Below are 288,358 nucleotides of genomic sequence, written 5' to 3'. Positions count from 1 at the left end.
CCATTAATAAAAGCTATTGAGGTTCTTCTATATGCACTTGTTTCAATGATGTATTGTGATAATTGTATATTTGATTTATGCTAATCCTTGAATCAGTTATGATTGCATGCTTTTTGTAGTTTCCTTCTTTGTTATTTTGCAGGATCTCATTGTAGCTGGGCCAGCAAAAGAGCAAGGAGCTGGGAGCAAGCAGCAAAGAGAAGAGTTTGGATTCGACATTAAGCGCAAGGCAACGGTTAGTGCATTTCTTCATTCTCTCTGGCTTTCATAAAGAAGTAAACCTTAAGTAGTTTTCTTTACAGTTGTTGTTGAGGTACTATCACCCTTAGAGTGGGATAGGGTCATCCGAATCAGATACTTTTCCCTACAACAAACTGGCGACTCCACTGGGGATCGTATCTGTTTGATTGTTTGTAGTATTTTTCTATTCATTTCCTGAACAAAAGAGTACCAAATCGAAAAGCTTTTGACTATATCAAAAGCGAAGTAGAGGGCAGCTACTCTAGCTCATTTCTGAGCAGGTTCATGATTTGAAGAGCTGATCTACAAGGATCCTTGTAAGCTCTTAGTGATATATTTTCATCTTCCTTGTCATCCCTTAGTGTGTACTTGACTGATAGCTTCTGATTTGAGCAAAAACTGTGAATTTTTGAGAAAATTGTGACCCGGAAACTGAGAAAACGCAACTTTCGTTTTCCAAAGCAGGTAGTACACAGGCTACCTGCTTTTCAACGCAGGTCCCGAAGGGGCTACCTGCGCTGAGAGCCAGACTGGCTTTGTAGCACCTGCGTTGGCCCAATTTTGCCTTGTGCATTTGGGGTTTCCTCCCTTTTTCTTGCCTGTTTTCACTATAGATTTTGCAGCCAGTTACCAGTCTTGTACCTGTTCTGAAACCAACCTTACTTGCCATCATTCCGCCTCTGTTATATAACGAAATTGTACTTGTTCTTTTGTATTTCTTACATCATTTACAATTTCCCATAACGAAAGTGAAATAGTCTTGCTTTGGCCTCTTAGATCTGAACCTGTGTTAGGCATTTTGCTGGTCTAAAGAGTTAGCTTGTTTGCTGTCCATAGCTGATTAGTCTTTTTACTTTCGTCATTATGGTTTGATTTCATGTATTTCCAGTGATTAAACAAGTAAATCTTAAGGTGTCTTTTGATTTTGGACAAGCTTGTTTGTTTTCGCTTTAAATCGAAATCAAAGTTATATAACAACTTTCTTTTTGTAATACATCAACATTAAGAAAGGGAAAAGAAAATACATGCATTGTGCATTTTGCATTTGACTGTTTGCATGCTGATTTAGGAAATTTTGCATTAGTGTGTGCTCTATGATCTGTGTGAAAAGATTTGCCTTTCTTCTCCTCAGTAGTTAAGATTTTCAAAGTTGAAAGATTGAAAAGTTTTCTTCTCATCTTAGACTGCATTCAGGAATTTGTTACATACATCTCGTGGTGATCCTTAAAGGCAAACTGCTAAGCAAGATCAACATTAAAATAAATCCAATTTACTTAACAACGCTTTGAAACATAACGCAAACACATAGAGGTCTAGGTAGAGACGTGTTCCGGCGTCGTTAAACGTAGTGACCGTCGATCTCTACGAAGGTGGGTGATTCCTCCTGAGAGTCGGTGGCACTAATACGGACTTGTGCTCCCACGTACCGTCGCGTATATATTGGGAGACCCCTATAGGAACAAAGCCTTTATCCATAGGAAGCCGTGTCGGCCACCCTACTGATCGCGATGCAGTGAACACAGCATTCACGAAGATCGACCACCCGTACCGTAAAACGTATTCTGTGGTTTCGCAAAAAGTTTGGCACACCCTCTGCCTAGAACTCCAGAGTAGTTTCTTTTGGCCTTTTTCAAACTCTATAACTGAAAAAGTCCATCCGAGCATTTGTCACTTCGGGCTCGTTAAAACATCGAAGGAGACTAGAGTCATCTTTAGCTTTTTCTCGACTCTTAAAACATGAAAAAGCAAAGTTGTGTCTAAAGCGTCGTTAATAAAATTTATTTTAATCGGAACATAATCACCTGTTATTCCCACATTGATCTTTCAGTTGAAAAGTATGGAGCCCACCAACCAAGGAAGTCACCTTGGTGGAAGTCCCAATCCCTTCTCCTCTTGGGGAGATGTTGGTGCGCCTCATATGGCCACATTGTCACTTCCAGGATTGACAATTGGCCTACCTGTATGGCTCTTTTCAACTAATGTAGTTCAGATCACCACTAATCCTGAGCAGTCGAATCAACAGTCAGACCAGTCTAGAGCTACCCACCAGCCTTCCACTTCTTACAATTCTTCCTCTGATCCTTCATCTTCGCAAGGTAGAGCCGGCAAAAGTCAGCCTCCCATGGAGAAGAAGGAAAAGAAGAAGAGAGAAAAGAAGCAGAAGGGGCCTATGGCGAAGGCGACTGGGGGCAAGCAAAAGACATCTGACAAAAATCCACACACTACACCGACCGGGCCTAAATCGCCATGTGTCATTTGCAAAGGGACCCACTTCCACCGTGACTGTCCTTGTATTCCCCGGATACTAAGGGACTGGTCCCCCAGGTTGCACAATCCGGTAGCATCAACCTCTGATAGACATGTTGATTGCATTCCGTCAACTAGCGAGAGTGAAGGACAAAGAGGGAGACCAAGATCACCCTGCAGACTGTGTGAAGGCAATCACGCCATCCACCGTTGTCCATTCTTAGATGAGGCGAAGAGAGTTTTGGAAGATCTTCCGGTTTCACCGTTATGACTTCCTCCTGGATACCAAAAACTCGTGCCAAGTCCCTCGATAGTTGAAAATCCAGCTGGCCCGATCAAGTGGTCAGCTGAAGTGTCGGTCATTGAGAATGAACCTACTGAATCCAGACCAGACGAAAGTCTAAAGGTCGAAACGGCAGTTGACCCGGTTCTTCCTTCAGAGGTTTCATCCTCAAATGACACCGTCGTTGAAGATTCATCTTCAAATGACACCCTCACTGAAGAGAACAAGGATGACACCATCCAGATTCTTTTCATCAACACAGACTCTGATGAGCATCAGGGCAATGCGCCCATTCCTTTATCGCAGGAAGGAACATCGTCAGGGTCGTATCCGGCCGTGTATTCGGTCCCACCACCAAGCAACCTGGTTGTGTCCTTTGATTGGAACCAACTAGGCAGACCCCGGTTACCAGCCAATATACCATTCAGAATCATTGTCCAAATCTATAGAATGGTGATGGCTGGAACTATCATTGATGAAGGGGCATCTGTGAGTATCCTTTCCTCTATTGCTTGGAAAGCACTGGGTTCCCCGGCGCTTTTACCTGAGATCAGAAATCTATCAGGTTTTGATAAAGGAACCAGTCGCCCGTTAGGGATTCTCCCCAATGTTCCCGTTACATTGAAGGGGAAGACAGTTCATATGAACGTCATGGTCGTCCAGGGACCCTTGGTGTATAACTTACTCCTTGGACGAGACTATATATATTGCATGGAGGCGATAGTGTCCTCACTCTTCAGAGTTATGTGTTTTCCGCACGAAGGAAGAATGGTCAAGCTCGTAGACCAACTTTCATTTCCAGGATCACGCATCGCAAATAGTCAAATACCATCCCTTAACGGTTTATTCACTCAAGGAATGCCTCCACCCCCGGTTCTACTTCCCGATGAATGCGAGTGATTCAGAAGAAAGAACTGGGACCCAGGGGGCATGCACCCTGGCCTGCCTTGGGCAGAGAAAACCTTGGGTATAAAGTTAATTTCCGCAGAAGAATATGACTAGTCCGTACCCCGTCCGGCATGGAAGAGAGGGTTGTTCTAGGATAAAGTTCTTTTGTCAAAGTTATGTGAGTGAGATAATCAGCTTCTCACTCCCCTTGTCTAGGTAAGTAGGATACCGAGGAAGGGGACCATTTGCGGCAGCAAGTAGCCACCATCTTTGAAGGCAAGCCTCACCCATTAAAACATATGTTTTGAAGGATAAGTAGGGGCAGCCTCCAAAGAAAGAGATGAAATTGCTGCAACAAGTGGTCACCGTCTTTAGTAACCTAGTGATAGACATCGCCGAAAAAAGGGGGTTTAGTTTGCGGCAGCGAACAGAACTATTTTTCGGATAATAAGTAAGAGGCAGGCCTCCCTCCGTAACACCAATGTTTTATCTGTTGCGATCTTGCAAAAACCTAAAAGTGAACTGATGGGAAGACAAGTACCGTCGGCACCGAAAAATAACGAGAAGACAAGTATCGTTAAAAATATAGCAAGACGACAAGTAGAAAAACAGAGGTGGGACAGAGGAGGGGTAGCCTTGAAATTATACTTTATACCTGGGGGCATGCGAACCTTTTGGAGTGCAAGCACGGGACGACTATTTATTTTTTAAATTTTTAGGTCCTCCCTTTAAACCTGTAGGTCTAACCCGTTAAACTCGTAGGATTAGCCGTTTCCAGCTTGCATAAAGAAAGGATGTGGGGCAAAAGTTAAAACTTGCCAAATTGGAGTAACTAGTGAGGTATAGCTCCTTAAATATGACTACCTCGCCTGAGGCGTTCCTTGTATTAAGACTGGTATAATCGAGCAGTTTTAGCACACAGTTCATGCTCGTTAAAAAATAAACGCAAGATCCGAGCAGTTTTAGCACATAGTTCATGCTCGTTAAAAAATAAACATAAGTTGTGAGCAATCTTCCCCTAGAGTTCAAGCTCACCCAGAAAAAAATGAACCGGTAAATAACCTTGGTAAATGTAACCTTTGACAGCCATATTAAAGCCCTTGGTCGTGTTCTTGCAGTCTCACCTCCATCCGTTCATTTGGCCAATCGTTCATCTCCATATGTTTGTTTACCCATTTTGAGGAACAGCTGCGAAGAGTGATTTCACTTAGCCATCCTTGTGACACTGCCGTGATTGGAATATTCCAACCTGTACCTGGAATCTGCTGCTATCCCTGTTTATCACTCGTTCCTCAAAAGACGAGTCTTCTTTGAGCTCTTTTCTTCTGACTCGTAAAATATGAAAAGTTTGCCGAGTTTTGGCCTTCCAGCTCGTTAAACGACCGGAAGAGCTATCCCTCCTCTAGATTTTAATCTTTTTGGACCTGAGGGATTATTGCACAAAAAGATCGAGCGCTTGTTTTGTTCGGCTCGTTAAAGCAATCGAAAATTCATCCCTTCTGTATTGTTTTATACTTTTTCGGACTTAAGGGATTAGATGACGAAAAAGGAATTCTGGAGTTGACTTTATGTACCTTTTCAGACTCTCTAAAAATGAAAAGGACCAAGTTATCCTTGTCGTTAGACTCGTTAAATTCATTAAATAGCGACAAACTTGTCTTTAGACGAGAACGAGTTTCCCTATCGCTAGGCTCGTTAAAACATAGCGATAGGCTTGCCCGAAGGGCAAGTTATAGAACAAGCATATGTTATCCTCCTCAAGCTTGACAAAAATAAAGAGGTACTGGTCAGCAATGACTGGGGAAAAAATTGGGAGAACCTCACAGCTTTAATGGTAGCAAGTCGCTCTTGAACATGACACTTTGTCCTCCGTATCACATCGGGTTGGGTTGTTTCATTCACCGGTCTCATCACCATGGTCCTCGCCACACCATCCACATTTGGGGTAATGCTACCGATCCATCACATCAGTGTCGTTATATGTTCAAGAGATGTTGTTCTGCAAAGAGTCAACCATGTCCCATCCACTGCCATACATTGTCCTTCATCCATTTCATGACCGCCACCCTGAATCATACATCACAGTTTGTTCTCACCTCATCACAATCACTAGCTCCGTTCCGTGTCACTGATGTGGGATTCATTAAGGCCCTCCTTTGACGGATCGCTCCTTGTCGACATCAGCTCATTATCCAAGCAGTTGATCTAGGAACAAACCCTTCAGTACTTTGAAGCTTGCATGCCTCAATGGCAAGTTTCTCACTTCCGGCGACAGGTATACATCAATGACCTTCGACCAGAAGATTTTGCATGGTGGTCGACGCCAAGTCCTTTATTCCCACCATGTGAATTGTACTGCCGTACCTTGAGGGTCATCATCCTTATCGGTGATTCCTCTCGCGCTTGTTAACGGTTTACATCATTGACCGGTAATCAAGCGATGTCTTTCCATGTTCGACTTCAAGAAATTCTCACATGGATCGACTTGTACATCGAGTGAAGATCGGAAGAGATTGAAGACCCCGGATCTAGTTTCATCCATCCGGGCTGCGATATATATTCAGGATATAAAGACATTTGATGTGTACATCATTGCAGCGGATGATCATCCTTCTCAAAGGATGATAATTTCAGCAGACAATTATCAGTCTACCATCAGACGATCGTCTGTTCTATGTACCAAAATGAATTTATAAAGCTGAGCATGGGAATGCCCACCTCAGCCAGATCATGAAAAAGTATGAAAAATAATGTATTGTATTGTATCCTGTTATAGGACACTTCTCGGCAGATTGAATGAACTTCGGATCCTCCTAATAAAGCATTTCACCCGATAAACGACCTCATACTTTAGGGGGCATCTGTTATAGACAATTTTGTGCCTTGTAGCATCAGGCATGAATTGTCAATAATCCAAAGGATCCAAAGTCCCTAAACATGATGTTCCTACCCCTAGAGGAACAAGGTCAGCAAACCAACAGCTCTCAGATCAGTTCTCCACCTGAAAACACTCAAAAACAAGCAATCCTGAAATCAAAGCAGGTGCTCCACTAGGCTTCTGCGCTGAAACTCAACTCCTCCATGGTGTACCTGCGTTGCAAAGCAGGTAGAACAAAGGCCACTTGCGCTGAGCGAGATGGGACAAGTGGCACACTGAGTCATTACTCTGGAATCTTCCAAAAATGACACTTGGATCAAGGATTTCGCCTTGTGATGAGTCAGAGGCTCTGTTTCTCCAAGTGGAAGCAAGGTTCTCCAAGTGGACTCAAGAACTGAAGATCAACTGAAGAGAGAGAGGACACAAGGCAGCTACACATCAGTTGCAAGCTGACTCATCCTTTCTCAATTCATCTATATATTGAGCTCTCTCCTATGAGCTCAAGAGGCTGGAATTTTTGTGCAAAGTAATGATATGTTGTTGGTTTCACTATAGAACTATTGGGTGATTGCTTGAAGGAGGTGAAGAGGAGAAATTCTTTTGCTGGGAGGTGTTGCTGGATTGGGGCCTTCAATGGTTGTAACACTCTCAGAACTTTATTTCTTCCATTAATAAAAGCTATTGAGGTTCTTCTATATGCACTTGTTTCAATGATGTATTGTGATAATTGTATATTTGATTTATGCTAATCCTTGAATCAGTTATGATTGCATGCTTTTTGTAGTTTCCTTCTTTGTTATTTTGCAGGATCTCATTGTAGCTGGGCCAGCAAAAGAGCAAGGAGCTGGGAGCAAGCAGCAAAGAGAAGAGTTTGGATTCGACATTAAGCGCAAGGCAACGGTTAGTGCATTTCTTCATTCTCTCTGGCTTTCATAAAGAAGTAAACCTTAAGTAGTTTTCTTTACAGTTGTTTCTGAGGTACTATCACCCTTAGAGTGGGATAGGGTCATCCGAATCGGATACTTTTCCCTACAACACCCATCCCCAAGAATGCAAACAAATCCTTCCGAAAATTGGAAGTGAACTTGGCATCTCTATCTGATATAATCTTCTTGGGAACACCATGCAACCTCACTATCTCCTTGATGAAGATCTGAACCACTCCACTTTCTTAATTAGTACACTTTACCACAATGAAGTGAGCTACCTTGCTCAACCTTTCAACCACAACCATGACAGAGTCATGCTACCTTGATGTCCTAGGAAATCCTATTATGAAATCCATAGAAATAACCTCTGATATCCATTCTAGAATTAGAATAGGTTGCAACAAACTAGCTAGATACCTGCATTCAAATTCCACTTACTAACAATTCGAACACTTGGCAACAAACACAACCACCTCTTTAGTCAATTTCATCCAATAATAGAACCTCTTAACAACTGTTAAAGTATTTTGATATCCTGGGTGGTTTGAATATTGCTCGACATGAAACTATTACAAGATAAGCTTCTTCAATTAGATGTTATCCATCACATAGAAACTGCTACTGATTCTTATCAAGCCATCTGATGTGAGGTGATACTTCTTATCTTAATCACCTTCACCCTGCTACTGCAATTTTAGCTTCAACTGTTGTTACTTCCCATCATGGTGTCATACATGTAACATCCAATACTACAAATTTTTCCCATAAGAGCTCACAATTGAAATATGATTCACCTGCACTCTCTCACTGAGAGAATTCGTAAGTTAGTTCTCTTTTCCCTTGAATTACTTGATCTCAAAATAAAACTCATTGAGATTAGTGAGCCTTCTATCTTACCTAGAATTCAGATTGGGTTGGTCAATCTAGTACTTCAGTCCATTGTGATCACTCATCAAGTCAAACCTCTAGCCAAGGAGATAATGTCTCAACATCTTCAGCGCATGAATATGTTGACACTATGATCAACACCCTCCAAAAGTTTTCCTACACATGAATTTTAGAGCCTAATCAGGATATAACAACCTATCATTCCATGGTTGCTTCATGATCCATTAATGGTACACTAAATGTTTAAGTCTTCTTCTATGTTTCTAAGTGTCGTGGTCACTTGCTCACACATGTTCAATTCGTAATAAGTTCATGAACACATTATTTTGTGCAAGCTTGAACATACATATCATAGTCCACTAAGAGAATTTTTTTTCAATTTTCAATCTATGTTGATAGTGATTGCACACTTTCATTGACAGTCTCTCACTTTTGGTTGTGATTGTACTTCTACTTCGATGAGTTTTTCCAACTATCTGTTTTGTGCATCTTTGCTTTCGCAAGTGTCACTTCTATGTTTTTTACTCTCACTTTTTCTTTTTTTCACTTTAATAAGTGTTATTTTAATGTTATCTTTTCTCTCACATGTGCCACTTTTGAAGTCATTCACATTTCCAAGCATCATTTGCATTTTTCTCTTACTTGTCGCAAGTGTCATTTTTTGGCATGGGAAGTGTCGCTTACTGTAAAAGCAGAGTTGTGGTTCATCGCGAGAGGAAAATTTGGTACCAATGGGTCATTTTTACCACTTATACATGTACTAGACCCACTCCCAAAGTTTTATGCATTTTCATACTAGTGTTGTCACTGTCGTTGCAAAGTGTATCTTAGGTGTCACACCTAGTTGAAGGGAGTCAATTTTACATTCTTCAAGGGAAGTTATCATGCATTCTCTTACATTAATGTGTCCAAATCACCATAATTAAATACATAAAACATATTCCAAAAGTCTTTAGGGTGGTTGCACAAGTGTCGTCAATTTCGTCGCAAATTGTACCCTAAGTGTCACACTTGGAGGAGGCTGTTGTATTGTTGTTGCATTGAGGGGAAGATGCTTTTTTTGTGTAATGAGTGTTCAATGTTGTGTCATGAATTTTTCTGAGTGTGTGAGATTATTCATAATTTTAACCCTAGTCTCACTTCTACCTCAATAATCCCAGAATTTTTCAAATTATGGAAATTTCCTTCCCAAACAACTTGACCTCAATCAACCTCTTGGAATTACAAACTACATTGTGTCAACCCTCAAGTTGATCCCTTTCCTCTTGGAACTTCATAATGCACAGCTCTTTCCCCCAAGGACTACACATTTCACACTGTCATCGCTGCACCTTTCCTTCTTGACCTCCATGATTACACATTTTACCCTTCTATTATGTCTCCTTCTATGCATTTCATAGTGGCAAGCATCAAGCTATTCCCCTGCCTCCCTAAGATGCTCAATTACATAATCCCTATGCCTCTCTCTCTCCTGTATTGCACATTGGGAATCTTCAAGGCTCAATACTACCTTACTAAGCTCCTCAACTATGCAGACATCTTTCCCATGCCTCTAGAACTATGCATTGCACAGTCGCAAGCAACAAGTTGTCGTCCTTCCTACTTTCGTTCCTTCTGCAACTATGCAATCCATTTCCCCACTGTCTCTCCTGAACTACACATTGCATGGTCTGAAGGATGAATCTTGTCTTAGTGAGCTCCCCAAATGCACATTTTTATTTTCCAGACTTCCAAAATTTCACATTGCACAATTTCAAGCCTCAGTTCCTCACTCTTGGCCTCTCGAACTGTTCACTGAGAAATCTCTGAGCTTTCCTCCCAATCCAGTACCTAATTCTAGGTCAACCAGTGGTTTTCAAGAATAAAATAAGACTAGGATATTAATGGGTTGATGTCATCTTTTCATGAGTGAATTTCACTTACCGGTACTATATCTTGACCGGAGAAGATAATTCATGGAGAGGAAGAGAAGGAGACTATGTTGAAAGGCACTTGTGGAGTTGGAACCAAGAAGAAGTCACTGAGCAAGAAGATGAAGAGACACTAGCTTCCTAGAGAAGATCAAATATCAATATTGCATGAATAATCCATATTAATTAGCCCCTTGGAGGATGAATGCAAAGCACACGCAATATCCATCATGAAGATGAAAATAAAGAAGCAAAATGAGCAGCTTGGTAATGCCACATTATCATTAATTACCATGTCATCATTGTCAAGAGTCATCTCAAGAGTCACATGTGTCATAATATCTTGCCACATCATTTGTGGAATGTAATTGTGTAATTTCCTAAAATGAAAAATGTAAAATAAGTGGAAGACCAAGGGTCCTACATGGAATATTAAAAGTCAATATTGAGTTCTAAAGTTATATAGAAGCTCAAAGGTCATGTACAAATTTAAAAAGTCATTGTAGGAGCTCAAGAGTAATGAAGGAGATCAAGATTGAAATGGGAGGTGATCATTCAACTCATTTGTTATAAATACACACTCATAACTCAAGAAAAAATACTTTTGGGACTAGAACTTCCCACCTTGGCTTCTCTAACATTGGTGTTCGAGAGAATATCTTTCTCTGGAGGAGAAAGTGGTGAATTAATGTTCCACTATAGGGGCTAGTGTGGCAACATTGTACTTGTATATCTTGGAGCTTCCACTTAATATATGAAGCTCTATGAGCCAACACATTTTCATACATGTGTAGTTCATATATTAAGACTATTATTTGTTTGCAGTATATGTTTTTTTCACATGTACTAAGGAAAATTAACTATTTTGGTGGCTTTCGTACCTATCTTGTTGAAGGTTTGTTGTATTTGGTTTTATGATTGTGGTTTTCTTGTGAACCACTTTGCAAACTAATTTGCAATCCTCTTATGCTCTTGTATGTGTCTTTTAGAATAATACTATTACTTTTCTTCTAGAGGCTCACCCTCTTTTGCCTTATCGTGAAAGTTGCTTGCTTTATTCAAAGGATGTTGTATAACCTCTTATGTTAATAATAGAAGCTAAGGAAAATCCCAAAGGAAAATGGAAATAGGTTGTATTTCTAGTTGGGGCTCCTACTCCAAATAGTGTGAGGTTTAATTGGGACTTCACATCGAGGCTACCCCCTTGGTTGGCGATTTCTAGCACCATCAACAGTTGGTGCTAGAAGGAGGGCCAAATGACAAGTTGTTCCCATTAAGTCTATTTTGAATCTCTCATCTTAAATGTCTATTTCCCAAATCATAGTCCTAGAATATTTCTCTAACCTATCTTGTAGTAAACTTTTCATCTCCATGAAACAATTTGATCACTTGCCTCTATTCAAGTTTGATGGTGAGGGTGGTAAATTCATAGCCAAAGATATATCTAATTTTATTACTTTTTTGTAAATTTAATGAAATCGATGATGAAGATGTTGTTTTTATATTATTCACCGTCCATATTGAAGGTCAAGCTAAGAAGTGGTGTCAAACTTTACCATTCGCTTCCATTCATTCATTTGATCAATTCGATAAGGAGATTTATCAAGCCTTTGATAGGTATGATTACCAAAATGAGTGTAATAGGATTGATCCACTTAGAATGAAATCTAGTGAGTCTGTAGAGAAATTTCTTAATAGGTTTCTTCACCTTTGGTATGAATTTCCCAAGGGAGTGATTAATTCCTATTTTGTCAATGAAAATTTTCAGAGCTTGATTCTTATCTCCTTGAAATATTTTGAATCCACAACCTTCGATGATGTTTCTCTACCAACTTATGTTGATCGTGAGACACCCCAAACTTGTGAGGAGGGACATTCTATTCCTTTTGTTCCTTTTCCTCCTTTTCCACTATCAATTTGGGTTCCTCCTAGTGAAGATGTTGAAGTTGGAAAATCTAAAAATTGAATTGTTGATCCATCCTTTCAACCTCCCCCCATTTCCCATTATCAAGTTCCTATTGAGGAGAATTTGGAATGGTTCAGTAATTACATAGAGCCTGAAGTGAAAGTTGATCCCTTAGCTGTTCAAGATCATATTAGTGCATATACGTCCAATCTTGAATATGGTCCAAATGAGAAATTTACTGGCTCAAGGGATACCTTTCAAACTCTATTTTCCATTCTCATGATTCCTTATTTCATGATCCGCTTGATCAACCTACTTCAACTCTTAAGTATGTTCAACCACTTGTTTCAATCATTAATTGTATGCGAGGTGTTTACATTTCACAGGTAGAGGAGCAAAGTGGTGAAGATGTGTTTCATCTTTCTTCCCTCTTTTGGGATGGTAATCTTGCATTTTTGGCTTGTCATTGATATCGCAAGCTTGATAACCTATCAAATGATTCCATATCCTTCATTAAATTTGAGATTTAGAAAACAATCACCATGACATCCTTGTTTCCATTAACACATGTGGTGATGGATTCCAAATTACATCAAACAAGATCTTTCCTTCTTCTATATACTTGGATTTGTACGATATCGATTTAGAATCTACTTCTCATAGTTTGTAGTATTCATTTATGGCATGATATTCTCTTTCAATCCAAAATGATTTTGAAATTTCTTCGAGTCATGCATCTCCATATATCATATTTGAAGAAATAAGTTGTCAAGCCTTTGAAACTTTGGTATACCCTATTGAGGAAAACGAATATCAATATAAATTTTACATTTGTATGCATATCTTCGATCATTATTATGATGAAAATAATCTCATGGGGTATAACATGCATGTTGATCCATTGTTCTCACCAGCTCAATTTGATATAGTGACCAGTGAATTTTCTCCCCCTGAATCTTTTCATTCTTCCCCACCTCTAACACACTACTCATTATAGCTAGATATGTGTGATAAGTTTGTTATACGAGTAGTCCCTCTAAATCCTTTATATATCTATCCAGTCGGTCATGGTTAGAATCAGCTACATGATGGTGTGGTATTACAATTAGAGGATGAAAATCTTGAATCTATTATGCATGATATGTTCAATTGTAAATATTTTATAAGTCGAGAGGAATATGTTACAACTGTGAACATTCAAGGGAGTTTTCTGACTGGTGTACCTCAATTCCTGATCCATCAAGAATATGATATGTTTAACCTTAACAAACCAGCAGAATTAATAGTATTTTATTTGATACATCTGATGATGGTGGTGAATATTTACATGTTGATTTTTCTAAGACACCAAAATTTGATGATCCACCATCAGAAAGTTCAGACACTGGTTAGAAAGTTGAGGCACTTCAGCCCCTGCTAATGGTTATGTCAGGTTCTTGCAATCTTATTGAGATATCTAAAATAAGTTGGATCCATATTCTCAGATATAACTCTTTCCTCAATAATTTTCCATTGGTTCAGAGTTCATTCTTAAAGGACTTTCGATATTCACAAGTTGATCTTCACGATCTTCAAGATAACATTTGTGATCAGATGAAATATTATTCTTTGTTTAATTATTCATCATGTGAATCCTTTACACCACACATAGGGTTTGATAGCACATATTTCGTGTATCTACATAGCCTCAAATATTTTCATTCTAATTATCAAGATGAAGGTCATTTCGGGTTGAAGAATTTCTCTTTGTCAAGAACTTCCGAGATCGATCACCTTCTTATCCCTTGTGTGTATGTCATGATGTTAATCATATTTTTGGAAAAATCTCTCTTCTTCAATGATAGAAAATTCTTAAGTCATTCAATGGATCAAATCCCTTCTGTTGATACAAATGCCTTGTTCGATTTGACCTTTGTTTCCAAGCTTTCACTAGATGGGTATCCTAATTGGTTTCCTAAGTTTCTGATGTCAATGATTGTTTTAAATGTCTTAAGCTTTCATATTTTTGGCATAGTGTCTAATAAGATACAAAGCAAACCAACAGACAATAGAGGATCTTATAATCACCAAACTAGTCATAGTCATTTTACATTTATTGATTTTGTTGAATCTAATGATCTTCATGGTTTATCATTTCACGATTCAAATGCTTGTTCGATAGTTGAGGCACTTCAACATGAATTTATGGTTATGTCAGGTTCTCACCATCTTGAAGAGGCTTATGAAAAATATCAGATCAAATTCCCCTAAGAATATTCTCTTTGTGATTTGAATGTGTTAATTGAAATTTCATTTCCTCATGAGCATCAGGGTTTTCAAATATGTTGTTCTAGATATTACAATCCAACCGTTGAATTGTTAGAGAAATCTTACGTCGCAAGCTCCATCACAAATAACAAGTTTCAATCTTTCTTGTTTTTTATAAAACTAACAACATGAATTGGTGTACTTCCAGGAGAATCCTTAAAGCTTTGTATGATCATCATTTCAAGAAATAAGGTAAAGCTCGAAACTAGTTAAAGCTAGCTAGTATGGAAAATTATTTTGTTGATAAGAAAGACCTTCAATTCACTCTACAAGATCTTCAAATTGTTTCATTTAATCTTCCACAATGCTTTATATTGCTTTTAGTTCTTGTATCTTTGTGATTATAGTCCGGGAACGATTATGGTGGTTACACTATAAATTCCATTACATTGAACCCTAACCTTCTATCCTATAGGTTAGGATTAGGTTTAGGTGCATTGAGTCCCCAAGTTTAATTGAATAATATTTTCAATTTACTTCGCACTAGTCATTGTATTTGGTTTATTTACTTTGTTTGTCTCCCATGTTGCTTTTTAGTTAATGTTTACTTCTGCTCTACTTTTTCTTTTTTTATTTCTATTATGTCTTTTCTTTCTTTTGACTCTGCATGAAAATTATCTCAGTTGGCTCAAACGGAAATGTGGCAAAGTTTGAAAATGGAAATTGTCATGATGAGCAATTCTTAGCTTGTTTGTTATCCTCTTCCCTATCTTGGGGTTACATATCTTTAAATTCAATGATGTCTGAATGGAAAATATGATCCATTCGAACAAAAATCCTTTGGTTGAACCATAAAGGTTGTATCTATTATAGGATGTTCATTCCTTGACTTGGTGTTGTAATTAAAAGGTGTTCTTCTTGTCAGTGCAATCGAGTAGAAGAAAGGAAAGGGGAAAATAGAAAGCGAGAAAATCAATATCATAGGTATATATATATCATTCTTTGAAGGGGAAACCTCTTATTCTCTCAATAAGTTGGAATCCCTCTTCTACCCTAGTTAAATAAATATGTGCATAAGCCCACTTCTATAAATAAATAAATAAAGGGTGAAAGAAGATAAAGGATTCTTGTACAGAGAGGTGAAGAAAGTAACTTTTCTAGGGTATTATTCGTGCTTGCTTGCAATGAAGCAATTCTTGTGTTCTTGTAGTGACTCCGTCAGGGTATTGTCCAAGCCTCCTTGTAGTGGAGCAACACCAGAGATGAAAACTAGGACTCTAATTATCTTAAACTTGTAATTTTATACTACCCTTCTCCTGAATCGAAACAATTGTGATTTGGCAAGATTTGTGAATGTGTAAAGCTAAGAAAAGAATAGAGGAGACTATATTCTTATCCAAGGAAAATGGGGGATCCAAGGTAATTCATGCAATGAATCAATAATTATTGAAATACTGAGACCTTGCACTTAAGGATAAAACATGAACATAGAAGTTGGATTTCTACGAGTGTGTCACCAAGTGTTGACAATGTGATAAACACTCGCCAAAATTTTTCCTACATGTGATAATTGGACCCTACCGAGGATAGATCGATCTGTCATTCCATGGTTTCTTCATGATTTATTAATGTTACACTAAGTTTTTAAGTCTTCTTCTGAATTTCTAAGTGTCGAGGTCACTTGCTCACACATGTTCAGTCTATAATAAGTTCATTAGCACATTCTTTTACACAAGCTTGAACAAGCATAACATAGTCAATCAAGATAGTTCATGTGCAATGTTAAACATATGTTGATAGTCACTGTGCACTTTCATTAATAGTCTCACTTTTGTTGTGATTGTACTTCTATTTCAATGAATTTTTCCAAGAGTCGCCTTTGTGAATCATCACTTTTGTAAGTGTCACTATCATGTTTTTTACTATCACTTTTTGTTTTTTTCACTTTAATAAGCATCATTTTCATGCTTGCTTTTCTCTGGCATGTGTTTCCTTCAATGTCATTTGCATTGACAAGTGTCATTTGAACTTTTCTCTTGTTGTTGCAAGTGTCGTCATTTGGCATGGGAAGTATTTCATGTATAGCTTGTATAAGTAGATTTGTGGGTCATTGTGAGAGGAAAATTTGGTACCAATGGGTAATTTTTATCACACAGACATGTATTAGCCCCACTCCCAAAATTTTATGCATTATCGTACTAGTGTCGTCACTGTTGTTGCAAAGTGTATTTTAAGTGTTGCACCAAGTCAAAGGGAGTCAATTGTACAATTTTTAAGGGTAGTTTTGACGCATTCTCCTACACTATTGTGTCCTATTCATCATAAGGAAATACATCAAACATAGTCCTCAAGTCTTATGCACTGCATACATGTGTCGTCATTATCATCACAAAGTGTACCCTAAGTGTCACACTTGGAGGAGGTTTTTGTCTTGTCGTTACATTAAAGAGATCATGATTTTATTGTGTAATGAGTGTTTAATGTTGTGTCATCAATTTTTTCAAGTGTGTGTGATAATTCATAATTTAAACCATGGTATCACTTCTACCTCATTAATCCCACAGTTAGTCTTCTATAAAGTTCCTTCCCAATAAAGTTAACCTCGCTTTGCCTCCTGGAACTGTGCACTTCGCAGTATCAACCCTCGAGTTGATTCCTTGACTCTTGGAAGTGCAAAATGCATAGTTACTACACCCAAGCACTACACATTTCATAGTATTAGTGCTCAACCTTTCCCTCTTCACCTCCACAACTATGCAATTTACCCTTCTAGTAAGTCTTCTTCTCCTCATTTCACAATGGAAAGCCTCAAGTTGTCTCCCTACGTCTTTGAGTTGCATAATTCTGTAATCCATAGGCCTCTCTCTCTAAGGCGCGCATTGGGAAAAATTAAGGCTCAAGACTACCTCACTAATCTTCTCGACTATGGAGTCATCTTGCCCAAGGCTCCAAAATTGTGCATTGCGTAAACTCAAGCAACAAGTTGTCTTCTTTCCTTCTTGAGTTGCATAACTTTGGAATCCACTGCCTCTCTCACTCTCTCTCCTAAACTACACATTATGTAGTCTCAAGGGTCAATCCTACCTCAATAAGCTCCCCAATTACGCAATCTTCCCACCCCAGCTTCTAGAACTATGCATTTTGCAATCTCAAGCCCCAGTCACTCACTCCTGGCCTCTGGAACTGTGCACTATTCAATCCCTGAGATTTCCTCCTAGTTCAGTACCCAGTTCAAGGTTAACTACTGGTTTTCATGAAGCAAATTAGACTAGGATATTTCTGGACATATTTTGTCTTTCCATGAGTGGATTTTAATTACAGGTACTATAACTTGACCTGAAAAGATGATTCTTGGAGGGGAAGAGAAGGAGACTATGCTAAAAGAAACTTGTGGAGTTGGTACCATGAAGAATTCATCAAGAAGGAATATGAAGAGACACAAGCTTCCAACAAAAGATCAAATATGAGGATTGCATGAAGACTCCATATCAATCAATCCCTTGGAGGATGAATACAAATCACATGCAAGATCCATCATGATGATGCAAAGAAAGCAACAAAAGGAGCAACTTGTCAATGCGACATCATCATGAAGTTCCATGTCCTCATTGCTAAGAGTCATCTCCATTTTCACATGTGTCATAATGTCTTTCAACATCATTTGTGGAATGTAATTGAGTAATTTTTGAAAATTAGAAAATGTAAAATATGTGGAAGACCAAGGGTCCCAGATGGAATATGAAGAGTCACTATTGAGTTCTAAATTCATATAGAAGCTCAAAGGTCATGTAATAATTATAAAAGTCAATATACAATCTTAAGAGTCATGAGGGGGATCAAGAGTCACATGGTAGGTGAAGATTCACCTCATTTGTTATAAATACAACCTCATAACTCAAGGAGAAGGAATTTTGGGACTGGAAATTCACACCTTGTCTCCTCTAGCATTGGCATAGGAGAGAATATGTTTCTTTGGAGGAGAAAGTGGTGACATAATGTTCCACTATTGGGGTTAGTGTGGCAGCATTGTACATTTATATCTTGGCACTTCCACTTAATATATGAAGCTTGACGAGGCAACACATTTTCATGCATGTGTCATGAATATAGTAAGACTATTCTTTATGTGTTTGCGATATATTTTTTGTTCACATGTACTAAGGAAATTCAACTATGTTGGTCACTTTGGTAGTTATCTTGTTGAAGGTTTGTTGTATTTTATTTTATGATCATGTTTGCCTTGTGAACTACTTTGCAAAGTAACTTGAAATCCTCTCATGCTCTTGTGTGTCTCTTTTAGAATAGTATTATTAATTTTCATTTAGAGGCTCACTCTCTTCCTCCTTCCCATGAAGGTATCTTATAAATGTCACAATTGTATGCCTCACATTGTCAACTTACTTTCTTGTTTCAAAGAATTTTTTGTAACCTCTTATGTTAATAATGGTAGCCATGGAAAATCCCTAAGGACAATGGAAACCAAACATATTTCTGGTTGGGGCTTCTAATCCAAACAATGTGAGCTGTAATCGGGAATTCAAAGTGGGGAGACCCCCTTGGTTGACGAATTTCCAGCACTTTCATCATAATGATAGCTGCCAACTCAATATCATGAGTCACATAGTTCTTCTCATGCTCATTCAACTTCGTTGACTCATAGAAAACCACCTTCCCTTCCTGCATTAGAAATCCACCATGTCCTTCCTTGCAAGCATCTATACAAACCACAAACGCCTTGTCAGGATCTGCAATATCCAAATCTAAAGCATTTGTAAGTAAATGCTTCAAATGCTCAAAACTATCTACACACTCCTCAGTCCATTTAAACTTCTTTCCATTCCTTTGCAAAGATGTAATAGGATAGCCAATCTCAGAAAAGTTCCTGATGGAATGCCTGTAATAGCCTGTTATTCCAATGAATGATATGACCTCATCAATATTCCTTAGAATTGGCCATGCCATGATAGCCTTAATAATTTCTAGGTCCACTACTATCCCTTCCTTGGAAATAACATGTCCCAAGTAATCAATCGAATACTGAAATAAACTGCACTTACTAAGCTTGGTGTGTAACAGATGCTCTCTCAACAATCTCAATATCAATGCCAAGTACTCTACATTCTCCTCCTCATTCTTTGAATATACCAACATAATCAACAAAAACTATCACAAACTTGTCCAAATAAGTGTGCAACACATTTTTCATCAAGCACATGAAGGTGTTTGCGGCATTGGTAAGATTGAAAGGAACCACCACAAACTCATAGCGCCCATACCTTGTACAAAACACAGTCTTGCAGATGTCTTCTTATTTGATGTGCACCTAATGATATCTTCATATCATATCAAAATTTGAAAATACCACTACTCCCTTTAGTTGATGAAAGAAATAATCAATCTGAGGCAATGGATACTTGTTCTTGATAGCTACCTTGTTCAACTTTCTGTAATCAATGCACAATCTAAAAGCACCATCCTTGTTCTTTATAAACAATACTTGTGCACCCCAAGGAGACACACTTGGCCTTATGTATCACTTATCGAGCATATCTTTAAGCTACAACTTTAGTTCTACCAACTCTAGAGTGTTCATCTTGTACGGTGCCTTAGATGACGGTGTTGGTCCTAGTATCAACTCAATAAACAAACCCACCTCTCTATGGGGAGGAAACTCTAGAATATCTGCAGGAATGACATCCTGAAATTGTTATAAGACATGATACTTCCTAAATACTTCATCATCCTCAATTTCCTTCGCTTTTTCACTTGAAAAATGAACTACAAACAATACACACCCTTTCCTCCAATTGTGCTTTGCTTGCATAGCTCAAACCAATTACTAATGTAAGCTTCTTCTTTCCTTGAAATATTTTATTTTCTTTATCATATAGGAACTAAATGGGCTTATATGATCCAGGTGGATATTTTTGGCCACCCAACTATTCCACTTGGACCCCCACCATTGTTTCTTTCAATTTTTCAATTTGCTTAATTGTAGCACAATTTACTATTTTTGGCAGTTTCCTAGGTATTAAACTTCTAGAGCTATTTTGAGGTCATAAACGATTTTTTATAGACAATATACAAAAATAAGTGTTTGAATGACATTTGTAGTTGAAATTTATAGTAATTTAATAGATCTTTCTAAGGAGGTATCATGCACGTCAAACAAAGATCGTATGCCAAAGTTATGACCCCGGGAAGTTGATGTACCAATTTACCCCAAACGGGCCCATAGTTTTGGCACTTCATCTCCTAGGGTTAGGTTTTTGGATGTTTATGGTTTCCCATTGTTTCTTAATAATAAATAGGCCTTCGAGCCTCATTGTAAGACAGGTCTAAGGCATGTAGCCACCACATCTCTTCTCAAAGATAAGCTACCATCGCCCGAGCTAGTTTTTTTCAATTTTTGTATGTAAGCATATTTAAGTTCTTTGATATTAATGAAATGAAGTTTTATTTATGTTGCACCTATGTGTTTATGTGTATATCTATATTTTTTTACATTCATGCATAAGTCTAGATCATTGGTATCAAAGCTGTCTACTCTTTCTTTGGTTTTCTTTGCATGTCCCCAATGAGGTCAGGGTATAAGGAGTTACGACTTGGATTGGTTGAACCTTTACAAGACCATCCTTGAAAACCACAACGGCCTCCCATGGAGGAAGAAAAAAGAGACGAGGGCGAAGGATATCCTTTCCAAATATTTCTTGAGGAAGCCCTTGAGTGACAAAGGAACACAATGATGCTTAACTTTGCCGAGATCCTTTGACAACTACCAACAGACGATGCATCTTCATCTAGCAGCCACTCTGGAGGCACCACTCTTTAAGCTACAAGTTAACTTTGAGATTCTAATATTTGAAGGCCAGATAGATGTAGACACCATATATATATGGTTAAATCTATTAGAAGGATATTTCTCAGTTCATGACTTTTAGAATATGGAAAATATTACTTTTTCACTCCTAAAAGCCACCCCACATGTCAAGGATTAGTGGGAAAACTTTTTTGAACAAAAGGACGAGAGTGAATCCTCTCTATTTTGAGCTGCACCCACTTGGAATTCTTTTCGAGATTCCATCAAGGAACAATATTACCCTTTCAGGAGCTATGAAGATAAATACATAGAGTGGACGAGGTTGCGGCAAGGAAGGGACCAATATGTGTCAGAGTTCACAAATGTTTTCCATACCCTTTGCACAAAGATAGGTATCAAGGATTCTAAGTGAAATTTTGTACTCAAATACCGCGAGTATCTACACAAGTTCATCCATGATGAGATGGAGTTCCTAGACATCTCCTTGCTTGGCACTGCCTATCAATACACTATCAAGATCGAGCAAAAATATAAAAAAAAAAGAAGTCAGACTTTGATCTACGAATTTGAAGCAAGGGAAAGGTGCCCCCAAACCATAGAACAAAGGACAAACCCAAGGCAAGGTGACCTAGGACAACCCATCGAAGCCATAATCAAATAACAACACCACGAAGACAAAGAGGGACACAGGGAAATGGTGTTAGTTCCATAAGAGCCCCACTCACAACAAAAGTGAATGTCGAGCCAAGCAGTCACTAGTGGTCGAGCTAAAAGATTTTGAATCAGATGCATTTTCTAATTCTGACTAGAAACCAACATAGGGAATGAAAAAGAGAAGCAGATTATCTATGCGTAGCCTAGCATCACCATTCCACCACCAAGATCTAAAAGTATGAGCTTGAAGATCTAGAGGAGGGGGAGCGGCTCTTCCATTCACAGATGTCAGTGAAGGGTTCTCTGCTGTAGTTCATTGTGGACAACAGGAGCCAAAATAGCTTCATTTCAACGGAGGCCATGAAGTGGTGGGGCCTACCGACCACACCACACCCATAACCGTACACCAACGAGTGGCTTCATTAAGGGCAAGACCTTCACATCAGCTAACAATATCGCCTTCCCTACAACATCAAGCCCTTCACAGATGAGGTGGCATGTGATGTTTCTCCTCTTGAAGTTTGTGATGTATTATTAGGCCAACCATTCTTGTGGAAGAGGCATGTTGTGTATGAGTCTAGGCCTTGCAACATTATTATTACGTTGGGAAATAAGTCGTACAGGATACCGGAGGTAGCACTACCTACCACCATTCCTTTGATCACTGCGAATAAATGTAGTAATATCATTTCCCATACCGGGAAATTTGATTTCCTTATGATTCACCTTCAGTGCAAGAAGATGATTGTGACCACAAACTCTAGATAGGGCTACTCCACACAACTATAGTAGAGTGGAGGAGTATAGGGACATCTTCACCTCACTTAGAGGGGCACCTCTACATTTTCAGGTCAAGCACTCCATTGATCTGAACCTAGCCGCATTGCTACCTAATGGACCAATCTATCGACGCTTGGTTTTAGAGAATGATGAAATCAAGTGGTAGATTCAGGAGATATTGTAAACAGGCAACATCATGCATAGTTCATCTTCGAGTGGGAGCCCAATCATGTTGGTACAGAAGAAGGATGGGACCTGGAGACTCTATATTGACTATCGAGCGTTGAACAAGATCACTATCTAGAATAGGTATCCAATCCCATGGATTGACGACCTTCTAGACTAGCTCAATGGGGCCAATTATTGTAGCAATATTGACTTGAAATATGTTTATCACAAAAGCCCTCCAATGTGTGGAAGACTGCCTTCAAATCCATGGAGGGAATTTTTGAATGGTTGTTCATGCCTTTCAGGTTGACGAATGCACCTACAACCTTCATGAGGTTGATGGAAGACATCTTGCAACCCTTCACCAACTCATTCATGGTGGTGTATTTGGATGACATTGTGATCTTCAACTAGAGTTGGGAAAATCACCTCCACCATATTCGACAAATCCTCCAAATCTTGTGGCAAGACAAGTTGTGTGCCAATTTAGAGAAATTCACTTTTGGTATGACCCAAGTTCAATATTTGGGGTACATCATTAATGAGCGGTTTGTGCATGTGGGCCCAACCAAGATACAAGTCATTCGGAATTGGCCAACCCCAACCACTCTAAGAGAGCTCCACAAATTTCTAGGTCTTTCCAACTTCTATCGCAGGTTCATGTTGGGGTTATCTCATATCACTTGGCCTTTGAGTCACCAAGGGAGGAGCGAAAGCAAAGTTATTTTGGTTTAAATCCCAACAAAATCCATTTTCTGAGTTGAAGCATCACCTCTTCTATGCACCAGTGCTCACATTACTAGACCTGAAACAACCATTTTAGAAGGAGAAATATGCCTTCAACTATGCTATTAGTGCAGTTCTTACTCAGTAGGGGCATCCAGTGGCATATTACAGTGAGAAACTTTCAGATACAGTTTGAAAATATCTCACCTATGACAAAGAGATGTATTCCATTATGCAAGCCTTCTGATAATGGAAGCATTACATTATGGGCAAGGAAACAGTCTTCCACATAGACCACCAAACCCTATAGTTCATACAGTCACAAGGGAAGTTGCAGAATAATCACCATCATAAATGGTCCACATACTGCAACACTTCCATTTGAACATTTAGGACAAGAATGGAAGCACCAACAATGTTGCATACTTCCTCAACCAACCGTCAGTCATGGCAATGAGCACTATTCTCGACTCTTGTGGGCACAAGAATGCGAGGTGGCCACATCTATACAAGAGCCATCTAGAATTCGACAACACATACTAGATGCTCTTGGAGGGCAAGCAAGTTCCAACATTTCACCTCCAGGATACATTGTTATGTCGCTTGGGACACCATTGTGTTCCTCCAAGTGAGCATGCCAAGATGATTTGGGAGGCGCACTACAGTCGTGTTGCTAGACGTTTCAGGGTAGAGAAAATAATGGCAGTGTTGCATATGTATTTTCATTGGTTGAAGCTTCAACGGGATGTTGGGAAGTACATCAAATCATGCACTTCCTTCTCCATTGCTAAACTAACCATCAAGAAGCAAGGCCTATATACTCCTTTTCCTACTCCTAGTCAACCTTGGATTCCATCTCCATGGATTACATGTCGGGCCTTCCTTCTACTATGCATGGAAACAACTGCATTTTGGTGGTTGTCGATATATTCTTTAAGATGGCCATTCTAACGACCTACAAGAAGAATATCATATCAGAAGCCATTCCTAAGCTCTTCTTTCAATGAGTGTGGGTACACTTTGGGATCCCATAGTCCATTATCTTAGATTGGGACAACATGTTCCTAAGCACATTTTGGTTGAGTCTTTGGTCGATGTTGGATACCAAGCTCACTAAGTCCACAAATTTCTACCCCCAAACTGATGGCCAAATAGAGGTCATCAACATGATGATCATACACATTATGCGTATGCACAACTTGAAGCATCCACGCACATGGGATGAAAGCCTCCCTTATTTCCAACATAGCTACAACAGATCGCTCCATAGATCAACATGCCACAACCCCTTTCAGATGGGATTGGGATTCTAGCCATTATATCCCATTGATGTGGCCATAACATTTGCAGCTACTCAAGCAGAATCATCTCATGTCCACGACAAAGTTGGCAAGGCTAACATCTTCATTGATTACATTCAACACATCCTCTAGTAGGTCCATGACATATTAGACATAGTCAATGCTAAGTAAAAGCAGTGACATGATCAACGTCAGGTGCCACATAAGTTTGAGGTGGATGACAAAGTTTGGCTACAACTCCAGAAGGAACACCACATTGGGCCCCACCACAAGATCCGCCTGCTATGATATGGTCCATACACCATCATCAAGGCTTTAGGGAATAGTAAATTCGAGCTCATCATTCTATTGTTCCTTGGACTGCACCTAGTATTCAATTTGGATGGCCTTCGGCCATACTTTCCACCATTGTTGGACACATTCGATATTCCAGAATAACTCACACCAACATAGTTAAACTCAGATTACATGGAACAAGCCGAAAATAATCGGATCATGGACACATAGATAAATAACACTTGCTAACAGAGTATCCAACTATATCAAGTTGTCAAAGTAGGCCAGACACTTCACCAAGGCAAGTGGTTCAGCAGGGACCAAGTTCAATACAAGTTTCCCCATCTCATGAAGGCACTCAATACAATGGTTTCCATTGCTTGCTAATGGGGGAGGACTAATCTAGGTGGATATTGGTGGCCACTCAACTATCCACTTGGACCCCCACCATTATTTCTTTCATTTTTTTAGTTGCCTTACTTGTAGCACAATTTATTATTTTTGGCATTTTTTCAGATCCTAAACTTCCAGAGCCGTTTTGAGGCCCTATACAATGTTTTTTTGGAAAATAGTCAAACAAGAGACTTTAATTCATGTCTGTAGTTGAAATTTATAGACGCTGGATAGATATTCTAAAGAGGTATTGTGTGCATCAAATGAAGACCGTATGCCAAAGTTATGACCCAAGGAAGTTAATGTACCAATTTACCCCAACAGGACCCATAGTTTTGGCACTTCATCTCCTAGGGTTATGTTTTTGGATGTTTAGGGTTTTCCATTGTTTCTGAATAATAAAGAGGCCTTCGAGCCTCATTTTAAGACAGTTCAGAGGCATGTAGCCACCACATCTCTTCTCAGAGATAAGTTACAGCTCAAAAATCATACCTTCCATCTCAATAATAGATGCATGATCATTTTCATGCTTTTTATCAAGTGTCATATAGATCTGAGGAATTCTCTCACCAACATCTTAAAATGTATGTGCCTCATGAGCACTATGAATTTGTGGCATGCCCCCCTTATAGAACGGTTCCATGTCATTCCCTTTCTACTTCTCCCCTCTAGGCTGAGAGCCATATCCTTTCTCAGTTTCATTAAACTTATTTTAAGGAGATGCATTTTCTTTCTCACCTTCATCCTGAGATCTTCCTTGCTTTTTGGGCCATTTTCCTTTAGTCTTACTGTTACCTTTCTAGTCATACTTGAACTGAGGCTTGCCTTGGACTGCTCATAACAATCATTTAATTTCATGATAGCTTCCTCTCATGAAAGAGGCTTATTAATCTCAATCTTATCTTTAAATGAAAATGGAAAACCACTAATGAAACTTTGGATCTTTGCTTTCTCATGCTTGATATATGGAAAATACCTCAACAACTCTAGAAGTTTGGTTATATACTCTTGATCTGTCAAAGAACCCATCCTAAGCTCATAGAACTCCTTATCCCTTCCATCATAATACCTCTTAGATAGGTACTTATTCCTGAAGAGTTTCTCAATCTCTCCCCAAGTCAGTCTCTTCCCTAATTACTTTAACATTCGTAAGATATTCCCACCATATATATAATTTTCCTTTGAGACTCAAGGTGTCTATCTTGGCTTTCATGTTCTCTAAGTAGTGATGCAATCTGAAAAATTTATGCATCCCAAGTAGCCATACTTCAACATCTTCTAATTTCTTCAACTCACCATTAAAAGTAGGGGGATTGGATTTCTTGAACTCCTCTATAAAATACTCACTCCTCCAATGCTATTCAAAGTGACGATGATGATATATCTTGGAAGAAGAGATAGAATAAAATCCATGCATATCAATCCTCTTGTTAGGTGCATTGAATAGTCTGACACTCCTCATTGTATCCTCTGTGTCCAACCTGTTCCCTTTTCGAGATCTCCTACAATCTGTTCCATTAGTATTCTCCTCCTCCCTATCTCCATGATTGATTCCCAATTGTCTGTGATTTTGCAACTTTGAAAGGATTTGAAGAATCACTGCATTGACTTTAGATTTCTTTTTTTGAGCCTTCACAATTCTTTCTTATTCCTGAATCAACATGTTATTATGTGCCTTGCAACTCCTAATCTCTACCCTCAAAATTCTCAGTGTACCTGCTAGATCAGAAGAATACTCTTCTCGTTGTTTCTCAACTAAATTCATCCATTCCATTAATTTCACTTCAAGCTTGTACAGGGAGTCATGTGAACTATAATCCACCATTCTTCTCTTCATCTCCGATCTTCTATTTCCTGCTAAAATACCATGTCAGATAAACCAAATAGAAGACATAATTAAAATCATACCTCAATGTATCTAAGGGGAGGCTATCTTGTTTGTACAAGTCAGTCTAGATTAACACAATATCTATCTATCTATCTATCTATCTATCTATCTATCTATCTATCTATATATATATATATATATATATATATATATATGGCACCAGCATATCAACATCATGACTCAATGTCATGATCCATGCATGACCATATTACAAAAATATAACAATAACTGCATGTATAATAACCATAACCATCTGCATACACCTCGAAGTCTAGTACTATAAACCTCGCTTTGATACCACTCTATAACACTAACAACAGAGAAAGGTTTACAAGGAACAAAACTGCTTTGATACCACCTTGTAACCACCCCACCCCACATTTACCCAATTTTACAAGCTCCCTAAGGTAAACATGAGTTGGGAGTTACTATGACATGACCCAACCTCCAAGTTCCAGTTATGGAAGTGGGACCCTAAAAGAAGAAACTTATTAATACCTATCACCTAGATGTCATCCAAAAACCTATGGCGATCATACCCTGAGATGGTACTTCTTTCAACTGGGGTCACAAACCAACTGTACACATCGCAAGTTATGCATGTGGCTAGAAAGATCCAACCACAAGAACAGGACTTCCTCCTTGTGGTTGTAGCTGAAAATTCCTAGAACTATGCCAATGAGTACGAAATCACAACCACATTTTCAACGCTAGCCTACAAGCCGCTACCCAAAATTTGCTAGAACTTTCCAAAATCAAGAATAAGGCAATCACAAGTTTACACAGGTTATACTAGGTTCAGAACTTTCCCAAATATACTAAACATATGATAAATATTTCATCAAACATATGGTAAACATAGTAACTATAGGTCTTGAATTCATATATGATCATTGTCTCATTCACTTCAACATAGAATCATCAAGACGTCTCATTGCCATCTCAAGCTAGCTGCAACAACACCTGTTAACCCATGTATTCATATAACCATATAATAACTTATTGAATCATGAGCAAGATCCATAAGAAGAGAACATCATTTAACCATGCCTATAACCAACATTTAACTAGAATTAAGACATGGAAAACCAATACATGTGATCATTATTCTCAATAGGAATCAATATAGAAATACATATGCAAATGCCAACCAAGTCAGGGACTTCCACCTACCATTCGAGCATAGATTAACCTGAACCATATATTTTTTTCAACCAATCACCCCTATGCCATATTTGAATCACAGATGTGGGATATCATGGGATAAACAAAAACAAAACCAACCAAGGTTTCTAGAGGCTAAACCATCTCAACCCTCGATCATAGTGATTTCACCTAAATCAGTCCAAAAATTTCCAAACCAACATAAGCTTGAATGTCTCAAAAAAATTTCACCATACCTAGAGGAATTTTCCTATCTTTGCCTAGCTATCAAGAGCTTCCCGTAGAAAACCATATCCACCCCCAACCCTTGGAATTTTCCTGATACCACCTCACAGGAACCCAAAATCTTTTGGCAATCCAAAGCTTAATCAAGAGTGAATCCCATCACACCATAGTTATCTAGGGTATGGAAAGGAAAGGATGAGACCACCATCAATGTAGGAAAATCCCATGCCAATGACATCAAATAATTTTGTAAACCAAATGCATGTACTATGCATTCAAATCTAGGCAAGGAGATTACATGCAACTTGCTACCTACAAAATATTCCTGTTGTAGTTGCTTTTCCAATATCCTCCTTGAGCTCCCTTGATTTCCTTTTCATTATTGCTTGAGTCATGCTTTCCCTTAGATTCCTTTGTTTTTCTCTTGCTTTTTCTCTGTTTCCACTTCGAGCTCTCTTTCTGAAATTGATCTAAAGCTAAAACTAAAAAAAAATTGAACCGTTTCTTTGATGCCTTTTTTATAATTGATTTCTACTCTCTTCCTTTCCTTTTTCTTTTTTATTTCATTTTCCTCTAATTTCTCTCTAATTTCCCTTGCATGCATATTCTTGTCCCGTCATCTCTCTTTTCTCCTATTTTCCTTTATTCCTTTAATTTTTCATCATTTATTTCCTTTTTCCTTTGCCAATTTCCACATCCATTAATTTACGACAAGTGATACCTACCCTAATGTTTTCCCACTCCATTCAACTTGGAATACATGTCCCATTCCTGTGGTATTATTTTTTCCTTTAATCCTTTTATTACATTAAACTTTAACTCGGGTCTATTACCCTAGATGGGCCTCAAACCATCAAAGCAGTTATTAAGTCCTTCGAGTGGCTAATGAATGGTTAATAAACTCATTAGTTGACAACCCTATTTTGTTTCTCGCCATTCATCAAATTCAATTAATCAAACCACCCTAACATTATCAACATTTTCCCTCAGTCTTCATAGTTGCTAATGGCTTGGCCGATAGAACCATCAATTAAAAAATATGGAAAAGTTCAAGATTTGTCTTGTGATGGGACCAATAATCCAAAATATATGAAGATCTGAAATTTTTTTATCAGCCTGAGGTAAATAAAAAAAGGTCCATGATATATCAAGTGACAGGACCAAGCATATGTATTCTATCGATATCTGGATATATGGACATCTAGAATTCCTTATAAATGGATTTTCTTAAAAACATGGATGCTAATAGTGGAACCCATAATGGCAGAACCTTGAGCTAAGCAAATATGATATCACTGTTATGGTGGATATAAAATCTAGAAATTCATAAAAGATTAATTATCATCCTTCATAAAATACCCATATATAGATGATAGTTGGATAGAGCACATGGGAGTTATGTGGCATCCATATGGGGAATTACATGGTTTGTTGATGTTACATGTTGATGTGGCTTGCATACCAATCTTTGGATAGTGTGGCATGTTGATGTGGCACACATACCAAGCTTTAGATAATGTGAAAAGTTGATGTGTCACTATCATTACATGCTACTGTGGCATGGTGATGTGGTAGGCATGGTATAGAGGATTCAATGTGGTGGTCGACATGACATGTGTTATGGTAGGTGATGTGGAAATTAAAGGTCCAGAAATCTAGATAATCATGAAATGGGACTTACTAGGTCCTTGTGAATTCAATTGAGTTCAAAAACATAAAAAAATTGGATATCCAGATAGGTGGAGATTGAATCACCCATGTTGACTCTTGTGACATTGTAAGGTGACCTGCACTAGAGGCATTTTGATGTTGAGGAAAAGGCCAAATGGCAGTCTTGTGGAGTGATGTGGAATGTGGAGGCATCTGGATAGTAAAGATTTAGAAATCTAGATTTTCCTTACAAATAGACCTTTGGAAAAATCCAAAATTGAGATGGATCCTAAAGTGTTAAAATTCCCACATCAATTTATAAGTCTAGATATTTTGAATATCACTAGAGTAGCAATTTTGGAAAATGTTGGATCTTGATGTGGAACTTTGTCGATGTGCACCTTGAGGATAGGGCCTAATTTGATAAACCTTCTAAGGGCCATAACTTTTCATCCAAGGCTTGGTGTTTGATAAAATTTATATTATAGTAAAATTCTTGATGAGTAGAAAACAATGGTGGTCTGAGAAAGGAATTTTAGAGTGAATAAGAGAAATTAAAAATTTATAAGCCTACCTCCTTTAGATGACTTATGGGGTTGGGTATGTCACAATTTTATATAAACTTTATATAGAAAGAGATACCTCTAATTCCATTAATGTGTCTTTTACTTTTTAGTATAAGTAGGATTTTATTTCATTCAATGTTTAGTATGTTGTTGATGTGTAGCATTTAAAATTTATTAATAAAAAAAATATTTCAATGCACTTATTAATTAAAATATGCAATAACTTCATTGCACTCAGAGGCACTCTATAATCTAGTATAGGGGATATGTGTAGGCTTAGTATCTGTAATTAAGAAAGTATGTCAACTTTTTTTAAATGTCGGGAAAAATATATATAGAAGAAAAAAAAATGTTGGCTTTATATGTTTTAATTAATATTCAAATCAAATCATATATAAATGTAAAATGTAAAATGTAAAATGTAATGTAATGTAATGTTAAATTCAAAATTTAAAATGTTAAATATAATGTAAAATGTAAAATAGAAAATGTAAAATGTAATGTATAACATACGACATAGAGGTACCAATTTAATAAGAAAAAATTGGTTTGTTTACAATTCAAAGTTAAGATGCTATTGTTTATTTAACATATTATTTATTTATATATTATTATTGTTATAATAATCAATAATTATTATTATTATTATTCTAGTATATTATAATAATGATAATCTATATTATGAGTATTATTATATTATACCTTACATATATTATTGATTTCACGGAATGACAATTCTTGACAACATGAATGGAAAGGGAGTGAGAGAGAGAGAGAGGGAGAGAGAGACAGGGTTGTATGGGGAGAGAGGGATGGAGAAAGAGATGGAGTTGTAGGGGGAGATAATGAGGGAGAGAGAGATGGAGTTGTAAGGGAAGAGAGGGAGGGAGGAGAAACATAATGTGAAGGAAAGGTGGAGAGCGAGAGGGAGAGACAAGGGAGAGTGGAGAGACAGTGAGGGAGACTGGAGAGTGGGAGGTAAGAGTGAGAGAAGGATAGAAGGGGAGGAGAGAGAGAGAGGAGTGAAATAGAGGGAGGGAGGGACAAAGATAAATACATAAAAAGAGAATGTGTATGTTTGCGGGGTGAGATATGGAGAGAGAAAGAGATATAGATGGAGATAGAGAGAGGGAAGAAGAGACATACAAAGAGATGGAGGGAGGGAAAGATAGAGAGATAAATATGGATATATAGAGTGTGTGTTTCAGGGGGTGAGATAGATAGACAAAGAAGGAGAGATAAAGGGAGATATAAATATAGACGGTCGGGGAAGAGAGAGGGAGATGCAGAGAGAGAGATCAAGAGATGGGGGAGAGAGGGTGGAGGAGAGAGAGAGATGGGGGAAGGAGGGAGGGTGAATGATAAAAGTAGAGAGGGATGGAGATAGACACAAAGACATATGGGGTAGAGAGAGGGAAGAAGAAAGAAACACACATTGAGAAATCCATATATTATATAGTGTTATATAATATCTTGGTTTTTCATTAAAATAGATTCACTGATTTCAATGTAGACGTTGATTCCTAATCCAATTTGATTGATTGCACTAGAGGCATTGATTTCAGTGTAGCTGTTGATATATAATCTTATTTGATTTCTTGCACTAGATACATTAATTTTAGTCTAGATGTTGATTTCTAATCCTATCTGATTTCTTGCAGTATATGCATTGATTTTAATGTAGACATGTTGTAGCTATGGCAACACCCTCTAAAATTTTGGCTTACACTCAATTTCAAAGCCTTATTTGGTCTTTTACATTGTTGTTGCAAACACTACAACTCATTTCATGAGCTTTTTTGTAGTGATTTGGTCCCTTTTGCATGTTGAGTTAACTATCATATTTTGGCATGTTTTGATGTTGTGCAATCTTTGCAAGCCTATTCTGATGGTTTCAAAGGTCGTTCTTTGTGTAAATGATTTTTTATGACCATGTAAGCATCTATCGCACCCATACACAAAGTCCTGAAAACTGTCGCACAAATGTCATCATGGTCGTGTATATTGTCGTAAGGCGGTCACATTGAGGGAAATGAATTGCTCATGTTTTTATATGATCTATGTTGTCATGTCATCAATGTATGATAAGTGTGTGATCAGAGTCAAGGTTCATCATATTTCATCACCTATCTCACACTTATCCATTTTAGGAAAATCATCTCGACTGAGCAACTTAACTTCTCGAGGCCCCAAATGAACTGCGCACTATGAAGAATCAACCTTATAAGTTGTGAACTTATTTCTTGGAACTATGCAATGCACAATCCCTATCTCCAAGTGTTGCTGCACTATGCAATTCTTGTGCCTAACTCCTAACCTTGACCCCCAGAATTGTGCAGTCATGTCCCCACATCCTCCCTTGAACTACGCACTTCGCATATTCAAGCCTCAAGCTATTCCCCTGGATGCTGGAACTTCATAATGTGTAGAATCCCAACTTCCCTTGACATCGAAAAATATGCAATTGACTTTCCCACTGTCCATTCCCTCATCCAGGCCCCACTATCTCCAGAAAATACACAGTCTTGTCCTTCAGCCCTCCCTAAGTTGTGCATTACGCAGTCGCAGAGCTCAATCTCTCCCCCTGACTGCTAGAAATGTACCATGCATAGTCACTGAGCCCCTCTCCCGATCCTATAACTTTTCCCAAGTTTAGTTGATGGATCAGAATGCATCATCGTAGAATAGGGAGTTTTCAGATTGTTGTCATCTAGTCATAAGTGAATTGTAGGAACATGTATACTATCATGTCATGGCAAGATGATGGAGGAGGAGAAGAAGGAGGGAAGCATGCCTAAATAATCTCTTGTAGTTGAACTCACAAGTGGATCAATCAAGAGAAAGCCAATAGACACAAGTTTGCGACCACCATCCAAGACTAATGATCATTGAAGATTTTACATCACCAAGTCCTACGGATGTGAAGAGAAAGCATATTGAAGAAGACATGAAATAGTTACCAACAATAGTGACTTGAAATTGCCACATCATCTAGCAAACCAACTCAGAAGTGTCATGTCATGTCATGTCATGAGTGGTCATATGCCACATCACTACTGTGGACCATGTATATTGTATTCAAATGTATTGTAAAGTGGAATTGCAAAGCACACACATGGAACGTAAAGAGTCATGTATGTTGGAAAGTCATAGGAAGTCCAACAATCATGAGGGTAGTCAAAGAGTCACCCTTCGTTATATATACTCCCTCATTGTATGACCAAAGGACTTTTCACCTTGGCTCCTCCTGCAAGGCATTAGAGAGATCAACTAGTTTTTTGAGGAGCAAGGAGTGGCTCCAATGCTCCACTACTGGGGCTAGTGATGTAAATTGTAAAAATTTTCTTAATAATAAAAGCCTTCAATGCCAGCACATTGTTCATGCATGGGCAACGAATGTTTGTAAGACTATTTTGTGGATGTTTGTATTTCATGGTTGCTTTAACATGTGCTAAGATAGTTGAACTATTTCGGTTATTTTAGTACTTATATTATTGATAATGTGATGTAATGGTTGTTATTGTTGTACCATCCTTGTGAACTATTCTATGGGATATTAGACATATATTTCTTTATTTGTTGGTTGTAATGACCATCACATCTATTGTGGACTATTCCACTAGATGTTAGACGGTCCCTTCTAGTTCATTTGTGTCTCTTCTTGGGTGGTACTATTACCTCTCACTTAGAGGATCACTTTTCTCCCCCCTTTGCAGTAAAAAAAACCTTGACATAGTTGCAACTCAACACTCACCAGGCACGTCTCCTTGGTTTTCGAAGACACCATTGCATCCTTGTCTCGTGCTGACAGTTAGAGCCAATGCATAACTTTGAGATATATGGAAAGCGAGCTGATATTCTAGATCGGTCTCCTACATCAAACAATTTGAGTTATAATTGGGACTTCACATCATGGATACCCTTTGGTTGATGGATTTCTAGTGTCATCAATAGTTGCACTAGAAGGAGGGTAGATTACAAGATGAGACCATTATATCTCGTTTGAATATCTAATATAAAATGGCTCATACACAAATATTACTCCTGAGGTGTTTTTCTAATATTTCCCTTTATCAGTTTTCAATCATCGATGAGCCTCTCGGTCACTTGTCCCAATTAAAGTTTGATGGTGATGATGGCACATCCATAATCGAGCACCTTTTTTATTTTCTTAAATTTTTTGAATCTTACGAAATCAATGATGAAGAGTTTTCTTGTGTGCTTCTCTTCCTCACCCTTTAAGATTTTCCAATCGGTGGTGCCATACTTTGCCACCTGCTTCCATCAATTCCCTTTATCATTTTCTCAGGGATCTTCATCAAGCCTTTGATAGGTACAATTATCGTGATGTTTGTAAAGTAATCAATCTCTTAAGAAATAAGCGTAATGAATCAGTTTAAGATTTTTTTGATCGATTCCTTCACCTTTGTTGTGAAATTTATAAAGAAGACATGAATCAGGATTTCTTGAAACATGAGTTTCAGCGCTTGGTTCTTATCTCTTTACACGGTGAGCTTGAAACCACTAATTTTCCTAATTCCCCAACTCTTATGAATCATGAGACACCTCTACTTTCTGAGGAGGAATTTGCTATTCCTTTTCTTCTTTGTCCTCCCTTTTTAGTTTTGATGTGGGTGCCTCTCTACGATGGTAAAAAGGTTGAAAATTCATAAATGAAGTTCCTAATCCATATTGTCATTCTTCTTCCATTTCTCATGACTCAGATTCAATGGAGGAAATCCAAAAATGGCTCATGAAGACCATGGGGAAGACTGAATTCCCCATCCCACAACATGATGTTATCATTCATAACTCTAGCCTCCAACTGATCTAGATTTTTGTGATCCTCTATCATCTAAATGCCATGAATCTTTGTACTATGATCTGCCCAATCAATCTTCTCCACCAACAAGTCTTTCACACTCTCTTGATTTTCACGTTGCTAGTCAAAACTACAATCACGTACAAGGCAGTCACTTTACATAGGCATAGGAGTATGAAGGTGAATATTCTCTCAATATTTCCTATTTTCGTCAAGATCCTCCATATCAAGATGATGCACTTCCATTCTTGGATGATTGTCAATCTTCTAATCTCAATAATGAATCAAATGCAATAAACTCTTTTGATCAATGTGTAGCCTTGGGAAACAATCATTCCCATGATTATGACTACGATCATGAATGCCCGGGTACATTATCTAATTTTTCAAATCCCCCAGAACATGCTGATATGAATAAATTAGATCTAGAATTTGATCCAGCCAAAGAAAATGTTTGTATCGAAACTTCTTCTTCATCTCACAATTCCTTGTGCTCTACCATTTTTAATGCCCCTACATGCGACAAAGATATTCCATGCTCTTCAAGTTTTTCATTTGATGAGTTAACTTCTCTATTAGTGTTAGTATCTTCATCCCTCCATCAATGATCAAAATTCTCTTATTGCATTGCATTTTAGGTGTCTCATCCGATCATCTACCTTCCATTATGGTCATGGATCATCTGATGGTAGTGGCATATTATCAATTTTCCCTCACGTTCTTTACATGCTATCCCATTTTCATACATTCAAGTCATTTACAATCATTTTTTGTCTTTACATCTGCAAAAGTCATTTTTAGGGTTTTAGGTCTCATTAGGTCTAGGGTTTTGTCAACAAAGTCTTGTAAAAGCCCAATAATGGTTAGCAGGCACACGAGGAGGTCCAATAAAGTCTCAAAAACAAAAATTTCAATAATCACATGCTCAGTGATTGATTTTTCCTCAAAACCCTGTTTTGAGGAAAAACAGAGTTTTCTATATTTTATGTACAAAATTTCATGTTTTTTATATGTAATAATTCCGAGATGGATCCCTGGTTACCTTGCCAAGCTCCTACACTCCAGCTCCTACAAAAGAGTGAAAAATTCAAAGCATTTAGTCCATCAAAGGTAAAAAGCAAGTCAAACTACCAAAACAGAGTTTTAAAAAGCAAGTGAAAAGCAAACTTTAGAAAAGTGGGTTTTTGTAAATAAAAATTGAATTCCAAAGATATATAAAGTGTTTATTATGTTCAAATAGTTCATTTGTGTGCCAAAGAAGAGAAAAACAAGAGCTAAGTCATTTTTGAGCTGAAGGAGAGAATTTGCAGGAAACTGTGAAAATTCTCGAGGCGCAGCGCACCTAGGTTGAGGCGTGGCGCACCTGGTCAGCGCGACGCACATAGCATAGGTTTAACACTAGAATTGTAATGGGCACGATGCACCAGAGAAGCGTAGTGCACCTGTTAGTGGGAGCGGCACACCGGTCTTCTGAGCCCGACACTCATCCAAATCGCCTACTCCAAGCTCCAAACTTGCAAACTTCCTCCTTCTAAGTAAGTCAAGCATTTCATATTTCCATTGCAAGGATTTTAGTCAGTTTTCATGGTGCTTCAATAGGTAAAAAACAAAACCCTAGTTCCTTGCACAGTTAAATTAAAAAGCTGCCTAGGGTTTGCAAAGTTGCAGTTTTTGCTGATGTCCCCTGCACCATTTTCATTTTCTTCTGCACTACACCCCCCTCATTTCATTTTCCCTCCCCTTTCTCATTCACTCTCATTCATTCCCTTATCCCCAAAACTGAAACCCTAAATACCTAATCCCACTACTCCCAAATGCTAATTGGAAATCTTTAAACCCTAATCCTTATTCCGCAAACACTGCCACTCCCAAAAAACCCTACAGTCAGCAGCAAACTCCCACATTCACTGTCCCCCATCATCAATCCCTTTCATTGAACAAAAAACACCTATTTTTCATATAAAATCTCTTCATACTCATCAAATAACATCAAATAGTGGCAAACATGGGGACAAATTCATCTTATGAAAGAGATGAAGAAGCAGTAAGCGATTCCTCCCAAGGAATTCATACACCAAGGAAACCTTACAAGGGAGGAAAACACATCCGAGAGGAGCCCACTACACTTACTGAGCTATTGGCTTGCCCTCTTGCTGTAGCATGTTTCAAACATCAGTCTTGCTACCAGTTTTGTGAGTTGGTGGAAGAGTCAAATACCACCATGAGCTTGCTAGACATTTTTTGCTTCATCTTCACAATGGCCAGGTCAATTTGGCAGGTGTGCCATTCACTTTGACACCTGAGACTATAGCTAAAGCTATAGGTATTCCGAATGTGGGCGAAAAGTGGAACAAGGGACAACTGGTGGACAAAGAACATTATGAGCATTATATCAAGGCTGGCATTTAGAGGAATATCAGTAGGGTCTTCCCTTTCAAATACCTACAGGACGCATATGGTCCCCTTATGAAACAGATAATAAATATTTCAGCTTTGAAGGCAGATTTTCTCGCCTATTGTTGTGGGGAAAAGTATCCGACTCGGAATGACCCTATCCCTACTCTAAGGGTGATAGTTCCTTAGCAACAACTGAAAGTAAAGCTTTGATATTTTTCCTTTATGAAAGTACAGAGAAGGAAGAAAAGATTGACCAACCGATGTCTTTCGCTTTTTTCGATCCTGTCTTCTCTCTTTGCCTCTTGTTCCCAGCTCCTTGCTCCCTTTGCCGGCCCAGCTACACAAAGATCCTGCAAAAACAAGAGAGGGAAACTACAAGAAACATGTACTCATAACTGATGCATGGATTAGAATGAATCAAATATACAGATAAAAACAATACATCATTGCAATACAAGTGTATAGGAGAACATCAAAGCTTTATTGATAGAAGAAAAAGGTTCTGAGAAGGTTACAACCATAAATGGCTCCAATCCAGCAGCACCTCCCCAGCAGCAAGAAATCTCCTCTTCTTCTCTATAAAAGCAATCACCCAATAGCTCTAACTGTAAACCAACAGCACTTCCTTGCTTGCACAAAATTCCAGCCTCCCTAGACCTCATGAGAGAGCTCTATATATAGGAGATTTGGAGAAAGGATGAGTCAGCTTGAGGCTGGCTTCAAGCTGACTAGTGTCCTCTCCCACTTCAGTTATACTTCAGTTCTTGAGTCCACTTGGAGATCCTTGCTTCCACTTGGAGTTTAAGAACCTCTTACTCATCACTGGGCGAATTCCCTGATCCAAGTGTCATTTTGGAAGCTTCCTGGGCATTGACACCTTGAGAAATGAGCCTGCCACTTGTCCAAACACGTTCAGCGCAGGTAGCTAGTGTTGGAGTTGACATTCAGCGCAGGTAGCCAGTGTAGCAATTGACATTCAGTGCAGGTAGCCAGTGTAGCAGTTGACATTCAGTGCAGGTAGCCAGTGTAGCAGTTGACATGATCCAGAATTGCCTTGTTTTTGAGCTTTTTCAGGTGGAGAACTGATTTGAAGTGCTGTGTTTTGCTGACCTTGTTCCTCTAGGGGTAAGAACAACATGTTTAGGGACTTTGGATCCCTTTGATTATGGACATTTCATGCTTCATGCTGTAAGGCACAAAAATGTCTATAACAGTTGCCCCCTAAAGTACGAGGTCATTTATCGGGTGAAATGCTTTATCCAGAGGATCCGAAGTTCATTCAAGTGCTGAGAGGTGCCCTGTAATACGATACAATACGATACATTATTTTTCATTCTGTTTTCATGATCTAGCTGAGGCGGGCATTCCCATGCTCAGCTTTATAAATACATTTTGGTACATAGAACAGACGATCGTCTGATGGTAGACTGATAATTCTCTGCTGAAATTATCATCCTTTGAATAGGATGATCATCTGCTGCAATGATGTACATGACAAATGTTTTTATATTTCCTGAATATATTTCGCAGCCCGGATGGATGAACTAGATCCGGGGTCTTCAAACTCGCTCGATCTTCACTCTAAGTACAAGTCGATCCATGTGAGAATTGCACTGAAGTCAAACATGGAAAGACATCGCTTGATTACCGGTCAATGATGAAAACCGTTAACAAGCGCGAGAGGAATCACCGATAATGATAATGACCCTCAAGGTACTGCAGTACAATTCACGTGGCGTGAATAAAGGACTTGGCGTGGAACGCCACGCAAAATCTTCTGGTCGAAGGTCATTGACGTATACCTGTCGCCAGAAGTGAGAAACTTGCCATTGAGGCATGCAAGCTTCAAAGTACTGATGGGGTTGTTCCTAGATCAACTTCTTGGATAATGAGCTGAAGTCGACAAGAAGTGATCCGTCAAAGGAGGGCCTTAATGAATCCCACATCAATGACACGGAACGGAGCTAATGATTTTAGTGGAGGTGAAAACAAACTGTGACATATGATTCAGGGTGGCGATCATGAATGGATGAAGGATAATGTATGGCAGTGGATGGGACACGGTTGACACTTTCAGAATGACCTCTCTTGAACATATAACGACACTGATGCGATGGATCGGTAGCATTACCCCAAAATGTGGATGGTTTGGCGAAGACCATGGCGATGAGACCGGTGAATGAAACAACCCAACCCGATGTGGTACGGAGGAAAAGTGTCATGTTCAAGAGCGACTTGCTACCATTAAGCTTTGATGTTCTCCCAATTTTTCCCCAGTCATTTCTGACCAGTACCTCTTTATTTTTGTCAAGCTTGAGGAGGATAACATATGCTTGTTCTATAACCTGCCCTTCGGGCAAGCCCATCGCTATGTTTTAACGAGCCTAGCGATAGGGAAACTCGTTCTCGTCTAAAGACAAGTTTGTCGCTATTTAATCATTTTAACGAGTCTAACGACAAGGAAAACTCGGTCCTTTTCATTTTTAGAGAGTCTGAAAAGGTACAGAAAGTTAACTCCAAAATTCCTTTTTCGTCATCTAATCCCTTAAGTCCGAAAAAGTATAAAACAATACAGAAGGGATGAGTGTTCAGTACTTTTAACGAGCCGAACAAGACAAGCGCTCGATCTTTTTGTGCAATAATCCCTCAGGTCCAAAAAAGATTAAAATCTAGAGGAGGGATAGCTCTTCCGGTCGTTTAACGAGATGGAAGGCCAAAACTCAGCAAACTTTTCATATTTTACGAGTCAGATGAAAAGAGCTCAAAGAAGACTCGTCTTTTGAGGAACGAGTGATAAACAGTGATAGCAGCAGATTCCAGGTACAGGTTGGAATTCTCCAATCACGGCAGTGTCACAAGGATGGCTAGGTGAAATCACTCTTCGCAACTGTTTCTCAAAAGAGGTAAACACACAAATGGAGGTGAATGATCGGCCAAATGAAAAGTGGAGGTGACGGTGCACAAACACGACCAAGGCTTTTATGGCTGATGGATTTACGATCTCAAAAGGTTATTTACCGGGATAGGTTCTTTTTTTAGATAAAAATGAGCTTAAACTCTGGAGGGAACATTGCTCACTGCTTTTATTTATTTTTTAACGAGCATGAAGACCGTGTTAAAACTGCTCGTATCTTGCGTTTATTTTTTAACGAGCATGAACTATGTGCTAAAATTGCTCGATGATAAGTTTGCATGCCCCCAGCATAATAATGAAAATCGAGGTGCATGCCCCCCAAGCTTCATTGCATTCAACTCGGTGGTTGGAATGAAGGTTTACCTTTGAGATTTGGAAAGGGGATTTGTTTCATTTTTTAACGAGGTTGACATGAGATAGGAACTATCCTCGAAGCCCACTGTATTTACAGTATTTCTATTAGGGCGATGATCCATGCTGACAAAATGTTTAGGAATCTTCCGAATCCATTAGATATAGAAGATTTCATATTGTAGGTTTCCACTGTGGCCACCTACGCCAGATTACTTGCAGGCGGTAGGGAAAAAGTACCCATTAAGGCAGGGTCTTTTAGGAGACCTACTCCAATATTTTGAAGTGAATGATCGCTTCCATGTGTCATTGGAATGCTTCCCGTAACTTGTGAACTGTCGGGGAGGAAAGTTTGTTGGTCGACGACTGTAATCCCTCCTTGAAAGGGAAATGCAATCTTCCTGAAATAGGTCGACACGACTGCGGCCATGGCATATATCCAGGGCCTTCCTAGTAGGATGTTGTAATCGAGGTTTCCATCAATTACTTCAACATCGACTTCTACTGTTTTCCCCCCAGTTCAACTTGCAAGTTACCTAAAATCCCGTAGGGAGTGTATGATCGTCCATCAAATGCTTTTAAGGTCGTTGACGATTTCGACAAGGGTGGTGAGCCTAAATTTTTCCAGCAACTCATCGACATAAGACATGTAGATGCCCCCTCATCAATAATTGTTCGATGAACAGTTTTGTTGAGGGCTTTCACTTGAATAAGGAAAGCTAGTTGAGCTGGTAACTTAGGGTCATATCCTTTATGATCAAAGGCCACAAGATTGGAATCCATTGGGCCAATCCCACCTATTGCTGATAATAAAGTTTGCTCTTGGGAGGGGCAATTTTGCGGTACCTCAAGTGTCGACATAGCGGACGGCGATTGGGCCAGGTCCTCTATTATATTATAATTCTGTGCTATTTTGGCACGAGGATTAAATGTCGATTTGTGTACTACTCCCTTTGGAAACTTTACCATTGGTTCAGGAATGATGGGTGGCACAACTTTGGTCAAAGATGTCGTCGAACTACTAGGTTGTTCATTAGCCTTGTTATTTGACAGCCATGGATTCCCGTAATCTTTATTCCTTGTCAAAGCATTATTCTGCTGCTTTGAGGTAGACAACATAAGCACTTGGGATCGGGAAGCATTTTGATTAGCAACCAGATTTTGACCAGGATTAGGAAACGGATCAGTCAACACAGCTGAGGTTTTCGGACTCTTAAAGAATCTTTTAAGCTCAGCTTTGCATGGAAAATCTGCTGTCCAATGATCCTCATCGCATATATGACACCCCGAAGGGGGTTTCCCTTTTCTCCCTTTCTTTTTCTTCTTGTCTCCTGGTTGCTTCAGTTGTTTGCCCTTGTCGTCCGACACGGCACTTACTTCCGAGGCAAGAAGTTCTTCATTTGCATTTTGATTCGAAGTCTTACGGGTTTTCTTAGACGAATCCCGTGTTGACTTTGCATTTGCAGTGCCAATCACACCATCGCCGGCATGAGAGTCACTATTTGATCCAGGAGGGGGAGGAATTGAAAATTCCGGTCTAGGGGCGTCAGGTATCTTGTCATAGAGCGTGCCAGACTGAGTATATACTAAGTCTAAATACTGGGCACGAGCAATAACTTGCTCCTCTGTTACGACGCCTCCCTTGGCCACATCTTCTGTTATAGCAGGAAGAAGCGACTTTATAAACCACTCAGCTAAAAGCTGATCTGGAACATAAGTCTTTACCATTCTGCGACGACGACGCCACTCATGTATATGATCTGATATATGTGTGGCCGTTGTCTGCTTGAAATTGGTTAAGATCTCGGTTCCAGTTTCGTACCTTATAGGTAACTGAAAGTGTGTTAAGAAAGTCGTGGCTAGGGAACTAAAATTGTCGAAAGAGGCTCTAGGTAATTCAATATACCATTTAGCCGCCGGACCAGTCAATGTCCTCTGGAAAAGGCGAAGCCTTATCGAATCATCATTCAAGGTATTCGACGAACACCACAGATGGAAAGTCATCACATGATTCGACGGGTCTTCGCCAGGATTTCCATTGAATTTAGGAATGTCCGAAGGAAGTTTGTGAGGAATCGCTGGCCACCAATGGGCATAGGCGATTGGATCATTCGTCAATCGATGTAAATCTGGTAATTCTAGAGTCGCCACGAATGGCAACTGCTGATTTAGGTTTGGCGAGGCGTACCCAGGATATGATGGAATCGCCTGAGCAGTAGGCCTTTGCATACCAGCATAATGCAACTGATGTTGATAGGACTGATATGGCTGGTGGGCTTGGCCACTGTAAAGTGGTTGATTTAACCCGTTCTGAATATAGGGTTGCCCACTATTTGCAAAGATCTGTCGCTCAGATCCCTGGTACACCTGTTGAAACTGAGGTTGTTGGTATTGCATCATCCATGGCTGCGAAGCCATGTTTTGCTGTGCGATACTAACCGACGGACCAAGATGCGGGGTTATGGTTCCCGTTTGTATCTGTGTCGTCCCGGCAGTTGGCGATTGTGGTTGTGTTGCAGGGTCAAGGGGCTGTTGCATTACAACTTGGGGTTGACATACAACAGGCATCGATTGAACTTGCGACACGGTTACAATTGCTGGCGTCGTCGGGATGCTAGACATAGGTACACATTGTTGCATGGAATATACAACTCTCGGTTGTTGGGGAAACATAGGCACCCAACCACTCGTCGTAACTTCAGTCAAACCTGAATGCGGTTGAAAACTGCCGTATGGGTATCCTCCCGGAGGGGGAAGTGAAAGGGCATATTGCCCCCCATACGGTAACAATCCGGAGCTCAAGGGTATAGATTGCCTTTGAGGACTGGATGGTCCAAACTGATTTCCAAAGGGATCAATTTGTCTAGTTTCAACATAAGAATTACCGGGTATTATACCGGAAGAACAAACTGGAACAGACCAAGTTGTCATAATAGTCCCTGGGTGGACTCCTTCTAGCTGTTGAGAGCTAGTCGGGACAGCTGGTATGCCGGCAAACATCGTCGGAGTGACAGCAGGAGCTTCTGCTGTCGCTGTGTCATTTGGCACAGTCCTAGATGTCGACGGTTGCTCAGACATTTTAAGTCTATCCAATAAAACTGCCTAACGATTCTACAGGAACTTCCACTAGCGATGGACAAACTTCTGATGCAGAAGGAAAAAGAGTGATGCCTACTCCAAAATGAGTTGGAGTATTTGCTTGCTGGTCCTCTACGATTTCCTCTATTGCAATCAGACCAGGAGGAAGAGGAAGACCGTCAGGTCCGTAAAAGATTTCTGGTGCCGAAGAAGGGGTTGCTTCGACAGCGACAGTTGTTTGAGCAACAAGACTCTGTGGACCGGTTTCAGATGGAACTGGTTCAGTTATGCAAGTACTTGTTCTCAGACTAGGATCAGTACAACTGTCCCTCTGTCGCTGTTGAACTTCTTCAATAGAGGCAGGGATTCCAGAAATATTAGGAGTGACCAGAATCTCAGATGTAGTTGGAACTGTTGTTCTAACTTTAATGGGAGATTTTGACCCGGTCAAGCGAGTTTGCTTCGTCCGTACTACTCTCGATTCCGGAGACAAAGACGGTTGACTCGCGAGTCTCCTCGAACGACGGAGTTCTAATTGACTTTCCTCCACGGTTGCGGATTACTCGATCAACTAAAATACAAAAAGGGGAATTATGTTCCGTATTGAATGAATTTTATTAGACGCTTTTAGACACAACTTTGCTTTTTCATGTTTTAAGAGTCGAGAAAAAGCTAAAGATGACTCTAGTCGCCTTCGATGTATTAACGAGCCCGAAGTGACAAATGCTCGGTTGGACTTTTTCAGTTATAGAGTTTGAAAAAGGCCAAAAGAAACTGCTCTGGAGATCTAGGCAGAGGGTGTGCCAAACCTTTCGCGAAACCACAGAATACGTTTTACGGTACGGGTGGTCGATCTTCGTGAATGCTGTGTTCACTGCATCGCGATCAGTAGGGCGGCCGACACGGCTTCCTAAGGATAAAGGATAAATGCCTATAGGGGTCTCCCAATATACGCGACGGTACGCGGGAGCACAAGTCCGTATTAGTGCTATCGTCCCTCAGGAGGAATCACCCACCTTCGTAGAGATCGACAGTCACTACGTTTAACGACGCCGGAACACGTCTCTACCTAGACCTCTATTGTGAGCGTTATGTTACAAAGCATTTTTAGATTCATTCAATATATTTTAAGTTGATCTTGTTTAGCAGTTTGTCTTTCAGGATCACCACGAGATGTATTGGTACAAATTCCTAAATGCAGCTAAAATGATAAGCAAGCTTTTCAATCTTTTTAGCTTTGAAAATCCTAACTACTGAGGGAAAAGAAAGACATCATCTTTTCACACAGATCACAAAGCACAAACTAATGCACTTTCTCCTAGATCAATCACGCAAACTTATCAAAAAATGCAAATGCAAGATGCAGGTATTTCTTTTCTTTTTTCCTTAATGTTGATGTAAGACAAAAAGGAAACTGTTGTATAATTTCGAATTCAATTTGAAGCGTAAACAAACAAGTTTTGTCTAAAATCAAAAGACGCCTTACAGGTACTTGTTTCGACACTAAAAATGTATGAATTCAAACCATAGTATGAAAAACAAACAAACTCAATCAGCTATGAACAACAATAAAACTAACTCTCAAGACCACTACGACACTTTTACAGTTCTGGATCTAAGAGGTCACAGCTATACTGGTTCGCTTTTCACAATGGGAAACTGTAAATGAATCAAGAAATACTGAAAGAACAATCACAGTTTCATCACACAACTGAGGTGGAATAATGTCAAGGAAAGTTGGTTTACAGCAAGTACAAATGACAAGCAATCAGCAGCAAAATAACAGTGAAAACAGGGCCAAGACTCAGTGGGAAACCTCAGGAAGACATAGCCTAACTGGTTCAGCGCAGGCTCTGGTCTGTCAAACTGACTCTCAGCGCAGTTCCCGAAGGGAGTACCTGCGCTGAAATGCAGACTGCCTTTGGGCAGCCTGCACTGAGACACGAGAGTTGCGTTTACAAGGGTTTCCGGGTCATAAAAAGCTCAAAAATTCACTGTTTTTGCTGAAATAAAAAGCTATAGGTCAAGTACAAGCTAAGGGATGATCAAGAGGATGAAAAGCTATCACAAAGAGCACAAGAGTCCTTGTGGATCAGCTCTTCAAATCATAAACTTGCTCAGAAACTGAGCCAGAGCAGCTGCCCTCTACTTTGCAATTGAAGGACTCAATTGCAGTTCGATTTGGTGCTCTCCTTGTTTATGAGATGAATAGCAATAAACACAATAAACCAACAAGATACTAGTTCCCCAACGGAGTCGCCAGTTTGTTGTGGGGAAAAGTATCCGACTCGGAATGACCCTATCCCTACTCTAAGGGTGATAGTTCCTTAGCAACAACTGAAAGTAAAGCTTTGATATTTTTCCTTTATGAAAGTACAGAGAAGGAAGAAAAGATTGACCAACCGATGTCTTTCGCTTTTGTCGATCCTGTCTTCTCTCTTTGCCTCTTGTTCCCAGCTCCTTGCTCCCTTTGCCGGCCCAGCTACACAAAGATCCTGCAAAAACAAGAGAGGGAAACTACAAGAAACATGTACTCATAACTGATGCATGGATTAGAATGAATCAAATATACAGATAAAAACAATACATCATTGCAATACAAGTGTATAGGAGAACATCAAAGCTTTATTGATAGAAGAAAAAGGTTCTGAGAAGGTTACAACCATAAATGGCTCCAATCCAGCAGCACCTCCCCAGCAGCAAGAAATCTCCTCTTCTCCTCTATAAAAGCAATCACCCAATAGCTCTAACTGTAAACCAACAGCACTTCCTTGCTTGCACAAAATTCCAGCCTCCCTAGACCTCATGAGAGAGCTCTATATATAGGAGATTTGGAGAAAGGATGAGTCAACTTGAGGCTGGCTTCAAGCTGACTAGTGTCCTCTCCCACTTCAGTTATACTTCAGTTCTTGAGTCCACTTGGAGATCCTTGCTTCCACTTGGAGTTTAAGAACCTCTTACTCATCACTGGGCGAATTCCCTGATCCAAGTGTCATTTTGGAAGCTTCCTGGGCATTGACACCTTGAGAAATGAGCTTGCCACTTGTCCAAACACGTTCAGCGCAGGTAGCTAGTGTTGGAGTTGACATTCAGCGCAGGTAGCCAGTGTAGCAGTTGACATTCAGTGCAGGTAGCCAGTGTAGCAGTTGACATTCAGTGCAGGTAGCCAGTGTAGCAGTTGACATGATCCAGAATTGCCTTGTTTTTTAGCGTTTTCAGGTGGAGAACTGATTTGAAGTGCTGTGTTTTGCTGACCTTGTTCCTCTAGGGGTAAGAACAACATGTTTAGGGACTTTGGATCCCTTTGATTATGGACATTTCATGCTTCATGCTGTAAGGCACAAAAATGTCTATAACACCTATACACCTATCATGTCAAATTATTGATGCATTTTGCTAGAGAGAGGATGATGAACATCCCCTATTTCATATGCCGAAATATTGAGAAAATGACCACATTGGTGCAAAGGAAACCTCCTCATCAGCAGTACAACAATATTTATCACTTTCCATTGATCAGGATTGTGGTTTTGCATCAACTGAGTTTATTGAATGTTTCATGGGATGATTTCATTTCACATGAGGTCTTCACAAGCCCTTAAGTGCCCCCATCAGTTTTTCATGAGGCAGGAAGGCCTTCACATCAACAAGAGGTGCATGAGACTCAAACCACCAGTGTGCCAGTGTTTGTCACTTCCCAAAAGGGAACAAGGAGGTTTTTTGCAACAACAAAACAAGTGCTATCTCCAGCCGGGGTGGAAGGGGTCTCATTTCCTTCAACAGAAAAGTAGGTACAGGACAAAGGTAAATAGCCATTACATGATGAAGGACCTTTTGAAGGTCAAGAGAGAGATTTCATCCTCATTCAGGATGATGACATTGATTTGCGCTCCCAAAGCTCAAAGCTCAAGGAGATCATCTAGGAACAGCAAGCTGACATTCATGACTTGTCTCTCAACTTGGAAAGATCCAAGTGGGTAATAAACTATCTTGATCAAAGGAAAAAATAGTTAGAGGACCGACAAACTATCATGGAGCTCCAAAAAATAAGAGAAAACCGGCAAGCAGTCAAGAGGAGGAAAATCAAGTTGACACCACTAGAGCAAGTGATTGAAGCTGATCGTGAATCTTGGTTTGAGAGGATAAACATGCACTTGGAGAAGATGTTGGAGAAGGCCAAAAAAGAGAAAAGGATGTTGAGGCACATGGCCTATCACTATTTGACAAGAAACAAAAGTTGCAAAGCAACGATAAGGACCTTGACGACCAAGTTGGTGAAAGTTTTGAGGAAGAGGAAAGAGCAAGACAAGCTCAAGATTTTGGCTGAGGCTTCCTTAGCCCAACATAGCACTTGATGTAACTCACTCAGCCAAAATTTCAAGAAATTTGGCACACCTTTTGTCAATTTTGAATTGTTGAAGCAAAACACACATTTTTCTACCTGGTGCATAGCGCCACCTGGCGCTCGCTTTTTCTAGAGACCTCCTCTGTAGGAAAAATTAGCATTTTTGGATTTCTCATGCAAAATTATGAATACCCACAAATGTCTTGAATATTTTGTCAAGTTTTGAGCTTCCAAAAGGGTCAAACAAACCTCAAAAATGTCCTTTCTGCCCCTTTTTGGCCACACAGGAAGCAATGTATGGAAAACTCACTTTTGGAGGAGCAAATGGACACCAAATTTAGAAATTCTACCTGTTCTGGAAAGTAGACAGATAGACCTTTCCAACAAGCCCACTTGGAGTAAATTTGGTGCAAGGAAAGGCCTCCACAATCAACTGTTGAATAGAACTATGCACAGGGACAATCGCGTAGTGCACAGGATGGAAAATTGACTTTTTTGCTAAAAAACTCCTTTTTGCTCCTACTATTTTCTCAGTTTGACTTTCCTCTCTCTCATGGTAAAAATATTGTTGTAATTTGATGTAAAAAATTTAAAAAATCACTCATGGAGGTAGATACATCAGGAAAAGGTAGTTTTGAAATGAATGAATCAGTTTCCTAGGTTTTAGTGGCAAGCTGTTCCACTGCCTACTTTTCAATTCTTAGTTTAGATCTTGTTGAAACAACTCCTAAACTCATCAATTCGACCACTAAAGCCTAGCATGAGTTTTTTGTTGCCTATATCTAGTAGTTTTTTAGTCATTTGTAAAGGTTGGACTCTTGTGAATGTTTTGAGCATTATTGTACATTCATCTCTGCAATTTGGCAAAGGAATAGACCAGTGTTTGCAGCATTTTCTGGGATTCTTGTGGCAACTTGATTTGGTATTATTTTTCCTTCTGTATTGCAAGTTTACATGTGTTTATGTATGCCGTCATCTCTCTCTGTTCAGATTGACTAAATGAATCAATGATAAAGGTAGAATTCATTGATGTTGCAGTGCTCTACCTAGGGTTTGTTTAATTATTTATGTTTTCAACTCTTTGAAGAGGATCCCTGAGACTTTCATGCCATCTCCAACTCCTCACCAGTATTAAGACTCTCCATATCACTTATTTCAAAGTACTAAACCATTTTCCTACCTCGCCCACAGAAACCTCTGCAAGACTGTGTCCATTCCCCGGACCCAAATCTGCTTTTCACATTTGAACCAACAAACCAACATTAAATTCAATCAAACTCCTCTGAGCATATAGCTAGTCTAAAATTAGTCTTTACATCAGTCATCTCAAGATTCATTGATCATATTTTCTGGATATTGACAAGGAGAGAGCCATCTCCCGACCTGGTAGGGCTAGCTACCAGGCTAAGCATGGTTTGATGTTACCCTAGATCCTACCTTTCTTAGCTAGAGGTAGATTTAGGCCCTAACATTCTCAATTAACACAAGGTGGTGAGATGATCCATGATGAAAATGAACACAATCAAATCATTGAGTACTCTTCCTACCCATCATCATCTTTTCTCTTGCATGAAGATAAATCTCCAAACTAGATTTCTCATGACATTTTCCTATTTCATACATCTTCAAATTTGCAATAATATGAATCTTTTAACTTTAGTAATCTAGTTGTTGAAGTTGAAATCCTGATCAAGTCAGTGATAGGGATGGTTTCCACCCGACTAATAGTGATCTCATCAAGATCAATGAAAGCATTTATCCTCACACCATTTATGATCTAGTTTAATCTTTAAGATGTGATTTTACAATTTGGGAAAGTTTCAGGACTTGCTAGGGAGTTAGGGAACTTCAACTTTGATTGATGGTTATGCCAAGATCTTGCAGCTCTGGTAAGACCCTCGACTTAATTCAGATCTATTGTACTTTAAAAAACTCTTCTTTTTGCATGGTTTCACTCGATGTAAATTATTTCTTGAAATATATTTGGCATTGGGGACAGGATCTCTCGAATTTTCAAGATCTAATTTCTAATCGAATTCAAGATGTTTTATCTTAATGCAAGTCTTATGTATCAAACTTGGGTTCGAAATACGTATCTCTCATAGAATCATTAGAGTGCAAATTTTATTATCCTAAATATTATATTTGGCCAAATGAGTCATACCTTTCACACTCTTTTGAAAACAATTAGCTCCTCATCCTTCTTGCAAATATTCTGATTCTAATGCTTTTCTTGATTGCACGTTAAATCCTCTTCAGCATTAGTGAATGCATGGATTATTAAATTAATGAATCAAATTCTTGTTCTTCTATTTTACCCTGACTAGTTTCATGTGTTTGTTATACTAGCATTCTTGTTCACTTCTCTTGGTGATTATGATGCTAGTATAGTGTGCAACCATTCACAAGAAAATGGTTTGTTACACCCATCATGTGAGGAAGATGATTCTACTATGCAAAGCATTTCTGAAACTGTTCCAATTTATTCGCCTTTGTTAATTACAATATTGGGATCTGATTCTTTAATCATTCCATCTTATCATTATTTTGTCTTTGGCGACTGGCATTCGTTTTATAATTTTCTCGCCAGTACATCAAATGATAGTTGTTTTGCATCCTTCGATCTTCATCGTTCAACATCTTACTATTCGGAGTATTGCCGAGTGGTTGAGTCACATCAGCCTTTGTTGATGGTTATATCATGTCCTCACTATCTCGACATAACTGCTGAGTATGATCAGGTTTATTTTTTCCCACAAGATTCTCATTATAATCCCATGCCTCTCATTGAAAATCAATTTTTTCAAAATTTTCAGGCTTTTCAGGAGGATCATCATGAGTTTTATGATCCAATCACTAAATGGTCGAGGCAATCTTCCTCGACAAGCTCCATTTCAATGAACAAGTTTGAGCCTTTTCTCATGCTTGCTAAGCAGGATGACACAGAAGAAGGTGCATTCACAAAAAGTATTTGAGGTTTTTCTAATTATGGTTTCCATCGAAAAGGTAATAATTCTAATTGGATGAAAGTAGTGGTTGTGATACATCTTTCCACCCATAGGCAAGACCTTCAAAATTATGTGCAAGTTATTCAAGTTCACATCTTTTCTCTTGCACACTACTTTATATCTGTTCCAATCGATCGTATCCTTGTTATTGCAGCTCGGGAATGATTACGGTGGCTATATTGGGAATTTCATTATGCTTGACCCCAACATATTAGCTGTTAGGTTAGAAGTAGGATTATCTACATCTTAGTTTTCCTTCTTTTGAACCCATCCCGTGTTGTTCTCTTTAGTCTCTCTCTAGTTTTTTTGTTTACTTTTCTCTTGCATTATGCTTTGGTTTCAATTCTTTTGCTTGTCCTCTAGTTTTGTTTCCTTGTTGCATTTTGTCTTTCCTTTGGTTTTGTTTATTTTTGTTTATTTCTTGTTGTTTGTCTCCTTTTGTTCTTATTCTGTGAATATGTGTTTTGCATGAACATGTTGTGGCTTCTTAGTATGTGTATGGAACAACTATAAAGAGTCTTGTGACACTTCAGCATTTGGCTAGCCTTCTCTCCATCTTCGTTATGTTGGTTACAACTTTTGGCCTATGAAGTTCTAATGGAAAATACAACCTGTCTATAAGGAGAGTTTTCGTCCAACCATGAACCTATGTATAGTCCAGAAACATCATGCCCACACTCGATTTTTATGTATTTGTGTCATCAATCTTATCCAACTAGTAGAAACGGATAAGGGGGAAATCCAAACAAGAAAACCTAAATCATGTCTCTCTATATGATTCTCTGAAGGAACAACCTCTTTTTCTCTCCATAAGTCGAGATGCCTCTTCCACCCCAAAATAATAATTTCCAATGCACAATTATCTTTAAATAAATAAATAAGGTGAATGAAGAGAAAGGCTTCCTTTGTAGATAGGTGAAGCAAGAAACTCTGCCAAGGTATTGTCTAGGCTTGCTAGTAGCAGAGCAATGTTTATATTCCTATGTGACTCCATCAGGGTACTGTCTAGGTTTGCTGGTAGTGAAGAAACACCACAGATGAAGAATTATACTCTGAAAATATTAAGCTCGCAAGCTACAATACCCTTCCCAACTCGAAACATTGTGATTACGTTGAATCTTGTGTTGTGTTCAACCGATAAGGTATAGAGGGGACCTTATATGTTCATGGGCCAAGTGGGAAGGCCAAATTAATCATCACAATGAATCAATACTCCCTAAAGAACCAAGGCCTTGCACATAAGAAGTTAACAAGGGCAAAAAAATTGGAGTTCAACTAGTGTGTTGCCAAGTGTTGTAGTTGCTGTAAAACCCTCCAAAATTTTGGCTTACACTCAATTTCAGATCCTTCCTTGGTATTTTATATTGTTTTCGCAAACACTAGAGCCCATTTCATGCACTCTATTGTAATGCTTTGTTCCCTTTTCATGTTGGGTTAACTGTTGTCTTTTGGCATTTTTGGTTGTCGTGCAATGTTTGCAAGACTATTCTAATGGTTTCAAAGGCCGTTCTTTGTGTATATGAGTTTTTCTAACCATGTAAGAATTTGTGATACCCACACACAAACTCCTGGACATTGTCACACAAGTGTCGTCACGGTCATCCGAAAGTCTATCTTAAGTGTCATACTTGTCATATCTTTTCATAAGGAAGTCACACAATGGGAAATGTGTTGTTCATGTGTTTCGATGATCTATGTTATCATGTCATCAAAGTATGCTAAGTATGTGATCAAAGTCAGGGTTCATAACGGTTCATCACCTTTCCCACACATAGCATTTTGGGAAAATCTTCACTACTGAGCAACTTAGCTTCCCCGGGCCCTACCTAAACTATGCACTATGTAATATCAACCCTATGAGTTGTGACCTTGCTACTTGAAACTGTGAAATGTGCAGTCCCTATCTCCTACAGTTGCTACACTGCTCAATTCCTATGCTCGAATCCTGATCTTAACCCCCAGAATTATGCAGTCATGTCCACTAACCTGCATTATGTCACCGATTGAAAAATGGTCGTTTATATGCAAATTTTAGTTCCTTTTTTAGTAACTAATTAGTAATTTTGTACTAGTGACATAATGGCATGTCTCATATCACATTTCACATACCAGAGGTTTTCAATTGAGCATATCCATGATATCTCTAATCAACGATCTCCAATAGTTGACATCACCAATATTACGATGTCCAGATAACCCTGAACCCAATATGACATCTAAATCCAGTTCTGAAAAATATTGCTTCCATTCATAAATCACAATTTTGGTAGGTGCATGATCTGAAAATGAGATCTTAGACCAATATTAAGGTATTACAGACTCATGTACAGGATTTACCTATATTACTTAGTGCAATGGATCGAAGACATTGCGAATAATATAGGCAATGAAGCAGTTAGAAAAAACATAAAAGATACATGCAGAACATAGTGAATAATCAAGGAGTTCACCCAAAACTGTTGGGAAACGTCTCCTGGTCCAGCCTTCAGTGGTGACCTCTCTATTATGTCTTCAAGCGCAACATTTTACAAAGGTGAGCTCAATTTGAGTCTCAACACAATAGATACAAAACAACAGGAATTTACTTGAATCCCTCAAGTCTCTCTGAGTACACAGACTCTCCCTCTCACTCTCTGTCGTTCAGTGGCTTTTAAGCCAATCAGTGTTTGTCTGTTCATTTTCCCCTTCAGGCTCTCTAGCTCCTGGCCTTTGTCTACTCAAATTCCCTCTGAGCATTTAAACAATCACTGTTAAACGTCTTCAGGGATGGTGGCCACCTGTCTTGTAATGGAAGGTACCATCAGTGCCTTTGAAATCCCTAAAATAGTCGTTCTCTATTTACACGGAGAAATACACCAAAAACACGGGAAAATTTGCCAAACTGCCATTTATCAGACCTAAAATATCATTAACTCTGCCCCAAAGTCCATTAGGTCCGCCTTTAAATCGCTATCACAAATCGCTCGGTTGTGGGTTCCTTTGTATTTGGGTTTATTATGAAAAATCCCAAATACAAAGAAAATCCTGACAAAATGGCTTCATTCTAGACTTCAAATATTTTAATATCACATTCATAACCCTTTCAGGTCCAGCCATATCGCATGTCATATCTCCCTATTTGGCTTCCAATCGCTGATTGCGCCGATCGGACTTATCGGCTATCGGCGCATCACATGCTCGCTGTCCTCTTTGGCATCATCCCTTATATTGCTGCAATGTGATATTGCAATATCGCAATCACATATCATTGATCCTTCGCGTCGTGGTTAAGTCCTATATATATATATATATATATATATATATATATATATATATATATATATGTTAGCGATGCGATAACGAGGTTGAATCTAGACTGTTGATCTGCACACTTGATCGATGATCCTCGTTTAATCGTGCTTATCACTATCACACTTCCAATAAAGCCACCTCCGATAGACTCCGCTTGCCATCACTGATTGCGATAAGCAGATCAGATCTGGACGTTGATCATCCAGATCCGACGACTCCTGTTCAAAGTTTTTGAAGCCTCCGATAGACTCTGTTTTCACCATTTCTTCTTGTTTTTCTCTCGCGATAGTTTTTTCCGCCATTTTCAAAGGTTCATCTTTTACTATAGTTTATTTTTTTATTTTTGAAGACTTAGAGGGTTTTTAGGATCCATTTTGGATCACACCTTCCCACTGAAAAGCTTTTGGACCACCAAAATTTGGTTTTTAAGCATCGATCAAGTGAGGGTACAACTTCCTCACTTGTCCAGTCTCTATCCATCGTGCACTGCTTGGTTTTGAATCTTTGAGTCTGACTCTCAGGTACTCAAAGTCTCCTTTGCACGTAGTTCTCACCTTCGTGTCAAAAACTGTGTCTTCCTACAACTCATTGAGATATTTAGGGAATAGATCATCAATAGAAGGCAACTAACTTTGCTCTTCAAGATCTTCAACCAATGAAGGTTCAAACAGTCTCAATTTCTCTGCATTAAGGACTGAATAGATGTGCATATAATCTGGAAAATCAAGGCAAAAAGTGTTTTCATCAATTTTCTCAAGTATCTTGAAAGGTCCATACCTTATTGGCTTCAGATTCTTACCTTCACCTTGCATTGTGTCTTTGCTAATGTACATCTAGACTTGATCACCAACTTGGAAGCTATGCTCAATTTGATGATTGTCATGCCTTGCCTTGTACTTGGCCTAGCTTCGTTCCAGTTGTTCCTGCACTGCCTGGTGAATTTCTTGGATATGTTCAATGAACTAGGTTTCCTTATCCACATCACTGTGTCCTTCAACTACTATGTCTTTAGTAAAGACAAAATCCAAGGGAGACTTTGGTGTAAAATCAAAACAAGTCTCAAAAGGAGATCTCTGAGTAGAAGAGTGCTTGGCACGGTTGTAAGCATGTTGCACATAACACAAATGTTCATCCCAAAGATTGGGGTGCTTGTTGCAATAGCCTCTGAGCAACTGGATCACTATGCTATTGACCACCTCTGTTTGACCATCTGTTTGTAGATGAAATGTTGTTCTTTTCTTCAATCTAGTGTCCATCAATTCCCACATACTTGACCAAAACTTTCCAACAAATCGGGAATCTCGATCAGATACAATGGAAGTGGGTAACCCAAAATGAACCCATAAATGTTGAAAGAACAAATTCGTTGTTTGTTCAGTTGTAATCTGCTTGTTACAATGTATTAAAATACACATTTTGCTGAACCTATCCACAATAACATATAAATAATCATGACCTTTTCTAGATTTTGGCAATCCCCCAACAAAGTCCATGGAAACACTTTCCCAAGGATGAGAAGGAACTGGAAGTGGAGTGTACAAGCCTAATTTTCTATTATTGGGCTTGCTTTTAGCACACATATTACACCCTTTAATATATCTAGAAATGGTTTCATGCATTCTTGGCCAATAACAGAACCTTTGTAGTTGTGCAACTGTTTTACTTACACCAAAATGACCTGATATAAGAGAAGTATGTGCTTCTCATATTATGTTAACTCTTTCAATTTGTGGAATGCATAACTTTCCCAAATGATACAAGAGTTGGTCCTTAACATAATAATCCAATTCTTTTACTTGTTTACCATGACTTAAGGTTGCATATACATCTTTAAAATCTGCATCTTGAGCATATTGTTCAATGTAGCTTCCATGCATCACTGAGTTATGCTTAAGTATAGTAGATGCATTTATGATTGGTCTTGATAGCATATCTGCAACCTTATTGTGTGTGCCTTTCCTATATCTGATGACAAGATGAAATTGTTGTAGAAAACCCATCCACCTATAATGTATTGATTACTGCACTTTAGTTTGTGAGTGCAAATATTGAAGTGGTTGATGATCTGTATGTATAATTGTTTCTTTTCCCATTAGGTAATGTTTCCAATTTTTCACACTCTGTACTAAAGCATACAATTCTTTATCATATATGGGATAATTAACTACCGCAGAATTAAATTTCTCAGAATGAGAGCATATGGGTTTATCATGTTGCATCAACACTATTGCCATGGCATAGTCACTGGCATCTATTTCAATCTCAAATGGTCATTGAAGATCTGGCAGTGCTAGTACTAGTGGTGCACTAATTTTTTCCTTCAAGGTGTCAAAGGATTTCTGTTGTTTGTCTCCCCACTGAAACACCTTGTTCAATCTTATTAAAGCATGTAAGGGAGTTGCAATCAAGGAAAAGTTAGCAATAAACTTTCTCCAATATTGTGCTTCTCCTAGGAAACTCCTAACTTTTGTAGTAGATTTGGGCTTCGGCCAGTTCACAATGACTTCAACCTTAGAGGGATCTATCTTCAATTCACCACCCCCTATAGTATGACCCAAATAATTTAAATATGTTTTGCCAAATTCACCTTTTGATAACTTCACATAGAGATTTTCTCTGTTAAAAACATCTAAAGCCTGCTTGACATGCTTCAAATGTTCTTCCCATGTTTTACTGAAAACAAGAATGTCATCTAAATATACAATTACAAAATCATCAATGAAAGGTCTGAGTACATCAATCATAAATCTCATGAAAGTGGCAAGAGCATTAGTTAAGCCAAAAGGCATAACCAGCCATTCATACAACCCTTGCTTTGTTTTGAAAGCAATCTTCCATGCATCTTGTTCTACAACTCTAACCTAATGATAGCAACTACGCAAGTCCAACTTGGAAAAGTAAATTGCTTCTTTCAGCTGATCTAATAGGTCATCAATGTGAGGATGAGGATAACGATTCTTGATCATCATTTTATTCAGTTCTTTGTAATCAATGCACACCCTCCACGAACCATCTTTCTTTCTCACCAACACAATTGGAGATCCACATGGTGATGTGCTTAGTCTTATGAACACTTTATTGAGCATCTCTTGTACCTTCTTCTTGATCTCTTCATTCTCTAAAGCGGATAACCTGTACATTCTAATGTTAGGTAATGGAGCATCTTGCTACAAATGAATATCATGTACTATTTCCCTTTTTGGTGTAGACCTTTAGGTTCTTGAAATAGGATATCATATTCTAAAACAACTTTAACTAAATCAGCTTTCTGTTTAACATCACAGCCCTCAAATACATTGGTTTTATTAGGGTTCTTTTCCTTTACAACCATTAGTACAAATTTCTTGCATGAATTTACAATTCTTTTTATCTACCCTGGGTTTATCAGAGAATAGTTATTTTTGAGTTTATGAGCTCTTACAATATATTCTATTCCATCTTTAGTGAGTTGATACTTATTTTTAGCTCTATAGAAAATGGCTTTTCTATCATACAAGTAAGGACTTCCTAAAACAATACCACATATATCCAAGGGAAATATATCTAACTGAACCTCATCTACAAATGTTGACCCAGTAGCAAACCTAAGTTTACATTTTCTAGTCACTTGCAGCTTCGCTTTATCATATACCCAACCTAATGGATATGGATTCTTATGAGGTGTGGTTGGTAATCCCAACTTCTTTACAATTTCTTCAGAAATCAAGTTTACTTGTGATCCACTATCAAATAAAATATCAATCTTTTGGTGCTTGGAAATAACTCTAATATGAAAAATCTCATGTATTTTCGTCTCATTATCTTCATTATCAATAGATTGTGCAGAATTACATGTAGATGCTTCAGAATTTTTACCGTTTATACCTGTGGCTGTGACTGTTGTTTCATCACCTGAGTCTGACCCCAAGTATTTCTGAATAGCAGCAGCAGTCTTCTTATTCTTACCACCGAACTTCTTAGGTTTCAGAACTGAATGCAAAGACCAATAGTGTTCATCATTGTGTCCATCCTTCTTGTAGTGAGTGCATGAAGGTTTGTCTTTCTGTACAACCTTTGTCTTCCTCTCCTTCCATTTTAGCTTCTTCTTTTCCTTGTTCTTGCTTGCAGAGGGTTTTGATGATCCCCCAATCTCTGGGTTCACATTCTTGCCTCTAGCCTCTAGTTGTGTAGCCTGAACCGATACACCATCTAGGCTAGTGGGATTAAACATGATAATGGTGTGCTTCAAATAGCTATTTAGACCACCCATATACTTCAACAAAGTTTCAGGTGAGTCTAGAGAAATTCCTAGAGTTAAAGCTCCTTTTATAAATTCCTGGGTATAGCTTTGTACACTTTGGCCCTTTAACTGGCGAAGAGTTTGCCAACTTATCATTGCTTGCTGCATATAAGCTAGTGGATAGAATTGTTTTTTAATGGTAGAAACAAATTCATTCCAGGTAGAGAGAATTTAAGCATGCTTCTTCAAATCAGCTTGTGTCCTACCTTCAGACCACACTAGTGCAGTTCCTCCAGGGCAAAGGCTAGCCAACTGAATCTTTCTCCTCTCTAAATCAATGTTCTGCACCCTACAATATACATCAATCTATCTAATCCAGATATCTAGTTTTTCTACATTTAATTCTCCATCACAGATTAGCAAATCAAATTTCACATCTAATTTAATTAAAGATGTTTTCTTCTTTTTCTTTTCAGGGCTAGGAGATGAGGATGATGGAGGTTGTGGAGCGATAAAAAGGTGTCTTTTAAACTCCTAATTATCTTCACATTAATTATCAACCCAGGGACGAATTTTTATTTCAAGAGTGTACTCAGTCTGAGGCGGCTATTTACTTAAGAGTAATGTTTTGCAGTATAGTGCTTAAAACCCAAAAGTAAATGAATGCTTGAAAAAGAAATCTAACAATAACATAAACTCAAATGCTCTGAAATCCAACTATTCACTCAGCAAACATCAATTGAGGATACAACAACTATTCACTGAGAAAACTATGACTAAATTACTTTAAAAGAATAAAATCACACAAGGTAGCTTATCAGTCAAGGGTGCGGAAGCGATAACCCATCCCTCTAGAAGCTGATGGAAAGGAAATTAGAGCATGGACCATAGGTCTGGGAGCTAAGCAGCGACTTGCTGGCTCACTACAGCCTTAGACCTTCTCTCACACCAAAGCAGCAAATGCAAGTAAATGGAACAACAGAAAGTAAAATGGAATAGCAAACAGGAAAGGGAACAGCAAGCAGTAAATGGAACAACAATCAAATAAACTAAGTCTCGCGAGTCAGAACTAAACTCACATTCTGCAATAAAATAGCAATCTTCTTTCTTAAGGCAAATTGGATGGAATGTACTTTATGGAATAGCACTCATTGATGAATTAGCAAGAATCAACCATACATACACACGACACGCTAATATGGTAATCTGACAATTAAGGTGAATATGACTATGTTCCAAATAGAATAATATCACTTTTTGGATTCCAATAATCAGGATTTCAAATGAATCCAACAACAGTAATATTCAGTACAAATGCTCTGTAACAAAAATAGTTGGTTTAGACTAATAACATGCAATCAACTCTGAAAAGATTCACTCATACAATACAGAGTCACTACATAAATTTCCCGAAGAAACCATTAATGAATTAATCGTAGCAGAGCATGGAATAGCATATGAAAAAGCATGTCAGATTACCGAGCAATAAAGATAAGCAAACCACGTAGAAATCAAAAGAATATAATATACAGTAGCAGCAGCATACTCCACCAGAGGCTGGGCCCTTAGACGCCAGCGGACGCTGCTGGGTTACTTCAGAAGGAAAAGAATGAACAGAAACTCCCAAATCATGTATTAATCAGCAAATTGTGGAATCATTACAACAGCAAATGCTTGAGAATTACAGCATGCAACAATCCCTATCCTATCATGGATAATCCACCATCATTCTTCATCATTTTTCTGTCATTCTTCCATCATTCGAATTCCCTCCCATCTCTGATCTCTGTTTTCATTTAAATAGAGAGATCAGAGAGAAGTTACAATAAAGATAAGTACAACACGATTTCTTTTACAAAATTGGATTGATTTTAACCAGTTGATCAACAAGAAAATATATTTCCTTTCATCTCTCAACAAAAGCAAGACGAATTTGGCTTTGCAGCTGAGATTTGGAGGATGGTCGCAACAGCAAATCTGAGAAAATCGTGCTCAAAGAACCCTACGTTGCTATCAGTACGAGCCGAATTTGGGCAAACCGTTCTTTGTTAAAGTTAATTGGGCCCGTTCTGGACAAAACCCATGTTCCCGATTTTCCAGATTCTGCTCCATTTGCTCATAATCTCAACCGCAAAACTGTCACTCCTTATTCCAGTGCATTTCTGAGTTGGCGCTTTTAAAAATCAAATATTCAATCTGAAAATTATCTTGGAGGCTAAGAATGGTAAATAATGTTATAACTAATTTAGTAAAACTATCATTGATAAAATCACGCATAATCATCAATTTATTAGAAATAAAGGAGAATAGATAATATTCATTCATAAGAGCATAAATTATTTATAAAATGGATTTAAATGATAAATTATAACAAATGATATGATGAAGAATAGTGGAAATGGGTGGGATAAGTGTTCAAAAGTGATAATAATAATGGCATATTAACGACCCAACATACCCCCACACTCAATATGTTGCATGTCCTCATGCAACCCAAAGACAGAAACCATGTGTTAACCAAGCAAATATGTTCATCTCAGCTCATGAAATGGATAGAACAAATGAATTCTTCCTTAATTAATGAATATTTACTTTTAGTAATCTCGATGAAGGCATAACATTTTTTACATTGACATTCAACTATATGTATATATGAAGTTGCAACAAAATATGATATAGATAACAACAAACTTCATTAACCATTTTGTCAAAAACTACAAACCAGATTTTGTTGAAATGTTGCAAGTAGATTTGTAATATATGAAGGCTTCTATGATCCAAAAATCAGATCGTTTTGATGCATGGATCATGAGATATAAACAAAATGGCTGTAGGTGAGAGTGCATGATTTCCGCAATTTATGAACCAATATTTCTTGAAATTGTGTGGGTTTGATACATATGTGTTTTCCAAAAATTATAAGAATTGAGTTCATAGTTTTAAAAGTATGTGGAAATCAATTTCTGCACTGTGTAAAAATGAAATTGTATGCCTTAAATAAGGAAGAAAGTAGAAAACATCCATCATGCATAGCAATTCCTCCCCCTCTCTGAAAAATTAGCATGTCCTCATGCGATGCTAGAAAACAAATAGAGGTGGTTGCTACCGGCTGTTGGATTCTATGCTTGGTGTAAAACAACATGAAATAAGGGAGGTGTTGAGAATGAATAAGAATAGCAATGGATGATAAAGAATATGAATGACATGGTCATAAGAAAGAAATGAAGGAACACTCCCCCACACTCGGAAATGATATGCTACTGAAAAATGGGAAGTGGTAAAAACTATGAAATGAAGGATGGTAAATAATGCTCAAAATGGATGTTCAGTAAATTCTCCTAAATTCGTAATAAATCAGAAAATTATGCTATTTTACCTCAAGTTTTACCTCCAAAAGAAAAATGTGGAATGACATATATGTATTGACAATTGTTGAAGCTGATGTAGGCAGAGTTGGTGCTGAAAGTGATGCAAAAGGTGGAATCCAGGGAAGCACATCATGTTTGAAGAATTGTTCACGTTCGCGAGCCTCTACTGTGAAGTGCAATAGTGTGGTCATGCTACGAATAGAATTCTGCCCATACTTGTTGTTCTCCTGTAAACAAAGCACTATTTTGCATACAATGTTCTTGAATCCATAGTGTTAGCTTTGAATAGCAACAGATAAGATGCATGCAAAATTGCAATTAGAAAAACTTATGTATACATGCAATACTAATATGTTGTCAAATCAACAAGGTATGGCAAAGTGCAGTAATCATATCGCATGCAATCCCATAATGCATACATTCCCCCCTCCAATTGGAAAATGGGTTCCATAACCATAAAGCATATGAAAGGGGTGGTGCTGACGGCAAGGCAATGGAATGAACAATATATCAGTAAGGGAGGCAGAGTACACTTATCAATGATAGGACGGTGAAAGTTATGGTTATATTGAGAGCAAAGTGTGTAAAGATAGTTATGAATAAGAGATAGGACGCTTTGGAGTGATGATAGTTTATGCAAAACGAAAAAGGACAACAATATGCTAAAAAGATGCTTTGCTGACGGTATTCTAGCTGAAAATGATGTGATTGATCATAAAACAATTTCTCATGCATAAAGGTTCAAAACAGGGAAAAAATTAAGGGAATAACTTCTCTGATAAAAAGGAAAATAAGAAAAGGGTATTATAATAATAATTGACGATAAGATATAACTTCAATACCATAAGCAGAGCCGCTGCTGCTAGCAGGCGTCCATAGCCTCAGCAGGGTTGCTTTTTAACCCATATGAGCCAGAATCCTCAATTTATAACTAGAGAGTTTCAGTGTTGTTCTATAGAAGAGATCAATGTGCTGGCATGGTAACCAGATAACCACACTGCCATTCACTAGGATGTAGCAAAAGTGATCAGGCCGGCTCGTGATGAGACCTCCTGTTCCGAGGATAATTTGGCTATCCAATGGATCATAACCCTGGTGTGGTGGCCATAATGGGAATGTCACTTTGTTACAACCTTATGAACATGGTGGGTTGGCTCGTAATGAGACCCCCTATCCTCCATCTGCGAACAAAATTTTGTTATTATTACACATTTTGATGATAAAAAGAGGGAGGCTCAGTACTCCTTAAGAGCAGGGATAGTGGAAGAAGTTGAACATGTCAATAGAAAAAAATATACCCATAATCTCATTTATTACAGACAGAGAAGATTATAACCAGGAAGGGTGGAACCAGCATGGTATTAAGATGATCAATCAATATCATGTTCAACAGAAAACAATGCAGTAAAGTGATATATAAATAATTGTGTGCCTTTTGAAAAGAATCTATCATCAAGGAGCTGTCCTGTTAAAGATCATAACGTGAATGATATTAACTCTGCTTTAAAAAAAATCCATAATTCTTGTCCTCATAAAAGTAGTGTACTTCATGCCATAAAAGGGGATCAGTAAAATGTGGTTGGGATGAACTAGGAGTAATCCTACAAGAGGAAAGAAAGGGTTGCTCTCAAAAATATTCCCAAAGTGTTTCTCTTTTGAATGAACAGCAAAAACACTCAAAAAGTGGTGTTCCGTGTAGGGAACAACAAAGAAAATGCACAAAAAAAAAAAACAAAAATACACACAAAAAAGCGTGAAAATGGAAATGTCGTTCCTTTGGAAAAAGGAACAGCAAAAACTAAAAGTGTTATTCCTTTGGAAAAGGAACAACAAAAACGCAAGTGTCGTTCCTTTGGAAAAGGAACAGCAAAAATCAAAAGTGTCGTTCCTTTGGAAAAGGAACAGCAACAACACAGGTGCCGTTCCTTTGGAAAAGGAACAACAAAAATCAAAAGTGTCGTTCCTTTGGAAAAGGAATAACAAAAATGCAAGTGTCGTTCCTTTGGAAAAGGAACAGCAAAAATGAAAAGTGCAGAAGTGTTGTTCCATTCGAAAAGGAACAGCAAAACGTGAAAGTGCAGAAGTGTTGTTCCATTCGGAAAGGAACAACAAAACGTGAAAGTGCAGAAGTGTTGTTCCATTCGGAAAGGAACAGCAAAACGTGAAAGTGCAGAAGTGTTGTTCCATTCGAAAAGGAACAGCAAAACGTGAAAGTGCAGAAGTGTTGTTCCATTTCGAAAAGGAACAACAAAACGTGAAAGTGCAGAAGTGCTGTCCCATTCGGAAAGGAACAACAAAACGTGAGAGTGCAGAAGTGTTGTTCCATTCGGAAAGGAACAGCAAAACGTGAGAGTGCAGAAGTGTTGTTCCATTCGGGAAGGAACATCAAAACGTGAAAGTGCAGAAGTGTTGTTCCATTTCGAAAAGGAACAGCAAAATGTGAAAGTGCAGAAGTGTTGTTCCATTTCGAAAAGGAACAGCAAAACGTGAAAGTGCAAAAGTGTTGTTCCATTTCGAAAAGGAACAGCAAAACATGAAAAAGGAACAACAAAATAGACAATCATAAAATGAAAGCATGCAAAAAAAAAATTAGATGTTCACGACATTCATGCTAAGGATGAGTTACACTTTGAATGAAGCAACACCTGAAACACAAAATATAAGAGAAATTAGAAAAGAAACAACATTTTATTTAAAAACAATATGTAAATTAAGTTACAACAACTATGATATTATGTAAAAAAATGATCTTTTTGAAAAATGTTTTGGTAGCAGTGACAAGACATGAATCTTCAAATCAAAATCAATTCTTCATTTCTTCTATTATGAATCCATTGGGTAATGAGTTGGATGAAATTCCTTTTTTTTATTAAAATTTGTTTCAAGAATCACTTGTCCATAAATTGACGTTCTTTTTCTCCTAGGACCTGCAAAAAACGAGTGTCTACCTGCAATAAAGCATTAAATCATGGAGAAAGAGAGGTGCACGGCTCCCCTAATCCAAGAATTATGCAAAAAAACTAACAAGTAGTTACTCTATAGAACAAATCCAAGGAGAAAATAACAAAGTAAAATTTATTTGTTACCTGCGGGAGAGTAGTGGTCGACCATACTAACCAGCAGCGTTTTAATCACAACTTCTTTTTTTTTTTGTCCCAATTGAGTGATTCCAAAGCTAAATGAGAGCTAATTCAAAGGTATATCTCCAGTAGAAACAGGTTTTTAAAAATTCAATGATATGATATGTCAATTTTAGTTATAACAACCTGCATAACAGAGTCATTTTCGATTACCCAGCCTAGACCAACAGTTGATATTTCAAGCATAATTTTTTCGTTTGATGTTGGATTCAAAGGATTAAAATTGGAAATGAAATTATATTCATTTATTTATTTCCAATAGAAACAAGTTTTGAAGAGAAGAAGAATTGATAGGTCAAATACTGTAAGGAACAACCGGAAAGACATAGTTTTAAGGGTGCTGATTTACAATAGACAGTCAGTATTTTGATCATAACTTCCCCATACGATATCAAAAATGAGTGATTCCAATTGCATTGTAAACTAGATTCATAGGGGAATCTACCATAGAAATTGGTTTTAAAAATTCATTCATTTAGGCCTCCAAAGACTGACTGTCCCAACTCTGTTCCTGAGCTGCCCGCTAGACATCTGGTCAATGTTTTGGTTCTAACTTTTTCGTTTCAAATCCAAATTGAGTGATTCAAATTGGGTTAGAAAGTAGACATAAAGGGCCACCTAGGGTAGAAACAGGTTTTTAAAATATTCACTTTTGGTCCCTCAAAACATGACTGTCCCGACTGTTTTTCCAGAAAGTTCATCAAGCCCGCAAGCCAAAAAAATGATATTCAAGCATTTTTTCAAATTGGTGATAAAAATGAATATAAGTGTTTGTAGAATTTTTATTTCCATTGTAAATCATCTACATACACAAATTAATTAAAAAAATTACCACCGATGTTGATTTCCATAGCATGTTGCAACAAAAAACAACTAGCTTTACAAAAAAACAAAATGCATTTATTTATGTCCTTATCTTATTTTATTTTATTTTCTCCACTATCCTACTTTGGTTTGAAAAATGAATATGACTACGTATATGAGTACTTCCAGTGGAACCATTCTCGAAATAGGGCTTCATGTATGCACATACCCAACTTTGAAAAATGCATATTAATGAATATTAGGGTATGAGAAGCCAACTTCCCTTGAAAAGATGTTGTCAAAAATTGTTGAAGTATGGAGTGATGTTGCAAACAAGTGATGGAGTGAAACCAATCTTCAATATATCCTTTACTTTTTTGATTTCGCATAGCCATCATATCATGAAGTTCTTGAGCTTTTAAAATAGCTTGTTGATGCATAGTAAAAGAAACCTCATTTTCTTGCATAGCTTCTACAATTTTTGCATTTGAAACATTTTGAATCTCATTGTAGGTTTTCTCTAATAACACATGTGAGATAGAATGGGTGGGAAGGGTGGGTAGATTTGCCAGTTCAACATTGTAAGCATGTTGTACTGGTTTATTGTGGTGAGGGTGTGGAATTAGTTGAGCAGGAAAATGTGTAAAAAATGGAGCATTGTGATGATGTGGTTGGTTGGGTTGAGTGGATAAATTTGATATGCAAGTAGGATGTTGCAAAAGAGCCGGTGGAGAATATGGAGAATGTGCTTGTGCTACAAGATGAGGGAGAGTAGTCATGCAATCATAAGGTGAACCGTGCCAAACTTGTAGACAAGATTGGTGGTTATATTGAAATTGACATGGCTGCCCTAACACATTAGTATTCCATAATGGATTATGCAAGTAAGAGAATGGAGAAGAAGTGTTTTGAACCATACTTGTAGGCCATGATTTCCATGGTTTTGACTTTGTTGCAGCTTCCTCACCTCTTTGATATGCTACTTCCATCGTAGACAAGGAAGAGTGAGTATCTATGAGATGCTCCTTTCGGTCATGAGAACAAAACACTTCATCAAATTCTTCATTTTTATGAACCTGCAAAACATCCAATTTTTCATTTAGAGAGCTAATAAAATCAACTTTAAAATTTTCAAATAAAACATTGATTTCAGCTCTTATGTCTCCTATTCTTGTAGCAGATTTGGAAAACAAAGAAAAAACATCTCTAGAATTCTTACCAGCCTTGGAGATTCCTCTTGAATACCTTATGCACAATTCACAAACATCATCATATGATAACTGAAAAACATCACCTTTTCCTATCAGATTTAAGAGTTCTAAAAATTCATCTTTGATCCCTTTAAGAAGGAGTGTTTTTAAGGTCTCTTTCTCCAAATGCTTATATTTTGATTTTTGAAGGTTGTATTGAAATCGATCTACATAGTCCTCCAAACTTTCATCTTCCCCTTGTATCATATAGAAAATATCTTCATTGGATTTGCAATAGTCTTGGTACTTCTTCAAGAATATGTTCTTCATGTCCTCCCATGATTGGATGCAATTCCCACCTAGGCTCATGAACCATCGGAGAGCTGCTCCTTTTAGAGTAAGAGGAAACACTTTCAATCTTTGATCGTCAGTACAATAATCATATCCTCTACAAAGTATTTCAAACTCAAATAAGAATGTATCTGGATCTTCATTTGCTAAACCATGAAAATTTGGTAAAGATGGAGGAATTATGTGCATTTGTGTCACTCCTAGATCTTTGATAGGAAATTCAAAAGTAGAAACATGAGCCATTTCTTACCATAATAGAAGATGTTCTTCATGTGTTTCTTCGAGGCTCCTTCTTCAAATGTTCTTGTCGATCGGTTAGTGAAATGGGTGTTGCTTACATCACCACTTGCGTGAGATCATGTGATTCATTTTTTAAAAATTTCTATCTTTTTCCTAATCATTCACACAAAAATTCAAACATCTATTTCTACCCTAGGTTCTTTAACAGTCCTGTTGGAAAGCGGACGGGGGAGCAGGGCTTTTACTTGCTCCGTACGCAGGTTCTTACCTTCCGTTTTTAAGATCCAACTCTTCCCTAGCAGGCACTCATCAGATTCACACTACTCTTTAGAAATGGCTACACTCTCCCCGGCAACGGCGCCAAAATGTGGAGCGATAAAAAGGTGTCTTTTAAACTCCTAATTATCTTCACATTAATTATCAACCCAGGGACGAATTTTTATTTCAAGAGTGTGCTCATTCTGAGGCGGCTATTTACTTAAGAGTAATGTTTTGCAGTATAGTGCTTAAAACCCAAAAGTAAATGAATGCTTGAAAAAGAAATCTAACAATAACATAAACTCAAATGCTCTGAAATCCAACTATTCACTCAACAAACATCAATTGAGGATACAACAACTATTCACTGAGAAAACTATGACTAAATTACTTTAAAAGAATAAAATCACACAAGGCAGCTTATCAGTCAAGGGTGCGGAAGCGATAACCCATCCCTCTAGAAACTGATGGAAAGGAAATTAGAGCATGGACCATAGGTCTGGGAGCTAAGCAGCGACTTGCTGGCTCACTACAGCCTTAGACCTTCTCTCACACCAAAGAAACAAATGCAAGTAAATGGAACGGCAGAAAGTAAAATGGAATAGCAAACAGGAAAGGGAACAGCAAGCAGTAAATGGAACAACAATCAAATAAACTAAGTCTCGCGAGTCAGAACTAAACTCACATTCTGCAATAAAATAGCAATCTTCTTTCTTAAGGCAAATTGGATGGAATGTACTTTATGGAATAGCACTCATTGATGAATTAGCAAGAATCAACCATACATACACACGACACGCTAATATGGTAATCTGACAATTAAGGTGAATATGACTATGTTCCAAATAGAATAATATCACTTTTCGGATTCCAATAATCAGGATTTCAAATGAATCCAACAACAGTAATATTCAGTACAAATGCTCTGTAACAGAAATAGTTGGTTTAGACTAATAACATGCAATCAACTCTGAAAAGATTCACTCATACAATACAGAGTCACTACATAAATTTCCCGAAGAAACCATTAATGAATTAATCGTAGCAGAGCATGGAATAGCATATGAAAAAGCATGTCAGATTACCGAGCAATAAAGATAAGCAAAACATGCAGAAATCAAAAGAATATAATATACAGTAGCAGCAGCATACTCCACCAGAGGCTAGGCCCTTAGACGCCAGCGGACGCTGCTGGGTTACTTCAGAAGGAAAAGAATGAACAACAACTCCCAAATCATGTATTAATCAGCAAATTGTGGAATCATTACAACAGCAAATGCTTGAGAATTACAGCATGCAACAATCCCTATCCTATCATGGATAATCCACCATCATTCTTCATCATTTTTCTGTCATTCTTCCATCATTCGAATTCCCTCCCATCTCTGATCTCTGTTTTCATTTAAATAGAGAGATCAGAGAGAAGTTACAATAAAGATAAGTACAACACGATTTCTTTTACAAAATTGGATTGATTTTAACCAGTTGATCAACAAGAAAATATATTTCCTTTCATCTCTCAACAAAAGCAAGATGAATTTGGCTTTGCAACTGAGATTTGGAGGACGGCCGCAACAGCAAATCTGAGAAAATCGTGCTCAAAGAACCTTGCGTTTCTCTCAGTACGAGCCAAATTTGGGCAAACCGTTCTTCATAAAAGTTAATTGGGCCTGTTCTGGACAAAACCCATGTTCCCGATTTTCCAGATTCTGCTCCATTTGCTCAAAATCTCAACCGCAAAACTGTCACTCCTTATTCCAGCGCATTTCTGAGTTGGCGCTTTTAAAAATCAAATATTCAATCTGAAAATTATCTTGGAGGCTAAGAATGGTAAATAATGTTATAACTGATTTATTAAAACTATCATTGATAAAATCACGCATAATCATCAATTTATTAGAAATAAAGGAGAATAGATAATATTCATTCATAAGAGCATAAATCATTTATAAAATGGATTTAAATGATAAATTATAACAAATGATATGATGAAGAATAGTGGAAATGGGTGGGATAAGTGTTCAAAAGTGATAATAATAATGGCATATTAACGACCCAACAGAGGTGATGGGTGAGGAGATGATGGAGGAAGCTTTTCCCCTTTCCCTTTTCCCTTTGGGGCATCTAGAGAAGGTTCCTCTGCTCCCTTGTCTTGTTTAGGTGTCGAAGTGCTTTCACCTCGACACTTCTTGAATTCTCGATACATCTCTTCCACCATGGCTCGCATGGTCATAAAACTATCCATGAACTGAGATTCTAATTCCAATGGGTTTTGTTTTACCATTTCCCTCCTAGGATAGACTCTTCCAATTTTTGGATTAGCCTCAACAAGTTCTCCTTCTCCTAGTTTGAGCTTTGACCTAGTTAGCATTCAACCATCCAGCACAAGCACGTCTATCCTTAGCAAACCTAAAGCCCTGATACCACTTGACCTAAAAATGAGATATTAGACTAATATAAGGTATTACAGATTCATGTGTAGGATTTGCCTATATTACTTAGTGCAACGGATCGAAAATATTGCGAATAATATAGACAATGAAGAAGTTAGAAAAAACATAACAGATACATGGATAACACAACAAATAATCAAGGAGTTCACCCAAAACTCCTGGGCTACGTCTCCTAGTCTAGCCTTCAGTGGTGACCTCTCTATTATGTATTCAAGAGCAGATTTTTACAAAAGTGAGCTCAATTTGACTCTCAACACAATAGATACAAAACAACAGGAGTTTACTTGAATCCCTCAAGTATCTCTAAATACACATACTCTCCCTCTCACTCTCTGTCTCTGTTTTCTCTCTATCTCAGCACTGATTGCTTTTGTCTCTGTCACTCAGTGGCTTTTAAGCCAATTGACATTTGTATGTTCATTTTCCCCTTTGGGCTCTCTAGCTCCTGGCCTCTCTCTGCTCAAATCCCCTCTGAGCGTTTAAACAATCATTGTTAAATGTCTTAAGGGATGGTGGCCACCTGTCTTGTAACAGAAGGGACCATCGCCGTCTTTGAAATCCCTAAAATAGTCATTCTCTATTTACACAAAGAAATACACCAAAAACATGGGAAAATCCACCAAACTGCCGTTTATCAGACCTAAAATATCATTAATTATGCCCTAAAGTCCATTGGGTCCACCTTTAAATTTCTATCACAAGTTTCTCGGTCACAGGTTCCTTTGTGTTTGGGTTTATTATGAAAAATCCCAAATACAAAGAAAATCCCAACAAAATGGCTTCATTCCGGACTTCAAATATTTTAATATCGCATTCATAACCTTTTCGGGTCTGGCCATATCGCATGTCGCATCTCCCTATTTGGCTTCCGATCACCGATTGCACCGATCGGCCTTATCGAATATTGGTGCATTGCATGGTCGTTGGCCTCTTTGGCACCACCCCTTATAATGCTGTGATACGATATTGCAATATCACAATCGCATATCATTGATCCTTCAGGCCACGGTTAAGTCCTATATATATATATATATATATATATATATATATATATATATATATATATATATATATATATATATATATATATATATATATATATATATATATTAGCGATGCGATAGCACCGTTGAATCTGTACCATTGATCTGCGCGCTTAATCAACGGTCCTCATTTAATCGTGCTTATCGCTATCACACTTCCCATAAAGCCACCTCCGATAGACTCTATTTTCACCATTTCTTCTTGTTTTTCTCTCCTGGTAATGTTTTCCACCATTTTTAAAGGTTCATCCTTTGCGATAGTTTTTTATTTTTTTATTTTTTTAAGACTTAGAGGGTTTTTAGGATCCATTTTGGATCAGTGCATATGTTTAAAGGTTTTGATGTCCTGGATCTGATATGAAATTAAATCCACATAATATGACTATCAGGTTTGTCCTTCATCGCACATTGGCATATCAATAATATTTCATCTCGTACTTAAAACTTTCGATCACCGATCTCTTATAAATCCAAAGCCAGTCCCACCAATAAGCCACATCATCTACCACATTCCAGCTATCATAAGAATAATATCGACGTTTCCTTTTCCTAACAATTTCGATCTCTGATATGATTATCCTCCCATATAACCATCATTCCATCGCAATTTCCCATCGGATATGCTCATATCACAATCCCGCTATCGTAACACTTGTATCACATCGCAGAACTCAAATGACACCTTGTCTTGACATCCTCTGATGTGATAAACTCTGATATATGCCTCTCTACCATTATCTTTTAACCATTGCATAACACTCGATCACCTATTGATAAAAGTAAATCTAGCACCTTAACGATTAAGCATGTCAAAGGATCTTGCGATGCGAAACATCCGACGAGGTTTTGTCCTATATAAAATACTTTTAGGCACTCTTGGGCAACCGCTATGGTAATGAAGCAATTGATAAGAAATTCAGAACATGACTAAATCATTATCGATTTCTCTTATATTTGGGTTTTAATATATCATTCTATATTTAATATGCAAAATTCAATACCTCTCCATCTATACTTCTATTTTACATTGTCTTGGATTTTGTCTTGATTTTGAACAATTTATGAAAATCATGGAGTTGATATGAAACTTGTAATATTAAGAGAACATTCATGGTTGTGATTCATTAAGAAGTATATATTCATTTTTATTTATGATGGATTTGGTTTATTTTCGATTCCTTGAACACGAAATGTTATTTTCTTTTAGTTTACTGCTCGCTTTCGTATAGATTTAATAAATGATGATTTTGGGTTAATAAGATTTCAGTTAGTTCAGCTTCTTCATGATTTTAATTGTAATTAAAGGAAGAAGTTAGCTAGTATTGGAGAAGATAATACCTTTGAGGTAAGAATAAATGTGTTGATATAGATTGTCATTGATGTCCATATGGCAATATTCTAGGAGCAAGAAGCCATGAGGAGAAACCAGAGGAAAGCCAAGACAATCAAGTCATTGGAGAGACTATCGGAGGTGGAGGAATTCATCAAAAGAGGAGTTAACGCATTATAGGAGTATTGTAGAATATCAGAGCATAAACAGAGCTATTGGAGGAGCATAAATAGAGCTATTGGAGCGGAAGATTGAGGAGGAGTAACGTTGGAGGAGCCATATCGGGAGTATCGGGAGTAATATATGCCAAAGAAGAACTAGTGGAAGAGTACAAAGAGTGGAGGACATAGAGGAAGAGCGGAATACATATATATGTGGAAGAGTGCAAAGAGTGGAGGACATAGAGGAAGAGCGATATACATATATATATATATATATATATATATATATATATATATATATATATATATATATATATTATGTAGATGCGATAATACAAGGACCCGAATGCACCATCTACACTGCCCTATTGTTATATCGCATTTACCTATTGGAACTCTCATATCGCAAGTTACAAAGGGCTATCAACCTTGAAAGTTCCGATTGTGATAAAGTATGCGGACCCTCTGCAACATTGCAATATGAGTTAATACTATATCGCATTTTCCATATCACAAGTGCTTAAGGCCTTGTCGCATTGAAAGTGCCAAATGCGATATATGTTGCAGACCGGATGGTCCTATTATAACACACCCTAATGCTATATCACGTCTGTCACGTAAGAAGTTATCTATTACAAGTTATAAAGGGATGGGGTTATAAACTACGATTGTGATTACACAGCGTACCCAATTAAGTTATAGATGCGAGCGTAATGCATTTGAAGTCCGGACTTAAGTGTTCGGTCGGGTTTTTCCATGTGTTCCTGTGTATTCCAATAAATGTATTTCGCGGGTTTCTTAAGGCCATATGCATAAATAAACACTTCTAATAGTTCATTGGGCCTAAACAAATGCGATTGTGATTTCTATTGTGGCATGGCATGTGGGGCCTCCCTGATTGGTACAGTATCTCCGCAAACAATAAAGTCTAGTGTATGAATATTATTATTGAAAAAAGGACCTCTTTATTATAGTTTTAATATGAAACATTTTTTCTTTGTATTTTGGCCCTCTCTTCTAAATTAACGTGTCCTCGAGTATTGGTGAACTTGAAGAGACAGAGGAATCTGAAAGTCGGGAAGCCAAAAGACAAGTGATCGCAGAGGAAGCTAAAGTGATCGAAGGATCGGGTAAGACGAAGGACAAGCAAGCGTAGAGGAAGATAAAGTGACCAAAGGAGGGAAGCCAAAGGATCAGGCAAGTGTTGAGGAAGCCAAAGAGACAAATGGAAAGAGGAAACCAATGGTCAAAGGCGTCAGGAATATATAAAACAGAAAAAAAAATAAAAAAATAAAAATATAAAAATAAAAAAAAAACAACGAAAGGGTGCATGTGAATAGTCAGAGTTAGAGGAAGCCAAAGTTCAGGCAGAGGCAGAAGAAGCAAGAGAACCGAAGTTTAGGCAGAGGTGGAAGAAGTAGGAGGATAGAAGTGAATCATAAGCTCAGCAGGTTTGGGAGCAGAGAACTACAACAAAAACAGATTATGACAATTTACAATAAAGGGTTGGAGCCTGTGGGGTTGGAGCCTGTGGGGTTGGAGCCTCAGAACTGAAAGGATTGGAGTCCTTGGGAGTTGGTGCTGCTAAGTCCAAGATTGTTGCCTTGGCAAAACATATTTGGTGCTCTGGAGGTTGGAGCCTCACAAAATTCCAAGTTGGTGCTTGGCAACTGATTGCAACCATTTATATATTGTATCTATCTTATTGCATAGATTATATTAATAAAAGCATTTATTCCAGCTATCTATTTCTGTGTTCCATATATAAATGAGTTTGCTGGTAAAAAGAACAATTGAAAAGAAATACTGATTCACCCCCCCAAGTATTTCTAACAATTGGTATCAAAGCAGGCTTCTTCATATTAGCCTAACAACTTGAAGAAGAATTCATAGTCATGATGATAAATCACGAAGCATCAGGAAGACCTCCTCTGTTCAATGACACCAATTTTGGTTTATGGAAAAAGAGAATGACTTACTACTTAATGTCCCTTGGACCTAAAGTCTGGCATTCGGTTCTAAATGAGTACCTAATTCCTTCCACTCTTCCAACAGATCAAGACGAGAGGAAATCCTACGTTGCAAATGCAAAAGCATTAAACTCCTTCACTAGTGGAATCACTGATTTTGAATTTACAAAAGTCATGAATTGTAACTCTGCCAAAGAAATGTGGGATAAGCTAATTAGCTTATATGATGGTGACTCAAAAGTCAAGAAGGAAAAGCTTCAAACTCGTAGAAGGCAATTTTAAAGTTTGAAAATGGATGATAAAGCAGATATTGCATCATACTTTCTCCGAGTACTTGAAGTGGTCAACTCTCTTAAAGGATTGGATGAAAACATTGAAGAAAGTACCATTGTTCAAAAGGTCTTAAAATCTCTCGCAGACAAATTTGACTCCAAAATAAGCGCCATAGAAGAAATAAAGGATCTAGATACTCTCAAGATGGATGAACTCCATGGAATCCTCATTGCCTTTGAGACGAGAAAAGGTGGCCCAAGCTCCAAAGATGCAACATTCGAGGCTTCAAAATCAAAAATGGGGAAAGAAAGGAATGTCAGTAGTGATGACTCCGATGTGGAATCTGAATTGGCGCAATTTGTACGAAAGAAAGGATCTAAGATAAAAGGTAAGTACCCTCTTATCTATTTCAAATGTGGAAAAGTAGGTCATTATGCTGCAAAATTGCCCTCATAAGCATGATAGTGATGATGAAGAAAATTCTAAAAGAATGGTATACAAAAAGAAAAAGATCAATAAGAAGAACCTCTTCCCTAAGCAATATGAGTCTCATGAAGATGAATTTGTAGTCATCAAAAAGAAATCACATGAAGAAAGTGACCATGCTGAAAGCTAAGAAACATTATTCATGGCATTCAAAAATGATGATGACTCAGGGCTAGAAGGAAATGTAGATGAATTGTTAATAAGTTCCATTGAAGAAAATGAGAAATTACGGAATAAAATCATTTTTCTCAAGGTAGAAAACGAGGAAAGAGAAAGAAGGGAAAATCTCTTGGAAACAAAGCTAAAAGAAAAAGAAGAAACTTGCGAAGAACGTGAAGCCGAAATACTATTTCTGAGGAAGGAATTGGAGCAAGTTAAAAAGGGTTCAAAAAGCTCTCAAATACTTGAGACTATCCTAAATAATCAAAAACCTCAACATAACAAATCTGGAATAGGTTTTAAAGGAGAATCATGAAGCACTAAGGATGGTGCGAAAAGCTATGTCGATGCACTTTCTAGCAACCCAAAAGAAGAAAGATTATTTCATCAAAGGCTCATCCCAGATCCAAAGAATGAAGAGAGAATAACTACAAACAAGAATGCGGATTCGAATCATGGATATTATAGTAGATACAAACCAGTATTCCATCAAAGGCCCATCTCAAATCCAAATAATGAAGTGGGAGTAATTCCAAGGAAGAATGTTGATTCAAATCATGGCTATTACAATAGGTACAAAACTATCCTTTTTGGACATTGTTTCTATTGTAAAAAATTTTGTCATCAAGCTAGACATTGCATGGCTCACAAGAATGAAACACCAAAACTAATGTATCAAATAAGCAAACCATATGGCCCCAAAAGGCAAGGAAAAATCAATACCTACAATTAGTTTGATCCCTTGACCAAATTTGATCTAATTTGCTCATTATGTAATAATAATGGACACTATGAACACAATTTCTCACTCAAAAGAGGAAAAGAAAGAAGTTAGCATCCGAACACGGATAAATGTGGCCTGGCTCTATATGCTCAAAATAAAGAAAATCATTGTTTTGTGGATAGTGGGTGCTCCAGAAACATGACAAGGGACAAAAGGAAGTTTGTATTATTGAACAAAAAGGAAGGAAATGTATCCTTTGGAAGTGGATCTGCCAAAATTGTTGGAAAATATTAATGGAAAAGGAAAAGCTCAAAATGCTTTGCTAGTAAATGGGCTCAAACACAACCTCTTGAGTGTTAGCCAAATCTATGATCAAGGACATAATGTTGTCTTTACCTCCAAAGATTGTGAAATAAGGAACTCTTACTCAAGGGAACTTGTGGCGAAAGGGGTTAGAACACCAGAAAACATCTACATTTTGAACAAGATTCAAGAAGATAAATTCTACTTAAGTCAAACAGATGAGAGTTGGTTGTGGCACAAGCGACTTGGACATACAAGCTTTGAGAACTTGATCAATATCAGCAAGATTAAAGCAATACGAGACATCCCAAAGTTACTCAAACCAAATAAAGGAATATGTGGTCCATGTCAACATGGAAAGCAAACCAGAACCAGCCACAAGACCAAGGATTTTTCTACATCAAAGCCTTTGGAGATCATCCATGCTGATTTATGTGGACCAACTAGAAATCCGGCACTCCAAGGAGGAAGGTATTTTGCTTTATTTATTGATGACTATACTATAATGATGTGGATATATTTTATAAAATATAAATCCGAAGCATTTGAGTGTTTTAAGAATCTTAAAGCTCTTATAGAAAATGAAAAGGACTCAAAGATTAGGTGCCTGAAAACAGATAGAGGGGGAGAATTCACATAAAAATAATTTAATGAATTCTGTAAAATACATGGAATTAAAAGATAACTCTCTGCTGCCAGAACACCCAAGAAAAATGGGGTAGCTGAAAGAAGAAATAGAACAGTTCAAGAAATGGAAAGAACAATGTTATTAGTAGTTGCTTTGTAGCCAAAATTCTGGAGAGAAGCAGTGAAGACAACTGTCTATATCTTGAATCGAACTCAATTAAGACCAAATTATGAAAAAACTCCTTATGAATTATAGAAAGGAAGACCTGCTTCAGTAAAGTACTTCAAGATTTTTGGAAGCAAGTGCTTCATAAAAATCAATGATGGCTCACCAGGAAAGTTTGATTCTTGGGTTGACAAAGCGATCTTCCTTGGATACTGTACATGGAGTAAAGCCTACAAGTGCTACAATAATCAACTAAGGAAAATAGAGGAAAGCATTGATGTAAAGATTGGTGAAGACCTTCTAGAAAAAGAAATTGAAGAACACGAAGTTGATCCTCTCATTGAAGAAGAAGAACCTGAAAAAGAAGAAATAGATCTAGAAGAATCCGAGGAAAAAGAACCACCTCAAACCCCTTAAAAGATGAAGTTTCTCCAAAAATATCACTGAGAAGAGAAGATTATTGGCAATAGAGATGAAGGGATGAAAACTCGAAGAAGGATGATAAGTACACCAAAGAAAAATGATATTGCTCTTCTATCCATGATAGAACTAGAAACATTTACTCAAGCAAGTAAGGATCCTCAATCCTCATTGGGTAAAAGCCATGGAAGAAGAAATGTCCCAAATTGAGAAGAATGAGACATGGGAGCTGGTACCTCATCCAAAGGACAAAAACATAATAGGGACCAAGTGGGTATTCAAAAACAAAATGAATGAAGATGGACAAGTCATCAGAAACAAGGCAAGGCTTATTTGTAAAGACTATTCACAAATTGAAGGAATTGACTTTGAAGAAACATTTCCACCAGTAGCTCGTCTAGAAGCTATCAAGATGTTCTTGGAATTTGCTTGCTCAAAACGATTCAAAATCTATCAAATGGATGTAAAATCAGCATTTTTGAATGGGGAATTGAAGGAAGAAGTCTAGATGGAGAAACCAGAAGGGTTTGATCTAACAGAAGGAAAAGACTTAGTTTGTAAGTTGAAAAATGCATTATATAGGTTGAAACAAGCTCCTAGAGCTTGGTACGCAAGATTGGATCACTATCTACAACAACAAGGCTTCAAGAAGGGAGTGGCAGGAAGTAATCTCTACACAAGACAGATGAGGGTAAGTTACTAGTCACACTTGTTTATGTTGATGATCTGATTTTTACTAGAAATAATGATGAGATGAGCCATGAATTTTCTCAAAACATGTCAAAAGAGTTCAAGATGTCGATGATAGGAGAGCTATCTCACTTCCTTTGACTATAAGTATCTCAAACCATAACAGGATTGTTTATATCTCAAGCGAAATATCTTAAAGACATGCTTAAAAGATATGGAATGGAATACTATGCACCCATGAGCACACATATAACCACAAATTGCAAATTGAGAAAAAATGATGACTCCCCTCTGGTAGATGCAACTCATTATAGGTCAATAATTGGAGCCCTTCTGTACTTAACTGCTACGAGACTCGATATTATGCAGGTAGTAGGAATGGTGGGAAGATTTCAATCAACTCCTAAACAATCCCATTTGTTAGCTGTAAAAATAATTCTTAGATACCTGAAAGGAACTTCTAATTTTAGTCTTTGGTACCCTAAGAGCTCCAATCTTACTGTAACTACATACACCGATGCTGATTGGGTTGGAGGTCTAGATGATCGAAAAAGTACTAGTGGAAATGAATTCTTCCTTGGAGACTGTTTAGTATCTTGGCTTAGAAAAAAATAGACATCCATATCATTATCTTCAGCCGAAGCCGAGTATATAGCTGTCGCAGACTATTGTACTCAAATACTATGGATGAAGGAAGCTCTAAAAGATGTCAACATAGGTACATATCAACCAATTACCATTTATTGTGATAACACAAGTGCTATCAGTCTCAGCAAAAATCCAGTGATGCACTCAAAGGCCAGACATATACCAATCAAGTATCATTTCCTTTGTGAACAAGTAGCTGAAAAAAACATCATCTTGGAATATATCAATACTAAGGAGCAAATAGCTGATATTTTCACAAAACCTCTTCCTCGAGAAGAATTTGAACATCTTCATCAAAATATGGGGGTTATCTCTTCGGCATCACTTAAGTTGATTCATAAAGATGTTGTAGGACAGGGGGAGCAGTTTGACAGGGGGATTCCTTATCCATTCCTTTGCCATTCATGTCAAACGGGGAGAGAAGAAGAATATTGCCATCAATAACAAAGGGGGAGATTGTTGATATAGATTTTCATTGACGTCAATATGGAAATATTGTAGGAGCAAGAAGCCATGAGGAGAAACCAGAGGAAAGCCAAGAGAGTCAAGTCATTGGAGAGACTATTGGAGGCAGAGGAATTCATCAAAAGAGGAGTTAATGCATCAGAGGAGTATTGCAGAATATCAGAGCATAAACAAAGCTATTGGAGGAGCATAAACAGAGCTATCAGAGCGGAAGATTGAGGAGGAGTAACGTTGGAGGAGCCATATCGGGAGTAACATATGCCAAAGAAGCACTAGCGGAAGAGTACAAAGAGCGGAGGACATAGAGGAAGAGCAGAATACATATATATGCGAAAGAGTAAAAAGAGCGAAGGACATAGAGGAAGAGAGAAATACATATATATTATGTAGATGCAATAATACACGGACCCGAATGCACCATCTATACTACCCTATTGTTATATTACATCTGCCTATCGAAACTCTCATATCGCAAGTTACAAAGGGTTGTCACCCCCGAAAGCGCCGATTGCAATAAAGTATGCAGACCCGCTGCAACATTGCAATATGACTTAATACTATATCGCATCCGCCATATCGCAAGTGCTTAAGGCCTTGCCGCATTGAAAGCACCAATTGTGATATATGTTGCAGACCCGATAGTCCTATTATAACACACCCTAATGCTATATCACGTCCACTATGTCGGATGTTATCTATTGCAAGTTATAAAGGGATGGGGCTATAAACTGTGATTGTGATTACACAACGGACCCGATGAAGTAATAGATGCGGGCGTAATGCATTTGAAGTCCAAACTTAAGCGTTTGGCTGAGTTTTTCCATGTATTCCTATGTATTCCAATAAATGTATTGCCCGAGGTTCTTAAGGAAAAATGCATAAATAAACACTTCCGATAGTTCAGTGGGCCTGAATGATTGCAATTGCAATTGCGATTGTGATGTGGCATGTGGGCCTCCATGATTTGTACAGTCTCTCCGTAAACAATAAAGTCTAGTGTATGAATATTATTATTGAAAAAAGGGCCTCCCTGTTATAGTTTTAATATGCAACATTTTTTCTTTGTATTTTGGCCCTCTCTTCTGAATTAATGTGTCCTTCAAGTATTGATGAACTTGAAGAGACAAAGGAAGCCGAATGTTGGGAAGCCGAAGGACAAGTGAGCACAGAGGAATCTAAGGTGACCGAAGGATCAGGAAAGCTGAAGGACAAGCAAGCGCAAAGGAATCTAAAGCGACCGAAGAAGGGAAGCTGAAGGATCAAGTGAGCGTTGAGGACACCAAAGAGCCAGCGGAAAGAGGAAACCAATGATGAAAGGCATCAGGAATATATAAGAGAGAGAAAAAAAACAAGGAAAGGGTGCGTGTGAATAGTCAGAGTTAGAGGAAGCCGAAGTTTAGGCAGAGGTGGAAGAAGCAGGAGAACCGAAGTTCAGGAAGAGGTAGAAGAAGCAGGAGAACATAAGTGAATCATAAGCTCAGCAGGTTTTGGAGTAGAGAACTACAACAAATATATATTCTGATAGTTTAAAATAAAGGGTTGGAGCCCGTGGGGTTGGAGACTCAGAACTGATAAGGGTTGGAGTCTTTGGGAGTTGGTGCTCCTAAGTCCAAGATTGTTGCCTTGGAAAAATAGAGTTGGTGCTCTGGAGGTTGGAGACTCACAAAATTCCAAGTTGGTGCTTGGCAACTGATTGCAACCATTTATATATTGAATCTATTTTATTGCATAGATTATATTAATAAAAGCATTTATTCCAGCTATCTATTTCTGTGTTCCATATATAAATGATTTTGATGGTAAAAAGAACAATTGAAAAGAAATACTAATTCACCCGCCCCTCTCAGTATTTCCAACAAAATGCAATTCTCCAATGGTAAGTTTCATGTGCCCACTTCCATTTATTCACTTTTGGTTTCAGTTTTGTTTTTAGTTTTTGTTGATCTTGAACTCTATTTTACAAGTCTTCATGAACATTTTGCACCTCTACCAGATCAGTTTTGAAGTTCATTCTCTTCTGTTTAGTTTTCTTTGAGATTATTGAAAGAAGCACTAATGATCCTAATCAAATTAGCTAAACTTGGGAGTTTATGAACTTTTAATTGTTCCTTTAAGCATTACTTTTGTCAAAAAATGTTTAAGATGTATTTTTGCAGGTTTTTCTTCGAAACAAGAAAGTTTATAGCAGATAAAGACTGCTCATTTAGCTTATTATCAATCATCACTGTTATTCAACCTCTGCATTTTGAGAGCCTCATTTCTTATAACTTTTCAAGATAAAAACAAAAAAAAAAACAAAAAAAAAATCTCAACATCGGAAGCAATGTACATATGATTATTTTCTTTATCTCTTTTGTTGAGACATTTGTATAAGTAGTCTTGTTGGAGTTTATCTTTTAAATTTGGATTTTTCTTTCAGCTTTTTCTTTTTTCAAATTTTTTTTTTTTTACTGATTTCTTTTATTACTTTAGTTTAACAATTCTTTTCCTTTTTCTTTCGGTTTTGATTTCATTTTGGTGACTTTGCCATGGTTTATATGAAAGGTCTTTTTCCTTGCCTGACATCGATTAACATACATGGGGAATTTCCTAACTCTATCTATTTCAGTGAATTTCATTTATCATTTAAGGCATATCTTTCTAGAATCATAAGACCATCTTGCTTTAAATCATTTTCATAGAGGAACACACATCCCTACTAAGTGATATAGTTTACGTTTTGAAGGAAAGAATTGATTTGAGTTTAACATAATGAATACTGACTACCCCTCCACATAAAAGCTTCCGATTGATAGTTCTAGGGAAATAATTTGGAGTAAAAATTATGAAAGTATTATGTCCATTAAACTTAAATCTCTATTACCATTCCACCTCTTTCACTCAAATACATCATAAACTAAAATCTTGCAAAATGCACTTATCAAAAGCGTGATTAAAGAGGAAGCATGGGAAAGACAAGTAAACCCATCGCGTCTATGGACGCTTGTTGGCAGTGAAGAAATGTTAGGGACCAATCATAAAACAGATATATGCTTTATCAAAAACTCCTATCTGTACCTTCTTCTATTTTTCATATGAGGTAGATTTAAAACAATTTTTCCCAAATTTGGATTCATGACTTTTACTGGAGTCTTCTTTGAGCACTTATCTTTATAAACTCATATCACTAAATCTATTTATGTGGGACCTATGGAAATATTTTACTATTAGACGATTTAATGATTTCCATCATTTTTAACCTTTGGGTAAATTAAAGTTCATTGTCTTTAACCAGAGATAATTGGTTCTTCCTAGTGTATCGCTATTGTTCAAGGGAAAACCCAACACCCCCAGTACTTCAAATAATGGATTCCATTAATTTTTGGCTAAGCATATTTTATGATGTTCATTCGAGTTAGTTGACTTACACTTTTCTTTTATTCTTTTTTTCATTTTCATCGGATTTTTGTTTTGATTGTTTCATTGAATCCAGCTTTTCACAAGCTTTCCATCGATACTTGTTTCATCTCATTTGGTCAACCAGTTTGTAAATGACACTCCTTTGAAGTTTGATCATTTTCTCGCCTGGACTAAAAAATGTAAATAAATGTATGATATTTCGATTTTTGTAACTAATTAAGTTCAACAATCATTCATTGTAAATATTAGCTCTTAATTAGTTTTTACTAATATTTATTATTTTATTTTTTCACTAGTGTTCCTACAAAATGACCTAGCTAAATTGTGCAATAGATGAAAACACGTTTCAGGATCTTGGTAATTTACTCCAATTTCTTATTTTAAAACAAATTATCAAACCCAAAACCCCAAAATTGCGAAGCGGCTATAGTCCAATTTGCAGGATTTTTAATTCACGTGGGGCCCACTTTACCTCCCTTCTCTTCCATCCAAAAAATTTACGATAAAATTTTGTGATTGCGAAATTACAATATTGCAATATCACATATCACAATTTCATTTGTCACTTGTTTTAAAACTTTTGATCGTGTGATTTGCGATTTTGGAAAATATGTGATGGAAACTCCTTATACCTCCCGACTCACCCACCTTACCTCACCCTCACGTCACCTTATCCCTCCATCCACCTCATCCTTATCACTCCATTCTTCGTTGACTTGCCTTATCCCTCCATAACCCTCCACCATACTCCTCACATAATTTTTCACTTGTTTTAAAGTTTGAATTAATTCATTGTTTTAAGTTCTAATTAATATGAATTGGTTTAAGTTTTTAATAAAATATTATATTTTTATTATAATGATTATATTATAATTATAATATAATTTATTTAATTATAATAATAATATAATATAATACAATTATAATAATAATATAATATAATAATATTTTAAATTAGTTATTAAATATTTCCACCCACAGGCAAGGCCTTCAAAATTATGTGCAAGTTATTCAAGTTCACATCTTTTCTCTTGCACACTACTTTATATATGTTTTACTCAATTGTATCCGTGTTATTGTTTCTCGGGAATGCTTACATGGCTATATTGGGAAATTCATTATATTTGACCCTGACCTATTAGCTGTTCGGTTAGAAGTAGGATTATCTACATCTTAGTTTTCCTTCTCTTGCACCCATCCCATGTTGTTCTTTTTAGTCTCTCTCTTGTTTTCTTTTTTTACTTTTCTCTTGCATTATGGTTTGGTTTAGATTCTTTTGCTTGTCCTCTCGTTTTGTTTCCTTGTTGCGTTTTGTCTTTCCTTTGGTTTTGTTTCTTTTGATTTATTTCTTGTTGTTTGTCTCCTTTTGTTGTTATTCTGTGAATACATGTTGTGGCTTCTTAGTATGTGTGTGGAACAACTATAAAGAGTCTAGTGACACTTCAGCATTTGGCTAGCCTTCTGTCCATCTTCCTTATGTTGGTTACATCTTTTGGCCTATGAAGTTCTGATGGAAAATACAATCTGTTTGTAAAGAGAGTTTTGGTCCAACCATAAACCTATGTCTAGTCCAGAAACATCATGCCCACACCCGGTCTTTATGTTTTTATGTCATCAAGCTTATCCAACTAGTAGAAACAAAGAAAGGGAAAATCGAAACGAGAAAACCTAAATCATATCTCTCTATATTCTTCTCTGAAGGAACAACCTCTTCTGATATCAATAAGTCGAGATCCCTCTTCCACCCCAAAATAAATAATTTCCAATACACAATTCTCTTTAAATAAATAAATAAATGTGAATGAAGAGAAGGACTTCCTTTGCAAAAAGGTGAAGCAAGAGACTCTGCCAGGGTACTATCCAAGCATGCTGGAAGCAAGCAACACCAAAGATGAAAAATTATACTCTGAAAATATTAAGCTCGCAAGCTACACTACCCTTCCCAACTTGAAACATTGTTATTATAATGAATCTTGTGTTGTGTTCAACTGATAAGGTATAGAGGGGACCTTTTATGTTCGTGGGCTAAATGGTAAGGCCAAATTAATCATCACAATGAATCAATACTCCCTAAAGAACCAAGGCCTTTCACATAAGAAGTTAACAAGGACAAAAAGGTTGGAGTTCAATGAGTGTGTTGCTAAGTGTTGTAGTTGCTACAAAACCCTCCAAAATTTTGGCTTACACTCATCCTTCCTTGGTCTTTTATATTGTTGTTGCAAACACTGGAGCTCATTTCATGCACTTTATTGTAGTGCTTTGCTCCCTTTTTGCATTGTTGGGTTAATTGTTTTCTTTTTGCATGTTTGGTTGGCATCCAATGTTTGCAATCCTATTCTGATGGTTTCAAAGGTTGTTCTTTATGTATATGAATTGTCCTAACCATGTAAGAATTTGTGATACCCATACACAAAGTCCTGAACATTGTCGCACAAGTGTCATCACTGTCGTTCAAAAGTCTATCTTAAGTGTCGTACTTGTCGTATCTTTTCATAAGGAAGTCACACAACAGGAAATGTGTTGTTCATGTGTTTGGATGATCTATGTTGTTGTGTCATAAAAGTGTGCTAAGTATGTTATCAAAGTCAAGGTTCATCACAGTTCATCACCTATCCCACGCTTAGCCATTTTTGGAAAATTTTCCCTACTGAGAAACATAGCTTCCTTGAGCCCCAACTAAACCGTGCACTGTGTAATATCAATTTTATGAGTTGTGACCTTGCTACTTGGAACTATGGAATGTGTAGTCCCTATCTCCTAGGGTTGCTACACTTCTCAATTCCTGATCCCGACTCCCGATCTTAACCCCCATAATTGCGCAACAATGTCCACCAACCTGCCTTGAACTGCACTCTTTTCATCCTGAAGCCTCAAGCTCTTCCCCTGGATGCTAGAACTATGCAATTCCTATAATACCAGCCTCCCTTGACTTCCAAAAATATGTAGTTGGCTTTCCCAGTGTCCATTCCCTCAACCAAACCCCACTATCTCCATAAAATACGCAGTCTTGTCCTCCATGCCTCTCTGAGTTGCACACTGTGCAATCTCAAAGCTCAAGCTCTCCTACTTGATTGCTGGAACTGTGTAATGCACAATCATTGATCCCCTCTCCCTAGCCTATCACTTTTCCTTGGTTCAGTTGATGGATCAGAATGCATCATCTTAGACTAGGGGGTTTTGAGATTGATGTCCTCTCGTCATGAGTGAATTGTAGAAACAGGTACACTATGATGTGATGGAAACATGATAGAGAAGGAGAAGAATGAGGCAAGCATGCTTAAAGATTCTCTTGTAACTAGAATAACAAGTGGGTCAATCAAGAGAAAGTGAAGGGACACAAGTTTGCGACCACCATCCAAGACTAAAGACCATTGAATATTTTGCATCGCCAAGCCGTGTGGAGGTGAAGAGAAAGCATATTCGAGAAGACATCCAAAACATATAAATAATAATGAATTGACATTTTCACATCATCAGGAAGTCCACGTCAACATTGTCATGTCATGTCATGTCATGAGTGGTCATATGCGACATCACTATTGTGGACCATGTATATTTTATTCAAATGTATTGTAAAGTGGAAGTTCGAAGGACACACATGGAATGTAAAGACTCATGTAAGTCTGAAAGTCATAGGATGTCAAATAGTCATGAGGGTAGTCAAAACTTTACCCTTGGTTATATATACTCCCTCATTGTGTGAGCACAAGACTTTTCACCTTAGCTCTTCTCGCAAGGCATTAGAGAGATCGGCTAGATCTTTGAGGAGTAAGGAGTGGCTCGAATGCTCCACTACTAGGGCTATTGATGTACATTGTAAACATGTGTTTTGGAAATTTTACTTAATAACAGAAACCTTCAATGCCATCATGTTCTTCATGCATGGACTATGAATGTTTGTAAGATTATTATGTGGATGTTTGCATTCCATGTTTTCTTTCACATGTTCTAAGATAGCTGAACTATTTTTTTTATTTTAGTACTTATCTTATTGAGAATGTGTTGTAATGGTTGTCAATTTTGTCCCATCCTTGTGGACTATTCCACAAGATATTAGAAAAATATTTCTTTATTTGTTGGTTGTAATGACCATCACATCCATTGTGGACTATTTCGTTGGATGTTATACAGTCCCTTATGGTTCATGTGTGTCTCTTCTTAGGTGGTACTATTACCTCTCACTTAGAGGCTCACTTTTCTCCCCTCTCTGCAGTGGAATAACCTTGACACTGTTGCAACTGAACACTCACGAGGAACATCTCCTCTCTTTTCGAACACACCATTGCATGCCTCTCTCGTGCCGAAAATTAGAGCCAATGCATATCTTTGAGATATATGTCAACTAGGCCAATATTCCAGATGGAGCTCCTACACCAAATAGTGTGAGGTCTAATTAGCGCTTCACATTAGGGGGACCCCTTAGTTGACATACTTACAACACCGTCAAAAAGACAATGATTTCTAATCCTATTTGATTGCTTGCACTAGGTGTATTGATTTCATTGTAGATGTTGATTTTTAATTCTATTTGAAATATTGCACTAAATGTATTGATTTCAGTGTAGATGTATGATGTACATTATTTTCAAAGTAATGAGATTTATAGTTTGTATTGATTTCAACGTAAACACAATTTTTTTTGATGATGTGCATTGATTTCTTTGTTACAATGATTGATCCATGATTTATTTCTTATAGATGCATCGAAATTACACGTAAGTGAGATTATTAAAAATCATGAAACATAAGCTTATAAACGAAGAGCAAAAACATAATCATGCATGAGAGCAATACACAGAGATTTGATTACAGATTTCGTCCAATTTGGACTGCATTTCTAGGTCCGACTCAATAGTGGAGAGATTTTCATTTATTACGTGGCATGAAAAGAGGAGAGGTACAAGTAGATTTTACATAAACAACCTTATACCTCCAATCTGGAAGATAACTGATAAATGGAGAGCCCAGCTCTAGAAACAGACAACATCACTGCAATCCTGGCAAAAAAATCATGAAGAAACACGTATCCGAACGCCAAATTCTGATAATTTGGCTTCCTGCATTTCTTAGAACCTTTAGATACTTGAGGCAAGGCTCTAGCCACCTGCCAGGAGCAGGTGCTACTTCTCTACAATGGTATTCTGAGAAATCTCATAGCCGCTCTCCCTCTTTCTCCGACGCGGATAGTTCTTTATATATGTTGGCTGTAAATTTCTCAATTCCCAAGTAGTTCTAAACCCACAACAAGTTTGGTAGGTGGGTATGTTTTCTTTAATATAGAGGATCTCGGGTTCCACATAATATGCAACAAAAAACCTCATAAATATGGAAAAAATATTAACCGCACATTTAACGTGACGACCTTTTACTATCAGAATTTTTCCCATTGATGGACAAACTAAAAGCCCATACATTAGGCACCCTATGATAACTGCGGACTCGACGAAATATTAAGCATGACATATAATATATCGGGTCCAAGGGTCCATATCGCAAATCGCAATCAGCGGAAAACAAAATTATTACAACATGCAACTACTCCCACATTGGAAAAAATGATTGTGATATCACAAATCGCAACATAATTCTACAATTGTAATATATAACATCGCAACTAGGACTTGCTTCTGGGGGCAATTCTTTCACCTTCTCCTTTTGCGATGGGCGATTGTGATTCGATCGAATTGCAACCATGGCTTTCTTAGAGTCTATTTTCTTTAAGTCGCGGCCTCTTCCTTCTGTGACCTACGATATACGGGACCAATGGAAGCTTTGCACTTGGCGCTTCCCCATTCGCTGAGAGTGTTTGCCATGTCATCTTCGCCGACCACCTATCCAAGTCAAACATAAACTTTGACTTGGTCTAACTTCTTCATATGAACTCGGATTTGAGTGTCATTCACACCGTTGGAATCAAGATGGCTAGCACTTTGATCGGATGCTAAGTTTATCCAAATTCTACCACATTGAATTTTTTAGCATTTTACCATGCCACTGGTACTTTGTGAAGATCCACCAGGATCAATCCTCCCCATTGAGAAGCTTTTGGTCCTCCAAAAGCATTAAAATAATCTGCAGCTGTTGTATACATTTTCTGCACCACAAGTGTCCTAACAGGTCCATCCTTCCTTTTCCTTCGCCTTTGTCCTTCAGAGCCATAAGTGATGAGTCGACACCTGCATCCCCTACAAATCTGTAGTACAATAGTCTTGCAAATTACATGCTTAATTCTATGATCAATAACGAGCCAAGCATCCCATACTTGCCATGAGTTTATAGCACATATTTTGTGGTCAAGTTTACATAAAAATGGAAACAATACACCAACTATCAATACAAGGCCAAACATCATGTTTGCTTCAACAAGCGATGGAAAACACATCATCATTACAACACATGATTTACAAAATAAGGCCAAACACCATTGCTTCTCTAACAAGTGATGGAAAACACATCATCACAACAACGTATGATTTACAAAAATAGGGCCAAACATCATTACTTCTACGACAAGTGATGGAAAACACATCATCACTTTTATAGTTTAACACGCAACACACGATTTTAAAAACAAGTCCATGACATTCTACCACACCTATAAAAACCATGTTTCACCTTCAAAGTGAATGGGTCGTCTCCTTGTGGTGCATTTGCTGGTCAAGCAATTATTTCACCTGGTTCGTGCACGGATGCTATGTCCATGCGACACTACTTTGGATGGAGCATCTAACACGTGGCTTTCTGATGACCACCTCTGCCGAAATGACTACAATAAGTCTTCTTCCTCCATATCTTCTTTACCTTCTTCTTTGCCTGCTATTGAGAGGGTCTTTCACGCCTCATCCTCTTTCATGTTGCTATTCTCCTCTAGCACTCAACAAACAGATGGTTATGCAATCCGCAAAAACTTCAAGTTATTTCCTGTTGGTGTCTGGTATGATCATGGGAATGAGAGCTTGCCTCAGCTATGTTTATAAAATGCATACTACCATAGGTTGATGGTGATGTATTTCCAGCATCCTCTTTCCTCGATGGGTTCAAAAATGTCGTGGAAGCTTCTGACACCTTTGAGCAATGTCCTTCACTGTACCCTAAACTTGCAAATCGAGGTTTTTTCTCAACCTCTAATGGATGAGTTACGCCTTGACCATTAACACCAAGTCCTTCTCCTTTGTACCTCATCTTGGTAAGGAGTCTCATGCATGTCCCTGTAATGGGTATCTCCACGTTTCTAATAGAAATTATATTATGTGAAGATGAAGATGAAGATAAATCAACATACTTTACCTCCACGGTCGATTTGGAAAGAATTGGTGAGGGCTTCTCATCATCTGTCATTGATGGTTCGCTGGTTGTTTTAGCGCATTCCCCAATCTCCTTCCTGACATACCCAAGTCCTGTATGTCGGGGTAATTCCACTACTTTGATGGGGTTTATGATGCCCTAGCCATTAATGTCGAGGCATTTCCCCTCATACCCCATTCTCTTTAACATTTTGGAGTCGATACCTATGGTATGTTCTTCAAAAGTGGTGAAATCATTATCAGGAAAAATACACGGAGTCAAAGAATTGCTCTTTACCTCACGGGAGTTATGCTGCAGCTTTTCCAAAGCCTCATCCTTAGCTTGCAGTTTGTGTAGAAACCTTTGTTTCTCCTCTTTCTCTTCCCATAGTAGCCTCTTTAATTTGACATTCTCTTCTTGAAGCCTCTGGTTAATCTCCTCATTCAAGGGATGAGAAGACAAGGAAGGCAGCGAATAAGACGCACAAGCATCGGAAGATGTGGATGAAGCATCACCTCTAGATCTTCCTTTCTCCTCCTCTCTTCTTTTCTCATATGTGCCATACATGATGTCCACCATTTGGGACATCCTCAGGAAGGCTTCGTGCATTTCTTTATCATCCTCCATGGCTGCACATTCGGTCATTCACACACACAATTTCCTATCAACAAAAGACCACTTCTCCTCCCAACGCGGTTCAACATTTGCCATGTCTCCTCTTCGTAGCACATATCCTTTGAATCTGGTTTCTGGTTAGTATACTCATGCAACTCACACCAACTAAGACCTCCTCTCATACCACTCTATCTAGGATTTTTTTCTTATAGATGCATGAAAATTACTTCTAACTAAGCTTATTAAAGTTCATGAAACATAAGCTTATAAATAAAGAGTAAAAACATAATCATGCATGAGATCAAAAAATAGAGATTTGATTACAGAGTTCGTCCAACTTGGACTACATCTTTCGGCCTGGGTCAATAGTGGGGTAGCCTTCATTTATTAAGTGGCATGAAAAGAGAAGAATTTCAAGTAGATTTTACATAAACACCCTTATACCTCCAATCTGCAAGATAGCTGATAAATGAAGAGCCCATCTCTAGAAACAGAGAGAATCACTGAAATCCTAGTGAAAAATTATGCAGAAACGCCTTTCTGAATGCCCAATTATGATAATCGAGTTTCCTGCCCCTCTCGGAACTTTTAGATACTTGAGGCAAGGTTTTGGCCACCTTCCAGGAGCATGTATCACTGTTGTGCAATGGTATTGTGAGAAATCTCGCAGCTTCTCTCCCTCTTTCTCCAACGTGGATAGTCCTTTATATATGCTGGTGGTAAATCTCTCAATTCCCGAGAAGTTATAAACCCGCGACAAGTTTAGTAGGTGATTCTATTTTCTTTAATATAGAGGATCTCGAGTTCCACATAATATGCAGCAACAAACCTGATAAATATGATAAAACTCTTAACAACGCATTTAACCCGACATCCTTTTACTATCAGCGTTTTTCCCATCGGTGTTTCCAATCAGTGGATAGACTAAAATACCATACATCACACGTCCTACGATAACCGCAAGCCCAATGAACTATTAACCACAATATATAATATATTGAGTCTCGGAGGCCATATTGCAAATCGCAATTGGCAAAAACCAAAATTAGTACAACATGCAACTTCTTTCCCTTTGCGAAATGCAACTACGATATCGCAAATCACAATATAATTCTACTATTACGATATATCACATCACAACCAAGGCTTGCTTCGGGGGCCAATTCTTTCACCTTCTCCTTTTGCGATGGGTGATTGCGATTTGATCGCATCGCAACCATGGCTTGCTTGGGGCCGATTTTCTATAAGTAGCAGTCGCTTCCTTATGTGGTCTACGATATAGGGGACCAATGGTAGCCTTCCACTTGGTGCTTTCCCATTCGCTGAGAGTATCTACCACGTCATCTACTCTCGCCACTTGTCCAAGTCAAACATAAATTTTGACTTGCTCTAACTTCTTCATATGAGCTCGGATTTGAGTGTCGTTTGCACCGTTGGAATGAGGATGACAAGAACTTCGATCTAATGCTAAGTTTATCTAAATTCCTCCACTTTGAATTTTTCATCATTTTACCATACCACTAGTGCTTTTGGAAGATCCATGTAGATCAATAATTCAACCATAAATAAAATACTTGAATTTTCATCTTAAATAAAATGTTCACTTACCTAAAATGATTGCTTCTTGAAAATGTAAACTATTTTTAATTGACTACATCCTTATTATTCCCATTTTCCATGATTCAACAATGTTAAGCACGTTACATTCAAATGAGGTAATAGAAAACAACTAACGTTGAAACTTACTTGAGGTTTAGCACTCCAAAAGTTACAATGATTGACTTTGGAGAAAGCTACTATTAAATTGGAGAGTAAGAGAGACAAGGTGTGATTTTTACTATAATAGGTTGATTTAAAGATTTGAACGGTCTACAATTTCAACAACCCTTTTTATATGATCCATATGAAAAGATGACAAAACTAATAAGTGTGTCAATAAGAAAAATAGAAGAAAATAGTTTGAGATTGATAAGAATGAAGACTATTTGTAATTGAATACATTCTTATTATTCACATTTTCTATCATTCGACATTCTTACATTGTCATTATGCATTCAAAAAGTTTATTTCATTGTTTTTCATCTTTCAAGTTATTAAATAGTTTGTATCATCTCAAAAAAATTGAGGTAGGTGAGGAAATTTGAAATTAAAATGACCAGATTAATCTTAGACATATTTAACATATTTAAAATTATCAAAATAATTAGATGTTCGACAAATTTTCCATGGTTGCATGGAGTGAAACCATTCTAGATCCATCTTGACTCCAAATATATCAATGAGCGGGGGGATCAAACCTCTGAAGGTGCAAACGCTTCCTCAGGTTTTGCACTTAAAAAAGAGGTTTGTACCTCAAGATATTTGATCCCTCTTGGCACTTGGTAGATCCGGAGTTAAGATAAATCTATGTTGGCATATATAGAGAGAAGAAAATATATGCATTTTGCTTGATATATATATATATATATATATATATATATATATATATATATATATATATATATATATATAGTGTAAAAAAAATCTTATTGGTAAGTTTTGTACAACATAGTATGAGTACTGTGCAATGTATCCTGAAATTAATGTTGGCCATTAATTCAATATTTGAGTGCCCACCTTATGTCAAATAATTTAATATCAATAAGAAAAAAATAATTGAAAGTAAATAATTCATATTTTGTATGTAGGTTCCTTAACTCCCCATTATGAAGAATTATTCATTTAATTTTTAATAAGGAGTTGACATATGAAATTTTAAAAAGTATTAATGGCAAAAAGCATATTTTATTACGAGGGAGAGAGAGAGAAAGTTATTATGGTAAAATAATTGAATGATGAGTTGTTTATGTGTAATTCCTTCCATGCTCAATATAGAGGTTACAAGGGGGCGCATTAAGAACTTAAATAGATCTTAGTTTTGGAGTATTCATGTGTTCAAAAGCATAACAAATTGAGGAAAGATTTACACTTATAGGGATTTGATCACTCTCAAGGCATGGGAATTAAGGCATTTAAATGGTGTGTTGTTCAATATGAGAGACATGTACACTTCCTTTTGTGCTTAACATGGAATTGACATGTGCAATACCAAGAACTAGTAGATCCATCTTAACTAAGGATGTATCATGCATGGACAGGAATCAAAATTTGAGTAAACATCTACACATCTACGGATTTTATTGCTTTGGCATATGCTAAATTTGGGGTTAAGATGGATGTACATTGGTCTTAAAATATTTGAATGATGAGTTTCTCCCCATGAGAAAGATGTATAATTCTTTCCCCTTCAATGCTTAACATGGAGTTGACACATGGTATTCCAGGAATCTACATAGATTCATCTTAACTTTGGATGTATCATGTATTAAAAATGATCAAACGTTGAAGAAATATCCGCACCTCTAGAAATCTAATCTCTCTCATCTCATGGCATTAACCCAATTTAATTGTTTATTGCTGAGAATGTAAAAGATGCACAATCCCATTCATGCTCAACATGAAATTGAGATATGGCATATGAAGAATAGGGGTGTATACTTCTTAACTTGGAGAGATTTATCATGTACCAATATGAATCAAAATTTGAGAAATACAAGATAAATCTGAAATTAACATGAATACGTACTAGTTTGGCTTAAACTAAAAAAAGTGGCTTATATTTCTTTCACCTCAATGGGCTTTCTCGCATGGCCTAACCTATAACATGAGCTGAAGTGATCGCACACGTGTCTTCAATAACTTCCTTTTTTGTGAAGGTACATGAGTCTAGTTACTTTGGTCTGATACTTTATCCCACATCTTTTTCGATACTTTTTAAATTTCATATCAAAGTGGTTGCAGGTTCTCAAATAAAACAGACAGTTACATCTAGAGCGTTATTGCCGGTGGAGTGTACAAACTCCTCTATGCATAAAGCAATTAAATCATTCCTTTAAATGATGAAACTGAGGGAGCTCAATGAATTTATGTGTGCCATTTTTCATTGCGTGGGACATATGAAAAATGGTACATACGCTGATAACGACAGATGAGCGTCATCTGAATTGATTGTTTGGTTTGAAGCCAATGACAAACCACTGGTACCATCGTATTCCCTCTCATTTGAATAATACAATCGAAACAAATAATAATTGCATTTCCATTTGCAAACGCTCCTTCATCTTTGATGAAAATTCAGGATATGAATATAATATCCCAAAGATTTACCAGTGTACATTTTGTGATTTCTTTGCACTTTAGTCAGAGTTATTTGACTGAACTACATTGTTAGAGGCACCATTAAAATTCCATTTGTAACAACAAGAAGATACATTAACATAGTTATGGTTTTTAAATCTGTCTTAATAGTATTTACTGTTCTACTTTGTTAGGGATTTTTTGCGAATTGTAAATTTGTGTTATATAAATAATTTGAGTGTTTTATTTGACTTTTATAATTCTCAATTCATTTGGATATTGATAAAATATTTTAGATAACAAATTCATTATTTTATTAAAAAAAATATTGTATAATTAAAAAAAAATGATTAGTCTCATAAATATTGAAATAATATAATAAAGTTTTGTTCATATTTACAAGTTAGTTTATTTTGAAATAGGATTTGGAGAATTTTAATCTTTTTACCAATAATTATTAGGTGCACAGTAAAGATTTTCTCTCCACTCAATATTATAGAATATTCTTAATAATATAAACAAATAAAATGTTAATTTCTCTCCAAAATATTTATGTCATTTTTTCGCTTCTAATTAAATTGATTAATTAAACTAACCTTCATATTCAGACTTATGACTTTTTGGCATGCGGTATTGATAAGAGAGAGTATTGTAATAAAACCAATTTACAAATGAAGAATATTTAAAGTAAAGAGAAGCTAAATTTCTATAGATAAAAATATTGTTCCATGTTTTTTCTAAAACTATAAGCTTAACTTCTATATTAATTTTTTTTTCATAATTAATAATTATATATATATATATATATATATATATATATGTATGTTTAATTTATATATTAATTTTTTTTATAATTAATAATAACAATAATAATGTAAAACAAAATTATAATTTAATTAGTTTTTATATGATGAAATCTATTAAAGTAAGTGTTTTGAAGTTTATTATAGATTGATATTTATAGATATCTATACTGAAATTAATCTCACCTAACACAAATAAATACTCTGTCTCCACCATAAATGGAGAATAAAAACAAATCATATTTTAGGTTTCCTTCAGCCTAAAACAATGTGGATTAAATGAAATTTTGAATAGAGCACAAGGTCCTCCATACCTAAATTGCATCCAACATACCAATCTATGTAAATATCCACATAGCCTTTGAAAATTTGGGAAATTAAATTTGTGTCTATGTGCCCATAATTTGGTTTAATATTTGTCTTGTCATAATTTAATGCATAGATGTATGTTTGAGTCATGGCATAACATTTGGTTTCTAGTTTTTTTTGTTGTCTCGAGTGTTAAATTTCCATAAGGAAATCTATATTATCATTAATGAAATAATGTTACAAATAACTATATGAAGTGTTGTCTCAAGATAGGGAAACTATCTTGGACACACAATCACTTGGTTGAGAGAATATCTCAACCACACACCAATCTAGGAAACAACTCCTAACTAACAGGAAAAAACTCTTTTACAAAGAAAGAATCACAACTGACACACGTAAGAATTATATTTTCCAACACACCCCCTTAATGACTATTCATCTCGATATCAATCTAAAAAGTCTAGTTGTGGTTAAACATAACAATAGAATATGTTGACATCCATATAAAGGAACAACCATCCATCACAATACGTGGGTTCCCAACCGGTGCAACCACAAGTTTAGTAGGATGTCCTTCGCATACATGGTTCTGTCAACCATTATAACTGCATACATGTACCTATACTTGTTAATCCCCCTCCAACATCATCATCATGGGTTTTATCGGATTACCCATAACCATGCTCTTGGTTTTATCGGATTGCCATCAACCATGCCACCAAGGGCTCTTAGCCACCAAGGCTTAACTCAGCCATCAAGGCTCAACACAACCACGAAGGCTCAACTCAGTCATGAAGGCTCTGACACATCCACAAAGGCTCAAATCAGCCATGAAGGCTCTAACACATCCACGAAGGCTCAACTCAGCCACCAAGGCACTCAATTAAACCACGAAGGCTCACCACAGACCCAACTTAATGAGGCCCAAGGTTTTTTCATCTCACGCTCAACCATGCCAAGGGTTTTTTCGGCTGACCCTAAACAATGCCTATAGGAATCCTTGTCCACTTCACTCTTACACGTGGTTTCTGGCTTATCACAAACCAACACTGCAAAATGGATTATGGGTGACCACAAACCTTTAATTACAAAGTGGTTTTAAGATTACCATGAACTTTATGGGGGTACATATGCCTTATCAGGCTTACATTACACACTCCAATTCTTGGAGTTACCACGTACATACATGATAAAGACCACTACAAAACATCCTAGACTTTCTTACTAATAAATGTATGTGACACATCGTACATCATCATTATGATTCTATTCCAAGAACTCACGCAAACTTTAACTTAGTTTTCCATGATAATAGTTGTCGTTGCTCTTTTACCTCATCTTTTCAAATTGTTCACATCTTGGGCATCTTTGTCTTTGTCAATTAAGTCTTCGAACTCCATGCTTTACCTATCATTTGTTAGAGTCGTGAATTCTAAGAAAATAACTTTACCTATGTTGAGTTAGCTAATCTAAATAAGGCTCAATAATTTTATCCATGATTCCGATACATTAAAAAACTTTCAAATTAACAAAAGATCAAATTTCTATATCTCTACCCACAAATGACTTCAGACCACCATCTGAAAAAAACACCACCAGCAAAGTCAATTCTCCACTAGGTGAAGCTCCATGTTGCCCACATAAGAAGCCTATTTCATCAATAAATATGATTGATGGAGCATAGTACCAAGCCATTTCTATATCGAAGTAAGGTTTGTGGTGGTGACTCGTTCTAACACCTTGCCCAGCTTCGCCATGTCATGCTCAGGCACTGACAATGAGATATTTTCCCACGGAACCACATCTCGATATGACACACAAACATTGCCCAAGATGATAACGGGGATGCATCCCAAGGCCATCGATTCCACTATATGGGGGCTCCATGGTGCCCACCCTAATGAGGAGAGGTAGAAACAGAAAACTAAATGCAGGATTTCTGTGTGGTATCCCTCGAATCGTGTCTGCTTTAGGTAGAATCTCCTGTTGTGTCTAAAATTTTGTCATATATATGTTCTCACTCCTTTTCTTATACACAACCTAAAATGATTTTCTCTATACATGGCCTAAAATGAGGACACTCAAATTTTCTCCCACAACCATTATAACTATGCCTGCAGTGAACACCACATCGCCTGCAAGAATCGCTAGTCTCCGCCCATAATAATCATTGACACTTCCTCTCACTGCCACTCCAATTATAGCAATTACAATGGTCACACTAACTATTGTATCCTGCAATAATGAGCTATTCTTTAATGCATCGAAATCATCTCGAATATATAGCAAAACACTGAATATCACTCTTGTGTCATATCAAAAGTGGAGACTTTCGACCCCATTAGTAAAGGTGAGCTGCAAAATATATGGATTCTTCCATAACATCGACGAGAATGTCTTAAACTCCTTGGCATTTGTTCCACTAGTTCCTCCCTCCATTATAGTGTCATTGAAGATAACCTAAAGTATATACACAACACACGGAACTTGAGCATTCAATCTCATGTAATCACCATCGATCACCAATAGGCTCTCCTCCATGAATATAATCACTAGCAGTTTCGTGAGTCAGCATAGGCACCAGTAGTCAACGCAGACACCCATAGTTAATGCAGGCACCACACAAACCCACAGTGGAAAGAAAACAACAAATTTGAACATGAAAATGATAAGCTTTCTCTTGGCCTCGTCATAGTGGGACCTCGCCACAAGAGTCAAATGCAACGATCCCAAACTTCCACAAAACACACAATGGAGGTACTCATCCACGCTTATCCAATCTCAGCCAAATGGATGTACGAACTAAAAACTAAAACAACACAGATATAATCTCTTATTTCCCTCAGCCAAGGAGGGGCCAAGGTGCAGGCCCTCATAGGCTCTGATACTATGTTAAATTTACATAAGGAAATCTATATTATCATTAATCAAATAATGTTACAAATAAATATATGAAGTGTTGTCTCAAGATAGGGAAACTATCTTGGACACAAAATCACTTGGTTGAGAGAATATCTCAGCCACACACCAATGTAGGAAACAACTCCTAACTAATAGGAACATACTCCTTTACATAGCAAGAATCACAACTCAGACAAGTAGGAATTACATTTTCCAACAAAAATTTGTCGAGATAAACTAGGTGGCCATGTGAAAATAATTTTTTTATTGTGTTTTACTATGTGAATACAAAGAGTTGGAAAACATTTATAAATTTGATGTTTTACAGTAATTAATTAGGAGTTGAAGCCTCCATTCCATATAAATGTATTTCATCTTATGAAGTTTTAAATCAAAAGAATTGTTTTATTTGAGGTGGGTGGTGGTGCCAATACTATATCCTCTACCTTTACTGTCAGTGGTATCAGAGCATGTGTCAAAGCTATGGTTTGAGAGTAGTTTGTTACAACCAATAAGGATTCAATTTTTTTGACACTCACAAATAACATCTTCGGGCACAAGTTTGACAAATCCTCAGATTCCTCATTTTAGTGGTAAAAAAATGTGACTATTAGGCAACACAATGAAGACATTATTTTTTTCTCAAGATATTTGGGATTTAGTAGAAAATGGGTTCCAAGAACCATCTTATGCAAAAACATACAATGCATTGACACAATCATAAAATATTTATTCAGAGATAATAGGAAGGATTCCAAAGCCCTTTTCTACATTTTCCAAGAAGTGCATGAGTGCATATTTATAAGGATTGCAACAACAACAAAGTCCAAGAAAGTATGGGATATTCTCAAGACCACATATCAAGAAATGCCAAAGGTGAAGACAGTAAAGTTGCAAATGTTTTTTTTTTCTGAGTAAAGGCTAGACTAATGTATTAAAAAGATAAAAAATATGTACAAAGAGGTGTTAACCTCTCAGGGTGCCTCGGCAACCCTCAAACAAAAAAACTGTGCAGCTGAATCTGTTCACAGGAAAAACACAGGCAGCCGGAAAGGATATGCTATCCACCTCGGCTCCTAGAATCAGAGAGAGAGAGAAGAGATGATCAAGAAGTAGCTGGAAGAACAGAGGAGCAAAAGCCAAGCATAGGAATCTACCCAACATGAGAAGAGTCCACTATGCGGCCTTTTTTCCCTTTCTTTTTGCCAACTTTGACCCATTCAGGAGGGGACTGCTGAGCTGGCAAGATTTGCAAACTAAGCTGGGCAGACTGAGAGATTTCCTTGTCTGAATCCGAGGAGGAGGATTCATGATTTCTTTTCTGAGAAGTTGGTTGGATTGACAGATTTTCAGGCTCAGCCGAGGGCGGATCCTGTGTCATCTTTGCTGCCTCTCCTTCCTCATTCTCTTCCTCTTCATCTAAGCTGAGATCAAAATCATCCATGGGCGGGGGGTCATGCAGCTTCCAGCTTTTGGATTTCTTCTTAGTGTTGGTCTTCTTTTTTTGGGCTGGTATAGAAGGACAAGAGCTCTGAAGGTGCCCTGTGTTGTGACAGTTGCGGCAGCGAAAAGCTGTGTTCTCGAAGTCCAGGTTCTGAGTCCAAATGAAGTCTCCAATTTTGAGATTGATCTTGTCAGGAAGACCTTTGCTCATGTCTATTTCTGCACAAATTCTGGCATAGGTATATAAGCCCTTTTCCCCTCTAGAAGTATCAGTGTCTAGGAAGCGGCCAAGGGAGTTGCCGATCCCTTGGAATACAGCGAAGTGCCATAGATTCGCCGGTAGATTAGGAAGTCTGACCCAGATTGGGAGCTTGGTGATGATTGTTGTAGATGGATCGAAATCTGGGAACCAGGGGGTGAGGAATAAACCTGCTGAGCCCCAGAAGCATGGCCCTGCTTTTAAGGCTTTTTGGTAGTCCTCCTCAAAAGCAAACAATGTAATGAAAAAGCCCTTTGAGCATAATAGAACCTTACAATTGTTGGTCCAGTTAGAGTGAATCCACTGGTAGAGATCTGCTGTGCGTGGCCATAGCCCATTGAACCTGCAAATGATTCCAAGCTCTGCATACTGTTGGGTTTGCTCATCCAGTGAAGGGTGAGTTATTTCAATGGAGGGGGTTTCCTCCAGTTTGTCCACCAGAAAAGGTTTGGGGGCCTGAGCTTGTGTCGCTGTTTTCTCCTGCTCTTGGGCATGGACAACATCTTTGTATGAAAATGCCTTCGCTGAAGAAGACTGTCCTACAGCTCCTCCTCTCAAACGAAGGGCCAGAATAATGGAGGAATTTCTCTTAATACTGTAAAAAGAAATGGGGAAGAGATCCTCGAGTTGTTTACCTTCGTGTATGAGTCGTTGAGCTGCAGAGGGTATCCCCAGCTTGAGTTCCAAAGCATGTTTGAGGTTCTGCACTAAATCCGATGAGCTTACCCACTGTAGCTGGGTTTTGCCTGAGATGAGCCTGATTTGGATCTGAAATGTGTCAGAGAGGTCAGAGATTCGCCTTCCCCTGCAGATTTGAAATGACCCGTCCTCCGGATCCTCTCCTCGAACGCAGGGTTTATAACTCCATATGCCGGGTTTGTCAGACCAAGGCAGGCACTTCATAAGGGTCACATTCTTGAAATCGAGTATGTTCAGCCCTTTAAACGCCTCTGCACCGACTGCCGCTTGCGTTACTGAGACTCTGCTTATGGATTCCGCGTTCCTGTTTTTCTCGCCTTCATCCTCCCGCATGTCTCTGCGGCGTTTCGCTTGCGATGGCTGGTGTTGCTGCCTCCGCCGCCTTTGCTTCTTCTCGCCTTCCCTTTGCAGGCTTTTACTTTTCGAATTCGAGGAAGCCATGTCCGCCGAATAGGAACCCACGTCGCAGGGCCCGGAAGCGTTTTTCCTTGTAGCCTTGTCAGCGCATCCAGCTATTAGCACTGTCCAAGAAATCACATTTTTCACAGGCATTTCCTGAAACAGTTTGAAAGCCTCATCGATACATCCATTTTTTGCAAATCCAGCCATCATTACCGTCCAGGAAATAACATTTCGCTGGCGCATTTTACCAAACACAATGCATGCATTCCCTATGCTGCCAAATTTTCCATACATGTTTTCAAGGGCATTCTCCACAAAGACATCGTACTGAAGAAGCCCACTCTTAGTGGCCTGTTCATGGATCTCCATGCCACCTGTAAGCTGCATTTGCCGAAAAAGTTCCAGTGCCTCTCCACCATGGCCATTTTGCACATATCCTGAGATTGTGGCTGTCCAAGGGAACCCAGTTCTCTGGGGAATTGTCTGAAAGAGATCCAGGACTTCACCAACACACCCATTCTGTAAATATCCTGCAATCAAAGTCATCCAGGAGACAACGTCTGGTTGAGGTATTTTGTCAAACGCATGGCGTGCATTCTCAATGCTCCCACATTTTGCGTAGATATCCACGAGGGTATTCCCCAGGATGACGTTTTGTTCAAATCCACCAGTAGCTATTTGTCCCTGGATTTCCTCCACAGCTGCCGGATCCGAGCACGCTGGAAGAATGCTGCCAAAGGAGTACTCGTTGGGATGAAAACCATGTTTGAGCATTTTGAGAAGGGCGAGCGAAGAAATGTAGACCTGCTCCAAGGAGAACTCTTTCCCTCCCTATACACTTGTTACAGAGAGAAAAAATTCTTTCATTGTTGATCTTTACGACCGTAAAGTTGCAAATGTTGAAAATGTATTTTGAAACTATATACATGAAGGAGTCTGAGAGAATAGACTCATTTTTCACAAGTTATAAGACTAGCTAGCCAAATCAAATTTCATGGCGAGACACCTGAAGAAAGGAGAATAGTTGAAAATATTTTAAGAATTTTATGAGCAAGGTTTGATCTTAATGTTCTGGCCATAGAGGAGACAAATGATCTCTCACAATTTTTAGTGGATGAGCTTCATGCACCACTGATTTCTCATGAACATAGGTTGAGAAGAATAAGAAATTATTCAATGGAGCATTCTTTCAAAACACAAGTTTTAATTGTTCAAGGTAGAGGCAAATGGAGATCAAAGGTCAAAGGTAGAGGAAGAAGTCTTCACAGAGGTGGAAGAAGTTTCCCATCAAACTCAAGTGGAAGAGGAAAAGATCAAATTCTAATTCAAAATCAAGCACAAGGTCAAAAGTATGATAAATCTAAAGTTCAATGTCATTATTGTAAGAAGTATGGGAATTATGCAAGTGAATACAGAAAGAAGCAATATGATATTGGTAATAAACCAAATTCAAATTTCACAAAAGAAATTCAAAACCAACACATAAGGATGTATTGTTTTTGGACTCTAGATGTAGCAATCACATGACAAGAAACATAGAAATGTTTTCTAAATTAGATGAAAGAGAAAAATCTAAAGTGAAATTAGGGACTCATAACAAAGTGTTAGTAGTGGGAAAAGGAAGAGTTAATATCCTAAGCAAGAAAGGGGAGAAGAAGTGTATTTCATATGTTTATTTTGTTCCATGTTTGCAACACAATTTGATAAATATTGGAAAACTCATGCAAAAAGGATATAAAGTATTTTTTTAAATGGAGAACGCATAATTTTTGATAAATTTCCCAGCAAGCAACTAATTGCGAAAGTTCAAATGATAAGAAATGGAATGTCTCCCCTAGAGATAAGACCATATGTGAAGGAAGAGGGTGCACAAGCACAACTATCAATGAATTGAGAAGAAGATGGAAGAAAATTTGTAGTTGTCACACAAAAAAAAATTTCAAGCAGATGCTAAAGATTAAAATTGGTTATGGCATGTAAAATTTGGACATCTTAACATAGGAGGTTTAAAATTTCTACACAAGAAATGCATGGTAAAGGGTTTTCCAGTAATAGAAAAACTAGATATCTTATGTGAAGGATGCATCTTTGGCAAAGAACAAAGAGAATAATTTCTAGCATGAAATCCAATAAGGTAAAAGGTACCTTCAGAGATTGTTCACTTAGATTTATGTGGACCAATGCAGACACCATCAATTGGTGGTAGATATTATTTTTCGACATTCATAGATGACTACAAAAGGAACACATGGGTTTACTTTCTAAAACATAAAAGTGATGAAGTGTTTGAGTGCTTTCGTCCATATAAATCTCTTGTATAAAAACAAAGTGGACACTACATCAAATTTTTAAGGAATGACAAAGGTGGAAAATACATCTCCAATGACTTTCTACATTTTTGTAGGTAGCATGGAATACACTAATAATTCACAACAAGGTACACACTTAAGAAAAATGGTGTTGCAAAAAGAAAAACTTGGACAATTATGGAAATGGAAAGGATCATGTTAAAGGAAAAGCATTTGTCAAGTGACTATTGCGTTGAATTTGTCACTTACACAACATAAATTATAAATAGGTGTCCAACCAAAAGTGTCAAGAACATGGTTTATGAAGAAGCATGGAGTAGAAGAAAATCAAGTGTCACCCACATGAGAATGTTTGGATGTGTGGCTTATGCACATGTCCTAGATGAATTAGGGTTATAGCGATGAGTACAAGAGATATAAACGCTATAATCGATTAACCGAGAAGGTCATAATCAATAGTGATGTATAGTTCATAGAAGAGGAAGCATGGGATGGAATTTTGGAGAAGACAATCAATGTAAAATCATGTTTACCACAAGGAAACAGAGAGGAATTGACAACAAGAAGTAATTCTTCAATGGTGACACCTCCGACACCTATTCAAGCTCAAAAAAGCAGTCATCAATTGACATTGTCAACAAGAAATAGGAAAATGTCACACATTCAAGAAAATACTCCCCCCAGTGTGCAACGGAGATCAACGACACCATCTTCTCCAAGTTCAACATCAAGTGGCATATCAAGTCCATCTTTGGCAAGCCTGAGAAGACAAAAATTCATAAACTTGAGTGAGATTTATGAATAAAATGAAGGTGACAATAGCATAGGTTGGATTTTTTTATTTGCTTCATTTTTCTTATAAATGATCCAATTCAATTTGATGATGCAATCAAAGAGGAAAAATAAATAGCTACAACACATAAAGAAATAGAGGCAATAGAAAGAATGACACATGGGAGTTATTGAATCTTCGAGAGGAAAATAATTCATTGGAGTGAAGTGAGTCTATAAGACCAAAACCAATGTTGAAGGAAGGACTAAAATACACAAAGTAAGGATGGTGTGAAAGGATACAAGATGAAACATGGAAGAGATTACACAGAGACATTTGCGACTGTCACAAGAATGGAGATAGTGCAGACAATGTTGTTAATAGTAGTGCAAGATAAATGGAAGGTATATCAAGTGGACGTAAAATAAATGTTTTTGAATGGTGTGCTGAAAAAGGAATTGTATGTGAGGCAACCACCTAGTTATGAGATTCAAGTCCCATAAGACAAGGCGTATAGACTGAATAAGCCTCTTTATGGGCTAAAGCAAGCACTATGCACATGGTATAACAGGATAGACACTTACTTGGACAATGGATTTAGAAAATGTGATGGTGAGCCCACACTCAACATCAAATAAAGTGATGGTAAGATCTCAATTGTGGTATTATATGTATATGATTTGATTTTCACAAGGAGTGATGATCTCCTCATTGTTGATTTCAAAGAAGTAATGGTAAGTGAATTTGAAATCACAGATTTGGGTTTGTTAAGATAATTTCTAGGCATAGAAGAGAATAAAATGGATTATGGCATCTTTATTTCTCAATCAAAGTATGCTTCATACATCTTGAAGAGTTTTAATATGCAAAACAACAAGCCTATGTTGACTCCGACAATCATGCGGTTGAAATTGAGCAAAGGAGATTGTAGCAGTAGTGTTAATTCGACACTATACAAAAGTATGGTTGGAGTTTGGTGTATTTGACTGCTTATAGGCCTAATTTAATGTACACAATGAGTTTGATTTCAAGATTCATGGAGAAAGAAAAGGAGACACATTAACAAACAATTAAAATAAGTTTAAGGTATGTTAATGGAACTAAAGGATATACTATTTGGTAATTGTAGCAAATTATTTTAGGTTGGTTGGATACAATGACAGTGACTAGGTAGGAAGTTTCAATGACAAAAAGACCACATGAATCTATCTACATCATATAGGTCCACGATCCATTTCATGGGCTTCCAGGAAACAGCCAATAGTGTCACTGTTGACAACTAAAGCTAAGTATGTCGCTGCAACAGGGGCAACATGTCAAACAATTTGGATGACAAGAATGTTGAAGGACTTATGGAATGAACAAAGAAGGAACAACAACAATTTATTGTGACAAAATTTTTGCAATTGTGTTGTTTAAGAATTTTGTTTTTTCACAAAATAAGTAAGCACATTGACACCAAGTAAAATTTCATTATAGAGATGATAAACAATGAAGAAATGGTTTTGGAGCATTGTAGGTCAGAAGATCGGTTTGCATACATCTTCACAAAACCATTGAGGAGAGAAATTTTTGTCCGTCTAAGAAACTATTTGGGAATTGTCAATGTTAGTAGTTGTGATTAAGGTGGAACATTGCAATTAATCACACCTACGAGAAGTAAATACTTTGTTTGCACTATACCTTGAGAGTAAAGACAAATCACATCTCATCTTTTCCTTCAGCGTGAAGCAATGTAGATTAAATGAAATTTTGAACAGAGTACAAAATCCTCCATCCCTGCATTGGATCCAACATTCAAATCTTTGTAAATATCGCCAGGATTTTACTGTGGAACATGATTATGTACCGCGTAATGTTTGAAAAGCCAAGAAATTAATGCATCGACGTATGTTTAAATCATGGCATAACATTTGGTTTCTAGTTTTTTGTTGAATTCCTGGAGATAAATTTGTTCATAAAAAAATAAGTAGCGCGTGAAAATAAATTTTTTATTGTGTTATATTGTGTGAAGAGAGTTAGAAAACTTCTATAAATATGATATTTTACAGTAACTAACTCGAGTTACAACCTCCATTTCATGTAAATATATTTCATCTTATGAAGCTTAAATCAAAAGATATATGTATATATATATATATATATATATATATATATATATATATATATATATATGCTCTACCCTCATCTTAGGAATCTTGTTATATAACAATATCACAAAAGGGATAGATCAATGACTTCGAAATTAGCCTCTTCAAGGGGGAAACCTCCTTTGCATCACGTAAATGAACAATTATTGGATGAATCGAATGACAAGACCTCCTTGGTATATATAGGAGTCTAAGAGCTCATAATATAATCAAATCCTACATAACAATAATAATGTAAGGGCACAACAATAACAATATTGGGCTTCTATGGGGCACAACAATAACCATATGAGGGATAGATGGGCATAGCAATAACAATAGGGGGCTACACTAACAATAAAAATAAGGGGGATAAATTTGTATGATAGGGACCTAACATGCCCTTCTCCTTCAAAAAAGTGGTGTCCTCAATGCTTGAGTAGTTTTGGATCCTTATGTATAAAATTATCATCCTCCCATGTGGAATCTTCGGCGAGTAAGTTCTTTTAGTTAATGAGATACTCTGATATTAATTGATTTTGTAGCTGTTGAGTTCTTATTTCTATGACTACTTCAGGCTAAAATATTAATTTTCCTTCTTCGTCAAGTTCTGGCAACATTGTCTAAACTAGAAGCTTGTCACTTGTAACCTTCTTTAAGCAAGAAAAATGGAAAACTAGGTGTATTCAAGAAGATGCATTCAACAACAATTTGTATGCCATAGTACCAATCTTTTCCAACACCTTGTAAGGACGATATTACTTGGGTGGTAATTTATTATCCTTCTTAGCTTACTCAAGGGGCATTTGTTTGTATGGTTGTAGCCGTAAAAATACCCAGTCTCCTACAACAAAACTTCTTTCATTGTGATGTTGATCTTCCTATTGTTTCATTCAATTTTGTGCTAGAGTGAGGTTATCATTTAATATTTGGAGAACATACGTTGATGCTCGATTTGATCTTCCATTTCTTGAACATTAGAATTTTCTATTAAAGATGATGTGATGGATGGTGGATGATATCCATAAAGTGCCATAAATGAGGTCATTTTTGTTGTAGTGTGGAAGGAAGTTTTATACCACCATTCAGCTAGAGGTAACCACTTGACCCATTGTGTTTGTTTATCAGATACAAAGAAACAAAGATATATTTCCAAACATTTTTTCACTTGTAACAACTGTGGTGAAAATTCCATGTAATAAAGTTAAAAACAATAACAATGGTTGATGGGACACTTATTCCAAGTTGAAAATGTTGGGAAAGACATCCTAAGGTGTGTTCATTTGGTTTTTCATGGCTAAGGAAATTGACAAAGGAAATGGCCAAGACTTTGGGAAGGAAATATGGCATTTTTTGCACAATTATTTATGAAAATAATGGAAAATAGGAGAAAAAGGAGTTGAATGGTCACAAGATTCATGAGAGGAGGAAAATAAAGGAAAATAATGGCCTCATTCATAAAAAGGCTTCTGAGGATCAGTTGGTAACCTTTTGTTAGTTTCATTTTGGAGCTCTCTCATTATTATCTCTCTCTCTCTCTCGCACTCTTAGACACTTAGAGTTTCTTGGAGCACTATGGAATTAGAACAAGAAAGGCAAAGAAGGTAAGATAATGCAAATATCGAGTAGGGAAAGGAAAGATGAAGCAGATATAGTAGGATTCATTGCAGGTATCAACTTGGATGTGTATTTTCATTGCTAGATTTGGCATGCCTGGGATTGCATGTGCTTATTTTCTACCATGGCATGGGTTTTGCCAAGTGTGATAGTATTTTCAGCCTAGCCTTTCCACTTCCTGATAGCTTTGATGAGATGGGTTCTCTCATATGATTTATGTGGGATGAATGGATTGGATTCAAAGCTGAGTGGGGTGGATCTCTGAATTGAAAAACATATGGTCTAGTGGTCCCTGAACCAGACTAAGGATCACGAAGCCACTGGACTAATAACCCCTAAACCAGACTTTGGGTTGTGGTATAGCGATATTGTATGCCTTATTGGGCCTAGGAATCCTTGCCGGTGAATGGCTGGATATACATTAAATACAAGAGGTGGATTTTCTCTCTGTTGGGCCTAGTGATCCCAGGATGGGATGCACATAAATCTTGGAGAGCATGCCTCGGTGTAGGGCCTAGTGATCCCTAGATTGGACCATGGATGCACGATAAAGCCTGAGAGAATAGGAGGCACTCAAATTCCTCACAGTGTAGGTGGAGAACTCTGGTGGCATCCATGTTGATTGGTGTTTTATTTAGTTTGTTCTGTGAGTCCCACATTCATTCTTGGAATATGACACAAGGGTGATTGGCTGAAGAGAGACTTGGCTTAGCTAATCTATGGTCAAGTGGAACGTGGTAGTCCCATCTCCAGTTGGTTCATTGCATTCATTGACAAGAAATTCATTCCCTTGATTTTCTTGTGTAAATGTACTAATCTATATGTGGATCTTGATGGCTGATATGTTTATGGTATTTCTATTCCTATTATATTGGTTATATACATGTTTTATGAAAACAACTATGTATGCCTCTCAACATGTTTTTACTTGTATATGAATGGATATTGTGTCTATGACCTAATAGACGATAATGTAGAAATTGAAATGACGGAACAACAGTGCATAGCGATTCTCAGATAAGTATGAGATCCATACACTTAATTATGTTATTTACAGATGTAGGTTACATGTTAACGATGCATTTGACGAAATGTCTGTCATGGATAGTAGGGGTCTAGTTATGGTCTTGTTCAGTTTATTTCTTTTGCAACATTGTTTCCCTATATTGTTTACTAATTCTAAGCTATCACTCCAATCTAGGTAGTGGCCTAGGCTATGGGCTTGAAAAAGTGGCTTAAATCTCGGGGTTCTTGGCACAGAACGAACAATTTTGGTCCTTGGTCACTGGCAAGAAAGCTTGTGAGAGCAACTTTGGGTTACTGGTCGCTCCATTGCCCATAGCATGAGAGAGACTATGCCTAAGATATCTAAAACAATAGTGGCTCCTAGCGATAGGCTGTCTGAGTGGATGACTTGTCTCGTGAGGGTTTTGTTAATGATGTTGGATAATTGTGTGTGATGTTCCATTGATTCGACATCCTTAAGGTCAAATAGTAGGTTGAATATGATCATAGTAGCCTCTTGTGTCATGTTTACCTTGGTTGGCATGGTTACATGGGTGGATGTTGGAGGACGGTGTTACAAAATGGTATAAGAGAACGGTTCAACTATTGGACTGGATGATCGATGTGTGTTAGTCATGCATGCATGTCAGTTGCATGTGTGTCTCTTGCACTTGCATTTCATGTGCTTGTTGCACTTGCTTGATGATTGATTATGGTTGTAGTATGGTGGATATGTAGAAGTTGATATTGATCTTTCGCAATGTATTTGTCATGAGTGTGTGATTGGTTGGATATGGTTACATGTCGCTTACATGTTGATTTTATGTCACCTACTTACATCCTTGTATGCTAGGTTACATTCTTGAATATTTGATTACATGTATCAGTATTGTAGGTTGATTACAATAATTGGTCACTTATGTTCAACTACATGCGTTTATGCATATGTGTAGTCGATTAGGAATTGAGTATGCATGTTTTTGGTTGCATGTGGAAAAGTGTACAATGGAGTAATAGTTGTTGTCATGCATGAGGTCATAGCATGCATTGTTGATATGGCCTTGCAATGATGACTCTACCCTAACTAGAGTAATGATTATGTGTGTCTATATGATGTTATAATTATGTTACACATGTATCATGTTGATTTTTCGATCTTGTAGACAAGGTATCCTCTCCGAGCTATAATAAGGTATGTCAATTTGTTGTGATTTTGTTTGTCTGACATATGCATTGCAGGAAGAAATATCAAATGGATAGCAATATGGTTGACTACAAAGACTCTCCCTATGAATCCAAAGAGAAATATGGTGTTGGAAATCCTTCCGATTTGGCAGTTCCACTGAGGAGCTTAAAGGAAGAGATAAGGAGTTGTAAGGAAAATAATGACCAGATCATATAAGCACAAGAGAAGTAAGAAAAGGTTAGTTCTATACCTCTTAAGAGTTTGTCAGAATTGCAGTGACAAGGGCTAGTTTGGATTAGCCATGGACATGAGGCTAGAACTAATGGGGCATATGGCAACTGGTCTCCTACTAGGAACAGGTCAGATAGATCTGATACCATGAGAGATGGTAGGTTGTTGGACACTGTGGATAGGAGTGGCGATGAGTACAGATACTATTCTAGTTCTGGTTCTGATAGACATCATGATCGCCATTGCTGTCATCCTTATAGGAGGAATGATAGGGGATACTTTCCAGATGAATTCAAGAAATTAAGACCACCTACTTTTGATGGAGATGTGAAGGAGTCAGAAGAGGCAGAGGCTTGGATACTTGGTACGAACAAATCCTTTGAGTTTCATGAGTGCACGGATAACTTGAAAGCCAAACTAACTATCTTCAGTTTGAAAGGTAAAGCGAAAATCAGGTGGGAAGATGTTAAGCGGGTTAGAGACATCAAGGTAGATGACTTGAGCTGGAGAGAATTCAAGAGAATTTTTAGGAAGAAATACTTGTCAGAAACATACAATGACAGTAAGGCTAAGGAATTATATGAGATAAAGATCAGATCAATGACAGATGAAGAGTACACGGAAAAGTTTCTGGAGCTATTGAGGTAGGTACCATATCTTATTGATGAGAAGGCTAAAGTTCATAGATTTTTCAATGGCTTTCCATTATCATTTAGAGATCAGATTGAGTATGATGAGCGTCGGTCATTCAAGGAAGTCATTAGGAAATTGAAGCATTTATATGAACAACCAAAGCATAAGAATGAACCTTAGCATGGATGGAAGGGAAAATATTAAGGTAGAGGTAAATTACAACCTAAGAGAACATAGCCTAAGAATGGAGATGGGAAAAGAAAATGTGGCACCGCAAAAGAGATTTAATGCAGCTAGACAGGGACATGGGTCACAAAAAAGGCAACAACAACATAGAGGTGAGGGCACTGGTCAGTTGGAGTGTTGGAAATGTGGTGAGGAACAAGTTAGGAGATATTTTTTGCAGCATTAGGGTGGAATGCCTAACATATACAGTGCACAAGAGGTGCAGACTATTGGGGATGTTGGTCAGAGTATTCCACGTATCTATGCAGCAGTGGAAAATAGGCAGGAAGAACACCATTCATCTATCATGAGATGAACGATAAGATTTGTGATCAAGTTATTTCTATTTTGAATGACCTTGGATCTAATTATAGTTATGTTATTCCTCAATTGGTGGATAATTGTGGTTTGAGTAACGAATTCCATGCAGAGTCTTGGTTAGTGCAGTTGGCTATATGTACAAAGAAGTGAGTTCGTCATTAGGTAAGAGCTTGGACATTTGATTTGAATGGTATGCCTACAACTACACATTTAAATATATTACCATTGGGATCATAAAGTATGTTGTTTGGCATGGATTGGTTGTATCTTCATAAGACCAAGTAATACTATTATGAAAAAGTTATTAAGTGTGTTGATGACAATGGGGAACTAAGAGTCTTACAGGGTAAGAAGAAAGCCACATCAATTAGGATGGTGATAGCTATGCAAGAAAAGCATAGCTGAAGGACGGGGTCCAAGTTATTTGCAGTACATATTTCTAGTGATAATGGTAAGGACGATGAGGATGCATATGTGTTGAATAGGTACCTTGTTTTGCAATAGTTTCAGGATGTAGTTCCTCAGGATATTATAGTGTTTCCACCTCACAAGAAGGTAGAATTTTATATTGAGTTAGTTCTGGAGGTGACTCCAGCGTCAAAATTACCTTACAGGATGAACACACCTGAGTTGGTTGAGCTGAAGTTGCAGTTGAAGGAAATGTTATATAAGGGATAAATTAGGCCATTTGTATCACCTTGGGGCACACTGGTATTGTTTGTGAAGAAGAAAGATTGTACCCTAATATTATGCATTGACTATAGGAAGTTGAACAAAGTGACCATCAAGAACAGGTACTCATTACTGAGGATTGATGACTTGTTAGATCAACTAAAGGGAGCATCAATGTTCTCAAAGATTGTTCTGAGATCCGGATACCATCAAGTATGCCTCAAAGAGGAGGACATTTACAAGACTTCATTCAGGACCAGGTATGGGCATTATGAGTTTGTTATTGTTCCATTTGGCTTAACTAATGATACAGCTACATTCATGTGTTTGACGAATAGCATGTTGCGTCGATATTTGGATAATGTTTTTATTGTTTTCATTGATGATATACTAGTATATTCTAAAAATGAGAAAGTTCATGTCGAGAATTTAGCAGCAGTGTTGGGGTTGTTGAGAGAGAATTAGTTGTATGCTAAGCTCAGGAATTGTAGTTTATTTCAGACTAAGGTACATTACTTGGGGCATGTTTTCTCCAAGGAGGGCATTGTAGTAGATCCAAAGAAGATAAGAGCCATCATGGAATGGGTATCTTCTAAGAGTGTGGATGAGGTGAGATCTTTCATGGGTTTGACAGGCTATTATCGAAGGTTCATCTACAACTTCTCGGATATTACTTATCCTATAACATCATTACAGAGGAAAGGTAATAAGTTTGAATGGACAGAGGAATGTGAGGCTAGATTTGAGTAGTTTAAGCAGTTGTTGACACATGCACCAGTGGTACATATTGCATATCCGCACAAAGAGTTTGTGGTATAGACAGACGCTTGCAAGAGAGGGTTTGGTGGAGTCCTTATGTAGGATGGACATGTGGTATGTTATGAGTCCCAGAAAATAAACGAGCATGAGAAGAACTACCCAACACATGATCTTGAGTTAGCAATGATCATACATGCATTGAAGATGTGGAGACACTATCTTCTTGGTAGGAGGTTTGTACTTATGAGTGATCATATTGGGTTGAGGTATTTGTTTGACCAACCAAATTTGAATGCCAGGCAGGCTAGATGGTTGGCCACGATTAGCGAGTTTGATTTCGAGATCAGGTACATCAAAGGTAAAGAGAACAAGGTGGTAGATGCTCTCAGTCAATCAGTACAAGTACATCACTTGGCAGCTATGAGAAACTATGGGACAGACTTAGAGAATAATATCTTGCAGGCAGGTCAGCAAGATGTTAGGTATATGGAGATTGTGCATAGGTTGTAGCAGGGTATTGATACAGATACAGATGCAGGTATAGTATTGGTATGGGTACATTTATAGGTGTAGGTAAAGGTACAGGTGCAGGTGCATAGGATGTGGATTATTATCTTACAGTAGATAGATTGTTCAGGTTCTGAGACAGGATATATGTACCAAATAACAGCGAGTTCAAGAAGGTGATATTGAGGGAGTTTCATGCAAAACCTTATTTAGGTCACCCAGGTTATCAAAAGACACTGACAGTGGTGAATATATTTTACTATTGGCTAGATTTGAAGAGGGATGTAGCATATTTTGTGGCAAGGTGTTTAGATTGCTAGCGAGTGAAAGTAGAGTGTAAACATCTAGTGCACTACCACAACCGATTCCAATTCCTGAATGGAAACAGGAGGTTATTTCCTTGTATTTCATCACAAGGTTGTCGAGGATAGTGAAACAACATGATTCCATCATGGTCATTTTGGACAGGTTAACAAAGGTTTCACACTTCATTCTGGTGAAGTCTAAGTTCTCAGCTAGTGATGTGGCACATGTATTCATCAAAGATGCGGTTAGGCTGCATGGTGTTCCAAAGCAGATTGTGTCAGACATGGATGCAAAGTTCACTTCCAAGTTTTGGAAGGATTTATTTGCAGGTTTGGGCACAGATTCAGCCTTCATTACAACTTTTCATCCACAAATAGATGGACAGACAAAGAGGGTCAATAGGATATTGGAGGCCATGTTGAGGATGTATGTGATGCATTAGTAGTGAAAGCAGGAAGAATATCCTCCTTTGTTAGAGTTCACTTACAACAACAATTATCAGGAATCATTGAGGATGAGTCCTCTTGAGGCATTGTATGGGAAGAGTTGCAACAATCCCATTAATTAGAGTGATCCAATTAGCAGGGTATTGATTGGACCAGAAATGTTGGCAGACATGGAACAATAAATGTAGGTGATCGAGAAGAATCTAAAGGTAGGACATGATAGGTAGAAGAGTTATGCAAATAGGAACAAGTTGTTCAAGGAGTTCGATGTTGGGGAATAGGTGTACTTGCACATCAAACCGAAGAAGAGATCCTTTCAGATTGGATCATGTGTCAAGATGGCACCATGGTTTTGTGGACCCTTCAGTATCGTTGAGAGGATTGGTCCAGTAGCTTGTCTACTTGTACTGCCTTTGACAGTGAAAGTCCATGATGTTTTCCATGTATCTTTTCTTAAGAAGTATGTTAAGAATGTGGATCATGTGATTGATTGGTTTGTATTGTAGGTGGAACTAGATGGAGAATTCCATCCTAAGCCTCAGCGTATATTGCAGAAAAAGGTGTTCATGCTCTGGAACTGAGCAATTGAGCAAGTTAAAGTGTAGTGGAAGCACTTTGGCCCTGATGAAGCTCCATGGGAGATGGCAGATCAGATGCCCGCTATGTATCTTTCCTTGTTTTCTGGTTGAGGCAACCAACCTCGATATGGTGGTTTGGTATATGCTTTATGGTGTTTTTGTATATTCTTTATCATGGTTTAGTATATGCTTTGATATGGTGTTTTTGTATGTGCTTAGATATGGTGTTTAGTATATGTTTTGATATACGGTTTGGTATATGTTTTGATATATATATTTTTGTGATATTTCTATATGTACATATGTGTATGGATGTAAATGCCATAATGAGCTATGTTATAAAGCTCCCCTATATGGTATGGTTGTTATGTCATTATGATTATATTTTCATGTTACTATGCTATCATGTGGTTATGTTATCATGATGTTATGATGTCATGTGGGTTGGTACTTAGTGGGATAATCATTGCAAATACCGTAATGAGTTGTGTTATAAAGCTCCACTATGCGGTATGTTATCATCTTTTCATGATGTTTTGTTTTGAGAAAATCTTTCATTGTAAATACTACATCGAGATGTGTTATAAATCTCAATGATTAGTATGTCCTCTTTTAGCAAGTTGCTAAGGTATATGTGTGATTGAACACCAAGGACGGTGTCCCCCAAGGGGGATGGTTATGTAACAACCCTGGTGAGAATTCCATGTAATAAAAGTTAAAAACAATAACCACGGTTGATGGGACACTTATTCCAAGCTGAATGTTGGGCAAGACATCCTAGGTGGTGTTAATTTGGTTGTTTATGGTTAAGGAAATTGGAAAAGGAAATGGCTAAGGCTTTGGGAAGGAAAAATGGAAATTTTGGCACAATTATTTATGAAAATAATGGAAATTAGGAGAAAAATGAGGTGAAAGGTCACAAGTTGCATGATAGGAGGAAAATGAAGGGAAATAATGGAAAATGAAGAAAAGAGAGGCCTCATTAATAAAAAGGCTTTTGAGGATCAGTTTGTAACCTTTTTTCAGTTGAGTTTTGGAGCTCTCTCATTATTCTCTCTCTCTCTCTCTCTGTCACTCTTAGACACTTAGAGTTTCTTGGAGCACTTTGGCATCAGAGCGAGAAAGGAAAAAAGGAAAGAGAAAGCAAATATCAAGTAGGGAAAGGCAGGATCAACCAGCTACAACTGACTTCATTGCATGTATCAACTTGCATGTGTGTTTTTCTTTCTACATTTGCAATGCATGGGATTGCATGTGTTTATTTTCTACCATGCCATGGGTTTTTCTAGGTGTGAAAGTATTTTCAGCCCATCCTTTCCATTTCTTGATAGCTTTGATGAGATGGGTTCTCTCATAAGGTTTATGCGTGATGGTCAGATTGGATTCAAAGCTAAGTGGGATGGATATATGAATTGACAAACACATGGTCTAGTGGTCCTTGAACTAGACCGAGGATCATGAAGCCACTGGTCTAGTAACCCTTGAACTGGACTATGGATTGCAATAAAGATAGATTGTGTGCCTTAGTGAGCCTAGGAATCCTTGTTGGTGAATGGCAGGATATACAGTAAATCTAAGAGGTGGATTTTCTTTGTGTTGGGGCTAGTGATCGAGGGATGGGATGCACAATAAAGCCTAAAGAGTATGTCTCAGTGTAGGGCGTAGTGATCTCCGAATCAGACTGTGGATGCACAGTAAAGCCTAAGAGACTAGGAAGCAGTAAAATTCCTCATGGTGTAAGTGGAGAAATCTGATGGAATCCATGTTGATTGGTGTTTCTTTGTTGTGTTCTATGAGTCACACGTTCATGCTTGGAATATGGAATGGGGGTGGTTGGCTGAAGAGATACTTCGCTTAGACAATCTACGGTCGGGTGGAATGTGGTAGTCCCATCTCTGGTTGGTTCATTGCATCCATTAACGAGAAATTCATTCCCTTTATTTTCATGTGAAAATGTATTGATCTATATGTGGATCATGATGGCTGATATGTTTATGGTATTTATGTTTCTATTATGCTAGTTATATGCATGTTTTATGACAACAACTATGTATTGATATGAACATGTTTTTACTTGGATATGAATGGATAATGTGCCTATGACCTAGTAGAGCATAATGTAGCCATTAACATCAGAGAAGAATGGTTCATAATTATTCTCAGATAAGTATGAGATCTCTACACTTAATTTTGTTGTCTACACCTTCAGGCTTCATGTTGATGATGTGTTTGACAAAATTCATGTCATGGCTAGTAGGGGTCTAGTTATGGTCGTGTTCAGTTTATTTCTTTTGCATCATTGTTTTCCTGTATTTTTATTGATTCTAAGCTATCACTCCATTCTAGGTAGTGGCCTGGGCTCTAGGCTAAAAAAGGTGGCTTAAATCTCAGGGTCGCTAGCACAAAACTGGAAATTTTGGTCCCTGGGCTCTCGCAGGCAAGCTTGTGAGAGCTACTTTGGGTTGTTGGTCTTTCCCTTTCACATATCATGAGAGTGACTATGGCCTAAGAGATACAAAACAATAGTGGGACCCAGGATAGACTATTTGAGTGGTTGACTTGTCTCCTAAGGGTTCTGTTGATGACGTTTGATGATAGTGTGTGATGTTTCGTTGATTCCACTCCTTAAGTTCACATAGGAGGTTGAATCTGATCATAGTAGCCTCTCATCACATGTTTACCCTGGTTTGCATCGTTACTTGGGTGGATGTGGGAGGAGGGTGTTACATCACTATCTCAGTTTTCCCATTAGGTTGAGGATGATAAGATGAGCTATGAGCTAATTGAGTATCAAGATAAGAAGATAATTTTGTCCAAAAATTTCCAGTGAAAATGAGATCTCTATCACTTACAATAATCTTTCGCTTTCGATGTAACTTTTTAATTGTTTCCATATATGTAGTAGCAACTGTATTGAATTTAAAAGGATGATATAATGCACAAAAGTGTGCTTAGTTGGTAATTCTATCAACTACCACCATGATGACACTCTTTCCTTCATACTCGGGTAAACCTGTGATAAAATCCATTGAGACCTCCTCCCAACACCAAGTTGGAATGGCCAAAGGTTGTAACATACCCAAGGTCTCAATTGTCTCAACTTTATTTTATTGGAAAAACAAAAATTCTTCCACAAACTTATGAATATCAAATTTAAGGTCATCCCAAAAAAATTCCTTCTTGACCCTCTCGTAAGTTTTTAAAAATCTTGAGTGCTCTCCTAAGGGGGAGGTGTGAAATTCCAAAATAATATTTTGCTTGAGTTGGGAATTTTTATAAATATATAAGCAATCCTTGTACCATAATGAATCATTTTTTAGATGTATTGGAATCTTGCTACAACTTTTGAATGAGTGTCCACAGCTCTTTGTCATTCTCCCATTCATCGCTTGTTTCGGTTATCAAATCAGGTTAGATAATATAAATGACACACAAAAATGCTTCTACATCCTCATCCTTTCTTGAGAGTGCATATACAACAACATTTTTCTTCCCTTTCTTGTAGATGATTTGAAAGTCATAACCCAACATATTTGTTACCCATTTTTGTTGCTCTTCTTCATATAATTATTGTTCCAAAAAGTATTGAAGACTATCATGATTTTTTCTTTTACCTTGAAGTGTCTTCCCATTAAGTAAGGTCACCATTGTTTTAGTGCATGTAGTATTGCCAACATTTTCTTCTCATTAATAATTTTTTGGAAATACTTTCCCTTGATTGGATGACTTTCAAAAGTAATGGGTCTTTCTTCTTTCATTAAAATAACACAAATTCCATTTCCTGGGGTATCAAGTTCCACAATAAAGGTTTTCTTGAAGTCTGGCATAACTACGACCAGTGCTTGGTACATTTCCTCTTTAAGATGTTCAAAGGCCATAGTTGTCTCTGCAGTCCAAGAAAATGCATCTTTCTTTAGTAATGTTGTTATAGGTGCTACTATTCTCCCATAATTCTAAATAAACTTGCAATAATACCCTGTTAACCAGATAAATTCTCAAAGATTCTTTATGGTTGTGGGGATTTGACATTCCTTAATGGTTTTAGTTTTGTCAGGGTCTACCTTAATAGCCTCATGAGATACAATATGACCCAAATATTCCACCTCTTGTACTCCAAAGAAATATTTGGAGGTTTTTACATAAAATTGTTTCTCCTCCAATAGTTCTAGCACCATGTTAACATGTTGAACATGATCCTTCTAGGATTTGTTGTATATTAGTACATCATCAAAAAATACTCACACAAATTTTCTAAGGAAGGGTATGAAAATGGAATTCATCAAACCTTGAAATGTGGAAGGTGCATTCGTAAGGCTGAAAGGCATGAACAAAAATTCATAATTACCCACATGAGTTCTTAATGTTGTGTGTAGAGTGTCTTCAATCTTCACTCTAATTTGATGGTATCTTGAACGGAGATCCAACTCGATGAATTAAATTTATCCATGTAATTCATCCAACAATTCATCAATTATAGGACTGGGAAATTTATATTTAATAGGGAGCTCATTGAGCTCCCTATAATATGCAGACATACACCATGATCCATCCTTCTTGTGCACCAATACTATTGGAGGAGAGAAAGAACTTTGACTAGGTTGAATTATACTAGCCTTTAGAATTTGAATTTCTGCAATTGTACTAGCCTTTAGAATTTGGCTTAAATCTTTTGGGCATAGGGATATTTGTAAGGTCTGATGTTTGGAGGAACACTTCTTGGAATCAAATGAATAGCATGATCATGACCACAAATACGTGGGAGGCCTTTTGGAGTCTAAAATACCTTGGAATGATTGTCCAAGACTTTTTGGTGATGTGGAGAAATAGATTATTTTGATGTTCAAACCTCTAGTGAGCATAATTTGTGCAATTACGCCCCATTGTTATTTCTTCAGAATATTTTTCAAGCCATTATAGATGACTATATTTCCTAATTTCCCTGTGATACCCCTTAATTCAACTTCCTTTCCTCCCCAAAAAAGTTTCAAGAAAAGTTATTGACAATTAAAAGCTGGTGTCCCCAAATATTGGAACCATTGGACTCCTACTACAAGATCAACACCACCCATTGGAATAGAAATAATTGGACTATTCAATACATATTCCCCCATGGTTAGCATCATATTATGGCACTTTCCAGAGAAATTTATAGTTCCTCAATTTGCAGCAATCACTTGACACTCTGGTACTGGATATTGGAAGAAATTCAATTCCTTGGCTATCTTAGAATGAATAAAATTATGGGTACTACCTAAGTCAATCATCACTATTACCTTTTTCTTCTTGAGGTATCCTTTTATATTGAGAGCTTTAGGAGTGGTAATTCCTACCAATGCATTACAAGATATGTTCAGATTCATTTCTTCTTTCTCTTGGGTTGGTTCTTGGTGTATATCCTCTTCTTTTGATGTTTCTTGTTCCTTTTCTTCCTCCTCTTCACAATATATGTAGAATAATTTCTTCTTGGCACACATATGACCTTTAGTGTACTTCCTATCACAACCATAACAAAACTCTTTTGCTCCTTTTTCCTCCAATTGTTGTGGTGTCAACCTAGTAGGATGTAGAAGGCTAGGAGCAACAACATTTCCATATTTATAGTTGTGAGTGGTAGACTTCCTTATCGCCATAATTTTGTTTTCAATTTTTCTTGCCACCATTAATTCCTTCTCCAATGAATTAGTTTCCCAAATAAAACCTCATGTTGGATGCTATCCTTTAAATTTTGTATGAAGACATCAATCCTATGCTCTTTGGAATATCAATTACCCTCATATTCAATTTTTGGAATTACTGAATGTGCTACGACATTGAACCTCTTTATTTGAGATTTATAAATTGGCTAAAGAAAATGTTGTTTTTTGTATCCTCATAATGTTCTATCATTTCCTATATAAAAATTCACCAAGTGAAAAGTGGTTTACGAGAACAAATCCATCGACACCATACAAGCTGAGTAGGTTCTAAATATAAAGATACAATGTGTACCTTTTGTGTGTGTTGCACATCATGGTGATAAAAATATTGCTCCATGTGTACTATCCATGTTACCATATCCTTTCCATCAAACTTCCTCATATCGATCTTTGGGATGTGGTGGTTCTTAAACCCAATATTTGAGTCTCTAAAATCATAATTCATATTTCTTTTGTCCTCATCATGATATTTAAGGATTACCTTGTCACCATTGGGAAGCCTTCTTCTAGAAACTTTGCCTAACCTTCCTTCAACCCTTTCATCTTGACAGTCATCATTGCTTCCACATATCATTTTAAACCATCCATCATATCGTTCATGTCTCTTTTTATTTTTACTTCTAAACCATCCATCTTATCATTCATCTCTTACAATTCATTTTTGGTTACTCTTTGCAAGAGAAAAATTTGTTGCACTTGGTCTTGTAATTTATATATATCATGTTGCATTTAGTCCTCTTCTTCATGCGTCATAGTAGAGATTTATTCTTGCTTACTACGTGTGTCTATTTTTTTGCTTCAACTCACTTTGGAATCAAACAATGATATCTATGCTTCACTATGCCTTTTAAATCACTTCAAACTCATTTTTCACACAAAAGTGATGAAACAATTAAAAAAAATACACATCTTTTTCTTGCTTTTTAGAAGCTCAATATTGAAATTGCTTTATCTTTGTAATTTCAGCTCTTCAGCATTTGAAATTTCATCCTATGGTAGCCCACTGAGTCTTCTTTCCAATACCACAAGTCAGATTAAAATTGGATTTTTCAAGAATTTTTTTTTGCCAAATCTCCCACGATGACCTTATTATGTACTAGTTCAATAGAGTGAAATTGTATTGAATGTCATGTGTCAGTGTTTCAACTTTCAACCCTAAAATTGACACAAGAGAAACTAAAGTCCGTGCATTTTCTATGACTTTTTATGAAATTCAAATACTATATTTTAAGAGAAAGCTATGATGATTCTCCCTTGGTCACTTGTTTAAGACTGAATTCTAGAGCATGCAGAAAGCCTAACTTCTTCAACCCATATCTAAGAGAATTTAGGGAACCAAGATCTGAAATTCCTACACAAAGTTCACCACAATTTAGACTTCATTGTAACACCCTTGGAGAAAATTCCATGTAAAATATATAAATACCACGGATGATGGAACACGTATTCCAAGCTAAATGTTCGGAAGGACATCCTAGGGGGTGTTCAGTTGGTTGTTTATGGCAAAGGAAATCGGAAAAGGAAATGGCTAAGGCTTTGGAAAGGAAAATAACATTTTTGGAACATTTATTTATGAAAAATAATGGAAATTAGGAGAAAAGGGAGGTGAAAGGTCACAGGTTGCATGTGAGGAGGAAAACAAAGGAAAATAATGGAAAATAAAGAAAATAGAGGCCTCATCAATAAAAAGGCTTCTAAGGATCAATTGGTAACCTTTTGTTAGTTTAGTGTTGGAGCTCTCTCTCATTATTCTCTCTCTCTCATACTCTTGGATACTTAGATTTTTATTGGAGCACTCTTGGAGGGTGCGGCATATCTGGATTCTTGGAGCAAGAAGGCAAAGGAAGAGAAGGAAAGTGCAAGAGGGGGATAGACATCTGCATCAGATTTTCTTGTAGGTACCAAGTTGCATGTATATTTCCTTCACTAGTTTTGGCATGCATGTCATATGCATGTGGTTTCCTTCTTGTGATGTGTCATTGGCATGGGGGATTTCTTATATCAACAGTGGATTTCCTAGCCTTGACATTTCTTGGATAGCCATGGCGATTATGGGTTTCTTGCACTTTTTGTTTTTGATTGGTTGTCATGTTCCTTAGCTTGGGTTGAGTTACTACTCCTAGATCCTTGGTTGGAAAAATGCTCTGGAGCCTTGTATCATCTTGGGTTGAGTTACTATTCCTAGAGCCTTGGTTGGACAAATGCTCTAGAGCCCTTGGTGAGTTTAGTTACTAGTCTTCGAACCTTGGTTGGACAAAGGCTCTGGAGCCTGGTAAAATTTGTGGGTTGAGTTATTAGTCGTGGAGCCTTGCTTGGACAAATTCTTTGGAGCCCTAGATGGATGGGATAGAGATCGATCTAATGATGGTTTGGTGATGTCTCGCTGTGAGGTGGAATAATTGTTTGATGGGTCGAGGTGGATGGCCTCTAGAAGCCCTGGATGAGTTGTAATTGATGTGTTTATGAGATCCCACATTCATGCTTGGAATACAGCACGGGGGTGAATGGTTGAAGAGATATTTGGCTCAGCCATTCTATGGTCGGGTGGAATGTGGAAGTCCCATTTCGGGTTTGGATTTTGCATGATTAATGAATGGTTATTTCTCCTTGTATTTCTATGAGAATTTTGATGGATTATATGTGGTCTATATGACTATACTTTCATGAGTAATTTATGCTTCTATTATGTTGTTTATGTATGTGTTTTATGACAGCAGCCATGTCTGGCTCTCATCATGTTTTTACTTATAACTGAGTGATCAATGAATCTATGACCTAATGGATGAAATGGATTCTGATGCATTAAGGCATCAATGATTCTTAGCGATTATCAACTAAGTATGAGAACCATGTCCTTAGAATTGTGAATTACAATTGTAGATTATACATTTCGAATAAGTTTGACGAAATTCTTGTCATGGCTAGTAGGGGTATATTCAAGGTCTTGAATAGGTATTTTATTTATTACAGTCATTTCCATGTTATGTTACTGATTTGAAGAGATGGATCAATTATGGGCAGTGACCTGGGCTCTGAGCTTGAAAAATTGGCTTAAATCTCGGGGTTGCTGGCACAACACTGGCATTTCTGGTCCATAGTCGCTGGCAAGCATGGCCTTGAGAGTGACTTTAGGTTGTTTGTTGCTTCCTTTCCCATAACATGAGAGCGAATATGGCCCAAGAGACCTAAAAAAACATTAGGACCCAGGGACAGACTATCTGAGTGGCTAACTTGTCCACTGAGGGTTCTATTAATAATGTTTGATGTCTGAATGGCATGTTTCCATTGATTCCACTTCCTTAATGTGACTTAGGAGGTCAAATCATATCATAGTGGCCTCTTGTCACATGTTTACCCCAGTTGACCGGTTGCTTAGGTAGATGTGGGAGGAGAGTGTTACATAGTGGTATGAGAGCATGATTCACCCCTCGGACTAGATGGGCTATGTGTTGATAACAAATGCATGTCAATTGCATGTGTGTCTCCCACACTTGCATTCCATATGCTTGTTTCATTTGCACGAAGTTAATAATTTTTCAATGATGTTTTCATGTGGAACTTAGTGTGATTTTTTCAGTTGCATTGATGTGAGTGTATGACTAGTTATATGTTCTTATATATTGTTTACATGTATCATTTGGTCTCCTAGGTTACATTCTTGTATGATATGGTCATATGCATCATTCTTGTGCACTGGGTTACATGATGCTACATGTTGTTACAAGTGTTGTTCATTTATGGTTGACTAGATGTGTTATGTGTCAGCATGACTTGTACTCGTGTGTGACTGCTATCTGCATGTAGGCTGGTGTATTGTCTACATTGTGGTTGTGCATGGTCCACGTAAAATGGTATGGTTTATGTCGTCATGCATAAGGTCATGGTATGTATGGTTATATAATGCTTATGCATTTTCATGTTTGCATGTGGTCAAGTGTATCGCGATGTGGTGGATTTCTTCATGCATGAGGTTGTAGTGTGTGTTGGGTTAAGGTCATGCATTGATGACTGGACCCTAGCTCGAATGATAGTTACATGGTTATACACTTATTTACTAATTTTATATATTGTTATGATTATGTTATACATATATCATGTTGATCTATTGATCTTGTAGACAAGGTATCTTCCTTGAGCTATACTAAGGTACATTGGTTTATTGTGATTTGGTTTAGCTGACATGGTATACCTTTCAGGAAGAAACATCAAATGGATAGCAAGATGGTTGACTACAGAGACTCTCCCAATGAATCCAAAGAGGAGTATGGTGTTGGGAACTATTTCGATTTGGTAGTGAGACTGAAAATCTTAAAGGAAGAGATAAGGAGTTGTAAGGTAGATAATGATAGAATCATACAGTGAGAGGAAAATTTAGTAGAGGTAAATGCAGTCATACTTCAGAGCTTATAAAATTTGTAGCGAAAGGGGCCACTTCAGCTCAGTCATGACCAGGAGAACAAAACTAATGGGACATACATTAGTATATCGCATGGCATTCATAAATCAAATAGAGAGGACATAATCCGAGATGGAAGATTGTTCAAAACTCCGAAGAGGAGAAGGGATAGACACAGGTATGATTCTAGTTTTGATTCAGATAAGCACTACGATCATCACCGGTATCATCCTTACAAGAGGAGTGATAGGGGATACTTATCAGATGTGTTTAAGAAAGCGAAGCCACCCAATTTTGATGGGGAAATGAAGAGATCACAAGATCCAGAGGATTGGTTACTTGGCATGAACAAGTTCTTTTGGTTTCATGACTACTCAGAGAACATGAAAGAAAGAGTGGCTACTTTCAGTCTTAAAGGTAAAGAAGACATGTGGTGGGAATATGTGAAGAATGTCAGGGACATAAATGAGGAATGTTTGACTTGGAGTGAATTTGAGATGATATTCAAGAAGAAGTATCTATCTGATACATACTTTGATGACTGGGAAAAATAATTTTATGAGCTAAAGATGGGTTCTATGATAGATGATGAGAACACTAGTAAGATCTTGGAAGTATTGACGTATGTGCCTTATCTCAAGGAGGAGAAGGCTAAGATGTAGAGGTTCATTAGTGGGTTACCAATTGCATTCAAGGACATGATTGTGTTCGATGAGCCTAGATCTTTGGAGGAGGCCATTCATAAGCTAAAGCATTTATATGAACTGAGACTAAGCCAGACTGGAGAGGTAATGCTAAAAACAAAGGAAAATGGGACAAGAAACAAGAAATACCACAGGACACAGATAACAAGGAAAATGTTTCACCACCTAAGAGGTTCAATGCATCAGAGAGAGGGAAGGGACATCAACCTGAGGAGAAGAGTAAGAAACTAGTATGGTTTTGGGCTTGTGGAGGGGACCATCATAGGAAAGGTTGTCCACAGTTTCAGAGTGGTAGACCGAAGATATATAGTCCGCAAGAGGCATAGACTGTTGCGGATGTCATTTCGAGTATTCTTCATATCTATGTAGCAATAGAAAACCAACAAGTAGAACACCAGGCACCTATCATTGAGATGGACGGTAAGATTTGTGATCAATTTATTTCTATTTTGATTGAACCTAGATCTAATTATAGCTATGTTAGTCTTGACTTTGTGGATAAGTGTGGTTTGAGTAAGGAATTGCATGCAAAATCTTTGTTAGTGTAGTTGGCTACAGGTACGAATAAGCGAGTTCATCATTGGGTAAGAACTTGAGCATTTTATTTGAATGGTATGCCTACAACAACACATTTAAATGTATTACCATTTGGATCATACAATATGTTGTTGGGCATGGATTGGTTATATCTTCATAGAACCAAGGTAGAATGCTATGACAAATATATTGAGTGTGTTGATGACAATGGAGAACCAAGAGTCTTACAAGGTAAAAAGAATGCCACATTTGTTAGGATGGTGAAAACCATGCAATCAAAGCATAGTCATGGTGTTACACTAAAAAATGTCACCATGACTATTTACAGTTAGTATGGCTCAATCAACAGTCATGCTACCCTCTTAGGCAAGTCTTATGCCTCTGCTATCCATCTCAAACTCAAAGAAGAGAGAAAGTCTTGTAAAAAATGTGTTTATCTCTGGGGACGCAGGTTCTCTCAAGCCTTACCTGCGGGGACACTCACAATGTTCACAAAGGCTGCATCCTTGGACGCTCTGTATGTTAAGGGACAGGTGCGTCCTTCTGTAAAAGGCAAAATGCGCAAGTTTCATCTTAAAAAAGTTACTTGTGGTTACTTCTAGAACTTTCTAGAGGTCGGTTTGATGAAATGGATGCGCCTCCAGTTGGTTCATGTATCCCTATTAAGGAGGAACTTATCCCATCAATAAGGGAGCTATACCACCCAAAGAGGGGGATTATCCCATTGATGGTGGACCTGAATAACCTCTTTACAGCACTATAAATAAAGGCATTGAGCCAGAAGGAGAGGAGGTTGAAGCTATACATTTTCTTTGGGTAAATGCTGCAGGAATTAGGACTCCCATTTAGAACCTTGTGAGGAGAGATTGTCTTTGCTTGATTCTACTTGGAAGTGGGTGAGCTTTGTCAAAGTAGAGGAAAACCCTTGATGGACCCTGGGAGGAACTTGCACAACACCAAGGCCAGGTTGTAAGAGTTTCTTTGTTTCGTTATTAATACAAACTGGTTCATTTTTCTCAATAGCTTGTGTTAATGAGTTATTTCATGTGTTCCTTGGTCTGCATGTTGAATATATGTTTTATTATATGAGATGCAAGTGCTTGGTAATTGTTTGATTGTTTGTGGTTGCAGGAATTGATGTGAAGGAGGAGCTCATCCGGATCGGCAAGGACGGACTACAACAACAGCGTTTTGGAATAAGGTAAGCCTAAACATTTGTAGTTTTCATGTTTTAAAAGGTGTATTTAGAGAAAGATCGCTCCATTTTGTCTTGTTTGTCGCTAGAGAGTTTAGACTCCTAGGGAGGTCAGTTGTGTCCGCACAAACGACTTTTTCCGCCACGACAAATTGGCGACTCCGCTGGGGAATCCATTAATGTGAAAGTCTTTTCCTTTATGTGAACTTTGCTCTGAGAAAATCATTTTTACTTTCTGGTTTTTGACTGTGAGAATTAGTATTTGGGTGGCTTAGCTTTAGATTTAGTTAGATTTGGTTTTTCTTAACTTTTCCAGAAGGACGCACCCTCTGAGTACTGCACAGTGCGTCTTTGGACGCGCTGTTGCCGTTTGCACAGAGCGGGCCCGCGCCTGTTCTAACGGGTTGCGTGCGTCTTCCTGTAAAAATTTAGGAAAACTCCATTTTTGCTTTAATTGCTTTTAGATTTTGTTTTTTCTTAGTTTTTTCTGCCCAGATCCTTTAGTACCCTGTCAAAAATTTTCACCTGAACTTGTTTTGTGAGCTTTGAGTGTTTTAGTGGATTTCAACGAAGTTTAGGCCTAGGGTTTGATTTTTGAATAGGTCCTGTAGTGACTTTGACGGTAGAAAGTTGTCCAGCCTTAGATCTCTCTGGTTTGTCAGCCTTCTTAGAAGTCGGGCCTGTCGTAAAGTCTCCTTGTGTGAGCAGCTTGCCATTTAAGTTGTCTTTTGGGTCAAATTTCGAATTACTTGTTTATAAAGTGTTGATTTCCATTTTACAAAAGAACAAAAAGATTAGAGTTTTGTTTTGACTAGTTTTTGGTTCTGCAATAAGCTAGTCCTTGATTTGATTGTGATCAAGTAAAACACCTTAGAATAATCATTGTTGGCTTTGCCTCATTAGGTTTAATTAGGGTAATTTCCTTTTGATTTGTTTTTTTTTGAGTGAATTTTCATAGATTTCATAGTTTTCAATTGATTTTTATTAAAATAGATTTATGTTTTTCGTTAAAAAATACAAAAACATCTCCTTTTAAAAGTTTTGTTTCAAGTAGCATTTAAAGTTTTTGGAAGAAAAAGAGTTTTTTTTCGTACAAGTAAAGAGCGGTCATGTTTTTATGCTTGGAAAAGACAAACGAATTGTTTCTTTGATTGTCTTTAATTAAGAAGTTGCTTTTATAAAAATTACATTCTCTCAACTTTTTAGTTAAGCAATTCATCGAAAAAGTAAAGTAGTGGGTAAATCATCCTAGGTGCATTTTGTAGTGGTTTCGAGTCGAGTCAACACACCACTGGTTTCACTTCCATCACCTTTTGACTTAAGAAACAACCTTAAAAGTAACGCTTAAATTAAAATCAATCTAGTAATTTTTATTTTTCTAGGGCTCTGAAACACCAACATAGCTTAGGCTAGGGTCTTGGAGTAGGTGAGTACTTAACTCTCCAAGAATACAAAACCAAACAGATAGTTTATCTTGAGTAGAATAAATCCAATTGTTTCAATTGCACTCTGGGAAAGCTCCTCTTAAAGGAGAAGCACGAGCTCGTGTCCGAACCAGTGAGGGGATCATTCCCCCCTCGTTGGGAACGACGCCAGACAGTACGTATTACAAACGGTAAACCTCGGATTAACCATTGTCGAGGAGCCAGGGGTCACTTATCGGTAAACCTTGGATTACTGTCAAGGAGCCGGTAAGGGGATTGAGCTTGTTACTCTGCCCTTGCGTGATGTCGGAGTTTAGACTGTTCCCCTAGGTGTAATTGTTGTGATTGGTAACTTTAGTGACCATAATCTTTAGGGTTCTACCGAGGTGACGGTGGAGGGAAGGTCCCACTGTACCTGGAGCAGACGTCGGTTATACTCACTTGGATTTTCCGGGGGGTTCACTTCACTTCGAGACGGTTAAAGTGGAGGAACTTGTGCCGGTCTATTCATTAAGCAGGTTGCCGGGGTAACTGTTCCACCCGCCATTTCTGTACTGAATCCTGCGAGGTTGGGCCTAATCACCAACTAGCGCTTTTGGTCCGGAAGACTACTGTTTATGTTTGGTTTGACGCTCTAGATTCTTTAGGCGTGTGCTTCAAATTTGTTTGCTTCTTTAGAAGACTTTAGGTGGTTTGATTTGAAATTTTTACTTTGTTTTCGTGTGTTGTAGTTAAAAATCTTTAATTGTGGCGGAATTACCGAGACAGTCCCGTCGACTTCAGGGCAAGTCTCCTGAGATTTTTACCGAAATAGATTTGTTAAGAAAACTTCGTAAATCGCGGGGTGAATCTCCTTAAGACATTCTGGGTCAGTACGAAGGGTTAAAGGTCCTTGTAACTCCTCCTAGTGACAGTAGAGTAGGTTCACCTGAAGAAGGAGAATCTTCCTTGGTAGTCCATCCAGATTACCAAAGTTTAGAGACAGGTTATAATCCCGAAGCTGTTTCAGTTTCTGAGCTTGTTGGTAGTTTTTCGTCTGCTAGTGATACAGGCGAAGAACCAGAAATATCTGAACCTGTTACTCCAACTTCTAGTGTTCCAGATTCACCGAGAATAGAAAGAGTTATCACCGAAAATCTACCTTCTGGTTTGATTGCTATAGAAGAACTTGCTCCAGAAGAGGATATAGGTGTCTCTCACCTTGAGGGTCAACTTACTATTGATCTAAGGGAGCGTGAATCCATCTTTTACAGTCCTCCTAGAAGTACTTCTTGGTACCTTGCGTTAACCAATTTTTTAGACAACTCAGTAGGTTTTTCTACACCTCGTACTCCTTTTCCACCTGGAGGTATTTATACTCCTGTAAATATGTCTGGTTAGTCGTCCGTGTTTACTCAAAGTCCTGAATCTTTTTTACACGGCGGTCCTTCTGTTCCCACTGGGTATCAGTCACTTTCTGGTACCTTTGCGGGGGCATCTCCTCAACCCGTTGATCATGGGTTATTTGCTGGAAACAGTGGTAATATACCATTGGGTGTAGGAGACATTTACATGATGTCAGGTTCAGTTCCTGTTTCCCAACCTCAAGGTGGCCAATTACCGCCTGGGGGGCAACCGCAGTTAACGCCTGGGGGGCAACCTCAAGGTACACAAATCGTGTCTGGGGGGCAACCTCAAAGTCAGTATGTACCTATGGTGCAATACGTGCCTCAAGGTCAACCTCAGCCTCAATATGTACCCCAAGGTCAACCTCAGTATCAATATCAACCTCAAGGATGGCAACCCCAAGGATGGCAACCTCAAGGGTATCAACCCCAAGGTTATCAACCTCAAGGGTACCAACCTCAAGGTCAAGGTCAACCCCAGTATCAGTATTTACCTCAAGGTCAATACTCAAGTCAAGGTTATCAACCGCCTCAAGGTCAGTCATATGTTCCAAGTATGGGAACTGCACCTTACAATTATCAATCCTACCCTCAATCTGGTTATGGATCTCAGTATCCTCAACCTGTTACGGGTCAATACCCTGGAATGTTAGTGTGGGATCCATCACAGGGTCAACAGGTGTTGCAGCCAAGTGTACAGATGGTTCCTCAAGCTGGACAACCCGTAGTTTCTGGTCCAACCCAGCAACCGCAACCTGTCCAGCCAAATGTTCAAACTTCTGTAACTTCGGTAGTTACTCAGCCGTTAATTGCACCTAGTACTCCATCTCAAACGGCTGCTGCAACTACCGCCACATCTACCATACTTACTTCTGGAGTATCGACGGCTCCAGTTTCTACTATCCCTGTTACCACACCTCAGACATCTTTACCTTTGTCTGGATCTACGATTCAAACCACGGTCCAGATGCCTGTAGGTCAGCCTGGTATAAGTACGGTTGTCACTACTCAACCTCAATTTGTTCAACCTCCGTACCAGGGACAGTACGAACATGGGCAAGCTGTCCAACAACCGGTTTACCAGTATCAACCGTATCCTGGGTACACTTATCAACAACCTCAACAACCCCAGTACGGTCCGGTTAATCCTGGTTTTCCAGGAGGATATAATATCCCAAATGTGACTCCTGTTCCTAGTTATCCTGGATATCCTCCTCCTGGGGCTGGTATTGTGACCCAGAGTTTTAGAGATCCTAACCGGCAGTTACCGTTTATCGCAACTTTGGATTTACCAGATTTGACGCGCCTAACGAACGATCCAATTCAATATCTTCAGTTCTGGCCGCCAATGCCAAATAAGTTGCCCAGTGATATACCCAAGTTCGAAGGTAAGTCTGGAGAGGATCCGTCCAATCACGTGATGACTTACCACCTCTGGTGTGCTTCAAATTCTATCTCGGATGATTCGATCCGCTTACGTCTTTTCCAGCGTACACTCATTGGTCTCGCGGCCAAGTGGTACATTGAGTTACCACGGGCCTCTTTTTACAACTTTAGCCAGTTAGCTACCTCGTTCTTAACTCACTTTCAGTTGCCGGTCAGATACGATAACGGCACGGAGTTATTAACTTCACTAAAACAATCAACGTCCACGTATATTTCTGATCATATTCATGAGTGGAGACGTCGAAGAAGACTAGTGAAAGTTTTTATCCCGGACCAAATCTTAGCTGAATGGTTTGTCAAATCATTATTACCGAAGATTACTGAAGATGTAGCTAAGGCCGGAGTAGTTACTGAGGAGCAAGTCATTGCTCAAGCGCAATACCTTGACTTAGTTTACACTCAGTCGGGTACGTTACACGAGAAGATCCCAGATCTTCTAAAATCGAATCAAATCGCTGCTACTCCTTCGGGATCTCATGTCGCTGATGGTATGATTGGTATCGTGACTACGAAGAGCAAGAAGAAGTCTTCCAAGGCTTCAAATACTCCAATTATCACTTTGCCTGATTCTCCGACAGGAGAGTCTTCTCCTCCTGAACTTACCGCCGACATTCACGCTGTAGAGTCATCTACGGCCAAATCAAAAAACGGTGGAAAGAAGAAAGGAAAGAAGAAGGCTAAAGCAGACAAGGCTCCAAAGGAGAAAACTGAAAAGTCGGAAACCAATGACGAAAAACGCAAACCTCGATATCCTTGTCTTATTTGTGAAGAGGATCATTTTATGAGAGATTGCCCTCATCGGGCCGAGGTTGTGAAAATAGTCAAAGGTTCTCCCACTCCTGCTATGTTAAAGAATCCATTTCGAGAGCAGGAGAATAAGATGATAGGTTCTTCTTCGAATGCCAGTGAAGAACCCATTTTGATGATGTCTCATGTGAGGATTGCGACTCGATCGCAAGATTATGGTAGTAAGGCTCCTGTTGATGGTAAGGAAGCAGAATCTTCTCATTCTAACCCATCAACCTCAGCTCCCGGTTCCGATCCACTACAGATCGAAAAACCTAACCCGGACTTAGTAATTAAACCGCCCGCCAAGGGTGTACTTCGAAGGTCTGCTTTCAATCCACATGCGAGAGCTGCCCAGAATTACAACATTGTTGAGGACTTAGCTGTTTCACCCTCAGCAATGTCGGCGTTAGAAGTGCTGCAATCATGCCCAGCACAACGAAAATTACTTTTGTCGGCTATCGGAGCTGTTGATGTTCAGGACCCGAACCTGATAATCTTTGATCTAGAAAATAGTACGCCACGTCTCCCCCATCAAATGGCTTTCCAAATTCCAGTGATAGTCAAAAACAGGCCTATTCATCGGACTGTGATTGATGAGGGAGCTTCTACGTGTATTATGTCGATTCAATGTTGGAGATCGCTTGGTTCTCCTTCGTTGAACCAATCCCCCACCATCCTTAAGGCCTTTGATGGCCGTGGGTTCCGTCCGTTTGGTATTCTACAAGAATTGCCTATAGGGGTAGAAGGTAAAACCGTTAGTCTGGATGTGGAAGTGGTTGATGCCCCTCTAGACTACAACCTTCTTTTGGGTCGAAGTTGGTCATATGCTATGACAGCGGTCGTTTCATCGGTCTTCAGAGTAATTAAGTTTCCATATAACGGTAAGATCGTGACTATTGATCAGCTGACATACTTTTCATCCGACCCAGCCTCTTCAGAGAGTATCCAGCATGTCGGTAAGACGACAATCTCTTATAGGGACGTTGGTGTAAGTTTAGTTAAGGATTCCGGTTTACTGGGAACTTTTCCTCTCCCTCCACTCAACGTAGACCCTTCATTTGCGACAATTCATATGATTACATCAGAAAACATTACTTATGACGATCCTTGGATTGTCCCATCTGACTCTGAGATAGACTCATTCGGTGATGCTATGCCTTTGAGTCCATATGAAGTTGCTTATGAAGCTGTCATGTCTTTTACCGACTCGCATTCAACCGAAATCGACCAAATGAATGTGGTCAGTGAAGAATCACTTTTCACCTCAACCTTAGAACAGATAGCGTTTCCCGAAGTCGTGTCATCTGACGAACAACTTCGCGAAATCCTAAGTGTAGATGATCTACCATGGGAGGATCTCCATCACAGATCTTCGTTTTTACCTAAGGATGATGCATTTGAAAATGATTTTTCATCTATCTTTACCGCTGAATATGTCAAAGACGCTCAGGATCCAACGAAACATTCTGATTCAGAGTTGAATTTAGGGAATATTTCTCGTACTATTCCCATTGATATTTCAGTGAAGCCTGGAATAGAGGAAAACATTCATATAGGTGCCGCTTGTACAGAAGATGAAATCCAAACTTACAAGGCCCTATTCCAAGAATTCCGCGACGTGTTTGCCTGGTCTTACGAGGAAATGCCGGGAATTGATCCTGCCATTGTTGTTCATGAAATAAAGACCTACCCGGATGCTAAACCCGTCCGGCAACGGTTGCGTCAGATTCACCCTCGAAAAGTGGCTGCGATTAAAGCAGAAGTCGAAAAGCTGTTGAAAGCAGGTTTCATTTATCCGATCCCGTTAACGGATTGGGTATCGAATATTGTTCCCGTTAACAAAAAACAAGGAACAATAAGAATTTGTTTCGACTATAGGGATATAAATCGAGCTTGTCCAAAAGACAACTATCCTACGCCTTATATCGATCAAATTATTGATGATTGTGCCGGAAGTGAACTGTTTTCCTTTATGGATGGCTTTTCAGGCTATAATCAAATCAATATTCTACCTGCCGACCAACCAAAAACGACATTCATTTGTCCATGGGGGACATTTGCTTATTGCAAGTTACCTTTTGGGCTTAAGAATGCCGGGGCCACTTTTCAACGGGCGATGTCTTATGCATTTCATGACATCAAGCACATTGTGCAACCCTATCTCGATGATTTGCCTGCTCATTCTTTACATCGAGCTGATCACCTTGTCCATTTACGAGCAATCTTCATGAGGTGTAGGCATTATCGAATTCGGTTGAATCCCCACAAGTGTGTTTTCTGTATAGAAACAGGTCGATTGCTGGGATTTGTTGTTTCAAAAACCGGCATTCGCGTCGATCCCTCGAAGGTCGAAGCTATCATCAAATTGCCTCCTCCTTCGAGTTTGCGCCAACTCCAAAGTTTGCAAGGGAAAGCGAACTTTTTACGCCGATTCATCCCAAACTACGCCGAGGTCACTAAAGGTTTTACACGGTTGTTGAAACAGAACGCACAATTCTTTTGGGACGAGATTGCTCAACAATCTTTTGATGCACTTAAACACGCGTTGACCCATGCACCGTTGTTGCATCCTCCCAACTACAACCAGGACTACTTCTTATACCTCGCAGCTTCGCATTCCACCATAGGAATGGTGTTAGTTCAAGAAGATGAGTTCGGAGCGGAACATGTGATATATTATCTTAGTAGGACCTTAAATCCCACTGAGTTAAAATATTCGCATGTGGAGAAATTGGCCCTGGCAGCCGTTCAAGCTGTCCAGCGTTTTTGTCACTACATTCTCCTCCGTAAAACTACAGTTATTTCGGATTGCAACCCTATGATTTATATCTTGACAAAAAAATTGCTAGGGGGCAAGTACTCTAAATGGATTTTCATCCTGCAAGAGTTCGACTTGGAGTTCGAGAAGTCTAAGTCTAAGAAATTCTTAGTTTTTGCGGAGTTGATGTGTGATTTCCCGAGTGCTGACACAGAGACTGTGGCAGAGGAGTCTATTGCGGACGAATCTTTGTTTCTTATCAGTACTTTAGATCCGTGGTACGGGGATATAATCATCTATCTCCAAACCCAAACCTTTCGGCCTGAAACTTCCAAAGAAGAACGTCGAAAAATTCGGTTTCAATCCCAGCAATTTAAAATTATTGGAGATACACTTTATCGCCGGGGGGCAGACTTAGTTTTTCTACGTTGTTTAACTCACGAAGAGGCTGAGAGAGTTTTGAATGATTGTCACTCTGGAGCATGTGGCGGTCATATGTCTGGGTATGCCACAGCTCAGAAGGTGTTGCGCGCTGGCTATTTCTGGCCATCTATGTTTAAGGATTGTATCATTGCCGTCAGGAAATGCCACAACTGTCAAGTGTTTGATCGCAAGATGCGCGCTCCACCTGCTCCTCTACACCCTATAATTGCCGTTGGTCCATTCGCCAAATGGGGTATTGACTTTATTACTTGTAACCCTCACTCGGCCGGGGGGCATGCGTATATCATCCTCGCGGTTGATTATTTTACTAAATGGGCCGAGGCGATGCCTACATTCGACGCAAGCGGCAAGACAGCTGCAGTTTTCGTATTCAATCATATCATAACTAGGTTTGGTGTCCCACAAGCAATCATTACTGACCATGGGAGCCATTTTCGAAACGTCATGATGACTGAGCTTACAAGCCAGCTTGGTTTGCGCCACGATAGCTCTACTCCTTATTATCCGCAAGCCAACGGTTTGGTTGAGTCTATCAACAAAGTTCTAGTCATCATGATTCGACGGATCATTGGTATCCATCGAACGAATTGGCACAACATGTTATTTTCGGCGCTATGGGCATATCGAACCTCAGTAAAAAATTCAACAGGGTTCACTCCTTTCCAGCTAGTTTATGGCTTGGAAGCTGTGTTACCCATTGAATGCGAAATCCCATTACTTCAAATGGCTGTCGAATTACTTCCAGCTACTTCCGAAGAGGAGAAACGGTTATTGTACTTGGCTAAATTAGATGAGACTCGACGTGACGCTACATTAGCTATCGAGACTCACGCGAAACGAATGAAAGCTCAGTATGATAAAAATGTAACCCCTCGAAGTTTTTCGGAAGGAGACCTAGTACTATTATATGATCAAGCTAACGATAAGCTAGGTGCCGGAAAATTCGTTCCCATGTGGCATGGGCCCTACATTGTAAAGCGAAAGCTAGCAAAAGGGGCTTATGAGCTAGTTGACTTTGATGGGGACTCTTTGGGTAAACCCAGAAATGGACTTTACCTAAAGAGGTATTATGCTTAAATGATGGGTATGGAGAAATTTTTAGATAGGTTAGATTTTCTTTCTAGCTAGCGAGTTTGTTAGTTAGTCAGTGTGCTTAGCTTAGTGAGTGTGTTTTTCGTCGTTATTCTGGCTTATCTTGGTTTTACTCTTGATATTACAGATGTCGACGCCTATCCAAACATACATTGGATTTGCTGATGGTGCTTGTCGTAGTACACGGAATATCTCTTCCGCAGCTTGGGTTATCTATTCGCCCTCTGACGAGTTAGTTTCTATGCATGGGGTAAGCCTCGGTCAAACAACGAACAACATTGCAGAATACAGTGCAGTGATTGAATTATTATCCGAATCTATTTCATTTGGAATTCGACGTTTGATAGTGAGGTTAGATTCTGAACTTGTTGTATTACAGCTTAATAGAGTTTATGCCATTAGAAATCCTGTGTTGTTAAGGTTGTTTTTGAGAGTGCGTCTCTTGGAACGTGAATTTGATTACATTGAATATCAACATATTCCAAGGTCTTTGAATACATTAGCAGATGCAATTGCTTCTCGAATGTTGGACAGACATTTACGATAATCATGCAAGTAAATTTAAAAACTTTTCATCACATATGTTAAACAAGATAAGCCGGTAATAGTGATATATATAGATAGAAGTGTGTCAAAAAATATATACATCGTCTTCGATCATAGGTTGAAAACACCTTATGATCGGCAAAATGATAGTACAAAAAGTCAAAATGTCACATGTGACTACAAAAGTGACTAGTCAATCACTGGTGGTGCTCTCTGTATGACACCACTGCGCGGGCTACCTTACGCAAAAATCTCCTAAACGGTCCAGGGACCGCGACTACGAAGCGCTGAAACCTGGTAGGAATGTCGTCCATAGTAGTCTCAGGTATATCTGCCGTGAGACGCTCTAGATCATGCTCCAACTCAGCTAGTACTTCTGCAGCCGCGTCCTGTGGGGCCGGTACCGGTGCAGCTGGATGTAGTCTATCAAAAGGCCGGAGGTTGGCTGGACGCTGTGGACCAACATCTGCATTTTGAAAATTTTACTGTTAGTTTTGAGACGATATATATGAAAAAAAAAAAATACATAATTAGAAAACTTGTGAAAAATAAAGTACCTCTGTCATCCCATTGTTCTCCCGGTGGAAGAACCATGTCCGGATCACCTCTAAAATCCACTCCGGCATACGGAAAGTCCTGTATCGAAAAAACCTGGTCCTCTAACCAGTGAAAGTAACTATCTCAGAATCGAACCACCGCCGTGCCCTCGTCAGGATGCCGGGCCATCACCGCAACCCATCGTATCAGCTTTGGCTCCCGAGGACCCAAGATATCAACAGTGAGTTGCTGAGGGATCAGCATTGGAACTCTCTCCAAGGCAAAGCTCACGACTAGAGGCCCATATCCAAAAGTCTTTAGTCGTCCGTTCTTTGCCTTGGTCAGTTGGCTCTTCATATGAGCCGACACAGCTTCACACCAGTTGAAAATGGTGCCTTGGTAACAGTCAATTGCCATCCGCATTTGGGATCCAGAAGCAATGTGTAAAGCGGCCGCGCCGCAAATTCTGATAACCGTGAACGCTATGACTTTGAGTTCACGCAGAGTGATGTGTTTTATCTCTATGCCTTTCGAATGGTGAGCCCCAGGTGGGCACCACTCGTCGCGGAGACTATCAAGGGATTGGCCACCCGGCCTAGTCCCCGCAAGACTGAGTTGCTCGCCTCTGTTCGGCAAGCCAGTGAGAAAGTATACATCCGAGGGCTCTATCTCGAGCTGGTGCCCTCCTATGTAAAAGCATTGTTCTTGAACGTTCCATCGCTCAACCAGCCATTCCAAGAATCTTACCTGGCCCCTCATGCCCGGTATGGTCCAGTATTTGTATAACCCGCATGCTCTTAGGGCATCCAGGGAAGGTTGATGATTTATTGCAGCTTCATCATCCTCTACATGCTCTCGTTCTCTCCAATCTAACATGGTTAATGCCATGCACACCAGAAATAGTCATTAGAAATTGATTTGGGAATTTTTAGATAGTTATTTGAGGGGGTTGGGGTTTTGAAATGCGCGTTTCACGGAAGACGCACCCCGCCTTTACAGCACAGGGCGCCCGGACGCGGCTGGCCTGAAGGCGGACTGCGTCTTCCGACCATTTTCCTGTATAGGAAAAATTCGGGGGACGCGGGTCACCCGAAGGGCACCCGCGTCCGCCGAGAGGCGCATTCCAAAACCAAAACCCCCCCAAAAAATGAAACTAAGACCTAAAAATTAATTCTAAACGGATAGAAATGCAGAGTAGGATGTGTAAAATACCTGGATAAGACGGCGTTCGATTCCGACGGTCGGATTTTCCGCAGTGACCACGGGAAGTTTCTTGTCAAAAGCTCCTTTTTCAACCTCAACAGTCAAACGGTAAAAATGACATGGTAAAAGGTCTTTTTATAGGTTTTTTGGATGAATTAGTTCATTTTTTACCATGAAAAGATGTTTTTCGATGTATTTTTGCCTATTTTAAACAGGTATGAGTAATGTGTTGCTTTTGTGCAGGACAAAGGGATTTCGAGGGAAATTGTCATTTTTCACAAACAAAAATATCAGAGTCATCTTTTAAGCCCTTTTCTGACTCCTAAAACATGAAAAGATCGCCGAGCGTTTCTTTTACACTCGTTAAAACGGAATTAAAAGATGGTCCCCTTTTAGCTCTTTTCTGACCGCAAAATCCGGAAAAGATTGCCGGGTTTTTGTCGTTTCAAACTCGATAAGGAAATAAAACGACGTGTCCTTGATCGCTTTTTACTTTTCAGGTCAACGACACTATTATGAAAGTACTCTTTGGTCGCAAGATCAAGCAGTTCCCCCAGGTATTATTTTATACTTTTTCGGGCTTGAGGGACACAAATGTATGAAAAAGTTCAACGTGGAGTCTCCTTTAGTTTTTTCAGACTCTCTAAAATTGAAAAACGCCGAGTTTCTCCTATACTGGGCTCGTTAAACTTTTACAGTAGAGGACCTGTTCAATTACAAACAGGAACGAACCACTCCTTCCTAGGGTTCGAATTTAAACTAGGTTGGACTCGTCCGAAGGATGAGCTTATAATCAAGCATATGTTATCCTCCTCAAGCTTGTTAAAAATAAAGAGGTACTTGCCAGAAATGGTGGGGGAAAAGAGAGAAGAATGAACCTGTTTGTTACCTTTTGTCTCAAAAGAAACTTTATTACCACTCTTGAACACGACACTTTTTCATTCACCTGGGTTGGGAAATCTTTTACCTCACAGTTGATCAAACCACTTTGAAAGTCTTTAACCGGGTTCCGGGGATTAACTTTGAGTTATTCGTCACCAAGCCATCTGTCGTGTCGTTATGTGTTCAAGAGGTCTGCAAGCAAAACTTTCATCTGCAAAATACTTGTCATCCATTTGACCATCCCTGAGTCAGTCCTTACAGCAACATTTCTTCAACTTGAACAATGATTTCGTGTTGCGGGCTTGCCTGCAACGGGTCGCTTTCTATCGACATCGACACATTATCTAGAAAGATGACTTAGGAATCGACAGTACCTTGAAGTCTGCATGCATCAATGGCAGGTTTCTCGCCTTTGGCGTCAGTTTACATCATTGACTTTCGATCAAAGGATTCCGTGAAGTGTTCGACATCAAAACATCTATTCACATTTCACGGGTTGTGCTTGGTACTTTGAGAACCATTGACATTACTGGTGGTCTCTCTCACGCTTGTTAACAGTTTACATCATCGACTGGTAATCAAGTGGTTTCTAACATGTTCGACATCAAATCATTTAATCACATGGCTAGAATCGTACCAATTCGGGAAGTAGAAGTGAAGACCCTGGATCTAGTTTCTACCATCCAGGCTGCGAGGAGTTTTGTATTCATTATCTATGTAGACTAATCATAAACAGATGGCTGCGTCCATACTGTGTCTACAAAAGTCTATAAAAATGATGTACTGCAAGATCATTCCTGTATCAGAGTAGTTAGTCCATTAGTTAAAGTTTTGAATCTGAGTATGGGAATGCCTACCTCAGTGATGATATAATCTTATACATGTATTTTGTGTTGAAAATTGCAGGTTCCAACCAGGTCATCCACAAGACAATCCTTGAAATGATAAAGCGCTTCACCCTTCCTAGAATTACAAAACCCTAATCTATTCCAGGCTTCGCACTTTAGGGGGCAATCTGTTACACTAAAAAATGTCACCATGACTATTTACAGTTAGTATGGCTCAATCAACAGTCATGCTACCCTCTTAGGCAAGTCTTATGCCTCTGCTATCCATCTCAAACTCAAAGAAGAGAGAAAGTCTTGTAAAAAATGTGTTTATCTCTGGGGACGCAGGTTCTCTCAAGCCTTACCTGCGGGGACGCTCACAATGTTCACAAAGGCTGCGTCCTTGGACGCTCTGTATGTTAAGGGACAGGTGCGTCCTTCTGTAAAAGGCAAAATGCGCAAGTTTCATCTTAAAAAAGTTACTTGTGGTTACTTCTAGAACTTTCTAGAGGTCGGTTTGATGAAATGGATGCGCCTCCAGTTGGTTCATGTATCCCTATTAAGGAGGAACTTATCCCATCAATAAGGGAGCTATCCCACCCAAAGAGGGGGATTATCCCATTGATGGTGGACCTGAATAACCTCTTTACAGCACTATAAATAAAGGCATTGAGCCAGAAGGAGAGGAGGTTGAAGCTATACATTTTCTTTGGGTAAATGCTGCAGGAATTAGAACTCCCATTTAGAACCTTGTGAGGAGAGATTGTCTTTGCTTGATTCTACTTGGAAGTGGGTGAGCTTTGTCAAAGTAGAGGAAAACCCTTGATGGACCCTGGGAGGAACTTGCACAACACCAAGGCCAGGTTGTAAGAGTTTATTTGTTTCGTTATTAATACAAACTGGTTCATTTTTCTCAATAGCTTGTGTTAATGAGTTATTTCATGTGTTCCTTGGTCTGCATGTTGAATATATGTTTTATTATATGAGATGCAAGTGCTTGGTAATTGTTTGATTGTTTGTGGTTGCAGGAATTGATGTGAAGGAGGAGCTCATCCGGATCGGCAAGGACGGACTACAACAACAGCGTTTTGGAATAAGGTAAGCCTAAACATTTGTAGTTTTCATGTTTTAAAAGGTGTATTTAGAGAAAGATCGCTCCATTTTGTCTTGTTTGTCGCTAGAGAGTTTAGACTCCTAGGGAGGTCAGTTGTGTCCGCACAAACGACTTTTTCCGCCACGACACATGGGAAAGGGTGGAAACTATTAATAGTGCACGCTTCTAGTGATAAAGCTAAGGAGGTTGAAAATGCAGATGTGTTGAACAAGTACCCAATTTTACAACATTTCAGGGATATATTTCGCGATGACATTATAGAGTTGCCACCTTACAAGGAGATAGAATTTTCTAATTATTTAGTGCCAGGGCTAGCTCCAGAATCAAAAACACCTTACAGGATTAGCACACCTGAGTTGGTAGAACTAAAGCTACAGCTAAAGGAAATGTTGGACAAAGGATACATTAGGCCAAGTGTATCACCATGGGGCGCACTGGTATTTTTTGTGAAGAAGAAAGATGGTACTCTCATTAAGCATTGATTATAGGAAGTTGAACAAAGTGACCATCAAGAAAACGTACCCTTTGCCAAGGATTGATGACGTGTTCAATCAGTTGAAGGGAGCAACAGTGTTCTCAAAGATTGACTTAAGATCGGGATATCATCAGGTATGCATAAAGGAAGAAGACATTTACAAGATTACGTTTAGGACTAGGTTTGGGCGTTATGAGTTTCATGTAGTTCCATTTGGTTTAACTAATTCTCCACTTACATTCATGTGCTTGATGAATAATGTATTGCATCCATATTTGGATAAGTTTGTTATTGTGTTCATTGATGATATATTGGTATATTCTAAAAATGAAAAAGAGCATGTCGAGCATCTAGCAGCAGTGTTGAAATTGTTGAGAGAGCATCAGTTGTATGTTAAGCTTAGAAAATGCAGTTTCTTTCAGATGAAGGTACATTACTTGGGGCATGTCGTCTCCAAGGAAGGCATTGCAGTAGATCCATAAAAGATAAGAGCCATCATGGAGTGGGTAGCTCCTAAGAATGTGGATGAGGTGAGATCCTTCATGGGTTTGGTAGGTTACTACAGGAGGTTCATCAGGAACTTCTCAAAGATTGCTTATCCCATTACATATTTGCAAAGAAAAGGTAAGAAGTTTGAATGGATAGAGGAATGTAAGGCTAGTTTTGAGTAGCTCAAGCACTTGTTAACACATGCACCGGTGTTGAAGATTGCAGACGCAGATAAATATTTTTTTGTGTGCACAGATGCATGCAATAGAGGACTTGGTGGAGTCCTTATGCAGGATGGACAGGTAGTATGCTATGAGTCATGGAAACTAAATGAGCACGGGCATAACTATCCCACGCATTATCTCGAGTTGGCAGCAATTATACATGCATTGAAGATGTGGAGACACTATCTTTTAGCTAGGAGGTTCACATTAATGATTGATCATAGTGGGTTGCATTATCTATTTGACCAATTGAATTTTAATGTTAGGTAGGCTCGGTGGTTGGCCAGGATCAGTGAGTCAACTTTGAAATCAGATACATCCAAGGAAAAGAGAACAGAGTGGTAGATGCTCTTAGTAGCTGGGTGTAGGTAAATAACTTAGAAACTATGAGCTCTTATGGGACATGTACAAGACATGATCTTGCAGGTATGGCAGTAGGACGTTAGATATATGGAGATCGTGCACAGGTTGCAGTAGAGTACATGTATAGGTGACGGTATAAGTACAGGTAGTGTTACAAGTACAAGTGCAGGTGCACAGGATTTGGACCATTGTCTTGCAATAGATGGATTGGTCACATTTCGAGATAGGATATATGTTTTAGATGACAGTGATCTCAACAAGGTGATCTTGAGGGAGTTTCATGTGAAACCATATACAAGTCACGCAAGTTACCTGATCAGGTGCTCAAAATTAGGATAAAAAATCAAAGATCCATAATGTTGATAGCATTAGCTTTAGATCAAAGAGCATGTCATTCGGATTCCAACAGTGTGAATGACACTCGCATCTGAGATCGTATGAAGAAGTTAGAGCGAGTCAAAGTTCAGGTTTGACTTAGACAGATGGCATGAAAGGATGATGTGGTAAGGCCCTTCAGCGAATGGGGAGGCACCAAGTGGTAGGCCGCCACTAGCCCCCGCATATCGCAAATCACATGTCGCAAGTAGATCGTGTTAAAAATCAGACCCAAAATAGCCATGGTTGCGATGCGATAAATCACAATCTCACTTCACAAAAGACAGGTGGAAAGGTGTTAAAGGATTGACCCCGTAGTTGCAATGTGATGGATAGGCCCAGAGTTGCGATGTGATGGATCACAGATCACAATCACAATTTGCATAAATCAGAGTCCTACATTATATTACCCTTCGGTTCTCTGCCGATTGAAAAATGCGTATGTTCCTGGATGCGATGCGACTATAGGCTCTGATTGATTGTTTCATCGGGTACACCATATCGCAATCGCACATCGCCACGCTACGATCACAGACCATAAGGCTGTTGGTTTCCTCATAGATTGTGCTTTGTGCTAAGACAATCTATTGACAGATTATGGCCCACCACGTGTGAAATTTTCTCTCACTTAGGGCATTTTTTGGGATAATTTGTGGGATCATGCCAAAAATGAGACAATTTGTGGAGCGAATATTGGGAGAACTAGGAGAAGTCATAAATTCTTCAGTTTTACACCAAATTGGATGCACAAAGAGGCTATATGACCATTTTTTAACATTCTGGGTGATTGGAGTAGGTTGCAAAAGCATTTGAGCATTGTAAACACATATTTTTACACTTTTGAGCATAATAGAAAGGCTCATGCCATTGGTATTCAGTGTCTTATTTATGTTAAATTTCTCATAAAATTAACATAAAAATCTCTTCATTTCACTTGCACAAATTAATGAATCGTTAAGCACAATGAAAGAATTTTGTTTCTAATCTGAGGACGATCTTAGAGCAACAATATAATATTCTAAATGAGATCATTTTGGTATCAGAGCACTAGGTTTTCTTTGTGAAAGAAGGATTTAACTATTTGCAAGTTTATGTCATGCTTACAAGGTTAAAACTTAAAAGAGGTAACAGAAAGCTGGTTGGAAGCCCTAAATTTGGGTCAAGAGGAAGGAGAGTAAGGTTGCCACAATCTCTAATACTAGTTTAGCCTCGAGTTGCAGTTGAGACTCCAAAGATCATGTCTCATGAAGGAGAACTTATGAACATGACAGAAGATGAGAAGACGTTTAGAAAGGCTTTCTATGATATGACGTAGATGGTGAAGGTCCTCTATGATGAGAGGAGTACCAGGTTGCAAGGGCAAAGTTCCAAACCTCCCAAAGGAGAAGGCTCTTCAGGAGGAGGTAATGGAAAAGGAGGTAATGGAAATGGAGACAAACCTCCACCCTCTCCACCATCTTCTTCATCTTCTTCCTCACAAACATCTTTACCCTCTTCCACTAACACAACCCTTACTCATACTCATCATCATACTTCAAAAGTAAATGATAAATCACCTTTTTTAAACTTGATGTTAAATTCAAGTTGCCCATGTATAATGGTGAAGTGAATGTTATGAAGCTTGATAATTGGATTCATTAGTTGGAGGTCTATTGCAGGATTCAAAACCTTCAAGAGGATGACATAAAGATTTAGTTATCTTCCTTGAGAATGGAGGTTGCAACACTAGTATGGTGGGAATCAAAGACGCAAGAGGAGATTAAAAAACATGGTAAGATCTCAATTTATTGGATCGATTTCATTCTTGCAATCAAAAGACAATTCTACCCTCTAGCTTATATGTAGAAAGACATCATGAATTAGCAGAACTTTAGACAACTTAGAGGTCAAAATGTGCAAGATTACACCCAAGAATTCAAAAAAAAGTCTTTGATTTAGGTGTAGATTTTCAATCACAAGACACACTGCAGAAGTACATAGGGGGTTTACACAATTACCTAAGGCATACTATCTTAATGTTTAATCCCAATAATATAGATGATGTGCATGTGCAAGCCACTCATCTTGAGCCAATAGGGAAAAAAACTCCATAAGAAGGTAGTAAAATCCATTTAATAGTAAAGGAAAGGAAGAGGCTTTCAAAGGGAAGTCAAAGAAAAATGTGTCTATCAAAAAATAAGGAGAGAAAAGTACATGCAAACATTTTTTCAGAGAGGGTCATGATGAATCTCGATGTTGGAAGCTTCATCTTGAAAAGAGATCGAAGAGAAATAAAAGCAAGGGAAAACAAAAGACAACTGCAACTACTCCACAGGATTTGGGATCCGATTCGGGCGATGAAACTAAAATCACAACCATGGGGTTAAAAGGAAAAGAATCCATTACCAACACTAGTTCTTCATACTCACAAAATGAAACTCCAAACGAAAAGAGGAGAATAGAATTTTTTCACATAAGGGTGATATCAAAACACAACAAGATTGATACGTTGTTCAAAGTGGTTCTCAAGCCAATCTTATCTATGAAAATGTTGTCAAAAGTTTAAATGTGGAAACCGTTCCACATTATAAACCATATCCACTTGAATGGATGCATAACAATGCACAATTGCAGGTTATGAGAAAGTGTAAGATGAGATTCACCATTACTACAAATTTCAGAGATGAAGTGGAGCTTGATGTTGTGCCATTAGATATCTGTGGCATAGTCTGGGGTAGCCTGTACCTTTATGATAGAAAAGTTATCTTCCATAGACATGAAAATAAATCTAATATATTCAAAGCTGGAGTAGAATATATTGTGAGAGCTCATAGCAAGAAAATAAATCTTTCACTTGTTAATGCAGGGTAGATGAAAAGAATAGTGAATTCAAGTAAGAATTTTGTGCTTCTAATGATCAAACCCAGGAATGATGTTGATAATGAAGCTTTTAAAGGTTGTGATTCGAATTTGAAATCTAAATTGGTTGACATAGTTAACCAATATGACGAGATGCTTCAGGAACCCAAGGGATTACCTCCCAAGAGAGGAATCCAACATGAGATACAGTTGCAGTAAGATTGTCCTCTTACTAACATTGGCATGTATGAGATGTCATTGATGGAAAGTGCAGAAATTAAGAAGCAAATTGAAGAGTTGTTGAACAAAGGGATCATTAGACCATCTTCCTCGCCATGTGGTTCATCTATTATCTTGGTGCCAAAGAAGGATGGAACATGGTGCATGTGTGTGGACTTTCACACATTAAACAAAATTACGGTAAAGAACCATTACCCACTTCCCAGAATAGATGATTTACTTGATCAATTGAAAGACGCAAAGTATTTTACTAAGTTGGAATTAAGGAGTGGCTGCCATCAAATTAGAATAGTTGAAGGAGACATTTGGAATACAACATTCAAAACAAAACAGGGTTTGTTTGAATGGCTAGTTATGTCATTTCATTTATGTAATGCTCCTGCTACATTCATGCATGTGACTAATGATGTATTGAGGCCATTTCTTGGTGATTTTGTCATAGTCTACTTAGATGGCATCTTAATTTTCAGTAAATATTGGGATGAACATGTCATGCATGTAAGAAAAGTACTTGATGTCATGAAAAAAGAACAGTTGTATCTTAAGATGTCAAAGTGCGAGTTTGGGAAAACTTCTTTAGTTTACATGGGTCATATTGTTGGAGGAGGTGAGTTGAAACTAGATCCCTCCAAGGTTAATGTCATTGTGAATTGGGCAAGGCCCAAGACAGTTACAGAGGTAAGCAGTTTTTTGGGAGCAGCCTAATATTGGAGGAAATTCATTGCTAATTTTTCTCTTATAGCAACTGCTTTGCATGCAATGACAAGTGTGAAAAATGTTTTTGAGTGGGGAGGCAAACAACAAAATGCCTTTGATGTGTTGAAGGAAAATATTAGTACAACTGCAATACTCGCACTTCCATATTTGAGATAGTCATTTCAGATTCAGACTAATGCAAGTGATTATGCTATGGGTGCAGTCCTCACACAACATGGTAAGCCTATTTGTTTTCATTCGGAAACTTGTAATGGTGCAGTGATTAACTATCCTACATATGACAAGGAATTGTATGCGTTGCTGCAAAGTGTGAAAAAATGGAACCATTACTTGATGGGTAAGTAAACCGTCACTCACACTAATCATCAACCATTGCAATACCTGCAATGAGAATCAAAGTTGTAGCAGTCAAGGCACTTTCGATGGATGGGTTTTATTCAATAATACCACTTGGTAATCACGTATAAGAAATGTATCTACAATAAAGTTGTTGATATGCATTCTAGGCCTATTGTTAGTGCAACTACTTTACTTAAGCATAATTGTATTTTACATGAAAGTTACATTGAGAAATATGCATCATATAATGCCTTTCAAGATGTTTATGCAAGCTTGATTCAAGGTAACCAAGTAGAGGAACTGGATTATCATTTGCATGATAACTTGATGTACCATCTTGGTAAGCTTTGTAGTCCACAGGGAGAAGGAGTTATAATCATAAGATAGGAACATACTTCTCTTATTGCTGGTCATTTTGGTGTAAGTAAGACGGTGGCACATCTACAAGGGTATTGTTATTGGACTCGTATGATTGAAAGTGTGTCTCGTTTTATTGAAGGATGTTCATTATGTGCAATCAGTAAGCCTAGTATAGGAAGTAAGGATTGTACACACCTCTTCCAGTTCCTTCATGACCATGGGAGAGTGTTTCTATGGATTTTGTAGGTGGTATTCCATTGTCAAAAATAGGTCATGATTATTTGTATGCATTTGTGGATAGGTTCAACAAAATGTGTATTTTGACACCATGTAAAGAGCAAGTTACAGCTGAACAAACTGCTCAGTTATTCTTTTAGAAATTTTGGGTGCATTTTGGATTTCCCACAGCCATTGTTAGTGATCGAGATTCTCACTTTGTTGGGAATTTTTTGTCAAGCTTGTGGGGATTCATGGACACCAAATTGAAAAAGTGTACAACTTTTCATCCACAAATAGATGGTCAAACAGAAGTTGTGAACATAAAAGTGATACATCTTCTTCGTGGGTATTGAAACAAGCATCCTAAGTTGTGGTATGAACATTTGCACTATATTCAGCATGCTTACAACTAGGCCAAGCACTCCTCTACTCAAACTTCACCATTTGAGGCATGCATGGGATACTTTCCTAAATATCCTTTTGCTTTTATTTTTGGCAAAGATGTTGCTATTGAAGGTCATAGATACATAGATAAAACAAGAAATTTCATTGAACAAATCCAATTAGTGCACCAAAAGGTTCAAGAACAACTTGAGAAAAGCCAAGGCAAGTACAAAGTAAGGCACAACAAGCATTGTCAAGATCATAAGATCCAAGTTGGCGATGAAGTTTGGCTTCACATTAACAAAGAGAGGCTCCAAGGAGAAGGTAAAAAGATAAAACCCATTAGATATGGTCCATTTAGAATTTTGGAAAAGATTGGTAACAATGCCATTAGGTTGGATTTGCCTTCATATATGAAAATTTATGTTGTTGTTAATGTTGAGAATTTAAGGTTGTATGAGCCTCCTTTGATTGAAGACCAAGGGGAGAATATTCAAATTCATTCTATTGAAGACTTTTCTCCAGAATTCCTTGATGAACTTTAGTGAGACATTATACTTGATAGGAGAACAAGGACATCAAAAAGGGGAAGTATCGATTATCTTCGAGTGAGGCTCAAGGGTAAGAATCCTTTAAAATCCAAATGGATAGAGGTTAGAAAGGTGAGGGAAATATACCCTCACCTGTTGGAAAATTGAAAGTGATCCTTTTGGGGACCAAAAGGCTTCCAGTGGGGAGGAGTGATCAGGTGCTCAAAATTAGGCTAAAAAATAAAAGTGTCACAATCTTAATAAACTTAACTTTAGATTGAAGATATCATCATTCTAATTCCAATGGTGCAAACAACACTCAAATCCGAGCTTATATGAAAAAGTTAGAGCAAGTCAAAGTTGAGGTTTGACTTAGAGAGATGGCAGGAAAGGATGATGTGGCAAGGCCCTTCAGTGAATGGGGAGGTGCCAAGTGGCAAGCTACCATTGGCCCACGTATATCACAAATCGCATGTCATAGAATTATCATGCTAAAAATCGGCCCCAGAACAGCTAGGGTTGCGATGCGATAAATCTTAGTCGCACTTCGTAAATGACAAACGAAAAGGTTTTAAAGGATTGACCCCAGAGTTTCAATGCAATGGATTGGCCTCTAGTTGTGATGCGATGGATTGGAGATCACAATCACAATTTGTAGAAATAAAAGTCCCGCATTATATTACCCGCCAGTTATCCGCCGATTACGAACTGCGATAGGTTCTCAGATGCAATGCGACTATAGGTTCCAATTAATTGTTCTACTGGGTCCGTCAGATTACAATCTCACATCATCCTGCTATGATCACAGACCTTAAGACCACTAGTTTCCTCACCGATTGTGATTTGTGATAAGACAGTTGACCAACAGATTATGGCCCTCCTCGCAGTGAAATTTTCGCTCAGTTAACACGTTTTTGGGGCTAATTTGTAGGATCATGTCCGAAATGGGGCAGTTTGTGGAGTGAATATTGGGAGAACTAGGAGAAGTCATAATTTCTTTAGTTTTCCACAAAATTGGATGAAAGAAGAGGCTATATGACCATTTTTTAACATTCTAGACTGATTGGAGCAAGTTGCAAAAGCATTTGAGCATTGTAAACACATCTTTTTACACTTTTGAGCAAAATAGAGAGACCCAAGCCATTGGAAGTTGGACCAGGGAGACGTAGCCCAGGATGGGTGAACTCGTTTATCATTTTCTTGTTGTAATTTGTTTTTGATGATGTTCTGTACATGTTTATGTTGTTGTTCAGTTTCTTATTTATGTAAATTGCTCATAAAATTAACATAAAAACTCTTCATTTCAGTTGCAAAAATTAATGAATCCTTAAGCACAATGAAATCATTTTTCTTTCTAATCTAAGGAGGATCTTAGCATGACAATCTAATATTCTGAATCAGATCATTACCAGAATACACTCACAGCAGTGAAGATATCTTACTATTGGCTAAACATGAAGAGGGATGTAACAGAGTTTGTGGTTAGATGCTTTTATTGTCAGCAAGTGAACGTAGAGTGTAAACATCTAAGTTGACTGCTACATCTGATCACGATTCCGGAATGGAAATGGAAGATCATTTCCATGGACTTCATCACAGTGTCGTCGAAGACAGTGAAGAAGCATGATTCCATCATGGTCATTGTGGATAGGTTAACAAAGGTTGCACACTTCATTCGGGTGAAGTCTACATTTTCATCTAGTGATATGGCATAGGTGTTCATCAAAGATGTGGTTAGGCTACATGGTGTCCCGAAGAATATTGTGTCAGAGAGGGATGGGAAGTTCACTTCCAAATTTTGGAAGGAGTTATTTACAGGTTTGGGCACAGAGTTGGCCTTCAGCACATCTTATAATCCACATACAGATGGACAGATAGAGAGGATTAACAAGATATTAGAAGACGTGTTGAGGATGCATGTGATGCATCAACAACGGAAGTGGGAAGAGTATCTCCCTTTGGTAGAGTTCACATACAACAACTATTATCAAGATTCACTGAGGATGAGTCCTTTTGAGGCATTGTATGGGAAGAGTTGAAACACTCCCATTAGCTGGAGTGATCCAGTTAATAGGATATCGATTGGACCAAATATGTTAGCAGACATGGAATAGGAAATGCAAGTGAGCAAGAAAAATATTAAGGCAGCACATGATATGTAGAAGAGTTATGCAAATAGGAATAGGTTGTTCAAGGAGTTCCAGGTTAGGGAACAAGTGTACTTGCACATCAAACTGAAGAAGACCTCCTTACGGATTGGCTCATGTGTCAAGTTGGCACCACGATTTTGTGGACCCTTTAATATCATTGAGAGGATTGGGCCAGTAGCTTATCGACTTTCACTTCCTCTGACAGTGAAAGTCCACAATGTTTTCCATGTATCTTTTCTTAAGAAGTATGTTAAATTTGTTTATCATGTAATTGACTGGTCTGTATTACACGTGGAACCATATGGATAATTCTAGCCATAATCTCAGTGTATATTGCAGAAAAAGGTGCTCATGCTTCGGAATCGAGAAATGGAGCAAGTTAAATTGCAATGGAATCACTTTGGGGACAATGAAGCTACATGGGAGATGGTGGATCAGATGTGGGCCATGTATCCTTCCTTGTTTGTCAGTTGAGGCAAAGAAGCTTGATATGGTGGTTTCGTATTTGTTTATGGTGGTTTGGTATTTGCTTTATGATGGTATGATATATGCTATATGATGTTTTGATATATGCTTAGACATGGTGTTTAGTATATGTTTTGATATATGCTTTGGTATATGATTTGGCATATGTTTTGGTATTTATATTTTGATGATGTTGCTATATGTACACCCATGTATGGATGTAAATACTGTAACGAGATATGTTATAAAGCTCCACTATGCGGTATGGTTGTCATGTTATTATGCTATCATGTTGTTATTTTATCATGATGTTATGATATTATATGTGTCGGCACTCATCGGGATGATCATTGTAAATATCATAATGAGTTGTGTTATAAAGCTCCACTATGCGTTATGTTGTCATGTTGTCATGATGTCTTTCTTTTGAATAAATCTTTCATTGTAAATACTACATCGAGTTGTGTTATAAAGCTCTATGAGAAGCATGTCTTCTTTGAGAAAGTTGCTGAGGTATGTGTGTGATTGAACACCGAGGATGGTGTCCCCCAAGGAGGAGGGCTTTGCAACAGCCTTGTTGAAAATTCAATGTAAAAATATATAAATACCATGGATGATGGGACACATAGTCCAAGCTGAATGTGGGGCAACACATCCTAGGGGGTGTTCATTTGGTTGTTTATGGCTAAGGAAATTGACAAAGGCAATGGCTAAGGCCTTGGAAAGACAAAATGGCATTTTTAGCACGTTTATTTATGGAAAATAATGGAAAATGGGAGAAAAGGGAGGTGAAAGGTCACAAGTTGCATGTGAGGAGGAAAATGAAGGAAAATAATTGAAAATGAAGAAAATAGAGGCCACATCCATAAAAAGGCTTATGGGGATCAGTTCGTAACCTTTTGTCAGTTCAGTGTTGGAGATCTCTCTCATTTTTCTTTCTCTCTCTCATACTCTTGGATACATAGAGTTTTCTTGGAGCACTCTTAGAGGGTGCGGCATATTTGGATTCTTGGAGAAAGAAGGCAAAGGAAGAGAAGGAAAGCGTAAGGGGGCATCGGGATCGGCAACTACATCAGATTTTCTTGCAAGTACCGAGTTGCATACATGTTTCCTTCACTAGTTTTGGCATGCAAGGCATATGCATGTGGTTTCTTGGTGGTGATTTGTCATTGGCGTGGAGGATTGCTCGGATCGATAGTGGATTGCCTAGCCTTATCATTTCCTGGATAGACATGGTGATTGTGGGTTTACTTGCATTGTTTGGTTTTGATTGGTTCTCATGTTCCTTAGCTTGCTTTGAGTTACTCATCCTAGAGCCTTGGTTGGACAAACACTCTGGAGCCCTGTATCAGATTGGGTTGAGTTACTAGTCCTAGAGCCTTAGTTAGAAAAATGCTCTGGAGCCCTTGGTGGGTTTAGTCACTAGTATTGGAGCCTTGGTTGGAAAAATGCTCTGGAGCCCGATAAAATTTGTGGGTTGAGTTACTAATCATAGAGCCTTGGTTGGACAAACAGTATTGAGCCCTCGATGGTTAGGGTAGAGACCAATCTGATGATTGTTTGGTGATGTCCGACTGTGAGGTGGAACCATTATATGAAGGGTTGAGTTGGATGGCCTCTAGAAGCCCTCGATGAGTTTTGATTGATGTGTTTATGAGATACCACATTCATGCTTCGAATATGGGATGGGGGTGAATGGCCGAAGAGAGATTTGGCTCAACCATTCTACGGTTGGGTGGAATGTGGAAGTCCCATCCCATGTTTGGATTTTTCATCCTTAATGAATGGTTATTTCTCCTTGTATTGCTATGAACATTTTAATGGATTATATGTGGTCTATATGACTGTACTTTCATGAATAATTTTTGCTGCTATTATGTTGGTTATGTATGTCTTTACTTATAACTGAATGATCAATGTATCTACGACCTGATGGATGGAATGAGATTTGATGCATTCAGGCATCAATGGTTCTTAGAAATTCTTAGCTAAGTATGAGACCCATGTGATCAAAACCGTGAATTACACCTGTAGATTACACATTTGGAATATGTTTGATGAAATGCATGTCATGGCTAGTAGGGGTTGAATCAAGGTCTTGAACAAGTATTTTCTTTAGTATTTTCATTTCCATGTTATCTTACTGATATGAAGAGATGGATCAATTCTCGGTAGTGACCTGGGCTATGAGCGTGAAAAGGGGGCTTAAATCCCAGGGTCGCTTACACAACACTAGCAGTTTTTGTCCACAGTCACTCGAAGGCATGCCTCTCATAGTTACTTTAGATTATTGGTCACTTCCTTGCCCATAACATGAGAGCAACTATGACCAAAGAGACCTAAAACAACACTAGGACCTAGGGACATGATGTCTCGATGGCTGACTTGTCCTTTAAGAGTTATGCTCATGATGTTGGATGTCTGAATAGTGTTTTTTTGTAGATTTGACTTCCTTAATGTGACTTAGGAGGTCAAATCATATCATAATGGCCTCTCATGGCATGTTTACCCTGGCTAGTCAATTGCTTAGGTAGATGTGGGAGGAGGTCGTTACATCCACATGGTTGCAATTTCAACTTCTGAAGCTTCGTACAAAAAAGCTATGGCAAAAATGCCAAGATGACATGTTTGAAGTAGCAAAACCTTAGAACCCAAAGCCCTAATACCAAATGTTATGTAAGAGGATCACAAAAGAGATATATCAACTATTTCAAAATTAGCCTCTTGGAGGGGGAGACCTCCTTTACATCACATAAATGAACAATTCTTGGATGATTCAAATGATAAGACCTCCTTACTATATATAGAAGTCTAAGGGGTCACAACGTAATCATAACCTACATAACAATAATAATGTAAGGGCACAACAATAACAATAATGAGCTTCTATCACGCACAACAATAACCACATGAGAGATACATAGACACAACAATAACAATAAGAGCTACACTAACAATAAAAATAAGAAAGATAACACACACTCTATTTTACATGTGTTTTACTATAAAATTAAAACTCCTGAAAAGTATGTGATTACTATATACTCCGCATTTCTATTTATATAATTAAATTCTTGATACTTGAGATTATTTATAGTATTCTCCCATATATCTTAAACTTAAGATTATTAATGTAACAGTATTTTCATACATACTATCATGTAAAAATAAACGGTCACTATTCATGATGACTTATTTAACAAAACATTTGCTCTTGTCAGATAATTTTCGATTGTGAATTGCTAATTGTTAACATATTTCTTTCTATTGAAAGCACACAATTTCTTCTTCACGTAAAAAGAAAATTGGAACCTTATTCCCAAACCAAAAAAGTATGTACACTATCAATTATCTACATGAACTTAACTCCATACATAAAACCAATGTACCAGAAAAACTAAATATTGTGCATATATCATGGAAAGTTTATTTATTTTTCCATCGTTTAAACAATAATGTGAAACTTTTTCTTAAATGAATTTTTTTCAAAATTAATTCAGATAAATGAATGCATTTCGTTTCAAGTAGATTAGTATATGTAATCCAAAATGTACATTTATGAAGCTAGAATTATTCAAATATCCAGCAATATTTGAAACCAGAAATTAAGCTTTTAACTAATACAAACTTAGTGGATCACTGTATAAAATTCTGAAAGCTGAGGGCATGTTTACATCACCGAACTGGTAAAGTAAAATTAAAATACGACTATTTAGATCACTAAACTGAAGTAAAATTCAAAATTGCGTACTAATCTTGCAACTATTGAAGACCAAGCAAGCTTATAGTCGAAGAACCATGACAAGTTTAGAAGCCAGAAGGTAACTCGTGCAGCGTGCTATATCATTGTCTATAAAATGCGTTGTCTGATTATGGGACGTTTAAGAATTTTTTGGGTTAGATTTAGGATATTTTCATAGTTACACTAGTACCCCTCCCAGGTATTGGAGAGCACATACCCGCTTTGGGGGAGTTTCAAAGCTGATCCTAAACTAGCAGCTGATCGGTAGCTTCAACCGGTGCTTTGGAGTTTTTTCGGAGCTTCACTGCAACCAATTTTTGAAGTTTTGGGAGCTTCACTACAATGAATAAGTGCAAACTTAGGTGTATTTGACGTTTCCACTTTGGGTGTTGCTTAAATTGATGGAACTGTGAGAAGGGAAGGGTATGCAGCTGGGTTTAGATCTAGATATGGGTCTGGAACTAAGAGAAACAACCTATTTATGGAAATCCCTTCTATCCAAATGAAGATGAGGTTCTTGGCCAATCATGATCTTTGTCATTGAAAAGCTATTCATTCTCCTCATATACCGAGATGGTGGATGGATATCAAAGAATGTGGCAAAACAAGATGGAATACTAAAGAGAAAAGAAGAACTTGAAATTATGAAATATAAATATTATTAAAAAACATTTTTTAAGTGAATTTTCATTTTTATTTAAGTATAAAATATATATTAACTTAGAAATTTATAATTTTATGATACAATCTCTTTTTAAAATAATGTTGGATTTAAACTCTATTGTTTTAATTTTTTTAATTACTATTAATATATATTTTATGTTTTCTTATCTCTATTATAAATAGATGTAATATATATAATATTGGTGAGGTTACATCAAGGGTGAAGAATTGAACCAATGATTGAGAAATTGTTGATGAATTAATATTTTGATTTTTTTTTGGTTTTACATATTTCTATGGAATTTGATTGGCAAGTTTTAAATGAAAATAAATTAATTATTGTATTTTTATTTTTAATATATTATGTTATTGTCCCTCCCAATTTGATTTTTCCTGTAAATTTGGGCAATACTTCTAACCGTTACTCTTTCTGGCGTATGGAAAGTTCCTCAAAAGTGTACCAGAAACTTGTGCAACACAGGTTATTTTTTTGGTTGTTTATTTTTATAATTTAAATTGGGTTTTTGATTATATATTTGTATTCATCTTACTAAAAAAATATTTAAATTAAAAATTCATAACTCAAACTTATAATTTCAATAAATTTAATTATTAATATTTTTTATCAAAAGAATGCCCAAAAACCCTCCAAAACATCTGACAACAAATAGACTAAGGCAAGGCCCATCCCTTTACTGGTGAAGTTGCCATTAGTGTTGATGAAGTTAGTGGTGATAGGGAGGTGAAGTTGCTGTTAGTGTTAGATGAAGTCACTGCTGATAGGGAACTGATTATGGTGAGAATATGTAGGAGTGGGGGCTGCGTATCCATATTTTGCCTTCAAACCCTCAAATATTTGTGTTTCTCAAATATTTGTGTTACTTTTGTAGTAATCCAAATGGTGTTTAAAATAGAGGTTCCAAACCTAAAACCAAAACACTGGTAAATATTAGTGGGATATTTGTAAATAGATTTTAAATATCAAAATTCTAGAGGTTGGAGTTGGTGATGAGATTTATACAAATCTATTTTAAATACTAAAATTTCAAAGACAAGACTTAGTGATGAGACTTGAGTTCATATTGCTTGTATAACTTACATTTATATTGCTTGTATCCTCCTAGGCTAAAAGACATGGGTCACTCTTCCAAAAATTTGAACACTAATAAAATTAATTACAAATAGATTTGAAACACCAAAACAATCATGTTTTGCATTCTTAACGAAAAGTACAAAAAAAGGTCTGCTGAGAGGGGAGCATAGCATAGCGGAGACTGCCTAAAGAGCCGTTGGGCGAAACCTTGGGCAATGTACCTCGTTGACACGCATCCGTGTGCCAGGCATTATAACGGAAATATTAGGTATTGGAGCTGGGTAGACCTCCCATTAAAACGATTCGCGTTGAAACGTAGTAACGCACTACTAGAGGCTACTTTAGACAATTCGTAGAGATGGCCCACAAATTTGACAGTTTTACTACCAATGAACTTTGCCCTAAAAAATGGTTTTGAAAATGTCATATCCACCAACGGCAAATATTCAGGTGACAAATATCAAATTGTAAAGTTACCGACGATTTGTATAGGATCCTCCTCCTTCGACTGTTTCCTCCATTTTCGCGCTGTATGCATGCTCACTAAACTGCATCCACTATAGTTTCTTCGAGAACAAATGTGTAATGATCTACTTGTGATGGAACACTGTAAGTATGATCGATTACCATGATAGCTTTTCTAAATTACATACACTGCCGTATGGTAAGCATCACACCATATAGGCTATAATATGAACAGACTTTCTATCCAAACAATTCAGTGCAGATAAAGGGTAATACGAATAGGACTTTTGTTCTCACAATTAAGTGAAGATAACATATTTCTTAGAGGATAATAACAAGGTTTTATGAAAAGTGAGAAATAAATAGGCTCTATAAGTTTCTTAATTTGGTTTAGTTTTAAGTATTTGAGAGTATTATTATCATTTATTTTTTTATGTAATTTTTTAATGAGTATATTGCGCAGTGATTTTTGGTTTTGAATTTTAAATGATTATTTATTTATTTATTTTAGAGATTTTATTTTATCTTAGATATTGATAGGCTTTTCAAGTCCATTTTATTCATTGTGTATAGAAAATTACCTCCCTAAAAGCTAGAATTTTGTTGAATAGTTGGATTTTTGTAGCTTTATACATTATTATTAATTTATTTTTACCGTTTTTCTTAGTATTTGGTCCTTTCATTAGTAATTGTTCCAGTTATAGCAAGGAGAAAGAATGAATGTGCAACTACGTCTTTTCTATTACTCCACAACACTCTAGCCCAAGAAGATGACAGAGGTTTCGCTCTCCATAGATGTTTAGAAAACTAGTCAACCATGAAGGAAAGTGTCTCTACGAATTCCCCAATAGGCCATCCATTCCAATGCCAAAGAAAACTCATGCACCCTAAAATTTCATTCTTCAATAAGTCACCATAATTAATGAAAAGGAAGTTAGTAATTTTTGGAGTACGACTATTAGTACACAGCTTAGAGTTTCTCAACATGAGTCCAAGGTTTCTTTAACATAAATATGTTGATCTATGTTTTGAGTAAAGGTACACGATGACATATTTTGAGGTTATATAATTAGGGTAAGAGAGTTCTTGATTTGAGTTCATACAGTTGAAATTATTGATGGAATTAAGAACTATTTTGTTTCGAGATAATTTAATTTTAAGAAGGGATTTACTAGTGCTCTACAAGTAAGGCCCAAATGAAGAGGGTATTGGTGAATGCACCTTAATGTGTATTTTTCATCTACATATATATCTATGTGTTTTTTGTTTTCAATTTTGTAGTTAGTGTATTTATGTTGTTGGGTTCTTGCATGAAAATTGTAGTTCAAAAAGTGGTAATGGGGTGAGCATGAATGCACTCACATAGGAACATGTGTGCATTCATAAGAGCACACACACGTTTTATAATTGTTAATTTCATCATTCCTTGAATTTCCACAAAGGATGCCAAATAGGGATTCATAGGAGTCCACACACACTCTTAGGAACAAGAACACATGTGTGTTCCTATTGGGTAACGATACCTAATAGGAACATGCACACAATCAATTTGGGTAAAAATGCCCAATAGGAATGTCACATTTGTTTCCTCGAGTGTAAATTTTTAACCCAATAGGAATATGTGCACAATCTTGTTGGGAATTTTTACCTAATAGAAATGTGCATGCATTCTTGTTGGTCATTTTTATAAAATTCCTTATAACTGGCCTAAGACACTGGAGTCCAAGAATTATGGTTTTGGCAAGAAACTAATGTTATTGTCTAACGGATTCTGGGATCTCGGATGAAGGGAGTCCAAACCTAGGGGTAAATGGAGTGAAGGTGATTAAGGCATGAATAAGGCCCTAAGGTAAAGGGGATAGGGAAGGAATATGATGCTATAGAAAATTATATAGGGAAGGAACATGACCATGGGGAGGAGGGCTTATGGGTAAACGTGACGAAATCCATCTCTCTTTCTCTCTTCCTCCCTTCCTCTCCCTTTCCCCACCTCACTCTCTCTACCTCCCTCCCTCTCTCTCTCTCTCTTTATCACTTCCCAACCTCCTCTCCCTCCCTCCCCCACAATCTCTCTCTCCCACCAACTTGCTCTCTCCCCCCTTTTCTTTCTTTACATCTCTCCCCCACTCTCTCTCTCTCTCACACACACACATATTACTCTTTTTCACTCTCTCCATTTAACTCTCCATTTATCCCCCTCCTCTCTCCCTGTCTCTCTAAACCTTGCTCCCTCTCCATCACTCTTTTTTTCCCTCTCTCCCACTCCGTCCACCTCTCTCTCTCCCTCTCATTGTCCACCTCTTTTTCTTTCTATCCCTTCCTTTGCTTTCTCTCCCTCCTATCTCTCACCCCACCACTCTCTCTCACGCCCTCTTCCTCCATTACCCCTCCCTCTCTCTAGTCCACTCTTCTGTCCTTCTTTCTCACTATCCCCTTCTCTCTAAACCATCATCTCCTTAACTCTCTCTCTCCCTCTTTATCCCTCTCTTGCTTGGTCCTTATTTCACTACCATCCCCTCTTATATCCCTCCCTTCCCCCCTCTCTTTCCTCCCTTCCTTTTTCTCACTATGTTCCTCTTGCTCTCTCCCCCATCCCTTTTTCTCATTATGTTCCTCCCTCGCTCCCTCCCCCTCCTCTCTCTCTTACTCTCTCACACGCTACCTCCCTACTCTCTCATATGTCTCTCTACCCCACTATGTCCCACCACTCTCTCTCTCACAATCTCTCTAATGATTACTTATTCCCTCACCTGCTCTCTCTCTTCCCCTATTTCTTTGTCTCTCTTGCTCTCTCCCTGCCTCCCCCACCCAACCCCCTTATTGTATCCCTATTTCCCTCTACATCTTCCCCTCTCTCCTTCTCTCCCTATATCTACCTCCCTCTCACCCCACTATTACTCTATCAATTCCACCCCTCCTATGTATTTGTATCTCTCTTTAAACCTTCCTCCTTCTCCCTCACTCTCTTTCTCTCTCTCTCTCTTCCCCTCTCAATCACTTTCTCCCCCTCTCACTCTCTTTTCCTCCCCACTTCTCTCTCTCTCTCCATCTTCTCATCTCTTTATTTCCTCTTCCCTGTCTCTCTCTTTCTGATACCCTTATATCCCTTTCTCTCTCCCTTCCCCACCGCCTTACTCCATATCTCTCTCCAACTTCCCCTCTCCCCTTGACAAGTGGATAGAGTGGTAGATGGGGAGAGATAATGACAGAAAGAGAGGGAGACATGGGAGAAAGAGACAACAAGAGGGGGAGAATGGGAGAGAATATATGTTAGGGCCCAAGTGCCAAGGTATTAGAGTTATAAGGTTCCGAGGAGATTTATAGAGAAAAATGGTTCATGTGAGTTGTTGGGGCATAATTAAATTATTGTTATACAAATGCAACATAATCTCTCATTTTCACATGTAGTAACCAATATGAATACATTTGAAATTTCTCAATAAATATTTGGATTGCCATTATCTAGAAATTCCCAAATTTTTCATAGAGATCAAATATGGAATGTTCCAAAATAATTAATTAAATTTTGTTTTTATATGTTTTTGATAAGTATTCAACATATTTTTGCATGATATACTATTTTTTACTATCTTATGCTAACGCACAAGCATATATAAGTAAAAATTCATCTTTGACCTCCTTAGGTCAAAACCCAATTTACTAAAGGAAGTTGGTTTCCTTAATTTATTTTCAATTGCAATATTTTCTAGCTATAATATAGAAGGAATGTAAAATGTTAGGAAGTTTCTATTCAAAAGGGATAAATTAGCTAAGTTATGAACATGTTAGATAAAATAGGAACATGTTGGATTGTATGAGAACTATATGAAGATTATTTTCATATGTAATTGAGAGATCAGATTAGAGAAAGAGATTAGAGAGGTGTGAGAAATATTTTGATATTTTGAAGGAAACTATGCATGACAAGGATATTTTATTGTCTTTTCTTTCCATTTAAAATTAATATATGAATTTGTTGAATTTGTTTGTGTGTGTAGTCTTAGTGTATATGTGTGGGATTTTATGAAAACAACCAAATATACTTTTATTTGTAGAGCCAGAGGTAACTCATCTTATACCAGGGTTCCCAAATGCAAAGGTTTTCCATCAAGGGTTCACATTTTTTAGGTTTTGGACTTTGACTTGTAAATTAGTTTGTTACTAAGTGAAACCATATGATCTGATACATATTGGAATCTGATATCTGTCTATAAAAAAAAAAAAACAATGTGAAAAATTGTTGTTAGTAAAAGTATGTCTATCGAGTTGTCATCCTTTGATCTCACATAAGTATTGTGGCAATTCAAGTTGATCCAATCCATTAATTAAAGTCTATCAATCAGGAATTCCCACTACGAAATTCCATCTACTAAACCATTTCCTTTGGGCTTAAAACTATATTACGAGTTAAATTTTGATATGCACTTATTTGAAGTAGTTTTATTGTATTGTAATTGATGTCATAATTGTGCATTTAATTTAGGACTTACCTTTAGGAATTCCCTTTTTCTGTTCCTTTGTGTTATTTTCTTGAAATAAAAGGCATGAAATCAAGATCTCATACAATAGAAAAATTACTATATCACAATCTTAATGAAAGGACATATTTAGATGCAAAATCATATTTTCATAGATTTAATAGGGATAAGAGTCCAAATTTACAGTTCAACATATCCCTCAAAATCTAGTTCTTCCATTCTATTTTTAAACTATAATATGATATGACATTTGTTGTTGATATCTTGTTATATACAAGGCTTATCTTAATTCGATAATTTTATTTTGTATGTTTAAATGGACTTTTGCAATTTCACACACACACACACATATTCTTTTTACATGTTTGCAAGATTGTTATGATTCTTCCATTGTAGATTAGGCATTTGCAAAAAAAATTGTTTTCTTTGTTTGCATAGTCCTTTGATTCTTTATTTATTTTATTTGATTTCAAATTTTAAGTTTGTGGTGTTCTTAAATTTTATATCGGAAATATTTTCAAGGTTACACAAGTGATATCTATGCTTGATTGTTAATAAAGGGGTTTTATTTGTCTAAAAAAATCTACATTAGGTTTCAATTCTTTTTCATTGATTAGTGATTATGGAGGAACACAAAGACATATTTCAAACTCTAACAATTTTCTTCAAGTAGAGGAAATAGTCTATATCAACTTTTTATTTGAATCTCAACCCTTATCCCACCAGATTAAAGAAATATTCAATATTGTTAGGTTAAGGGAATCTTCATGCTCATACTTCTAAAGTATTACACCCATTCTTTAAAATAAAATCATCTAAATCATCTCTTGTACCACCCCACTCTCTTCACTCAATTTCATGTTGAAATTCTCTATAAATCAAATCTAAAGGGTGAAATATAATATCAAAGAGTTGAAAGCACTGCAATGTGTGGGAAGTATAAGTAAAATTTTCGGGGCTATGGATGCCCATTGGTAGTAGGGATATGCTCATATGTGGATCAAAAATATGCTCAAAAATTAAACTGCTCAAATTCTCCCAAAACTAGCACCAAACTGTAGATATTTTCGTACTTATTCCAACAATGTTTGAATCACCTCAATCTGACATCATATGAGAAAGTTATCACATTTTGATTTTTTTGGAAAACAACTAAAAAGTCAACTCGCAGGGTCGATTGGATAATGTACGGCTGCCACGTGGAATTCCATACAATGACATCATGTTGATGTCACCAAGATGAATGTGTAGTATGGTGGTTGGATGGCCCAATCCTGAGTTGAGACGTGGCAACTAATGGTTGAACGTTGGTGGGAAACTACAGTTTGGACACTTGGGCCAATGGATGGGTAACACGTGGCCCAATCACGAGGAGCCATGTGGCACCCCAGATTGGAACAAAGTTTGTTAAGGTCAAATAATTAACAATCCTCAGGGATAAATCTCACAACCTCTTGATGGGCCTCCAAATTAGACATAAATTAAGGCCCATGTGACCATCCTTCAGAACATTAAACCTCTTCTTTTGCATTAGATGACATATTTTAAATTTTAAGATGTTCATTAGGAAGGTTTAGAGATAATTGCAAATTTGTGTCTAATATTATTTATTTTTGTAAAATATTGTGAGAATATTGGTAATATTACAAAGATTTGGAGGATGACATAATCTAGGGACTTGCTCCCTGCTACAGGAGGATTAATATTGGATAATGAATGAACAAAATACCATGAAATTATTGGAAAATTTGGTAGCCCTAGTGATTGAGAAAATCTAGGAATGTGTTCCTTGTCATTTAATGTAGATTCCTAGTGTTGGGAACTAGATCCATTATTTGAGGGATTTTGGAGGGGAAAGCTTCGTCCTTTCAAGGAGAATGCTTCCCCATCAATTCGTATAAGAAAAAAATTGACTTTGCCTATAGGGACATGCATTTCTTAGTCTTCTTGTGGAGAAAACGTGTTATTTAGTAGCTCCACTTTCATTTCTAGGAGGGATGTACTTGAATTGATTCAAAAAATGAAGTTTGGTGCCATTTTTAGCCTATAAATCTTGGTTTTATTCATTGGAATCTGAGTTTCCATGGACTTGGCCACCCAATGAGCCTTGGAGCCCTCTTGTATGATTTCTTTATGTCCTTTGAATGTATTTTTCACTTGCATCTCTTCTTTATGCATTTACTATTCATGCTTCTTTTGTTGTAGGCTACATTGGTTAAATGATTGAAGTGAGTTGTTTTTCATGTTATTTAAAGATTCACAAGAATGATTCATTCTTAGAACAACTTTGAAAAATTGTATTCATCATTGAGCTACTTGGATTGGGTTACTAGTTCATGGATCTAGAATTTCTGAAAGTCTCTTGTAGCAAAATTTTAGTAATATTCTTCTGTTTTTTAGAACATGTTAATGAGCTTAATTTGAGTTGATTCCAATTGTATTCGGTCACAAAAACATTAAATTTACTAACACAATTCATCCCATATCATTTTCACTTGATTAGGTTAGGAATTTGGTAGGTTAACTAGCTCACTATTTCTTGAATTTCTTGTTTTTAGAGACTAGTAATTTTCTTTTATTTTTAGCATGTGTTAATAGGGATATTTTGGAGTTATTCCACTTGGAACAAAATCCTAGTGCATCCTACTTTATAAAAAAAAATCCCAATATCATTTTGATTTGATTTACTTTGGCATTATACAAGCTATCTCACTCTTGTAGCTCCTTGTGGAACACTCCTATAGCACGTGTAAACATGACCATATTTTCTCCAATTGCTTAGTTTTTTTTATTTTAGGCTTGAATAATGAGCCCTAGGCTTTGAATATATGATTTCCTAAGACCAAAATAGCTCTAAGCCTTGCCTCTTATCCACTGCAACTCACCTCTACAGTTTGGATTAGTGGACAAATTCATGACCTTAAGAGAATAATGATGATTTTCATGATTAATTTATGAAGCATCTTGTAAAATCTATTGACAAAATATATTTTAAATGCAGTGATTGAAGAGTGATTTAATTTTGTTTCATACGTCTTAAGCTATGGTTTCCATTTCCAGCATTGATATTTCTATTGGATAGACTAGGCTTCCTTTTGATGTACCATTCACACTCTGCAAAAAGGTTAATTTTTACATTTCTATAAATACGATTAACATTTACATTCATGAAAAGTATAGCAATCTTTCATTTTTGAAAAAGTGACTAGGTTTCCCTTCCAATTTTTCAATTAGTTTCATCTTGGATTTCATGGCATTCACTTCATTGCATCAAATCAATCAAAGAAGGACACATTGCATGCTACACATATAGTGCTGACACCTCTTAAGTTTGTATGAATCCTAGGTTGATAATTTAAGTTTGTAGCCTTAAGAGTTGTAGAATTATTTTTGCAATACTGAGGCCCATCACCTCTTACAAGATAACCAAATGACTTACCATTATACCACATGTGCCACTTGTTAAACATGGCGGGAAGAGTTATATTTAATATGATATGGTTCCATCGTTGGAGGGAGGGACAAGCCAACGGGCTCACCCGAACAACACAACCACAAGTCATATTATGGTTTCATGAATATGGTGTAAGGTGGAGAGGGAAGGGAGCTTGACACCTTGCCCACGCCCCAACCCATGGTCATTTTATGTTTGCATTACCAATGGTAGAAGAATTTAGAGGGGAAGGCACGTGGCACCTACTTGTAACCATCTCATGGTTCTATTAATTATCACACAACCATGAGCACAGACTGTTGGGGATCATGGCCTATGGCCTATACCCCACGACCACTTCTTTGTTATATGATCGACTGATGGTGGAGAAGCGTGGGTTTGACTAATCATCCTACAAATCACACCCAACATTTCGGGATTTGTGGACCGAACATGTTACCTATGATTACTAAAAAAATTCCTTGACAGTCTACCAATAATGAATTTCGTTTCCATTTTTTACAGGGGGAAAAATTTGTTAAATAGTTAGTAGAGAAATGGAGGAGGCCTAACTTTGCCATTTTTTAGACTTTCTTAGCCCAATAAAAGCCTACAGAGGGGTTTTTTGGTGTTTTGGACATAATGGCAGTTTGAATTTGAGAATTATATGTTTATGTAATTTCATATTGGAGCATATGATTTAAAGGGCAAACATTGGAAGATGGACCCAAAGATGTAGCCTAGGAAGGGTGAACTCCATCATCAAATGGTTTTGTTGTGATGTTGCATGTTGTTTATTTTTAACTGTTAAAATATGCAAATTTTAACTTAGTTTGTGTGCTCTTGCAATATCAATCCATTGCCCATAAGACATAAACTAGCTTGCAAAACTTTACATGATACCTTCAATTTTAATTTCAGATCAATTTGGTATTAAAGCATGGTTTTTGTGAAGGTTTGATAGCCATTAGAGGAAATTTCAACGTAAAAGTGGCCTCGTAAGGAAAAATAATAAAATAATAGGAAAATAATAAAATAAGGTTCATGAATTTCGGAGGGAAAAAAGGAAAACCATTTTTTATTATTGTATTTTTGGCTTATCTCCTTAAAGGTTTACTCAAATTTCAAGTATAGATACTCGATGGATGTGGAATAAAATTCCGCATTCAACAAGTACCCATTATGCATACTTTTAAGAAGGCCCACAGAGATTAAAAAATGAAGGTACATTAAAAAACATGTTGAACATGCATTTTTAATGTATCTTCAATTTTTATTACTGTGGATCTTCTAAAAATTATGCATAACGGGTACTCGTTGGATGCAGAATTTAGTTCCGCATCCAATGAGTATATACACTTTCAATTTGAGTAAATCTTTAAGGAGATATGTCAAAAATACAATTAGAAAAAAGTAATATTTTTTTCCCTCCAAAATATTTATGTGTACCTCTTTTAAAATTTAAATTATTTTGATTGGTTTACATATTATGTACATGAAAATTTCATGGGCACTTTTAGGTTGAAATTTACTCTAATGTTTTGCAAGTGTTTTTCTTGAATGATTACAAGGTGTAAAATTAAAAAGAGGAGAACGAGTGCTTGAATCACCAAACCCTCAAATTAGTTCAAGGAGGTAAAAAAAACACCAGTCATGGCACATGTAGAAGAACAGGAGTTGATGTATAAGGATGAGGGAGTTTTTAGATTTCTATGATATCTCTGATATGGTGAAAGTGTTGTACAATGGGAGGAAAACAAGGTTGGATGGAGAAATTTCTAAGCAACAAAAATGTAATGGTCATGATGGGATCAAGTCTCCACCTCCACCACGTTCTTCACCTCCATCTTCACCTCCATTCTCACCTCCTTCTTTACCTCGTTCATCTCCTAAACCTACTTCTCCTCCATCTCCAAAAGGACATGCTATGTCTCCTTTGATTAAGCTTGATGTCAAGATTGAATTGCCTATGTACACTCGTGAAGTAAACAATGAGAAGTTGGATAATCAGGTTCATCACATTGAAGTTTATAGTAGGATTCAAAAGATTGATGGTGATGTCAGTAAACTTTAGCTTGCTTCTGCGCACTTGGAAAGTGCAGCCCTCATCTACTGGGAGGCCATAACTCAATAATATTTGAAGAAAAGTGGTAAAAATATCTCTTCTTGGAATGATTGTATAACTACATTAAGAAGGAAACTTTATCCATTAGCTTACATGCAAAAAGAAATTATAGATTGGAAAAATTTGAGACAAGCTAAAGGTCAGAGTGTCCAAAGTTACACACAAGAATTTAGAAGATGAGCTTTAATCTTGGGTGTTGATTTGTATTCACAAAATACTCTCCTTAAATACATAGGTGGATTATTTGAAACATACTATACTTACATTTAATCCCACCAATCTAGATGAAGTATTTGTTCAGGAAACTCATTTATAATCAAGAGGCAAGAATTTTCCTCAAGGGACTAGCAAGAAACCTTCAAAATCTGGAGATAAAGGAGAGGGTAATTTTAGAGGCAAAGGAAAAAATAATTCTATTGTCAAGAAAGAGGGGGAGAAACTTAACTATCGACATTTCAAAAGAAGGCCATGATGAATACCATTGTTGGAAATTACATCCAGAAATGAGACAAAAGATGTTTAATAACAAGGGGAAACAAAAGATTATTGCTACAAATCAACAAGATCTAGGATCTCATTCAGGTGATGAAACCAAAATCATAGACATGGGATTTAAAGATATAGCTTCTAATGAAAATACTAATTCTTCTTTCAAGCCTATAAAATCTCCAAATGATAAAGAAACAAGTGAGATTTTCCATATCAGGGTCATTACAAAACATATTAAGGTTTATACATTGTTTGATAGTGGATCCAAAATCAATATTATCTCTAAAGCAATTGTCAATAAATTAAATTTAGAAACTGCACCTCATACTAAACCTTATCCTTTGTTTGGGTATTTTATGATGCCAAATTACAAATTACAAGAAAATGCAACTTGGATTTGCCATCACTCCTAATTTTATAGATGAGGTAGAGCTTGATGTTGTACCACTTGATATATGCAATATTGTTTTAGGCAATCCATACTTGTATGACTGACAAGCCATAGTATATCATCATAAGAATAAATATCATATTTTTAAATATTGAGTTGAGTATATTGTTAGATCACATCGCAAGAAGTTGAACTTATCCCTTGTTAGTGTTGGTCAGATGAAAAGCCTTTTAAATTCTAGTAAGAATTTTGTGATATTGATGATTAAAGCTAAACATATTGTTGAACCTGAAGCTTTCACATGATGTGATTCTAAACTCAAGCATGAATTGGTTGAAGTTGTTAACATTTATGACAAGATGTTTCAGGAACCTCAAGGGCTACCTCCAAAAAGAGGAATCTAACATGAGATTCAGTTGCAGCATGATGCACGACTTCCAAATATTGGCATATATAGAATGCAGTTTTGGAGAATGAAAAATCAAGACGAAAATTTAAGAGCTACTTGAAAAAGGGGTCATAAGGCCTATCACATCTCCTTGTGGGTCTATTATTGTCTTGGTTCCAAATAAATATGGTACATGGAACATATGTGTGAATTTCTGAGCTTTGAACAAGATCACAGTAAATAATCATTATCCTCTTCCTCACATTGATGATTTGATATTTCAATTAAATTAAGTTGTTTATTTTACTAAGTTAGATTTGAGAAGTGGTTATCATCAGATAAGGATTACTAAAGATGATATTTGGAAACTTGCTTTCAAGACAAAACAAGGTTTGTTTTAAATGTTACTTATGATGTTTTGGTTTTGTAATGCATTTTCCACATTAATGAGAGTTACGAATGATGTGTTGCAACCATTTCTTGATGATTTTGTCATAGTCTACTTAGATGATATTATGATTTTTAGTAAGACTCATCAAGAGAATGTCAAGAATGTGAAACAAGTACCATATGTCTTGGAAAAGGAAAAGTTGTTTTTGAAGATGTCTAAATGTGAATTTGGGAAAACCTCTTTGGTTTATTTGGGTCTTGTTGTAGGATGGGGTGAGTTGAAGATTGAGCCATTAAAAGTTGATGTCATTGTGAATTGGCCTAAACCTAACAATGTAAGAGAAGATCGGAGATTTTTAGGAGCAACCCAATATTGGAGAAACTTTATTGCTTGCTTCTCACTCATTGTAGTAACATTACATGCTTTAACAAGTGTGAAACAGGGCTTTCAGTGAAGAGGCCAGCAACAAAAATCTTTTGACACTTTGAAAGAGAAAATCAGTAAAACACGAGTTCTAGCACTTCCAAATCTCAAGTAACCATTTGAAATTCAACCTAAAGCAAGTGAATATGCTATGGGAGCAGTTTTGATGGAGCATGGTAAGCCAATATGTTCTCATTTTGAAACCTTTACCAATGTAGTAATTAACTATCCAACTTATGATAAAGAGTTGTATGTATAGGTACAAAGCATGAAGAAATGGAAGCATTATTTGATGGGTAAAGAAAAAATTATTAGTATTAACCATTCACTTTTTCAATACTTGTTATAGCAAACCAAGTTACAAGAAGCTAGAAATTTTAGGTGTGTTGCAACTTTTTGTTGTCCACGAAAAGCTACAAATTTTTTTGAAATTTTGATTGGCTAAACATTAAGGAACATGATTTTTTTTGGGAAAAATGGTTCTATACAAGTTGCTGGGTAATTTTTAATGATAATTTTAATTTTTAAATAATTTTGATTTTATATAAACATGATTATGTATTTCTATAAAATTATTTATTTATAGTATAAAATTTTTATTAAAACAAAACCTGTTGGGTCAACACCATCTTCAGGTCTATGCATTTCAATCTCTAAGCTCATTGCTCAACATCCACCAAGCTCATCGAGCATCGTAATCTAACACTCTACATAAATCATGATTTCAAAGTAGATATACAAGCAACAAGCCAAGGGAGGATCCAAAAGGGTGCTCTATGTGTCAATAGAGGCAATATGCACCCAACCTTATAAACATATTATTTCAATTTCTCAATGCAAGAAATATAATTGAATATCAAAAAAGGAGGCCAAGCTGAAACCGAGCTAAACTCCAAATCAAACTAATGCATAGAGTGTTGAGACCAAGATATTACACAAGGAACAAAATTTGTTCACAACTCTCTGACAACTGTCAAGATCACATTGGAAGGGTAAGATCAATGGTTCACATTCAATTGACGCCCCCTAGGTCATCATAACATCAACAACTAGTGGGGGATCCACAATTTCTTGTTTTCCCAAAACCACCTTGTTAGTGTGGCATTCTGTAGACAATTACGGACCCCTTGTGGTTTGAAACCACTTACTAGCAAGAACCCCTCTGCAATCCACTTGTGATTTCAGAGACATCGTCGACGTTAATTCTACTAGATAAGGTGGTAGGTGGAAATACATTTCCTGAGGTGGAGGAGACAAGTATTATGTGTGTAGTACATATGAAACAAGGAGTAGGAGAGAGGTCAACAAAAGCCACATAGGGTGAAATTTGTCGTTACATGTGTCATATGCTCCCCTTTCCCAATCAATGAGTCACATACTCTGAGAGATAACGATTCGATGGAATAATTTCAAGCAGATCTGGGGTGATACCTTTATGCCACAAGAAGGCCAAGAACTATGCTTTACTCAACACTAATCATCACCTGCAAGTATTTGTACTAGATTCCAGATTAAAGGTAGCATAAGTCAAGGGAAATCCATGGCCTAGTTAATGAAAACATTTTTTGGATTATGGCCAGAAGTGCCTATTAGAAAATTTGATAACTATTCATTATTGTGATAGAATCCAATGTAAATGTGGGTGGAGCGATAGTGGAAACTACTACTTTTGAGATAAATGGGGTCAGAATACAATTTTTATACTAAAACAAAGAAATAAACATTTGCACAGGCCAGGGCGCAAATGAAGATACCGTCACAAAATGGCACAACTTCAAATGGATCCAAAACAATGTTTAAGGCATAGATCATGTTCCATATGTCATGTTATAATTTTTTGGGAAAATTCCTAATTGTATCAAGGTAGATCCACACAATTCACTTTGGTTGAATCTTCAATTCCCCCACAAGGCACTCAAACCCAATTAACAGTAATACAAGAATCAACATCAATGTATTAATAGCTTCCCTTTAGCAATGGTGATGACTGATGTAGCGAGGATCCATCTGCCCGAAAATTTAGTATTTTGAAATTTCAGAAGAGGAAAATTCTTCTGTTAAGGATGAGGGTGATGTCATTGATGATGGAAAGAAGAGTGGTGTAAAGAGAAAGAAGGGGAAAAAGAATAGGCATGGATCACAAATATTGGTCTTAGGGATTGATGTTTGGGTTATTAAATCTTGCAATGCATAGATTATTTAATAATGATGCTAAAGAATCTCACACTGTTGTAGACCAAGCATTGAAGGTAGATTCAAATGATAAATATGTCAATAATTAAATTAGAGTAATGTAGCATTGGTTGTCTTGGGTTCTCTTGAAGGTATTGAAATAATAAAAAATAATTTTGATACTAAGATGCTACAAGTACTTGATAAGTGCTTCCAGGTATCTCAATTATTTCTTGTTGCTAAGCCGAAATTTTGCCTTTTTATTGAGAATATCTTAGGCCCTATTCTTATATATTCTTCACTCTTGAACCCAATTATAGAAATTTGGTATCGACCATCTCTTCTAACCTAAAAGGTTTAGTCTTGTGAAGGATTTAGTAGATTTTTTTGAGCATCTGCTAATATCTCTTCTAACCTAAAAAGTTTAGTGTTGTGAAGGATTTAGTGGATTTTGTTGAAGGTCTTTTGGAACTTGCATCTGCTAATCTTAACTTGGTTTTCTTCATATGTAGGTTGATATGTCAAAGGTACAATTCCTAGAGCATGTCTTCGATGGTTGTTATTCTTTACGGAAGTTCACTTTTTATCAACTCTATATTTTAGTCCTTTCATATACCCCCTTAAGACACCTCGATAGAAGTAGGAAATTTTCTACCGCTTCTAGATATTGACATAATCCTTGAAGAATTTTATTATAAATATTTTCCTATCCATCCTTTCTCTATTACTTTGTGGAATCCATTATTTAACTTCCATCAGGACACTGACAATTTAAGATGAGTTATGGAAGTTACAAAGCAACGAGGTATTTTTCTTTATTAAACACAATTCTTCAATTTCAACTAAAATAATACAGGCTTTGTTAGTGCACATCATTCTTGAAATTAGAGGGGGTGTCTAGAAGTGTCGATTGCTTCCAATGATTTTGCTGAGATTGAATTGACACATCGGTTGAGACCTTCTCACCCAGGAGTGGATTACATACCATTTTTTACATTTTTCTCCTTTGGGACATTGAGTGAAGAAAACCGGTTGGTAAGAAAATTGTATAATTTGTTTTATATGGGAATGGAGATGCTTTGTTTCATCATCACTGTTCTAGATTTCTTGCCAATCTAACTATTGGATCAAAAACAATTTGTAAAGAAATTTTCAATATCTCCTATTTTTTTCCTATATATGATTATGATGGTTCTTCTAAGATTATTTTAAGGAGTATGTAGTCTCAGAAAGGTTAGGAAAAGGATTAAACTCTCCAATAGGAAGGAACTATGTAGAAAGTTAGATATGGAATACAGAGGATAAATACAAGCTTTCGAAGGAAACTATTGTTCTGTTTCTTATAGTCGATTTCATTGTGGGATCAAATCTTTTGATAAAGGAAACAAGGAGGTCAACAATAATCAATATTGGATGCTTTAGGTCCTTAGTTGTTGGTTCTACAAGGTTGAGTTGCTTGTGAAGATTACTTCTATAGATTAATTGGATTGTGAATATGGTATAGAAGTTGGAGAAAAACTCTTTGAAGCAAAATCAATGCCTAATGGGGAGTAGATTATTATTGATAAGTATGAAGGTATTGCTTCGTTGAACATATTCAATTTCAATCAAGTGCAAAAATTCTTCATTTTTTGGGATACTAGCATTTGTAATTGGAACTTTTTCCTCATTATTTGGGCATCCAAATTACCAGATCCTATATTTCACGGTGAAATTAAGTCGAATGGAAGATCAATACTCAGGTATGCAAAGAAGATAGGTGATAGTAAAATGGTCAATCAATTCCAAGCTTAGTTTTCTAAGAAGGGAGTTAAGAATCTATTGGCAGTGCTGGACCTACCAACATTCACGGGATCTCCCCAATATTAAGTCCCAACTAGACCTCACACCATTTGGAGTAGGAGTCCCATCAATGGGTTGTAGTGTAATGCCTTGACTACAGTAGCACGTAGAGATAAGTATGATAACTTTAGGTAAGAGAAAGTGTGTGACACTGCGGAGAGTCAAGTGTGATGCATGGAAGTTACAACACTAGAAGGGAAAAGGAAGTGTGCGACTTGGAAGCCTATAATAGTACACAACTTGAAAGGAAATTTTGTGCAGGAAATTCTTTCTATGGATAGAAATGATCCCTTCAGTCCTATGGGAGGATCTAGTGACTAAGGAAGACAAATATATGTAAACTTTCCTAGCTTATACCATAAAACACAAAGGAGGATGGATGAGCTACCTCACTATGATACATGCATCCATTGGTGTTGTTCTTGATTCTTTCTTTTATAAGCTCAATATCCTCTTCACCATTATGGATGAATACCTACAAGGGAGATCACATGGAGACAAAAAACACATACATAGAAAAATTCACTCCAATATCAACCATCTAATAGATCAAGGATTATTACACTAAATGAGAAATAATTGACACATTTATGGAAAGAAAACACATAATGTATTATTAATAGATGGTAAAGGGAGAATTACAACCACTTAGTCCTTAACATTGGAAGCCTCCTTTACGTGAGTTTACAAGTCCTAGCCTTAACCTTCAAGCACTCCTTTCTCCTTAGAAAAATGGGCAGCAATTGGGCATAGTTCAACACTAGGAAGGCAACCAATCATTATCCAACAATTAATGGATAGTAGGGATCTCATTTATAGGGAAGGAGAGGAAGTCGAGGATCCATGAAAGGAGGGAGAAGTTCCACATCTCAAAGGAAATATCCATGAAAGTAGGATCAAGGACCAGGAATGGGAGGTCTCAATCCAATCTCTGTTCACCTGTTACTAGCTCGTAGTAAGAGAAGCTTCTCCTTCATTTTGGGAAAAACACCATGAAGAGGACCAACACAAATTTTCCTGATAAAAGTCACACTAGTAGTGCTAGGAGAGTATGATGCAACAAGTGATCAGCACAGGTCACTAGTTATGCAAAACACATTGGTATTGACAAAGAACGCTTTCGACAAGTTATTCAGAATTATTTCAAGGAAAGTCATCTTTTTTTCTTCGGAGATGCTTCTGAACATGTTTCATGGTGAATACACTGAAAAATTTCATTGTTTTGCGACATTTGTCGCATTAATGACACAAATTTCAACACTTTAGGAATCAAGATGGGGAGTGTGACAAAATACCGCATAACATATGCCCCCTAAATAATGAAGGAGGAATGAGAAGTGATGGATGAAGTGCTTTATAAATCAAGGCAAGGAATGAGAGAAACATTGTCAGAAGACCTACAAATCAAACATAATATAATATATTCAGTGACATATCTGATGTAAGTATGCCTAATAATACTTCTCTGAGTAGGTATCTAACAACACATGAATCCATGACATGGATGCAGCCATATGAACAAAAAGGATTATGTTTATGGATCCACAACATGGCCACAACCATCCGAATAGAAGGGATCATGTGTACAATCTTGAATATTTAATAACTCCACGCAGCTTGGATTTATCAGATGAAACCTACGGTCTTCATCTCTATCCCAATCCAACCAAATTAGAAACCTAACCATGTGAATAAATGTGTGAGAGTCGAACATGATAGGAACCACCTGATTACTAGTCAATGATGTAAACTGTTAACATGTACGAGAGAAACCACCAATGATTATGATGGCTCTCAAGGTATAACAACACAATGCACAAGTGTGAGCAATGAAGCTGAAGTTGAACACTCGTAGAATCATTGAATCGAAGGCCAGTGATGTGAACCTATTATCAAATGCAAAGAACCTGCCATTGAGCATGCAAGCTCATGGTACTGAAAGGGATTTTCTAGACCATCTTCCTGGATAATGAGTTGGAGTCGACAAGAAGTGATTCTTCAAAGGAGGGCCATAATGTTTCTCACATCATCGACACGAAACATAGGATTTTTCAGAGTTGGCAAGAGTGATTCAAGATTGATGCAAAAAAAGTCAAACATGGTATAAGTGGTTTGAATTTACAGATGGGACTTCTCTTGAACATATCGGCGACATGACTCCAGAATTTGGCATCATTTGATTCAAAATAGGATCATAGGTCATGGTGGCAATAGGATATAATTAGATGAGAAGCAAATGGATTCCCCAAACCAAGTAAGGCAAGTGAAGAAGTGAGGAAAACCTAAACACAACATGAGATACAGATAAGTGCCATGTTCCAGAGCGACATGTTGCCTTTTATATAAAATACAAGATATTTGTTTCCTTCCATTTTCCCCCTCTATTTCTAGCAAGTACCTCTTTATTTTTAATCACACGGTTGAAGAGGATACCATATTCTTGTCGTATAAGTTCATCCTTGGGATGAATCCATCCTAGTTTTTTTAACGAGCCCTAGGAAGGAGTAGCTCGCTTTCATCATGGTGACAAGTCCTTCGTCATTTCAGTTTTATGAGTTTGACAGAGGGTTAACTCGAAATATTTTTCATGTTTAGAGAGTTTGGAAAGAGGTGAAAAGAAAACTCCATATTTCCCTTTTCGTAGATAGTCTCTTAAGTCTGAAAAGGTATAAAAAAATACTCAAGAGAACCTCTTAGCCATGTTCGACTAAGGTATTCTTTTTCGTATCTAGTCTATCTCAGTCCAGAAACGGGTTAAACTTATACTGAGTAGACGTCTTTTCATTTACTTTAACAAGTTCATTTACTTTTAGAGCCTGAAAAGAGTTGAAAGAGGACTCCACCTAGAGGAATGAGTGGTATAAAAGCATAACAACTGGTTTAGGTTATGATGGAACTTCTAAAAAGATGTAAAGGTCAAGAAGATGGCTAATAATACCACTAATCACAAATGTTCCTCAGGCAAAGGTAAAACAACCAAGTGAAAGCGTGTGATTGGCCAAAGAGATGGTGACGATGGAATGAAACAACTAAGGTTCATCTAGAAAAGACAGGTTGATAAAAATGGCAGTCACGAGTGGTAAAGTGGGAATGGTTTGATTTTTACACAAGCTTGAAACATGGGAAACTATGCTTGAGGATACTTGAAGATGGTTTCATGTTTCACAAGATTGAAACATGAGAAAAAAATATGCATGGATTTGGTTTCATTTTTACTCAAGATTGAAACGTAGACAAATTATGCTTGAGATTAGTTTCATTTTTACATAAGCTTGAAACAAAGAAAATCAATGCTTCATATTAGTTTGCATGCCCCCAATATAATGACTCAATTCGAGGTACATAACCCCCAAGCTTCATTACGTTCAACTAAGTAGACTACTGGTTAGTAATAGGCGGATGGACTGAAGGTTCATTTATGAGATCAAGTGAAAGAATCGACTGGGAATTTACGAGATCTAATCAAAGACTTGAATTGGAAGGGGATGTGTTTCATTTTTCAATGACCTTGACACAGGAAAAGAACCATTTTGATGACATCTTGTTTCATTTGTTAATGAGCTTTACAAAAGTAAAGGAACTCTTCTCCAATAATTTTGATTCATTTTTTAAGGAGATTGACACAAGACAAAGAACTCTGTTCCAAGAACCTTGATTCCTTTTTGAAGGAGATTGACACAAGAAAAGGAATTCTTCTCCAAGAACCTTGATCATGTCCCATAAGAGGCCATGGATTCCAGGAAGTTCTAATCATGTGGGAGAACAACACTCTAGAAGGGATACATATCAAGGGATCTAATGGAAAGATGAGGCTCCAATGCCCCCAGTACATAATGAACTATATCACCAACTAGATCATCAGTAGATGCAGGCATGGAATAGGTGGCCACATAATTAACCCGTGTGGGGCTGATACCACTTACATATAAGTACCATTTAGGGATGTTGGTTTATTTTGAGCCAAATTAGGACCAACGAATGAAAGTTGATCAATGGTTACAATTCTTCCTTCATGTGGGGAACATATCATAAGAAATAGAGAAGAGACAAGAGATCCCATGACATAAACATAGTCACTGTTGGATACCTATACCAATAGGTTTCATATTTCATGATTGGCAAGAGAAAGTCCAAATATGCTCTGCTTTGATTTCACAAAGATCCCATATTTCCTAGAAAGCAAGAAAGGTGTAAAGTGCTTCAATGATTGATGACCTTATTTTCAGTTTTGATGGGTGATCCAACAGTTTAATCTGGATCATGCCATGTGTTCAATTTTATGCTATAGACTAGAGAAAGAAGTCTGTCCAAACAGCTGAATCTTGGCAGACAACTAGTTTAGGTAGAGAAGAAAAGGCTCCCAACAGCCTAATCTGGGACCTTGGAAGAGATAAGGGTCGAAGTAGATAGAGAAAGCAAAAGAAAAAGCCAAGGAAAAGAAAAGGCAAGTAAGGGTCTGCAAGTCCAAGTGCACCCTCCAAGAAGAAGTAAAAATGCTAGGTAAGTAGCTGGGTAGGTAGTTGGGGTTGCAGAAAGGTTATCCCTATCATTGCAAGAATGGTGATGGTGGGCAGCAAGGCCAAAGATCACAGCAAGAAGCATGACTAATTTCCCTCACTCCCCTCCAATTTCATTTCTAACATTCCCCATCAGCTTAGACTCTTGGAAAAGACTAAGGTTTCATGGTGGTTCTTAATCTTTAAGAAGCCACATTTCTTGTCTAAAGATCTTTTCATTTTGATCTACTCTTAAAACCAAGTTTAAACTTAATGGTTTCTCCCTCCACTTACCCCCTCCTCCATAACTAACACTAACCCTACTATATAAATCCCTTATATCACCTTTTTCCCTAATATTATTAACACCAAGGTGTATAAATCCCAAAATCTTATAAATACCCACCCCCTTGGCATTATAGCCAATAAAGTCTCGAGTCAGGGATCAAATGACACCAGGTCATGTTGATGAACCTATGCCAACTACCCCTTCCCCTTCATGAGCTAATTCCCCCATTTTCACCCCTTTGCACATAAAAAACCCATAAAAGGCCCTCAATCCCCACCCTTACCCGCTTCAAAGGGCAAAAAGCATCAAAAACCCACTTTCCGCTATATAATCCAAGGTTAAGCGCATATAATTCCTTTTTCAAAATACATTAGAAATGCGTGCAAAACACCAATTTTTATGCCCCCGCCCGCTTCCGTATGTGCTGCCCATGTCACCTCCCTGACGACCGTTAGATCAGGCCCTCCAGATCTGACGGCCCTGATCGCGTCGGAGCCTGTCCGACGCCTGACAGTTAGGCGTACTATCCCCCTGTCATCTCAGTCATCCGACCACCGTCCGATTATCCGCTGCAGATCCAACGGTCACCCTGACGTCGGACCTCATCCGCTGTACGAGGCTTATCTCCCGACGTCCGTATTTGGAGGACGTCACTCCGCTGCCACGCGCCCTCATCATAATGCGTCGGAGGTACAATTGCCATATACCGCCCCCGTACAAGAGGCGGTGCGATACGAAACCACTGTTGGTTCCGGTTTCCCCATCCCGCCTGCTCACGTCATCACCACGTCAGCAACATGTCAGCGCCCCGTCACCCAGGTACGCTGTCCCGTCAGTCCCTTGCCCTGCCATTGGTCCACCTGTCCTGCCATGTCACTGCCCCTGTGGACCAGCCAGACCCCGCCACGTCACCCGATGACGTCAGCATGACGTCATCCGACCTTGACCCCACCAATGACGTCATGCTGACGTCATCGTAAAAAGGCGCCAAAGTATTAAAAAGTCTATATTATGGCCAAAATCGCGTTTTTACGTTCTTTTTTCACTCATTCGTCGTTATTTCTGCCTCATGCGCTCGCGTCCAAGTTCGCTGTCAACCTGCTAAATCGACCAGGAGGCCTCCAGCGCACGAGTTCAACCTGCATTCACGACCTTTGCTCACTACTTTACCAGGTATTCTTCATCGTCTGTCCTCTGTGCCCCTGCAATTCTCTGTTAAACACTCTGAAAGCTTAAAGAGAGTCCAAAATTAGAAATTCACCACTGAATTCCTCGGCAGAGCTTTAAATTCCCAAACTATCACCTCGAAAAACACCAGCCGAGCCTTTTCCCAGCTACAATTCATTAAAAAACTAGGCCCTGTCTGCATAATCGCAGCAGGCGCATTGAAACCAAATTTCACCATTAAAAGACACCAGAGAAAGCTAAACTTTGGTCTTAGTTGTTATCAAACAGCATTTGAACTACTATAGACCCTGCATTCACCTTTTTTTCCAGGCATTTTCATTCTGTGCAAAGAGAACTCTGGTGGTGTTACTCTGCATAGTAACACGGTCCTTGAGCAAGCAGAAATCCTAAAACAGGAGTCATGGACCCCCCTGTAGCTCCTATAGCCCTCAATGTGGCTCCCTTGAATGTCCCTAACAAAACATTGGACACCAGAGCATTAGCAGACTTGGACTACAAGATATCAGAGGAGATGTTAAGCAGAAGCAGGTTCCATTTGCAAATCCTAAATGAAATAAAGATCAAACATGAGAGGGGGACAGACATCCTTGGAATTTGGGATTCATTCCTCCCAATATTCAAGCTTCCTCAGGTTAATCAATTCCCTGAGCTTGTGCACATAGTTGCTGAACACTATGATGCATCCCAGAGGGCAGTACTAGACTCTGCAAGCTCAATTCTGTTCCTCATTACCCCTGAAGCCATCAGGGAGATGTTGCAGTTCCAGACAGATCAAAAGTTGGTCCCTCTGTCATTAGCTGATTTAATAGTACAGGGAGCCAGGATAACAGAGGCACAAATCACAAAGCTTAATCAGATTTTCATCAAAGCTGATACTGTGCAAATTCCTCCCATCCATTATCTCTACCTCAACCAGTTGGGCTTAGACCTTGTTGACATGATCAGTCCCATCTTGGGATATGATTCAGTGGAGTATGTGGATGAAACTGTTCTACAAATGATGCTTATGTTTTCCCCAGGAAAGAAGCCAATCCACTATGATTATGCCACATACATATCAGATAAGATGCATGATCAATTGATGAATTTATCAAGAGAAAGGGTATTTAGATACACCTCGTACCTATATCATCTGCTCCTATACTTCCAGCATGATAAGTTCTCCTTCCCAAAGAAGAGAGTAGATGCACAGGGCAATCTGAGATCAGTAGTGTATTGGACATCCGTTTTTCACATAGTAAGCTGTTCTCCATACACCTACTGCGAATTTATTGATCTTTTCATCCATCCAGCCTTGACTCTACTGTTGGGTTCACCTCCTCCCAGATTGACAGACGAAATGCAAAGACTCCTGCATTTATCAAAAGCATACAGTATTGGGGATTGGTATTTCTACCAACACCACACCGTTATCAGGCTATATGGGTGTGAGTTGCCCCCATTTAAACTACCTAGATTTGTGCCTATGAGGCTACTTGCCTTGGAATACTTCAGGCAGTTTGGTTATGTGGATATGCTCCACTTCTCAGGAAAAGGTAAGAAGGCACAGTTAAAAATCAGAAATCAACTTGGCCATTTACTTCTCAATGAGAGGGATGAAGGGTGGAGAGAGGCAGATAGAATACTTCTGTGCCTTGGTCTGAAATACAGCTTCGTATGGAAACCCTATGACCCCAATAACTTCATTACAATGAGGAGGCTCAAATACAAATTATCTGCTTATGGACATTATAGCCTTCCTAACTTAGAAAAATATGCCAACCAAAGCAAGTGGAGAAGAGGAACTTTAGAAGAAGATGTGACCCAAGAAGAGCTTAATCAAAGAGCTCTAAGAAACCTCAAGAAGATGGCTGACCTTGAGTTTTATTCACAGGTCCCCTCACTGCCAAGCACACAAACTGGAGCAGCAGCATCCTCCTCAACTGCCCAACATCAAGCTACAAGAACTGGTGAAAACATCGCAGAAAAAGGCAAAGAGATGGAGCAGCAAGAGCAGCAAGGGCAGCAGGAAGAGCAGGAACAGCAGGAACAGCAACAAAACCAACAGCAGCAAGCAGAAGGGCTGCAGCAAGGGCAGCAAGAAGAATCAGAACAGCAAGATCAACAACATCAAGAAGAACAAGGGCAGGAGCAGTCTGCCCAGCAAAAGAAAACAGTGGAGACTCCTCAGACCACTGAAAGAACATTGCCTACAAGACAAGACACCACATTTGATGCCTCGGTCCTCCAAACCCCGCAAAAGGAGGATACATTTGTCTTTAGGAAAAGGGAAAGAGAAACTCCCTTGACATCCTCTATAGACCAAGGAGAAAAAAGGCAAAGACTCAATGATTTTCCAGAGGATGATATAGCAATAAGAGAGGCATTGGGCATGGGCCCACCCAGCAGGGAAACTTCAGCAAGTTCCTTCCAGCAGGAACAGGACAGGACCATGGGAGGGGAGGTCAGCTCCTCTAGCCAGCAGAAAGAAGGACAAGTAAGTATCAAGCAGCAGTTTATAGACATTAAGAGGAGGAGTGACCCTATTAAAGTACACTTGTATAATCACTTACTGAACATGGCTCCTTCCAATCAGCAGAGACTTATGTCTGCTTTTGATGTAAGTGAAGGCAAATTGACAATGAGTCACTTTATGCCTACAGCACTTCGGCCACAATCCACTGCTGACTACCTTAGGACCAATCTAGAGGTACTTGCCAAAGACATACACCCTATGGACAAAATTGAGCTGCATAAGCAAACTTGAGAAATGGTGTATGCTTCATTGGCCGACAAAACTTTGGATAATTATAAATTAACAAGCAGTCTGAATGCCACAGCTTCCCAGCTAGAACTGGAGAGGGCCTCTTCTCAGGCCAAAGACAACAGGATAAGAGCCCTGGAGGAAATCATTGTAGAAATTGGGCACAATCCCAATGACATCAAAGGGATACAAGAGATCCTGAAACTTAGAGATGCTGACATGGCTGCACTGAGAAAGAAGATCAAAATTCCAGCCACTATCCACCCACAGACTGATGAGGTAGCTAAGCAAAGGTATGAGCAGGATTCTACTGACCTGCTAATTTCCATTTACAAAGAGCTTATCAAGGCACAAGAAAAATTGGGGCAATATGAAGCTGCACAAGCACCTCCACAAACATCATCAAAACAAGCACAAGAAGGGCAAACATCTCAGCCCCCTCCACAGGTCATAAATCTTGAGGAGACTGTTCCTACTACGGTGCCTCCACCTCAGCAGGCTGAACAAACAGCCACATCTACCTCAGCAGCACCCATCAGCACAGATCAGAGCCTAGATATGCAGAAGTTAAAGAATGAAATACAAATTTTGGAAGCCCAGATGACAGAGCTGAACGAAACTAAGGAAAAGCTGGCCAAGGTAAATGAAAGGCATGATAAGACAAAGAGAGAGGTGGGAGAAAAGGCCAAGGAAATCAAAGCTCTTAAAGACAGGATCAAGGAGCTTGAGAATGAGCTCAAGCTAGATAAAATCATAGCAGAAATCAGAGCAATGATATGGTCCAATATTGGTAAATCCATCAACAACCAATGGCCATACATCGAGACAATCCATGAGCAACTAGAGCTCATTCCAAAGGCACAGAGAGAAATCCGAACATCAAGGGCCTTATTGGGAAACATGCCTGAAGTTGCTACAAGAATGATCAATGTGCTCAATCACAAGACAAGTTCTCAGTTGGCCATCATGGGGATTGCAAATAGAACTGAGACTATCCAAATGATCAAGAGGGTTCTTACTCTTAGAAGTCTAGTGCAGACATTGGACAGGAGAACCCAGGATATGCAGACAGAGGTAAATAAGTTCATGGAGAAGTTTCAAGTGTTGCAGAGTAGAGGACTCCCTAGCTTACTGAACAGCGGAGGGAAATTATTCACCCATGAACAGTATGCTAAAAGAGTAAATGTTTTTGCCTCAGCACAGGTCAATGAGAAGGCCAGCACTTCAGAAGACACAGGGCCTATTACAGGACAGATTTTCTATAGTAAGATAGAAAATCTACTTTTTATAATGAATGAAATTAATCACTTGTTTGATGTAGCCCCAACTTTTTTCAAATACACAGAAGCTGAAGAGACAATGGAGGCCATCCTCAAGCATCAGCTCCCTACACAGGAATGGTGGACAGATGCTATCCAGAGAATTTTGTAAACAGTGACTCAGTCATCAAATTCTGTTTCTTCTACCAATTTTGATGAAAAGAACAGTCAATAAAGTCCGCGGGCATCATAAATTCAAAACTGAGCCAACTCAGCGCATGAAGCGGCCAACAAAGCAGAAAAGGAGAACCACAGCTGGCAAAGCCAAGAACTCATTACGCAGGCAAAAGTAAATGCGTACCTACAGGATTAATGCAGAGTAATGCAACCGACTCAGTGACTCCTTAAAGTCAAACAATCCTCTGACAGATATAAATGGCATTTACGCTGCATTTAACATTGTAATAACTTCTTGCCTACTTTCTGAACACTACTGAAGATATTTTCTCTCTCTCAGATGACTCAATACCTGGGATATTTTGTAGACATATTTCTATATAAACCCCTTCGCATGATATAGCAAGGGTTGTTGGAAATTTCTCCTGAAAAGTCTCTTATGCTGTAATTGTTTTCTGAAAGTCAATAAAGGAAAGCAATGGAATTTCGTGGATGCTTGATGTGTTGAAGATGTTCTGTGCCTGTTCATGATTGCTGGATCCCTGCGTATCTTATCATACAATAAGTCTCTGTAACTTTCTCCATGTTTATTTTGTTTTGTTATAGGTCCATACACGCTATCTGATTTCCCATATTAAGCAACACAGAAAAAGAATAACTCCCAGGATTTGCTCACTGAGCACCCTGAGTTCAGTCTATGTTGTTTATTAAGTGTTTTCTTCAGGTGTAATCTACATAAAGTGTGATTCTTAAAATGCTGCACTTTCAAATACACCCTTCATATTGACCACTGTCACAGGAATTCATACTTTGCTCCTGTGCTCTGCGTCCTCTTTCATTTCACCAACATAACAGAAAATTCCTAACAGATTTCTGCTAGTTGACATATATCATCACTCAAATTTTAACTTGTCTGTTAAATACACAATAGGCCTTGCAGTTAGAACACTACTCAACATCTGAGATCATCTCACAGCATCTAGACTCCATTGCCCAATGGAAACTCATCATCAAAGTATTACATCATAAGACCTGAAAGAGATCCTTCAACCAAAACACAAACAAAACCTAAGCGTCATAGCTAGCCTAAAACACAATTATAACAGAGATAAATCATAAAGAGAGAGCCCTCTCTGGTTGCAGTTGGGCTAGGAACTGTAACCCAAAGATTGGTTAGTGGTTACCCCGGCCGTATTCCCTTGGGAGTCATAGGGAACAACCTGGGTGTTAACATAATTGGCGACTCCACTGGGGACTTCTTAAATTTTTTCAATTACTATCTATCTTCCAAAGCTACCAGCAAGCCTGAAACCAGCCAAGAGGCCTTAGAAACTGTTTCTGTAATACAGGGACAGCTTTAGGGAAGAGCTAGTTAGGGAATCTTCATCCTAGCTTTGGAACATATATAGCCATTCCAAAACTTTCATCCAGTCCTTGCATGTATAGAGCTTCCTGTACAAGTTCTAAAGAAAAATTAGAAGCTGGCTCCCAAAAGAAACCCAAGGCACACTAGGGCAAACCCTGACCCTAATCAACCCATCATTGTTGATAATCCGAATATCATTCCAAAGAACATTAGGAGACAGCAAAAGCAGGAGAAGCCTGCTGATTCAGATATAAGTTCAGATCAACCTATCCTCATTCCCACTCCCTGCAAAGTTCTTTTCCGGTCCACCCCTAGTTCCCCTAGTTCATCATCAACACCTCAAAGTCCTCCTCTCACATCTTCACCCACCACACATACCCTTTCAACCACTCCCCCATTTGTTACCCATCCCATTAACCCTGTTACACCAGTAATCCCTGCTGTCCCATTTGTTCCTGTCAACCCTATAAATCCCATAAACATGGCCAACAGGTATGCACCTCTGCAGATACCAGCTAATGCTGCAGCTTTACCTCAAGATTATCAAAGTAAAATCTCATATTTTGACTCAAATGGCTCTCTAACAGCTATCCAGCATGCCAAGAAGATGCAAGACCACTTTGAGACCTATGAAATAGATGATGACACAGTCAGAATGAGAATTTTTGTTCAAAGTTTAACTGGGGATGTTAGAACTTGGTTCAGATCCCTCAATGCAAACTCCATCACAACACCTGATCAGCTTTACGAAGCTTTTACTGAGAGATGGGAAAAGAAGAAAGATCCTCTCCACGTACTTGGTGAATATGACACTATTAAGAGAGGTCCCCAAGAAACAGTTCTGGAATATTGTGCTAGGTTTAACAACGTTTATAATGCTATCCCACAGAACTTAAGGCCTCCTCCTGATTTAGCCCTGTATAAATTCCCTGATGGTTTTGACCCTGATATGGCCTATCAGTTGAAGGAAAGAAATCCTCCAACCCTTCAAGAAGCTCAAAGGGTTGCTGTCACAGTGGAAGCTAACCTAATTGCCAAAAGAAACAGGGCAAAATTGGAGAAAAGGACTGCCTTCAAAGAAGAAACTTCGGGCTTTGATCAAAAGCTGGATGCAATACTAAATAGCATGAAGAGATTGGGTGAAAGAGTGGAATCAGTTGAAAGAAAATCATCATGGGAAGCATCACAAAGCAACCCTCCTAGAAATCCGAATTTTAGGAGAACTCAGAACCCAAACATAGGAAAGACAAGTGCTGACCAAGACATTAGACCACCTTTTCAAGAAAATTACGCAGAAACTTCAACATCAACTGAACCTAATGAAGATCCGGAGATTAACTTAATGGGTCTGGATGGTAAAAGCCATGTTTTCTTAACACAAGAGGACCATGAGGAGGATGAAATCAAAACATTCCAAACCAAGTCAGGAGAATCTTTTGACTTCAAACAAGGATATGATACTGCTGTCTATGAAGTCCATAAACAGTACAAACTAAGGAGTCGGACTGTGAATGTAAATCAGCCAGACAAGATAAAGGATAAACAGAGGTCTAAAGAAACCATGATCACAGAACCTAATGACAAAATAAACTTGCCTGCAGAAGAAATTGTAGTTGAGGAGGTTACTGAACTACTGTCCCCACTACAACAGCCCATGGCAACTTCGTCCTCTCACCCTGATCCAAATTTTACCCCTCAAGACATGAGTAAAAGGGGCAGGTCTCGAAGTCAAGATGAAATCCAACAAGAAGATCTAATGAACAAAGAAAAGACTGCTATCCGTGACTCCAAAACCCAAGCTGACAAACCTTTTGACCTAGGCACAGAGATTGGCAAGCTAAAAATAGCAATTCCCCTCTCAGAGCTAGCCAAGCATGACATCTATAAGCAACAGATCAAGAAATCCCTTCAACTCACTAATAGCAAAGATGATGTGAATGTGCTAGATGACACTCCGGAATTACTGTTTGGCCCAGAGGTAGATGGAAAAACAATAGTCACAGGGATATTACCTTTTTATGTCAGCCTGCATGTTCATGATAAAATACTGCATAATGCAATGTTTGACTCAGGCGCCTCTCACAACCTGATGCCAAAAGCAGTCATGGAAAGATTAAATTTGGATATAACAAGACCATACAAAGACCTGTTTTCTTTTGATTCTAGCCAAGTCAAATGTTTAGGCCTAATAAAAGATTTATGTGTGTCTCTGGTTCAATATCCCAACAAAACCATTCTAATGGATGTTGTAGTCGCTGATATCCCACCTAAATATGGGATGCTGTTATCAAGATCATGGGGAGCCAAGCTCCAAGGCTCCCTGCAATTAGATATGTCATATGCCACTATCTCTGTCTTTGGGCAACCAAAAAGACTTTACAGGGAAACACTCATGAAGTATATGGTCAGCAGTGAAGAAAAGCCTCAAAATTTTCCAATATATGCTGTCCATTCGGACATAGACTCCTTCATCCTCTTCAATGACAGCACAAGCATCTCAAACAATGACATTAGCACCGAAACACTCATACAAGAACAAAACATTGATCAAACAAGTATCACCTGCCAAACATCAATCAGCCCAACAATACACATTATCCCTCCTCTAGTTGTCAAAGATTGTCAAACAAGTGATGAAATTGTCCTAGAAAACAAATGGGAGAAGAAACCCCAACTCATGCTCACATTGCCATCCCATGAACAGATTTTAAATCTCCTGTCAGCAGGATATCCTGTGGGTCCTAGAATTTGATGGCTCAGTTAACAAGTTGGGGGCAGGAGCTGGAATTTGGATACATAACAAAGAGAAAGGCTATGCAGAAGGCAGGGCTTATAGATTAAATTTTAGATGCACTAATAACATGGCAGAATATGAAGCTCTGTTACTAGGTCTCAAACTAGCAAGGTCATTACAAGCTCCTAGGCTCTCCATCATGGGAGACTCTGATCTAGTAATTCAACAAGTAAAAGGAAGTTTTGTCACCAATGACAAAAGATTGAGGTCCTACAGGTCTGCTGTAATTGAAATATTGGAGACATTCTCTGAGTTTGTTATCACAAAAATTTCAAGGGGCCACAATCTCCATGCACACAGCTTGGCAACATTTGCCAGCACCTTCAAATTCCCATTAGAACCCAATAACTGTTTCACAGCCGAGGTCAAATACAGACCCTCCATTCCAAACAATGTCAAAGAATGGCAAGTATTTGAGGATGACATGCAAATAAACAATTTTTTAACCTTGCAACAAGAGTTCACAGGATTAAATATTGACAATGCAAGGAGCAAGTCAATCACAAATACTTAATGGAACAAGCCCAGCACAAATACAGTTCCAACAGTCTGCTCACCCAATGTCACCTAGAACAGCAAAACAATTATTGAGTCCAACCATTTTCAACAATGAAAACATTCAGCAAATTCACCAAATTGACTGTGAAGAGGTGAGCAGTGCTGAAGCTGAAATCATACAACTCAAAGACAATTTCCTTCCAGTAGGCCTTACCCCACTAGAGGACATTTTTGATTCAAATGATGTCCCTAGGAAGCCAAAGATGCAGCCGTTAGATGCAGCAATTGAAGAATGCAACATTGGTACTATTGACAAGCCTAAAATAATAAAGCTATCTGCTTCTTTGCCCCCTGATCAAAAACCCAAATACATCGACCTCTTTAAAGAGTTTCAAGATGTTTTTGCATGGGGTTATGAGGATCTAAAGTCCTATGATACCTCTGTCATCCAGCACACCATTCCCCTCAAGCCTAATCAAAAACCATTCAAACAGAAATTGAGAAGGATCAATCCTGTGCTCCTTCCTTCCATTGAAAAAGAATTACATAAAATGTTCAAAGCTGGTATCATAGCACCAATCAGGTTCTCTGAGTGGATTTCAAATTTGGTCCCTACAAGAAAGAAAACTGGTGAGATTAGACTTTGTGTAGACTTAAGGAATTTGAATCAAGTATCACTCAAAGATAACTATCCTTTACCCAAAATGGATCACATTCTCCAAAGAGTAGTAGGGGCTTCTAGGATATCATTGCTTGATGGATTCTCAGGCTTCAATCAAATCCTAGTACACCCTGATGATCAAGACAAAACTGCATTCACAACCCCATGGGGAACTTTCAAGTATGTAAAAATGCCCTTTGGATTGAAAAACGCAGGGGCAACTTTTCAAAGAGCAATGGACATTGCTTTTGCAAAAGAGATTCATGACTTCCTGGTCATTTACTTAGATGATCTTACACCCTTTTCAAAATCTGACCAAGAACACTTGAAACATTTGAGACAGATTTTCATAACATGCAGGAAATATGGTATTTCCTTAAACCCAAGAAGTCATTATTTGGCTTGGAAGAAGGGAAACTCTTAGGGCACATTATTTCAAAAGATGGCATAAGAATTGATCCAGACAGGATACAAGCTATCCTACAAATGCCTCACCCAAGGAATGTCAAGGAGTTGCAGGGATTCTTAGGAAAAATCAACTTTTTAAGAAGGTTTATCCCGAATTTAGCAGAACTAATCAGATTATTAAACAATATGCTAAAGAAAGATTCAAAGGTCAAATGGACTGTTGAAGCAAAACAAGCCTTTGAAAGTATAAAATTGGCCTTGACTCAAACCCCAGTGTTAACCAATCCTCAGTTTGACAGAGACTTTATCATTTTCTCCTTTGCCTCCCAGCATACTATTGCTGCTGTTTTATTACAGAAAGATGACCAAGGTATGAGAAGCCTATTGCCTTCTTCAGCAGAGCTCTTAGAGATGCCCCTCTAAAGTACCAAATTATGGAGAAACAAGCCTATGCTTTGATCAAAGCTATTAAGGACTTTAGGATTTACATCCTTTACTCCCATGTTGTGGCTTATGTACCAAGTCCTATTGTCAAAGACATTCTCACCCAAGAAAACTTAGAGGGCAGGAGAGGAAAATGGATTGCCAATATACTAGAATTTGACATTGAAATTAAACCTACAAAGCTGATAAAAGGGCAAGGTTTGGCCAAATTAATGACAGAAGCAAATTTCCAAGCCTTAGATATCAATCAACTGGACAGTGAAACAGAGCTGGCGACTCCAAAGATCAATGTAGCCTTTGAACAATCTCCTTGGTACTCTGATATCTGTTATGTGTTACAAAACCTGTGTGCTCCCCCAGGACTGTCCAGAACTAAGTGTAGGTTCCTAAAAATGAAAACATCTAGATTTTGTGTGATGGACGGAAATTTACTTTGGAAAAACCATGAGGGTATATTGCTGCACTGTCTAATGGAGAATGAAACTAACAATATCATGCAAGATTTCCATGCTGGAGACTGTGGTGGACATTTGTACTGGAAGTCCACTGTGGACAAGATATTGAGAGCTGGTTATTACTGGCCCACCATGTTCTCTGATGTTAAGAAATTCACAGCCTCATGCCACAAATGCCAACTGTTTGAAGGCAAAAGACAGTTGCTGCCACTTCCTTTGAAGCCCATTGCAACAGAGAGACCTTTCCAACAATGGGGCTTGGATTTCATTGGGGAAATTCATCCCTCATCTTCAGGGCAACACAGATGGATTTTAACAGCAACAGACTACTTCACCAAGTGGATTGAAGCTGCCCCATGCAGACAAGCAAATGATTCAGTAATTATTCAGTTTTTGGAAAACAATATACTGGCTAGATTTGGCTGTCCGGACAAGATAATAACAGACAATGCTGCTGCCTTCAGATCCAAGAAGATGGTGAACTTCTGCCATAAATTTCACATTACTTTGGGCCATTCTACTGCTTACTATCCTCAAGGAAATGGCCTTGCTGAATCATCAAACAAAAGTCTAATAAACATCATAAAGAAGGTGCTTGAAGAGAACAAAAAGAATTGGCATAAGAAACTAGTAAATGCTTTATGGGCAGATAGACTAACAACAAAAAGATCAATTGGGACCAGCCCATATGAGTTAGTCTATGGATTAGAAGCCAAATTTCCCTCATCACTAGGAGTGCCGGTTATGAAGCTTCTGCAAGAGAGTCAAGCAGAGCCAAATGATATGCAAAGGAGGATCAATCAGATAATCTGTTTACAGCAAACTAGAGAACAAGTTTTCAGCAGAGTGCAAATATTACAAGAAAAATTAAAAAAAGCCTTTGATAGAAGAACCAAAGCAGAAGATTTCAATGTGGGAGACAAAGTTTTAAGATGGGATGCAAGAAGAGAAGAGAAAGGAAAACATGGAAAATTTGATTCTTTATGGAGAGGACCATTTGCTGTCCAAGCAGTACAAGGTAACAACACTTACTTCCTTAAAGGTCTGACTGAAACTGACTTGGATGAAGGTCCTGTCAATGGCAGGATGCTGAAGCATTATTTTGACTGTTTCCCATGATTGCAACATCAGGTTCCCTTGTATATATACAGATGTACATATTATTTCTATTTAGATTGTAAAAATGCAGTTTCCTAAGTGATTCACCAAACAGCAAAAGGCAAATAGAATCAGAGGTCTTCCAAGGAAGAAACACACAATTTTGACACATTAATACAGCAAATTTCAAAGATTGGCATGGGCAGCTAAAAGAGTAAGGCAATCTGACCTGCTGTTCTTGGTCTTTCAAAAGAAAAACCATCCCCATGTGGAGCCACTGTTGGATACCTATACCAATAGGTTTCATATTTCATGATTGGCAAGAGAAAGTCCAAATATGCTCTGCTTTGATTTCACAAAGATCCCATATTTCCTAGAAAGCAAGAAAGGTGTAAAGTGCTTCAATGTTGATGACCTTATTTTCAATTTTGATGGATGATCCAACAGTTTAATCTGGATCATGCCATGTGTTCAATTTTATGCTATAGACTAGAGAAAGAAGTCTGTCCAAACAGCTGAATCTTGGCAGACAACTAGTTTAGGTAGAGAAGAAAAGGCTCCCAACAGCCTAATCTGGGACCTTGGAAGAGATAAGGGTCGAAGTAGATAGAGAAAGCAAAAGAAAAAGCCAAAGAAAAGAAAAGGCAAGTAAGGGTCTGCAAGTCCAAGTGCACCCTCCAAGAAGAAGTAAAAATGCTAGGTAAGTAGCTGGGTAGGTAGTTGGGGTTGCAGAAAGGTTATCCCTATCATTGCAAGAATGGTGATGGTGGGCAGCAAGGCAAAAGATCACAGCAGAAGCATGACTAATTTCCCTCACTCCCCTCCAATTTCATTTCTAACATTCCCCATCAGCTTAGACTCTTGGAAAAGACTAAGGTTTCATGGTGGTTCTTAATCTTTAAAAAGCCACATTTCTTGTCTAAAGATCTTTTCATTTTGATCTACTCTTAAAACCAAGTTTGTTTCATATAAACTTAATGGTTTCTCCCTCCACTTACCCCCTCCTCCATAACTAACACTAACCCTACTATATAAATCCCTTATATCACCTTTTTCCCTAATATTACTAACACCAAGGTGTATAAATCCCAAAATCTTATAAATACCCACCCCCTTGGCATTATAGCCAATAAAGTCTCGAGTCAGGGATCAAATGACACCAGGTCATGTTGATGAACCTATGCCAACTACCCCTTCCCCTTCATGAGCTAATTCCCCCATTTTCACCCCTTTGCACATAAAAAACCCATAAAAGGCCCTCAATCCCCACCCTTACCCGCTTCAAAGGGCAAAAAGCATCAAAAACCCACTTTCCGCTATATAATCCAAGGTTAAGCGCATATAATTCCTTTTTCAAAATACATTAGAAATGCGTGCAAAACACCAATTTTTATGCCCCCGCCCGCTTCCGTATGTGCCGCCCATGTCACCTCCCCGACGACCGTTAGATCAGGCCCTCCAGATCTGACGGCCCTGATCGCGTCGGAGCCTGTCCGACGCCTGACAGTTAGGCGTACTATCCCCCTGTCATCTCAGTCATCCGACCACCGTCCGATTATCCGCTGCAGATCCAACGGTCACCCTGACGTCGGACCTCATCCGCTGTACGAGGCTTATCTCCCGACGTCCGTATTTTGAGGACGTCACTCCGCTGCCACGCGCCCTCACCACGATGCGTCGGAGGTACAACTGACCGATACCGCCCCCGTACAGGAAGTGGTGCGATACGAAACCACTGTTGGTTCCGGTTTCCCCATCCCGCCTGCTCACGTCATCGCCGTGTCAGCAACATGTCAGCGCCCCGTCACCCAGGTACGCTGTCCCGTCAGTCCCTTGCCCTGCCATTGGTCCACCTGTCCTGCCATGTCACTGCCCCTGTGGACCAACCAGACCCCGCCACGTCACCCGATGACGTCAGCATGACGTCATCCGACCTTGACCCCACCAATGACGTCCTGCTGACGTCATCGTAAAAAGGCGCCAAAGTATTAAAAAGTCTATATTATGGCCAAAATCGCGTTTTTACGTTCTTTTTTCACTCATTCGTCGTTATTTCTGCCTCATGCGCTCGCGTCCAAGTTCGCTGTCAACCTGCTAAATCGACCAGGAGACCTCCAGCGCACGAGTTCAACCTGCATTCACGACCTTTGCTCACTACTTTACCAGGTATTCTTCATCGTCTGTCCTCTGTGCGCCTGCAATTCTCTGTTAAACACTCTGAAAGCTTAAAGAGAGTCCAAAATTAGAAATTCACCACTGAATTCCTCGGCAGAGCTTTAAATTCCCAAACTATCACCTCGAAAAACACCAGCCGAGCCTTTTCCCAGCTACAATTCATTGAAAAACTAGGCCCTGTCTGCATAATCGCAGCAGGCGCATTTGAAACCAAATTTCACCATTAAAAGACACCAGAGAAAGCTAAACTTTGGTCTTAGTTGCTATCAAACAGCATTTGAACTACTATAGACCCTGCATTCACCTTTTTTCCAGGCATTTTCATTCTGTGCAAAGAGAACTCTGGTGGTGTTACTCTGCATAGTAACACGGTCCTTGAGCAAGCAGAAATCCTAAAACAGGAGTCATGGACCCCCCTGTAGCTCCTATAGCCCTCAATGTGGCTCCCTTGAATGTCCCTAACAAAACATTGGACACCAGAGCATTAGCAGACTTGGACTACAAAATATCAGAGGAAATGTTGAGCAGAAGCAGGTTCCATTTGCAAATCCTAAATGAAATAAAGATCAAACATGAGAGGGGGACAGACATCCTGGGAATTTGGGATTCATTCCTCCCAATATTCAAGCTTCCTCAGGTTAATCAATTCCCTGAGCTTGTGCACATAGTTGCTGAACACTATGATGCATCCCAGAGGGCAGTGCTAGACTCTGCAGGCTCAATTCTGTTCCTCATTACCCCTGAAGCCATCAGGGAGATGTTGCAGTTCCAGACAGATCAAAAGTTGGTCCCTCTGTCATTAGCTGATTTAATAGTACAGGGAGCCAGGATAACAGAGGCACAAATCACAAAGCTTAATCAGATTTTCATCAAAGCTGATACTGTGCAAATTCCTCCCATCCATTATCTCTACCTCAACCAGTTGGGCTTAGACCTTGTTGACATGATCAGTCCCATCTTGGGATATGATTCAGTGGAGTATGTGGATGAAACTGTTCTACAAATGATGCTTATGTTTTCCCCAGGAAAGAAGCCAATCCACTATGATTATGCCACATACATATCAGATAAGATGCATGATCAATTGATGAATTTATCAAGAGAAAGGGTATTTAGATACACCTCGTACCTATATCATCTGCTCCTATACTTCCAGCATGATAAGTTCTCCTTCCCAAAGAAGAGAGTAGATGCACAGGGCAATCTGAGATCAGTAGTGTATTGGACATCCGTTTTTCACATAGTAAGCTGTTCTCCATACACCTACTGCGAATTTATTGATCTTTTCATCCATCCAGCCTTGACTCTACTGTTGGGTTCACCTCCTCCCAGATTGACAGACGAAATGCAAAGACTCCTGCATTTATCAAAAGCATACAGTATTGGGGATTGGTATTTCTACCAACACCACACCGTTATCAGGCTATATGGGTGTGAGTTGCCCCCATTTAAACTACCTAGATTTGTGCCTATGAGGCTACTTGCCTTGGAATACTTCAGGCAGTTTGGTTATGTGGATATGCTCCACTTTTCAGGAAAAGGTAAGAAGGCACAGTTAAAAATCAGAAATCAACTTGGCCATTTACTTCTCAATGAGAGGGATGAAGGGTGGAGAGAGGCAGATAGAATACTTCTGTGCCTTGGTCTCAAATACAGCTTCGTATGGAAACCCTATGACCCCAATAACTTCATTACAATGAGGAGGCTCAAATACAAATTATCTGCTTATGGACATTATAGCCTTCCTAACTTAGAAAAATATGCCAACCAAAGCAAGTGGAGAAGAGGAACTTTAGAAGAAGATGTGACCCAAGAAGAGCTTAATCAAAGAGCTCTAAGAAACCTCAAGAAGATGGCTGACCTTGAGTTTTATTCACAGGTCCCCTCACTGCCAAGCACACAAACTGGAGCAGCAGCCTCCTCCTCAACTGCCCAACATCAAGCTACAAGAACTGGTGAAAACATCGCAGAAAAAGGCAAAGAGATGGAGCAGCAAGAGCAGCAAGGGCAGCAGGAAGAGCAGGAACAGCAACAAAACCAACAGCAGCAAGCAGAAGGGCTGCAGCAAGGGCAGCAAGAAGAATCAGAACAGCAAGATCAACAACATCAAGAAGAACAAGGGCAGGAGCAGTCTGCCCAGCAAAAGAAAACAGTGGAGACTCCTCAGACCACTGAAAGAACATTGCCTACAAGACAAGACACCACATTTGATGCCTCGGTCCTCCAAACCCCTCAAAAGGAGGATACATTTGTCTTTAGAAAAGGAAAGAGAACTCCCCTGACATCCTCTATAGACCAAGGAGAAAAAAGGCAAGACTCAATGATTTTCCAGAGGATGATATAGCAATAAGAGAGGCATTGGGCATGGGCCCACCCAGCAGGGAAACTTCAGCAAGTTCCTTCCAGCAGGAACAGGACAGGACCATGGGAGGGGAGGTCAGCTCCTCCAGCCAGCAGAAAGAAGGACAAGTAAGCATCAAGCAGCAGTTTATAGACATTAAGAGGAGGAGTGACCCTATCAAAGTACAATTGTACAATCACTTGCTAAACATGGCTCCTTCCAATCAGCAGAGACTTATGTCTGCTTTTGATGTAAGTGAAGGCAAATTGACAATGAGTCACTTTATGCCTACGGCACTCCGGCCACAATCCACTGCTGACTACCTTAGGACCAACCTAGAGGTACTTGCCAAAGACATACACCCTATGGACAAAATTGAGCTGCATAAGCAAACTGGAGAAATGGTGTATGCTTCATTGGCCGACAAGACTTTGGACAATTACAAATTAACAAGCAGTCTGAATGCCACAGCTTCCCAGCTAGAACTGGAGAGGGCCTCTTCTCAGGCCAAAGACAACAGGATAAGAACCCTGGAGGAAATCATTGTAGAAATTGGGCACAATCCCAATGACATCAAAGGGATACAAGAGATCCTGAAACTTAGAGATGCTGACATGGCTGCACTGAGAAAGAAGATCAAAATTCCAGCCACTATCCATCCACAGACTGATGAGGTAGCTAAGCAAAGGTATGAGCAGGATTCTACTGACCTGCTAATTTCCATTTACAAAGAGCTTGTGAAGGCACAAGAAAAATTGGGGCAATATGAAGCTGCACAAGCACCTCTACAAGCATCATCAAAACAAGCACAAGAAGGGCAAACATCTCAGCCTCCTCCAAGTCATCAATCTTGAGGAGACTGTTCCTACTACGGTGCCTCCACCTCAGCAGGCTGAACAAACAGCCACATCTACTTCAGCAGCACCCATCAGCACAGATCAGAGCCTAGATATGCAGAAGTTAAAGAATGAAATACAAATTTTGGAAGCCCAGATGACAGAGCTGAACGAAACTAAGGAAAAGCTGGCCAAGGTAAATGAAAGGCATGATAAGACAAAGAGAGAGGTGGGAGAAAAGGCCAAGGAAATCAAAGCTCTTAAAGACAGGATCAAGGAGCTTGAGAATGAGCTCAAGCTAGATAAAATCATAGCAGAAATCAGAGCAATGATATGGTCCAATATTGGTAAATCCATCAACAACCAATGGCCATACATCGAGACAATCCATGAGCAACTAGAGCTCATTCCAAAGGCACAGAGAGAAATCCGAACATCAAGGGCCTTATTGGGAAATATGCCTGAAATTGCTACAAGAATGATCAATGTGCTCAATCACAAAACAAGTTCTCAGTTGGCCATCATGGGGATTGCAAATAGAACTGAGACTATCCAAATGATCAAGAGGGTTCTTACTCTTAGAAGCCTAGTGCAGACATTGGACAGGAGAACCCAGGATATGCAGACAGAGGTAAATAAGTTCATGGAGAAGTTTCAAGTGTTGCAGAGTAGAGGACTCCCTAGCTTACTGAACAGCGGAGGGAAATTATTCACCCATGAACAGTATGCTAAAAGAGTAAATGTTTTTGCCTCAGCACAGGTCAATGAGAAGGCCAGCACTTCAGAAGACACAGGGCCTATTACAGGACAGATTTTCTATAGTAAGATAGAAAATCTACTTTTTATAATGAATGAAATTAATCACTTGTTTGATGTAGCCCCAACTTTTTTCAAATACACAGAAGCTGAAGAGACAATGGAGGCCATCCTCAAGCATCAGCTCCCTACACAGGAATGGTGGACAGATGCTATCCAGAGAATTTTGTAAACAGTGACTCAGTCATCAAATTCTGTTTCTTCTACCAATTTTGATGAAAAGAACAGTCAATAAAGTCCGCGGGCATCATAAATTCAAAACTGAGCCAACTCAGCGCATGAAGCGGCCAACAAAGCAGAAAAGGAGAACCACAGCTGGCAAAGCCAAGAACTCATTACGCAGGCAAAAGTAAATGCGTACCTACAGGATTAATGCAGAGTAATGCAACCGACTCAGTGACTCCTTAAAGTCAAACAATCCTCTGACAGATATAAATGGCATTTACGCTGCATTTAACATTGTAATAACTTCTTGCCTACTTTCTGAACACTACTGAAGATATTTTCTCTCTCTCAGATGACTCAATACCTGAGATATTTTGTATACATATTTCTATATAAACCCCTTCGCATGATATAGCAAGGGTTGTTGGAAATTTCTCCTGAAAAGTCTCTTATGCTGTAATTGTTTTCTGAAAGTCAATAAAGGAAAGCAATGGAATTTCGTGGATGCTTGATGTGTTGAAGATGTTCTGTGCCTGTTCATGATTGCTGGATCCCTGCGTATCTTATCATACAATAAGTCTCTGTAACTTTCTCCATGTTTATTTTGTTTTGTTATAGGTCCATACACGCTATCTGATTTCCCATATTAAGCAACACAGAAAAAGAATAACTCCCAGGATTTGCTCACTGAGCACCCTGAGTTCAGTCTATGTTGTTTATTAAGTGTTTTCTTCAGGTGTAATCTACATAAAGTGTGATTCTTAAAATGCTGCACTTTCAAATACACCTTCACATTGACCACTGTCACAGGAATTCATACTTTGCTCCTGTGCTCTGCGTCCTCTTTCATTTCACCAACATAACAGAAAATTCCTAACAGATTTCTGCTAGTTGACATATATCATCACTCAAATTTTAACTTGTCTGTTAAATACACAACAGGCCTTGCAGTTAGGACACTACTCAACATCTGAGATCATCTCACAGCATCTAGACTCCATTGCCCAATGGAAACTCATCATCAAAGTATTACATCATAAGACCTGAAAGAGATCCTTCAACCAAAACACAAACAAAACCTAAGCGTCATAGCTAGCCTAAAACACAATTATAACAGAGATAAATCATAAAGAGAGAGCCCTCTCTGGTTGCAGTTGGGCTAGGAACTGTAACCCAAAGATTGGTTAGTGGTTACCCCGGCCGTATTCCCTTGGGAGTCATAGGGAACAACCTGGGTGTTAACATAATTGGCGACTCCACTGGGGACTTCTTAAAATTTTTCAATTACTATCTATCTTCCAAAGCTACCAGCAAGCCTGAAACCAGCCAAGAGGCCTTAGAACTGTTTCTGTAATACAGGGACAGCTTTAGGGAAGAGCTAGTTAGGGAATCTTCATCCTAGCTTTGGAACATATATAGCCATTCCAAAATTTTCATCCAGTCCTTGCATATATAAAACTTCCTGTACAAGTTCTAAAGAAAAATTAGAAGCTGGCTCCCAAAAGAAACCCAAGGCACACTAGGGCAAACCCTGACCCTAATCAACCCATCATTGTTGATAATCCGAATATCATTCCAAAGAACATTAGGAGACAGCAAAAGCAGGAGAAGCCTGCTGATTCAGATATAAGTTCAGATCAACCTATCCTCATTCCCACTCCCTGCAAAGTTCTTTTCCGGTCCACCCCTAGTTCCCCTAGTTCATCATCAACACCTCAAAGTCCTCCTCTCACATCTTCACCCACCACACATACCCTTTCAACCACTCCCCATTTGTTACCCATCCCATTAACCCTGTTACACCAGTAATCCCTGCTGTCCCATTTGTTCCTGTCAACCCTATAAATCCCATAAACATGGCCAACAGGTATGCACCTCTGCAGATACCAGCTAATGCTGCAGCTTTACCTCAAGATTATCAAAGTAAAATCTCATATTTTGACTCAAATGGCTCTCTAACAGCTATCCAGCATGCCAAGAAGATGCAAGACCACTTTGAGACCTATGAAATAGATGATGACACAGTCAGAATGAGAATTTTTGTTCAAAGTTTAACTGGGGATGTTAGAACTTGGTTCAGATCCCTCAATGCAAACTCCATCACAACACCTGATCAGCTTTACGAAGCTTTTACTGAGAGATGGGAAAAGAAGAAAGATCCTCTCCACGTACTTGGTGAATATGACACTATTAAGAGAGGTCCCCAAGAAACAGTTCTGGAATATTGTGCTAGGTTTAACAACGTATATAATGCTATCCCACAGAACTTAAGGCCTCCTCCTGATTTAGCCCTGTATAAATTCCCTGATGGTTTTGACCCTGATATGGCCTATCAGTTGAAGGAAAGAAATCCTCCAACCCTTCAAGAAGCTCAAAGGGTTGCTGTCACAGTGGAAGCTAACCTAATTGCCAAAAGAAACAGGGCAAAATTGGAGAAAAGGACTGCCTTCAAAGAAGAAACTTCGGGCTTTGATCAAAAGCTGGATGCAATACTAAATAGCATGAAGAGATTGGGTGAAAGAGTGGAATCAGTTGAAAGAAAATCATCATGGGAAGCATCACAAAGCAACCCTCCTAGAAATCCGAATTTTAGGAGAACTCAGAACCCAAACATAGGAAAGACAAGTGCTGACCAAGACATTAGACCCCTTTTCAAGAAAATTACGCAGAAACTTCAACATCAACTGAACTTAATGAAGATCCGGAGATTAACTTAATGGGTCTGGATGGTAAAAGCCATGTTTTCTTAACACAAGAGGACCATGAGGAGGATGAAATCAAAACATTCCAAACCAAGTCAGGAGAATCTTTTGACTTCAAACAAGGATATGATACTGCTGTCTATGAAGTCCATAAACAGTACAAACTAAGGAGTCGGACTGTGAATGTAAATCAGCCAGACAAGATAAAGGATAAACAGAGGTCTAAAGAAACCATGATCACAGAACCTAATGACAAAATAAACTTGCCTGCAGAAGAAATTGTAGTTGAGGAGGTTACTGAACTACTGTCCCCACTACAACAGCCCATGGCAACTTCGTCCTCTCACCCTGATCCAAATTTTACCCCTCAAGACATGAGTAAAAGGGGCAGGTCTCGAAGTCAAGATGAAATCCAACAAGAAGATCTAATGAACAAAGAAAAGACTGCTATCCGTGACTCCAAAGCCCAAGCTGACAAACCTTTTGACCTAGGCACAGAGATTGGCAAGCTAAAAATAGCAATTCCCCTCTCAGAGCTAGCCAAGCATGACATCTATAAGCAACAGATCAAGAAATCCCTTCAACTCACTAATAGCAAAGATGATGTAAATGTGCTAGATGACACTCCAGAATTACTGTTTGGCCCAGAGGTAGATGGAAAAACAATAGTCACAGGGATATTACCTTTTTATGTCAGCCTGCATGTTCATGATAAAATACTGCATAATGCAATGTTCGACTCAGGCGCCTCTCACAACCTGATGCCAAAAGCAGTCATGGAAAGATTAAACTTGGATATAACAAGACCATACAAAGACCTGTTTTCCTTTGATTCTAGCCAAGTCAAATGTTTAGGCCTAATAAAAGATTTATGTGTGTCTCTGGTTCAATATCCCAACAAAACCATTCTAATGGATGTTGTAGTCGCTGATATCCCACCTAAATATGGGATGCTGTTATCAAGATCATGGGGAGCCAAGCTCCAAGGCTCCCTGCAATTAGATATGTCATATGCCACTATCTCTGTCTTTGGGCAACCAAAAAGACTTTACAGGGAAACACTCATGAAGTATATGGTCAGCAGTGAAGAAAAGCCTCAAAATTTTCCAATATATGCTGTCCATTCGGACATAGACTCCTTCATCCTCTTCAATGACAGCACAAGCATCTCAAACAATGACATTAGCACCGAAACACTCATACAAGAACAAAACATTGATCAAACAAGTATCACCTGCCAAACATCAATCAGCCCAACAATACACATTATCCCTCCTCTAGTTGTCAAAGATTGTCAAACAAGTGATGAAATTGTCCTAGAAAACAAATGGGAGAAGAAACCCCAACTCATGCTCACATTGCCATCCCATGAACAAGATTTTAAATCTCCTGTCCAGCAGGATATCCTGTGGGTCCTAGAATTTGATGGCTCAGTTAACAAGTTGGGGGCAGGAGCTGGAATTTGGATACATAACAAAGAGAAAGGCTATGCAGAAGGCAGGGCTTATAGATTAAATTTTAGATGCACTAATAACATGGCAGAATATGAAGCTCTGTTACTAGGTCTCAAACTAGCAAGGTCATTACAAGCTCCTAGGCTCTCCATCATGGGAGACTCTGATCTAGTAATTCAACAAGTAAAAGGAAGTTTTGTCACCAATGACAAAAGATTGAGGTCCTACAGGTCTGCTGTAATTGAAATATTGGAGACCTTCTCTGAGTTTGTTATCACAAAAATTTCAAGGGGCCACAATCTCCATGCACACAGCTTGGCAACATTTGCCAGCACCTTCAAATTCCCATTAGAACCCAATAACTGTTTCACAGCCGAGGTCAAATACAGACCCTCCATTCCAAACAATGTCAAAGAATGGCAAGTATTTGAGGATGACATGCAAATAAACAATTTCTTAACTTTGCAACAAGAGTTCACAGGATTAAATATTGACAATGATGGAGCAAGTCAATCACAAATGCTTAATGGAACAAGTCCATCACAAATACAGTTCCAACAGTCTGCTCACCCAATGTCACCTAGAACAGCAAAACAATTACTGAGTCCAACCATTTTCAACAATGAAAACATTCAGCAAATTCACCAAATTGACTGTGAAGAGGTGAGCAGTGCTGAAGCTGAAATCATACAACTCAAAGACAATTTCCTTCCAGTAGGCCTTACCCCACTAGAGGACATTTTTGATTCAAATGATGTCCCTAGGAAGCCAAAGATGCAGCCATTAGATGCAGCAGTTGAAGAATGCAACATTGGTACTATTGACAAGCCTAAAATAATAAAGCTATCTGCTTCTTTGCCCCCTGATCAAAAACCCAAATACATCGACCTCTTTAAAGAGTTTCAAGATGTTTTTGCATGGGGTTATGAGGATCTAAAGTCCTATGATACCTCTGTCATCCAGCACACCATTCCCCTCAAGCCTAATCAAAAACCATTCAAACAGAAATTGAGAAGGATCAATCCTGTGCTCCTTCCTTCCATTGAAAAAGAATTACATAAAATGTTCAAAGCTGGTATCATAGCACCAATCAGGTTCTCTGAGTGGATTTCAAATTTGGTCCCTACAAGAAAGAAAACTGGTGAAATTAGACTTTGTGTAGACTTAAGGAATTTGAATCAAGTATCACTCAAAGATAACTATCCTTTACCCAAAATGGATCACATTCTCCAAAGAGTAGTAGGGGCTTCTAGGATATCATTGCTTGATGGATTCTCAGGCTTCAATCAAATCCTAGTACACCCTGATGATCAAGACAAAACTGCATTCACAACCCCATGGGGAACTTTCAAGTATGTAAAAATGCCCTTTGGATTGAAAAACGCAGGGGCAACTTTTCAAAGAGCAATGGATATTGCTTTTGCAAAAGAGATTCATGACTTCCTGGTCATTTACTTAGATGATCTTACACCCTTTTCAAAATCTGACCAAGAACACTTGAAACATTTGAGACAGATTTTCATAACATGCAGGAAATATGGTATTTCCTTAAACCCCAAGAAGTCATTATTTGGCTTGGAAGAAGGGAAACTCTTAGGGCACATTATTTCAAAAGATGGCATAAGAATTGATCCAGACAGGATACAAGCTATCCTACAAATGCCTCACCCAAGGAATGTCAAGGAGTTGCAGGGATTCTTAGGAAAAATCAACTTTTTAAGAAGGTTTATCCCGAATTTAGCAGAACTAATCAGATTATTAAACAATATGCTAAAGAAAGATTCAAAGGTCAAATGGACTGTTGAAGCAAAACAAGCCTTTGAAAGTATAAAATTGGCCTTGACTCAAACCCCAGTGTTAACCAATCCTCAGTTTGACAGAGACTTTATCATTTTCTCCTTTGCCTCCCAGCATACTATTGCTGCTGTTTTATTACAGAAAGATGACCAAGGTAATGAGAAGCCTATTGCCTTCTTCAGCAGAGCTCTTAGAGATGCCCCTCTAAAGTACCAAATTATGGAGAAACAAGCCTATGCTTTGATCAAAGCTATTAAGGACTTTAGGATTTACATCCTTTACTCCCATGTTGTGGCTTATGTACCAAGTCCTATTGTCAAAGACATTCTCACCCAAGAAAACTTAGAGGGCAGGAGAGGAAAATGGATTGCCAATATACTAGAATTTGACATTGAAATTAAACCTACAAAGCTGATAAAAGGGCAAGGTTTGGCCAAATTAATGACAGAAGCAAATTTCCAAGCCTTAGATATCAATCAACTGGACAGTGAAACAGAGCTGGCGACTCCAAAGATCAATGTAGCCTTTGAACAATCTCCTTGGTACTCTGATATCTGTTATGTGTTACAAAACCTGTGTGCTCCCCCAGGACTGTCCAGAACTAAGTGTAGGTTCCTAAAAATGAAAACATCTAGATTTTGTGTGATGGATGGAAATTTACTTTGGAAAAACCATGAAGGTATATTGCTGCACTGTCTAATGGAGAATGAAACTAACAATATCATGCAAGATTTCCATGCTGGAGACTGTGGTGGACATTTGTACTGGAAGTCCACTGTGGACAAGATATTGAGGGCTGGTTATTACTGGCCCACCATGTTCTCTGATGTTAAGAAATTCACAGCCTCATGCCACAAATGCCAACTGTTTGAAGGCAAAAGACAGTTGCTGCCACTTCCTTTGAAGCCCATTGCAACAGAGAGACCTTTCCAACAATGGGGCTTGGATTTCATTGGGGAAATTCATCCCTCATCTTCAGGGCAACACAGATGGATTTTAACAGCAACAGACTACTTCACCAAGTGGATTGAAGCTGCCCCATGCAGACAAGCAAATGATTCAGTAATTATTCAGTTTTTGGAAAACAATATACTGGCTAGATTTGGCTGTCCGGACAAGATAATAACAGACAATGCTGCTGCCTTCAGATCCAAGAAGATGGTGAACTTCTGCCATAAATTTCACATTACTTTGGGCCATTCTACTGCTTACTATCCTCAAGGAAATGGCCTTGCTGAATCATCAAACAAAAGTCTAATAAACATCATAAAGAAGGTGCTTGAAGAGAACAAAAAGAATTGGCATAAGAAACTAGTAAATGCTTTATGGGCAGATAGACTAACAACAAAAAGATCAATTGGGACCAGCCCATATGAGTTAGTCTATGGATTAGAAGCCAAATTTCCCTCATCACTAGGAGTGCCGGTTATGAAGCTTCTGCAAGAGAGTCAAGCAGAGCCAAATGATATGCAAAGGAGGATCAATCAGATAATCTGTTTACAGCAAACTAGAGAACAAGTTTTCAGCAGAGTGCAAATATTACAAGAAAAATTAAAAAAAGCCTTTGATAGAAGAACCAAAGCAGAAGATTTCAATGTGGGAGACAAAGTTTTAAGATGGGATGCAAGAAGAGAAGAGAAAGGAAAACATGGAAAATTTGATTCTTTATGGAGAGGACCATTTGCTGTCCAAGCAGTACAAGGTAACAACACTTACTTCCTTAAAGGTCTGACTGAAACTGACTTGGATGAAGGTCCTGTCAATGGCAGGATGCTGAAGCATTATTTTGACTGTTTCCCATGATTGCAACATCAGGTTCCCTTGTATATATACAGATGTACATATTATTTCTATTTAGATTGTAAAAATGCAGTTTCCTAAGTGATTCACCAAACAGCAAAAGGCAAATAGAATCAGAGGTCTTCCAAGGAAGAAACACACAATTTTGACACATTAATGCAGCAAATTTCAAAGATTGGCATGGGCAGCTAAAGAGTAAGGCAATCTGACCTGCTGTTCTTGGTCTTTCAAAAGAAAAACCATCCCCATGTGGAGCCACTGTTGGATACCTATACCAATAGGTTTCATATTTCATGATTGGCAAGAGAAAGTCCAAATATGCTCTGCTTTGATTTCACAAAGATCCCATATTTCCTAGAAAGCAAGAAGGTGTAAAGTGCTTCAATGATTGATGACCTTATTTTCAGTTTTGATGGATGATCCAACAGTTTAATCTGGATCATGCCATGTGTTCAATTTTATGCTATAGACTAGAGAAAGAAGTCTGTCCAAACAGCTGAATCTTGGCAGACAACTAGTTTAGGTAGAGAAGAAAAGGCTCCCAACAGCCTAATCTGGGACCTTGGAAGAGATAAGGGTCGAAGTAGATAGAGAAAGCAAAAGAAAAAGCCAAAGAAAAGAAAAGGCAAGTAAGGGTCTGCAAGTCCAAGTGCACCCTCCAAGAAGAAGTAAAAATGCTAGGTAAGTAGCTGGGTAGGTAGTTGGGGTTGCAGAAAGGTTATCCCTATCATTGCAAGAATGGTGATGGTGGGCAGCAAGGCAAAAGATCACAGCAGGAAGCATGACTAATTTCCCTCACTCCCCTCCAATTTCATTTCTAACATTCCCCATCAGCTTAGATTCTTGGAAAAGACTAAGGTTTCATGGTGGTTCTTAATCTTTAAAAAGCCACATTTCTTGTCTAAAGATCTTTTCATTTTGATCTACTCTTAAAACCAAGTTTGTTTCATATAAACTTAATGGTTTCTCCCTCCACTTACCCCCTCCTCCATAACTAACACTAACCCTACTATATAAATCCCTTATATCACCTTTTTCCCTAATATTACTAACACCAAGGTGTATAAATCCCAAAATCTTATAAATACCCACCCCCTTGGCATTATAGCCAATAAAGTCTCGAGTCAGGGATCAAATGACACCAGGTCATGTTGATGAACCTATGCCAACTACCCCTTCCCCTTCATGAGCTAATTTCCCTATTTTTCACCCCTTTGCACATAAAAAACCCATAAAAGGCCCTCAATCCCCACCCTTACCCGCTTCAAAGGGCAAAAAGCATCAAAAACCCACTTTCCGCTATATAATCCAAGGTTAAGCGCATATAATTCCTTTTTCAAAATACATTAGAAATGCGTTCAAAACACCAATTTTTATGCCCCCGCCCGCTTCCGTATGTGCCGCCCATGTCACCTCCCCGACGACCGTTAGATCAGGCCCTCCAGATCTGACGGCCCTGATCGCGTCGGAGCCTGTCCGACGCCTGACAGTTAGGCGTACTATCCCCCTGTCATCTCAGTCATCCGACCACCGTCCGATTATCCGCTGCAGATCCAACGGTCACCCTGACGTCGGACCTCATCCGCTGTACGAGGCTTATCTCCCGACGTCCGTATTTTGAGGACGTCACTCCGCTGCCACGCGCCCTCACCACGATGCGTCGGAGGTACAACTGACCGATACCGCCCCCGTACAGGAAGTGGTGCGATACGAAACCACTGTCGGTTTCCCCATCCAGCCTGCTCACGTCATCGCCGCGTCAGCAACCTATCAGCGCTCCGTCACCCAGGTACGCTGTCTCGTCATTCCCTTGCCCTGCCATTGGTCCACCTGTCCTGCCATCTCACTGCCCCTGTGGACCAACCAGACCCCGCCACGTCACCCGATGACGTCAGCATGACGTCATCCGACCTTGACCCCACCAATGACGTCCTGCTGACGTCATCGTAAAAAGGCGCCAAAGTATTAAAAAGTCTATATTATGGCCAAAATCGCGTTTTTACGTTCTTTTTTCACTCATTCGTCGTTATTTCTGCCTCATGCGCTCGCGTCCAAGTTCGCTGTCAACCTGCTAAATCGACCAGGAGACCTCCAGCGCACGAGTTCAACCTGCATTCACGACCTTTGCTCACTACTTTACCAGGTATTCTTCATCGTCTGTCCTCTGTGCGCCTGCAATTCTCTGTTAAACACTCTGAAAGCTTAAAGAGAGTCCAAAATTAGAAATTCACCACTGAATTCCTCGGCAGAGCTTTAAATTCCCGAACTATCACCTCGAAAAACACCAGCCGAGCCTTTTCCCAGCTACAATTTATTGAAAAACCAGGCCCTGTCTGCATAATCGCGGCATGCGCATTTGAAACCAAATTTCACCATTAAAAGACACCAGAGAAAGCTAAACTTTGGTCTTAGTTGCTATCAAACAGCATTTGAACTACTATAGACCCTGCATTCACCTTTTTTTCCAGGCATTTTCATTCTGTGCAAAGAGAACTCTGGTGGTGTTACTCTGCATAGTAACACGGTCCTTGAGCAAGCAGAAATCCTAAAACAGGAGTCATGGACCCCCCTGTAGCTCCTATAGCCCTCAATGTGGCTCCCTTGAATGTCCCTAACAGAACATTGGACACCAGAGCATTAGCAGACTTGGACTACAAGATATCAGAGGAGATGTTGAGCAGAAGCAGGTTTCATTTGCAAATCCTAAATGAAATAAAGATCAAACATGAGAGGGGGACAGACATCCTGGGAATTTGGGATTCATTCCTCCCAATATTCAAGCTTCCTCAGGTTAATCAATTCCCTGAGCTTGTGCACATAGTTGCTGAACACTATGATGCATCCCAGAGGGCAGTGCTAGACTCTGCAGGCTCAATTCTGTTCCTCATTACCCCTGAAGCCATCAGGGAGATGTTGCAGTTCCAGACAGATCAAAAGTTGGTCCCTCTGTCATTAGCTGATTTAATAGTACAGGGAGCCAGGATAACAGAGGCACAAATCACAAAGCTTAATCAGATTTTCATCAAAGCTGATACTGTGCAAATTCCTCCCATCCATTATCTCTACCTCAACCAGTTGGGCTTAGACCTTGTTGACATGATCAGTCCCATCTTGGGATATGATTCAGTGGAGTATGTGGATGAAACTGTTCTACAAATGATGCTTATGTTTTCCCCAGGAAAGAAGCCAATCCACTATGATTATGCCACATACATATCAGATAAGATGCATGATCAATTGATGAATTTATCAAGAGAAAGGGTATTTAGATACACCTCGTACCTATATCATCTGCTCCTATACTTCCAGCATGATAAGTTCTCCTTCCCAAAGAAGAGAGTAGATGCACAGGGCAATCTGAGATCAGTAGTGTATTGGACATCCGTTTTTCACATAGTAAGCTGTTCTCCATACACCTACTGCGAATTTATTGATCTTTTCATCCATCCAGCCTTGACTCTACTGTTGGGTTCACCTCCTCCCAGATTGACAGACGAAATGCAAAGACTCCTGCATTTATCAAAAGCATACAGTATTGGGGATTGGTATTTCTACCAACACCACACCGTTATCAGGCTATATGGGTGTGAGTTGCCCCCATTTAAACTACCTAGATTTGTGCCTATGAGGCTACTTGCCTTGGAATACTTCAGGCAGTTTGGTTATGTGGATATGCTCCACTTTTCAGGAAAAGGTAAGAAGGCACAGTTAAAAATCAGAAATCAACTTGGCCATTTACTTCTCAATGAGAGGGATGAAGGGTGGAGAGAGGCAGATAGAATACTTCTGTGCCTTGGTCTCAAATACAGCTTCGTATGGAAACCCTATGACCCCAATAACTTCATTACAATGAGGAGGCTCAAATACAAATTATCTGCTTATGGACATTATAGCCTTCCTAACTTAGAAAAATATGCCAACCAAAGCAAGTGGAGAAGAGGAACTTTAGAAGAAGATGTGACCCAAGAAGAGCTTAATCAAAGAGCTCTAAGAAACCTCAAGAAGATGGCTGACCTTGAGTTTTATTCACAGGTCCCCTCACTGCCAAGCACACAAACTGGAGCAGCAGCCTCCTCCTCAACTGCCCAACATCAAGCTACAAGAACTGGTGAAAACATCGCAGAAAAAGGCAAAGAGATGGAGCAGCAGGAACAGCAGGAAGAGCAGGAACAGCAACAAAACCAACAGCAGCAAGCAGAAGGGCTGCAGCAAGGGCAGCAAGAAGAATCAGAACAGCAAGATCAACAACATCAAGAAGAACAAGGGCAGGAGCAGTCTGCCCAGCAAAAGAAAACAGTGGAGACTCCTCAGACCACTGAAAGAACATTGCCTACAAGACAAGACACCACATTTGATGCCTCGGTCCTCCAAACCCCGCAAAAGGAGGATACATTTGTCTTTAGGAAAAGGGAAAGAGAAACTCCCCTCACACCCTCTATAGACCAGGGAGAGAAAAGGCAGAGACTCAATGATTTTCCAGAGGAGGATATAGCAATAAGAGAGGCATTGGGCATGGGCCCACCCAGCAGAGAAGCTTCAGCAAGTTCCTTCCAGCAGGAACAGGACAGGACCATGGGAGGGGAGGTCAGCTCCTCCAGCCAGCAGAAAGAAGGACAAGTAAGCATCAAGCAGCAATTTATAGACATTAAGAGGAGGAGTGACCCTATCAAAGTACAACTGTACAATCACTTGCTAAACATGGCTCCTTCCAATCAGCAGAGACTTATGTCTGCTTTTGATGTAAGTGAAGGCAAATTGACAATGAGTCACTTTATGCCTACAGCACTTCGGCCACAATCCACTGCTGACTACCTTAGGACCAATCTAGAGGTACTTGCCAAAGACATACACCCTATGGACAAAATTGAGCTGCATAAGCAAACTGGAGAAATGGTGTATGCTTCATTGGCCGACAAGACTTTGGAGAATTACAAATTAACAAGCAGTCTGAATGCCACAGCTTCCCAGCTAGAACTGGAGAGGGCCTCTTCTCAGGCCAAAGACAACAGGATAAGAACCCTGGAGGAAATCATTGTAGAAATTGGGCACAATCCCAATGACATCAAAGGGATACAAGAGATCCTGAAACTTAGAGATGCTGACATGGCTGCACTGAGAAAGAAGATCAAAATTCCAGCCACTATCCACCCACAGACTGATGAGGTAGCTAAGCAAAGGTATGAGCAGGATTCTACTGACCTGCTAATTTCCATTTACAAAGAGCTTGTGAAGGCACAAGAAAAATTGGGGCAATATGAAGCTGCACAAGCACCTCTACAAGCATCATCAAAACAAGCACAAGAAGGGCAGACATCTCAGCCCTCTCCACAAGTCATCAATCTTGATGAGACTGTTCCTACTACTGTGCCTCCACCTCAGCAGGCTGAACAAACAGCCACATCTACTTCAGCAGCACCCATCAGCACAGATCAGAGCCTAGATATGCAGAAGTTAAAGAATGAAATACAAATTTTGGAAGCCCAGATGACAGAGCTGAACGAAACTAAGGAAAAGCTGGCCAAGGTAAATGAAAGGCATGATAAGACAAAGAGAGAGGTGGGAGAAAAGGCCAAGGAAATCAAAGCTCTTAAAGACAGGATCAAGGAGCTTGAGAATGAGCTCAAGCTAGATAAAATCATAGCAGAAATCAGAGCAATGATATGGTCCAATATTGGTAAATCCATCAACAACCAATGGCCATACATCGAGACAATCCATGAGCAACTAGAGCTCATTCCAAAGGCACAGAGAGAAATCCGAACATCAAGGGCCTTATTGGGAAATATGCCTGAAGTTGCTACAAGAATGATCAATGTGCTCAATCACAAGACAAGTTCTCAGTTGGCCACCATGGGAATTGCAAATAGAACTGAGACTATTCAAATGATCAAGAGGGTTCTTACTCTTAGAAGTCTAGTGCAGACATTGGACAGGAGAACCCAGGATATGCAGACAGAGGTAAATAAGTTCATGGAGAAGTTTCAAGTGTTGCAGAGTAGAGGACTCCCTAGCTTACTGAACAGCGGAGGGAAATTATTCACCCATGAACAGTATGCTAAAAGAGTAAATGTTTTTGCCTCAGCACAGGTCAATGAGAAGGCCAGCACTTCAGAAGACACAGGGCCTATTACAGGACAGATTTTCTATAGTAAGATAGAAAATCTACTTTTTATAATGAATGAAATTAATCACTTGTTTGATGTAGCCCCAACTTTTTTCAAATACACAGAAGCTGAAGAGACAATGGAGGCCATCCTCAAGCATCAGCTCCCTACACAGGAATGGTGGACAGATGCTATCCAGAGAATTTTGTAAACAGTGACTCAGTCATCAAATTCTGTTTCTTCTACCAATTTTGATGAAAAGAACAGTCAATAAAGTCCGCGGGCATCATAAATTCAAAACTGAGCCAACTCAGCGCATGAAGCGGCCAACAAAGCAGAAAAGGAGAACCACAGCTGGCAAAGCCAAGAACTCATTACGCAGGCAAAAGTAAATGCGTACCTACAGGATTAATGCAGAGTAATGCAACCGACTCAGTGACTCCTTAAAGTCAAACAATCCTCTGACAGATATAAATGGCATTTACGCTGCATTTAACATTGTAATAACTTCTTGCCTACTTTCTGAACACTACTGAAGATATTTTCTCTCTCTCAGATGACTCAATACCTGAGATATTTTGTATACATATTTCTATATAAACCCCTTCGCATGATATAGCAAGGGTTGTTGGAAATTTCTCCTGAACAGTCTCTTATGCTGTAATTGTTTTCTGAAAGTCAATAAAGGAAAGCAATGGAATTTCGTGGATGCTTGATGTGTTGAAGATGTTCTGTGCCTGTTCATGATTGCTGGATCCCTGCGTATCTTATCATACAATAAGTCTCTGTAACTTTCTCCATGTTTATTTTGTTTTGTTATAGGTCCATACACGCTATCTGATTTCCCATATTAAGCAACACAGAAAAAGAATAACTCCCAGGATTTGCTCACTCAGCACCCTGAGTTCAGTCTATGTTGTTTATTAAGTGTTTTCTTCAGGTGTAATCTACATAAAGTGTGATTCTTAAACTGCTGCACTTTCAGAATACATCTTTCACATTGACCACTGTCACAGGAATTCATACTTTGCTCCTGTGCTCTGCGTCCTCTTTCATTTCACCAACATAACAGAAAATTCCTAACAGATTTCTGCTAGTTGACATATATCATCACTCAAATTTTAACTTGTCTGTTAAATACACAACAGGCCTTGCAGTTAGGACACTACTCAACATCTGAGATCATCTCACAGCATCTAGACTCCATTGCCCAATGGAAACTCATCATCAAAGTATTACATCATAAGACCTGAAAGAGATCCTTCAACCAAAACACAAACAAAACCTAAGCGTCATAGCTAGCCTAAAACACAATTATAACAAAGATAAATCATAAAGAGAGAGCCCTCTCTGGTTGCAGTTGGGCTAGGAACTGTAACCCAAAGATTGGTTAGTGGTTACCCCGGCCGTATTCCCTTGGGAGTCATAGGGAACAACCTGGGTGTTAACATAATTGGCGACTCCACTGGGGACTTCTTAAAATTTTTCAATTACTATCTATCTTCCAAAGCTACCATCAAGCCTGAAACCAGCCAAGAGGCCTTAGAACTGTTTCTGTAACACAGGGACAGCTTTAGGGAAGAGCTAGTTAGGGAATCTTCATCCTAGCTTTGAAACATATATAGCCATTCCAAAATTTTCATCCAGTCCTTGCATATATAAAACTTCCTATACAAGTTCTAAAGAATAATTAGAAGCTGGCTCCCAAAAGAAACCCAAGGCACACTAGGGCAAACCCTGACCCTAATCAACCCATCATTGTTGATAATCCAAATATCATTCCAAAGAACATTAGGAGACAGCAAAAGCAGGAGAAGCCTGCTGATTCAGATATAAGTTCAGATCAACCTATCCTCATTCCCACTCCCTGCAAAGTTCTTTTCCGGTCCACCCCTAGTTCCCCTAGTTCATCATCAACACCTCAAAGTCCTCCTCTCACATCTTCACCCACCACACATACCCTTTCAACCACTCCCCCATTTGTTACCCATCCCATTAACCCTGTTACACCAGTAATCCCTGCTGTCCCATTTGTTCCTGTCAACCCTATAAATCCCATAAACATGGCCAACAGGTATGCACCTCTGCAGATACCAGCTAATGCTGCAGCTTTACCTCAAGATTATCAAAGTAAAATCTCATATTTTGACTCAAATGGCTCTCTAACAGCTATCCAGCATGCCAAGAAGATGCAAGACCACTTTGAGACCTATGAAATAGATGATGACACTGTCAGAATGAGAATTTTTGTTCAAAGTTTAACTGGGGATGTTAGAACTTGGTTCAGATCCCTCAATGCAAACTCCATCACAACACCTGATCAGCTTTACGAAGCTTTTACTGAGAGATGGGAAAAGAAGAAAGATCCTCTCCACGTACTTGGTGAATATGACACTATTAAGAGAGGTCCCCAAGAAACAGTTCTGGAATATTGTGCTAGGTTTAACAACGTATATAATGCTATTCCACAGAACTTAAGGCCTCCTCCTGATTTAGCCCTGTATAAATTCCCTGATGGTTTTGACCCTGATATGGCCTATCAGTTGAAGGAAAGAAATCCTCCAACCCTTCAAGAAGCTCAAAGGGTTGCTGTCACAGTGGAAGCTAACCTAATTGCCAAAAGAAACAGGGCAAAATTGGAGAAAAGGACTGCCTTCAAAGAAGAAACTTCGGGCTTTGATCAAAAGCTGGATGCAATACTAAATAGCATGAAGAGATTGGGTGAAAGAGTGGAATCAGTTGAAAGAAAATCATCATGGGAAGCATCACAAAGCAACCCTCCTAGAAATCCGAATTTTAGGAGAACTCAGAACCCAAACATAGGAAAGACAAATGCTGACCAAGACATTAGACCCCTTTTCAAGAAAATTACGCAGAAACTTCACATCAACTGAACTTAATGAAGATCCGGAGATTAACTTAATGGGTCTGGATGGTAAAAGCCATGTTTTCTTAACACAAGAGGACCATGAGGAGGATGAAATCAAAACATTCCAAACCAAGTCAGGAGAATCTTTTGACTTCAAACAAGGATATGATACTGCTGTCTATGAAGTCCATAAACAGTACAAACTAAGGAGTCGGACTGTGAATGTAAATCAGCCAGACAAGATAAAGGATAAACAGAGGTCTAAAGAAACCATGATCACAGAACCTAATGACAAAATAAACTTGCCTGCAGAAGAAATTGTAGTTGAAGAGGTTACTGAACTACTGTCCCCACTACAACAGCCCATGGCAACTTCGTCCTCTCACCCTGATCCAAATTTTACCCCTCAAGACATGAGTAAAAGGGGCAGGTCTCGAAGTCAAGATGAAATCCAACAAGAAGATTTAATGAACAAAGAAAGGACTGCTATCCGTGACTCCAAAGCCCAAGCTGACAAACCTTTTGACCTAGGCACAGAGATTGGCAAGCTAAAAATAGCAATTCCCCTCTCAGAGCTAGCCAAGCATGACATCTATAAGCAACAGATCAAGAAATCCCTTCAACTCACTAATAGCAAAGATGATGTAAATGTGCTAGATGACACTCCAGAATTACTGTTTGGCCCAGAGGTAGATGGAAAAACAATAGTCACAGGGATATTACCTTTTTATGTCAGCTTGCATGTTCATGATAAAATACTGCATAATGCAATGTTCGACTCAGGCGCCTCTCACAACCTTATGCCAAAAGCAGTCATGGAAAGATTAAACTTGGATATAACAAGACCATACAAAGACCTGTTTTCCTTTGATTCTAGCCAAGTCAAATGTTTAGGCCTAATAAAAGATTTATGTGTGTCTCTGGTTCAATATCCCAACAAAACCATTCTAATGGATGTTGTAGTCGCTGATATCCCACCTAAATATGGGATGCTGTTATCAAGATCATGGGGAGCCAAGCTCCAAGGCTCCCTGCAATTAGATATGTCATATGCCACTATCTCTGTCTTTGGGCAACCAAAAAGACTTTACAGGGAAACACTCATGAAGTATATGGTCAGCAGTGAAGAAAAGCCTCAAAATTTTCCAATATATGCTGTCCATTCGGACATAGACTCCTTCATCCTCTTCAATGACAGCACAAGCATCTCAAACAATGACATTAGCACCGAAACACTCATACAAGAACAAAACATTGATCAAACAAGTATCACCTGCCAAACATCAATCAGCCCAACAATACACATTATCCCTCCTCTAGTTGTCAAAGATTGTCAAACAAGTGATGAAATTGTCCTAGAAAACAAATGGGAGAAGAAACCCCAACTCATGCTCACATTGCCATCCCATGAACAGATTTTCAAATCTCCTTTCCAGCAAGATATCCTGTGGGTCCTAGAATTTGATGGCTCAGTTAACAAGTTAGGGGCAGGAGCTGGAATTTGGATACATAACAAAGAGAAAGGCTATGCAGAAGGCAGGGCTTATAGATTAAATTTTAGATGCACTAATAACATGGCAGAATATGAAGCTCTGTTACTAGGTCTCAAACTAGCAAAGTCATTACAAGCTCCTAGGCTCTCCATCATGGGAGACTCTGATCTAGTAATTCAACAAGTAAAAGGAAGTTTTGTCACCAATGACAAAAGATTGAGGTCCTACAGGTCTGCTGTAATTGAAATATTGGAGACTTTCTCTGAGTTCTTTATCACAAAAATTTCAAGGGGCCACAATCTCCATGCACACAGCTTGGCAACATTTGCCAGCACCTTCAAATTCCCATTAGAACCCAATAACTGTTTCACAGCCGAGGTCAAATACAGACCCTCTATTCCAAACAATGTCAAAGAATGGCAAGTATTTGAGGATGACATGCAAATAAACAATTTCTTAACTTTGCAACAAGAGTTCACAGGATTAAATATTGACAATGATGGAGCAAGTCAATCACAAATGCTTAATGGAACAAGTCCATCACAAATACAGTTCCAACAGTCTGCTCACCCAATGTCACCTAGAACAGCAAAACAATTACTGAGTCCAACCATTTTCAACAATGAAAACATTCAGCAAATTCACCAAATTGACTGTGAAGAGGTGAGCAACGCTGAAGCTGAAATCATACAACTCAAAGACAATTTCCTTCCAGTAGGCCTTACCCCACTAGAGGACATTTTTGATTCAAATGATGTCCCTAGGAAGCCAAAGATGCAGCCATTAGATGCAGCAGTTGAAGAATGCAACATTGGTACTATTGACAAGCCTAAAATAATAAAGCTATCTGCTTCTTTGCCCCCTGATCAAAAACCCAAATACATCGACCTCTTTAAAGAGTTTCAAGATGTTTTTGCATGGGGTTATGAGGATCTAAAGTCCTATGATACCTCTGTCATCCAGCATACCATTCCCCTCAAGCCTAATCAAAAACCATTCAAACAGAAATTGAGAAGGATCAATCCTGTGCTCCTTCCTTCCATTGAAAAAGAATTACATAAAATGTTCAAAGCTGGTATCATAGCACCAATCAGGTTCTCTGAGTGGATTTCAAATTTGGTCCCTACAAGAAAGAAAACTGGTGAGATTAGACTTTGTGTAGACTTAAGGAATTTGAATCAAGTATCACTCAAAGATAACTATCCTTTACCCAAAATGGATCACATTCTCCAAAGAGTAGTAGGGGCTTCAAGGATATCATTGCTTGATGGATTCTCAGGCTTCAATCAAATCCTAGTACACCCTGATGATCAAGACAAAACTGCATTTACAACCCCATGGGGAACTTTCAAGTATGTAAAAATGCCCTTTGGATTGAAAAACGCAGGGGCAACTTTTCAAAGAGCAATGGACATTGCTTTTGCAAAAGAGATTCATGACTTCCTGGTCATTTACTTAGATGATCTTACACCCTTTTCAAAATCTGACCAAGAACACTTGAAACATTTGAGACAGATTTTCATAACATGCAGGAAATATGGCATTTCCTTAAACCCAAGAAGTCATTATTTGGCTTGGAAGAAGGGAAACTCTTAGGGCACATTATTTCAAAAGATGGCATAAGAATTGATCCAGACAGGATACAAGCTATCCTACAAATGCCTCACCCAAGGAATGTCAAGGAGTTGCAGGGATTCTTAGGAAAAATTAACTTTTTAAGAAGGTTTATCCCGAATTTAGCAGAACTAATCAGATTATTAAACAATATGCTAAAGAAAGATTCAAAGGTCAAATGGACTGTTGAAGCAAAACAAGCCTTTGAAAGTATAAAATTGGCCTTGACTCAAACCCCAGTGTTAACCAATCCTCAGTTTGACAGAGACTTTATCATTTTCTCCTTTGCCTCCCAGCATACTATTGCTGCTGTTTTATTACAGAAAGATGACCAAGGTAATGAGAAGCCTATTGCCTTCTTCAGCAGAGCTCTTAGAGATGCCCCTCTAAAGTACCAAATTATGGAGAAACAAGCCTATGCTTTGATCAAAGCTATTAAGGACTTTAGGATTTACATCCTTTACTCCCATGTTGTGGCTTATGTACCAAGTCCTATTGTCAAAGACATTCTCACCCAAGAAAACTTAGAGGGCAGGAGAGGAAAATGGATTGCCAATATACTAGAATTTGACATTGAAATTAAACCTACAAAGCTGATAAAAGGGCAAGGTTTGGCCAAATTAATGACAGAAGCAAATTTCCAAGCCTTAGATATCAATCAACTGGACAGTGAAACAGAGCTGGCGACTCCAAAGATCAATGTAGCCTTTGAACAATCTCCTTGGTACTCTGATATCTGTTATGTGTTACAAAACCTGTGTGCTCCCCCAGGACTGTCCAGAACTAAGTGTAGGTTCCTAAAAATGAAAACATCTAGATTTTGTGTGATGGATGGAAATTTACTTTGGAAAAACCATGAAGGTATATTGCTGCACTGTCTAATGGAGAATGAAACTAACAATATCATGCAAGATTTCCATGCTGGAGACTGTGGTGGACATTTGTACTGGAAGTCCACTGTGGACAAGATATTGAGGCTGGTTATTACTGGCCCACCATGTTCTCTGATGTTAAGAAATTCACAGCCTCATGCCACAAATGCCAACTGTTTGAAGGCAAAAGACAGTTGCTGCCACTTCCTTTGAAGCCCATTGCAACAGAGAGACCTTTCCAACAATGGGGCTTGGATTTCATTGGGGAAATTCATCCCTCATCTTCAGGGCAACACAGATGGATTTTAACAGCAACAGACTACTTCACCAAGTGGATTGAAGCTGCCCCATGCAGACAAGCAAATGATTCAGTAATTATTCAGTTTTTGGAAAACAATATACTGGCTAGATTTGGCTGTCCGGACAAGATAATAACAGACAATGCTGCTGCCTTCAGATCCAAGAAAATGGTGAACTTCTGCCATAAATTTCACATTACTTTGGGCCATTCTACTGCTTACTATCCTCAAGGAAATGGCCTTGCTGAATCATCAAACAAAAGTCTAATAAACATCATAAAGAAGGTGCTTGAAGAGAACAAAAAGAATTGGCATAAGAAACTAGTAAATGCTTTATGGGCAGATAGACTAACAACAAAAAGATCAATTGGGACCAGCCCATATGAGTTAGTCTATGGATTAGAAGCCAAATTTCCTTCATCACTAGGAGTGCCGGTTATGAAGCTTCTGCAAGAGAGTCAAGCAGAGCCAAATGATATGCAAAGGAGGATCAATCAGATAATCTGTTTACAGCAAACTAGAGAACAAGTTTTCAGCAGAGTGCAAATATTACAAGAAAAATTAAAAAAAGCCTTTGATAGAAGAACCAAAGCAGAAGATTTCAATGTGGGAGACAAAGTTTTAAGATGGGATGCAAGAAGAGAAGAGAAAGGAAAACATGGAAAATTTGATTCTTTATGGAGAGGACCATTTGCTGTCCAAGCAGTACAAGGTAACAACACTTACTTCCTTAAAGGTCTGACTGAAACTGACTTGGATGAAGGTCCTGTCAATGGCAGGATGCTGAAGCATTATTTTGACTGTTTCCCATGATTGCAACATCAGGTTCCCTTGTATATATACAGATGTACATATTATTTCTATTTAGATTGTAAAAATGCAGTTTCCTAAGTGATTCACCAAACAGCAAAAGGCAAATAGAATCAGAGGTCTTCCAAGGAAGAAACACACAATTTTGACACATTAATGCAGCAAATTTCAAAGATTGGCATGGGCAGCTAAAGAGTAAGGCAATCTGACCTGCTGTTCTTGGTCTTTCAAAAGAAAAACCATCCCCATGTGGAGCCACTGTTGGATACCTATACCAATAGGTTTCATATTTCATGATTGGCAAGAGAAAGTCCAAATATGCTCTGCTTTGATATCACAAAGATCCCATATTTCCTAGAAAGCAAGAAGGGTGTAAAGTGTTTCAATGTTGATGACCTTATTTCAATTTTGATGGATGATCCAACAGTTTAATCTGGATCATGCCATGTGTTCAATTTTATGCTATAGACTAGAGAAAGAAGTCTGTCCAAACAGCTGAATCTTGGCAGACAACTAGTTTAGGTAGAGAAGAAAAGGCTCCCAACAGCCTAATCTGGGACCTTGGAAGAGATAAGGGTCGAAGTAGATAGAGAAAGCAAAAGAAAAAGCCAAAGAAAAGAAAAGGCAAGTAAGGGTCTGCAAGTCCAAGTGCACCCTCCAAGAAGAAGTAAAAATGCTAGGTAAGTAGCTGGGTAGGTAGTTGGGGTTGCAGAAAGGTTATCCCTATCATTGCAAGAATGGTGATGGTGGGCAGCAAGGCAAAAGATCACAGCAAGAAGCATGACTAATTTCCCTCACTCCCCTCCAATTTCATTTCTAACATTCCCCATCAGCTTAGACTCTTGGAAAAGACTAAGGTTTCATGGTGGTTCTTAATCTTTAAAAAGCCACATTTCTTGTCTAAAGATCTTTTCATTTTGATCTACTCTTAAAACCAAGTTTGTTTCATATAAACTTAATGGTTTCTCCCTCCACTTCCCCCTCTCCATACTAACACTAACTCTATTATATAAATCCTTTATATCACCTTTTCCCCTAATATTACTAACACCAAGGTGTATAAATCCCAAAATCTTATAAATACCCACCCCCTTGGCATTATAGCCAATAAAGTCTCGAGTCAGGGATCAAATGACACCAGGTCATGTTGATGAACCTAGGCCAGCTACCCCTTCCCCTTCATGAGCTAATTCCCCTATTTTACCCCTTTGCACATAAAAAACCCATAAAAAGCCCTAAATCCCCACCCTTGCCCGCTTCAAGGGGCAAAAAGCATCAAAAACCCACTTTCCGCCATATAACCAAGGTTAAGCGCATATAATTGTTTTTTCAAAATACATTAGAAATGCGTTCAAAACACCAATTTTTATGCCCCCGCCCGCTTCCGTATATGCCGCCCATGTCACCTCCCCGACGACCGTTAGATCAGGCCCTCCAGATCTGACGGCCCTGATCGCGTCGGAGCCTGTCCGACGCCTGACAGTTAGGCGTACTATCCCCCTGTCATCTCAGTCATCCGACCACCGTCCGATTATCCGCTGCAGATCCAACGGTCACCCTGACGTCGGACCTCATCCGCTGTACGAGGCTTATCTCCCGACGTCCGTATTTTGAGGACGTCACTCCGCTGCCACGCGCCCTCACCACGATGCGTCGGAGGTACAACTGACCGATACCGCCCCCGTACAGGAAGTGGTGCGATACGAAACCACTGTTGGTTCCGGTTTCCCCATCCCGCCTGCTCACGTCATCGCCGCGTCAGCAACATGTCATCGCTCCGTCACCCAGGTACGCTGTCCCGTCAGTCTCTTGCCCTGCCATTGGTCCACCTGTCCTGCCATCTCACTGCCCCTGTGGACCAACCAGACCCCGCCACGTCACCCGATGACGTCAGCATGACGTCATCCGACCTTGACCCCACCAATGACGTCCTGCTGACGTCATCGTAAAAAGGCGCCAAAGTATTAAAAAGTCTATATTATGGCCAAAATCGCGTTTTTACGTTCTTTTTTCACTCATTCGTCGTTATTTCTGCCTCATGCGCTCGCGTCCAAGTTCGCTGTCAACCTGCTAAATCGACCAGGAGACCTCCAGCGCACGAGTTCAACCTGCATTCACGACCTTTGCTCACTACTTTACCAGGTATTCTTCATCGTCTGTCCTCTGTGCGCCTGCAATTCTCTGTTAAACACTCTGAAAGCTTAAAGAGAGTCCAAAATTAGAAATTCACCACTGAATTCCTCGGCAGAGCTTTAAATTCCCAAACTATCACCTCGAAAAACACCAGCCGAGCCTTTTCCAGCTACAATTCATTGAAAAACTAGGCCCTGTCTGCATAATCGCAGCAGGCGCATTTGAAACCAAATTTCACCATTAAAAGACACCAGAGAAAGCTAAACTTTGGTCTTAGTTGCTATCAAACAGCATTTGAACTGCTATAGACCCTGCATTCACCTTTTTTTCAGGCATTTTCATTCTGTGCAAAGAGAACTCTGGTGGTGTTACTCTGCATAGTAACACAGTCCTTGAGCGAGCAGAAATCCTAAAACAGAGTCATGGACCCCCCTGTAGCTCCTATAGCCCTCAATGTGGCTCCCTTGAATGTCCCTAACAAACATTGGACACCAGAGCATTAGCAGACTTGGACTACAAGATATCAGAGGAGATGTTGAGCAGAAGCAGGTTCCATTTGCAAATCCTAAATGAAATAAAGATCAAACATGAGAGGGGGACAGACATCCTGGGAATTTGGGATTCATTCCTCCCAATATTCAAGCTTCCTCAGGTTAATCAATTCCCTGAGCTTGTGCACATAGTTGCTGAACACTATGATGCATCCCAGAGGGCAGTGCTAGACTCTGCAGGCTCAATTCTGTTCCTCATTACCCCTGAAGCCATCAGGGAGATGTTGCAGTTCCAGACAGATCAAAAGTTGGTCCCTCTGTCATTAGCTGATTTAATAGTACAGGGAGCCAGGATAACAGAGGCACAAATCACAAAGCTCAATCAGATTTTCATCAAAGCTGATACTGTGCAAATTCCTCCCATCCATTATCTCTACCTCAACCAGTTGGGCTTAGACCTTGTTGACATGATCAGTCCCATCTTGGGATATGATTCAGTGGAGTATGTGGATGAAACTGTTCTACAAATGATGCTTATGTTTTCCCCAGGAAAGAAGCCAATCCACTATGATTATGCCACATACATATCAGATAAGATGCATGATCAATTGATGAATTTATCAAGAGAAAGGGTATTTAGATACACCTCGTACCTATATCATCTGCTCCTATACTTCCAGCATGATAAGTTCTCCTTCCCAAAGAAGAGAGTAGATGCACAGGGCAATCTGAGATCAGTAGTGTATTGGACATCCGTTTTTCACATAGTAAGCTGTTCTCCATACACCTACTGCGAATTTATTGATCTTTTCATCCATCCAGCCTTGACTCTACTGTTGGGTTCACCTCCTCCCAGATTGACAGACGAAATGCAAAGACTCCTGCATTTATCAAAAGCATACAGTATTGGGGATTGGTATTTCTACCAACACCACACCGTTATCAGGCTATATGGGTGTGAGTTGCCCCCATTTAAACTACCTAGATTTGTGCCTATGAGGCTACTTGCCTTGGAATACTTCAGGCAGTTTGGTTATGTGGATATGCTCCACTTTTCAGGAAAAGGTAAGAAGGCACAGTTAAAAATCAGAAATCAACTTGGCCATTTACTTCTCAATGAGAGGGATGAAGGGTGGAGAGAGGCAGATAGAATACTTCTGTGCCTTGGTCTCAAATACAGCTTCGTATGGAAACCCTATGACCCCAATAACTTCATTACAATGAGGAGGCTCAAATACAAATTATCTGCTTATGGACATTATAGCCTTCCTAATTAGAAAAATATGCCAACCAAAGCAAGTGGAGAAGAGGAACTTTAGAAGAAGATGTGACCCAAGAAGAGCTTAATCAAAGAGCTCTAAGAAACCTCAAGAAGATGGCTGACCTTGAGTTTTATTCACAGGTCCCCTCACTGCCAAGCACACAAACTGGAGCAGCAGCCTCCTCCTCAACTGCCCAACATCAAGCTACAAGAACTGGTGAAAACATCGCAGAAAAAGGCAAAGAGATGGAGCAGCAAGAGCAGCAAGGGCAACAGGAAGAGCAGGAACATCAGGAAAACCAACAGCAGCAAGCAGAAGGGCTGCAGCAAGGGCAGCAAGAAGAATCAGAACAGCAAGATCAACAACATCAAGAAGAACAAGGGCAGGAGCAGTCTGCCCAGCAAAAGAAAACAGTGGAGACTCCTCAGACCACTGAAAGAACATTGCCTACAAGACAAGACACCACATTTGATGCCTCGGTCCTCCAAACCCCTCAAAAGGAGGATACATTTGTCTTTAGGAAAAGGGAAAGAGAAACTCCCTTGACATCCTCTATAGACCAAGGAGAAAAAAGGCAAAGACTCAATGATTTTCCAGAGGAGGATATAGCAATAAGAGAGGCATTGGGCATGGGCCCACCCAGCAGAGAAACTTCAGCAAGTTCCTTCCAGCAGGAACAAGACAGGACCATGGGAGGGGAGGTCAGCTCCTCTAGCCAGCAGAAAGAAGGACAAGTAAGCATCAAGCAGCAGTTTATAGACATTAAGAGGAGGAGTGACCCTATTAAAGTACAATTGTATAATCACTTACTGAACATGGCTCCTTCCAATCAGCAGAGACTTATGTCTGCTTTTGATGTAAGTGAAGGCAAATTGACAATGAGTCACTTTATGCCTACAGCACTTCGGCCACAATCCACTGCTGACTACCTTAGGACCAATCTAGAGGTACTTGCCAAAGACATACACCCTATGGACAAAATTGAGCTGCATAAGCAAACTGGAGAAATGGTGTATGCTTCATTGGCCGACAAGACTTTGGATAATTACAAACTAACCAGCAGTCTGAATGCCACAGCTTCCCAGCTAGAACTGGAGAGGGCCTCTTCTCAGGCCAAAGACAACAGGATAAGAGCCCTGGAGGAAATCATTGTAGAAATTGGGCACAATCCCAATGACATCAAAGGGATACAAGAGATCCTGAAACTTAGAGATGCTGACATGGCTGCACTGAGAAAGAAGATCAAAATTCCAGCCACTATCCACCCACAGACTGATGAGGTAGCTAAGCAAAGGTATGAGCAGGATTCTACTGACCTGCTAATTTCCATTTACAAAGAGCTTGTGAAGGCACAAGAAAAATTGGGGCAATATGAAGCTACACAAGCACCTCTACAAGCATCATCAAAACAAGCACAAGAAGGGCAGACATCTCAGCCTCCTCCGCAAGTCATCAATCTTGAGGAGACTGTTCCTACTACGGTGCCTCCACCTCAGCAGGCTGAACAAACAGCCACATCTACTTCAGCAGCACCCATCAGCACAGATCAGAGCCTAGATATGCAGAAGTTAAAGAATGAAATACAAATTTTGGAAGCCCAGATGACAGAGCTGAACGAAACTAAGGAAAAGCTGGCCAAGGTAAATGAAAGGCATGATAAGACAAAGAGAGAGGTGGGAGAAAAGGCCAAGGAAATCAAAGCTCTTAAAGACAGGATCAAGGAGCTTGAGAATGAGCTCAAGCTAGATAAAATCATAGCAGAAATCAGAGCAATGATATGGTCCAATATTGGTAAATCCATCAACAACCAATGGCCATACATCGAGACAATCCATGAGCAACTAGAGCTCATTCCAAAGGCACAGAGAGAAATCCGAACATCAAGGGCCTTATTGGGAAATATGCCTGAAGTTGCTACAAGAATGATCAATGTGCTCAATCACAAAACAAGCTCTCAGTTGGCCACCATTGGAATCACAAATAGAACTGAGACTATTCAAATGATCAAAAGGGTTCTTACTCTTAGAAGTCTAGTGCAGACATTGGACAGGAGAACCCAGGATATGCAGACAGAGGTAAATAAGTTCATGGAGAAGTTTCAAGTGTTGCAGAGTAGAGGACTCCCTAGCTTACTGAACAGCGGAGGGAAATTATTCACCCATGAACAGTATGCCAAAAGAGTAAATGTTTTTGCCTCAGCACAGGTCAATGAGAAGGCCAGCACTTCAGAAGACACAGGGCCTATTACAGGACAGATTTTCTATAGTAAGATAGAAAATCTACTTTTTATAATGAATGAAATTAATCACTTGTTTGATGTAGCCCCAACTTTTTTCAAATACACAGAAGCTGAAGAGACAATGGAGGCCATCCTCAAGCATCAGCTCCCTACACAGGAATGGTGGACAGATGCTATCCAGAGAATTTTGTAAACAGTGACTCAGTCATCAAATTCTGTTTCTTCTACCAATTTTGATGAAAAGAACAGTCAATAAAGTCCGCGGGCATCATAAATTCAAAACTGAGCCAACTCAGCGCATGAAGCGGCCAACAAAGCAGAAAAGGAGAACCACAGCTGGCAAAGCCAAGAACTCATTACGCAAGCAAAAGTAAATGCGTACCTACAGGATTAATGCAGAGTAATGCAACCGACTCAGTGACTCCTTAAAGTCAAACAATCCTCTGACAGATATAAATGGCATTTACGCTGCATTTAACATTGTAATAACTTCTTGCCTACTTTCTGAACACTACTGAAGATATTTTCTCTCTCTCAGATGACTCAATACCTGAGATATTTTGTATACATATTTCTATATAATCCCCTTCGCATGAGATAGCAAGGGTTGTTGGAAATTTCTCCTGAACAGTCTCTTATGCTGTAATTGTTTTCTGAAAGTCAATAAAGGAAAGCAATGGAATTTCGTGGATGCTTGATGTGTTGAAGATGTTCTGTGCCTGTTCATGATTGCTGGATCCCTGCGTATCTTATCATACAATAAGTCTCTGTAACTTTCTCCATGTTTATTTTGTTTTGTTATAGGTCCATACACGCTATCTGATTTCCCATATTAAGCAACACAGAAAAAGAATAACTCCCAGGATTTGCTCACTGAGCACCCTGAGTTCAGTCTATGTTGTTTATTAAGTGTTTTCTTCAGGTGTAATCTACATAAAGTGTGATTCTTAAAATGCTGCACTTTCAAATACACCTTTCATATTGACCACTGTCACAGGAATTCATACTTTGCTCCTGTGCTCTGCGTCCTCTTTCATTTCACCAACATAACAGAAAATTCCTAACAGATTTCTGCTAGTTGACATATATCATCACTCAAATTTTAACTTGTCTGTTAAATACACAACAGGCCTTGCAGTTAGGACACTACTCAACATCTGAGATCATCTCACAGCATCTAGACTCCATTGCCCAATGGAAACTCATCATCAAAGTATTACATCATAAGACCTGAAAGAGATCCTTCAACCAAAACACAAACAAAACCTAAGCGTCATAGCTAGCCTAAAACACAATTATAACAGAGATAAATCATAAAGAGAGAGCCCTCTCTGGTTGCAGTTGGGCTAGGAACTGTAACCCAAAGATTGGTTAGTGGTTACCTCGGCCGTATTCCCTTGGGAGTCATAGGGAACAACCTGGGTGATAACAGGTTCCTAGAGGCCTTCCCATCTCATGCTAAGGTATGCGATTGAAAAATTGGTCATGCCGAAGATCGGATACCATCTTAGCACAAGTCTATCTTGGTTGTTGCAAAATAAGAAGGCACCTTGCTATCTCTTTCCTCTGCAAGTGGGGTCTCATGAGCTCAAGAGCTTGAAGGTTGCAGAAACATAAGATGGGAAGATTTTTTTCCTTAAGTTTGTTGAGATGTGCTTTCATAGATATGATCCCAAAATCATGTTTAAACAACACTCTGCCAAGTTGCATTTCACATAGCTATATGGTTCTAATTGTCGAGAAGTAGAGGAAAAGATAAAGAATTGGTACAATTCTTCTAGAGCACATGCCCTAGGTGATGAGGAAGGCCCTTCCAATACGACTCATGAGCATGATGTTGTTAAGGAAGGGAATCAAAAGGAAGTGACCACTCTGATATGCATTGCCAAGGCATTAAGGAATTTTATGCATGATCCTAAAGAAAAAAGGAGCCAAAAGTTTAAAGCAGATCATACTATAACTATTAAAGGGTCCATTGAAGTAGAAAAGAGGAGAAAGGAGTTTGAGGAATCAAGGAAGAGGCAACAGGAAGAGGAGAGGAAACAATAAAAGGAAGAAAATAAAAAGAACCACATAAAAGGATCCACATAGGGAATATGAAAATTCATTAGGTAGAATAAGAAAAACGTAGGTTGAGTCATGAGGGAGCTCAAAGGTCGCATGGGGAGGTCAAAGGTCATCTAATTTTTTATAAATAAACCCTCATAACTCAAGAAAATGGCTTGGAAATTATGATTTGGAGCCTTGGCTTCTCTAGCTTAGCATAGGAGTGAATATCATTATTTGGAGAAGAAAGTCATAACTTAATGTTCCACTATTGGATCTAGTGTTATATCATTGTATTGTGTACTTTGAACTTTCACTTCATCATCAAAATCTCTAAGAGCCAACACACTTTCATGCATGTATCATGGATATTGTAAGACTAGTCTTTAATGTTTATGGTTTATGTTGTTTCATACATGCTAAGGTCACTGAACTATTTCCTTAACTTTAGTATACATCTTATTGAATGTATGTTGTATTTTCTTTCATGATCGTTATTATCACGTGAATATTTTGTAGGTTAACTAACAATTCTTTCATATATATGTGTGTGTCTCTTTTAGGATAGTAGTAGTACTTTTCTTCTAGAGGCTCACTCTCTTTTCTCCTAACGTGAAAGGACCTTTGATGCATTACAATTGATATTCCACAAATTTTACTTGCTTGTTGTCCTCAAAGTTATGTGCATGCCCTCCTATGTTGTTTATTGCAGCCAAGGAAAAAATTTAGGATGACAATTATGGTGGTTGGGTCCATTGCTCGGATGGGGCTCCTACTCCAACTGGTGTGAGGTATAATTAGGATTTCATACTGAGGATACCCCCTCCTTATTGTCAGAATCCAACACCATCAATAATATCTAATGTGCCTATGATTTTAATGGATGTATCGACTATGCTATTCAATATTTTGTTCATGATTGATATTGATTGGAATCTAGATTAGGAGCAAAAATTTTCTCAAATATGAAAGTGCTCATAATCGCTCAAAACATGAACAACCATGTCTGTCTCAGTGATAAGATCCCAACACAACTCATTTCACTCAAAATAGAGCTCGTATGAGAAAGATAGAGACTTCTATCCGTTTTGTGAAACAAGCAAATTTTGGGTACAGGCTGACTGGGATGCTGAGTAGGCATTCATACAACTCAGTCAACAAATATACTAGGGAATATTCTTGGAATATTCCTAGAATATTACCATAGGTGGCTCAATTGGGATGTGACAAGTGTCAACATCAGATTGGTCAAAGGCATTTAGGTGGACCAATGAGAGGTTGACACTTGGCAAGCCCGGAGGCTGCTACGTGCCCTCTCAAAAGTCAGGTAAAATTGTTCTGGCAATATGGGGAATTGAACTCACGACCTCGCCCACATAAGCGTAACTTAACAATCATGGAGCACACACTGTAATTAAAGTGTTAAACTTTTGCGCTTGGGGAAAGAGAGGGGCTAGCCCTCTCCACATGTGACCATAGGTCGTAACCATTTGATCTGTTGAATCTAGTGTTATATCATTGTATTGTGTACTTTGGGTTATCAGCAAAAAATTGATCATCTAGCCTAATTTACTAGATGGATCAAAGTACATCATGTATAGCCAATTTTACCAATTGCTTTCACTGTGAGAAATTACTTAATAAACCACATTTGTTAAGCAATTTATAGTTAAACCCATGAAGAATAATTAAATAAATCACTATTTATTTGATTTTCTTCTAGGAATCATTAATTAAACCATTGTTCAATTATTATTCCTTGTCTTATTTGACCCAATCATGAAAAATAAACAGATAAATCATTAATTATCTTATTTTTCTCTAAGAATAATTAATTAATCACTAATTATTATTCTTTGTCAAATTTGACTAAATCCCTTAGGAATAACTAAATAAATCATTATTTGTTTATTATTCCTTAACTAATTCCTTGAGATGATAAATAAATCATTTATTTATTTATTATTTATAAATAAGAGTTTAAATACTTTTTCCTCCTAAACAAATATAATAAAATTTTCTAGGTGGTTATTCCAAGAATGAGATCAATAATATTTTATTATTGCTCATTATTAGAGGATAACTCAATATTTTGCTATAAATAGAATGGTTTTCCATTCATTATTCACTTTTGATTATGTGCATTGTTGCACTCACTGTTGTAACTCTGATTATTTTTATTGTCGCACACCATATTTTCGTTGGGTTTACACATTGTAGAGGAGAGATACTCTACACAAGATGAAGACATTTGAGGATAGCCAAGAACACTTCCCATAGAGGGGGATCGGTAACATCTATTTGTTCCCTTCACAGGTGCTATAATAAAATTATTCTTTACATAGCTGGTTTCCATTGGATGATTAGAGTTATTACTCTTTCTTTTTGTTGTTTAACTATGATTATGGCATAGATTCAGGCTTTAGTAGGTTTTGTTTCTATGAGTTGGTGTAGATCTACAATGTTTAACAACCATTTATATTGTTGAGATTGTTTGTCATCCACAATCTTAAGTGGGTTCTTTTCATACATCTTTGAGAAGAAAACACTACAACAAAATTGGTGACTCGACTGGGTTTTATACTTTAGATCCAGAAACCTGGGTGACCTTCGTTTTTCAACTTAGGGTTTATTATTTTTTCAATTCTCTTAATGTTTCCTAGTTTTTTAGCCCCAGATCTGTTAAATTTTTGACTTCCCCAAGCTTTCTGGTCGTTTCCACAGGTCACAGGAACCAGCCATGACAAAGGTGACACTTTTTTCTGAGATTTTCGCCCAAGATCCACAGAGTAGAAATCACATTTTTTGACCCAAAAAGTGTGATATTGAGGCCATAGCGTACTTTCCATCCCAAAAAGTACGATCCCAACTAGAAAACATGTCAGTACCTGCGATTTTTAGGTTTTAGGGGTTTTCTTAGATTTGTTTATGAGTTTTGCAGAGAGCTGTCTACTGGGTTGCCTAACCCTCTGTCTCATCCCACTTAGGCCTTCATCTACTCTGATTTACTCGTTGAATTCTAATTTAGCCCCCCCTAGGGCTTCTAGTACGCTTCCACCTTTATAGGATGAGTTTAGCTGACTGAGTAGTCTGAGTTTCTGTAGCGCTTTCAACCACAATTTCTAGATTTGTACCCTTCTATTTTAGATCTGTAAAGATAGGTTGTTACCATCCAAATTTTCACATTTAAACTTGTTTGGTCATTGGCCTTAGTGTCCCATCGGTTTCCCTAGGTTTTTCACACATCTCCCTATCTTTTAGTAGCAATCTTCCCCTTTGGTTTTTTGCTGTTGCTGCACCACTTTCCAGTAGCTTAGTGCCACTTGATCCCAGTCACACCATAATTTAGATCTCATGATTTTTTTAGTGTATTTTCCATCGATTTAGCCACCAAGAAGTACAGTGTTTGCAAACCCAGTTTAGGTGTGGTTTAGTTAATTGTTTTTCTATTCATTTTTTGTTGTTAATTTTAGTTTATTTTCAGCAAGATTTTTTCTTTTTTACAAACATGATCTAGGCTTAATAGATTAATACACTTGCACACAAAAACAGACCTTAAGCGAAGGGTGCTTGGTTTACACCGCGAAGCCAAGACTTAACACAATAAATTTATCTCCCCTCATTGAGATAATGGCATATTGTTGATCTCCCTTCACCATTTCCATGTCACGTGTGTCTTACCACCATTGTGCCACCAAAGCATTTGTCATGGAGACTATTAGACCTTTACCCCCATTTTCCACTTGGTCATATTACCCATCCCCGTCGGGTTCAAGTTCATAGCGCTCCGTGTCCCCATACCAACTCATCTACTAGTTCACCCGATTCCACATCTGAGTCCAAGCCTCCTTCACCACATATCGTCACCATGTCTGGACCCATAGCTGGTGCAGGAACCCAACCTGGTGTTGGCTCTAGGTCTATCTTGGTGGTCACATCAAGCAGAACAGTCTCAGAAACCGTTCCGGCAACCCCCATGCTCCACTTTATGGCTGGGTTAAGTCTACCAGATTTTAACTAGTTGATAAACAACCCCATTCAACATTATGCTAGTTAGCATTCTATGCCGACTAAGCTTCCCTCCGACATCCTGAAGTTTGAGAGTAATGTTTCAGAGGATCCTATCAATCATGTTTGATCCTTCCACATGTGGTGTTCGTCCAACTCCATTACCGATGACTCCATTCGTCTTTCGCTATTCCAACACACGCTCACTGGAGGCACTACAAAATGGTATGTAGACCAGCCCTCTGCATCTCATTCCATTTTCATGATGCTGGCTAAAGTGTTCTTGTCATATTTCTAGTTACCTCTCCGGTATGACACTGGTACGAAGTTATTGACCACATTCCGTCAGTCGTCTCCCACTCGCCTTTCTGACCATGTTCAAGAGTGGTGTCGAATGAGGAGCATATGTTGTGCCCCACCTTTCGAAGACCGTTTCTATCTAGATTTGTTTCTTAGGAGCTTTTTATCTCCCATTAGAAAAGATGTCGCATCCCATTTTCCTCAGACTGAGGAAGAAGCTCTCCAAACCGCTTTGAGATATGACCTAGTTTATGCAAAATCCATTATGTCTATACCGCCCTTCCAGACCTCCCTCGTCCTAGAAGTGCCAACGCACTGAGGGCATCTCATGCTACCGACAAAATCATTTTATCCCTTTCACACCCTTCTCCATATACTCAACAAAGTTATTTCTACCCATAGGGGGCACTAGTTCCTCCAACACTTATGCCCCTCCTGCTAGCAACATGTTTCCAGGGCCCCAACTCGTCTACCAAATTGTTGCTCCTCCTTATGCACAACCTAGATCTCTAGCCCCTCAAGAAGTAGTGCCTCAGCCTCCCATGCATCCTCATCCCCAGCAACCACCGCCCCCTCAGGGTCAAGTGTTTGCACAGCAGAGTGCGACGAATCCCCAAAATTCAAAGAAAAAGAATAAGGGGAAGGGTAACAAGGGTAACTAGGGTGATCAAGGTAACTAGCCTAACACCAACAACCAGCAAAAGGGCAGCCAACCCAAGAAGAACAAGGCTATTCGTACAAATGAGTCTTGTGCATGTTGTGGTCTACATGGCCATTATACACATGAGTGTCCTCTCTTACCCCAGATGCGCCAAATGTGGGAAGCTTAAGTAGATTATAGGCATCAAAAATCACCTCAAAATCTTGCACCATCTCAATCGGTAGTGCTCACAAATCCTTGCGCTCAACAAGGATTTGTCGTTGCTCAACTTCAGCCAAGTGAAGCAGCCCATCCCCCCAACCTTCTAGTCCCAGTGACTGCAAGAGGTCAATACCTTTCATCAACAACCATCTCTTCAGAACTATGTTGTTACCATCTCAGCTGAGTCATCTGGATCCACCCACCTAGGACCTCCTCCATTTGTGGGTGCCTCTCCTATGTTCCCACCAGGAACTGTTCCTCCAGGTCTTAACCATCTAGGAGCTATTCCAACAGGACATTACCGTGCAAGCCAAATACCTTTCTTATTCCCCCCTCTAGGAGTATCTTTTGTCCCTGTCACAGCTTCACTGGTCCACCCTAACATGACTCTGGGGATCCCAGTATGGTACATTGATCCCCCTGCAAACATTCTGCCTTGTCAGCTAAGACCTTATCATGCTTTGACCCTAGTTCAACCGGTCCCTATGGCCCTTGCTGCTGCTTTAGTTCCATCACAACCTCAAGAGGAACCCACTCCTGTTGCGAAAGCATCCAGACAGGGGGGGAAAGCTAAGAGGAAAGAACCTAAGGACAAGGCTCTCCAAGCTCCTCTAGCCCCTAAGGCCCCAAAGTTGTCAGCCTCGTGCACTTTGTGTAAAGTTGTTGGGCACGCCGCCAATATTTTTACCAAATTTCCTCAACTCAAACCTTTGGTTCATGAACCATTCCCTCAGTCAAATATCCCAAAAGTCCATGTTAACTTTTGGGACCACCAAAGAAACTTAAAACGTTGCACACAAATCAACCTTGTGCCTTGTGTGATCATCATGGTCACTATTCCCTTTGTTGCCCTCGTCTTAATGAATTTTTCGATTCCCATGGGGCACTTCGCGAATACGAGGCCACTGATAGTGGATCAGCTACTCCTCTACCCATGGATTTTGGTACCACTAGTCAACCAGAATAGGGAGACTCTGGTCCCACCATTGGGATCCCTCCTCCTGACGTTGAGATGACAGACACCACAGACCATATCCTTTACCTCTCATCATCCTTGAGTTCCTCACAGACAAACCTTGCTGAGGTTTCTCCGTGCCTTTCTATCGAATGTCTTTCGATAGAATCCCAGGTCTCAACATCCGTAGACCCTCCATCTACTAGATTGTTGTCTATCATTCCAAACAATGCGTATGTGAACCTTATTTCTCAGGTTGATGCACCAGGTAATGCCGCTACATCATGTTGTTTGTCTTCCTGTTGTCCACCATCTCCCAGCCTAATGAGGACATCATGGAAGCTATGTATACCCCTGATTACCCCTGCAATTAAGAAAGGGGGCGTTTCTTCAGAGGGTTTTGAAGGCCATTTCCTTCGTAATTATCCCAATGCGCTCTACCTCAAGAAATTTTGGTCATAACACATACCTTTGATTTGCGTGTCTCTATTTCTACCATGAATTTAGGTAGATTGCATCATGAAATCTGTTTTATTTTGTACCTTTCAGATGGATCCATCATCCATGTAGTATATCGGTCATGTCAATGGTGCAAGTTGCTTCTCCCAAAATCTATTCTCGGCAACTTGGGCCATTTTCACCCCCTTGCATACATTTTTCCTTTCAAATAGTGTGTGCATTGGATCTTCCACCAATAATTAGGCTGAATATGATGTAGTGATAGGTTTTTAAGTCGATGTCCTCGCTCATCGCATCCTTCATCTTCATGTTCATTTAGGTTCCTCGCTACTTGTCATGAAATTTAATGGTGTGTATCATGTGCATAACCAAGTCTTATTTAGAAAATATCTAAGAGTTAAGCTATTGGTACGTGAATTTGAAACCATTACTTTTAGTCATGTTCCTAGATCCCAAAATAACTATGTAGATACCATTGCAAATAACATTCTAGATTGGAATTTATCACATGTATACCACAGAAGACAACCATAAACAAAAAAATGGCGAACCATCATTGTCATATAAAATGCATAATCAGATTATGTATCATATAAGTGTTTGGAACTCATAAACTTAAATACATCCAGTGCGCCCATAACATACTGGGGGCACATAGGCCCCTACATCTCCTTTGTAGGATCTCGTGCAAAGTTGGGTCGAGATACTTGAATCCCTTTTTCGAGCACTCAAAACATAATGGCACTCCAAAAACTCCTCTTTCTAGGGGGAATCATTCCCACCTTTACATACCCGATCAGTCCCCTCCATCACATATGCATTTGGGAAGTATCCCATTCTTGGGGGCATGATGGTTTTCCCCCGGCCATCTTCTCAATGTATTAACATAAGGCTCGACCTAGATCCCACCAAATCTAGGTATGGTCGATTATCCTCCCATTCCTTGATAGTTTGTACTAGTGGCCTCTTCGACGAGCCATATTCACATCACATATCGTAGATGTTTGATACGATATCTTCAAATATTCTACTCTATATCCACATATTCCCCAGGTTTGACTTCGTGGGTGAGAATGATTCTATACCTCCTCTAGTAGTTCATTCTCATTTTCCTCTTCCCTTAATTCTTCACCAGGAACCATCGTTCCAAGAAGAATTATGGCCATCCCTAGACAAGTAAGGCCACTTTCCTGAAAATTACAGATCCTAATCCTGATGATCAATTTGTTCGCTAAAATCTCCACAAGATATAAGGCCTTATCCTCCTCTAAAATTGGAGGGACAACACCCTTTATAGGAAAACCCATAGTTTGTCTGTCGCACATTGCAACCAGATTGTAGCTCTGTTTGATGAACCGTCAACACCATTGGAAATCTCTCATCAAGCTCTATAATGAGTCTTCCTTAGTTTTTGATGATTTGACACTTTACTAGGAAGTTCTTTTTCCAAGAGAGGTCACTTCGTCACCTCTAAAATTCAAGTTTCATAATAAGGAGACACTTGTACTTTGAGGTCCACCTCCTCTTAATACTTGTCATACCATATGTCTATTTTCATCATGAGTAACCATCATTTACTCATGTTTTGATGGTCCCCACCGGGCCTAGTTTGTGTGGGATCATCATTGAGTCACCCTTGTTCAGAGCATCCACAATGAGTCACCCTTGCATTCTTGGAGTCTATTTCATGTCCCATCATATCATGTCACTTTATTCGATCCATATTTTCATACCGTTCATCTTTTGTTGCCCATTTTGGCCTCCAGTCATACTGTCCCCATCCCCTTCGGAGTTGAGTCAGTTCTTACCAAGTCAACCATGCACTTTATGCTCTGACAGGGGTAGTCATATGTTTGTCCATTAGTCCCACTTTTTCCCATTATCCTTGGTGTTAATCAATTCCACAAAGATCAATACCAAGGGTCTATGCCTCTTACAATACCATGGGAAAATACCATGGGTGAATGAATACCATGGGTGGATGCCACTTACAATATCATGGGTAAATTCCATGTGTAGATAAATACCATGAGTGGATGAATACCATGGCTGAATGCCACTTACAATACCATGGGTAAATTCCATTGGTGGATGAATACTATGGGTGGATGAATACCATGGGTAGATTTCATTTTCCATTCAGATCATTCCTACCTCCCTAAGAAGCAATGGTCCCCATTGTGTGAAGTTAACTCTTGAGAAGCCTTTGTTGAATATGAATAGCCACTGAAGAGAAGGGTTTTGTGTGGTTAACCCATAACCATGATGAAGGAAGATATGAGGATAGAGATACCCTGTAATGTCTGTGACCAACTGTGATAATGATAGTGTGCAACCTAGAAAATGGACTTTGATGAAGTGTGGGTTTGTGGTTGACCCATAACCATGAAAAACGAACATATGAGGATAGAGATACCATGTAATAGTTGTGAACGACTATGATACTAATAGTATGCAGCCTCACAAATGGAATTCGATGAAGTGTGGATTTGTGGATGACCCATAATCATGAAAAAAAGAGATCCGAGGATAGAGATACCATGTAATACTTGTGACCAATTGTGATACTAACAATGTGCGGCCTAGCAAATGGACTTCGATGAGAAGGATTTTGTGTGGTTGACCCATAACCATGATGCTGATTTTTGATGAAATACCAGGTGCCTACGTAGCGTGGGGTGGGAGGACACGTCTCCAAGGAACCCAAGCTAGATGGTGCTACTCTGAAACTGATGAATGTGAAGTAGGTGTCTACTAAAGTGGGGTGGGAGGGCACGTCTCCAAATGGAACCTACTCTGAATGCTGCTCCAGATTTAAAATGGGATAGCTCGATCAATATAACTCATAATATTTAATATAACCTGTTTTTGGAAATATAATGATCATTTTGCATCTTGCCACGATAAAATGACATCCAAATGGATGAGCATCCTTTTGGATCTAGGGAAAATTTGAAGTTGAAATTTCAAATTTGTTGAAAGTATATTTGAGTCTGCAGAACTTCCTTCCACCATCAAAAATATTTTGAAATGGATCTTAACCACATCTCAACACCAACTTGGAACCTAATGAAATATTCATAAGGGAGGGATCATATATCCTTAAGCCATCATTAAACTTTGGGTATTTTACCACAACGCATTCGACGAGATGAAACATTTTATGGTTTTTCTTACCACCCGCCCCTAAACATTTCCTCATAATTTTAGTTAGTTCGCAAAGAGTCGTAACTTACACTTGGAACAACTATTTTATTTTGAAAATACTCTTTTCATTTATAAAGGAATACCAAGGATGACTAGACCGAGGATGCATCAGTGATATAGTGACATCTGGATAGAGTGTTAGTGGTTGAGATTGTTTGGAAAGCATGTGTTGTTGGCCCTAAGTGGCCTGATGTATTACATTTCATTGGATCTCTTTGTGCTTAGATCTTGATATTAATCAAATAATAAGAAGAATTTAGTTTGGGTTTTCCCCCTTGTGGGGTTTTTCTCTGGTCTTTGACCTATACTGGTGTCCTTATTGTCTCTGCTTTTCTTCTATTTGACCTTTATTTTTACATTACATTACTATTATGTATATTAATGATAATTATGGAATGATATGGATAATGAAAAAATTAAATTTCTATATACTATAAACTCCAGTTAAATTCCCTAAACCTAACACATACAATGAAAAACAAGACTACCACAAAGAGGGTAAAAATGACTAGAAAAATTGAGCCATTTGGTTTTGAAATCAATAAGTACCATCCCAATACTATCAAAATCTTTGAGGAAAGAATTTGGATTGATTTTATTCTCAAATTCAAGGGTTATTATAAGAATGTTTCTAGGGAATTTGAATTGTCTTTTGATGGAAATTATGCCTAGGTCACAACCTATGACAAACACTATGATGCAATCTTTAGTACTATTACCTGATGTGATTGACTATATGAAAGTAATTGAGGGTAGTTATACCACATCATGATCGAAGATCCTTGTTCTTTAGTTGAGGATCCTCATTACCTCCTCTGTCACGGGCCCTATTTTATTGACATCAGCTCATTCATTTCAGAAGAACAACCTAGAGGGCTGTGTATCTCGGTTCCAACTTCCATTTTTGTTTGGTGCCTTGGATTGAGCAGAGGGTCTCATTATTGCCCTTTGACCTGGTTGTTTCATGATCATGATCCATACACTTGATGGTCCAGTGATGCAATAGATTTTACCAGTGATTCCCGGGTGTCTATTGGATGTTTGAGACCTCATGAGGGGGTGGCCCTTCAGGTAGCCTCCCACATGCCTGGATGCATACCTACTATGCTACAGCCTCAGATGTAGTTCCGCAGAGTTGATGGGTTCGGTTCCTACTGATCACCATGTTCATAGCATGCACGTCTCCTCCAGATGATTCATTTAGTTTTGTAGAGCCCTTCCTTGTTTAGCAGGGATTCTCTGGTTGTTCTACCCTCCCTCCCACCCTTTTTTTTATGGAAGGGGCTTTGTATCTCATGTAATCAGATATTATTGTATTCAGTCCTATCTCATGTTTTTCATGGAAAATTATGTATATGTGACACATTGTATTATTTTCTGGCTCTGTTATGCTAGCATGTCATGTATCATTCAACACGTACTTCATTGCTCAGTTTTATATTTTTGGGTGAACCATTATTGTACTAAGCTATCTCGGTGGGTATGGGAATGCCTCCCCCACCTCATTGAGGTACCACACCACAACATAAAAGCAGACTTGCATTAATCTCGCCCCCTCTATCCCTATCCTTTTACAATTCAGCTTCATTGGTCTCTCTCTCTCTCTCTCTCTCTCTCTCTCTCTCTCTCTCTCTCCCTTGTGTTGTCTAGTGATTGTGTCTTTACAATGTACTTTGGTCATACATTTTTCCCCTAACACTTGTACATTGGGGTTCAATCTATTATCACCAAAAAATTGATCATCTAGCCTAATTTACTAGATAGATTGAAGTAAACGACGCAAAGCCAATTTTACCATAGTAAATTTACTTTCAATGTGAGAAATTACTTAATAAACCACCTTTGTTAAGTAATTTATAGTTAAACCCATGAAGAATAATTAAATAAATCACTATTTATTTGATTTTCTTCTAGGAATAATTAATTAAACCACTGTTCAATTATTATTCCTTGTCATATTTGAACCAATCATTAAAAATAAACAGATAAATCATTAATTATCTTATTTTTCTCTAAGAATAATTAATTAATCACTAATTAATTATTATTCTTTTTCATCTCACAGAGGTTTGGTCTTGTGGCTAGCGAATGGTTTGCTAAGTCGTTCGTGCTGCTATGCAAGTCACAGGTTCAAGTCTCGTCTTAACCTGAGGGCCTTTCTTGTGGGCTGGCCGGTTCTTCCTAGAGGTTATAGGGGAAGTCGGTGGGATTCAACCCCGTGTAATGTGAGTAAGATACCACCGTCGTTGCTGATCCACTAGAGAAAAAAAAAATGTTATTATTCGTTGTCAAATTTGACTAAATCCCTTGGGAATAATTAAATAAATCATTATTTGTTTATTATTCCTTAAATAATTCGTTGAGATGATAAATAAATCATTTATTTATTTATTATTTCTAAATAGAATTTTAAATACTTTTTCCCTCTTAAACAAATATAATAAAATATTCCAGGTGGTTATTCCAAGAATGGGATCAATAATATTTTATTATTTCTCATTATTAGAGGATAACTCAATATTTTGTTATAAATAGAAGGGTTTTCCATTCATTATTCAGTTTTGATTATTTTCATTGTTGCACTCGCTGTTGTAACTCTGATTATTTTCATTGTCGCACACCATATTTTTGTTGGGTTTACACATTGTAGAGGAGAGATACTCTACACAAGCTAAAGATGTTTGAGGATAGCCAAGAACCCATCCCATAGAGGGGGACTAATGACATCCATTTGTTCCCTTCACAGGTGTTATAATAAAATTATACTTTACATATCTGGTTTCCATTGGATGATTGGAGTTATTACACTTTTTTTTGCATGTTTAACTATGTTTGTGGCATAGATTTGGACTTTGGCAGGTTTTGTTTCTATCAATTGATGCAGATCTATAATGTTTAAAAAGCATTTATATTGTTGAGATTGTTTGTCATTCACAATCCTAAGTGGGTTCTTTTCGTACATCTTTGAAAATAAAACACTACAACAGTTTGAACTTTCACTTAATCATTAGAAGCTCTCAGGGCCAACACACTTTCATGCATGTATCATAGATATTGTAAGACTAGTCTTTAATGTTTATGGTTTATGTTGTTCCATACATGCTAAGGTCAGTGAACTATTTCTTTAACTTTAGTATAAATCTTATTGAATGTGTGTTGTATTTTATTTCATGATCATTATTATCACGTGAATATTTTGCAGGTTAACTAACAATTCTTTCATATGTGTGTCTATCTCTTTTAGGATAGTAGTTCTACTTTTCTTCTAGAGGCTGACTCTCTTTTCTCCTAACGTGAAAGGACCTATTATGCATTACAATTGATATTCCACAAAGTTTACTTTCTTTTTGTCCTCAAAGTTATGTGCATTCCCTCTTATGTTGTTTATTGCAACCAAGGAAAATATTTATGATCACAATTATGGTGGTTGGGTCCATTGCTCGGATGAGGCTCCTACTCCAAACGGTGTGAGGTCTAATTGGAACTTCATACTGAGGATACACCCTACTTGTTGTCGGCATAAAACACCATCAATAATATCTAATGTTTAAGAGAAATTCTTCAGCGTAAATCACAAGATAAATCATTTGCCGACGCGTTTCGAACCAACTAGTGTGGTTCATCGTCAGGACAAGTTGAAGAGACAAATCCAGCTTAGCATGTTAAATAGTTTAAGTAGAGCCTCCAACGGCTATCACGACTAACGACTACTTTTGACTTTAGGACCAGAGTCAAAATTATTACAATTTAATGGAAAATTAGTTATATTAGGTTACCAATAAAAATATATAAAATAATTTAAATTATTTTATATATTTTCATTAGTAACCTAATATAACTAATTTTCCATTAAATTGTAATAATTTTGACTCTGGTCCTAAAGTCAAAAGTAGTCGTTAGTCGTGATAGCCAGTGGAGGCTCTGCTCAAACTATTTAACATGCTAAGCTGGATCTGTCTCTTCAACTTGTCCTGACGATGAACCACACTAGTTGGTTCGAAACACATCGGCAAATGATTTATCTTGTGATTTACGCCGAAGAATTTCTCTTAAACTTGATATGGATCACAGAAGCCTCAATTCAACAATATCTAATGTGTCAATGATTTTAATGAATGTACAGACTGTGCTCTTTAATATTTAGTTCATGATTGATATTGATCGGAACCCGGATTAGGGGCAAAAATTTGCTCAAAAATCAAAGTGCTCGAAATCGCTCAAAATTGTGATATGATCCCAATGTAACTTGTTTCACTCAAAACAGAGCTCGTATGAGAAAGATAAATCCTTCTGTCCATTTTGTGAAACATGCAAATTTTGGGTACAGGCTGACTGGGATGCTAACTAGGCATTCGTACAACCCAGTCAGTAAAAAGAATATTCTCGGGAATATTCTTGGAATATTCCAAAAATATTCCCACAGGTTGCTCAATTGGGATGTGACAAGTTTCGGCATTGGATTTTTCAAAGGCATTTAGGTGGACCAATGAGAGGCTGACATGTGGCAAGCCCAGAGGCCACCATGTGCCAGGGAATTGAAGTCATGACCTCGCCCATGAATGTGCAATACCTTACCGCCATACCATAACCATGTGTCTTAACAATCATGGGGTGCATATTGTAATTAAAGTGTTAAAATTTTGTGCTTGGGGAAAGAGAGGGTTAGCCCTGAGGGCCAACCCTCTCCACATGTGACCATACCCTATAACTAAGAGCCAGTGCTAGAGCTAAGTGGAGTTTAACACTAATTAAACTGTGCTTATACACTAATTAATTTTTGATTAACTTGGCGGTAGTTTTGGCAGGTCCACTAAATTCGGAATTCCTTCAATTTTGGTGGGGTTAACTGGAGTTTCTCCAGTTTTGGTGGAGTTTTCCTGGGGAAAACTGAAGAGGCCATAACTTTGGCATATTTCGACCAATTTTGGCTCAGAAAGAGTCATTCCTATATTATCTGGATTCTATCAACACAATGGAACAAGTTTCAGAGGTAGAAAGGCAATTCTATACGTGATTTTGCTACGTTTAAGTTTAAGGAATCTTAGGGCCACCACGAGAGGAGGTTAAGCCTAGATCAACTGAAGTCCAATTGCAAAGCTTGGATAGTCATTTTTGGGGTTTCTGGGTCTTCTGAATCCGATGGAGTAGGTTACAAAGCCCTTGGAGCACTGCAGGTGCATTTAATCAAAGAATTGACCATTAATCCAAAGAGGGCCTAGCCATTAAAGCAGGTCCAAGGAGATGTAGCCCAGGAGGGGTGAAGTCCTTTATTAGCTTTGTTTTATGAGTGTTATGAAACCAACTCACAAAAATATAGAAAATATATATCAACAACTTAGAAATAATCCTCTTTAAGGGGGCAACTTCCTTTACATTACACAATTCTTGGATGATTCAAATGACACAACCTCCCATCTATATATAGGAGTCTAAGGGGTCACAATATAATCAGAGCCGACATAACAATGATAATGTCAGGGCACCACAACAACAATAGTGGGATTTTATGTGGCACAACAATAAAAATAAGGGGGCTACACTAATAACAATGTGGGAATACACTAGTATTATAGGGACCCAACATGCCCCTCTCCTTCATAAAAGAGTTGTCCTTAATGCTTGATTAGTTTTGGATGCTTTTGTATAAAATTCTCATCTTCCCATGTGGAATCTTCCATGGGTAACTTCTTCCACTTGATGAAATACTTTGAAATTGATTGATTTTGTAATTGTCGAGCTCTTGTTTCCACGACTTATTTAGGTTCCAATATGATTTTTCCTTCCTCGTCAAGTTCTGGCAATATTGTTTGCACTAGGAGCTTGTCACCTATAACCTTCTTTAAGCACGAAATATGGAAAATTGGGTGCACTCTCGAAGATGTAGGAAGCTCCAATTTGTATGCCATAGTACCAATTTTTTGCAACAGCTTGTAAGGACCATAATACTTTGGTGATAATTTATTATCCTTCTTAGCTTGCTCGAGAAACATTTGTTTGTATGGTTGTAGCCATAAAAATACCAAGTCACGTACATCAAAGCTTCTTTCACTGCGATGTCGATCTACCTGTTGTTTCATTTTATTCTGCACCAAAGTGAGGTTATCCTTTAAGAGTTGGAGAACATTTTGTTGATGCTCTATGTGATCTTCCACTGCTTGGACCTTAGAATTTTCTCTTAAAGATGATGTGATGGATGGTGGATGATATCCATAAAGTGCCATAAATAGGGTCAATTTTGCAGCACTATGGAAGGAAGTGTTATACCACCATTCTTCCAGAGGTAACCATTTGACCCATTGTGTTTGTTTATCAAATACAAAGCAACGAAGATATCTTTCCAACATTTGTTCACTATCTCAACTTTCCCATATGGTTTGGGATGGTAAGATGAACTATGAGCTAATTGAGTACCCAGACAAGAAAACGATTCCATACAAAACGTTCCAGTGAAAATAGGATCTTTGTCACTTAAAATAATCTTTGGGTTTCCATGTAGCTTTTGAATTGTTTCCATAAATGCAGTAGCAAATGTACTGACTTTAAATGGATGAGATAATGCACAAAAATGTGCATACTTGGTAATTATATCAACTACCACCATGATGACAATTTTTCCTTTGGACTTGGGTAAACTTGTGATAAAATCAATTGAAAGCTCCTCCCAACATTTACTTGGAATGGATAAAGGTTGTAACAAACTCGGGGTCTTAATTGTCTCAAATTTATTTTGTTGGAAAACCAAGCATTTTGCCACAAATTTTTGAATATCGGCTTTAAGGCCATTCCAAAAAAATTCCTTCTTAATCCTGTGGTAAGTTTTTAAAAATCCTGAGTGCCCTCCTAAGGGAGAGGTGCACAATTTGAAAAGAATCTTTTGTTTGAGTTGGGAATTCTTACAAAGGGTATAAGTGATCTTTGTACCATAATGCATCATTTTTCCAGCTAAATGTATCACATGTAATAGGATCTTGCTGCAACTTTTGAATGAGTGTACACACTTCGTCATCATTCTTCCATTCATCCCTCACTTCGCTTATCCAATCTGGTTGGATAATAGAAATGGCACAAAGCAATGATTCCACATCCTCATTCTTTCTTAAGAGAGCATCTGTAACAACATTTTGCTTCGTCATAACCCAACATCTTTGTGACCCATTTTTGTTGTTCCTATAAAGATAATGTTTATTCTAAAAATTATTTAAGACTATCATGATATGTTTTTACCTTGAAGGGCCTTCCCATTAGCTAAGGTCACTATTTCTTAAGTGCATGTAGTATTTCCAACATTTCCTTCTCATAAATAGCTTTGTGTAAATACTTTCCTTTGATTGGATGACTTTCAAAAGAAATGGGTCTTCCTTCTTTCATTAAAACAACACTAATTGCATTTCCTGAGGTATCACATTCCACAATAAAGGTTTTTGTGAAGTCTAGCGCAGTTAATACTAGTGCTTGGCACATTGCCTCTTTGAGATGCTCAAAGGCCTTAGTTGCATCTAGAGTCCAAGAAAATGCATCATCCTTAAGTAATGTTGTTAGAGGTGCTACTATTCTCTCATAATTCTTAAGAAACTTGCGATAATACCCTGTCAAGCTAAGAAATCCTTGCAGATACTTTATGGATGTGGGGATTTTCCATTCCTTAATGGATTTAATTTTGTTAGGGTCTACGTTAACACCCTCATGAGATACAATACGACCCAGATATTCCACCTCTTGTACTCCAAAGAAAAATTTGGAGGTTTTTTCATATAATTGTTTCTTCTCAAATAGCTTGAGCACCTTGTCAACATGTTGAACATGATCCTTCCAAGAATTTCTATAGATTAGTATATCATCAAAAAATACTAACACAAATTTTCTAAGGAAGGGTTTGAAAATGGAATTCATCAAACATTGAAATGTAGAAGATGCATTGGTAAGGCCAAAAGGCATGACCAAAAATTCATATTGACCTTCATGAGTTTTAAATGTTGTTTTCAGAACGTGTTCAGTCTTCGTTCTTATTTGATGATATCCTAAACGAAGATCCAACTTTGTTAAGTAAATTGCTCCATGTAATTCATCCAATAATTCATCAATGGCAGGAATGGTAAATTTATCTTTAATAATGACCTTGTTGAGATCCCTATAATCCGAACACATGTGCCATGATCCATCCTTCTTGTGCACCAATACTACTAGAGCAGAGAAAGAACTTTGACTAGGTTGAATTATACCCACCTCTAGCATTTCTACAACCATACGTTCAATTTCACTCTTTTGGGAATAGGGATATCTGTAAGGCCTGGTGTTTGGAGGATTAATTGCTAGAATCAAATGAATAGCATGATCATGATCATGAATAGGTGGGAGGCCTTTGGGAGTCTCAAATACCTTGGAAGGATTGTCAAAGAATTTTTGGAGGTATGGAGAAATAGATGATTTTGATGTTTGAACCTCTACATAACATAATTGTGTAAGTATGCCAAGTATTTCTTTCTTTAGAAGCTTTGTCATGCTATTAGAGCTAATTATATTTCATGGTTTCCCTATGATACCCCTTAATTCAACTTCCTTTCCTTCCTAATTTTTTTCAAGAAAAGTTATTGAAAATTAAAAGTTATCGTACCCAAAGATTGTAACCATTGGACTCCTAATACAACATCAACACCACCCATTGGAATGGAAAGAATTGGACTATTCAATGCATATTCTCCCATGGATAGCTTTATATTATGGCACTTTCCAAAGAAATTTATGGTTCCTTCATATGCAACCATCACTTGACACTTTGGTGCTGGATATATGAAGCAATTTAATTCCTTTTCAATCTTACAATGAATAAAATTATGGGTACCACCTGAATCAATCAACACTATTACATTTTTCTTCTTGATATGTCCTTTTATCTTAAGAGTTTGAGGAGTGGTAATTCTTGCCAATGCATTACAAGATATGGTCGGATTCATTTCTTCTTTCTTTAGGGTTGATTCCTGGTGTATATCCTCATCTTTTGATTTTTCTTGTTCCTTTTCTTCTTCCTTTTCACAATCTATGTAGAATAATTTATTCTCAAAACACTTATGACCTTTAGTGTATTTTCTATCACAACTGTAACAAATCCATTTTGCTCTTTTTTCTTCCAATTGTTGTGGCGTTAACCTTGTATGTTGTGGAAGACTAGGGTCAGTAACACTCCCATCTTTATAGTTGTGATTGGTAGACTTCCTCGTTTCCATAATTTTGCTTTCAACTTTTATGCCACCTTGAATGTCTTCTCCAAGGAATCAGGTTCCCAAAGGCAAACCTCATGTGGATGTTAACTTTTAAAGTCCCTATGAACCCTTGAACCCTTTTTTTTGAGATTTATCAATTGGCTAAAGAAGGTGTTTCTCTTTGTATCTTCATAATGTGCTATCATTTCTTACGTAAAAATTGACCTGGTGACAAGTGGTTTACGAGAATAGAGCCATCTATACCATACAAACTTATTGGGTTCTAAATATAAAGATGCAATACGTACCTTTTGTGAGGGTTGCACATCCTATAGATCAAAATATTTCTCCATATGTATTATCCAAGTTATCGGATCCTTGCCATCAAACTTCCTCATCTCTATCTTTGGAATGTGGTGGTTCTTAAACCCCACATGGGAGTCTCCAAAATCATGATTGATATTTCTTTTGTCTTCATCATGATTTTCATGGATTTCCTTGTCATCAATGGGACACCTTTCTTCTAGTAACTTTGCCAAACATTCTTTCAATACTTCTATCTTGAAATTCATCATTGCTTATGTCTGATTTTAAATCATCATTCAAAACTACCATGTCTCTTTTTATACCATCTATCTTAAAACTGATCATGGCTTCCAATTCATTTTTTGTTTCTTTTTGCGAGAGCGAAATTTGTTGCATTTGGTCTTTCAATTTTGATATATCATTTTGCATTTCTTACTCTTCTTCATGTGTCATAGTAGAGCTTGCGGGTTTCTTACTAGGTGTTTCCATTTTCCTTTTACGGGATATCAATTAATGATAATTATGATTCCATATGCCTTTTTGGATCACTTCAAACTAATTTTTCAAACCAAACTTATGAAAAAATAAAATTAAAAGACTACACACCATTTTTTTTGCTTCGTAGGAGTTCGATATTGAATTTGTTGTATCTCTGCAATTACAAATCTCCAAGGTTTGCCATTTCATCCTATGGTAGCCCTTGGAAACCTCTTTCCAACCCCATAGGTTTTATCAAGATTGGAGTCTTCACGAAAGCGTTAGGTCAAATCTCCCACACTGACCTGAGTATAGACTTCTTTAGTAGAGTTGACTTGTACGAAGTGCCACGTATCATTGTTTCCACCTTCGGATGTAAAAATGCTACACCAAAAACAACAATTTTCCTATTTCTATAAATTCTTACGAAATTTCAATCTGATACTCAGAGACAACGCTATGTTGATTTTCCTAAGGTCACCTATCTGGGATGTAATTCTGGATCCTGCACAAACCATAACTTCCTTGGATCAAAGCTTAGAAAATATAGTGAGATAAGATCTTAAATTAGGATCTGAGCTTTACCAAGATTTCAGCTTAAATGGTTTTTAAGCTCAGAGTTTGAACCTTTGTAGAAAAATAATTATAGTGAAAATTCCACGATGATATGTTTGATATGGAATTCTGGAGCTTCCAAAAACCCTAACTTCCTCAGATGATATCTCCAAAAATATAGCGAGACAAGATCTGAAATACGGACCCAAGGTTCAGAGCGAGTTCAGTTCAAATTAGTTTTGGTTTTAAAATATGAAACTTCATATAGAAAACGTTATAGAAAAAATTCCACGAGGACCTGTTTAGAGCAGTGAAACCCTAGAATCCAAACCTCTGATATGAAATGTTATGAAACCAGATCACGAAAAGATAGAAAAGATAGATCAATAGCTTAGAAATAATCTTGTTTGAGGGGGTAAACTCCTTTACATTACACAAATGAATAATTCTTGGATTATTCAAATGACACAATCTCCTTTCTATATATAGGAGTCTAAGGGGTCACAATAGAATCAGAGCCAACATAACAATAATAATGTAAGGGCACCACAATAACAATAGTGAGCTTCTATGGGGCACAACAATAACAATAAGGGGGCTACACTAGTAAAAATGTGGGAATACACTAGTATTATAGGGACCTAACAATGAGTTTGCTATCTTTTATTTCTCTGCAATTTACTTGTTGTATATGTGTTTTAAACAACTAATTAACCTCATGAATTGCTCATAAAAGACACTCAACACTTGACACATAATTCCTCAAATTTTGGTTAATTTGAAATGATACTAAACACATTTTTTTAATACTAATGAGGGAGCTTGCATAGCATTAACAAGTTTTCCCAATATTCAGATGATGTTTGTATTGGAGCACTATTAACTCATTTTAACCCTAAGATGGTTTGCCAAGGTTAGCTATAAAATTAGTTATTAGTTTTGTATTTGTGCAAGGAGAATTTAACTGTGTGCAAGTTTATGTGTGTAAGCTAAAGATGGGAGATGATATGAGATGCTTCTTTGTTGAGAAAATTTTTGAAGCCTTGTGAAGCTTTTTGATGCATTACAAGTGTGATGGAATCTTAAACAAGTGATGTTTCTAATCCATCTTCCTTAGCAAGACTCTTTCATTTAGAGATGTTGCAAGAGATTATCATCATGAGAGATATGGTGCAAGATATGAATGAATATAGTAAGGAGAACACTATACTTCAAGAGGAGTTGATGGCCATGAAGGAGGATAAGCAAGAGCTTCTTGAAAATATGTATGAGATGGAGATTCAACTCCATGATGCCAATGAAACCCTGGCCAAGTATGTGCATGAAAATGAGGTATGAAATTCAAGTTTATCTTCAATTTCCTCTCAAAATGAATGTTTTGGTGCATTTGAAAGACACGCTAGAGGAATAGGGTCCAAATTATTGATGAATATGGGCTATGAAGATAAAAGGGTTATGCAAACATGCACAAGGCATAGTTGAGCCAATTGTTGTTGAGGAAAGGCATAGGTATTTGGGTCTTGGTTATGGACAACATGATGGAGAATGCTCCGAAGCCAAGGAGTCACATTAAGGTGTTCCAAGAAGGACTTTCATTACATGTTAATTACCTCAAGCTTGTGAAGTTTTTGTTCATGAGGAATGCAAAAGTTTTATACCCACTTTGCAAGAAGATGCTCATAAGCATGCAACTAGTGGAAATGGAAAACAAGAGGATGTTCAAAGCTCTAAGGCCATTGAAACCATTGTTGGTATTCATAAGAGAGCCACTACCTCATCAAATTCACCTCTTTAAGAAGGTGACAAAAGTGAATGTGCAAGGTATAAATATTCCTTTAATCAATTTTCTTTTGATTATTATAAACATGATAAATCTTCACATAAGATTTGGGGAAAATTTACATATTCCTTTTGTGATTTGAATAACCATACTATTTCGAGGTGTTGGAAGAGGATATCCATACACATGAAACTTTCAAAACAAAAGAGACAAAAAGACAAAGGTCCATTGGATAATGGAAACCATGTTGAAAAGAAGATGCAATTATTTTTCACTCATTTCCATAAGCAGGGTCATCTTGTAGACAAGTTTTGGCCTTTGATGGAGATTTTGGAAAGAATGGAAAAGACGATTCCACAATTGATGTGGGTTAGGATGATATACATGATGAAGTGTATCTGAAAGAAGTGTCATTGAAATGGTTTGGTAAGAGATGGTTATATTTCTTAAACAATTAAGGCCTTGCATTTATTTTGATAATTGATGCAAATATTGCTCTATTGATGCATTTCCTTGTTATTTGGATGCATTTATTTTCTCCTAAAAGTATGCTTCATATTGCATGGATTAAGATGTTGGAAGAGTAGAGTTATGTTACCCACTTAGACGCAGCAAAGATGACAATTTGCAACTTCAAATTTGCATGCATGTTGCATTCTTGAACTTGCATGTTTACGCAAGGAAGGTGTTCAAACGTGGAGTATGTTGACTGACTTTATTGCAAAAAATTTGGTCATTTCATCTCTTTAATTACTCATACATACCAATGTGATTCTTGTACTTGTGATTGTACTTGTGAGAGAGTTGAGAATTGTTATACATGCACGAGAGTATGTGTGTGTGAATAGTGGAATTTTTAATAGTTTCATTGTGATTGAACATGCATGAGTGATTGACTTGTGTTGGTTGATTTCTTTATTAACATGTATGTTGTCAACATGAGAATGTTGATCATTTTCACATTCATGAGTGTCGGCTTGTGTGGTCAATTGATTGTTACATGTATATTGTCAACTTGAGAATGTTGACCATTTGCACATGCATGAGTGTCAGCTTGTGTGGTCGATTGATTGTTACATGTATGTTATATCAACTTGGAAAAGTTGATTTTATTTCCAAAGATGAAAGGGATATGTGACAAATTGTTTCATGAGAATGTGGAATTCTTGTTGTAAATTGTCAAGTTGTTATACATGCTTTTGCTTGACTTGAAAGTCAGTTGTTTGAAGAAGCATGTTTTATCCACTTGTGTTTAGTCGATGGTTTATACACCAAAATGTAACAGTACATGGTGATGTTCACATGATGTGACATTTTTTTCTTTGAAGAAGCAAAAGGAAGATTTCATCAAGTTATATTCTTGCATGAGTGTTTTTCAAGGTTAATGGTGTTTCTTGTGGCAAGATGTTGCATTATTTTGGAAGGTCCATGGCTGAGAAAGGGGCTCATGATTAGCCTTCATTCTCAAATAATGACATGAGAAGCATGTTAATACTGGAGGATGATGGAATCAAGAAGTGAAAGTGGAAAAAAATGACAAAAAAAAATTTGCAGCCATTGTAGACCATTTGATGTGTTGACGCCAAGAAGCGAAATAGATGGTAAATGCATTCTTCTAGATGTGGAATTCAGAATCGTGGAGGTAAAAAAATGGTCATTTCTTTTCTTGTTATTACTGATAATGGAACTCATTGCTGTAGTTCACTCAGATGGGCTTAACTTGGAAAAGTGGTTTCCAAGGAGAAGCTTGCATCAAATGCATGTGTTGCAAAGGAGGAACATGATTCTCAGTGGAAAGGCCATAAAAGCACTGAGTGATTGCTTTGGTATAGTAGGGTGTTTAATCAACAAGCATACAACGAGTGTTGGATTGGGTCAGCAGCAAAAGGAGAACATTGGTTGAAGTGCCAAGCCATTTGTAAGGCACGGCATGTCAGTGAACCCAAGTGGTTGTCATGGATGTTTTTCAAGTAGAATTAATTGATGGAACTTGGGAAGGAGAAGAGTAATTAGGTCTTATTAGATAACCATATTTTGTGGGTCCAAAAGATTGTCAGTGGGAATAAGTGATTAGAATCTTGATTAGGGGCAAAATTTTGCTCAAAACTCATAGTGATCAAAATCGCTCAAACCCTGAATGCACACGTCCATCTTGGTGATACGATCCCAGCACAATTTGTTTAAATAAAACGGAGCTCTTATGAGAAAGATAGAGCCTTCTTTCCATTTTATGAAACATGCAAATTTTGGGTACAGGCTGACTCGGATGCTGACTAGGCATCCGTACAACCCAGTCATCAAAAAGAATATTCCAACGAATATTTTGTAGAATATTCTCACAGGTGGCTCAATTTGGATGTGACAAGTTTTGGCATCGGATTGGTCAAAGGCATTTAAGTGGATCAATAAGTGGCTGACACGTGGCAAGTCAGAGGCTGCCGCGTGCCCTCTCAAAGGTTGGGTAAAATTGTTTTGGCAGGTCGGGGAATCAAACTTTTGACCTCGCCCACACAAGCACAATACCTTACCACTATACCATAACCATGTTTCTTAAAAACCATGGGGCACACATTGTAATTAAAGTGTTAAACGTTTGCACTTGGGGAAAGAGAGGGCCAACCATCTCGACATGTGACCATACCCCGTAACCAAGAGCTAGTGCTAGAGCTAAGTGGATTTTAACACTAATTAAACTATGATTTTCCACTAATTAATTTGGGATTAACTTCGTGGAAGTTTTGGCAGGACCGCTAAATTCGGAATTGCACCAATTTTGGCCGGGTTAACTGGAGTTTCTCAAGTTTTGGTGGAGTTTTCCTAGGGAAAACTGAAGAGGCCATAACTTTGGCATATTTCGACCAATTTTGGCTTAGAAAGAGTCATTCATAGATGATTTGGATGATATGAACACAATGGAATTGGTTGCAGAGGTAGAAAGGCACTTTTGTATGTAATTTTGCTGCGTTGAAGTTTAAGGAAGTCAAGCCTAGATCAACTGAAGTCTAATTGTAGAGCTTGGATATTCATTTTTGGGTGTTCTGGATCTAATAGAATATGATGCAAAGCCATTAGAGAACTTCAGGTGCATGTAATAAAAGAATTGACCATTAATCCAAAGAGGGTTTAACCATTGAAGCCGGTCCAAGGAGATGTAGCCCAGTAGGTGTGAACTCCTTTATCAAATTTGTGTTATGAGTTTGATGTGTTTTACTTTTCTGCAATTTAATTGATGTATATGTGTTTTGAACAACTAATTAACCTCATGAATTTCTCATAAAAGACACTCAATGCTTGACACATAATTCCTCACATTTTGGTTAATTTGAGATGACCCTAAACACATTGTTTTTAATACTGATGAGGGAGCTTGCATAGCATTAACAAGTTTTCCCAACATTTAGATCAGATATGAAGAACTTTGTGTTTATTATCTCTTAATTGACAACAATGGCTTATGAATATAGTAGCTTAACTTTTTAAAAGGATTCTCAATGTATGATAGATGGATTACAAATCCGTGTGTATAGTTATGTGAATATGTGTATTCATGCTTAGTTAGTTGATAATCATAGCCCTTTATACAAGTTTAACTATATTGTAAGTTGTGTAGGGAAGAAATGGTATTTTATTAGATGTTTCAATGAATTGATGAAATGGAAAAATCTTTCATATAACATTTTTTGTTCGTAAAATCCATTGGATAATATGCATGGATCAATTAATAATACTTTTAATCAAGATGTTAATCAATGCTTAATCAATATTTAATTAGTGTTTAATTAATAATTATGATTAGTGTTAATCTTAAGTGATTATCATGATACCAGACACCATGAGATTTATTAATAGGACTTTCATAACATGTGCTAATATTATGACAAAACTCTAATATACTAGAACTTTGCCACTGGGTTATTCATCCATCAGGACGTTGGACCTTTAGAAAATTTATGTGGATAGTTGTGTGGTGAGGCTGAATGTCGATGATCCAATACTAGCTGTCAACCATCATATTTCAGCCAAATCACATAATGCACGTCAATGAAATCACCCAATACTGGTAGCCCAATTTGATATGGTTTGTGTAACATGTGGACCCTCACATGGTGGTGGCATGGCACCACATTGACTAGGGATGACCACATGAGTGCCATGTAAATGCTCATTGATGACATGGATGCTTTAATGAAATAAAGTTCTAAGCAACATACTTCTTTACCTGAGACTCATATTAAGGTAAAATTTATGTCATCAGAAAGCTCTTGATGAGCTGATCGAGATGGTGGTAATTTTTTTTGAAGAAATTCTCACTGTAGATTAACCTGATTATGCAATATAACTAAAGCAAAATACTTAATCTACTTCTACAATCAAACTTGTGGAAGCTTAATCAATTTGAGCAAGATCAAACAGAACACATATAACAGAGAAGAAAAATCAATACACATGAAACACAGAAATTACTCAGGGGAAAGCCTCAACTAAAAACCCCACTATCTGTATTATCATACAAGGTGGAAATATATTAGAATTACACATTGATTTAGCTCTCACAGCTAGCCATCTCTCAGTACAATCCTCCTAGATGCTCACAGGCAAACAAGGCTTCTCACAAACCTTCTCCTTTGCCCACCAAGCCTCCTATTTCCTTGTGCAGTTTCTCCTAGGTGATCCTCCTATTACCAAGTGTAACACTGATCACTCACACTGATCTCACACCCTGTAAAACTGTGCAATCATCATGGAACCTCATTCTTTCTGCATGGATGAGTTTCCTTTATACAAAAAATCATGCAATTGATAGTACAATGTCCCTATCTTTAATCTCAAATGGGTCTTTCTCTGAATAGACATGCATGAGTTATTTATGAGAGAATCTTCAGTTATCTGGAGTACACTAGTTTGATGCATGTATGCATTAACTGACTGAACTCACAATTAGTTCCTCAAACTGTTTGGAACTAATTTAATTGGACATAACTCAGTTCACTGAGCTAACTAATTACAACTCAATTATAACTCATCCTTATCTCCTTATTAAGGGATAACTTCCTTAATTTAAGGGATAACTGTTGCATGACTTCACAAAGACTTCTAACTTGAATTTCTCCAACTAATTAACTCAAGATGAATTAATTAATTATTTTTCAGGAAGCTAGTGAGACTAAATTCGAATTTAATTGACAATTTTAATTTAAGGAAAAATTAAAATTGGAATATTCTGGATTTTATTTTTATCATTTCTTGTTGCTATTTTAAACACTCCCTCTCAACAAGAAAGGAATTCAACTTGATCCCGATCCTGAACCTTTGGAATATTTTGCATGCAACACTTATCTCTAGTGTTGTAGCTCCAGCAACTATAGAAACAAAAAAAACATCCAACCTGAATCAGTATGATGCCTTTGTCATCAAAGTCTCTGACTGCTATTGCCTCTGTCGACTGAAAACTTTGTGCTTCTGCTGACTCAGCCTTTCTACACTAATGTTAATCCTTCTTTGCACTCTTCAGTATCTCATTGCTCTAGTCTCTATCACTTTTATCTCTGACTTCATCAATCCCACTGATTCCTCCCGCTACTATGTACTTTGGGCTCCCATAGCAAGGTACGATCCATGAGATAAAACTTCTCAATGGACCCTACCCAATTTCAGCCTTCTAAAGACTATCACTTCACATCGCACCACCTCACACCTAGAGGTATGGCTACATGTGATCCCTCTGCCCACTTGGCTCAAAATTGCCCCCTATTGGAGGTCTCTGCATGAGTGGATGCCTCCACTCGGTCTCCTCTTAACATCTCCAATTGTGGCTCCTCCACAATTGTCTCAAACTTCTTCTGGGACTGCAGGTTGAGAGGTAATTTACTCTCCCTCTCAACCACCAAGAATCTAACATTTTCCTTGCTCCTCAAGGCTATGCATGCATCTTGAACCTCAAGAGGATACAGGTTCTTGGCTAGCACACCAATCTATTTCATCTTTCCCGCCGTGACGAAATTTTCTAGCAAAAGAGCTAATTTTAAATGAGCGATATCTCCGTCATGCGAACTCCGATTCAACCGATTCGTTTTTTGAATTTGGGTATCTTTTCGCAAGTAATCTAGATCTGCTATTTTTTTATGAAAATTTTGCACAAAATTTTTTAGATCTACTTTACAAACTCACGGCCCATTTTTTTTTACTTCGAATTCTCTTCTTCGTATACTGTTCATTGCTCCACTAAGCTTTTCTCTGATAAACTAGGCTTCAATACCATGTAGAAATTCTCATTGCAGATTAACCTGATTATGCAATATAACTAAAGAAAAATACTTAATCTACTTCTACAATCAAACTTGTGGAAGCTTAATCGATTTGAGCAAGATCAAATAGAACACATATAACAGAGAAGAAGAATCAATACACATGAAACACAGAAAATACTCAGGGGAAATCCTCAGCTAAAAACCCCACTATCTGTATTATCATACAAGGTGGAAATATATCATAATTGCACATAGCTTTAGCTCTCACAGCTGGCCAACTCTTAGTACAATCCTCCTAGATGCTCACATGCAAACAAGGCTTCTCACAAACCTTCTCCTCTTCCCACCAAGCCTCCTATTTCCTTGCGCAGTTTCTCCTGGGTTATCCTCCTGTTACCAAGTGTAACACTGATCACTCACACTGATCTCACACCCTATAAAGCTATGCAATCCTCAAGGAACCTTGTTATTTCTGCATGGATGAGTTTCCTTTATAGGAAAACTCATGCAATTGATAGTACAATGTCCCTGTCTTTAATCTCAACTGGGTCTTTCTCTGAATAGACATGCATGAGTTATTTATGAGAGAATATTCAGTTATCTGGAGTACACTAGTTTGATGCATGCATGCATTATATGATTGAACTCACAATTAGTTCCTCAAACTGTTTGGAACTAATTTAATTGGACATAACTTAGTTAACTGAGCTAACTAATTACAACTCAATTATAACTCATCCTTATCTCCTTAATTAAGGGATAAATTCCTTAATTTAAGGGATAACTATTGCATGACTTCACGAAGACTTCTAAATTGAACTTCTCCAACTAATTAACTCAAGATGAATTAATTAATTATTATTCAAGTAGTTGGACTAAATTCAAATTTAATTCACAATTTTAATTCAAGGACAAATTAAAATTGGAATATTTTGGATTCTATTTTTATCATTTCTTGTTGCTATTTTTAACAATTTTAGAATTTGAAGACTTCGAGAGAAACATGTTGTTGTAACCCTATTTTCATAACATGCCTTGGAGATCGAGTAAAAAAGAAGTAACACTCCCACAATCTGAGATGTTTTAAGGGTTGGGAGGTGTTACAATTACTATGCTTGTAATGGATTAAATGTATATTATAGGATTGGTTTGGTGTCCAAACAAGAGTTTTGGCCTTGACTCATTCTTAGCATGATATAGAGTAGATAGGGTTTTCTAGCATTGGAATTGTGTAAATAAAAGCATGTGTATTTAATTTGCATTAGCACCATAAACAAGGAAATTAATCATTGAGCCAATTTAGAAACTAATGTCCTTTCTACCTACTCATGTTTGGTAGCTAATAAAGTTCGCAATTTCTTAAGCATAAAGATTAAAATATAGTTTACATAAAAAAATTGTGTTAATGAGATGCATAGCCTATAACTACATTGTTTTTGGATCGTAGTCTATCCTTGATGCATTAATGTGTCATTAGCAAGTCACAATAATTTGTTGACAAATGGAAACAAGAAATTCAAGTTTAATTTGTCCTTGAATTCAATTTAGAATTAAAATCAAATTTTATTCTCATAGAAACTTGTAAATAGTTAATTAAGTTTGATTGAATTAATTAGCTTAGGAATTTCGAGTTGGAAGTGTTTCTATAGTCATGTATATGTTCTCCCTAAATTTTAGGGGTCTAATATGAGTTTAAATTGAGTTGTAATTAGATAAATCAGTTTACTAAGTTATGATCAGTTAAATTAGTTCTAATCGTTTGTGGAACTAATAAGGGACTAACAGTCAGCTGGTGCACTAGTGCATCCACAAGTGTTACTCTAGTTAATAGAATATTCCCTCATGAGAAACTCATGCATGTTAGTTAAGAGAAAGACCCAGTTGAGACTAGAGTGCAAGGATAGTGTACTATCACTTTTATGATTTATTGAGTTGTAAATATCATACATGCAATAAGAGAAGGCTCTATGTTTGGATTGCGCAATTTTGGAAGCATGAATTCCCTTTAAATACATGCTATTCATCCTAGAAATTGTGCAAGGAAATAGGGGCTTGGCATGTAGTGGAAATTGTTTAAGTGTTAGCTAATAGCGGGCTTGCGAGGTAGAGAGTTGAGCATACTTGTGCGGAATTGTTATTGTGAGAATGAGCTTTGTATCTTCACTCATATCTATGATTTAATGCAATATAGATAGGTGGGGTTTTGAGTTGTGGCTTTCCTTAGGAAAAATTATTGTGTTATGTGCCATTGATTTGTATTTTTCTTGTTCATATTTTTTTCATCGATCTATTGGCTTCTGTTGGTTGAAAGTAGAAGTAGATTCTTGTCTTATGCTTTAGTAATTTGCATAAGCTTGTGAATCTACAAGAAATTATACAAAATTAATGACACTCGGCCAACAAATTTTAAAAAACATTAAGATGAAAAAGAATACCTACAACTTCAATAGGAACTAAGGACCACACTATACAAAAATGACTCACCCATTTCACCTATACATCTACTAAACTCTGTCACCTATTCAACCTTAGAAGAAAAGAAGGAAATACTACTAAACTCCATCATCTATTTAACCTTAGAAGAAAAGAGAAAATTACAATAATGGTAAAACCTTTTCAATTTGTAAGTTCAAACTTGTTTACCATAGCTTGATACTTATTTCTCTTATTAATTCTAAGGGTATTGTTATCACTTTGATAATTCCTTTCAAGTAATAAGAAGGAAAAACCCAAGGTAACCACTATCCACTTTTGGAGATCACGACCTAGCCTTCCTGAAGCTCAGAGAGGGCTCTCTCTTTAAGATTTAACTTTGTTTTAGATAAGATGTTTTAGGCTAGCTATGATTGTTTAAGGGGGTTTGGTTTTTTTTGACATTGGGTGGTGGGAACTCTTAAACAAATGGATAAATTGATGTCTTTCAGGCCATTGGGCTATGGAGTCAACTAATAAGGAAGAAAGGCTGGATAAACACACTAAAGGGGTTGTTCCAAGGGCAAGATAACAAAGTGTATTTCAGATGTTTGAGACAGAGGAGTGAAAGGGATTCACTTGGGGTGAGAGAGCAGTTAAGGGTTCTCAAACCCGGATAATGGATGAGGAAAGGTAGGGGTAATCGAAATCAAAGGGAAGTTAAGAATCCTTTAATCTAGATTATTTATGAAATCAATTTAAACTAGAGAGAAATTAAGAATTCTTTAATTTAAATATCAAAAGAAAAAATTCAAATGCTTAACTTTTAAAACAGAGTGTGATTTAAACAAATTCTGAAATATATTTCCAGTTATAGCATTTAGATTGAAACACATATAAGATTATGAATAACTCTGATAAATTGACAAAGACACATGAAAATACTTGTCTGATATTCGCTCAACACATGAATCCTTGGAACAATCTAATCTTTATTAATCAATCCAGCTTGATGGCTCATCAACTGATACAATAACCTTCTGGTTCTTATTGATCAAAAAGTCTATCGAAGTGTCTAATAGAGTCCACCCTACATACTTCGAATTGTGAAGTATTTATACAAAAATTATTACAAAATATCTCAAAATAATTTGATATTTAATCTATGAAATAAAAATATCTTCTTGCAACAAGATAGAGGCACCTATTGAACTGCTTCATGCTATCCCTTTTATATTGGTACTGCTGGCCTTTATGGTTTGATTTTAGCCCTTTTATGCTTCTTTTTTTTTATATCTTTCATGCTGGAAGCTTCATTTACTTTTGGCTTTTATCTGATACACTTTGACTCCGCTGATTTGTCTTCATCTTTTTACCTGGCTGTTTTACTTTTACTGAACATTAACCTTTTTACTGCATATTTCTTACAATAAATCAGTCAATTTCTCCCATGTTTCAACATCAGGTAATTGGATCTTTAGGATCCTCCTATATATTTCATTTGCCTCAGTGTACTCGGCAAAAGTAGGCTTATTGATAAACAAGTGTTTTACCTCATGATGGAGGTAAAGCAAGTTTTCAAATGACTGATAAAGTACTTTGCCTATTGGCAATGCCTTGATTGATGATGTATTGACCTGTTCTTTTGCTAGCTCTCTGATTTTGTTGTTGTAATCATGTTGTGTCATGAGCTTGTCATTTATTACTAAGGGACTGGGTAACCCTTTCTCTCTCAAAATTTGAAACTTAGCCATAAATCTGTCAATGACTACCTACATATTCTGACATTTGTCCTCTAGGTTTAGCATTAAGTTTCTCTTGGAAAGGACTTTTCTCACCTCCAAAATTGTCTCTTTTCTATCTTCTATTTCCAATTCCTGAAGCTCATACTTATTTTTACTGTTAAGGAACTAGATAATTCTGGTAGCATCTTCGGGAATTTCTCCTAATTCTTCCCTTACTCTTTGGATGGACACTATATCCATCTTTATTAAATCTATCTGTTTAAAAATCACCTGAATAGATGGCCAAATATCATTGACAGAGTCAATGATATTTTCCCATAGTAGTTCCTTAGCTTTCCCAAGGGGTTCCTTTAGTGTTAGGTCCTTCTCCACAGATTTTAATCTTTCACTCATCCTGGCAGCTTTTTGTACTTCTTGTTTTTTCATGATTTTGGCAAGCTTGTAATCAGTTTCCAAGCTCATCACCTTTTCTTTGAGCTTATTCATCTCTTTTGCTTGTATGGACATCTCTTCCATAGCTTTGACTAACTTTGCTACATCTTCACCTGATGTATCTACTACTGATGTAGACTTTGTTGAAACCTGTTGTGTTGTGGCCATAGGAGCTGTGGGAGCCAATGAGACTACCAATGTGGAAGGAACAATTGTTGAGACTGCTGAGATGACATTCACTAAATGTAGTGCCAAAATCACTTTGCTTTAATTGGATCAAACTGTCCAATTCCTTCCTTGTCTCCCTTAATTGATCATTTATTTTGAGGACTAAGTCCATCAAATCTTCATGCCTTGTTTTATTTTCCAATACTTCTTGTGTTTGGGGATGCTGCAGCTGAGGTATCTTCAATTGCTTTTGGATTGCTGCAATGTCATCAATCTTTTTCTTGATCAGTTGTTTAGTAGCTTTGATGTCTTTAGGATCATGTCCCAATTCAATCACTAATTCTTCCAAAGACTTGATTTTGGTGTCTTTGGCCTATGAGGAGGCCTTTTCCAATTGATACTGGGTTGAGATATTGTTCAATGAATTCTGCAATTGATGGGTAGCGATGGATTTTCCAGTAAAGGTGGAGTAAACCATTTCTACATCCTATTTGTGAAACTCAATTTGGTTAATGGGATGAATATCCCTTGCCAATACCTCAAAATCGATTTTCTTGAAATGTACTGTTGTCCTTGGTTGTTTTACATTTGGCTTTATGAATGAAATTTTTATTTTTCCTTCCTTAATGTCAAAAGCTGACGTCAACCTAGTTTGATTTGTAGGTGTAAGTTTGAGATACTGTGCATAAGACTGTCCCTTTAGTTTCTCATTTCTCATTTTGATTTCCTTGAGGCTGTCCTTTATTTCGTTATCTTTATCAACAGGTGTACTAAATGAGGAGACTTCTACACTGAGTTGCCTTTCTAACATTTGAGTCTGTGATGCAGATGGCTCCTATGTTTCTCTGGATGGAGCTATGCCCTTTCTCATGTCAAACTCAATGTTAGTTACTTCTGCTGAGCCTTCTGTGTCTTCCTGTTCTAAAACAGGATTGAGCCTTGGCCTTTTGCTCTAACTGGCTTCATACTGCACATTGTATGTGTCCATGCATGAAGTGGAGTCTCCCTCTCTGTTCCTCTTGGGATTGTTTTCCTCATTCTGAGGAGTCTGCAAAACTATAGGGTTACTCATGGTTACTTCTTGCAAGGGTACCTAGAGGAATGAGCTTTCATCAAGCTGTCTTTCTAAATCACATAAGGTATTTTCAACATCTACCTTTGTACTATCCCTATCTACGAGAGTATTTTCCAACCACTAAGATTGATTGGCATATTTTTCTATCTCTGGTATGGGGTGATGAATGTAAGGCCCCAATTTGACCTTTTGTCTATGTTTGATCATAAACCGTTGAGGGTTGTATCTCCACATGAAACTATTTTGGAACTTCATTTGTTGTAGAATCAGATTGGCTTCCTGCCCTGCTTCTCTAGAATTGAAAATGAAAGGGCCTAACTAATTTTTGACTTCGAACTGAGTTCTTTTCTTCGCTGAGGCAAAATTGACTTCATCAGAGTTCATTATTTGTGTATAATACTCTAGAGCAAATAACCTCATGGGGAGGTATTTTGGGAGTTTGTATTGGGCTACTTGGCAACCATAGATTCTTATTTCGGTGTGATTTTTGTAAAGGTACCAATCTCCCACCTTACTTTTCTTAGACAATTAGAGGACTCTTTTGATCTCTTGGCTTATTTTGGGTGGAGGACTTCCTGTCAACATGGTCATGAGTAGATGGAAAAAAGAGTCAATGAAGTCTGTCTGGGTGTATGGTGATGAATACTTGTGGAATAATGGTGTCCAAAATATGACAGACCTGGGCTAGCCTTTAGTATCAAGCTTCTGGAGGGTGAAGGGAAATATGTCTGATTGATAATATAAAAACATATGGTATAGTACAGATGAGTACTTGAATACTCTTTCATTGTGCATTCTAGTAAACTATTCATGCATTCTTTCAGCTATGAACTGCGCATAATTGTATAAAGTAGCAAGAGGCCTTCCTGGGGTGAAAATTGACATGAAGGCTAAGACGATCTCATCAAAAAATTCCTCTGTGGCACAACCCAAAATATGTGATATCATAGTCACAATATGCTTGCCTCTTTTAGAGAAAATTGCAGAAACATATGGAGGGGCATCTTTAGGAATGTTCTTGTCTCCTACAATGAAAGTTTGAAATATTTGGGCTAGTCTGGAGGGACTCAACTTGGTGTATAGGTCTAACAAATCCTCGATGGAGAGTGGGGTCAGGTTTGGACATGGTTGGACTTGCAACATCTCATTAATTGATTTAGCTGTAATTGTGAACAAAAACTTTTGGTCAGGGGACATTATAGCTCTCTTGCTAGGAACGTAATGGGCATGGTACATATGGACAAATTAAGGAAAGATATGTACTTGGGGAAACTGGTATTTGGGAAAATTGGAGTCCCAAAGGCCAATGTCATCAGAATGGTTCAGATATCTGTCTTTACTCAAAAAATGAATTTTGAGCAGGACTTCATATGCACTTGTGTCTCTGATTTGAAAATCAGTGTCCGCTAGGAGTAGGTGGCCTAGGTCCAAATGGGGAGTTGTGATAGGTCTGACATCCATGGCGATAGGGGCATCCATAATTCGGTTCTTGGGGATTTGAATTTCACTTTCACAGGTTTATTCCGAGATTTTGATGGAAACTGAAAGCTTTCAGAAGGGTTTGGGCACAAACTTTTAAACTTAAAGCAATTTCAATTAATTTTACTTAATTAAAACACTTTAGAGACTGAATTTTTTCAAATTTAAAGGGTTGTCTGGCAAAGTCATCTTCAAATATGTGGAATTGGGTGAATTGGCTTCAAATTTGGTGTTTTTGGCAACAACAGAAGTTTGAATGGCTCTGGTACATACTGTGAGGTTGATTGGGGTCTCTGCAACTTCTTTAGGAGTGAATTTGGAGTTCAATTGGTGAATTTAGCGTTTGCAGGAGTCGCATTGGTTTGCAGAGGTTTACACAGAAGGTAAGCAAAAAAAGTGAAATAGGGCTTCACAGGATTTTTATTAAGCAACGGTCACTTGTTGGTAGGTAATTTTACAGATGAACAATAGGCGGTTTTTCAGGTTTGGTGAGGAGGCAGTTTCCTAGGCCATCACACCGATTTTGTGGAGGGAGTGGTATTTAGGAGGGGTCACCTGATCTATGCCAGTGCTTGACATGTAATAGTTAGGGCGTCGGGGAAAACCACCTTATCAGGCGGGTAAAGGTTGGCCGTCGGGTGAAGTCGATATGGTTGTGGACTGTCAGATGAGGGCAATGATGATCAAATAATAGTCGAGCGAGGGATGTGTGCAGATGATATGAGCATAAGCTTCGAGGGGGGGAGGGGGTGGGGCGCCGGGGGTGGCTAGGGCTTTAATATTCAGTAGTTTGGGATTAATTAGGATTTAATCATGGGTTAAAATGATCGGGCGAGGTTTAATGATGGGATTTATTGGTTTTGTTGGGATATGGGGTAAATTGTAGAGTTTATATTAAAACTAAGTGTTGGGATATTTATATAGGGGATTTATTTAATATAAGGGAAAAGCTACATCGTGAATTATATATTTAAGTTAAAAATTAATATGAAATTAATGTGTGGAGTGAAAATACCACTAAGAATAATATAATATTGATGCATTTTCTTCACATACACTTACACTTAGGATAAAGCACTTTTGTGGGTTTTTTGAATGAAATGGAATTTTAACTTGGGATTATTTACTTTTTGTAGGCAAATGAAGTTTAACCTTAGGAAAAGGGGTTTTATTAGGGTAATGAAGGGAAATGAATTTTATGAAGGGAAATCTAACACTTGATGTCCATAATTCATTAAGCCGAGGGTCCCGTCCCACCAAAATTCAGAGAAATGCTCTGAGCCTTTATTACTTGAAGGATTTAAGTACTATAACTTACTTGTGGATGGGGAAATTAGTAAGTAAAGGGGTGAAAAGAATGAAGGGGAGTTAATTAAATGAACTTTTAAACCATTTTTTTTTTGCCTTCTTAAATGCTCACACACATTGAAACATATAATCAAGCATGATAAATGTGCTTTTATCCAATCAGCTTTATAATTCAGCAATCTTTCTTCTACTTACCCATTACTTACCCTAGCATTGTTTCTTCATTTTATTTGGGTGCATTTAGACTAGCAAACCCTTATCATTCATTTCTCTTTTGAAAAGTAAACTATCTAATTCTAACCTTATATCATCCAAGTGATCAGATTAAACTAATGAGATCCTTTTATTTTCTCTACCTATCTAATGATCTGCTAAGATTAAGCTGTTTGGTCATATTTTATTCTCTAACTATAAACATAAAATTCAAAGCATGAAATAGCCAAGATTAAATAGTTTGACTACCATGGGTTGTGGCATGTATGACAAGCTACACACAACCATTATTTAAGATAGTAAAGCAGTAAAATAGTAGTGGCATTTAGATTTGCACACTTTCATGATCTATTTTTGTTTTTTGGGTTCATATTTTTTCATTTTTTATCTTTTCTTATTCTTTTTGTCCTTTGATGTTTCTTTTAGGACATAGCCTCTTTAAATTTTTAAAATTTTTAATATGGAAAACATTTGTAGAAAGCAAAGGTATGTGGAATATTACAAGGCTCAAACTTAGCCAATTCAAAATTATGAATCCTATCATTATACGACTCTAACAATGGCTCCACTTGGGGGTGGCATTTCCTAGTGAAATGTCAAGAACTGTAAATATCAGTAGCCTTTGAATTGTCGTTGATGTTACCTTGCACAATGTCCTTCTGTGAATCTGCATTGTTGATAATTATGACAATAAATCTTTTAAATCTTAGGGCCTTCTCTCTGGGCTTCAACTTCAAATGATTACCATCAAATCCAATCTACACTCTTGCAATGTTATGTACAATGATGGAAAATAAAATGAACTACTGTAAGTCAGTGGAAAAGTAGTGCTTCAGTATCCTACCATTAACAGGTCCTCCTAGTAGATCTGAACCATCTATGTTTCTCAAGAAAAAGGCATTCTTTCCTTTGTAGCCAAAAATGAAATAAGACCCCTGCCATAGAAAATCAAATTTTCCATGCTTGACTTTGTCTTCCCTCCTTCAATCCCACTTGAGGACTTTGTCTCCTATGTGAAAATCATTTGCTTTAGTCTTTTTATCAAAGACGTTCTTGATTTTTTCTTAGATTATTTGTGATTTTACATACACTTCTTCTCTGGTTTGTTGCAGGTGTATAGTTTGGTTTATTTTTTCTTTAATGTCATTTGGTTCCACCTGTAGTTCCTAAAGGATTTTCATGACTCGCACTGCCAAGGATAATGGGAAAACTACATCCATCCCATAAACCAGCCGATAGGGTGATATTCCAATGGACTTCTTAGTAGTCAATCTATCTGCCCATAAGGAATTCACTAACTTCTTGTTCCATGTCTTTTTATTATCCTCCATTAACTTTTTGATAATATTGACCAGGCTTTTGTTGGATGACTCTGCTAGTCCATTACCTTGAGGGTAATAGGCTGTGGAATGGCCAAGGGTAATATGGTATTTATTACAAAAATCTATCATTCTTTTGGACTTAAAGGCTGTTGCATTATCAGTGGTGAGCTTCTTGGGGCATCCAAATCTTGAAAGGGTATTACTCTCTAGGAAGGTGATTATGAAAATGTTTGTGGCTTGCCTAGAAGGTATGGCCTCTATCCATTTGGTAAAATAGTTTATGGCTGTTAGAATCCACTTATGCTGAGCCGAGGATGTGGGGTGTATTTCTCCAATGAAGTCTAACCCCCATTTTTGAAATGGCATCTGAGTGGAAATTGGTTTAAGAGGCAAGGGAAATAGTTTCCTCTTTCCCTAAAAAATCTGGCATTTATAACAGGAGGTCACATGTTTTTTGACATCTGCAAACAAATTAGGCCAGTAGAAACCAGCTCTCAGAATCTTGTCAGCAGTACTCTTCAAGTACAAGTGTCCTCCACAGTCCCCTGCATGAAACTCTTACAAAATTTTGTTAGCCTCAACTTTTAATAAACATGTTAAGAGAATACCACTACTGTCCTTCCAAAACAATGCATTATCTTGAAGTTTCTTACTTTGGCTCAAGGAGGGGCCCCATCAATGCCCCTCATCAGGAGACCCCTCCTACAAGGAAAGTAAGAAACTAAAGGATCAAAGATCAAAGTAAGAAGATCAAGGATGGATCGAAGATCAAGGAAGGCTCAAGGCTTAGGGGCCCCATCAAGGCCCCTCATTAGGAGACCCCTCCTACTAGGCTCAAGGCTCAAGGTTCAAGGCTTGGGGGCCCCATCAAGGCTCAAGGCTCAAGGAGGGGCCCCATCAAGGCTTCAACTCGTCAGGCAAGACCACTAAAAATGAATAAGGAACTTGCCCGATGGGTTGAAGCCTTGATGGGGCCCCTCCTTGAGCCTTGAGCCTTGAGCCTTGATGGGGCCCCCAAGCCTTGAGCCTTCCTTGATCTTCGATCCATCCTTGAGTTTCTTACTTTCCTTGTAGGAGGGGTCTCTCAATGAGGGGCCTTGATGGCCCCCCCGCCCTTGATCCTTGATCCTTTATTAATGATGCAAATGAGCAAAAATGGCCCCAAGAAAATGAGCAAAAATGGCCCAAAGAAAACATGGCAACAAGAAAACGACACAGAAACGAGCTCACATTGCAACTCACCAGTTGGGGTCTCAAGCTACCATCCTATTATTCTAGCTACTAGCCCATAGAAATATGGAGGTGAATTCAATACTTGTTGGTTCATGGCTACCAACCTGTACCAGTACGACATTGGCTCAAGATACAAACCTTATCAAGGAACTTGGGCGAGCTCACTTTAAGTGGTTGACCACCTCCCATTACCTTACCCATGGATGGAAGTCCTGTTGCCTTACCATAGGTACCATAGATTGTGTTTAAATAACCCTAGGTTTAAAACCTCATCCATCTCAAACAACTAAGAGAAATATTTATCTCTCAATGAAGAGATGCCCGACTATTGGTTCAATCATTTCCTGGGAGCAACCATCCCACTATCTTTTCTTTCCGGGAGTCATTATTCCTGAGGATAGAGCCTAGATTTAGGGTGTCATAAATTTCTAGGGAAGTCAGGTCTTGGGTAGAGCCCACGGCCAATTCACCCTAATGTGAGGTAACCTCAGGAGGAGGTGAGGGATTTAGTAAAGTAAAGAGGGGAGTCAAACATGACCCCTAAATGGAATATTGGCTAAGACATCTCATCAAGCTTCCCAGAGATCCCAGATGAGTCAAACAAGACCCTAGAACGACATACTGGCTAATACTGGTTCCTCTATTTAACCCAAGAAGCTGACTCTATGATCCACAAACTTGAAATCTTGAAATAAAGGGGATCAAATTTTTCCATTTGAAACCCTAAAGGGGGACAAAAAGGGGGGTGTACTTTAGTATACCAATGTAATATCTGCATACCATGGTGATTCAGTAAAGGATTCACTGATCTGTGGAGTCGCCATCTCCTTCTGATCATCTTAAGCACTAATGAAGTTGATATCAAGGGTCTGACAGTACGATTCAGCCATGAGTTTGGCTAAACCTTGGCCTTTGATGAGCTTGGTAGGTTTTATCTATATGTCATATTCCAATATTGTGGAAATCCAGTTGCCTCTTTTTCCTTCAGGCCCATTTTGAGTCAAAATGTCCTTAACTATAGAGTTTGGAACATAAGAAATGATGTCAGAGTACAGAATGTATACTCTAAAATACTTGATAGCTTTAACCAAATCCAATACGTGTTTTCCATGATATTGTATTTTAGTGTGGCATCTCTTAAGGATTTACTAAAGAATGCTATTGGCTATTCATATCCTTGATTGTTCTTTTGCAGCAAGACTGCTACAGTGGTGTGTTCTGAAGGAAATGAAAAAATAATAAATTCTTTGCTGAAATTAGGACTAATTAGGATTGGAGTCTTAGTTAATGCTTCCGTAATAGCTTCGAAGGATTGTTTGGCCTCCAATGTCCACTTGATTGATGAGTCCTTTCTAAGCATGTTATTTAATTCCCTAATTAATTCTGCTAGATTTGAGATGAATCCTCTAAGAAAATTAATCTTAACTAGAAATGATTGTATCTCTTTTATGTTTCGGGGATGGGAAATAGTCAAAATGGCTTCTATTCTAGTAGGGTCTATCCTAATCCCATCTTTTAATATGACGTGTCCTAACAACTTTCCCTCTTCAAGACCGAAAAGTGTCTTTTTAGGATTTAAAGAAATTCCAAATTTCCTCCGTTTGATAAATACACTTCTGAGGTGGTTTAAATGTTCATTGTTTGATTTAGAGAAGGTTGTAATGTCATCCTGGTATACTACTAAGAAATCATGGATTTCTTTGGAAAAAGATATATCCACAACTCTCTGAAATGTGGCAACTGCATTCATTAATCCAAAGGGTGTCGTCAAATACATGAAGGTACCCCAAGGAGTAGTAAACACAATTTGGGTTGGTCCTCAGGTTGGACTAATATCTGGTTATAGCCAAATAATCCATCTAACAGTGAAATCCTAGATGAGCCCACTACCCTTTGCAATATATGGTCCATTTTGGGCAAGGGATAATTGTCTTTTAAAGAAACTTTGTTCAAGTTTCTAAAATCTACACAAATTCTAATTTCACCTGTCTTTTTCCTAGTTGTAACTAAGTTTGAAATCCAGTATGAGTATCTAATTGGTGCTATTATTTGAGCATCAAACATCCTTTTAACCTCTTTTTATATGGACGGCATAAGACCTAGGATTATCTTTACAATCTTCTATTTGAAAGGTTTATGATATTCTTTTAGAGGTATTTGATGTTGGATTTGCTGGTGTCATAAGATTTTAAGTCCTCATAACTCCAAGAAAATACATCCTGGAACTCTTTAAACAGATTTATATATTTGACCTTTTCCTCTGAGGGTAAGGTTTTAGATATCTTAATGAGCTTTGGATTATCTTCAGTTCCTATATTAACTTCCTCTATGTTATCTCTTAGAGGTTCCATCTTGGGCTTTCGAGCTATATCATTAGAGTCAATCAAATCCTCTAAAGGTACTAATCCTTTAGGCAAAAATTATCTTTCAAATTAAGAATCTCAGGATCATCATCCATTATTTCATCTATCTCTACATTCTCTAAACTATCTATTTCTACTTTAGTAAATTTAGTTGGTTTATGTACATCCAAAACATTTATATCTAAGTTATTTTCTACATTACTGTCTATTGTGCAATCAATATCTATCTTATAGTTCCAAAATTCACCTTCATTGTTCATGAAATCATAGATCTGAGAGTCCTGGGAAAAAATATGCTATTACATAAGGTTATTTGGTATAACAGGCCTGTGTATGACCTCTACATTGCACTGGTGGTTTGGTTGGAATGGCAATTTACATGTACTAGTAAAGGTAACCAGACTATGGGCCTACATGCTTTGTCTCTTGGGGATGGCAGCAAAGTTTGATTCCACGAGATCCTTGACCAAGTCTAAGACAATATCCCTATATCTACCAAGCCTAGGGTTGTTGACAAAATATTCACCACTAATTTGTTTCATAATCAGCTCTGAGTCTCGCATGACAGAAACTCTTTTGGCTCCTAATTTCCTAACCAATTGTAACCGTAGAATCAGGGCTTCATATTCAGCCATGTTATTGGTACATTTAAAGTTCAATTTGAAAGCATGGCCCTCAGCATGGTTATTTCCATATTATGGATCCAGAATTCTGCACCAGCCCTTAACCTATTTACAGACCCATCAAAGTCTAAATGCCAAAGTGACTCATGGAATATGTTCTCACTATCATTTGTTCTGTACTTAAGGTCTTTGGTTGTGATTTTTTTTTTATCAGTTTATGCATTGTATAAGATGAAGGAGTCCATATTTGAGTGCATGGAGTATATGGAAAAGTTTTGGGGCTTTTCCTCACTACTAACCATGTACTTCATCAATATCTCCCTATATAATTTTCTTGGTTAGCCAAAAACAGATATGGTGGCATAAGACATATCCATCTGCAAAGATCCCTGTAGTTTTTCTCCCCATAAGCGAGATGTAGCATTCCATTTTTTTGGTGGGATATTTGCAACTACAATGTCCATTAAAATTCTCCTTGCAGGGCACTAGATAAGAGTCACACATAAGTCTTTGATTAAACCAAGGCATTTAACCTGGTTGGAGTCAAAAGAAAATAAATCTTTATAAGGTTTGGTTATGTCTAGGTTCAATCTTTCCATTATTGCTTTTGGCATGAGATTATGGGATGCTCCTGAGTCCAACATAGCATTATGCAAAATTTTATAATGAATATTTAGGCTGATGTAAAATAGAGGAACTCCCCCTTGCTGATGAATTCCATTGGCCTCAGGGCCAAACAACAATTCAGGCTGGTCATCATTTAAATTAACAGAATCCTCTCCCTCTCCTATGTTCAAAGTCTTAGTTATCTGTGACCTATAAGATTCATTTTTTACTAGTTTAATCAGAGGAACTGATATCTTTAACTTAGCTATCTCATTTTTAATATTGAAAGGGAGTTGAGGTTTGTTTGCTTGATTCAGATCTTCCTTAATGTGTGCAGTTTGAGTGTCTTTATCCTGTTTCTCAGTGGTAGGCATTTCAGTTTGTGTTTCTACTGTTTTACCTTGATCTCTTTTATCTTGATTGTTTTCAATGATTGGCTTTATTTGGGTTTCATTAGAGGTTATATCTACAATCCTAGGGGTTGAAGTTTCAGGTGTTCCCCTAGGGAGAATTTGCAAAACTTTTTTAACTGGAGTTTCTTTTATTATCTTAGTCTGAGTTTGGATGGATATTTTAATGGGAGTTTCGTTATTCTTCTTACTTCTCAAGCTATATTGTTTATGCACCTCATATATAGCTGATTCATATCCTTGCTTGAAATCAAAAGATTCACCATATTCTGACTGTATCTGCTGAAGCATATATGACTCCTGCTCTTCTTGAGTAAGAAAAAAAGTGTCATCCTCTGTTAATCTGGTTATCATCTTCTGCTTCTTGGTCTTGCTTTTACTCAAGATATTTTCCTTGGAAGGGTGGTCTAATCTGTTGGTCTGGTGTAGTATTTTTTGCAGCATTAGGGTTCTTCCTAAATTTTGGGTTTCTTATCGAGGGTTGTTGTTGTTGATTCTCCCATTGATTTTTCCTATCCATGATATCTAACCTATCCATAATTCTTTCTAAACTTTTAGCTAAAACATATACTTTTCCATCTGAAGTTGAAGCTTCTTCTTTAAACAAAAATTTCTTTTCATTCCTCATTCATGCTTTCCTAGTTAACAAGTTGGCTTCTACATTGACAACATTACTCTGCATTTGTTCAAGGGTTTTAGGATTTCTCTCCCTTAGCTAGTATGACATATCAGCATCAAAACCATTAGGGAAATTAATCAATGCTAGGTCAGGTTGGGGCTTAATGTCGGTTGGAATTGCATTATAGATATTGTTAAACCTAGTGCAATATTCCTGAAATGACTCGTTGGGAGCTCTCCTAATATTATCATATTCAGAAAGTATTTGCAATGGGTTCTTTTTTCTTTCCCACCTATCAGTGAATAACCTTTGAAAATTTTCTAGGTATGAAATGTGGTTGTCAGGAAAGGCTTTAAACCACTTCTTGACATCACTAGTTAAAGTTTGGGAAAAGAGTCTCATTTGGACATCTACCTCATCTATTTCATGCAATTCAAAAAATTTGGACATCTTGTTTACATGTTGCTGGGCAGTATAATGACCAGTAGCATGAAACAAGAAAATATTACTCTGATAATTTGTAGGCATGACATGAAGTTGGGTAGGTAAACAAGAGGAGCATATCTATTTTCCATTGCTGTGATTCTAGTTTGACTGGAGGGTAAAGTTGAGGAGGCCGAAGAAGGGCTTGAAATTGATGGAGGTGAGCTAGATGATGATGAAGACTGATTAATAAGTGATTTAGGTGATTGAATTGTGTCAGATACAATTGATGAAGTTGTGGTAAAGGAAGGTGGATTTACAGTGAGTGATGATTGTGAAGAAATTTGAGATGCAGCAGTAGTAAGGGAAACTAGTTCTATAAATTGCTGAAGATAAGAACTATCTATATTACCAATCAACGTAGAGATAAAGGCTTCTAATTTGTGAAAAGCATCTATGACAAATTTGCTCAAATCTAGATGAATATCCCTTTTTGATTTGATGAGTCGATTAAACTCAAAGTCTAAAACTATTTCATGGATATGATTCTCAAATTTGGTTCTAAATAGTGAGAGGTCAAATGAAAAATCAAAAGGGACTTCTTCTAAAGTTGAAAACTCCTCAGAGAGTGAATTGTCTTTGTCTAGCTGGCTACTACTGGCTTGAGTTTCTTCATTTTTTGGATGTCTTAGTATCCTCTCTGGATTATCCACTACAGTTGCAGGGTTTGGATCTAGGTTGGCCCTAGTGTAGTGAATCTTTTTGGGAGCCGAAATTTTAAGTTTTAAATTGTTTTTTTATGAAATTTTCTGAAAACTTACTTCGAGTAATGACCATAAGGGGCTCAAGATTTGATTGAAGGTTTCCTTAAAGTTTTTATGAGACTGAGGATCGAAGTTCCCCAGTATGGTCGCCAGAAATGTTATCACTCTGATAATTCCTTTCAAGTAACAAGAAGGAAAAACCAAAGGTAACCACTATCCACTTTTCGAGATCAGGACCTAGCCTTCCTGATGCTTAGAGAGGGTTCTCTATTTAAGATTTAACTTTGTTTTAGTTAAGATGTTTTAGGCTAGCTATGATTGTTCAAGGGGTTTTGGTTTTGTTTGACATTGGGTGGTGGGAACTCTTAAACAGATGGATAAATTGATGTCTTTCATACCATTAGGCTATGGAGTCAACTGATAAGGAAGAAAGGTTGGATAAACTCACTAAAGGGCGTGTTACAAGGGAAAGATAGCAGAGTGTATTTCAAATGTTTGAGACAGAGGGGTGAAAGGGTTTCACTCAGGGTGAGAGAGCAGTTAAGGGTTCTCAGACCCAGATAATGAATGAGGAAAGGCAGGGGTAATCGAAATCAAAGGGTAGTGAAGAATCCTTTAATAGGGATTATTTATGAAATCAATTTAAACTAAAGAGAAATTCAGAATTCTTTAATTTAAATATCAGAAGAAAACATTCAAATGCTTAACTGTTAAAAAAGAGTGTGATTTAAACAAGTTTTGAAATATATTTCCAGTTATAGCATTTATATTCAAACACATAAGATTATGAATATCTTCGATAGATTGACAAAGACACATGAAAATACTTGTCTGGTATTCGATCAACACATGAATCCTTGGAATAGTCTAATATTTATTAATCAATCCAGCTTGCTGGCTCATCAACTGATACAATACCTTCTGGTTCTTCTTGATCAGAAAGTCTATAGAAATTTCTAATAGAGTCCACCCTACATACTTCGAATTGTGAAGTATTTATACAAAAAATATTACAAAATATCTCAATCTAATTTGAGATTTAATCTAGGAATTAAAAATATCTTCTTGAAAGAATATAGAGATAGGTATTGAACTGCTTCATGTTGTCCCTTTTATTTTGGTACTGTTGGCCTTTATGGTTTGATTTTAGCCCTTTATGCTGCTTTGCTATTTGATCTTTCACACTGGAAGCTTCATTTACTTTTGGATTTTATCTGATACACTTTGACACTAATACACTTTGACTCTATTGATTTGTCTTCATCTTTTTACCTGGCTATTTTACTTTTACTGTACATTAACCATTTTACTGCATATTTCTCACAGTAAATCAGTCAATTTCTCCCATGTTTCAGCATCAGGTAATTGGATCTTTAGCATCCTCCTATATATTTCATCTACCTCGGTGTACTTGGAAAAAGTAGGCTTATTGATAAGTAAGTGTTTTACCTCATGCTGGAGGTAAAACAAGTTTTCAAATGACTAATAAAGTACTTTGCCTCTTGGAAATGCCTTGATTTATGATGTATTGACCCATTCTTTTGCTAGCTCTCTGATTTTGCTGTTGTAATCCTGTTGTGTCATGAACTTGTCATTTATTACGAAGGGACTAGGTAACCCTTTCTCTCTCAAAATTTGAAACTTAGCCATAAATATGTCAATGCCTACCTGCATATTCTGATATTTGTCATTGAGGTTTAAGCATTAAGTTTCTCTTGGAAAGGACTTTTCTCACCTCCAAAATTGTCTCTGTTCTATCTTCTATTTCCAATTCTTGAAGCTAATACTTATTTTTACTGTTAAGGAACTGGATAATTCTGGTAGCATTTTTGAGCTTTTCTCCTAATTCTTCTTTTACTCTTTGGATGGCCTCTGTAGCCATCTTTATTAAATCTATTTGTTCAAAAATCACCTAAATAGATGGCCAAATATCATTGACAGAGTCAATGATATTGGCCCATAGTAGTTCCTTAGCCTGCGCAAGGGGTTCCTTCATTTTTAGGTCCTTCTCCATGGCTTTTAATATTTCACTCATCCTGATAGCTTTTTCTACTTCTTCTTTGTGCATGATTTTTGCAAGCCTGTAATCAGTTTCCAAGCTTGTCACCTTTTCTTTGAGCTTATTCATCTTTGTTGCCTGTATGGACATCTCTTCCATAGATTTGACTAACTTTGCTGCATCTTCACTTGATGTATCTACTACTTATGTAGACTCTGTTGAAACCTGTTGTGTTGTGGCCATAAGAGCTATGGGAGCCAATGAGGTTGCCAATGTGGAAGGAACAACTGTTGAGACTGCTGAGATGACATTCACTAAATGTAGTGCCAAGATCACTTTGCTTTAATTGGATCAAACTATCCAATTCCTTCTTTGTCTCCCTTAATTGATCATTTATTTTGAGGACTAAGTCCATCAAATCTTCATGCCTTGTTTGATTTTCCAATACTTCTTGTGTTTGGGGATACTGCAATTGAGGTATGTTCAATTGCTTTTTGAGTGTTGCAATGTCATCATTCTTTTTCTTGATCAGTTGTTCAGTAGCTTTGATGTCTTTGGGATCATGTCCCAATTCAATCACTAAGTCTTCCAAACACTTGATTTTGGTGTATTTGGCCTATGAGGAGGCCTTTTCTAATTGATACTGGGCTGAAATATTGTTCAATTAATTCTGAAATTGATGGGCCGTTATGGATTTTCCAGTAAGGGTGGAGTAAATCATTTCTCTAGCCTGTTTGTGAAACTCAATTTGGTCAATGGGATGAATATCCCTGGCCAATACCTCAAAATCAATTTTCTTTAAATTTGCTGATGTCCTTGGTTGTTGTACATTTGGCTTTATGAAGGACATTTTCTTTTTTCCTTCCTTGTTGCCAAAAGATGACATCAACCTGGTTTGATTTGTAGGTGTAAGTTTGAGATACTGTGCATAAGACTGTGCCTTCAGTTTCTCATTTCTCATTTTGATTTCCTTGAACCTGTCCTTTATGTCCTTATCTTGATCAATAGGCCTATTAAATGAGAAGACTTATACACTGAGTTTCCTTTCTAACATTTGAGTCTGTGATGCAGATGACTCCTGTGTTTCTCCAGATGGAGCTGTGACCTTTCTCATGTCAAACTCAATATTAGTTACTTCTGCTGAGCCTTCTGTGTCTTCCTGTTCTAAAACAGGATTGAGCCTTGGCCTTTTGCTCTAACTAGCTTCATACTATATATTGGATGTGTCCATGCCTGAAGTGGAGGCTTCCTCTCTATTCCTCTTGGGATTCTTTTCCACATTTTGAGGAGTATGCAAAACTGTAGGGGTACTCATGGGTGCTTCTTGTTGTGGTACCTGTAGGAATGGGCTTTCATCAAGCTATCTTTCTAAATCACACAAGGTATTTTCAACATCTACCTTTGTACTATCCCTATCTATGAGACTATTTTCCAATCACTCAGATTGATTGGCATATATTTCTATCTCTTGTATGGGGTGATGAATGTAAAGCCCCAATTTGTCCTTTTGTCTAAGTTTGGTCATAAAACATTGAGGGTTGTATCTCCACATGAAACTATTTTGGAACTTCATTTGTTGCAGAATCAGATCTGATTCCTACACTGCTTCTCTAGAATTGCAAATGAAAGGACCTAACTGATTTTTGACTTTGAGCTAAGTTATTTTCTTAGCTAAGACAAAATTGACTTCATCAGAGTTCATTATTTGCCTATAATATTCTAGAGCAAATAATCTCATGGGGAGGTACTTGGGGAGGTTTTATCTGGCTAGATAGCAACCATACATTCTTATTTTAGTGTGATTTTGGTAAAGGTACCAATCTCCCACCTTACTTTTCTTGGACAATTGGAGGAATCTTTTGATCTCTTGGCTTATTCTGGGTGGAGGAATTCCTGTTAGCATGCTCATGACTGGATGGACAAAAGAGTCAATGAAGTCTGTATAGGTGTATGGTGATGAATACTTGTGGAATAATGGTGTCCAAAATATGACATACCTGGGCTGGCCTCTAGTATCAAGCTTCTGGAGGGTGAAGGGAAATATGTTTGACTGATAATATAAAAACATATGGTATAGTATAGATGAGTACTTGAATACTCTTGCATTGTGCATTCTGGTAAACTATTCATGCATTCTTTCAGCTATGAACTGGGAATTATTGTACAAAGTAGCACGAGGATTTCTTGGGGTGAAAATAGACATGAAGTCTAGGACGAGCTCATCAACAAATTCATCTGTGGTTCAACCCAAAATACATGATATCATAGTCACAATATGCTTGCCCCTTTCAGATAAAATGGCAGAAACATATGGAGGGGCATCTTTAGGAATGTGCTTGTCTTCTACAATGAGAGTTTGAAATATTTGGGCTAGTCTGCAAGGACTCAACTTGGTGTATAGGTCTAACAAATCCTTGATGGAGAGTGGGGTCAGGTTTGGACCTGGTTGGACTTGCAACATCTCATTAATTGATTCAGCTGTGATTGTGAACAAAACCTTTTGGTCAGGGGACATTATAGTTCTCTGGCTGGGAATGTAAAATGCATGTCATATATGGACAATTTCAGGAAAGATATGCACTTGGGGAAACTGGTATTGGACAAATTGGAGTCCTAAAGGCCAATGTCATCAGAATGGTTCAAGTATCTATCTTTACTCAAAAAATGAATTTTGAGCAGGACTTCATATGCACTTGTGTCTCTGATTTGAAAATCCTTGTCCGCTAGGGGGAGGTGGTCTAGGTCCAAATGGGGAGTTGTGATAGGTCTGACATCCATGGCGATAGGGGCATCCATAATTTAGTTCTTCTGGATTTGAATTTGACTTTCACAGGTTTATTAAGAGGTTTTGACAGAAACAGGAAGATTTCAGAAAGGTTTGGGCACAAACTTTTAAATTTAAAGCCATTTCAATTAATTTTACTTAATTAAAACACTTCACAGACTGAACGTTTTCAAATTGAAAGCATTGTATGGAAAATTCATCTTCAAATACCTAGAATTGGGTGAATTGGATTCAAATTTAGTGTTTTTGTCAACAACAGAAGTTTGAATGGCTCTGGTACGGACTGAGAGGTTGTTGGGGTCTCTATAGCTTCTTCAGGAGTGAATTTTAAGTTCAATTGGTGAATTCAATGTTTGTAGGAGTCGCACTGGTTTTCAGAGGTTTACATAGAAAATAAGCCGAAAAAAAGCAAAATAGGGCTTCACAGGCTTTTTATTAAGCAATGGTCACTTTTTGGCGGGTAATTTTACACATGAATAGTGGGTAGTTTTTCGAGTTTGGTGGGGAGGCAGTTTCCCAAGCCATCGCATGGCTTTGGTGGAGGGAGTGGTATTTAGGAGGGGTCACATGATCTACGCCAGTGCTTGACACGTAACAGTTGGGGGGTCGATGAAAACCACCTTATCGGGCGGGTAAAGGTCGACCATCGGGTGAAGTCGATATGGCTGTGGACCATCAGATGAGGGTGATGATGATCGGATGACAGTCGGGCGAGGGATATATGAGCATAGGCTTCAGGGGGACCTAGGGCTTTAATCTTCTGCGGTTTGGGATTAATTAGGATTTAATCATAAAACAATCAGGCAGGGTTTAATGACGGGATTTATTGGTTTTGTCGGGATATGGGGTAAATTATATAGTTTATATTAAAACTAAGGGTTGGGATATTTATATAGGGGATTTATTTAATATAAGGGAAAAGCTATATCAAGAATTATATAATTAAGTTAAAAATTAATATGAAATGAATGTGCAGAGTGAAAATACCACTAAACATAATGTAATATTGATGCATTTTCTTCACATACACTTACACTTAGGATAAAGCACTTTTGTGCGTTTTTTGAATGAAATGGAATTTTTACTTGGGGTTATTTACTTTTCTTAGGCAATTGAAGTTTAACATTAGGAAAAGGGGTTTTATTAGGGTAATGAAGGGAATTATAACACTTGATGCCCAGACGTCATTAAGCTAAGGGTACAGTCCCACCAAAAGTCAAAGAAATGCTCTGAGCCTTTATGAATTGAAGGATTTAAGTACTAGAACTTACTTATGGATGGGGAAATTGGTAAGTAAAGGGGTGGAAAGAATAAAGGGGAGTTAATTAAATGAACTTGTAAATCGTTGTTTTTTGCCTTCTTAAATGCTCATGCACATTGAAACATATAATCAAGCATGATAAATGTGATTTTATCCAATCAACTTTATACTTCAACAACCTTTCTTCTACTTACCCATTACTTACCCTACCATTTTTTCTTCATTTTATTTGGGTGCATTTAGACTAGCAAACCCTTATCGTTTATTTTTCTTTTGAAAAGTAAACTATCTAATTCTAACCTTATATCATCTAAGGGCTCAGATTAAACCAATGAGCCCTTTTTATTTTCTCTACCTATCTAATGATCTGCCAAGATTAATCTGTTTGGTTAGATTTTATTCTATAACTATAAACATAAAATTCAAAGCATGAAATAGACAATATTAAATAGTTTGACTACCATGGGTTGTGGCATGTATGACAAGCTACACACAACCATTATTTAAGATAGTAAAGCAGTAAAATAGTAGTTGCATTTATATTTGCACACTTTCATGATTCATTTTTGTTTTCGGGTTTCATATTTTTTCATTTTTTGATCTCTTCTTATTCTTTTTGTCCTTTGATGTTTCTCTTAGGACATACCCTATTTACATTTTTAAAATTGTTAATATGGAAAATATTTGCAGAAAGCAAAGGTATGTAGAATATTACAAGGCTCAAACTTAGCCAATTCAAAATTATGAATCCTATCACTATAGGACTCTAACATGTATAATGGTTGACTATATAAAAATGATATAATTTAATGAGATGTTGGATTCAAATAAATATGAGAGCTATTATCGAGTTAATTTATTGAGAAATTAATACTTGTAGGAATTAGGGTCTTGATTCCTCTTCTTGATAATTACTTGTGAATTATGTTGGATTCTTTTACTTATTTATTAGATTATGTATCATCAAGAAATTACCAAATTATAGGTGTATGAAGATCACAAGAATGAGAGACACAAGATGTAGGAGCACAACCAGGGAAAAACCCCTATAAGGGGAAAACCCAGTCAAAACTCTTCCTTTAGTAGTTTCAAGGACAAGATGAGACAATTGAAGACTCTTTTGACCTAGACACAAACTTCCTCCAATCACTGGGTCAGCCCTTCCTTCTTCTCTAAGTGACAACTTCCAAACAATAAATTTGACCTAGAACTTCAACCTTCTAGCAGCAGAATTTCGCCCCTAGCAAAATTTTCACCTGCAGTAGATTTCAGAATTTTGGCCTCAACAAATGCCGAGTAACTCCACATGTGAGAGATATATATATCCCAAAACATAGATTTAGATCCTTCCCAACAAAATTTATCCCTCTCTAGCTACTTCACACTTTTTCTGCCTCTCTTACTTGTATATCGAACTTCTTAAGTGAATGTCCAAAATGGATTGAAATACCTCTCTATATATAGCCTTCATGTGGGTCAAATTGCCCTAATGTAGGATGACTTCATACGGCCAACTTGTTGTGGAGGTGTCAAATGACCTATATGACTAAAAAATAATTCTTTTTACATGATAAAAAGGCTCAAGGATGGTATAATAAAAATGAAAATGACTCTATTGACTCAATATAAAACCTAGATGCCTACAATGGAGGCTTTGAGCTAAAAATGATTGCCCAAGCATGAAACACGTGCTTTAATAAGTCATTTTATTAATAATAAAATTTCTTTTGACAAATATATTACATCATACAATTATGAAGACCAAACCTAGTTACATTCTTCAACACTCCCTCTTAATTAGGGAGGTATTCATAATTACATATATATTCAAGCACATGGAAGATCTCAAAAGACACGGACTATGAAGAGTTCTAGCACACTCAGTACTATGGACTAGATTCTTGACTAGGGTAATCTATTTGGGTGGGAATAAGATGGACTCAAGCTTTCAACTATTCTAGGTACCATCAAGCTTACATGCTAACCGTCAACCTAGGGAGCTAAGTGTGTATCCAAAGTCATACCTCCAAGACCAAGGCCACCCTCCCTCTTCGGGATCTAGACATCAACATAAAGGTTGACTAGATGTCCTCCCAAGAATCCACCATTAGATGCTTCATCTCTCCCTATTAACTAAATTTGTAATATCAATGAAATCTAAGCATGCTTCTAAAATACTCAAACTTATTATTCAGAAGAGACTTTGTCAGTACATCAACTACTTGTTCATCTGTCAAAATATACTGTAGCTTTACGACCCCATCTTGTACCAAGCTTCCAATGTAGTGGTACCTATTGTCAATATTCTTCATCCTTGAATGGAATACAGGGTTTTAGGACATCTTGATGTTGCTTTGATTATCAAAACTTATTATTGTTGGATCTAAAGGCTTTCTAAACAAATATGAAAAGAGTTTTCTTAACCAAGCAACTTCCTTTCCTACTTCAAACGCAACAACATATTCAACTTCAACACTACTTAACGCAACATGATCTTTTTTTTTACACATCGATGAAATCATTGCACATCTAAAACTAAAACATCCATCGATAGTGCTTCTTCCATCAGTCTCACTGCCTCCCCAATCAGAATTTGTGACACCTATCAACATAAATTCGTTTCCATCATACTTTAGAAAATGATTTACAGTGTCACGTAGATATCTTAAGATATACATAGCAGCTATCCAATGGTCATGACAAGGCTCCAACTATAATTTACTAAGAACATTTCTAGCAAAATATATATCAGGTCTTGTATTTACCAGGTACATAAGAAAACCCACAAACTTACGATAGCTAGTAGTGTTAGGGTCCTATAATTTATAAGATATCAAGGTGATAAGGAATTTCATAGTTTGCAAGTTTCAATTGTCCATAGGTTTCAATTTTCAATTGATTTCATAAAAAAAAGAGGAAAAATAAATGAAAAGAGGGTATATAAAAAAAAGAGAAAAAAATAAGAAGAAAAATAAAGCCCCAAAGATTGTTCAATGTTGGGTTGTGTTATATTCTTTCCATGACTAGCCCATGTAGTTAACCGGGGGGTTAGATGGGGGGCGGCGCCCCCCATCATTGTGACTGTGTGTAGTGGGGGGGGGGGGGGGGGTCACAGGGGGTTTGAGGCATACCCATAACCCCACTTTATGGGGTACATGGCAACGCCCTAGAAAATTTTGGTTTTGGACCCTATGTTAGGATGGGCAGACCCACCTATGGTTTTGTGCACATGTTTTTGGACGCGATGGATTTCGGTCCATGGTATTGGATGCGATGGTTTTCAGTCCATGGTATTGGATGCTTCGGCATGTATAAATATGTATTATAACATTGAAAGAAACATAATGAAAAATCAAGTTGGTATTCCCGGTTTTGGGATCCAGGGAAAATCTCTGTGTATATGTGTTTTATGTGTTATGCTCTTGCATTTTTTAGTTTCTGTGTTTTAGAATTCGTATGCAGGTAATTTCTATACAAGGTTAAAACATAACATTGGTTTCAGAGTAGTTTTGGCATCAAGGGGATGCCTTTGTTGTTGAGGGGTTTCATTGGGTCTGTGGTAGACCCTTTTCAGTGGGAGATCTATGAGATTGATTCTGGTGGTGAAAGAAGATGGCGAGTAGTGGAAAGATAGAGATCAAGAAATTTAATGGTCAGATTTTTGAGTTGTGGAAACTCAAGATGGAGGATCTGTTGGTGGATAAAGATCAGTGGATCGCGGTAGATCCAGGTACTAAACCAATGGGAGTGTCCGATGAAGAATGGAAGAATTTGGATCAGAAGGCAAAGAGCACAATACGATTGTGTGTCTCAGATTCAATATTGCTGAATGTATTAGGGGAAGCTACAACGAAGGATTTGTGGGACAAGTTAGGGACTTTGCACCAATCTAAGTCTCTGGTCAATAGACTGTTCTTATGGAAAAAGATGTGTAACCCGAGGATGAAAGATGGAGACTCACTGACAGAGCATCTGAAGGCATTTAATACTATGGTAAGTTAGTTAGCATCTGTTAATATTAAAATTTTAGATGTTCTCTACTAGATTTGTGGGATAGTCTAGTTATTGCAATAGGTAACAATGCAACTGCCTTACAATTTGATGAAATAGTCTCATCCTTTCTAGCAGAGGAGATGAGATGAAAAAATAGGGAGCCAGAATGGTGATTCCTTGTCTATACAAGGACGGTCCCAGAATAAAAACAAAAATAAGTCATCGAGTGGGAGATCTAAATGTAGAGGGAGATATAAATCTCCAGGAAAACCTATAAAGGTGGTGTGCTGGAAATGCATAAAGGAAGGGCACTACAAAAGGGACTGTAAATCTAAAGCTCTTGATAAAGGAAAGGGATTTGATGATGCTCCTTCTATAGAGGCAAAAACCACCTCAGATGAAGGTGGGGATGTGTACTTGGCTTCTTCAAGTACACATGTAGATAATGAGGCATGGTTGATTGACTCAGGTGCATCCTTTCACTTCAGTACCCATAGAAAGTCGTTTTGCGAGTATGAGAAATACGATGGTGGTGATGTCTTCATAGGGGATGATAGGAAGGCTAGAATCATTGGTCATGGAAAAGTAAAGTTGAAGTTGCAAGGTGGAAGGGTTAGAACACTGCCAAGTGTTCTACATATTCCTGCATTAGCTAGAAATTTGATTTCTGTAAGCAAGCTGGATGATGCAGGTGCAAAAATAGTGTTCAAGAAGGGTAACTAGAAAATGGTTCGGGGAGCACTGGTATTGATGAGGGGACTTAGAATTGGAACTCTGTACAAGCTGCAAGGTTGCACTGTTATTAATGGGTGTAACAGTTCTATGGTTCCTGAAATTGGAGTAGAGAATCTAGTGGTCTCTGGAGAGAAGACCATGTTGTGGCATCAAAGGCTTGGAAATATTGGAGAGAATGGCCTTTGAATACTTCATGGTAAAAGTATGGTAGAAGGTATGAGTAATAGCTCTCTGGATTTTGATTTCTATGAAAATTGTGTATATGGGAAGCAGAATCGGTCGAGTTTCCCCTCTGGTAGTAAGAGGGTGAAACAGATATTAGAACTTGTGCACAGTGATGTGTTTGGAACTGTCAAGGTTCCATCACTGGGTAAGTTTGTGTACTATGTATCATTTATATATGACTTCTCAAGGAATACAGAGATATATTTCCTTAAGAAGAAATATGAATACTTTGAGAGGTTTAAAGAATTTAAGGCTCTCATGGGAAATCAGACAGAGAAGAAGATAAAGGTGCCGAGGACAAATAATGGTGGAGAGTTTTGCAACAAGGAATCTAAAGAATTCTGTAAGAAGTGTGGTATAGCACGATAGAAGACTACTCCATATACACCTCAGCAAAATTGATTTTTAGAAAGAATTAATAAGACATTGATGGAAAGGGCAAGAAGCATGCTCAGTGGTTTCGGGTTAGGATAGGAATCCTGGGCAGAGGCGGTGGATACTGCATGTTACTTGGTCAATAGGTCACCTTCATCAGCATTGGAGGATAAGACTCCACAAGAGGGATGGACCAGTAAGAATTTCTCTCTTTCACATCTGAGGATATTTGGATGTGATGCATATGTACATGTTCCAAAGTAGAAACGAACCAAGTTGGATAGTATATCTGAAAGGTGCATCTTTATTGGGTATAAGGATGGTTTAAAGGGGTATAAGCTTTGGAACCCAGTCACACGGAAGGTTTTGTACAACAGAGATGTGGTGTTTAGAGAGGTAAAAGATGTTATTATACATGAAGTCCAACCAAAGGAACCTGAGAAGATAGAGTTAGAGGTTAAGGAGGAAGAATCAGATTCTACAGCGGAGGAGGAATCAGAAGATGGAGAGCCACAAACTCCGGGTGTGAGAAGATCAATTCGAGAAAGAAGGCAACCAGAAAGGTATAATCCATCTACTTTCTGTTCAAATTTTTCTTTGTCTGTTACTGATGATGATCCCAGAACTATGAAGGAAGCAGTGGATTCAGAGGATGGAAAACTCTAAAAAGAGGCCATGGTTGATGAAATGGCATCTTTGCACAAAAATGAGGCTTGGGATCTGGTGCAGTTTCCAGCTGGAAGGAAACCCATTGGCAGCAAATGGGCGTTCAAGAAGAAGACAAATGTAGAAGGAAAGGTGGAGAAATACAAAGATTGGTTGATAGCAAAAGGTTATTCCCAGGTGTCAGGAATTGATTTTGGTGATATTTTTTCTCTTGTTTCCAAGGTAGCTTCTATTAGATTACTTTTATCTGTTGCTGCTGCTTTTGATTTTGAGGTAGAATAGATGGATGTGAAGACAACATTTCTTCACGGGGTTCTGGAAGAGGAAATATACATGAAGCAGCCTAAGGGATTTGTGGTGAAGGGTAAGAAAGAACTGGTATGCAAGTTAAAGAAGTCTCTGTATGGGTTAAAACAGTCACCAAGGATGTGGTATCAGAAATTTGATACATTTATATGGGGACTTGGCTTCACCAGAAGCAAAGCAGATCACTGTGTGTATTTTAAATTAATTGGTGACCGTGTTATTTATCTGGTCTTGTATGTGGATGATATGTTGCTGGTTGGAAATGACAAAGAAATTATCCAGGTTTTGAAGACCCAATTGTCCTCCAAATTCGACATGAAAT

Source organism: Pinus tabuliformis, chromosome 9 (assembly GCF_031772625.1).
Source record: "Pinus tabuliformis cultivar Carrire ecotype Pingquan chromosome 9, CPIR1, whole genome shotgun sequence".
Classification (NCBI taxonomy): Eukaryota; Viridiplantae; Streptophyta; class Pinopsida; order Pinales; family Pinaceae; genus Pinus; species Pinus tabuliformis.
Note: the sequence above shows the minus strand (reverse complement) of the source record.